Source organism: Myodes glareolus, chromosome 1 (genome assembly GCF_982192425.1).
Source record: "Myodes glareolus chromosome 1, mMyoGla1.1, whole genome shotgun sequence".
NCBI lineage: Eukaryota > Metazoa > Chordata > Mammalia > Rodentia > Cricetidae > Myodes > Myodes glareolus.
The window spans coordinates 76,785,056-77,073,413 of record NC_142026.1 but is presented as its reverse complement, the minus strand read 5'-3'; the positions used below and the strand labels follow the sequence as shown (position 1 = coordinate 77,073,413).

General features: G+C 39.9%; 9 protein-coding genes, 1 long non-coding RNA gene and 1 pseudogene across 22 annotated transcripts; 7 read left to right on the top strand and 4 right to left on the bottom strand.

Moving 5' to 3' along the window:
* The first annotated feature begins 10,054 nt into the window (after positions 1-10,054).
* Positions 10,055-10,729, top strand: LOC148123491 (uncharacterized; annotated as a pseudogene).
* Positions 10,730-24,506: 13,777 nt separating this feature from the next.
* LOC148123490 (uncharacterized) lies at positions 24,507-36,773 on the top strand. 3 transcript variants are annotated; one of them, XM_087910300.1, is made up of 5 exons: positions 24,507-24,745; positions 28,090-28,183; positions 31,787-31,896; positions 32,374-32,425; positions 33,495-36,773. In XM_087910300.1, the coding sequence occupies exons 4-5, from the start codon at positions 32,395-32,397 to the stop codon at positions 34,970-34,972; spliced, it is 1,509 nt and encodes a 502-aa protein (XP_087766426.1). In that variant the 5' UTR covers positions 24,507-24,745; positions 28,090-28,183; positions 31,787-31,896; positions 32,374-32,394; the 3' UTR covers positions 34,973-36,773. The 3 variants fall into 3 exon arrangements, with proteins under 3 accessions (XP_087766426.1, XP_087766425.1, XP_087766427.1); XM_087910299.1 differs by lacking the exon at positions 32,374-32,425 and having other exon boundaries at positions 24,508-24,745; positions 31,770-31,896; XM_087910301.1 differs by lacking the exons at positions 24,507-24,745; positions 28,090-28,183 and having other exon boundaries at positions 31,775-31,896.
* Positions 36,774-53,981: 17,208 nt separating this feature from the next.
* Positions 53,982-67,392, top strand: LOC125411823 (uncharacterized). Of its 4 annotated transcripts, none has more exons than XM_048452213.3 (5): positions 54,014-54,083; positions 56,149-56,239; positions 61,139-61,230; positions 63,362-63,488; positions 65,385-67,392. In XM_048452213.3, exons 2-5 carry the CDS (start codon positions 56,206-56,208, stop codon positions 67,223-67,225), a joined length of 2,094 nt encoding a protein of 697 aa, XP_048308170.3. In that variant the 5' UTR covers positions 54,014-54,083; positions 56,149-56,205; the 3' UTR covers positions 67,226-67,392. The 4 variants fall into 4 exon arrangements, with proteins under 4 accessions (XP_048308172.3, XP_048308170.3, XP_048308174.3 ...); XM_048452214.3 differs by lacking the exon at positions 54,014-54,083 and adding an exon at positions 54,177-54,315; XM_048452215.3 differs by lacking the exon at positions 56,149-56,239 and having other exon boundaries at positions 53,982-54,083.
* A 2,020-nt stretch (positions 67,393-69,412) lies between these two features.
* LOC146895912 (uncharacterized) lies at positions 69,413-106,473 on the bottom strand. Its single transcript, XR_015002521.2, has 4 exons — positions 106,335-106,473; positions 97,020-97,140; positions 73,252-73,370; positions 69,413-72,704 (listed from the first exon to the last, which is right to left on the bottom strand). It is a non-coding gene; the product is annotated as an uncharacterized LOC146895912 (long non-coding RNA).
* Positions 77,917-79,206, bottom strand: LOC125411827 (MICOS complex subunit MIC19). The gene is given in 7 exon segments (XM_048452227.3): positions 77,917-78,250; positions 78,253-78,299; positions 78,301-78,334; positions 78,337-78,664; positions 78,666-78,727; positions 78,730-78,756; positions 78,759-79,206. Coding segments are annotated over 7 exon segments (789 nt in total). The 5' UTR covers positions 78,832-79,206; the 3' UTR covers positions 77,917-78,032.
* On the top strand, positions 79,283-93,442 carry LOC125411820 (uncharacterized). 3 transcript variants are annotated; one of them, XM_048452203.3, is made up of 5 exons: positions 79,283-79,638; positions 81,816-81,906; positions 86,372-86,460; positions 89,545-89,671; positions 91,271-93,442. In XM_048452203.3, exons 1-5 carry the CDS (start codon positions 79,612-79,614, stop codon positions 93,283-93,285), a joined length of 2,349 nt encoding a protein of 782 aa, XP_048308160.3. In that variant the 5' UTR covers positions 79,283-79,611; the 3' UTR covers positions 93,286-93,442. The 3 variants fall into 3 exon arrangements, with proteins under 3 accessions (XP_048308160.3, XP_048308162.3, XP_048308164.3); XM_048452205.3 differs by lacking the exons at positions 81,816-81,906; positions 86,372-86,460; XM_048452207.3 differs by lacking the exons at positions 79,283-79,638; positions 81,816-81,906; positions 86,372-86,460 and having other exon boundaries at positions 89,548-89,667.
* LOC125411824 (zinc finger protein 54-like) lies at positions 106,457-118,027 on the top strand. Its single transcript, XM_085691337.2, has 4 exons — positions 106,457-106,835; positions 110,319-110,398; positions 113,414-113,540; positions 113,989-118,027. Exons 2-4 carry the CDS (start codon positions 110,369-110,371, stop codon positions 115,068-115,070), a joined length of 1,239 nt encoding a protein of 412 aa, XP_085547463.2. The 5' UTR covers positions 106,457-106,835; positions 110,319-110,368; the 3' UTR covers positions 115,071-118,027.
* On the top strand, positions 115,006-144,588 carry LOC146895913 (uncharacterized). Of its 3 annotated transcripts, XM_085691307.2 has the most exons (6): positions 119,616-119,772; positions 135,180-135,299; positions 135,449-135,540; positions 138,193-138,319; positions 138,886-139,395; positions 140,008-144,588. In XM_085691307.2, the coding sequence occupies exons 2-6, from the start codon at positions 135,275-135,277 to the stop codon at positions 140,766-140,768; spliced, it is 1,515 nt and encodes a 504-aa protein (XP_085547433.2). In that variant the 5' UTR covers positions 119,616-119,772; positions 135,180-135,274; the 3' UTR covers positions 140,769-144,588. The 3 variants fall into 3 exon arrangements, with proteins under 3 accessions (XP_085547429.2, XP_085547433.2, XP_085547426.2); XM_085691303.2 differs by lacking the exon at positions 119,616-119,772 and adding an exon at positions 115,006-115,131 and having other exon boundaries at positions 138,886-144,588; XM_085691300.2 differs by having other exon boundaries at positions 119,617-119,772; positions 138,886-144,588.
* A 4,120-nt stretch (positions 144,589-148,708) lies between these two features.
* Positions 148,709-164,379, top strand: LOC125411821 (uncharacterized). Of its 3 annotated transcripts, XM_048452211.3 has the most exons (8): positions 148,709-148,920; positions 149,998-150,119; positions 150,469-150,532; positions 151,199-151,288; positions 156,179-156,249; positions 157,862-157,988; positions 158,895-158,987; positions 161,429-164,379. In XM_048452211.3, the coding sequence occupies exons 5-8, from the start codon at positions 156,220-156,222 to the stop codon at positions 163,294-163,296; spliced, it is 2,118 nt and encodes a 705-aa protein (XP_048308168.2). In that variant the 5' UTR covers positions 148,709-148,920; positions 149,998-150,119; positions 150,469-150,532; positions 151,199-151,288; positions 156,179-156,219; the 3' UTR covers positions 163,297-164,379. The 3 variants fall into 3 exon arrangements, with proteins under 3 accessions (XP_048308168.2, XP_087766363.1, XP_087766370.1); XM_087910237.1 differs by lacking the exon at positions 150,469-150,532; XM_087910244.1 differs by lacking the exons at positions 150,469-150,532; positions 151,199-151,288.
* Positions 164,380-188,012: 23,633 nt separating this feature from the next.
* LOC146895915 (endogenous retrovirus group K member 5 Gag polyprotein-like) lies at positions 188,013-201,683 on the bottom strand. 2 transcript variants are annotated; one of them, XM_087910271.1, is made up of 3 exons: positions 201,557-201,683; positions 200,974-201,096; positions 188,013-194,337 (listed from the first exon to the last, which is right to left on the bottom strand). In XM_087910271.1, the coding sequence occupies exon 3, from the start codon at positions 194,114-194,116 to the stop codon at positions 192,431-192,433; it is 1,686 nt and encodes a 561-aa protein (XP_087766397.1). In that variant the 5' UTR covers positions 194,117-194,337; positions 200,974-201,096; positions 201,557-201,683; the 3' UTR covers positions 188,013-192,430. The 2 variants fall into 2 exon arrangements, with proteins under 2 accessions (XP_087766397.1, XP_087766399.1); XM_087910273.1 differs by having other exon boundaries at positions 200,974-201,062; positions 201,557-201,677.
* Positions 201,684-208,933: 7,250 nt separating this feature from the next.
* Positions 208,934-238,062, bottom strand: LOC148123489 (uncharacterized). The gene is made up of 5 exons (XM_087896738.1): positions 237,278-238,062; positions 236,469-237,196; positions 223,815-223,917; positions 223,333-223,492; positions 208,934-209,134 (listed from the first exon to the last, which is right to left on the bottom strand). The coding sequence occupies exons 1-5, from the start codon at positions 238,060-238,062 to the stop codon at positions 208,934-208,936; spliced, it is 1,977 nt and encodes a 658-aa protein (XP_087752864.1).
* Positions 238,063-288,358: the final 50,296 nt, after the last annotated feature.

Genomic DNA, 288,358 nt, shown 5'->3' with positions numbered 1-288,358 from the left:
ATGGCTTAAGTAAAAAATGGTGCAGGTTTTCCGAGGGGGCACAGCAACAGAAACACTGCAGGCCCTAAAGCAGCAGCAGTGGGCAGCGGGCCATGGGACCATGCCACAGGTCCCTTTGCAGTGTCAGGCAACAGGCAGTGGGTCCCGAGAGCAGCCAGTATCAGGCAGTGATGGTGCAGTTGCCCAAGAGGCTGCAGTGCACCACACAGGGCAGTTAGTCCTAGGCTGGGAACTGCAGGTCCAGCAGGTGAGAGACAGAGATGGATAGGCATGCTATGCAGAGTGAGGTTGAATATTTATTTAGTGGGTTATGGAGGGAAAATGGGAGAAGGGGAGAAGAGCAGAGAGAAACAGGGAAGGAGAGAAGGGAGAGACAGAAGCTGACTCTTCAAGAGAGAGACTGAAAGGAAAGGACTCAGGCTGAAAGCTGAAGATCAGCTTGCCTCAACAGAAAGGGGAGGGAGTGGGCATGGCTTGTCTCTTAAAGGGACAGAGCAGACCATTACAGTCCCTTCTATTTTTTATTATAAAAAGGAGGGAAGTTAGGTACCACAGATTAAAGGAATTGGGGTGGCAGATTCTCAAGACTGCTTCCTGCTTATTTGTGGGCATCGTCTTGGCAGGTGGGTGGGCACACCTGAGAAACCTGGGTGCTGGTCACATACTAGTGTAGCTGGTCTCCTTGTTCCTGTCTGGTGTTTGTGGTATGGAAATGTCTGATGTATCTTACACCTGTTTAAGGCATTGGCAAAACAGAGAACAAAGTTAAGTTTAGGGGAAAAAATAGGATCAGGGAATTGAGATGTGTGTATCTGACCTGTTTAAGGTAGATCCTTCAATTTGACTCCCTAGAACCCATAAGAATTTTTTGAGTTTGTGAAAATTTTACAGCAGCATATTTATATCAGATTGACTATGACAAATACTTTTTGCATAATGAAAAGTATCTTTAAGACTATGAAAAACAGTGTGAGAGAGAAATATGATGACTTGTATTTGTCCTCATACCTTAATAACTTGTATTTGTGTTTTACTGAATTGTTTGGTGAGGTTGTCCTTTTAAACTGATAAAACCTCTCAGCTGTCAAAATGCATCAGAAATCTTTGAGAAGGATAAAATTTTATTTGAGTTATTGATAAAAAGCAATAGAGAACCTTCTTGATTGGCATCTAGAACTACTCCTCAGGGTCCTCCATTGTTGCTGAGGGTTGTATTTGCCTTTTGCTGTTTAGCACAGGGCCTGCCAGGCTCCAGAAGATCTTGTGGGCAAAGAAAACTATAGAAAGGCAAGCCTACCTTAACCTGAGCAGCTAGGCTGTCAATTCTAGCAATTTTGCCCACTGTCTGGTGTTCTTCAGTTTAGATGAAAGGCAGTTTTGCCTAGTGATCAGTGATTGGCAGTTGAAGCATTGTTTTGTGCCCATCTGTCTTCTGTCTTTTTTTTTTTTTTGAGGAAATAGAGTGCAGCTGCTAGGAGCCAATCTGTTTCTTTTTGTTATGGAAAGATTTTTAATAATTAAATATTTAAATGCTATATTCCCCAGATCTCTGAGAAATTGAGGGCTTTCTACAGGGTATAGATAAGTTATAGAATCTGCCTGGAGAGCTGGATCTGAGCTTGACTGTACTGGCTCTCAACAGATAAAGCAGGGTTGAATTAAATATATAGTATTTTTGTAAAAGACTTAAAAGTACATACCAATTTAAAACATGAAACTTGTTGCTTTGATAGTCTGGAATGAGATACAATGAACAGAAAAGTATAACATTTAACAATAAACAGGTGTATTTAAGTTACATGTGCACACACGCATGCGCGCGCGCGCACACACACACACACACACACACACACACACAGTGAACAGGAATTGGGAAAAGTGAATACTTTGGTGGGCCCTACAAAAGGCATGCCACTGCACAAAACACACATGCAACAGAGTCAGCAAGAGGAATTTAAAGACAATAACATAAGTAAACCAGGGGATTAGGCAGGGTATACTCCAGTAAAGATGGTGGGACATGGTCATCTGACCCGGCTCTCAGTTAAGATGATGGTAAGGTACCTGACCTCAAAATGGCAGCAGTCACATGTTGTATGGAAGAGAGATCTTGAGGCATGATCTGCCCTGTTGCCAAGCCACCATACCACAAGCCATGGCAGGGAGCAAAAGGCTAGAATTGAAAATAGGTGCCTTGTGGATCCAACCAATCTTGTTGACAGCAGTAGCAGTGGCAGGGACATTTGGAGGAAAAGTGGAGCCAGTAGAGCTGGCAGGGCACCTGTGGAGTAAGGGTTTATACCGTAGCTGAAACCATGAAAATGGTGACACCATAAGGCTTTTGGGGGACATCTCCCCTCTATAGGTGGCGAACACCACAGGGCTTATAGGAGAGTGTCCTCTACCTACAGGCGGGGTGTTAAAGGCTGACTGGCTCTGGTTGGGGTGACTCAGAAGCCAGACAGACCATGGCAGGGAACACTGATGAGTGGTCCACAAGAAAAGAAAAAGAAAGGAAAGGAAAGGAAAGGAAAGGAAAGGAAAGGAAAGGAAAGGAAAGGAAAGGAAAGGAAAGGAAAGGAAAGGAAAGGAAAGGATAGAGGAGAAATGAAAAATTTAAGGGACCTTTGGCCCCCAGTCAAAAGCACTGCACAGCATGTGCGGTGCTAGCATGGGAGGACTGACTCTGGGTCATTTGATCATGTTTTTAGCTATGGAAAGCAGTGAAGGACTCAACCATAGCTGTGAAGGATATAGTTGGGGGCTGGAAGGCGAAAACTCACCAGTGAAGCTGCTGGTGTGCCTAGGCAGATGGAACACATGGTTGTTGTGGAAAAAAATGACCAGTTCCAGAACCAGCCCCTGGGAGATGAGCAGGAGGGCCTACGGAGTATGACAGTGCCAATCTAATGATTTAAGTAAAATGCTGCAAGTCCTCGAGTGGTGGCAGTGGGCGGGGGGGGGGGCATGAAACCATGTTGCAGGTCCCCGAGTGATGGCAGGCAGCAGGTAGCAGGTCCCAAGAGCATCCAGTCCCACACAGGGATGGAGCAGTTGCCCAAGTGGCTACGGTGGGCCATGAAGGGGAGCGAGTCCCACACAGGGGGCCGCAGCCCCAGAGGGTGAGAAACAGAGAAGGATAGACAGGCCATGTAGAATGAGGTTGGATATTTATTAAGTGGGTTATGGAGGGGGAAAGAGAGGAGAGAAGAGCAGAGAGAGAGAGACAGGGGGAGGGGGAGAAGGAAGAGACAGAAGCTGCCTCTCGAGAGATGAAAAAGAAGAGAATTGGGCTGAAAACTGAAGATCAGCTTGCCTTAGCAGACAGGGGAGTGGGCATGGCTGGTCTCTTAAAGGGACAGGACAGAACATTACAAGTAAAATTCTCTCAACCATCCTAATGTTCTCTCAGATAATGTTCCTCATGTTCTGGTGACTCCAACTATAAAATTATTTTAGTTCCTACCACATAACTGTAATTTTAGTACTGTTATTAATAATAATGTAAATATCCCATATGGCAGATATCTGATATGCAACCTCAAAGGGGTCCTGACACAGAAGTTGATTTTCACTCTTGTAAAATATTTCATCCTGCAGTGAAGCTCCCAAAACTCAGAAATAAGAAACTTAATAGCTTTAAGATGTCACAGAAACTGACAAGATTCACTAGTGCTCTCCTGTCTCAACCATATATAACTGATAAGGGCTGCTGACCCTTTCAGACAAGCTGAGCTACACAGAAGATGCTCAGACTAACCATGAAGCAGACACCAGTCAAGTTGCATGGACCAGACAAGACAGGCTGCCTAGAGTGTGGAGGCCTGGAAATGTGAGCCTATTTGCACATTGACCAAAGGACAGAGAGTTGGAACTTTCCTCTAGTTCCTTCAAGGTTATTGTCTGTTTCTGCCTCAAACAAAGGTCCCACCTAGGTGTTGACAAGAGAGTTCTGCTCTCTCAAGGTTATTGTCAACTAGTGTGGCTAATAGCTATACTTTGTACTCCAGGAATAGAGAACTAGATTGTTCCTACCTCAAACAAGAGTCTATGGATCCAGCTAAGTTCCAGCTTCTTTATGGAGATAACTATAGATTCCACCCAGGGAGTGGTTTGCCTACAGGATGTTTTGATCTAGTGTGTGAGCATGACTTGTTTTGTTCTAGCAACAGAATGTTTAACTATGGGAGCTAGAGAAATGGCTCAGAGGTTAAGAGCAACTGGCTGCTCTTCCTGAGGTCCCGAGTTCAATTCCCAGAAACCACATGTGGCTCAAAACCATCTATAATGAGAGCAGGTGCCCTCTTCTGACAGAACACTGTATACACAATAAATAAATCTTTTAAAAAATGTTTTTAAAAAAACATGTATGTACCCTGTGACCTTCAATTTGTATGTTCATTTCTTTGTATCATTTTAATGCAGTTTTTGTCTTACTCCTACCTTTTGGGGTCAGGGGTATTTTAATCAGTTGGAAATTAAATGCAGGCAAATTTTTAGTGCTCACTGGAATTTCCTCTGGATACTAGCCTATATGTTCCTCCATTTTATTCTTTTCATTTTTATCTTCATATCCTTTACTATATTTCTAAATTCCCATGCCTCTACCCTGGTGAGAGGTATTTTGGCGAGACTGAACGACAATACAAGAGAATATAGTGAGTGACTTGAAAGACACCTTCAATCTCCCTTGAGCTGCCTGGAAGCTATGCAGTGATCCCCGGGTTTCCCAATTAATTAGCCATTACCATCACAGGGTGATGGAGCTGTCATTGAATCCTTTGTGCTTCTATAACAAAGATCCACCTGCCTCTGCCTCTCAAGTGCTGGGATTAAAAGTGTGTGCCACAACTACCTGGCTTATTGTATTGCATTCTTAATGTGAAACTTAGAGTCTGGAAAAGCACAGTATGCTTTTATGTGGTATTAGATCACAGTATTTTCACTTTAAGAAAGGGCATTATAAAAACAATCCTGTACAATAAAAGAACTTCTGGAAGCATCACAATCCCTGACTTCAAACTCTACTACAGAGCTACAGTACTGAAAACAGGCTGGTACTGGCATAAGAACAGAGAAGAGGGCCAACGGAACAGAATAGAAGACCTGGATATCAATCCACACATCTTCAAACACCTGATCTTTGATAAAGAAGCAAAAAAAATCAAATGGAAAAAAGAAAGCATATTTAACAAGTGGTGCTGGCATAACTGGATATCAACATGTAGAGGAATGAAAATAGACCCATATCTATCGCCATGCACAAAACTCAAGTCCAAATGGATCAAAGACCTCAACGTAAAGCCAGCCACATTGAACTTATAGAAAAGAAAGTGGGAAGTACACTTGAATGCATTGGCACAGGGTACCACTTCCTAAATATAGCCCCAGCAGCACAGACACTGAGAGAAACAATAATTGGGACCTTTTGAAAGTTAAAAGCTTCTGTAAAACAAAGGACATGCTCAACAATACAAAAACAACAGCCTACAGAATGGGAAAATATCTTCACTAACCCCAATTCAGACAGAGGTCTGATCTCCAAAAATATACAAGGAACTCAAGAAATTGGACACCAAAAGATCACATAATCCAATAAAAAAAAATGAGTACAGACCTAAACAGAGAACTCTCAACAGAGGAATCTAAAATGGCTGAAAGACACTTAAGGAAATGTTCAACATCCTTAGTCATCAGAGAAATGAAACTCAAAACAACTCTGAGATTCCATCTTACACCTGTAAGAATGGTCAAGATCAAAAACACTGATGACAACTTATGTTGCAGAGGTTGTAGGGGAAAGGAAACACTTTTGCATTGTTGGTGGGAATGCAAGTTGGTACAACCACTTTTGATATCAGTGTGGTGGTTTCTCAGAAATTAGGAAACAACCTTCCTCAATATCCAGTAATACCACTTTTGGGTATATAGCCAAAGGATGCCCAATCGTACCACAAAGACATGTGCTCAACTAAGTTCATAGCAGCTTTGTTTGCCATAGGCAGAATCTGGAAACAACCTAAATGCCTCTTGACCAAAGAATGGATAAGGAAAATGTGGTACATTTACACAATGAAGTACTACACAGCAAGAAAAAAATGACATCTTGAATTTTACAGGAAAATGGATGGAGTTAGAAAGCATCGTTTTGAGTGAGGTAACCCAGACACAGGAAGACAATTATCACATGTACTCACTCATAGGTGGTTTTTAAACATAAAGCAAAGAATGCCAACCTACAAACCACAATCCCAGAGAACTTAGACAACAATGCGAACACTAAGAGAGACTTACATAGATCTAATCTACATGGGAAGTAGAAAGTAGAAAAGGACAAGATTTCCTGAGTAAATTGGGAACATGGGGACCTTGGAGGAGAGTTGTAGGGGGAAGGGGAAAGTGAAAAAAATATGTGTTGAATCCCAATTGCCATAGAGCATCGAACTATATCTTTATACACTAGTGTGTAGGACTCCTGTGGCATGTAGGCTCCATTGGCGAGGTCTGTCACACTTCCTTGAATCATGGTTATGAAAAGCACATATTGAATCACAAGGAAAAGCTGTCACAACATCTTAGCAATGTGTGGAATTAAAAGAGACACATCTTGATTTTTAATGCAGTGTAAAAGTTGGACCTTACTACTAAAAATGTAAGCACACTAGACAGGGCAGAACATGGATTGATGTTGCCATGAAACTGATGTTCTTGAGCATAGATTCAGATTGTACTCTACCTATATTTCTCTTTGGTGTTTAATATCACAACAGTGATGACATTCCCATGTGTTTGTTGACACCTGATATCTGTTTGTGTCAGGAGAATTGCTGATCACATCACCTACTTGATTAGGATGTTCAGGGGTAACTTCCCAAACTTGAGAGATCAGTATATTTTATTCTTGAATCTCCCCCCCCCCACACACACACACACAAAATACAGGATCCCACTGTGCAGCCCTTTTTGGTCGGGAGTCATTATGTAGCATTATGTGGAATTCATCAGGAATTGAGGGCACTGACTAATTGGTGTGCATAATCCATCATATTTGATGCAGAACATTTCCCCGTGCTTGTCTTGCTCTAGTCCGTTCCTGTGAGAGTTATGGCTCTACTCCCCTACCTTAAAGCTGTAATGTTTTAAATGGGCTCTGGTTTGTATTTCTATTCCCGATTCATGACTCAGACAGATTATGTTAACACTTCCCATTTTCACAGAAATAAAGGAAGAATTGTGAACACTACTAACCTAAAGTGTGATAGGCAATACAGCACAAGTACTAAAAGGGAACATGCTGCTAACCACAAAATTCAGATACAGTAGCTAAAGTTTTCTCCTGAGCCATTCTTTGAGTTATATTATATTTGTACAGCACTGAACAGTGACTGTAATTCTCAAAGAATTTAATATATTCATTTTCACAGGAAATCTATGTCACTTCTGAGTGTAACCACAATTGCTATACTTATGTGTGCACTCAGACACTATTTGATGTGTTTTTGGACTTACCCCAATATTTATAACTCTTTGAGGGTGAAATTGTCCTCAGAACTTCTAAAATTCTTATTTGTTAGCCAGAGAGACGGCTCAGGGGGCAGAGCGCCCAACCGCTTCGCTCAAGGACCGGAGTTCGATTCCCTGCCCGGCACCACAGGTAGTTCCGTGACAGTCAGTCAGCGCCGGCCTGCAGAACGACCCCCACACACAGTCTCCTACCGTCCACCGTAGATCCGCATAGAGTAGTAGCCAAAAAAAAAATTCTTATTTGTTTAAGTTGCCTTATGCCTATCTTGAGTAAAATTTTAGATTTTATTAAATATGGCTGATGTAGAAATCTACATCCTATATGCTTGCCGGTGACTCAGAAATTCTTATATAAGTAATCCCACAGACTACTTCATTTTATGTAATAATGTTAAAATTGATCATGTACAGAGTTGCTACACTTCTTGTTACTGTGGGAAAGAAACCTATAAATTCTTTACCTTATAGATTCAATTGTGAACTCTGTCTTCCATATTCATTCCTTTTCTCTTGAATGGAATGAAGTTGATGGAGTGGAATTTAAACATGCAAACTGAGCATGTTAGGATACGATCATGTGAGGCTGAAAAATACACAGGATTGATTCACTGTCAGTACTTTAGCATGATCTATAGGTACAGCAGTTAAAGCACATTTCCTCATCACCATTTTCCTTCTGAGACATATATACTGTGATCGTATGAAACATAAACATCGCATCCATACCAGGTAGACAACTTTGTCTAGATCTTAAATGTGTGTCTCTTTTCATGGATGTGCTTGTGAAACTACTTCATCATCTTGATTTCAGGGACTTAGAACATTCATTATTAAAAAGTGTGACTATAACAGATATCATCGCTTTGAGTAATTGCATTCACTCATCTAAATCCCTAATTTTCTCAAGTCTCCTTATCTCAAGGAAAGTCTCTTTGTGGGATCACTTGGCCAAACTGTATTTTGTGTTTCGGGGTATGTTGACATTTTGGGATGTAGTTGTGGACTTTACACAAGAAGAATGGGAATGCCTGGACTCTGCTCAGAGGACTTTGTTCATTGTTGTGATATTGGAGAATTACAGTAACCTGTCTTTGTGGGTAAGGGTATTTTGCTTGTAGAATTTCTAATGTATCCTTTGTATATACCTACTTCATAAGTTGTTAAGCTGTCTTGAAAACAATGAAATACTAAGGAAAATTTGGTAGTAAAAATACTACCAAATTTGAATTGTCTTTCCATTTTCATGTTAAAGATGTCATGCACCCCTCACTATGCATCCAAAATGAATTCAGAAACCCAGTAACATATAATATTTTCATACATATCTTAAAGCTCCACGTCCATCATTGTACCTGACAGACATGGTTTTGTGAGGGAAAAAAAACTCCAAATAGGTGATCTAAAAATCGTCCTTAAATATACTAAAATATTTTGGCAGGAAATAGCAACTGAAAGTCATTCTTAGTTTCCTCTACTCTGTGTTCTCTTCATGTATTGAGCACATTATTTTGTTAGATGTCTATATTCTTTCTAAAAATGCTAGCATGGGTCATGGGCTACCTCACAGAAAATGTGGATTATTGTATGCAAGGTAGGCCTGGTCACCTGTCTTGAGCAAATGAGATTGCCCTGGAATGTGGAGAAGAGAGAGTAGCCATAACCAAGGTGAGCTCGTGAATAAGCAAGACAACAGTAATGGCTTCCAGAGAAAGAGAAAGCAAGAGCTGGAATGCTTTTGCTGTATTTGATTCCACTTGAAAGGATGTCTGATCACTGAACTTAGTACAGTATTCTGGTCCCAGAATGCATCCTGCCTGTTGTATCTGTTAGAAGGCATGTCTTATTTTACCTGAATTATGGTATCTTAATACTAGTACAAAATGCAATTTTATTTAACTGTGTGAATATCAGATTGGAATAATTTTTCAAATGAATCCATGAAGTAGAATTTCTGAAATTGCCTCCCTTGCATGTCTGTCTTTATGTTACATGTTTTATCCCAGTGGAGAATAAACAGACATCTTTCTGGAAAATGTTCTCAGGAGTCAGTGTACAGAGTAGACTTGAGAATAACCATATGAGGAAAGGAAAGAAACACAGCAGTGTGTGGAGCTGAGACCATGGAGGATAGAAATAAGCAATAGCTGCCCGTGACAGCCCTGCCTCAAATAATCTGACCCTCTGAGGTCTGGAAGAATAGTAGCTTTCTATCCATTAGTTTGGAAGATCTAATATGTTTTTCTAGAGAGAGAAAAGTCTTTGATGCTTTTTAGGAAGATTTTTACCTTTAAAGAACAAGTGAGACTACAGAAAACTCTAATAACTGCAGATGCAATAATCACGGGGATGCCTCTGTTGACTCATCAAACCCAGATAAACATGAAAGCATGCACACTGAAGAAGAACTTTGTAAATCTAAAGTCTGTGAGAAATCCTTAAATTTGTGTCCCAACATTACTCAAGATCAGAGAGTCTACACTACTAAGAAAGAGCACAGGCAAGGAGAATATGGTGACTACTATGACTCTGCATGCATACACAGTTTTGCAACAAAAAAATCTCCATTGGAAGGAGACCATACCAGTGTGGGAAATGTGTTCAATTCTTCACTGCTGCCTCAATCCTCACTGTACATCAGAAAATTCATACTGGAGAGAAATCTTACAAGTCAAATCTTACAACACATCAGAGAGTCCATATTGGAGAGAAACGTTACAAATTATGGAATGTGATAAATCCCTTACCCATAATTCGTATCTTAGAATACATCAGAGAGTTTATACTGGAGAGAGACCTTACAGTTGTAGGGAATGTGACAAATCTTATACTAGGAGCTCAGACCTCAGAGCACATAAGAAAATTCATAGTGGAGAGAAACTTCACAAATGCAAAGACTGTGACATGTCCTTTCTCCGGATTTCAAATCTTAGACAACATCACAGAGTTCGCACTGGAGAGAAACTTTACAAATGTGTGGGATGTGACAGATCCTTTACCCACACATCAAATCTTAAAACACATCAGAGAGTTCATACTGGAGAGAGACCTTACAGTTGTAAAGAATGTGACAAATCTTTTACTAGGTGCTCTGACCTCAGAGCACATTAGAAAATTCATACCGGAGAGAAACCCTACAAATGCAGACTATGACTTGTCCTACATCTACCTTTTGCATCTTAGAAGACATCAGAGAGTTCACACTTGAGATAAAAATATCATTCTCATAATGTGACATAATATTGTTTTAGTATTTTTTGTTTATAAATCCCAACAGCATACATAATATGCTACAAGATAGTTTTTTTGTACACTGTGACTATGTGTCTTTGCTAAAGCACCTTCTGATTTGTTTAATAAAGTGCTGAATGGCCAATAGCTAGGTGGGAGAGAATAGGCGGCACTTCTCAAGATAGAGAAGAACTTCGGACGATTCTGGTGTGGCAGGAAAAGCCACCAAGAGCTGAGATGAGTCGGACCTACAGAATGGAAGAGTGGTAAAGAGCAATTTGACAAAACATAGATAATTAGAAACACGTTACTTTAAGTTATAAGAGCTATTTGGTAAGATGCCTAAGTTAAAGGTAAAGCTTTCATAATTAATTATAAGTCTTTGTGTAATAATTTGGGGTCTGTCAGTTTAAAGAAAGTCCAACAAGAAAGACAAACTACATATTAAAAGCAGAAAGATAAGAAACATGTGAAAGCCTGTAATGGAATTTTAAATCTAAGAAAATATCACAGGGTTTATATTTTAAGAAAGTCTACAATAGTGGCTGAATTTTTTTATGTGTGTGGGTATAACTCTTGACGTATGCTACTTGTTTGCCAGGTGACTGTGAATGCCATCTGAGGCTGATTTACACACAGTTGTGAGCTCCTATGTGTGTATTAGGAATTGAGCCCCAGTCCTTTGAAAGAGCAACCAAAAAAAATTATACCCACCAATTAAATTGAATTTGACCTACTGCTGAAATTGCCAACCTAGAACCAAATTCAATCTGAAAGACATTGTAATACAGTTTCATCTTTTGTTCTCTTTCAAAAATCTTTATACTACACTCAAGCCTTACAAATTGCAAGAAAGTGAGAAACTGTAAAGAGATAGGCTGTGACTATGACATAAAGGCTTTATCAAAAACAGCTTAGAAATCCCAAGACTCTGAGCTTGGTGGTGCATTCGTTTAATCTCAGCACTGTAGAGTCAGAAGCAGGTAGATCTCTGTGAGTTCAGCCTGGTCCACAGTGCAATTTCCAACACAGCGCGGGCTATACAGAGAAACCCCATCTCAAAAAAACAAAATAACAACAAAGAAGAAATTCCCTAGGACATGTAGAAATTCACTTTGAACTACTGAAGAAAAGTATTTGCTGGACACAAAATAATAAAATAACATAGCTTTCATTCACTGTGAATAGACTTTCATGGAGGGAAAGGAGACTCGTGGAACTGTCCCTCAGCCATGATGAAATTTTAATTACCCCAGTCTTACATGGTTACTTGTTCTTTGTGTTTTCTGAACAGTTATGAGTCTTTTCATTGCCAACTATCTATTGCAGGAGGAGACTTCTTTCACCAACATTGTGAATAGTAAAACTTGATAATTATAAACATGAATATTTAAGTGGCAGATTAACAGCATGATCATTAATAAACATAAATAGTTTCTGTCTTTGGACTTATACTTCAAAGCCTTGGTTTGTGACCATGGCATGAATTCCTCTCTTTGGATCAGGACCCAAGTCCAGAACAGGGATTGGTTGGTTATACCAATAAGCAATTCTGCCAATGTTGCACCAGTATATACACTTTGACCAGTAGGTTGGTATTTTAAGGATTCAGTGTTCATGAGTAAGACTATTAATATATTTTTTTTGCCAGTAACTTTCACATGTCCTCACAGTTCTATGAAAGGGAGCCAGTTGGGAGAAATTCCTGATAAGTTCAGGATTGTTCTCTCTTGATCTTGAAGCCAAAGTGTTTGGTGTTTTCAGCAACACCATGTACTTAGGGTGGCAAAACAAGACCACTGGCACCTGCTTTTATTGAGATGCCTCTTGAGCCTCGCTGACCAGTAATTTCTAGGCAGACAGCTAGTACTTGGTACAGAAAGTCTCATTTACTAGCCCTGGTGTCTGTAGCAGCATTATCCACCCATGTGGGAACTGCTGCTCAAAGTTTTAAAATTATATTTACTATTAACCTGTAAGGTAGTGAGATTTCATGAAGCTTCTTCATACATTCTTCCTTTTGGTTAGCTCTTGGACTCTTTTCCTTTTATTCTTCCCCCATCCCCGGTTAGATATTTATGTGGGAGACCAGAAAATTGGTACATTCCACCTTGACTATAGGTCAGAGAGTTAGGCCTATTCTTCCCTTTTAAGGTTATTGGCAAGAGGTTTGATCCAGGAAGTGGTTGCCTACAGGATGCTTGGCGTTAAGTATGGTCACTGCATGTCCTGCCTAAACAACAGAATACTTAACTCAGGATATAGTTACTTGATGCTTTAGGTATTTAAGAGAGAATTGTTCTGTCTGTTCTTTATATCTTGTTAAAACAGTCTTTAGCCTTCTCCCCACCCCCCGACCAACACATTGGATTAGAGTATATAAGCATATGGAAAATAAATTCAGGCATATTCAGTATTCACTAAATTACTCTTTCAACCCTACTCTGTTTCTCTGTCCTTTACTTTCATATCTCTGTTCCATCTGCCTAATATTTCTAATCCACATGCCTGTACCCTGGAACAGGCAAACCCCATCAAGGCTGGACCCTGACAGACAATACCCAATGTGGGGGCCCCAAAAAACTTTTAGCACACATTATCCAATGCCCCACTCATTTTTTATTTACTACTACTTCTAAGATTGTTATGTGCCATCTTAATTGTAACTTAAACACATATTCTAATAATGCCACTCAACATAGTCAAATATTCAAACACATGAGTCGATGGGGACCATTCCTATTAAAAACAACCACGCCCTTCTACTCTTCCTTCTGTATTCCTGTCCCATTTGAAGTTAAAGGTTTCACAAAAAATTCCCCATTATTTTATATTATATTGTTTGGAACTCAGTACTAAATACTGTTATTTAAACTTCAGGATCTATTTTACCTGTCGGGTTAAAAAAAATAGTTCAACTTCCCACGTCCTAAGGGAGCTGGGACTTTACAATAGCTGGCCTATCACCTCCTTAAACCATAGGAATTGTCTCATATACCTTTGATTCTCTAAAATATTAAGGTTCCTACCAACCCAAAGAATAAAGAAATCTGATTGGTTGGACTGAAAAGCTTACATTCTGTGTCCATTGACCATGATGGAACACGTAAGGAAAACCACTAATCTCTATGTCCTGGATGGGTATAAATTGTAACTAACTTGGCACAGATGTAGTGGTATTTGGAGTTAAATACTTACTAAATGAATGTTCAAGGATACAGTCAGCTCAAGAGTCTGTACTATTGGCTCTGGCCAGTCAAGTTTTGCTGCTCAATTCAATAAATATTTTGCTTTATGTGGACTCTTGTGCCTGTTTGCATTATTTCAGACTCTCAGACTGTTAAGGTTTAGATAAAACACTGTGGATCCCTCAGGGGTGTAGCAGCAGGCCAAGAGGGCCAGTGGGTCCCAGGCAGGGAGCCACATTGCAGGTGAAAGACCTCAGCAGGTCAACCAGAGCTGTGGTTGGTGACAGACAGAGATGGATAGGCACGCCATGAAGAGAAAGTGGGTATTAATTTAATGGGTTATGGAAGAGAAAGTAGGAAGAAGAGGAGAGGAAAGGAGCAGGGGTGGAGAAAAACAGAAAGAGAGAGAGAGAGAGAGAGAGAGAGAGAGAGAGAGAGAGAGAGAGAGAGAGGAGGAGGAGAAGAGATGAGAAGCTGCCTCTTCAAGAGAGAGACAGAAAGGAAGGAATTCAGGCTGAAAGTGGAAGGAAGATTTGCTTGCCTTGGCAGACATGGTAGGGAGTGGGTAGGGCTTGTCTCTTAAAGGGACAGGACAGACCATTACACAGACTCCAACAGTAATATGCTTCTATTATAGAACTATCCTTTCTTATTATTAAGTTGCAAAATGATATGTTCCCATGACTTCTTCATGACCATGTCATTGGAGCTGACCTTTCAGCATACTGTTACTTTCTTCTAACTACACTACTCACTTGAGCCATTCTGCCTACAGGATTCCCACTCTCTCATTTCATATCACCTTTGTTCTACTATCCATGCCATCTTCCTACATGCTTCACTACTGCTTCATTTCTGACTTCATGGCTTCTACATGTAGTCTTCCTTGAATGTTGGATACCATCTTTCACAAATATACCACTTACCAGGGTAGGGGCATGAGGATTAAAAAAAATAAATAAAGAGAAAGAATATATGAGTGAAAATAATAAAACAGAAACAACAGAGAGTACCAGAAAGTAGTTCCAGTGAATACTAAACTTACCTACATTTAATTTTCCATACACTTTTACCCCAATACAATATGGGGGAAAAGGCAAAAGACTGCTTTAACAAGACACAAAGGACAACTCAAACAGTTACTTTCCCCAATACTTGAGATATCAAGTCATTAATTATTGAGAAAACCATTCCATTGTTTAGTCAGTGAATCCACCATAGACCAAGTATTCTGAAGGCAGCCACTCCCTAGGTAAAACCTCGTAATTCAAAAGAAAGAGCAGAAGTATGCTTGAATTCTCTGACCTTTGGTCAGAGTGGAGAGGATACACCTCTATGGCCATCTTAATGTCCAAAACACCAAGTAACCACTCCCTAGATCAGGGTGTATAGCCACAGTTGTTGTCGGCAACTTTGAACAAGCTAAAATTCTGTGACCTTCAGACAAAGTGGAATAGGCTCATATTTTGGGCCTTCACACTTGAATGAGAACACAAGTTTGAAGCTAGCTCATACATTTTCATTTAACTATGTGTCAGGTAATGGATATTTATCTCAAACCCATTTCTTAGTTGCTGTCCATAAAGCAGCAATGAACATGATTGCCAAGTGCTCACTGGTAAAATGGCAAGTCGGTGCAGTTCATATCCAGGAGTGGATATTATGTATAAGTTTCCTCTGAGATTAAACCCTTCATTCTTGGAGGGAAGTCCTTAAAACACAGGATATTATGAGAGGTAAAGGAACAGGATGATCTAAGACAGTATAGTTCTCAATCATCCTAAAATATTCTGACCTTTTGGTAATATTCCTCATGTTGTGGTGACTTAACATATAAAAGTATTTTACTTTCGACCTCATAACTAATTTTACTACTGTTATTAATCATAATGTAAGTATCAGATATGACATATATCTGATAGGTGACCCCAAAGGGGTCCTGACACAAGAGTTGATTTTCACTCTTGTGAAATATGTTATCCTACAGAGAAGCTCCCAAACTCAGAAATAGACAAGTTAATAGTTTTAGGAAGTCACCAAAACTGAGGAGATTCACTAGTGCCCCCCTGTAGGGGACCGCAACCACATTCTCCACCACAAGATGGCTTTAGCACCCGGTTTCACCGCCAGGTGAACAAAGCACAGGTGCACAGTAACTTTCCACTGAGTCCCCGCCTACTCCCGAGGCATCATCTGGGATTATGAGCAGAGGACCAATCCAAGAGTGACACCTCCAAAGCAAGGACTGTTTCCTATATAAAGGATGGGTTCCTTCATATCTGGGTCCCCGGTCATGTTGGCTGATGCTCTCTCTCCCAAGGGGCATTAAAGCTATTTCTGCAGAAGGATCCTAGTGTTCCGCGTGGTTCTTGCTGGCGAGATGGTAGCGTGGGGCACCCTCCACCTCAAACATATATAATTATTAATTACTGCTGACACTTGGAGACAAGCTGAGTTGCATAGATGTTCAGATCAGCCATAGAGCAGACACCAGTCAAACTGCCTAAACCAGATAAGACAAGCTGCCTAGAGGAGGTAGTGAGTGTCTTGAGCTGCCTTCAGGCTGCACAGTGGTCCCCAGGTTTCCAGCTCCATCACCTTCACAGGGTGATGCAGCTGTCACTGAGTCCTTTGTGCTTCTGTAAGTCACCTGAATAAAATGCACTGGTTCACTTGACTTTAGAGATGACTCAGTAGTTAAAAGCACTGTCTTTTCTTTCAGAAGACTCATTTTAAATTTCCAGCACCCCTCACATGGGCACTCAATCTGTAACCTCTAGGGCATTCAATACTCTCCTCTGGCCACAGTGAGTACCAGGGACATCCAAGGAACACAAATGTACATGCACACAAAACACTCTGATTAACAAAATAAACACAAACCTCATTAGTTCACCAAGTTAGACTTTGTCGGTTCCCAGCTTTGGTTTGTCGTTGTTTTCTTATCTGCCATAAGTAGCTGTATGTTGTTGATTCCACAGAAAGTGTCACGCATCTGTGCTTTGTATCACACTGTAGTTTTCTTTCATTTATTCATTTATTAGGGGACCATCTAGACTGATTTCAAAAGTTGATTTCTAGTTCTCACACACAAAAAAAACAGTGTTTGACCTCCTTTTCTCACATGTATGCCAACATTAGTTATCAATCTATTCCTGATGATTGACATTGTAACTGGGGCACCATGGATAGTTTAAAAAGTCTTAGTCTGCATTTCCTTGATAGGTATATAACTTGCTTGTTTGTTTCTTTTGGTTCTAGTTTGGGTTTTTTGTTGTATGTTCATCTGTTTTCTTTCCTTTACATTTTTAATTTTGAATATTTTTATATTATTAGAACATTCCTCCTCTCACGTTCCTACAGACAAATCTTCTCATATAGTTTAAAATCATGGTGTCTTTCTCATTAAGTATTATTGCACACATATATGTCTATGTCTACACATATATAGTTCTAAATAACCTATTCAATACATAAATTACTTGTATAATTTGACCATTTGGTATTGAACAGCCTGTTGATGTGCTCTTTCCTGCAGAAGAATATTTCTCCTGCTCCCAGCATCCCCCAGTTGCTTGTAGTTTTCTGTATAGGGTTGAGGCATTGTGGTCTTTTCCCCATCCACTTTGACTTGTCCATTGTTCTTGTCTTTGTCCAGCTTATGTTGGGAGGTCATGTTGCTAAGATTTTATAGACAAAGCTTCTGGCATTGTTGGGTGTGATGGTTATTATTGGTTGTCAACTTGACTACATCTGGAATGAATTACAATCCAAAATGGAGGGCACACTGGTGATAATAATTTTGCTTGTATTGAAGGGACTGAATCCACTTCTAGCCTGGAACTTTGAGATAGCAAGACAAATGCCATTAATCTACATCTTGAGACTGGAGGACATGCACCTTTGATTAGAATAGATAAATTGGAAAATGCACCTTTAATCTGGGCCACACTTTCTGCTGAAAGCCTATATAAGGACCTGGAAATAGGAATCATTTTGCTGATTGCCTATTTGTTGTCGCATTTTCTTGATAGCACATTCATTCCTTCACTGGCATTGGAGCCTATTTCTTTTGGATTCTAGCATATATTGAAGACCAGCCAAGACATCCAGTCTTTTGGACTAAGCAAAAACTGAAATTTTGGACTTTCTGTTATATCCAGTCATTGTTGGATTTGCTGGACAGTCTGTAAGTCATTCAATAAATCTCTAGTGTATATATATATATATATATATATATATATATATATATATATATATGTTCTATAAGTTCTGATACTCTAGAAACTCTGACTAGTACACTAGGAGACACAATCTCACAATAAACTCCCTGGTACTCTGCCTTTTTAAATCTTTCCACCCCCCTCTTCAAAAAACAATGTTCAATCCATAGAAAGAGGAATGTTTCACAGATGTATCCAATGGGCCTGGACTCTAAAACTCTGCATTTTGATTAGTTGTGGATTTTTGCAGTGGAACCCTTTGAAAAGAGGTATTTCCTTGATGAGCGGTAAAGACTAAACTTTTCTGTGAGTACAAGGAAAAATATTTAGTTGTTTGTTAGATGATGGTTTAGTAAAGTGGTGGTAGTTTGTTATCCTCCAAGATTCATGTCTTCACCAGCATTAGTAGGTAGTTAGAGTTCCAATACCAGTTATGATGTCCAAACTTTTGTTAAGAGGGTCTTAAGTTCAATGAAAGAGATGTTGCTTTCCACCAAGATATGCATGCCACTACTACATTCTTATGTCTATTGTGCCAGAATGACAGTTGATGTGGTTCATAAGTTCACATGGTACTTCTGGTATCATGAAATCTTTTCTCAGGGAACAATTTACATTATTTGAGACAATATCACTGTGTACATCCACCTGTTTGATACTCACTATGTAATACTGACTGGCCTTGAACTCGATTCCCTTTGCCCGTGCCTCCTAAGTACTGTTTAAACAGCTTGCCTAACCTTGCCCAACTCTATGTTTTTCATTATCTGTCCTTTTTGTTTGTTTGTATTTTGGAGACAACATTTTGCTGTGTTGTCTTTGCTGACCTGGAACTCAGTCTGTAGACGAGGCTGGTCTTGAATTCATAGAGATCAGCCTGCCTCTGCTTCCTGAGTGCTGGGATTAAAGGTGTGTGTCACTATGACCTGTCCTGTTATCATGTCTTGACAATTATCCAAGGTAACTGTACAGTCTACTTGACAGAAATGTGAGATCAACTGGATCTCTTGTTTACTGAATTTAAAGACTTCTGTTACACTAAATTGGAAACTCTAATTGAAATAGATGAATATAACATACCAGGTGAATATAACCTACCCAAATTTAAACAACATGAAATAAATAAGCTAAACAGAACTACAAGTAGTATTAAATTTAAGCTGGCATAAAATACCACCTTTAAAACAACCCCATGACTAGATTGACAGGATTCTATCAGAACTTCAGAGAAAAACTAACAGCAAAGCTGCTACTCAAAAATACTTCTTGACACAAGAAAGGAAGGCTTCTTTACTCTAAGTACTAATTGATATTATACCAGATAATGGGCTGAGCATGGTAGCACAGGCCACATTGTAGAGGCAAAGGTAGGTGGATCTCAGTGAGTTCAAGGACAGCCTGGTCTTCAATGTGAGTTCCAGACAAGCCAGGGATATTATACAGAGAAACCCTATCTTGAAAAAACAATAAATAAATAGATAAACAAACAAATAAATGAATAAAACCACTAGATAATGATACAACCAAAAGCAATCTATAGACTGATACATTCATTTTTTTAAAAAATTCTGAGCTTGGAATGGTGGCAAATGTCTTTAATCCCAGCACTCTTAATGAAGAGACTGGCTGATCTCTGGAACTTCAAGGCCAGCCTAGTTTACTCTAAAAAACAAGCTAGTTTTACTTTCAGTTTATTTACATGATGGATTACATTCATAGATTTTCATATGTTGAACCAGCCCTGCATCACTGGGATGAAGCCTACTTAATCATAATGGATAATTTTTTTGTTGTGTTCTTGGATTCGGTTTGCCAGTATTTTATTGAGAATTTTTGCATCAATGTTCATGAGTGAGATTGGTCTATAATTCTCTTTCTTGGTTGAGTCTTTGTGTGGTTTTGGTATCAGGGTAACTGTAGCTTCATAAAAGGAGTTTGGCGATGACTCTTCCGCTTCCATTTTGTGAAACATATTAAAGAGTATAGGTACTAGCTTTTCTTGAAGGGTTGGCAAGAGACTTGACTCTAGAGGGGTTCCCAGGTGTCCAAGGAGATGTCCCCAGCTAGGTCCTTGGGCAGCAGAGGAGAGGGTGCCTGAACTGGCCTTGTCCCATAGCCACACTGATGAATATCTTGCATATCACCATAGAACCTTCATCTGGCGATAGATGGAGCTAGAGACAGAGACCCACATTGGAGCACTGGACTGAGCTCCCAAGGTCCAGATGAAGAACAGATGGAGGGAGAACATGAGCAAGGAAGTCAGAACTGCAAGGGGTGTGTCCACCCACTGAGACAGTGGGACTGATCTAATGGGAGCTCACCAAGGCCAGCTGGACTAGGACTGAACGAGTATATGATCAGACCAGACTCTCTTAATGTGGCTGACAATGAGGGTTGACTGAGAAGCTAATGATAATAGCACTGGGTTTTGATTCTACTGCATGTACTGGCTTTTTGGGAGCCTAGTCTCTTTGGATGCACACCTTCCTAGACGTGGATGGAGTGGGGAGGGCCTTGGACTTCCCACAGGGCAGGGCACCCCTGACTTCTCTTAGGACTGAAGAGGGAGGGGGAAGTGGGGAGTAGGAGGGAAATGGGAGGAGAGGAGGAGGTGGAAAATTTTAATAAATAAATAAATAAATAAAATTTTTTAAAAAGCTAGTTTTAGGAATGCCAGGGTTACACAGAGAAACCTTGTTGCAAAAAACAAAACAGAAATCTATTATTAGCTATTTCACACTCACACACCTATGTATGTATATACACACATTTTGTGTGTGTTTGTGCATGTACCCTTCAAATAGTGCCCACTCTCGCTCATACTCTCCATTATCCTGGTCTACAATTCTAACAAATTTCTCTGTTATGTTCCTCTCTATTCATTTTCCTTTGGGATCTTCGGAGATTAACCAGGCTTATGTGTGAGACTGTGTGTTTGAAGCTATGTGTTGGAGTCTGCCGTGTTCAGCAGAGTACTACAGCTAACAGCAGTGAATCTTTTCCTACAATCCACCCAGAGCCAACATTTGAGACTTAGAGAATGGAACCCTGTAAGACTTTCCCTTTCCTAGACTGATGGTGGTCTAGTGTGAGGTCAAAGCATGTAAGTACAGTTGCTGTTGGTTACTGATTACAACAGCTGTATGGAGTCTAAAGAACGGCATGTCTTAGCCCTTCCTCCTCTTTCCCTTATTTCCTGTCCTCCTCCTTTTCTTCAGTATTCCCAAAGCCATAGGTGGATGGTGTAACTGATGTTTTCAGGGCTGGTACCACATACCATATTTATTTTCTGAATCTAGGACAGCCAATAGTCTCTGCATTCAACATTGCATAAAAATTCTATATTTTATCTAAAAAGCACCTTTAACATGAGTCACAAAAGAACTTGTTTCTGAGTTAGAAAAAAATGGTAAGACCACCATCTAGTGGTGAGAGCAGTACATCACAAGATGAATCCAGTGTTGGATTGTTAGCAATGGACAGTGATTTCTTTTCAAAATCTAAGTTCCTGTAATGTCTCTCCCCAAGGACCAGTTGCAGTATTTGGTTTTGGCTTGTCACATTTCTGTAGGAGATGGAAAGCTGGCATCTAAATTTAGCCTGTTATCATTTGGTGTCCATATTGGGTTTCACGGTTTGAGTTGATGTGGATGACTGACCAGGTCTCTTCCTCTTCATGTGGTAGCCTTTATCCGACCAGCTAGACAGCTTTACACTTAACTATAAATTCTCCAGGTTTCCAGAGGACCTAGCTGGTCATTTCCAGTCTTTCCATGGAGGATAACTTCCTAGTGCTGACTTAAGGTCAGATCACCAACTTGTTATGGCCAACATTCAACTGAAACTTAGGAGAGGCACACCAAGCAAGATAAACCAGAATATCAATCATAACCAACTGATGAACCCAGCTATATGGAGAGAGTACAAGAGAATCACTGAAAAAAAGGATGAGGGAAACTATTAAACAACCCTCTACAAATATAGAAAGCAAATGGGAGGAAATCAAGGAGTTATACAGGAGACTTCAAAAGAGATAATGCTTGGTTATGAAAAAAGGGCAACACCAGTAGAATGGCTTACTGCAGAGATGACCAACCTGGCAGAAGAAAGAAGGACCCTAAAGAGCAAACAAAAAGGAAATCTGCAGGTAGCAAAACACCACAACTATCTGTTCAGGAAGATCAAAAGAAGATCAAAGAAGGATAAAACTGGACTCCGTATTATAACACATCTTCTCTATGAAACTATCAGACTGATAACTGCCAGATATGCTCCTAAGATTCGGGTGATTAAAGATGGGCAAGATCATTTGTTAACAGAACCAGGGGAAGTAAAGCAAAGATGGAGACAATACCTCAACACCCTGTACAATGACCCTAATGCTGTCAATGAAAAACGCTTCGGAAACAACTTGAACCACCAGAGATGATGAAGAAATATTAAATATTGACAGGAGAGAGATAGAGGAAGCTATCAAGGGAGCAAAATGCAAGAAGGCACCAGGAGTGGGTGGCACTGAGGAGGAGCTGGCAGCCACTACAATAGACTCAGGGGCCGAGGCGCTTCTCAGACTCTTCAGGGAGATATGGGAACACAAAGTGATTCCCACAGAATGGAAACACTAGGTCATAATTCCCATATACAAGAAGAAGGACAAGCTGGACTGCTCCAATTACAGGGGCATTGGTTTGTTGTGCCATAGCAGCAAGACCTTCTCCTCCATTATCATACAAAGGATCAAGGGCAGAACAGAGGAAATCTCAGCAAGAGGCCCAGTGCGGATTCAGATCTAACAGGAAGGAGCAAATTGATCAGATTTTCACTTTGAGACAACTGGCAGAAAAATAAGAGTAACTTAGAAAAGACTTATATGTGTGTTACATCGACTTCAGGAAGGCATTTGATATCATTTGGAGGAATGGACTTTGGGAAATAATGAGGTTCTACAGGTACCCAGAGAAAATCATAATACTAGAAAATGACTACAACAATACCTTTGCAACAGTCAAAGCCTGTGAAGAACTAAATGATTAGTTTAAGAAAATCATAGTAAAGTTGCAGGGATGTGTCCTCTCACCGCTATTCTTTAATATATTCCTGGAATTAATAATAGCAAGAGCCCTGGAGGATGAAGACATAGGCATGCAGATAGGTGGTGTGCAAATCAATAACTTGCATTTCGCTGACAATACCACACTACTTGCTGAAAGTCCAAATGAGCTGCAGGCCACGGTAAATAGAGTGGTGGAATTCAGTGAAAACTTGGTATGAATGCAAACACAGAGAAGACTGGGATACAGCACATGGGAAGGGATTTTAACATTTTAATCAAGAATCAGAACCGCAAGCTAACAGTCAACTTTGTCTGTCTGGAAGGAAATCTTAGTTCAAAGGAGGAAGGAACTATTTTAGATGTCAGGAGGCAGATGGGGATAGTGAGGGCTGCATTCCAGGCACTAGTAAAAGTTTGATCTGCAAGAGACATTACAACAACAACAAAATTACAAGTATATGAGACACTTGTCTTAAGCTGCCTTCTTTACAACTGCAAAACCTGGACAATGAAACACTCTACTCAGAGCAGTGGCTAAATGTATTTGGGAAGGCATGTCTCCGGAGGATTCTAGGCATCATATGAAGAGACAGGATGCACAAGGATGACATTAAGAAACATCTCCCATCTACAGAAGAAAGTAAACTACAGGGTACAGCAACGGCTTGAGATACTTCAGCCATGTTATGGGAATGATCGATGGCAGATACCCGAAGATGGTACTGCTTGGAGGAGTGCTCGGGATAAGAAGAAGAGGAAGGCCCTTAAAAAACGCTGAATAGACATAGTAAAGGAAGAGTGTGGAACCTTGGGTGTGAATCTAGGATTGTGCAGGATAGGAAGAACTGGAGAACGGTCATAAACGGAACGGGCATTGCCGGGTCATGAATGATGAATGACGATGATGATGATGATTTGGTGTAAGTATGTAGCCTGAGAGGCTGGTAATCAAGTGCAGGTTAGACTTACTGTCTTTTAACAGAAGGATTCTGATCTCACTGTGGGAGTCAGATAGCTGGGTGCAGCGTCCTCCTAGATCCAGGTCTGGTCTAGGCTGGCAGCAAACATGAGGGGAGGCTGTGCAGAGCGGGTCCTGGGCTGCCTGACAGCTGGAGCTGTGTGGAAGGCAGCCTGAGACTCAGGGAAGAGACGATTCAGTGGGGCGGGGAACACTCAACCAGAAACAGCAGTTGGGAGGGTGTAGGAGTTCCTGTGCCTGTAGTAGTGCGGGTAGGAGGAAACGGAGGGGATGGAGAAGTGGGAGGAGTTTAGAGGAGTGACGTACAAAAAATCGGAAGTAGACTGAAGCGGAAAAGCTGGAAGTGATTTGTGCCAATACCTTTGGTTGCTCGGGAACCAGCGCGTTGGCAATCCCGTTGTGCAGACCTGGGTGCGGAGGAGTCGGCGGGAGTCGCGGGGACGCGAAAACTCCCCAGAGCCGCAGTCGCCGCGAGGCGGCCTGGGGCAGTCAGCAGTCAGCAGCGCAGTGGCGGGAACCGCAGCCCGGCGGCCCTGGAACCTTCCAGGTCAGAGGAGCTGCGGGGCTGGGACGCGGGAGGGAAGGGACCAGGGGTGCGAGTAGTTTCCCTGCTGTTCATAAGGCTCTGAAGTTCTGCTGTGAATATCTTACCCTCCTCTGTAAACTTTAGATCACATGAACTCTAACAGTCCCGCTTTTTTTCATTTATCTTCTAATTGTCAAAATAGTCTCATAAAAAACTACTACAGTATTTGAATTTATGTATTGAGCTTTTCAAATTTACATTCATCTACGCCAAATTTCTTGTTAAACCTCTTCGCTATTCAAGAGAATGGCACACAGAACTAGGGATCGAACTCCCAGAAAAATCTTATGTATTAGTCATGAAATGAACGCTTGCAAATGTAATTAAATCAGAAATTGTAATTTTTACGAGTTCCATGGGTATGGTTGTAAACATTAGCATTTAAAAGCAAACCTTTTATCTGCCACTAAATTTTCATCTGACACTTTGTGATGTAAATAGATTATTTTAAAAAGTGACTTTGACAGACTGGGTGACACACACATTTAATCCCACCACTGGGGAGGCAGAGGCAAGTGGATCACATTGAGTTTGAGGCCAGCCTGGTTTATCTAATGAGTTAGGTGTCAGCCAGAGCTTAATGCTGATACACAGCCTTTAAAAATATAGAAAAAAAATGTGGCCAGGCAGTGATGGCTCATACCTTTAATTCCAGCACTCAGGAGGCAGAGGCTGGTGGATCTTTGTAGGCCAGCCCGGTCTACAAAAAAGAAAGGAAGGAAGGAAGGAAAGAAAGAAAGAAAATAAATGTGTATTTTTGTGCTGAGTTCTTAATGTACAACTTAGAGCCTAAAAAAACACAATATACTTTTTTATTATATTAAATCACAGTATTTTCACAGTAAGAAAAGGTGTTATAAGCCACATGGTAGTGGTGGCACCCTCTTTCAATCCCAGCACTTGGGAGTCAGAGGTAGATGGAGCTGGGAGTTTCTTCCCACCCTAGTCTACTGAGCAAGTTAAAGGGTAGCTGGATCTACACAGAGAAGCCCTGTCTTAGGGGGGAAGAAAAGGAAAAAGCAATGAAAATGTATTATAGTATAGAATAATAAAGAAAGCATCTTTTGAATAATTACAATAACTCATCTACATCAGAAAAAAATGTCTAGAGGAATCTTTTGTCTTAGTCAAAGGGAAGCACTCTGTCCATGAACACATGATGAAGCTGTTATTTTTTGATTCCTGTGTTTACTGTGTTTGAGTCCAGAATTCATTGTGTTGCTCTGTCTGGCCCAAACTCACCAAGTAGACCAAGCTGGCCTGGAAAACACAGAGTTCCATCCTCCTCCATTTCCCTAGTGCTAAGATTAAAGGTGTTCACTGAAACAACTGTTCAAACTGTTGTTTTTTTATTTTGTGGTCTGTTGACAGCCAGTGGTGTGACTGTGAACTTCTCCCTGGAGGAGAGGCAGTGCCTGGACCCTGCTCTGGGGGCTTTGTGCAGAGACTGGATGTTGCAGAATTGTAGCAGTCTGATTTCTGTGGGCGAGAATTGTTTGCATGCTGTCTCCCTTGCTCCTCCTCAGAGTGTCTTTCTCTTGCTCGGAAAGCGGGTGTGCCTTTGAGAGGTGTGAGACTTTCATCGTCTTGGGTTGAAAGACCCTCAGGACCCCCCTCAGAACCCGCAGCTGGCCTGCTCCCGTGAGAACATCCTCTTTGCTTGAAAGACCTTCAGGACCTCCAGCCGGCAGTTCCCATGAGAACATCCTGTTTGCTTGAAAGACTCTCAGGAACCCCTCAGGACCTGCAGCTGACCTGCTCTCATGAGAACATCCCGTTTGCTTAGGAGAACAGGATATCTGTGGTCGGCACATGTGCCAAACTTAGAATGTCAGCAGTTCACAAAAGGAATAGTCTGTCCCCTTGAGTAATCTAACGAAAACCAGGTGGGGACGGTCAGAGACAGAATGGAACATCTGGGAAATGGAATGAACAAACAACTTTGTCCATTGTCACTGCCTGTTTAAAATAACCAATGATCTTTATGCTCTGAAAACTGTCATTACGTAATCAATTTTGCCTATAACAGCTTGCTGGAATTTTGACCCTGCCTGACAGTTGGGAAAACACTTCTAGATTCCTCTCTTCATCTACTGAGCACAGTAGATGTGTTAGAAATTCAGGTACTTCCTGAAGAATCTCTTTCTCATGTGCAGGGTTAACTGATCACCCAGACCTGCTCACCTGTTAAGAACAAAGAGGCCAGTAAGGTGAAGAGGGATGAGACAGTAGCTAAGAATCGAGGTATTTGGAAGAACTGGTAAATGGGTGCCTGTTAGTATTCAGATGTACTGGCCTGCACTTGGTGTCCTGACAAGATAGGTCTGCAGCTGCAGCCGCTAAGAGCACCTCCTATGCACGTGCACTATGTTCCCTTTAAAAAGGTGGGCCTTGCCCACCTCCTATCACTTTCTCTTTCTCACTCTCTTTCACTCTCTCTTTCTTTCTCTCTGCCCCTTTATTTTTTTCTCTCTCTCTTTCTCTCTGTCTCTCTCCCTCTCTCATTCTTTCTCTTCCTCCACTCTAATCCCCAGGGACCAGTCTCTGCCCCTTTCTCTTTCCCCCTCTCTGCCCCTTGTCTCACTTCTTCCAGTAAACCTCCTATGTGAGCACCATTGTATGGTGTTCCTCCTTCCCACTGATTTTTAAATCTATTGTAATTACTGCAAGGGACTCAAGTGAATGTGTGAGTGGGACATGAGATCAGTGTGCCACATTCTGTGTCACTAGAAATGATTCTGGAGACGTCCACTGAGAAGGATCTCAGGATCGTCCTATTATAGGTACAGGAACTGGTTCTACAGAAGAATTGAAAATGGAGCCAGGTAAAATTTTATTTGAGTGTGCATGTGAGTGATGCTGTCCTTTTCATTGATGTCACTAGTCATGTCTTCATAACAATATTAATTGGTTTTCATTTCTGACTTTCATGTTTTACAAAATAATCAAAATTAGTACCTGTAGGTTTACTTATTATTTTCAGAATCTTTTGGTATTCTATTACATTCTCTACATTTAGTGTTAATGCCTCTGCCTGCTGAGTGCTGGGATTCAAGGTGTACACCACCACTGCCCACCTCATTTCCATCAATTTTAAGGTAGAGTTTTTCTAGATGAAACAATATGATTGACAGTGATTTTCTCCCCAAGCTTCAAATGTTGTTCCCTGCTCTCCTGAATTTGGGATTATTGACTAGACACCTGGTCATATTTTGTTTCTTGGGTCTTTCCAAGTGATTTGACATTTTCTTTAACCACTCTCAGTGTTAATTTTTACTTTTTCTTTTTTCCTCCTTATATGAAAGGCCAACAAGCCATGTATATTCATTGTTCCTAAAAGAGAAACTCAAAGAAGAGAAGCAAAAAGAAATGGTTGATTCTCCAGTAAGCAGGCCCCAGGTCAGTGGTCATGTTCCCCTTTCTTTTGTAGAAACGTTATAGTTTGAGACATTGGAAGCCTTTAAATTCTACTTCTAATTATTTCTTTTAGCTTTATTATGAAAAATGTTACAAACAAACAAGCAGACAAAAAAAAAATTTCACACTGAAATTAACCAGACCCAAAGAGTATGCAGTTCAGTGTATGATGTGGGATTCCCCTTTGTATGCTGTGAAAACCATTGGTTAATAAAGGTTTGGGCCTATAGCAGAGCTATAGGGAAACAGCTAGGAGGGGAAAACTAAAAGAAATGTTGGGAAAAAGAAAGGCGGAGTCAGAGAAGCCATGGAGCTGCTGCTGGAGACAGACATGCTGAAACTTTGCTGGTAGGCCATGACCTTGTGGTGATGCACAGATTAATAGAAATGAGTTAAATTAAGATGTAAAAGTTAGCCAATAAGAAGCTAGAGCTAACGGGCCATGCAGTGATTTAAATAATCTAGTTTCTGTGTGATTATTTCAGGGCTAAGCAGCCAGGAACCAACAAGCGGCCCCCCTCCAACAATGTATTTTTATCAGTTACAGTAGTCATTGGGATCAGAAGCTCTGCAGCCTCACAGGGAACTTTATATTTTCATTGTAGAATATATTTTTGTGAACTTGTGCACCATGAAAAGGAAAGAAAAACTGTGACAGAATTAGAACTAGAAAAGAAATTAGCTTTATATCCTTTTTTATAACTTGTGTTTATTACCTGCATTCAGTCCTAAGTCAACCCTGATATTTAATGTTTCTTGTTCTCTTTTTCCATGTTCTACTGTGCCCACATGTATGTATGTCATATATACATATTATTGGCTAGATTTTGCATATGAGGAAAAATGTGGTTTCTTCCTTCTAACACTATATAACCTCATTTAATATAACATATTTTGAGTCCATCCATTTTTCTGCAAATTTTCATTGCATGTTTTTCTTCAACTCAATTGTATTCCATTTTATATGTATACTATTTTCAGTATCCATTTGTTGATATACATTAGGTTGATTCGATTTCTTTCCTATGGCGAATACAGTAGGAGTAAACATTGGGTATAAATATCTCTAGATTGCAATGTGGAGTTCTCTAGTTATGTTCCCAGGAGTGACATTGCTGGATCATACATTTGTTTTATCCTCAATTTCTTCAGTCATTTGTAAATTGATTCCCACAATGGCTGTATTAATTTACATTTTACTATATACACCAAAGTTTTATGAGGGTTCTTTTCTCTGGGATGAGACAAGATTTCAAAGTAGTTTTAGTTTTGTGTTTTCATGGAGGCATTTTTGGGATCCTGAACAGTTTTTGCAATATTTATTAACTATTTGTTTATTTGTCTTTCAAAGTGTCTTTTCAGTTCATTTTCCCATTTGTTTGGCAGTTTTATTTCCATGTATAGATTCTCTCCTACTCTGCAGGTGTCTGTGTGCTCTGCTGACTATTTCTGCTGATTTTTTTTTCATGGTGTCCCATCTGTTGATACTTAGGTCAGTTCCTATGCTGTTGCTGTTCTTTCTAATCAATATGTCCTTGCCTATCCCAATGTCCTCATGGATTTTCCCTATGTTTTCTAAGTATCTGTGTTTCTGGTTTTAAATGTTGCCCGAGGTTTCTGTTCTGCCTAGTCCCGCAGCTGTGCAGTCCCAAAGAAATACACAAAAATCTACATTAATAATAAACTAGTTGGCCTATTAGCTCAGGCTTCTTAGTAACTCTTTCTTACATCTTAAATTAGCCCATAATTCTTGTCTGTGTTAGCCACATGGCTTGGTACCTTTTATCAGCAAGGCATTCTCATTTTGCTTCCTTTGCATGTGGATTCCTCTGGGTGGACTGCAGACTGACTCTTTTCTTTTCCCAGAATTCTCCTTTTCTCATTGTCCCTCCTATACTTCCTGCCTGGCTTCTGGCCAATCAGCATTTTATTAAAATAATACAAGTGACAGCATAAAAGACCATTGTCCCACAGCATTTAAATATGGCTTTTGATCCATTTTCTATGGATTTTTGTACAAATAAAAGATAAGAAACTAATTTCATTCTCCTGCTTGGAAACAGAGGCTGTGCTTTTGTTTCCCAGCCACCCAGTCCTAAAATAATCAAACAGAAGCTTAATATTAATTGCAAACTGTTTGACCTATTGCTCAGACTTACTGCTAATTAGCTCCTACTTTCAAATTAATCCATTTCTATTAATCTATGTATTGTGACGTGACTCATGGCTTTACCTGTGGTCTTGTACATCTTGCTCTTCCAGCAGCTCACTGGCATCTCTCCACTCTGCACTATTCCTCCAAGTCCAGTTTGATGTTTCTTTATCCTGGCTTGTCATAGTCCAAAACAGCATTATTATCAAGCAGTGAGTACAACACACACTCACAGGGTACAAAAGGACCATCCCACAGCACCTCCTGGATCCAGTTTTGCCTACACCATTTGGTGAAAAGGCCATATTATTCTAATCTATACTTTTGCCTCCTTTGTTAAATATTAAGTGGGCATACCTTTATGGTATTCTTTCTGGGTCCTTTCTTGTCTCGTTTTAGTACTATACCATTCTCTCCTTTTGACTACAACTATACACTATAATTCAGTAATTCTACATCTCCTGTAGCACTTTTCTCAATTCTACTCTTCCCCAATTATTTAAGGGTAAATATCCCACATGGACTTATGATATTTAATTTTTAAAATATTTTCACTCTAATATATGAACAAAAATTATGTTGAAGCCCAATGCTATAGAAGATGGACTACATTTTTATAAATAATTGTGTGAGGCCTCCTGTGGCATGTAGGCTTCATTGGTGGGGTCTGTCACATTTCCTGAGTTCTGGTTATAAAAAGCAGATATTGAATCACAGGAATAGTTCTCACAACATCTTAGCAATGTGTGGAATTAAAAGAGACATATCTTGGATTTTAGTGCTCTATAATATTTGGTTCCTATTACGTACGTGTGTGTGTGTGTGTGTGTATTTGGTTTTTTTTTTTTTGAGACAGGGTTTCTCTGTGTAACCCTGGCTATCCTGGAATTCAGTCTATAGACCACGCTGACCTTCAGCTCAACAGAAATCTACCGGCCTCTGTGTGCCACCACCACACAGCTACCCCTTTTCTCTTTAATGTAATGGCATTAGACCTAGACTTTACACATACAAATTTAACATGTTAGAATACAATCATGTAAGGCCAAAGAATTCATAAAATTGATTCAGTGTCATTATTTTACCATGATCTACAGGTATAGCATTTAAAGCACATTCCTCATCATCATTTTCTTTCTGAGACTTCGATGCTGTGATCCTATAGGACATAAACACAGCATTCATACCAGATATAATTGTGTCTAGACGTTAAATGTTCACTGTTAGTGTATATTACGTGTGAGACTATTGTGTCATCCTGATTTCAGGAACTTAGAACATTCATTATAGAGTGTGACTCTATCAGAAATCATCGCTTTGACTAATTCTCTTCACTCATCTACATTTCTAATTTCCTCAAGTCTCAGGAAATGCACTCTTCCTGGAATAACATAATTAAACAACTTTTCATTTCAGGGTCTGTTAACTTTCAGGGATGTGACTGTAGACATCTCCCAGGAGGAGTGGGAATGCCTAGACTTTGCTCAGAGGGCTTTGTACCTTGATGTGATGTTGGAGAATTATAGCAACCTCGTCTTTGTGGGTGAGAACATTTTGCTTATAGAATTCTTAGCTCATCCTTTGTATGTACTTACTTCATAGATTGTAAACTCTGGTATGCTGTCTTGGACACAACAAGAGACTAGGCTAAGTTTGGTAGTAGGAAAGAACTTTTTCATGGAATTTGACTTTTCTTTCCATTTACCATGTTAGAGATGTTGTTTACCTTTCGTTTTGGTTCCAAAATGCATTCAGAAACTCAGTAGCATATAATATTTCCATATATATCTTAAAGTTCCAAATCCATCATTGTACATGACATGGTTCTGTGAGAGAGAAAAAAAAATAGGTGATCTGAAAATTCTCTCTAAATATGCAGAAGATTCTGGAGGAAATAGCAATGGGAAATCATTTCTAGATTCTTCTACTTTATGTACTTTTCATGTACTGAGCACAGTACTATATTAGACTTTTATATTCTTTCTAAAAATTCTAACATGGATCATGGGCTACCTTGCAGGGCAAATGAAATTCCCCTGGAATGTGGAGAGAAGAGAGTAGCCACAACCAGGGTGGGCTAGTGAATGAACAGGACAACAGTAATGGCTTCCAGTGAAAGAGAAAGCAAGAGCTGAGAATGTTTTTGTGATATTCAATTTCACTTGAAATCATTCCTGATCATTTAACTTAGTGTTGTATCCTAGTCCCAGGATGCATTCTGCCTGTTGTAACTATTAGGAGTTGTGTCCTACTGTGTCTGAATTATGGTAGCTTGATAATAGTACAAAATGCAATTTTATTTGACCAAGCTGACATCAGATTGAAATAATCTTATAATTTCTAAGTCTAATATGAGTCCATGAATTAAGATTATTTTATAATTGCCTTCCTTACTGTGTGTTTTCATTTACATCTTACATTTTCTTCCCAGTGGAGAACAGACAGACACCCTTCTGGGCAATAATATCGGGAGTCAATGTACCAAGTAGACTTGGAATAACCCTACCAGAAAAGTTAAGAAACACAGCAGTGTGTGGAGATAGATAGCAGTGTCTAAGTGTGCTTAGACAGTAGAGGATAGAAATAAGCAATAACTGCCCATGACAGCCCTGCATTAAATGAGCTACAGCCTCTGATGCCTGCTAGAATACTGTCTTTGCATCCATTACTTTTGAAGAATCTAATGTGTTTTTCTAGAGAAAGAAATAAACCCTGTGATACTTTTAAGTAAGGCTTTAGTCTTCTGACCAGTCTGCATTGTCAATCACTTAGTAAGTATAAATACTGTGATTGGTCTAAACTCCTTCATCAATTTCGGAGAAAAAAATTATTTAAAAATAGAGACGTGCTTACTAAACATAATCAATAAGTGAGTCTCTCCCAAAGTCAATTACTGATTTCCTCAATCATGATCCATCTTATGAGGTTAGACATTTTCAATACAGATGAGAAATCTATTATTAATTACAGACCCTTGAAGGCTGTCAGGTTGTTTTGTGAGAATATGTTCAATTACTGTGAAAGAAAAAAATATCTAAGTAGTTGCTGGTTGACTTATCTGAACAGAGAACTTAGACAGTCGTTTATTAAATTATTAGTCTTTCATCAAGCCCTACTAATCTGAACTGTACTCATTTTCAGAGAACTATTGCATATGTGATCTTGTCCATCAACATGAGAAGACTGAAAAGGATTCTTGTCAGTGTAATGACCTTGGCAAAATGCTTCATGACCTCTCTACATGTGCACTTTATAGAACAAGTGAAACTACAGAAAACGCTAATAACTACACATGCAGTAATCACAGGGATGCCTCCGTTGACTCATCAAACCTAGACAGACATGAAAGCATGCACACTGGAGAAGACCCTTGTAAATCTAAAGACTGTGAGAAATCTTTAAATTTGTGTCCCAGCATTACTCAAGATCAGAGCGTCTACAATGCAGAGAAAGAGCACAGGCAGGGAGAATGTGATGACTATTATGACTCAACATATAGCCATTTACAACAAACTATCTACATTGGAGAGAAACCATACCAGTGTGGGAAATGTGGGAAATGCTTCAGTACTGCCTCAAGCCTCAGTGGACATCAGAGAATACATACTGGAGAGCAACTTTTCAAATGTGGAGAATGTGGTATGTCCTTTAACCACCATACAACTCTTAGAAAACATCAGAGAGTCCACACTGGAGAGAGACCTTATAGTTGTAAGGAATGTGACAAGTCTTTTTCTAGGTTCTCATATTTTATAGCACATCAAACAATTCATACTGAAGAGAAACCCTACAAATGTGGAGAATGTGGCAAATCCTTTATCCACCATTCAAATCTTAGAATACATCAGAGAGTCCATACTGGAGAGAGACCTTATAGTTGTAAAGAATGTGACAAATCTTTTACTACATGCTCGGACCTCAGAAAACATCAGAAAATTCATACTGGAGAGAGACCTTACAGTTGTACAGAATGTGACAAATCCTTTTTGAGGTGTTCCCACCTCAGAGCACATCAGAAGATTCATACTGAAGAGAAACCCTACAGATGTGGAGAATGTGGCAAATCCTTTATCCACCATTCAAATCTTAGAATACATCAGAGAGTCCATACTGGAGAGAGACCTTATAGTTGTAAAGAATGTGACAAATCTTTTACTACATGCTCAGACCTTAGAAAACATCAGAAAATTCACACTGGAGAGAGACCTTACAGTTGTACAGAATGTGACAAATCCTTTATGAGGTGTTCCCACCTGAAAGCACATCAGAAGATTCATACTGAAGAGAAACCCTACAAATGTGGAGAATGTGGAAAAACCTTTATCCACCATTCATTTCTTAGAATACATCAGAGAGTCCATACTGGAGAGAGACCTTATAGTTGTAAAGAATGTGACAAATCTTTTACTACATGCTGGGTCCTCAAAAATCATCAAAAAATTCATTCTGGAGAGAGACTTTACAGTTGTAAGGAATGTGACAAATCTTTTATCAGGGCTTCCTACCTCAGAGCACATCAGAAAATTCATACTGGAGAGAAACCCTACAAATGTAAAGACTGTGACTTGTCCTATATTCATCTTTCAAGTCTTAGAAGACATCAGGGAGTTCATACTTGAGAGAAAAATACCATTCGCATAATGTAACATAGTATTTTTTTGTATTTTCTGTTTATAAATCCCAACAGTATATATAATATGCTATGGGATGTAGAAGGAGCAGCGGGCTGCGTTCCCGCCTGGCTCCCACACGGCTAGCTTAGCCCCAGAAATAACACACAAATTGTATTCATTTAAACACTGCCTGGCCCATTAGTTTCAGCCTCTTATTGGCTAATTCTCACATCTTGCTTTAACCCATATTTAGTAATCTGTGTAGCACCACGAGGTGGTGGCTTACCTAGAAGATTCTAACCTGTGTCCATCTCGGAGAGGAGAGCTATGGCGTCTGCCTCACTTCCCTTCTTCCCAGCATTCTGTTCTGTCTACTCCACCCACCTATGTTCGAACCTATCAGGCCAAGCAGTTTCTTTATTAGTTAACCAATGAAAGCAACACATAGAAAGAAGACCCACCTACATCAATGGGATAATTTTTTGTATACTGTGCAGATGTGTCTTTGCCAAAGCGCCTTCTTTTTGGTTTGATAAAGAGCTGACTGGCCAATGGCTAGGTAGGAGAGAATAGGTGAAACTTCTCAGGAAAGTGAGGAACTTGGGATGAATCTGGTGTGGCAGCAGATGCCAAAAAGACATGGGAGGAATCTAACATACAAAATGGAGGAGAAGTAATCTTGGCAAAACACAGGTTATGGAACATGTTACTTTAAGGTATAAGAACTAGTTGGGAACAAGCCTAAGTGAAAGGCCAAGCTTTCATAATTAATAATAACAATTTTTGTTATTATCTGGGGGCTGTTGTTATAAAGAAAGTCTGTCCAGAAAGACAAACTACAATAATAGAAACATAAAGAAAAGAAACTTAGAAAAACCTGTAATGAAGTTTTAAATATTCAAAGAAATTACAAAGTTTATATTTTAAAAAAAATCTGCAATAGAAATTGTGAAGGTTTTTTTTCATGTGTATAGGTGCTTTGCCCAATGTGTAAAGAGTTGCTTTGCAAGCCTTTCTACGTGCTTGCCACACGTAGAAAATTGCCTTTCTAATTGCTTGCCTGGAAATGCCAGAAAAGGGCATTTTGTAACCCAACCCAAGACTGGAGTTACAGACAGTTATGGGCTACTATATTTGTGGTAGGAGTTGAACCCCAGCCCTCTGGAAGGGCAACCAGTGCCACTAAACCTTGACTCCAGCCCCTGCAAAATACAGTAATAAAATCATTTCTCTTAGCTGGGTGGTGTTGACACAAAACTTAATCCTGGCATTCAGAAGGCAGAGGCAGGTGGATACCTGTGAGTTTGAGTCCAGCCTAGTGAACACAATTAGTTCCAAGACAGCCAAGGCTATTAAATAGTGAAATCTTTTCTCAAAAAAACAGACAAACAAACAAAAAAATTTCTGCATTCAGGAACTCATAATAAAGACACTATGTGGTGCACTCCTTTAATCCCAACATTTAAGAGGCAGAGACAAGAAGATCTCTATGAGTCTGAGGCTATCCTGGTCTTCATAGTGAGATCCAGGGCTGCCAGAAGTACATAGACCCTGTCTTGAACTAATTAAATTAAATCATAGTAAGAAAAAAAAATCTAATAACTTTAAAAGTGTGATAAAAACCTCTAATTGTACAGTATACCATAAAATTCCTAATTCTGAGAAAACATAGAAAGGTATACCATATATAATCCTCATATCTTCTGTTCATTGAAAATTATTCCCACCTAATAAATTGAATTTGATAATTCCTTTACCCAGTGCTGACACTGCCAACATAAAAGGAAATTAAACCTGAAAGACAATGCTCTAAGTCTCATCTTTTGTTCACTTTTGATAATCTTTATACTAGGCTGAAACATTACAACTAACAAGAAAGTGAGAAACTATAAAGAGATAGGCTGTGACTGTGATATCACAGGCTTACCATAAACACTTTAGAAATCCTCAAGGGCTCAGGCCCTGATGGTATATCCCTTTAATCTCGGCACTGTGGAGCAGAAGCAGATGGATCTTTGTGAGTTCAGCTTGGTCCACAGTACAAATTCCAAGACAGCCAGGGCTACACAGAGAAACACCATCTCAAAAAGCAAAACAACAACAAAAAAGAAATCCCTGAGGGCCTGAAGAAATTCATTTTGAACTACTGAAGAAAAGTATTTGCTCCACACAAGTCAATAAAATGATAGTGCTTTCATTAACTGCTAGTAGGTCCTCATGGAGGTAAAGGGGACTCATAGGACCCTCTCAGCCATGAGGAAACAGCAATTGCCCCAGAGTCTATGCATTACCCACTACCTACTGCAGGAGGAGACTACTTTCACTAAGGTTGAGAGTAGTGCAAAGTGGTAATTTTAAACATGAATATTTAGATGACAGATTAACAACACCATCAGTAATGAAACATCAGTAGTTTCTGTCCTTGGAACTATAACTTCAAAGCCTTGGTTTGTGATCATGGCATGATTTCCTCTTTATGCAGCAGGACTCAAATCCAATCAAGAGACAGGTTGGTTATGCCAGTAAGGAGTTCTGACAGTGTTGCACCAGGATACAAATTTTGCCCAGTAGGTTAGTATTATATGATGCAGCGTCCATGGTTAAGTAGACTGTTAACATGTTTTCTGCCAGCAGCCCTCACATGACCTTACACTGTCACAAGTATCTCAGTGTGGGTATGTGGGATCACTCAGGTTCATGAAATGAAGACTCAGAAACAAACGAGAATGAACCTCTGAGGCTGCAAGGGGCTTAGTCTTGGTGAGCTGAAGCACTTTCCCTTTGTCTTGGCATCTTTATTCTTTCCTATATTTACATTTTAGATAAGATTTCCTATCTCAAAACAAACCAAAAGGAGTTTCTGAAAACACAGTGCTAGGTGCAAATACCTGGTTCATGAGGTGTCACAGTTTTCCAGGTTTCCTCTAAATCAAGTTTTGCATATGCATTGTATCCTTAGAAACTCTCAAGACAAGATACACATAGGGCAACAAAAGGTTTCTGTATCCTAAAGGATGGATTAGGGGCTGAGTGAAAACTTTGGCAGTAGACCAGGTATAGCCCAGCAGGTTTCATGGCTAGTAGAGTTTGCTTGCTATCCCTCTGGCACTGGGCCAGCAGGATATTATGTTACATTACAATCCTATGAAAGATAGCCAGTTGGGACAAATTACTGGTAAATTCAAGATTGCTCTCTCTTGATCTTGAAACCAAAGTGTTGTCTTCAGCAACCACCAAGCAAGAGCACCGGCAATGACTTGTTGTTTGGGATACCTCCTGGGCCTACCTGATAGTAATTGCTAGACAGATAACCAGTACTTGTACAAAGAATTTCATTTACTAGCCCTAGTTTCTGGGAGCAGCATTATTTACCTAGGTGAGACGCTTCTATTCAAAGTTTTAAAATCATATTTACTATTAACTTATAAGACAGTGGGATTTCATGAGGCTTCTTCATACATTCTTTTGATTAACCCTCCCACTCTTCCTCCTTTCTTCCTTCATATTGTATGATTTCAGCCACATAAGACTGATACTTCCAGGCTCTAGGGGTCATGCAGGTACACACAAGCCCTCAGGCAGAAGCGCCTAATGGCCCCCAGGATGTTAAAGGGCTCCCGCATGACCCGCGTGCTGTGGATTACATCATCCACTTATGACTCAGCTAAGCCCTTGTGCACATATGTGAGCCCTGTCATCTGCGTATGATGTAGCCACATCAACCCCCTGTGCTAATGCGCTAGCCAGTTTTAAAAGTTGGACGTGCCATCTTTCTCTCTCTGCACACTGACTTCCCAGGCCTGTGCACACCCCCTCTAATAAACTCCTAAGCAGGTTTGTTGTGTGTTCCATGTTTCCTTGTCACTCGCACCAGGTAATTTCATTGGTGCCATGACTTGGATGGCTCTCTGACTCCAAGCCCCTCTTCTGGAGTCAGGATCTGGAACCGGGTATTTTTTCCACAGCGACACATGTTCCATTTGCCTGAGCACAATTTCTGTGCACATCACCAGTTTCAATTGGTAAGTTTCTCTCATTCTGGTCAGCTTAACTGTCTCATCGAACCCATTGAGCTCCTGACAATCTTCTGGTGTTCCTAGAAACGGAGAGAGGGAGGACAATCTTTAAGACTATGGTTGAGTCCTTTGCTGACATTCATCTCTGAATTGCTTCCGTTAGCAAATATCATGTTTGGATGACCCAGGGTCGGTCCTCCTTCTACTGGGAGCCCAGGGTTTCTCAGATTCTTTTTTTTTTCTTTTTATTTTCTCCCCTGCCATGAAAAGCCACTCAGAGCGGCCTCTGACCTCTGTGGCTTCCAAGTCACCCCAACCTTATCCAGTCAGGCTGTAGCACCCCACCTGTGGGCAGAGGGGCTCTCCTATAGGTTCAGTGGTGTTTCCCACTGATTTATACCCCACCTATAGAGGAGGTGTCCCCTTATAGGCCTTTTGGTACTGCCATTTTATGGGTTTTCATGGTTTCAGCTATGGGTAGCAAGCCATCCAAGTCCTGGGATGCCTTTTAGAGGCCCTAAAACTCCAGGCCTTAATGCCCTACTTACAGATTCCCACACTTGTCCATCTTTATAAAAAAAAAAAAGACCTCATTACAATTTAGATACCAATCAAGTGACCACCTAATGGCACCTTTGATCCCAGTATGTTACAAGAACTTTCTAACTACTGTCAGCACACAGGCAAATGGAAGGAGTTTAGGAGTTTTCTTTTTTTAAAAAAAAATATTTATTTATTTATTTATTTATTATGTATACAATATTCTGTCTGTGTGTATGACTGTAGGCCAGAAGAGGGTACCAGACCCATTACAGATGGTTGTGAGCCACCATGTGGTTGCTGGGAATTGAACTCAGGACCTTTGGAAGAGCAGGCAATGCTCTTAACCTCTGAGCCATCTCTCCAGCCCTGGAAGGAGTTTTCTTATATCCAAGTCTTTTACTATCTAAGCTCTAAGACTAAGCCCTCTGTCCTTGCAAGTTGTTTGCCTGCTCACATGTTCCTGGCTATGTCATCTGAACCAGAAGAATCCTCCACTTCTGCTCTGGACCCAGGTAATAAGCCCTGCCTTTTCAACCTCAGTGGGCAACTACCGCCATCCCTTCAACTCCTACCCCAATTCATCAAGCCCCTACCCCTGTTCCTTTAGCTCCTACTGCCATCCCTTAAGTTCCCATCCCTGTTCCTTGAACTTCTACCGATGTCCCTCCAGCTCCTACCCCCATTCCTTCAGCTACTGCTCTGGACCCTGCTAAGGAATCCACACCTCCCCGACCTCAACAGGCAGATACTTCCATTCCTTTACTTCCCACTGCCTCACTGCCTTCCTCTGATCTCTATCTCCCCCCCCCCCCCCGCTAACTACTGCATCAGCCCCACTGGATGATTCTTCCTCTCTGGTGCCTGGCCACAGCAGCCTCCCTGCACTGGCACCCCTCTTCTCACACACTCATGTGTTGCTATGGAACCCAACCCTGACCAAATCAAGCCGGCCACAGTTCTCCCATTGTGAAAGGTAGCCGGCATAGATGGATTGATTAGGGTACATGTTCCTTTCTCTCTCTCAGAACTCTCCCATATAGAACAAAAACTGGGGTCCTATACATCTACCACTTTCATAAAGCAATTCCAATATATTACCCAGTCTTATAATCTCACCTCTCATGATATCTATATGAGATATAACCTACTTCCTGAAGAGCGCAGGTGAGTTTGGGAGCAGGCCAGACTACATGCAGATGAGATTCACCAAACACATGCAACACACCCTCTGGCGGCAGAGGTGTCCCCAAGCAGGGACTTCACTGGGACTATAACACTCCTGGTGGGATTTTAGCTAGGGACAGGTTTTTGACTTGCCTCCTGGCAGATATCCATAAAGCTGCCCTCAAGCCAGTAAACTATAATAGGCTCTCAGAGGTCATTCAAGATATGAAGGAAAATCCTTCTGCATTTTTGGAATGTCTCACTAAAGCCCTGTTACAATATACTAACTTAGATCCAGAAACCAGAGAAGGCAGACAGTTACTCATGACTCATTTTTTTTCTCACTGCTACCCTGACATGAAGGCTAAACTTAGACATTTGGAGAAAGGCCCCTTAACACCGCAGGCAGAATTCTTAGAGTTGGCTTTTAAGGTGTACCATGCGAGGAATGACAAAGCCCGCAATCACTGTCACATGCTAACCATGGCTGCCTGACCAGCTGAGGTGACAGACTTCATGAACTGTGCTGTCCGTGCTGCTCTCTTGCCCACCAGGCCCATGTTTCAAATGTAGAACTGGTCACTAGACCCAAGCATGCCCTAATCCTCATATTGGTCCCATGAGACCTTGTCCAAGATGCCATAGAAAAGGACATTGGGCAGTCAATTGTCCTTGTTCACATCGTGGCATGGAGACATCAAACCCAGAAAATTCCCAAGTTGACCTTCTAGGTCCAGCCATGGATGAATGAGGCTGCCCGGGCTCCTTTGACCTGACCACAGCCATCATCTGTAACAGGGAGCCACGGGTAAACATCACAGTAAACATCATAATGGTCCATCTCCTTTCTCTTGGACACCAGAGTCACATATTTGGTACTGAGGGGATTCTGGGGGCCTACCTCTCCTTCTAGTTTCCCTATTTGTGGGGGTTGCCATTCCACGCCACCCACCTCCCACAAGTTCCATATTGTCCTAGGGTTTAAAACACAAGACGCACACACACGGATACAGAGTTCGAGTCATCCTCAAGAAGAGAATGCCCCATTTATTAATCCAGGGTTAAATACTTTTAGCCCCAGTAAAGAAAAACTCCTCCCACCCAGAGGGGGCTGGGGAAACTGGTGCCTGTGAGAGCTTCTCCTCAGGCAGGTGGTCAAGGATGCAAGGCAGTGTCAGACAGGGTAGATGGGCCTTGGCGCCTGAGCTTCTTTCAGGCAGGTTGAGAAATTACCATTTTAAAGTGAAATAGACCCCTCAGGCTATTGTACCAGGCAGTAGCAGAAGCAAGCACTAGCAGGAAGCTTAGCTGGTTAGCGTAAGCATTACTTGCATCCTGTGTTTTGGCCTCAAGGAACAGGGAGGACAGGGCCTCACACCTATTGTCGGGGTAGTGGGGCAGTCTTATCTACCTCATCAGACCCCACAACGTAATTGTATTATTAGGGGTATTTATCTCACTCATTCATTTTAGTCATGCCAACCTGCCTGGTACCTCTTATGGGAAGTTTTTTTTTTTTTTTTAGCAAAAGTAGGAGCTTCCATTTCATTTGTTTCTTCCATTCACCTTACCCCAGACTTGCCAGAAGCTCCCCTCTTCTCTTTCTTTCCTCCCAACCTCCCAGCTCCAATGTGTCTTTTCCTCTACCAGCCTCTCAGGTGAACCCTCAAGTCTGAGACACCCAAAACCCCACTGTTGCTAAACACCATTACCCCATCGTTATCCAATTACATGACACTACTAAGTACATTACCTAAGCTCAGTACCCCCTCTCTCTCCAGAGTCTTAGGGGACTTAAGCCTATTATCTCTCACCTTCTAAGAAAAAAGCTACTTCACCACACCTCTTCTCCATTTAACACTCCTATACTTGCTGTTAAAAAACCTAATGGAACCTGTTGTCTGGTTCAAGGCCTTCAGCTCATTAACTCTGCAGTGGTCCCTCTTCATCCTTAGTGCCTAACCCTTACACACTTCTTTCCACTATCCCTCCAGGAACCTCCCACTTCTCAGTTCTGGATCTCAAGGATGCTTTTTCTCTTTCCTCTCAGCTCTCAATTTCAAAATATCTTTGACTTCACCTGGACTGACCCTAACACTAATCTCTCCACACAGCTCATCTGGACCATCCTTTCCCAGGGATTCTGGGACAGCCCACACCTATTTGATCAGGCTTTAGCTTCTGATCTACTCTCACTGTCTCTCCCTATGTCTAAACTCATACAGTATGTAGATGATATTTTATTTTGCAGTCCATTCTTGGAGATCAGCAAAACTGATACCGCTGCTCTTTTAAATTTCCTGTCCAAAAAGGGCTATAGAATCTCACCAGCTAAGGCCCAACTATCTACCTCTCAGGTCATTTACTTGTGATTAATTATTACCCCAACCCAAAAAGCTAGTACCCTAGACAGAAAAAAGCTAATTAAGTCCCTTGAAGTTCCTTCTACAAGAGAAGAGGTTTTATCATTCCTAGGAATAGCTGGCTTCCTGCATTCCTGGATCCCCTCTTTTTCTTTCCTTGCCCTCCCCTTATATGAGGCAGCTCTCAGCTCTCTGCATCCCTTTCTCCATTCCATTACTAAACCCTTCCAGAGACTCCAGCAAGCCCTTATCTAGGCTCCAGCTCTTCACCTCCCAGATTTAACTTGTCCTTTCTCCCTCTATGTAACAGAGAAGGAGGGATATGTCCTTGGGGTCCTAGGACATTAGCTGGAATCTTCCTTTGCACCTGTAGCATACCTGTCAAAAAAGCTGGACCTCACCACTCAGTGCTGGGCACCTTGCATGTGTGCTTTAGTGGCCACTAAGCTTCTGATTTGTGAGCCAAAGAAACTAACCTTTGGGTCACCCACCACTGTCTTCTCCCACCACAATCTGTGCCATATCTTAACTTACAAAGGCTTACAAACCTTACCCCCCCTTCCTTAGTTTCTTTCCCTCCAGGTGGCATTAGTAGAAGATGCCACACTCACTTTCCAATGCTCCTCACCCCTTAATATCTCAAATCTCCTATCCCAACCTAACATTAATTATTCTCCATCTCATTCCTGCATAGAAACCTTAGTGGATCTACTGTCCCACCCCTCACATATATAGGAGGGCAAACTGTCCCAGGCCACTTACACCTGGTACACAGAAGGCAGCTCCTTTTTATGTGAAGGGACCCATAGAGCAGGCTATGCCATCGTGTCAGATACTTGGGTAGTGGAGGCACAGGCACTCCGTGCCCATACCACTAATTGATAGGCTGAGTTAATACACATCACCTGTGCCTTCCAGTTAGCATAGGGACAATCTTTAAATGTTTACACAGACTCCAAATATGGCTTTCATATCCTCCTGTACCACACAGCTATCTGGAAGGAATGTGAGCTTCTTACGATGAAAGGAGGATCCTTAACTAACTCAGGTTACATTATGGACTTGTTAAAAGGCCACCCATCCCCCCAAAGCTATAGGAATTATTCACTGTCGGTCTCACCAGACCTACAGCTCTATTATTTCCAAGGGAAATAACCAGGCTGACCAAGCAACTAGAACAGCAGCATTCGAGAGCCCAAACCTACCTCAACCACCTCAGGGGGTTTGTACTATACACCCCACATTCTTGAAGACACCCACTGACACCCAGCAAATTCTGCCCTACCTACATCAGCTCTTTTATCCTAATTGCAAGGCTCTGTTTCATTTTGTCAAGGTTCACCTCCAACTCACCCCTGAGGACCTAGAGTTCTTAAAAGCTCTTACTTAAGAGCTATCACTGCCTCTTGTAAAATCTGTCAAAAGTCAGATCCCAAGACCAAATATCATAGCTTCCCTTTTCCCATCCACCAGTCCAGGGACTCCCTTCCAGGAACTGATTGGCAGCTCAATTTTATTCATATGCCCACAGTCAGATGAATTAAATATCTCCTGGTTTTGGTGAACACCATGTCTGGGTGGATTGAAGCACTTCCCACCAATAACAAGAGGGCCCAGACAGTTTCTGATGTTCTTCTCTGAGAAATCATCCCCCAGTTTGGAATCCCAACCTCTCTTCAGTCATCCCCCAGTTTGGAATCCCAACCTCTCTTCAGTCATTTAATGGCCCAGAGTTTACTTCCCAGATTTCTCAAACTTTGTCTAAGGCTCTTAACATTCCCTGGCATTTTCATATCCCATACCACCCTTAGTCTTCAGGGAAGGAAGAACAAACTAACTGTTCCTTAAAAGATATTCTTGTTAAGATGTCACAGGAGCTTCAACTCGACTGTGTAAAACTTTTGCCTCTGTCCCTTCCTGGGTTTAGGGCTCTCCTCAAAAGCCCCCTTTTCATCTTGCCCTTTGAACGCATGTGTGAGAAGCTGGTTTTAACCCCCAGCCTCTCACGTAAAACCTCTCCCCTTCCTGATCACCTGCTTACTCCACTGTTATCCCATCTTAAATCCCTATTATGGGATTTTACTGACTACTCATTACCTCAACCAAGTACCAATTTACGCCCACTGCTGATTAAAATAGGGGATCAAGTACTATCCTCTCCCCCAGACCAACGCCCTTCACCCTTTTCCCCTAAATGTCAGGGCCCCTTTTAAGTAATTCTTGTAACTCCCATTGCTGCCGAGCTCGAGGGACTTCCTCATTGCATCCATTTGTCTCACCTTAAACCTTTGACTCTTCCAGCTCAAGATACTCCCTCATGTACAGTAACTCAAACAGGGCCCTGCTCCCTTAAGTTCCAGACAGCACCAAGATCAGCCACTCTTTTTTCAGTTCCAGAAAAATAAAAGTCTCATCAGCACACTCAACTCTTCTGTGCCAAAAGCTCCATATACTCCCCATCTTCCTCTTTCTCCTATTTGCTTTACCAACTTCTATATCTCCAATGTCATTCTTAAATTTCCAGTTAACCACTCAACTGTTATTGCAGAGATCATCATTAAACATAGAGCTGGAGATACAAGGATTGCCAAAACTCCAGGTAGTAAGAAACAATAACAAGTTTGGGGACATTAACAGCCCCAAACTCCAAAAACTCACAAAGCAGACTTTAACATAACAGGTTTATCACTGACTGCCGCAGTGTCTCCCGGATGTTAAGGTAATACCATGATGCTAAAGAGAACAAGTGCCTTAAGATTTACTTTAGGTAAAGCATTAAGGGGTCTAGTAATTTGCCTTTTTAATAATTTTCCCTTCCTTTCTTCCCACCGTCTTCTATTCCAATACTATACCATTGTAATCATAAGTTTTTGATATGTCTAAAATTCCTTTCTTTTCAAACATCTTTTTCATAAGCTCCAGGGAGCCAATTGGACCTACCTAAATGAACCAGATTTGCCCAGAATAAGTATCATTTAATTTTTTCCTTATCATTCCTGGTCTCAGGAACCCCTGGGAAATTCCCTCCTCTACCTCCCCCCTAAAAAAAACCCTCTATCTTCCATCTTGGGACTCTCCTCCCTTAATCACCAGGATCTAAATTTTTTCCGGACATAATTTTCTGCCTTTCCAGCATCTCACAAGGTCCAAGCTGCCAGCTAGCCAGTTCCACAGAGCCCAGAAAAAACACAAAAGTAATCAGCCACCCCAGGATGTGGTCAAGCATCTCAACTTTCCAACACCCACAAAATAAGCAGGAAGAAGTCACAAGAGACCTTAACAACACCTCATTCCCACCCATTAAAGGCCACAAATTCTTCAAATTTTTATAATAAACAAAAGTGTGGAATGTAATGATATCAGCCACATAAGGGTGATACTTCCGGGTTCTAGGAGTCATGCACGTGCAGATAAGCTCTCAGGCAGAAATGCCTAATGGCTTCCCCAGGGATGTTAAAGGGCCCTGTATGACCCACATACTATGAATTACATCATCCACTTATGACTCAGCTAAGCCCTTGTGCGCATGCGTGGTTTGCATCATCCACACATGACTCAGCTAAGACCTTGCGCACATGGGTGGTTGCATTATCATGTATGACTCAGCTAAGCCCTGTGCGCATGCATGAGTCCCATCATCTGCATATGACGTAGCCATGTCAACCCCCTGTGTGCATGTGCTAGGCAGCTTTTTAAAAGCTGGATTGCCATCTTTCCCTCTCTCTCTGCACACTGACTTCCCAGGCCTGTGCACAGCCCCTATAATAAAATCCAAAACGGATTTGTTGTGTGTTCCTTGTTTCCTTCTCATTAGTGCCAGGTAATTTCGTCTATCCTGAGTTAAACATTTAGCACACGTTATCCAATACCCTGTTCATTTATACTACATGTATTCTACTATCCCCTCTTATCATACTTTTTTACTTGGGTTACAAATTGATAGGTTGCCACATAGCTTCCTCATGGACATCTCACCTGAACTGACCTTTAATTAGCCCCGTCTCTTCCCACGACTCCACTACATACTTAATCATCTTTTTCTCACAGGCTTCTCACTCTCTAATTTTATATCACCTCTATTCTATTATACATTCTCTCTTCCTGCATCTCCCCACTAACGTCCTTCTCTAGCTTCCTAGCTTCTGCATGCAGTGTTGTTTGAATGCACAAAACAAAACGTTTGAAACTACAACCCACATATGAGAGAACACATTATGTTTGGCCTTTAGGGACTAGGTAGCAGCTCTCATCTTATTTTCCAGTTATGTCAGAGACCAACTTTGACAAAAATACCACTTACCATGGTAGGGTCCTGGGGATTAGAAAAATATAAAAAAAAGGACGAAGACACAAATGAAAATAATAAAACAAAAAACATAGAATAGTGCTGGGAGGGAGTTCCAGTGAATAAAATTTGATTGCATTTAATTTTCCATACTCCAATACCCTCCTATACCCCAATACAACAGGGGGAAGAAGACAAAAGACTACTTTACCATGATACAAAGAACAATTTGAACAGTTATTATCTTCAATACTTTGAGCCATCAAAAGTCATTAATCCATGAGAAAAAAATTCTGTTGTTTAGTCAGTAAACCCACCCTAGACCAAATATCCTGAAGGTAGCCACTCACAAGTTCAAACCTCCTATTTCAAGAGGAGGTGCAGAAGTATGCTTGAATGTCCTATTGGTCAAGGTGGAATGGATCTACCTGTATGGGCCATCTTAATGTCAAAAAGATCAAGTAACTATACCCTAGGACAGGTTGTGTAGACACACTTGTTTCCAAAAACTTTAAACAAGCTAACACTCTCTGGCTGAAAGACCCCCAGTGTGGGGAGACTCTCACTTAAGTGTCGAGATAACACAACCCCCCCCCCCCCCCCGGTAACTCATGAGAGACTGTCCTTGCTGCAATCACACAAGGTTTATTGACAGGTACCAGCACTGGGGTCAAGACTCATAACCCACGCAGAGGAGAAGTTTTACCCCAAGTAGCTGGGAGAAGGGGTATTTAAGAGAAGAAACCACAGCCCAGTAATCCAAAGGGGGGTAGGGAGGGTGTCACTGGAAAATTCCGAAAATACCAGTGATCATTGAAAATTCTGAAAATACCAGTGATAATCACAAGCAGGTTTCTCAAGATTATTCTCAAGATTACAATATAACTTTATCTTCAGCTAGTTCCTGAAACAGAGTCACTGAACCAGCTAATCTTAGATTTTCGGCTCTTCTCTTCCTGCTAGAGGGGTCTGGATTCATCTGGGTCTTTCATGGCCTTCAGACAAGGTGGAAATAGGCTCACATTTTCAGGCCTCCACACAGTTACCTACATTTACATCCAGATTCTACACTCTCATTTATATTTGCAGCTAAATAATATACCTTTGTACATGTTTATCACATTTTCACTTACCTATGATCAGTTAGTTGATGGACATCTGAGGTGATTCCATATGCTAGATACTGTCATTAAAGCAGCAATGAATATGATTGTCAAGGGCTCATTGGTAAGATAGCAAGTCCTTGGAGTTCATCTCAGGAGTGATTATTGTGTATCAGTTTCTTCTGAGGTTAATCTCCTCCATCTCGGAGAAAACGGCTTAAAATACAGAATATTAAAGAGAGGTAAAGAAATGGAATCCTCTGTGGGAGATGATAAATTGAGTCCTACAGAGAAGGCCCTGAAGCTTTGAAATAGACAATAGCTTCAGAGAGTCACTGAAACAGAAGATTTACCAGTGTCATTCTGCCTCAAGCACATATAAGTGGTAAGGACCGCTGTCACTGTCAGACAAGCTGAGCTGCACAGATGTTGCTCAAATTAGCCATCAGGCAAACACCAGTCAAGCTGACCGTACCAGACAAGACAAGTTGCCTAGTAGAGGTAGTGAGTGGCTTCAAAGATACTTCCAACCACCCTTGAGCTGCCTGCAAGCTATGCACTGAACCCCACATTTCCAGCTTCATTAGCCATGACCCTCACAGGGTGCTGCAGCTGTCATAGAGTCTGTTGTGCTTCCCTAAGTAATCCTTCACCCACATTCTTGTAAGTCACCCCAATAAAACTCATGAGTCCACTAAGCTTTAGAGATGACTCAGTAGTTAAAAACACTGTCTGCTCTTTCAGAATACACACTTTGAATTCCCAGCACCCCAGTACATGGGCACTCAATCTGTAACTGCACTCAAGGGCATCCAATGTCCTCTTCAGGGTCTGCTAGCACTTGGAATACACGTGGCACACAAAGACATACATGCAGACAAAACATGTTTAAAATAAAAAATCAAACATAAACTTCATTGGTTCACCAAGTTAAACTTTGTGGGCTCCAGTTTTGGTTTGTCATTTAGTTCCTTATCTGGGACAAGAAGGTGTGGTCATTGTTTCCACAGGAATGGTGTCAAACATCTGTGCTTTGTGTTACACTATATGGTTTTTTTTGGTTTTTTTGTTTTTGTTTTTGGTTTTGTTTTTTTTTTTTTTTGAGACAGGGTTTCTCTGTAGCTGTGGGGCCTGTCCTGGAACTAGCTCTTGTAGACCAGGCTGGCCTCGAACTCACAGAGATCCCCCTGAATTTGCCTCCCAAGTGCTGGGATTAAAGGCGTGCGCCACCACCGCCCAGCTTTGCACTATAGTTATCTTTCACTTATTTATTTATGAGGGGTGGGAACATCAAGATGAATTTCAAAATTTAATTCTCTTTTTCTCTCTCCCACAGAGGGTATGACCTTCTTCCCCCACATTTATGCCAACATTAGTTATAATTTCTACTCCTGATGAAGGACATTGTAGCCAGGGTGGCATGGAAGGACATTGTAGCCAGGGCAGCATGGAAGCTTAAGGGAGTCCTAGTCTGCATTTCCCTGAAAGGTATAAAACATTTTTTTGTTTCTTTTGGTTTTATTTTTTGGTTTATTGTTGTTGTGTGTTCATTTGTTTTCTGTTTTGCTCTTTTTCCTTTTTGAATCCTAAATTTACTATATTGTTAGAGCATTTCTTCTCTCACTTTTTTACAGACAAATCCTCCCATATACCCTCCCTGCTAACTTTCAAATCATGGTGTCTTTTTCATTAAGTGTTACTGCATACATATATGTCTATGTCTTCACGTATATATTTGTAAATAACCTACTCAATACATATATTACTGGTATACTTTCAGTGCTGACCATTTGGTATTGAACAGCCTATTGGTGTGCTCTTCCTGCAGGAGACTATTTCTCCTGCTTCCAACATCCCCCAGTTGCTTGTAATTTTCTGGGTAGGGTTGAGGCATTGTGGGCTTTTCCCCATCCACTTTGGCATGTCCATTGTTCTTGTTTTTGTCCAGTTCACAACTGGGAGGTCATGTTGGTGATATTTATACACAACGCTTCTCTCATTGCTAGGTGTGATGATTAGTCTTAGCTGTCAGCTTGACTACATCTGAAATGAAATACAATCCAAAAATGGAGGACACACCTGTGAGATTATTTTTGTTTGTTTTGATGTGACTGAATACACTTCCAGTCTTGAACTTTAAGATAGGCAGACAAATACTCTTAATCCACATCTTCAGGTTGAAGGACACACAGCTTTGATCAGGATAGAGAGGTTAGAAGATACACTTTTAATCTGGGTCACTTCTGTTGGAAGCCTATATAAGGACCTGGAAATTACAATCATTTTGCTCATTGTCTGTTTGTTATCTCATTTTATTCCTAGCACATCCATTCCTTCACTGGCACTGGAGGCTACTTCTTTGGAAATTCCAGCATATACTGAAGACCAGCTGAGATATTCAGCCTTGTGTGCTAAGTACTACTATTTTTGAACTGTTTAGTCACATCTAGCTCTTGTTGGATTACTTGGACAGCAAACTTAAAATCAATCCAGTAAATCCCCATTATATATAAGAATATATAAATTCATTCTATCAGTTCTGTTACTCTAGAGAATCCCAACAAATACACTAAGGGACACAATCTCACAACAAAATCCCCGGTCTTCTGCCTCTTTTAATCATTATACCCCCTCTTCAAAAATGATGCTTGAGCTTTAGGTTCAAGAGTGTTTTACAGATGTATCCAGCGGGTCTTATCTCCATAACTCTACATTTTGGTTAGTTGTGGATTTTTGCAGTGGTTTCTGTTGAAAAGAGAAGTTTCCCCAAGGGGTGATGGTGCATGTCCCTTATTCCCAGCATTTGGGAAGCAGAGGCAGGGCAATCTCTGTGAGTTCGTAGCTAGCCTGGTATACAGAGGAAGTTTCAGGGCAGGCTCCAAAGCTACACAGAGAAATTCTGTCTCAGAGAGAGAGATGGGGGGGGGGTGTTCCTTGAAGTATTAAGACTAAGCTTAGCTGTGGGCACAAGGAAAAATATTTAGCTGTTTGTTAGGGATTATGATGGTTTAGTAAAATCGCAGTTGTTTGTTTTCCTCCAAGATTCATGTCTTCACCAGCACCAGAAGGAAACTGGATTTCCACTACCAATCAATCATGGTGTCTGAAGTTTTGTTAAGAGGGTCTTAAATCCAATAAAAGAGATGCTTGCTTCCACCAAGGTGTGCTTGCCACTACTGCATCCTTAGGGCTCTTGTGCCAGGATGACGATTGATGTGCTTCATAGGCATCATAGCTGCCTAGGACTATTGGTTGACTCCCTTCTTTGGAAGATTGTATGGTATTTTTGGGTACCATGAAAGCTATTCTTCAGGGACCAATTTATATTGTTTTGAGGCAATGTCTCTGTGTTCCTCCAGATGTTGAAATCTCACTATGTAGAGCTGGATGGCCTTGAACTCAGAGTTCCCCTTTCCCGTGACTCCCAAGTGCTAGGTTAAAAGGTTTGCATGACCTTGCTGAACTGTATGTAACTTTTTGTTATTAGACTTTTTTGTTTGTTTTTTGAGAGAGGCTTTTGCTGTGTAGCCTTTGCTGACCTGGAACTCAGTCTGTAGATCAGACTCCTGGAACTCGCAGAGATCTGCTTGCCTCATGAGTGCTGGGGTTAAAAGTGTGCGTCACTACTGTTATACTTTGACAATTACCCAGAGTAACTGCACAGTCTACTTGACAGAAATGTGTGACCAACAAGATCTCTTGTTTACTGAACGTAAAGACTTCTGTTACACTAAATTGGAAACTCTAATTGAAATAGATGAATATAACATACCAGGTGAATATAACCTACCCAAATTTAAACAACATGAAATATATATGGTGAAGAGAACTACAAGTAGTTATAAAACTAAAGCAAGTAGGAAATGCCACCCTTAATACAACCCCATGGCTAAACTGACAAGATTCTTTCAGTACTCCAGAGAAAAACCAACAGCAAAGCTGCTACTTAAAATACTTCTTAAACCCCCAAAAGGGAAAACATCTTGACTCTTAGTATTACTTGATATTATACAAGATAATGAGCTAAGCATGGTAGCACAGGCCACATTATAGAGGCAGAAGTAGGTGGACCTCAGTGAATTCTAAGCCAGCCTTGTCTTCAATGTGTGTTTCAGACAAGCCAGGGCTGTTACACAGAGAAAACGTATCTTGAGAAAAACAATAGATAGATAGATAGATAGATAGATAGATAGATAGATAGATAGATAGATAGATAGATAGATAGATAGATGAATAAATAAAATCATCAGATAATGATACAACCAAAATCAAAATACAGACTGATACATTCATTTAAAAAACTTTCTGAGCTCAGGAAGATGGCAATGCTTTCTATTCTATCTAGCACTCCTGAGGAAGAGGCTAGTTGATCTCTAGAACTTCAAGGCCAGTTTGTTTTACTCTTAAAAAATCTTTAAGGGGCTGGAGAAATGGCTCAGTGGTTAAGAGCATTGACTGCTCTTCCAGAGGACCCGTGTTCAATTCCCAGCACCCACATGGCAGCTCACAACTGTCTGAAAATCCAGTTCCAGGGGACCTGACACCTTCACACCAATGCACATAAAATAAAAGATAAATAAATCATAAAAATTAAAAAAAAATCTTTAAAAGCTAGTACCAGGACTTCCCAGGTTACACAGAGAAACACTGTCGCACAAAAACAAAACAAAAAAATCTATTATTACCTATTACACACACATACACTTATACATACATATTTTCGTCTCTGTTTGTGGGAGCACAATTCAAATACTGCCTACCCTCACCTCTCACCTCCTACCTCTGTACTATCCTTGTCCACAATTCCAACACATCTCTATATGTTCCTCTCTATTCATTTTCCTTTCGGATCCTCTGAGATTAACCAGGCGCATCTGTGTACAGTGGGTAAGGAGCTGTGTTGGAGTCTTCTGAGTTCAGCAGAGGACTAGAGCTAAAGGCAGTGATTCTTTTCTTACAATCCATCCATAGTCAACATTTGAGAGGTGAAGGGTAGGACCTGTGAGCCTTTCCCTTTCCTAGGCTGATTGTGGTCTAGTGTGAGGTCAATGCAGGTAAGTACAGTTGCTGTTGGTTACTGATTACAACAGCTGTATGGAGTCTAGAGAATGGCATGTCTTAGCCCTTCCTCCTCTTTCCCTGATAATTCCCTTTCAACTCCTCTTCCTCAATGTTCCCAGAGCCACTGACTTTTGCAGGGCTGGTACCAAATATCTTCCTTTTATTATGCATCAGAGGCAACGATATTCTCTGCATTCATAATTTTAAAAAATTATATTTTATCTAAAAAGTACCTTTAGTGTGTGTGAGTCACGGGAAGCCTAACTTGTTTCTAAGTTAGCAAAATCACAAGACCACCATTTAGTGGTGCAGTGTCCTCCTAGATCCAGATCTGCTCTAGGCTGGCAGCAAGCATGTGGGGAGGCATTGCAGAGCGGGTCCAGGGCAGCCTGACAGCTGAAGCTGTGTGGATTGAAGCCTGAGACGCAGGAAGAGCGCCCTGCTCACTGGGAAGGAGACACTCAACCGGAAATAGCGTTTAGAGAAAGTCGTTTGCCACTGGTCAGGTGAAGAGGAAGTGAACGCTGGGCGGGGTTAGAGGAGATACCTGATTAAAACTGGGAAGGAGGTTTGCTGAGGCCGGTAAGTTGTTCGGAGGAGCAAAAGCAGAAGGGACGAGTATCTATTCCCTGTCGGGGACCTGCACGGTGGGGAATCCGCGTTGTGCAGATCTGGGTGCGGAGGACATGGCCTGGAGACACGGGGACGCGAAAACTCCCCGGAGCCGCAATCTCCACGCCGGGGCGGCCTTGGAAAGTCAGCAGTCAGCAGCGCAGTGGGGGAACCGCAGCCTGGCGGCCCTGGAACCTCCCAGGTCAGAAGAGGAGCGGGGCTGCGACCCAGAAGGGAAGTGACCAGAGCTGTTTCTCCGCTGCTCATAAGGAAACTGGCTCTGAAATTCTACTATGGATTTCTTGCCCTCGTCGGTATATTTTAGATAATATGACTTGAACCAATCACGACAGGTCTTTTTTTTTTTTCATTGACCTTCTGATTGCTAAAATATTCTCATAAAAAATAGTCTATTCGAATATTTGAATTTATGTGTTGATGTTTGTAGATACAGTTCTCTGGCTGTGGTGGACAGGACAAAGCTCTTCAAATTTACGTTCATCTACGCCAACTTTCGTGTTACACCACTTCGCTATTCAAGAGAATGGCACACTGAACTAGGGATTTTGCATTTCTAGAGCTCTTTTATATATTAGTCATGAAATGAACGCCTGCAAATCCGAAACTATATTTTTTTTGCAAACTCCATAGATATGGTTGTAAACATTAACGTTTAAAAGTAAACTTTATTTGCCTTTAAATTTTCATATGACACGTGTATACTTTGTGATGTAAATAGAGCATTTTTAAAAAGTGTCTTTGGTAGACTTGGTGGCACACACCTTTAATCCCACCACAGGGGAGGCAGACTAGGTGGGTCTTAAAGATTTTGAGGCTAGTCTTGTCTACCTAATGAGTTCCAGGACAATCACAGCTTCATGGGGGAGACCCTGTCTCAAAAAAGGAAAGAAGAGAAAAGAAAAAAAAAATGTGTATTTTTCTGCTGAGTTCTTTATGTGCAGCTTAAAGATGGGAAAAACGCAGTATGCTTTCTATAGTATTAGGTCACAGTATTTTCACAGTTACAAAAGGTATTATAAGCTACATGGTGGCGCTGGCCACGCCTTCAGTCCCAGCATTTGGGAGGCATACACAAGTGATCTGGGAGTTCCTTGCCAGCCTGGTCTACAGAGCAAGTTTAAGGACAGCCTGCTCTACACAGGGAAACGTGTCTCGGGGGAGAAAAACGAAAAAAAGAATGAAAAGGTGTTATCGTATAAAATAATCTTAGGAAGCATCTTTTGAATAATTACAATAACTCATCTACATCAGAAAAATAGCTAAAGTAGCCTTTTGTCTCCTTACCTCAAGAAAATCACTCAGCACATGGACGCATGATCAATCTTATGTTTTGATTCTTGAATTTGCTTCATTTTGATATATGAACTCACTGCATTGCTCTGTCTGCCTCCAAACTTACTAGGTAGACCAGGCTGTTCTGGAACTCATAGAATTCCACCCACTTGTTTTTCCCAGGTGCTAGGACTAAAGGTGTGCACCAACACAACTGTTGGAACTGAAACTGTTGGTTTTTTTATTCTGTGGTCTGACAGTGGACTTCTCTAGGAGGAGGGGCCATGCCTGGCGCCTGCTCAGAGGGTTTTGTACAGAGACTGGATGTTGCAGAATTGCAGCATTCTAGTTTTTATGGGCGAGACTACATTGCTTGCAGACTCCCTTGTTCCTCCTCAGGGTGTCTTGGCAAATTACCCTGCAAGTGTGTGACCCTTTGAGAGATCTAAGGCTTCTATCAAATTGGGGCTATGGTAAATTCAGAATGTCACTAGTGTATAATATTCTTGTCCCAATAATTCAGTTCTGTTTCTGAACCTGAGTTTTGACTGAGCTGTTATTGGAAGTGGCATTCAAATTACACTAACTGAAAAGGCTTTCTAAATGTTTTCAGCATTCTGACATTGATGACAATTGGGGAATCACTTGTATAATTCTGTATTTAGTTTTCTCCTCATCTACTGAGCACAGTGCTGTGTTAGAAATCCAGCTGCTTTCTGAAGAATCTCTTTCTCATGTGCAGGGTTAACTGACCACCCAGACCTGCTCTCTTGTGCTGCAGAACAAGGAGGTCTGGAAGATGGAGAGGGTGGAGATTGTAGCTAAGGATCCAGGTATTTGGAGGGATTGCAGAAGGGATGGCAAGGGGTTCAAGTGAATGTGGAAGCGGGATATGAAATCAGTTTTGCCTAATTCTGTTTCACTAGAAATATTCTGGAGACTTCCATGAAGAAAGATCACAGAATTATCCTGTTGTAGGTTTGAAAACAGATTCTACAGAAGAATTGATACTAGGAGTCAAATAAATTTTATTTGACTATGCATTGTAGAATGAAAACTGCTTGTTTGTTTCCTGACTGCCCAGACTGAATAATAACACAGAAACTATATTAATTACAACACTTTGGTCACTAGCTTAGGCATATTTCTTGCTAACTCTTACATCTTAAATTAACCCATTTCTATTAATCTGTGAATTATTTTAAGGATGTGGCCTACTGGTAAGGTTCAAGCTGGTGGCTGGTGTCTTTCTCCTTTGGTAGCTACATGGTGTCTCCTTGACTCCACCTACTCTCTCTATGTCTATCTCTTCCAGCCTGGCTATAGTCTGCCCTGTTGTAGGCTGAAGTAGCTTCTTTATTAACCAACCGGTGGTAAAAAAAACATACTCATAGGGTAAAGAGGGGAATCCTACATCAATGAATTGTGAGGGATACTGTCCTTATTTGTTCATATCACTGATCTTGTCATCATTCCATATTAACTGGTTTTCATTTCTATGAATTTAGTGTATTATAAAATAATCAAATTAATACCTCTAGGCTTATTTATTGCATTCACAATCTTGAAGCTTTTGATATTCTAGCACATTCTCTGCTTTTTAGTGTTAATGTCACCATTATTTCTGAAAATAATACCAGCATAGTTTTATAAGAAATCAGAAAGTATATTTACAGACTGCCACTCCATCTGTACTGTCTTCCCATGGTGATTGCCTGGTGTCCATGGTCATGACAATTCCTTGTGGTTTCCATTGCTGTAATTCTAATATACTGAGAGATCACCTCTGAGTTTAATCCTCTTAGTATTTTCTGCCTCTGTTGTTCCTTGGTACTTTCAGGATTACTCTCTGTAAAACAGGCTAATGGGATTCAGATAGGAATTTTTTGGAGTCTTAGAGAAGACAGACCTCCCTCTAGGTTGTCTTGTTGTGTTTGAAAAGAACATTAGGCATGTGCCAATTTTTAACATATTTTATGTATTCTCCTGTTTTCTGTCTGCTGTGAATATCTGCATTCCCAGTTTTGTGACATGTACTCTTGTTGGTCAAAGACTTTCTATCTAATGGACCCTTTTATCATTTGCTGTCACTCTTTATTCTGTATTTTGATACTTTTATCTTGATCTTTCTGTCACTATTGTAATTATTGTAAGTCTACTGCTGTCCATAGTCATAGCATTAAAAAAAAATTTCTTCTTTCTCAGTATTTTGCATCTTTAGATGTGCAGTGAGTTTTTCTCATAAAAGTATATATTTTAATATCAGCTTTCATTTTTCTTTCCTTGAATTATGTATTTATACCTTTTGCTTAGATAAAAATAAGTGCAATGCTATCTATTTACATTTCAAGAAATTACTGCAAGAAATACATTTGTTATTGTTTAGGAATTTGAGTGTGGACACTGACTAGGCAGATTTGGAATCTCTGTATATTAAATTTGTATTATTTATGATCTATACTTTATTTTTATGTACATATTGACCCTTATAATTGCTGTTGAGTCCGGTTTACTCAATTCATTTGCTTATTTATTGATTATGTTATTATTTCCTCCCTTTGAATTTTTTTAATAGATTTTGGCTTTTTGTACTATAAATACATAGCCAGTCAATGTATCTGCTTTGTAGGGTGTCTCTTCATACTTTTAATTGATTTCCATGAATTTTTTTTTATTTTACACAGCTCTATTTGTCAGTTCCTGCTGTTGTATCAATTGTTACCCCTTTGTGTTACTATGTAGGATTCACTGTTTCAGACCATATATGAAAGTCTCTGATTCATTGTATGTAGGAGAAATTTGAACCTAGGTTCATGTTTTTCTATGTGGATAAATACTTTTCCCAATACCACTGTTTGAAGAGACTATCCAGTCTACAACATGTATTTGTGTAATTTTGCTAACATTCCCCTGGTCATTGCTATTAGGCAGGTTCTGGATCTGCTGCGCTATTGCATTAGTCTGATCTGGAACCGGAGTGGTGTAACTCGAGCTTTGCAACATTTTTCTGGAGTGCTGTGTACCCAGGGAATTTGTGTCAACATAAATTCTCGGGTTTTCTTTACAATTTCTGTGAAGGTTATTGTGGGAAGTTTAAATGTCATGCAGTTTGAACAGAGAATATAAACATTTGGTGTTAGATAGCCATATGATGCTCTTTTTTCTAGGGAAGACTATTTCTCCAGCTCTCAGAATTCCTTAGGGTTTGACTAGGGTTGAGGCCTAGTGAGCTTTCTCTTTGCATGTTAGCATGTCTCTTGGTGTTGTCCTTGTTCTGTTCATGTTTAGACAGCCATTTGTGAGATTTGAAGCATGTAGCTTCTCTGACATTTCTAGGAGACACAGTGTCAAAGCAAATGTCCTGTTCTTCTGGCTCTTACACTGTTTCCGTCCCCTGTCTCTCAATGACCCCTAAGCTTTGGTGAAGAAGTTGTGTTGTTTATGTGTCAGTTGGAACTGAGCATCACAACGCTACATCTTGACTGATTGTGATTTTGTATAAAAATCTCTATTCATGTTCTCAAAAAGAACTTGTCTCGATGAGTGGTGAGAACTACATTTATTTGTGGGAATAAGGAAAATTTTTAGGATACAATTAAGGATTTTGTTGATTTACTAATGTAGTAGTTGTAGTTCTCCTCCAAGATCTGTGCCTACACTAGCCCTAGGGGAACTAGCTAGGTTTCCAGTAGCAGTCATGTTTCCCTGTTCTTTGAAAGGTCTTAAGTCCAATTAGAAACTGTTGGTTACCATCAAGGTATGTGTGCCACTCTTGCACCCTTACAGTTATCATGAATAGCAGATCATATTTGTGGTTCATGGTTGTCATAAGGGGTTAGGACTGTTGGCTGGCTCCCTCCCTTGGAAGCTTGAATGTTGCCTTCAGGTACCATAAAAGCTAATCTATAGAAAGAAGGTTTTAAGTTCTGATTCAACTCTAGTCCTCTGTCTTCTGTGACTGAATTGCATGACTGGTGTGGGAGAATTGTCTGTATTCTGTCAATCATATTTTAATAAAACACTGATTGACCAGGCAGGCAGTATAGGCGGGAAAGCCAGACAGGAAGTAGGGGTGGAGCAAAGAGACTGGGAGTTTTCTGGGACACAGGAAGCTCTCTCGCCACTCCTGCGCAGACCACTGAAGAGGCAGCATGTAACTTGCCCAGCTGAGAAAGGTACGGAGCCATGTGCTAATGTAGATAAGGATAATGGGGTAACATATGTTATAAGAGTTAACAAGAAGCCTGACCTAATGCACCAATCAGTTTATAACCTTATGGAGTCCTCTGTGTGATTTTCCTTGGGAGTTCCGGTTCTGGAGTACCGGGCGGGACAGAAACCCCAACAAGCAGGCCTCTCATGTTACACATGACTTCTTCAATAATGGAGACTCAACCTTCTACCTCTGGGAGGCAACCATGGGCAACAGTAATGGCCTATAATGGTTAGGGAGTCTCTTACACAGCTTTAACCAACAACTTCTCATGCCTTGTGTAGGTGGTTTTGTTAGAAAATCTGTGGCTCTTGTGGAGAGAGTTATCAGCATTACACTCTAAAATATAAATATTCAGACATGTATTTTAGGCATTTTTCCTTAGATGGATAATATTAAAGGAATAGATGGATTCCTTATGACTATTTGACATCCTTACTGCTTTTCTCCAGTATTTATATCTATCATTTTCCCATAATTAAATTCCTCCCCATTTTTCCATTTGCCCCTTCAGACCACTTGTTCCATGTTAATCCCTTCTCTATTACCCACCCCCACCCCACTGTGGTCTCCTTTTACTTTCCTGGTTACTACAGTCACTCCAGGTTGTGGACTCACATCTGAAGATTTGAAGCTAGAACTTCCTAGGAGAGAGACCAACCATTGTCTGTCTTTCTGGATCTGGGTTACCTCACTCAGAATGATTTTTCTGGATTCATCCATTTACCTGCAAAGCTCATGGTTTCAATTTTCTTTACAGCTGAACTGTATTCCATAATGTATGTGTACCATACTTTCACTGTCCATTTGTTAGTTGAAGGACATTAAGGTTGTTTACCTTTTGTAGCTATTGTGAGTAAAGCAGCAGTGAACATGACTGAGCAAGTGTCTGAGAAGTAGGATGTTGAATCCTTTGAGCATTTGCCAAGGAGTGGAACATCTGGGCCATATGCTATATTTACTTAACTGAGGATTTTCTATATTGATTTTGAGAGTGGCTAGATTTTTTTTTTGATAGGGCTTTTAATCCCTATGGTTTTGCTTTTGATGATGTTGGTTTAATTATTCACAGTATTCCTCTTCCTTCTCCATGGGAATTAGTGGTTTGCTGTCTTTCTCATGGTTTATTACTTCACAGTTCCTATATTTATCTATTCTTCAAATGAAATTTATTGTTTCCCATTTCCTTAGAGATAATTCCTCTGATTTTTTCCTTTATATATTTTGCTTTTGATGTGTTGTCTTCTGTCCTGCTTTGTTGAAATGAATTGTTTTACTTCAAAAATACATTGAACTGCACTTACATCTCCATCAGTTTTAATATAGGATTTTTTTTGATGCAATAATATGTTTGGTAGTGATTTTTTTTCTCCGATCCTAAAATGTTGTTGCATGATTTTCTGACTTTGGGATCACTGGTCAGATACCTTGTGTATTTTGTTGCGTGGGTCTTTTCATGTGGTTTGACGTCCTTTCAGTATTAACTTTTTCTTTTTCTTTTTGATCCCTAATGTAAAAGGCCAACAAGCCATCTATTCATTGCTCCTGAAAGAGAAACTTAAAGAAGAGAAACAGAAAGAAATGGCTGGTTCTCCAATAAACATGTCCCAGGTCAGTGGTCATGTCCTCTCCTTTTCTAGTAATGTTGTATATTCAGACATTGCAAACCTATAATTTTCTGGTTCTGATTATTTTTTAAATTTTATTATAGAAAATATACAAACAAACAAGAACAAAATTACACACTGAAAATAACCAGACCTACAGAGTATGCATCCTGATGTACTTTAATGTAGCTAGAGTAGTCGTTGGGAACAGAAGCTCTTGAACCTCACATGAAATTTTATATTTTCACTATCAAATATATTTTTCTGAACTTGTCTACTATGAAAAAGAAAACCTGATGAAATTAGAACTAGAAAAGCACTTAGCTTAATATCCTTTTTCAAAACTGTGTTCATTACCTGCATTCAGTCCTACCTCAACTCTGACGTTTAACCTTTCTTGTTCTCTTTTCTCCATTTTCTGCTCTGCCCACTTGCACATTGTTTTCATATACACATGTGATTGACTAGATTCTACAGACAAGGGAAAACATGGTTTCTTCTTTCTGCTATTGTATGACTTCACTTACTATTGCATATTTTAAATTCTTCCATCTTCCTACAAACTTTATTACATTTTTTTCTTCTGCTGAATAATATTCCTTTTTATATGTATAACATTTTCATTGTACATTCATCTTTTGTTAGACAATTTACTTGATTACATAATTTTGCAATGATGAATAATGGAGCAATGTATCTGGGGTGTAAATATCTCTATGTTGGGGTGTGCAGTTCTCTGGTTATCTTCCCAGGAGTGACAATCCTGGGTCATGAATTAGTTCCATCTTCAATTTTTTTCAGTAATCTACAAACTGATTCCCACAATGGCTATGTATTTCACAGACCGCCACACATAAAACAGTTAATGACGGTCCTTTCTTCTCTACATTCTCTCAATATTTGGTGTCAGGTTAGTTGATGACAGCCATTCTCAGCCTGGGGTAATGCACTATTTCAAAGTAATTTTAGTTTGTGTTTCCATGATGGCATTTTAAAGATCCTGAAGACTTGAAATATTTATTGGCCATTTGTGTTTTTTGTCTTAAAAAAAAAGTTTCTGTTCACTTCATTTGCCTATTTGCTGATTAGCAGTTTTATTTCCTTGGTATTTAGTTTATGTAATTCTCAGTAAATTCTAGGTATGAGCCCCTATCCAAAATGTTTCAGGTACAGATTCACTCCCATTCAATACAGCGTAAATACTAAAAATCACATTGAGGACTACAAAATTCAGACACAATAGCTCAACTTTTCTCCAGAGCCATTCTTCTGTGCTATATTATATTAGGAAAGCACTGAAAAGTGACTCTAATTCTCAAACAATTCAATATCTTCATTTACTCACAGGAAGTCTGTGTCACTTCTGAATGCGTTCTCAGTTACCACACATATATGTACATGTACAACTTAGCTGCAACTGAAATTATTATTAGGTGTGGTTTTGGATTTCGCTCAATTTGCATAATTCTTTCAGAATGAAGTATTCTTCAGAATTTCTGAAATTGTACTTGTCTAAGTTGCCTTATGCCTATTTCTTAAAATTTTAGATTTTATCAAATGTGGCTGATGTAGATTTTTCTATCTGCTTGGTACTGTCTCAAATATTCTTATGAAAGCAATCCCACATGTTATGTTATATGTTACATGTTCTTATATATTAGTGTAAAACATGATAGTATACATGATAGTATACAGTGCTGTTACACTCATATTACGGTGGGGAGAAAAACAAAATTCTTTGCCTATAAAGTTAGTAATGAATTCTGCCTTCCTTTCCCTTTAATGGACTAGCATTGCACCTAGAATTTAAACATACATACTTAGCATGTTATAATATACTTATCGAGTTCTGACACATGTACACTCTGACCCTGTAGGACATAAACACAGCATCCATAAAAGATAGATAACCATGTTCATCCTTAAATACCTGTTGTTTTGTGTATGTGCATGTGCGACTATTGTTTCATTCCATATTCACAGAGTTAAGAAATTTATTATACAAGGTGACTATATTAGAAATCATTTTTGGTTGACTAATTGTCCTCACTCATCTACATTTCCTCAAGTTTCCTTACGTCTAGGAAAGCACTCTGTCCAGGATCACCTGCTCAAACTGTACTTTTTTGTTTCAGGGTCTGTTGACTTTCAGGGATGTGACTGTGGACTTCCCTCAGGAGGAGTGGGAATGCCTGAACTCTGCTCAGAGGGCTTTGTACATTGATGTCATGTTGGAGAATTACAGCAACCTGGTCTCTGTGGGTAAGATCATTTTGCTTCTAGAATTCCTATCTCATCATTTGTATGTACTGACTTCACAGGTTATAAACTCGGTTAAGCTGCCATTGAAACAATAGGAGACTATTGAAAGACTGCTAGGAGAAAATAACTTTTTCATGGAATTTACTTTTTTCTTTTCATTTTCCATGTTAGCGGTATCACACACCCCTCCTTTTGGTTCCAGAATGCATTCAGAAACTTAGTATCGTATAGTATTTTTACCCATATTTTAGAACTCCATGTCCATCATTGTACTGCCATGGTTTTGAATTCTGAGAAGAAATTCAAGGTATGGAAACTAAAAATTCTCCCTAAATATGCTGAAGATTGTGACAGGAAATAACAATTGGAAGTCATTCCTGTATTCATCTACTATGTGTTCTCTTCATGTAAGGGCAGAATACTGTTAGATGTCTGTATTCTTTCTAAAATTCTAGTATGGGTCATGGGTTACCTCACAGAACATTTGGATTATTGTATGCAAGGCAAGCCTGGTCACCCGTGCAGAGAGAATGAGACTGCCCTGGAATGTTGAGAGAAGAGAGTAGTCATAATGAGGGTGGGCTAGTGAATGAACAGGGCAACAATCATGGCTTCCAGTTAAAGAGAAAATAAGAACTGAAAATGTTTTTGTGATATTCAATTCCACTTGAAAAGACTCTTGATCATCTACCTTAGTGTAGTCTTCTGGCTCCAGGATACATTGGGTCTGTTGTGATTTCTGTTAGAAGCTCTTGTGTTTATTGCACCTGAATTATGATGACTTAATAATTAGTACAAAATGAAGTTTTATTTGACTATGCTGAAATGAGACTGAAATAATTTTCTAAATTTTAAGTCTAATGTGAGAGTCCATGGATTAGGATTATTCTGTAATTGCCTTCCTTGCTGTTGTGTCTTCATATTAAAAATCTTCATTTTCTTTTCAGTGGAGAACACAAAAACCCCATTCTGGGAAAATACTCTCAGGAATTGGTGTACAGAGTGGACTTGAGAATAACCCTGTCAGGAAAATTAAGAAACACAGCAGTGTGTGGAGCTGAGACAGTGAAGGATAGAAATTAGCAATAGCTGCCCATGACAGCCCTGCCTAAAATGATCCACAGCCTCTGATGTCTGTCAGAATACTGTCTGTTTTTATATATTATTATTATTTATTTATTCATTCAGAATACTGTCTTTACATCCATTATTTTTTTTTTCTTTTCCTCCTCCTTCCCCCACCCCCACACCATTTTTTCAAGACAGGGTTTCTCTGTGTAGCTTTGGAGCCTGTCCTGGAACTTGCTCTGTAGACCAGGCTGACCTCAAACTCACAGACATCCTCCTGAGTGCTGGGATTAAAAGTGTGCATCACCACCACCTGGATTCATTTATTACCTTTGAAGAATCTAATGTGTTTTTCTAGAAAAAGAAATAAACCCTGTGATACCTTTAAATTAGACTTTAATTCTTAAAGGAATTGGGTCTCCTGAACAGTACTCTGCATGGACTATCACTTAGTAAGTGTAAATAATGTGAACCTGGGATTGAATTAAGCTCCTGTTTCTCAATTTCTGAGAAGAAATATTTAAACATAGAGGCATGTTTCTAAATATAATCAGTCAGTGAGCTGTATACCAAAGCTAGTTACTGATTCCTCAATTATATGATCTGTCCTGTGCTGTAAGACATTTTTTTGTAAAGATGAGATATCTATTATTAATCATAGACACTTGAAGACTGTTAGGCTGTTTTGTGAGAATACCTAAAATTACAGTAAAAAAAATGTCTATTTCCTGGTAGACTTACCTTAAGAGACATCTTAAAGAGACAGTCATTAATAAAATGTTTAATCTTGAACCAAACTCTATTATTCTGAATTTTACTCATTTTCAGAGAACTATTGTAAATGTGAACCTGTCCATCAACAAGTGAAGACTGAAAAGGAGTGTTGTCAGTGTGATGAGCTTGGCAAAGTACTTCATGACCCCTCCACATGTGCACTTTATAGAACAAGTAAAACTACAGAAAACTCTAATAACTACAGGTGTAGTAATCACAGTGATGCCTCTCTTGGCTCATCAAACCTAGATAGACATGAAAGCATGCACACTGGAGAAGAACCTTGCAAACCTAAGAACTGTGAGAAATCTTTAAATTTGTGTTACAACATTAATCAAGATCAGAGACTCTACACTGCAAAGAAAGAACAAAGGCAGGGAGAATATGATGTCTATTTTGACTCTACATACAGTCTTTTGCAACAACCAATCTACATTAAAGAGAAACCATACCAGTGTGGGAAATGCAAGAAATGTTTCAGTACTGCCTCAAGTCTCACTATACATCAGAGAATTCATAATGGAAATAAACCCTACAAATGCAACTTTTGTGGCAAGTCCTATAACCAGTGTGCAAATCTTAGAATACATCAAAGACTTCATACTGGGGAGAAACCTTACAAGTGCAAAGAATGTGGAAAGTCATTTCGACAGTCTGCAGCTCTTAAAAGCCATCTAAAAATACATACTGGAGAGAAGCCTTATAAATGTAAGGAATGCAACAAATCCTTTGCCCACCATTCCAGTTTCAGGACACATCAAAAAATCCATACTGCTGAGGAACATTGTAGTTGTCAAGAATGTGGCAAGGTCTTTCATCAACTTTCACACTTTAGAAGACATTATAGACTGCATACTGGGGAGAAGCCTTACAAATGCAACGAGTGTGACAGAGCATTTACACACTATGCATCTCTTAGATGGCATCAGAAAACTCATTCTTTAGAGATATTTTACAAATGTAAAGAGTGTGATAAGTCCTTTCTTGAATTATCACATCTCAAAAGGCATCACAGAATCCATACTGGTGAGAAGCCTTATAAATGTGACATATGTGACAAATCCTTTACTGTGAACTCAACCCTTAAAACACATCAAAAAATTCATACTGGAGAGAAACCTTTCAAATGTATGGAATGTGACAAATCCTTTATCAAGTGCTCACATCTTAGAAGACATCAGAGTGTTCATACTGGAGAGAAACCTTACAGATGTAAGGAATGTGACAAATCTTTTCCTGAGTTCTCAACTCTTAGAGCACATCAAAAAATTCATACTGGAGAGAAACTTTACAAATGTAAGGAATGTGACAAATCCTTTACCCATAACTCATATCTTAGAACACATCAGAGAGTCCACACTGGAGAAAGACCTTACAGTTGTGGGGAATGTGCCAAACCTTTTACTACATGCTCATATCTTAGAGCCCATCAGAAAATGCATACTGGAGATAAACCTTACAAATGCAAAGATTGTGACATGTCCTTTCTCCGGGTTTCTAGTCTTAAAATACATCAGAAAATTCATACTGGAGAGAAACCTTACAAATGCAAAGACTGTGACATGTCCTTTAGTCAGATATCAAACCTTAGAAGACATCAAAAACTTCATACTGGAGAAAAACCTTACAAATGTGTGGAATGTGACAGATCATTTAGCCACATGTCAAATCTCAGAACACATCAGAGAGTTCATACTGGAGAGAGACCTTACAGTTGTAAGGAATGTGACAAATCTTTTACTAGGTTCTCCTACCTCAGAGCACATCAGAAAATTCATACTGGAGAAAATCTTCACAAATGCAAAGACTGTGACATGTCTTATATCTATCTTTCGAGTCTTAGAAGACATCAGAGAGTTCACGCTGGAGAGAAAAATACCATTCTCATAATGTGACAGGGCATTTCTCATTATTCTCTGCTTATAAACCCCAACATCATACACAATAGAAGCATAAATATAAAAAACTGTAAAAGCCCTTAAAGAAGATTTAAATCTTAAAAAAGATCAGAGTTTATATTAAAATAAAATTGTGTACTACTTGCTGTGTGAATTTTTAAAAATGTGTCTGGGTTCTTTGCCTGCAACTCTTTCTGTGCACTACATGTTTGCCTGGTGTCTGTGAATGCCAGTAGAGTGCATGAAATTCTCTAAAACTGGACTTCCAAACAGTTGTTAGTTCATATGTGTCTGCTGGGTATTGAATCCTGGTCCTTTGAAAGAGGAACCAGTGCTCTTACCTACTAATCGATGTCTCTGATCCCTGGGAAAGCTGTAATAAAATCATTTAGCTTAGTGGGGCAATACTGATGGCACCTCCCTTTAATCTCAGCACTGGGGAGGCAGAGGCAGGTGGATACATGTGAGTTTGAGGTCATCCTAGTCTACACAGCTAGTTACAGGTTAGCCAAGGCTATTATGTAATGAATTCCTGTCCTGAAAACTAAGCAAGATGACCTTAAAAACTGTTCATCTTGTTCAACATTCAAGAATTCATAATAATGGTAGACTAAGTAGTGCATGCCATTAATCCTAGCACTCAGGACGCAGAGGCAAGAAGACATCTAATGTGAGACTATCCTGGTTTATGTAGTTAGCACCAGAACTGATAAGTACATATACCCTCTCAAGTAAATGGTAGTAACATAAAAATATGTGACAAAGATCTCTACTGTACCTCACAAAATTCATAATTCTAAAGGCATGTCATATATAATCCCCATATATTTCTGTTCACTGGAATCACACCCACCATACACATTGAATTTGACAAATCATTAACCTAATGCTAAAATTGCCAAAATAAAAACAAATACAATATGAGATAAAACACAAGGAAATGTTCTAGTAGATACTTATCTTTTGTTCACTTTCAAAATCTTTAATAGGGTTAAAACTTAAACTATAACGAAGGTGAAAAGCTGTAAAGAGATGAGCTAGCTGTATGTGAGACAACATGAGTTTATCACAAACAGAATCCTCAAGCACTCTGAGCTTGGTGATACATGCCTTTAATTTCCAGTACTCAGGAGGCAAAGGTAGGTGGATCTCAGTGAGCACAGCTTGGGCCATGGTGGAAATTTCAGAACAGCCAGGGCTATACAGAGAAACCCCATCTGGCAAAAGAAAACTAAACAAGATCCCTGAGGGCATGCAGAAATCCATTTTGAACTACTGTTGTAGTTGTAGGACTCAGTTGGTAGAGCATGAGACTCTTAATCTCAGGGTCATGGGTTTGGGCCCCATGTTGTTCTGTGGGACAATGGTTTGTACCCTGTCACTTATATCTTAAATAAATGATGATTGGCTAGAAGTCAGGCAGGAAGTAGAGGTGGAGCAATGAGAATTCTAGGAAGAGGAAAGTTCTCTCTGGAGTCATGACCCAGCCACAGAAGAAGCAGGATGTGACTGCCTTGCTGAATAACATACCAAGCCATGTGGCTAACAAGGACAAGAATAATGGACTAATATAAGTTATAAGAATTAATAAGAAATCTGAGTTACTAGGCCAAGCAGTTTATAAATATTGTAGGCCTCTGTATGATTTCTTTGGAACTTAACGACTGCAGGAACTAGGAAGAACAGAAAACCTCAGACAACAATGTTGGGTGCCAATTTATTGGAAGAGGTTTCTGTCACTCTCAGTCCCACCATAATCACTCAGAAACTATATTATTTGCAATACTGTTTGGCTAATAGCTTAAGCATATTTCTAGATAACACATCTTAAATTAACTCATTTCTACTCACCTGTGTATCGTCACATGGCTCTGGCTTACTGGCAAGTTTCCAGTGCATCTGTCCCCAGTGACGACTACATGACTTCTCCTGACTTTGACTTTTTCTCAGAATTCAGTTTTCTCCGCCCTAGCTCTGTTCTGTCCTGCTATAGGCCCAAAACAGCTTCTTTATTCATTATTTAATAAAAACAATATATATACAGAAGGACTTCCCATACCAAACTAATGAAGAAAATGTCTAAATATTTACTCTACACTATAAAATGATACAACCACCATTAACTACCAGTAGACCCTCATGGAGATAAAGTAGACTCATGGGCCCCTCCCTCAGCCACAATGAAATTTTATTTATGCTAATATTACAGTTACTTTTTCTTAGTACTTTCAGAACAGTTATGAGTCTTTTTATTTGCCATCAACTGTGAGAGAAGTACAAAGTGATAATTATAAACAAATATATAGTTGGCAGATTAACAACTTGATCATTAATAAAAGATCAATAGGTTTCTATCCTTGGACCTATATTCCTTAAGCCTTGGTTTGTGATTATGGCATGAGTTCCTCTCTATGAAACAGGATTCAAAACCAATCAAGAGAGTGGTTGGTTATGACCATAAGCAGTCATTCTAGTATTGTACAAGTGCACAAATCTTGCCTAGTTGGTTTTTATTGTAAAATGCAGAATCCAGGGGTAACTAAGACCATTGACATCATTTCTTGGCCAGCAGTCTATGAAAGGTAACCAGGAAGGAAAGTTTCCTAGTATGTTCAAGATTGCTGTCTTTCTCTCTTGCAGCCAAGGTGTTTGATGTCTTTAGCAACATCATGTACTTAGGGTGTCTAACCAAAAGCACGGGCAATGATCTCTTTTGTTTGGCATGCATCTGGGGCTTCCCTGCCATTAAGTCCTAGGCAAAAGACTATAGTGATATTTTCATTGTGCTTTAACAAATAAAGCTTGCCTGACAAGCAGAACTAAGCCACTAGAGGCCAAGTGGTAGTGGCTTACACCTTTAATCTTACTACAATAGAGTCCCACACCAGAGACAGGAAGGGATATGGCTGTGTGGAAAGAGGAATATAAGTCAAGAGGAGACAGGAGCTCAGTCTGAGGTTTGGTGGAGACAGATGGATTCTGAAGATGGCATTGAGGACAGGATCACCCCATTGGTCTGAACATTGGTAGCGGTAAAAGAACTCAAGTAACTGGTCACTCTGCTTCTATGACCTTCAGCATTAACACCTATATCTGTCTCTGGGTTCTTATTATTTTATACAAGTAAATAAACATTTATTTGTTTTTTGATTTTTCGAGACAAGGTTTCTCTGTGTAACAGTCCTGGCTGTCCTGTAACTCACGTTGACCAAGTTGGCTTCAAACTCTGAGATCTGCCTGCCTCTGCCTCCCAAGTGCTGGGATTAAAGGCCTGTGCCACCACCACCTAGTATTGGTTCTTATTATTAATACCAATGAGAATTCGTGCTACATCATGCAGCCAGTATTTTGGGTACAATTTATGAAAAAAAATTTTTGTTTGTGGCTTTGCACACAATGGCATAGGCCAGACCTACACACAGCCTGAGTAATTGCCTTATCAGCCAGGTTTTCCTTTCTTCTCTCCTAGAAGGCTTTCTCTGAACCCCCTTCTTGGAGTAATGCCAGACTAGATTGCTGCCTTAAAATCTAGTCAGGTTTTTACTGCTCTACACAGTAGCAGTCAGCCTCACATCTTCATTGTCATCATCAGCCGATTTGGTGAGAAAATTGAGAATTCTTAAAAGGGAGAGTTTTAACTCATTTAAGTTAAATGAGTTTTTTCCCCCACAATAAAAAATGGGAAAAACAATTACAGTAAAGAAAGTTAGGTATCTGTATGATTATGTAATGTATGATTTAAAAATGGAACAATTAAATGAAAGGATAATCAACCGGGATTGACATACTCTTAATTATCATTTTGGTAATTCTTGTTGTTTTGATAATTCATGGTTTAATCTCTTAAAAAGTTGTTTGGTATGAGGGCCAAGGCCTTATAAAACTTAATAAAACAGATTATAGAGATATTCAAATCTAGACAGAAGAATTTAAAGAAACTATTTCAGCATTGTATAATAAAGTTAGAGAGGAACAGTCTAAGGTTTTCAAACAACCAACCTTAATATATCCAGTAACCTTACAGGAATAGACAGTTGACAGAGGCTCTGTAAGAACTGAATGGACTCCTGTGGCCATGATAAATTTAAGGAGATTCACAGAAGTAATTGACTCTGATGGCAAACATTCAACATTTATAGAGCAAATGTTAAACTCGTGATCAGCTTGCAATGGAATTATCCCTAAAGACTGGATAGACTTAGTTACAGCAGTCTTGGAGCTTGGTCCACAGTTACAATGGAGGACCTGGTTGAAAGAAGAAGCTAAGACCATTGAACAATGGAGTAAAGCTAGAGCTATCGAAATCTCCTAAGGTCAACTTCTTGGAGAAGCTAATGCTAATATAGAAAGCCAATACCTATATGATGGCCACATCCTGACTTTATGCCATGAAGCATCTTTAAATGCTTAGGACAGAATTGAAGTACAAAAGAAGACTGAGTAATTTTACTATTACTATTATTCAGTCATATTACTGAAGTCATACAGGGCCCAAAAGAAACCTTCACTGATTTCTTACAAAGATTAACCTGTAAGATAATGGGATTTCATGAGACTTCTTCATCCTTCCTTTTGGTTAACTGTCCCACTTTTCTTCCTTTCTTTTTTCCCATTCCCATCTAAACATTAAGCATACATTATCCAAGACCCCATTTTTTTTTCTGTTTTTTCGAGACAGGGTTTCTCTTGTAGACCAGGCTGGCCTTGAACTCACAGAGATCTGCCTGCTGGTGCTGGAATTAAAGGCAAGCACCACCACCTCCCGGCCCAATTTCCCATTCTTTTATAACACTAAATAACAACTCTAGTATAACAGAGTTGTACTATCCTCTATTATTGTGTTATTTACTTGGGTTGCAAAATGATAGGTTCCTATTTAGTTTCTTCATGAATATCTCACTTGAAATGACCTTTCAGAAGCCCCCATTCTTGCTATCACTCTACTACATAATTGAAATTTAAGTATTCTGCCCCCATAATACCCACTTTGTAATTTCATTTCACCTATATTCTACTATGCATCCTCTTTTCTTTCATCTCTCTACTAATGGCTAGTTCTAGATTTCTGACTTCTACATGTAATCTTACTAAAACACACACACAAAAAAAAACCAGAAAGGTTGAAAATATGACCCACATATGAAAGAGGGCATATCAGGTTTGATCTTTGGGAACTAGGTGACAATATTCATTATATTTTCTTGTTGTATTATTTACATCCAGATTTTGCTTTCTTATTTTTATTTATAGCTAAGTAATATACCTTTGTAGATGTCTATCACATTTTCATTTACCCATGATCAGTTGATAGTCATCTGGGGTGATTCCATGTCCTAGATACTGTCATTAAGGCAGCAATGAACATGACAGGCAAATACTCCTTGGTCAGATGGCAAGTTTTAGAGTTCACATGCAGGAGTGAATATTATGTATCAGTTTCCATTGAGCTTGAATCCCTCCATCTTGAAGAAAACTCCTTAAAATACAGAATATCAAAACAGAGGTAAAGGAACTGGATGCTTTAACATAACTGAAATATTCAATTATACAGAAAATGTCATGAAACTCAGAAATAGTCAATTTAATAGCTTTAGGATGTCCCAGAAACTGGCGAGATTCAATAATGCCCTCATGCCTCATCTATATATAATCAATAAGGACTGCTGACACACTAAACAACCTGAACTGCACAGAAGGTGCCAGCCATGTAGCAGACACAAGCTGCCTGGACCAGACAAGAAAAGACAAGCTGCCTGGAGAGGTAGTGGGTAGCGTCAAAGACACTTCCAACTTCCCTTGAACTGCCTGAAAGCTGTGCAGTGATTTGCAGGTTTCCAGCTTCTTTGGACATCACCTTCACAGGGTGATGCAGTTGTCATTGAGTCCTTCCTGCTCTGTAAGTCATTCCTCTCCCATGTTCTTGTAAGTTATACCAATAAAACTCATTTTTTTAACTTTTTTTTAACATGGTTTAGGAATGGCTCCGTGGTTAAGTGCACTGTCTGCTCTTTCCAAAGACTCACCTTGAATTCCTAGCACCCCCACATGGGTACTTAATCTGTAACCTCAACACCAGGGCATCCAATGCTCTCCTCTGGCCACAGACAGCACCAGGTACATGCATGTAACACAGACATGATGCCTAAAAAAAAAAAAAACAAAAAAAACAAAAAAAAAAAAACAAATATAAACCTCATTGGTTCATCAAGTTAGACTTTGTTGGTTTTCACCTTTGGTTTGTCATTGGTTCCTTAGCTGTATTAACTAGATGTTGTTTTGTTTCCACAGGAATAGTGTCACACATCAGTACTTGGTGTCACACTAGTTTTCTTTCATTCATTTATTTATTCAGGGGATTTGATGTCTCAAAGTGTTGAAGCAATTAACTGTTCAAGTTGTCCTTTGTATCATGTTAAAGAAGTCTTTTGTTGCCTTCCTCCCCTTTTATATTGGGGTATAAAAGTATATGAAAAATTAAACACAGGCGATTTCAGTATTCACTGGAACTCCCAATAGTATCCTATGTTTTTGTTTTATTATTTTTACTCACATCTTCCTCCTCTTTACTTATTTTTGATTCCCATACCCCTACCCTGGCAAGAGGTATTTTTGTTGAGGCTGTTACCTGACAGTCTTCAATCCAATGAAAGAAATGCTTGCTTCCACCAAGGTATGCTTGACACTACTGCATTGTTAGGGCTATTGTGCCAAGATGACAGCTGATCTGCTTCATAGGCATCATAGCTGCCTAGGACTGTTGGTTTTCTCCTTCTTTTGGAAGCTTGCATGGTGCTTCTGGTACCATGAAAGCTATTCCTTGGAGCAATATACATTATTTTGAGACAATGTCTTTGTGTACCTCCATCTGTTCTAGACTCACTATGTAGAGCTGGCTGGCCTTGAACTCAGAGTTCCCCTTGTCCATGCTTCCCCAGTACTGGGTTAAAAGGATTGCTCAACTCTACATAAATTTTTGTTATTATTTTTTGTTATTTACTGTGTACCTTTTGCTGACATGGAACTCACCCTGAAGATCAGATGCATCTTGAATGCACAGAGATCTGCCTGCCTCTGTCTCATGAATATTGGGATTAAACATGTTTGCCACTCCTACTCATCCTCTGATCATGTCTTGACAATTACCCAAGATAACTGCACAGCCTACAAGTGTTCAACTGGATCGCTTGTTTACTCACTTTAAAGACTTCTGTTACATTAAATTGGAAATTTTAATTGAAATAGATAAATATGACATGCTCAGTGAATATAATACACCAAAGTTAAACAGCATGAAACAGAACATCAGTAGGAATGTGACTGAAACAGATATAAAGTACCACCCTTAAAAGAACCCCATGATCAAACTGACAGAATTCTATCAGAACTTCAGAGAAAAAACAACAGCAAAGCTGCTACTTCAAATACTAATTGACACAAAAGAGGAAGATTTCTTGACTTTTAGTATTACCTGACATTATATCAAATAATAGCTGAGCAAAGTAGCACACACCTTTAAACTCAGCATCTCAGAGGCAGAGTTAGGTGGATCTCAGTGACTTCAAGACCAACTTAGTCTACAGAGTGAGTAATAGACAAGCCTAGGCTGTTACACAGAGAAACTGTCTTGAAAAATGAACCAACAAACAAACAAACAAAAAAAACACCAGATAATGATGGTTTATTATCCATCATTGAAAAATGAAACTACAGACTGATAAATTCATTTTAAAATTTTCTGAGCTCGGGATGGTGGTACATGCCTTTAATGCCAGCACTCCTGAGGAAGAGGCTGACTGCTCTCGGGAACTTCAAGGCCATCCTGATATACTCTCAAAGGGGAGTTACAGGACTGCCAGGGTTACACAGAGAAACTCTTGTCATAAAAAACAAGAAAAAAATCTATTAGCCACTCAGCGGTGGCAATGACATCTTGAATTTTGCATGCAAATGGATGGAAATAGAAAACACTTTACTGAGTGAGATAACCCAGACTCAAAAAGATGAATATGGTATGTACTCACTTATTAGTGAATTCTAGCCATAAACAAAGGACATTGAGCCTATAGTTTGTGATCCTAGAGAAGATAAATAATAAGGTAAACCCAAAGAAAAACATATATTTATCCTCCTGGAACTTGGAAGGAGACAAGATCATGGGGCAAAAGTTGGGAGCATGGGGGTGGGAGTGGGGTGGGGATAAGGGGAGAAGAGGAGAGAGAAGGGAGAAGGGAAAGATTGGGGAGAGCTTGAGGGAGTGGGATGGTTGAGATGGAGGAAGGGTGGATATGGGAGCATGGAAGAAGATATCTTAATTAAGGGAGTCATTTTAGGGTTGGCAAGAGACTTGGCTCTAGAGGGGTTCCCAGGTGTCCAACGGGATGTCCCCAGCTTGTTCCTTGGGCAGCAGAGGAGAGGGTGCCTGAACTGGCCTTGTCCCATAGTCACGCTGATGAATATCTTGGTATCACGATAGAACCTTCATCCAGTGATGGATCAAGACAGAGACAGAGACTCACATTGGAGCACTAGACTGAGCTCCGAAGGTTCAGGTGAAGAGCAGAAGGAGGGAGAACATGAGCAAGGAAGTCAGGACCCTGAGGGGTGCATCCACCCACTGAGACGGTGGGATTGATCTAATGGGAGCTCACCAAGGCCAGCTGGACTGGGACTGAACTAGCATGTGATCAGACCGGACTCCCTGAATGTGGCTGACAATGGGGGCTGACTGAGAAGTCAATGATAACGGCACTGGGATTTGATTCTACTGCATGCTCTGGCTTTTTGGGATCCTAGTCTGTTTGGATACACACCTTCCTAGACCTGGATGGAGTGGGGAGGGCCTTGAACTTCCCACAGGGCAGTGTACCCTGCCTTCTCTTAGGACTGGATAGGGAAGGGGAGGGGGTAGAGTGGGAAGGAAATGGGAGGAGAAGAGGAGGTGGAAATTTTTAATAAATAAAAAAATAAAATTAAAAAGTCTATTAGCCATTTCACATCCACAGACATATATATGTATATGCACACAGTCTGTGTGTATGTGTATATTGTGTGTCTGTGTGCACCTCAGATACTGCCCACTCTCACCTCCTTCCTTTCTGCTCTCCTGATCCCCAATTTCAAAACATCTCTCTCGTGTTTCATCTCCATTTATTTTCCTTTGTGATCCCTTGATATTAACCAGAGACATCCGTGAGACTGTGGGTTGTTTTTCTTTTTTGTTTGTTTGTTTGTTTTAACCCATCTGTTGGAATCTGTTGGATTCAGCAGAGGACTACAACCAAAGACAATGATTCTTCTCCTACAATCCATTCATAGACAAAATTTGAGGCGTAGAATGGACCCTGTTGCGGGGCGCCATCCTGTCCAGCAGGAATGAACCCCACCAAAAACGAGAATTCCTTCTCTGGTCACATCTTTATTTGGAGCATTCCCTTGAGGAAAATTGGGGGAAGGGAAGATAGAGCAGGGACGAGAGAAAGCTTAGAGAGAGAGCGTTGGGCCCCGAGGCAGCTGCTTTTAAACGGCGGAGCAGCCTGAACGCTGTCCCGATTGGTCAATGCCACTCTGCTGGTCTGAGCATGTGCAGGCAAGGGTGCAGGCAGGGGTGCTCAGCCCCACGTGGCTACCTCCAAACTGCAGGACCACCTGTGCCTCCAGGTGGCTCCCAACACCCTGTGAACCTTTTCCTTTCCTAGACTGATTGTGGTCTAGTGTGAGATCAATGCAGGTAAGTACAGTTGCTGTTGGGTTTTGGTTATAACAGCTGTATGGAGTCTAGAGAATGGCATGTCTTAGCCCTCCCTCCTTCCCTTCTTATTCCCTTTCCTCCTCTCTCCCTCAGTTTTCCCAGGGCCACAGATTTTCATAGGGCTGGTACCAAATACCTTCCTTATTTTCTGTATATGGGACAGTAAGAATCTCTGCATTCACCACTGCAGTTATATAAAATTTTATATTTTATCTAAAAAGCTTTTTTTTAACATGGGTCACAGAAGCCTATCTTGTTTCTGAGTAAAATAACAAGATCATCATCTAGTGGTAGTGAGAGCAGTTCAGCGTAGGATGAGCTCATCTCTGGGCTGTTAGCAGTGGGTGACCACTGACTTCTTGGGACACTTATTTATTTTCAAAATCCAAGTTCCTGTAGTATCTCTCCACAAGGCAAAATTGCAGTATTTGGTTTTGGCTTGTCATATTTGTGTTGGTGAAGGGACACTTACATCTGAATTTAGCCTGTTATCATTCAGTGTATGTAACTCAGGAGGCTGGTACTCAAGTCGAAGTTAGGGTGTCTGTCTTTTTCTTTTTTTTTAAATAGATTTAATATTGATAGTGATTGAAGTTGTCAGTATTCACTACAGAAGTTGTATAAGCCAAGGTTCGCTTTATATTGATAAAAACGCCTTATTTCACTTGCAATCATAAACATTATTCCTCCTTTTTGTCTTTCTCACAAGATCACAATAAGTTACAATGATGTAGCTCTTATATAATGAGTGAAGGGCACACACAGTCCCCACAGCCAGGTGAGTCTACACTGTTGCTGCAGCCCAGTGTGTACTTGCTGTGTCTCCATGTAAAATAAATAGTTAACGTCCCCCCTCCCAGCTTTCTCAGAGTAGAGGTCACTAAATGGTGGAGCCTGGAGTGAAAAGAACATTTTAGGAGTTGGAAACAGTACAAAAAGGTGCAGTGGACTGCCTTTCTTTTATTCATCTGTGGGTTTCATTAGCACTTAACAGTGTTCTTTGATGACTGATCCTTGATCTAGACATTGGCTTTTTAAACTGTTGATCAAAACACGTTATGATTCTGTGGAGTCTATTTTCCAATGCCTGTCTGTCTTTAGTGACCTTCTCTTTAATTGGGCAATTTTCTTACTAGAAAAAGAAAAAATGTTCCACCTCTGGAATAAACATTGAAAAAGCGTTGCATGTTCTTGGGGATAACTTTGTCCTCCATCCTCCAGCAAGCTCTGTTTGGCATGATTGACACAGTGCATGTTCTGGCTGGCCAGAGCAGCTGCTGGGTGTTCTGGCGGTAACACTGGAGGATTTTGGTCTGCAGATCTGCAGACTGGATGATATTCATACCGCTTGAACTTGGCTCCTCCTCTTCAGCAGCTTTCTGATACTCCTCGGTGGTGACTTTGTAGAACTCTGAGCTCCTCTCCTCCAGTCTGGCCAGCTGTTCTTTGTAGAATGCGTCCTGCTTCCGTATCACTCGGTCTTTCTCTTCCAGCTGCCAAGCCTCCTCGCTGGATATCCTTTCCCGAAAGATGGCTCTGGTCAGCTGCTCCTTGGCTGCGGCCCTCTCTCGTTCTAGGTCCCTGGCTTGCTTAAGGCGTCTCTGGTTTTCTGATTCCTTCTTAGCTTGCTCCAATGCCAGCTCCTCGGCTACTTTTTTTTTTTTTTTTTTTTTTTTTTTTTTTTTTTTTTTCAGGAACTGAAGCACCATAGACACTGGAATACCGCTGAGACTTAGAGTCAGACGGAGAGGACGGTCGATCACATTTTCTGAAAGCCGATGCCCTTCACCACGGTGATGTTCTCATTCTCATCTGCCTCGAAGGTGACCCGGCGGGTGCTGGCGGTCCCGCCCATGGCTCCTGCTTCTGTCCCCGCAGAGTCCGCACGTGGACCCACGAGCACGTCAAGACCCACGCGCACACATGCGCGTGAGACCCTGGGAACGCTTCTCTAGCCCTGCAGGAGCAAAGCCATGACCCCAAGAAGCAAGAAGCAGGCTACCTGTCTTTTATCTGAAGGGTTCAGAACTCATTGTGGGATCAGATACCGGGTGCTCCTAGATCCAGTTCTGACATGCATGCTGACAGCATGCATGTGAGGAGGTTGTGCAGAGCGGGTCTGAGAGCTGGAGCTGGGTGAAAGGCAGCCTGAGACGGAGTAGGAGGGACGACTCTGTAGGATTGAGACTCTCAACCAGAAGAGTGGTTGGGAGGGTGTTGCGGGTAGGCACAGTGTAGGGGGAAAAGGGTTGGAGAAGTGGGAGGAGTTAGAGTAGTGACGTAAACGGAAGCTGGGAAACCCGGAGAGAGAGAGTTTAGAGAAGTGGGCTGGAGAGGTAAAGTCAGAAGTGCCCAGTGTCTACTTCCTGTCGTTGCACCAAGATCTGCACAGTGAGGAACCGCGTGGTGCAGACCTCGAAGTGGAGGACACGGCGGGGTGTCACGGGGATGCGAAAACTCCCTGGAGCCGCAGTCGCCGCTGGGCGGCCTGGAAAAGTCAGCAGTGAGCAGCTCAGTGAGGGGAATCGTAGCCCGGCGGCCGTCAGAGGAGCTGCGGGCTGCGACCCTGGAGGGAAGTGACCAGAGCTGTTTCTCCGCTACTCATAAGGAAACTGGCTCTGAAATTCTGCTGTGGATGTCTTCCCTTGTCGATAAATTTCAGGTAATATGACCTCGACCAACCCTGATATTTTTTTCATTGATCTTCTGTTTGCTAAAATAGTCTCATAAAAATGACCTACTAAGGTATTTGAATTTATGTGTTGATGCTTGCAAACTCGGTTCTCTTTGCTGTGGTGGGCAGGACAAAGCTCTTCAAATTTACATTCATCCACGCCCACTTTCGTGTTACATTCAAGGGAATAGCACATAGACCTAAGGATTTTTGCATTCCCAGAGATCTTTTATATATTAGTCATGAAATGAACGCTTGCAAATTTAACTGAATCCGAAAGTATATTTTTTTTGCAAGCTCCATAGGTATAGTTGTAAACATTAACGTTAAAAGTAAACTTTTATCCGTCATTAAATTTTCATATGACGTGTAAGTACTATGTGATGTAAATAGAGCATTTTGAAGTGTCATTGACAGGCTTGCTGACAAACACCTTTTATCCCACCACTGGGGAGACAGAGGCAGGTGGATCTCAGTGAATTTGAGACCACCCTGGACTACCTAATAAGTTCCAGGATAGCCAGAGCTTCATAGTGAGATCCCGTTGTTTTTTTGTTTTTTCTCAAAAAGAGAAACAAAAGAAAAGGAAAAAGAGTGTTTTTTTTGTGTTGAATTCTTAATGTACAAGCTAGAGCCTGGAAAAGCACAGTACGCTTTATGCTATTGGGTCACTGTATTTTCACTTAGAAGGGGCATTATAAGCCACAAGATAGTGGTGGCACACACTTTTAATCCAAGCACTTGGGAGGCAGATGCAGGTGGATCTGGGAGTTCCTTGCCAGCCTGGCCTACAGAGTAAGTTTAAGGACAGCCGGATCTACAGAGAAACCCTGACTCAGGTGGGAAAAAAATAAAAAGAAATGAAAAGATATTGTAAGATAATAATAGGCAGCATCTTTTAAATAATTACAATAACTCATCTACATCAGAAAAAAAATGCCTAGAGTAGTCTTTTCTCTCCTTGGTCAAAGAAAAGCACTCTGTCCATGGACACATGGCCAAATTGTAACTTTTTGATTCTTGTGTTTACTATGTTTGAGTCCTGAATTCTTTGTGTTGTTCTTTCTGAATTAGTTAGCCTTGCACATGAGAAATAAATTCTTCATAACTCATCTGCTTTGCTAACGATGTTAGAATACTGAAATACTTGTAGACCAGGCTGGACTGGAACTTACAGAGTTCCAACCACCTCTGTTTTCCCAGTTCTAAGATTAAAGGTGTGCACCCATACAACCATTCAAACTGTTGTATTTTATTTTGTGGTCTGTTGACAGTCTGCGATGTGACTGTGGAATTCTCCCAGAAGAAGGGACAATGCCTGGACTCTGCTCAGAGGGCTTTGTATAGAGACTGGATGTTGCAGATTTGCAGCAGTCTGGTTTCTGTGCATGAGAATAGTTTGCTTGCAGTCTCCCTTGCTCCTCCTTAGGCTTTTGGTAAATTACTCTGCAAGTGTGTGTCCCTTTGAAAGGTGTAAGGCTTTTATCATATTCGGTCTATGATACATTCAGAATATCAGTAGTGTATGGTATTTTCATACCAATCATTTAGTTCCATTTCTTCCCCTGAGATTTGACTGAGCTGTGATTGGAAGTGGCATTCAAGTTAAGATAAGTGAAAATGCTTTCTCAAAATTTTCAGTATTCTAACATTGCATGACAATTTGAAAATCACTTGTATAATCCTGTATTTAGTTTTCCCTTTACCTGCTGAGTACAACACTTTGTTAGAAAAGCACAGAGACTGGTTGTTGCAGGGTTGCAGTGGTCTGGTTTCTATGGGCGAGACTGCATTGTTTGCAGACTCCCTTGCTCCTCCTCAGGGTGGCTTGACAAATTACCCTGCAAGTGTGTGACCCTTTGAGAGATCTAAGGCTTCTATCAAATTGGGTCTATGATAAATTCAGAACATCACTAGTATATAGCATTCTTGTCCCAATAATTCAGTTCTGTTTCTGCACCTGAGTTTTGACTGAGCTGTTATTGGGAGTGGCATTCAAGTTACACTAACTGAAAGCGCTTTCTAAATATTTTCAGCATTCTGACATTGATAACAATTGGGGAACCACTGGTATAATCCTGTATTTAGTTTTCTCTTCATCTACTGAGCACAGTGCTGTTTTAGAAACCCAGGTGTTTCCTGAGGAATCTCTTTCTCATATGCAGGGTCAACTGATCACCCAGACCTGCTCACCTTTGGGGCAGAACAAAGAGGCCTGGAAGATGGAGAGGGTGGAGACAGTAGCTAAGGATGCAGGTATGGTGGAGATATTGGAGAAGGAGTGGCAAGGGGTTCAAGTGAATGTGGTAGAGATATGATTTCATGGTATCCTATTGTAGTTTTGAAAACAGGTTCTACAGAAGATTGATACTAGAAGGCAGATAACGTTTTATTTGACTGTGCATTGTGAGTGATGCTGTTCTTATTCATTCTTATTCATATATCACTTATCATTTCATCATACTAAATTAATTGGTTTTAATTTCTATGATTTTAGTATATTATAAGGTGATCAAATTAATATGTCTAGTTTTATTTATTGTTTTCAGAGCTTTTGATATTCTAGCACATTCTCTACCTTTTATTTTTTTTTTAAGATTTATTTATTTATTATGTATACAACATTCTGTCTGTGTGTATGTCTGCAGGCCAGAAGAGGGCACCAGACCTCATTACAGGTGGCTGTGAGCCACCATGTGGTTGCCGGGAATTGAACTCAGGACCTTTGGAAGAGCAGGCAATGCTCTTAACCACTGAGCCATCTCTCCAGCCCCCATTCTCTACCTTTTAGTGTTAATGTCACCGCTTCTGAAAATAATACCAGCACTCAGCACTCCAACCCTGAGAATGAGCGTGCAGCACATAAACCCTTTTTATCTGAGTAACAGCCAAATCTGCCACGCAGAGCTCTGTGCAGCCTGGAAACATCTCTGTGTATGGCGTCAGGAATCTGCCATGCTCTCCTGCCTGTGCAAGCCTAGTATACCTGATCCCACTGCCTGCCCAACCAGGGAGTACCGAGCCACGGGCATGGTCTCAGCCACTTTCCTCCCAACCCCGAGTGGACACAAACACCCTGGCCCACAAATGTCATTCAAATGCTCCATAGCCAGAGTTCGCGCTGGCGGCATGGCCCAAGAAGCTGTACTTCAAAACCACGAAGCTTCCTCGCCCCTAGTTCAAGGCTGAACTAGGAAATCATTTCCCAAAGAAGCCATGCCTCTGTCTGCCTCTATCAAACAGAGCCCATCCAAGAAAATGCCACTACCAAACCATTGTGTCTAGGATTTCTTTTTACGCTTTCTCAGGTTTTACATGGATTTAATCCACCACATTGGTGCGCCAATTGTTGGAGGTAGCTGCTCATTAGTTTTGGTCTCCCAGCTAGCTTAGTCCCAAAATAATCACACAGAAATTGTATTGATTAAAACACTGGTTGGCCCATTAGCTCTAGCTTCTTATTGGCTAACTCTTACATCTTAATTTAACCCATAACACTTACATCTTAATTTAACCCATTTCTATTAATCTGTATATCACCACGAGGTTGTGGCCTACCAGCAAAGTTTCAGCATATCTGTCTATGGCGGCAACCCCATGGCATCTCTCTCCTCCACCTTCCTTCTAACAACATTTCATTTAGTTTTACCTGCCTAGCTCTGTTCCCCTATAGCTCTGCTATAGACCCAAAGCAGTTCCTTTATTCATTAACCAATAAAAGCAACACATAGACAGAAGGACCTCTCACACCAAAGACTAGATAGTCGTAATTACTTTTGACATGACCAAACTATTTCTAATCCAAGACTTAGACTCCTTAGGCTAGAATAATTATTGAAACATTTAGCATATGTTTCTTGCTTGATATTGTTTATGCTGGTTGTAATTTTAATTTTTATACTTGATATTTGTTCTTATTGTATATAGTTTTATATTAGGCTTAGAACGCTCTTATTTAGACAAAATGTTGCGCTGTTGTGGGAACTCCTTAAGCCAATGGGCTTTAAGATACCAACCCAGTTGGGCATGGTCTCTTATACTATAAATGCAGCCTTAAAGCTTGGGTACCCTCTCTCCTGACTGTTGAATTCGGTTCCTGTTCCTCGTTCACGCAAAGGACTGTGATCAGTGAGTCTACCCCTAAGTAAATAACTCATTATTATACTTAATTCTGAGTTAGTATGGGATTTCTTTTTAGCATTCCTCTACAGTAAAGGGTCTCTAAGAGAGCAACAAGTACTCTGAAGCATTGAGCCATCTCTCTGGCCCCTTACTAAGTTTAATTATGTAATTAGGCGTAATAGAAATCATTAAAAAATTTTATCTAGGTCATCCAAAAACATGACTTTACATGCACCTTATTATTTCTTAATAATCTTTTCCTCCATTCATACATGTTTGTTTGAATTCCTAAACATAAAAATTCAACTTACTCAGGCTGTATGTTTTCAGGTATGAACATTTGTTATTGGATAATCATATGGTGTACTCTTCTCTAGGGAGGATTATTTCTCTGGCTCTCAGAATTCCTTAATATTTGACTAGGGTTGAGGCCTAGTGAGCTTTCTCGTTCCATGTTAGCATGACTCTTCGTGTTGTCTTTGTTCAACTCATGTTTAGGTAGCCATTTGTAAGATTTGAAGCATGTAGCTTCTCTGACATTTCTAGGAGACACAATGTCAAAGCAAATACCCTGCTCTTCTGTCTCTTGAAATGTTTCCATCTGACTTTCTCTGTGATCTCTGAGCCTAAGGTGAAGGAGTTGTGTTGTTTATGTGTAAGAAGGGACTGAGCATCGCAACTCTGCATTTTGACTGATTGTGGTTTTCTGTAATAATATCCATGTGTTCCAAAAAGAACTTTGCTTGATGAATATGAGCTACATTTATTTGTGGGAATAAGGAAAATATTTAGAATGCAGTTAGGGATTCTGCTGATTTAATGAAGTAGTGATTGTAGGTTCTTCTCCAAGATCCCTAATTTCACTAACCCTAGGGAACTGGCTAATTTTCCAGTACTAGGTTCCAGTACCAGGCATGGTTTCCCTCTTGTTGAAAAGGTCTTAACTCCAATTAGAAACTGCTGATTAGCATTACGGTATGTGTGTCACTCTTGCACCCTTAGAGTTATGTATGGTGCAGTGCAGATCATTCTTTGGTTCAAAGGAGTCATGAAGGCGTAGGACTGTTGTTTGGCTCCCTACCTTGGAAGCTTTCATGTTTTCTTCTGGTACCATGAAATGAATCCCCAGAAAGACACTTTTAAGTTCTGATCTATCTCAAGTCCTCTGGCTTCTGTGTCTGAAGTACATGGCTGCTTTAATAATTGAGACTCACCTTCTACCTCTGAGAGGCAATCATGGGGAACAGCCATGGCCTATAATGTTTAGGGAGTCTGTTGGACAGCTGTGACCAACAGCTTCAGAGCAGGATTCTCTTGCCTTGTGTGGGTGGTTTTCTTAGAAAACCTGCGGCTCTTGTGGGGGAAATTATCACACCAGATGGGAAATTTTCATTTACACTATAAATATATGTGCATTCATAGACTTATGTATGTGTATTGTAGGCATTTTTTCCATAGATGGATTATATTCAAGGAATAGATGGATGGATTTCTTATGACTGTTTAGACATCTTTACCCTCCATTTTCAGTGTTTATATCTGTCCCTTCTCCGTAATTAAATCCCTTCCAGTTTTTCCAGTTTTTCCTTCAGATCACTTGTTCTGTATTATTTCCTTCTCTATCACTCCCCCACACCCCACAGTGCTCCCTTTTTACTTTTCTGGTTCCTGCAGCCACTCCAGGTTGTGGACTCAAATCTGAAGGTTTGGAGCTAGGAACTTCCTATGAGAGAGAACATGTCTGTCTCTCTGGGTCTGGGTTACTTCACTCAATATTATCTTTCCTATGTCCATCCATTTAACTACAAACTTAATAAATTAAATTTTCTTTATGGATGAATAATATTTCATTGTATATATGAATCACATTTTCATTATCCATTTTTCAGTTGAAGGATGTTTAGGTTGTTTACCTTTTGTAGCTATTGTGAGTAGAGCAGTAATAAATATGGCTGAATAGGTATATGTAAAATAGGATGCTGCGACCCTTGAGTTCCTTGAGTATGTGAAGGAATGGAACAGCTAGGTCATATGCTATATTCTTTTAACTTGAGGATTTAATTTTTCTAATTGAGTATTCTTGTTGTTGATTCTGAGAGTGGCTAGATATTTTGTTGATGGGTTTTTATTCCCTAAGCTTTTGTTTTTGATATTGTTGCTGGTTGGATTATTCCTCTTCCTTCTCTGAGAATTAGTGCTTTTCTGTCTTGCCCATGGGTGATTACTTCTCAGTTTTCCTGTATTTATCTATTCTTCACATAAAACTTATTATTTCTCTTGGTCTCATAGATAATTCCTCTGATTTTCCTGTATATATTTTGCCTTTGATGTGTTGTCTGCTGTCCTCCTTCATTGAAATGAATTGTTTTAGTTCCTAAATATCTTGAACTGCACATACATCTCCATCAAATTTTAATATAGAAATTTTCTAGATGAGGCAACATGGTTGACAGTGATTTTTTTTTCCCTCCAGGCTTCAAATGTCATTCTATGTTCTTCTGGCTTTGGGTATTCTGTTGCTTGTGTCTTTTCATGAGGCTTGAAATTGTTCTTTAAGCTTTCAATATTAACTTTTGCCTTTTGACTCCTTATATGAAAGGGCAGCAAGCCATCTATTCATTGCTCTTGAAAGAGAAACTCAAAGAAGAGAAACAGAAAGGAATGGCTGATTCTCCAGTAAACTCCCAGGTCAGTGGTCATGTCCACTCTTTTTCTAGAAATGTTATATGTTCAGACATTCCAAGCCTTTAATTTTCTGCTTTTGGTAATTTTTTAAAATTTATATGAAAAATGTTCAAACAATAAAACAACAAAATCACACACTGAAATTAACCAAACCTAAAGACCATAAAACTCTATGAACTTTTATGCAATTAGAGTAGTCATTAGGAATAGAAGCTCTGCAGTCTCACAAAGGATTTTATATTTTTTACTATCAAATATATTTTTGAACATGTCTACTACAAAAAAAAGAAAAAATATATAACAAAATCAGAACTAGAAAATCATTTAGCTTTATATCCTTTTTCATAAATGGTTCATTACCTGCATGCAGTCCTACTTAACCCTGGTTTTTAAACATTTCTTGTTCTCTTTTCTCCATATTCTGCTGTACCCACTTGTACATTGTTTCCTATATGCACATGTTGTTGGTAGATTCAACATATGAGAGAAAATGTGGTTTCTTCTGTCTGTTACTGTGTGACCTCACTTGATACTGAATGTTTTCAGTCCTTCCACTTTCATGCAAACTTGTATTACATATTTCTCTTCAGCTTTATAATATTCCATTTTATGTATACCATTTTCATCATCAATTCCTTTGTTGATAGATAATTAGGTCATTCTGATAATTTTCTATGGTTAATAATGTAGCAATGAACATGGGGTATAAATATCTCTATATTGGGGAGTGGAGTTTCAGTTGTGTTCCCAGGAACGACATTGCTGGGTCAATGTCTAGTTCTATCTTCAATATTTTCAGTATTCGCTAGACTGATTATAACTATATTATAACTATAACTGAATATAATGGCTATATTAATTTACACACCCCCTCACTACCAACAGTTAATGTTGGTTCTTTCCACATCTTCTTGAACATTTGGTGTCAGGTTAGTTGATGACAGCCATTCTCAGCCTGGGGTAAGGCAGTAGTTCAAAGTAGTGTTAGTTTGGGCTTCCATAATGATGTTTTAGGGATTCTGAAGACTTAAAATATTTATTGGCCATTTGTGTTTCTGTCTTTACAAAATGTCTGTTCACTTTGTTTGCCCATTTGTTGACTGGCAGTTTTATTTCATTGGTATTTAATTTATGTAATTCTCAGTAAATCCTAGGTATGAGCCCCTATCAAAATGTTGCTGGTACAGACTCATTCCCATTCAATACCGCAATTCTAAGAACACATTGAGGTTTACAAAATTTAGACACAATAGCTCAAATTTCTTTTGAACCAATCTTCTGTGCTGTATTTTATTTTCAAAACACTGAAAATTGACTATAGTTTTCACAGAATTTAGTATATTCATTGTCTTACAGGGAATCTGTGTCACTTCTGAATGCATCTTCACTTACTCCACTTACATGTACATGCTTAGTGCAAGTAAAACACTATTTCATGTGTTTTTAGACTTACCTCAATTTTTTATAACTCTTGGGAGTGAAAGAGTCTCCAGAACTTTTGAAATTATTATATGTCTAAGTTGCTTTACGTCTTTTTTTTTTTTTGTAAAATTTTAGATTATATCCAGTGTGACTGATGTAGATTTTCCTGTCTGCTTGCTGGTGGATCAAATATTCTTATAAAAGTAATCATATAGACTTGATCTCATATGTTGGTGTTCAAATTGATAGGATACAGTACTGTTACACTCACTTTGGAGAAACCAAAATTCTTTGCCTATAAAGCCAATCATGAAATTCTGCCTTCATATCTACTGTCGGAGACCAGCCACAACAAAAATACAGGGACTAGGAATACAAGTATAGAGCATGAGGACTCAAAAATAATAAAACACAAAGCATAGAATAGTGTGGGGCGAGAGTTCCAGTGAATACTGAAATCTCCTGCATTTAGTTTCCAATTATTTAAAATACCCCGTCCCCAAGAAGTAGGTGCAAGATCAAAAAAATAATAATAATAACTTCATTAACATGATAAAAGGAAACAAATAGACCAGTTGAAGGTCATGGGCTACATTCATAGTTAAACATTCTGTTGCTAGAACAAAACAGGTCTGCTCACACCCTAGACCAAAACATTCTGTAGGCAAACCAATTCCTGGGTAGAATTCAGTGTATCTCCTTAAGGGAATTGGAACCTTAGTTGAGCCCTTAGACTTTTGTTTGAAGTAGAAGCATATCTCTTCTCTATTCCTGAAATACAAGGTCTGGCTGTTAGCCACACTTGTCAATAATCTTGAGAGAGCAAAACTCTTTGATCTAAGTCTAGGTGGGACCTTTGTTTGTGATAGAAACACAATAACCTTGAAGGAATAGAGGTAAGCTCCAACTGTCTGACTTTTGGTCAAGGTGGAAATAGGCTTACATTTTTGGGCTTCCACAATCTACTCCTATCTCCATAATGGAATGGCATTGGACTTAGACATTAAAGATACAAACCGAGCATGTAAGAATAGACTCCTGTAAGATCCAAGAATGCACAGAATTGATTCAGTGTCAGTATTTTAGCATGATCTACAGATACAGCATTTGTTTCTTGTTTTGTTTTTTGGGATTTGGGGAGAGGGTTTTTGTTTGTTTGGTTGGTTTTTGGTTTTTGAAGACAGAGTCTCTCTGTTTAGCTTTGGAGTGTGTCCTAGAACTCACTCTGTAGATTAGGCTGGCCTCAAACTCACAGAGATCTGTCTGCTTCTGCCTCCCAAGGATGAGATTAAAGCTGTGCACCACAACCGCCTGGCTTCAGATACAGTATTTAAAACACAGCACCTCAATATAAATCTTCCTTCTGGGACATGTATACTGTGATCCTTTGATATAAACACAGCGTCCTTAACAGATAGATAATCATGTCCAGACCTTAAATGTCTGTTCTTTTGTGTATATGCTTGTGAGAGTTTTGTGTCATCCTGTTTTCACAGAGTTAGAAAACCCATTATACAATGTGACCATATTAGAAATCTTGTTTTCTCTTTTTTTTTCTCTTTAACTGTCTTTGCTTATGTACATCCCTAATCTCCTTAAGTCTCCTTATGTTCAGAAAAGCTCTCCGCCAGGATCACATGATCAAACTGTACTTTTTTGTTTCAGGGTCTGTTGACTTTCAGGGATGTGACTGTGGACTTCCTTCAGGAAGAGTGGGAATGCCTGAACTCTGCTCAGAGGGCTTTGTACATTGATGTGATGTTGGAGAATTACAACAACCTGCTCTCAGTGGGTGAGATCATTGTGCTTCTAGAATTCCTATCCCATCATTTGTATGTACTGACTTCATAGGTTATAGACTCCATTAAGCTGCCATGGAAACACAGGAGACTATTGAAAGACTGCTAGGAGAAAATAACTTTTTCATGGAATTTACTTTTTTCTTTCCATTCTCCATGTTAGAGGTATCATGCACCCCTTATTTTGGTTCCACAATGCATTCAGAACTTAGTCTCATATAATATTTCCACTCATATCTTAAAGCTCTATGTCTGTCAAATCACATATTGTTTTAGTTCTGAGAAAAAATTCCAGATAAGCAAACTGACAATTCTCTCTAAATATGTTAAAGATTCTGACAGGAAATCACAATTGGAAATCATTCCCAGATTTGTCTACTTTGTGTTCTGTTCCTTCATGTACTGAGTAGATGTGTTAAACATTTGTATTCTTTCTAAAAATTCTAGCATGAGTCATAGGCTGCCTCACAGAACACGAGGATTATTGTATACAAGATAGGCGTGGTTTACCTGTCCAAAAGAAATGAGATTGCTCTGGAATATGGAGAGGAGATACAACAAGGATAGTCTAGTGAATGAGCAGGACAAGAGTGATGACTTCTCATGAAAGACAAAGCAAGAGCTGAGAATGCTTTGGCTATATTTGCTTCCAATTCCTGACCATTGATCTGAGTATACTGTCCTTGTCTCACCATGCATCCTGCCTGTTGTAACTGTTAGAAGGTGTTGTGCTTAATGTACCTGAATTATGCTGACAGTACTTGTACAAAATCTAATTTTATTTGACTGTGCTGACATCAGATTGGAATACAAACTAAGTCTAATGTGAGTTCATGAAGTAGAATTATTCTTTAATTGCCTTTCTTATATGCATATCTTCATATTACATCCTTCATTTTCTTGTCAGTAGAGAATACATAGGCACCCTTCTGGGAAATATTCTTAGTAGTCAGTGCACAGAGTAGAACTGAGAATAACCCTATGAGAAAAGTTAAGAGACACAGCAGTGTATGGAACTCAGATGATGGAGGATAGACATAGATCCATAAACTCTGATGTCTGCTGGAATACTGTTTTTGCATCCATTACAAAATTGTAGAATCTAATGCCTTGTTGTAGAAATAAATAAACCCTTTGATGCTTTTAAGTAAGACTTTAATCTTTAAAGGAATTGTGTCTTCTTAACCATCCTCCTCATTGCCTGTCACTTAGTAAGTACAAGCACTGTGAACCTGGGATTTGATTAAACTCTGCTTCTCCAATTTCTGAACAGTAATATTTCAACACAGAGACATGTGTTCTAAATATAATCAGCCATTGAGCTCCATCCCAATGCTAATTACTGATTTCTCAGTTACATGGTCTGTCTTGTGCCATTAGACATTTTTTATAATTATGAGATATCTATTATATCACAGACCCTTGAAAACTGTCAGTCTGTTTTTGTGAGAATACATAAAATTACAGTGAAAGAAAAAATATCTAAATAGTTTTTGGTTGACTTATCTTAAAAGAGAACTTAGAGACAGAGTCTTTTATCAAATGTTTGATTTTTGCACAAGCCCTATTAATATGACTTTACTCATTTTCAGAAAACTATTACATATGTGATCCTGACCATAAATATATGAAGACTGAAAAAGAGTCTTCTCAGTGTAATAAGCTTGACAACGTGCTTTATGACCCTTCCACATGTGCACTTTATAGAACAAGTGAAACTTCAGAAAACTCTAATAACTACAGATGCTGTAATCACGGGGATGCCTCTGTTGACTCATCAAACCCAGATAGACATGAAAGCATGCAGACTGGAGAAGAACCTTACAAATCTAAAGACTGTGAGAAATCTCTAAATTTGTGTTCCAACATTACTCAAGATCAGCAACTCTATACTGCAAAGAATAAACACAGGCAGGGAGAATATGATGACTATTTTGACTCTACGTACAGTCTTGTGCAACAAGCAGTCTACATTGGAGAGAAACCACACCAGTGTGGGAAATGCAAGAAATGTTTCAGTACTGCCTCAAGTCTCACTATACATCAGAGAATTCATAATGGAAATAAACCCTACAAATGCAACTTTTGTGGCAAATCCTATAACCAGTGTGCAAATCTTAGAATACATCAAAGACTTCATACTGGGGAGAAACCTTACAAGTGCAAAGAATGTGGAAAGTCATTTCGACAGTCTGCAGCTCTTAAAAGCCATCTGGAAATACATACTGGAGAGAAGCCTTATAAATGTAAGGAATGCAACAAATCCTTTGCCCACCATTCCAGTTTCAGGAGACACCAGAAAATCCATACTGGTGAGAAGCCTTACCAATGCAATGAGTGTGACAGAGCATTTACACACTATGGATCACTTAGATGGCATCAGAAAATTCATTCTTTAGAGACATTTTACAAATGCAAAGAATGTGGTAAGTCCTTTCTTGAATTATCACAGCTTAAAAGGCATCACAGAATCCATACTGGTGAAAGGCCTTACAAATGTGAGGTATGTGATAAATCCTTTACTGTGAACTCACATCTTAAAAGACATCAAAGAATTCATACTGGGGAGAAACCTTACAAATGTAGGGAATGTGACAAATCTTTTACTACATGCTCATATCTTAGAGAACATCAGAAAATTCACACTGGGGAGAAACCTTACAAATGTAGGGAATGTGACAAATCTTTTACTACATACTCATACTTTAGAACACATCAGAAAATTCATACTGGGGAAAAACATTACAAATGTGGAGAATATGACATGTCTGTAATTCAGGGTTCTGCTCATAGAGAACATTTGACAATTCATACTAGGGAGAAACCTTACAGATGTGGAGAATGTGACAAATCCTTCACCCAGCGTTCACATCTTAGCACACATCAGAGAGTTCATACTGGAGAGAGACCTTACAGTTGTAAGGAATGTGACAAATCGTTTACTCGGTATTCCTACCTCAGAGCACATCACAAAATTCATACTGGACAGAAACCTTACAAATGTAAGGAATGTGAGAAATCCTTTATGGACCACTCACAGCTTAGAAGACATCAGAGTGTTCACACTGGAGAGAAACCTTACAGTTGTAAGGAATGTGACAAATCCTTTACCCGTAGTTTAAACCTTAGAATACATCAGAGAATCCACACTGGAGAGAGACCTTACAGTTGCAAGGAATGTGAGAAATCTTTTACTACATGTTCATTTCTTAGAGAACATCAGAAATTTCATACTGGAGAGAAACCTTACAAATGCAAAGTCTGTGAGATATCCTTTAATCAGATAGTGCATCTTAGAACACATCAGAGAGTTCATACTGGAGAGAGACCTTACAAATGCAAAGACTGTGATATGTCCTTTAAACAGGTAGGGCATCTTAGAACACATCAGAGGATTCATACTGGAGAGAGACCTTACAGTTGTAAGGAATGTGACAAATCTTTTACTAGATGTTCCTACCTCAGAGCACATCAGAAAATTCATACTGGAGAGAAACTTCACAAATGCAAAGACTGTGACATGGCCTATATCTATGTTTCAAATCTTAGAAGACATCAGAGAGTTCACACTGGTGAGAAACATACTATTATAAATGATGTCACATAACATTGTTTTAAGTATTCTCTACTTATAAATCCCAACAGTATACATAACAGAAGCATAAAGAAACTTGCAAAGCCTTGAAAGATACTTTAAATGTTAGAAAATATCATGGAGTTTATATTAAAATAAAATTCTGTAGTAGGAGCTTTGTGAATTTTTATTTAATGTGTATGAGTCCTTTGTCTGCAACTCTTTCTGTGCACTACATGTTTGTCTGGTTCCTGTGAATGCCAAAAGAAGGCATAAGATTCCCTGAAACTAGATTTCTAGACAGTTGGAAACTATTGTATGTGTGTTGGGAATGAACTCTGGTTCTCTGGAAGAGCTACCAGTGCTCTTACCTACTAAGCCATGTCTCCAGCTCCTAGGAACGCTGTAATAAAATCATTTATCTTGGCAGGGCAGTGGTGGTAGCACATGCTTTTAATCCCAGTACTGCTGGGGCAGAGGCAGGTAGATACATGTGAGTTTGAAGCCATCCTGGTCTACACAGCTAGTTACAGGACAACCAAGTCTGTTACATAAAATCCCAGTCTCAAATGCAAATGCAAGGCAGCCTAAAAGCTGAATCCAGATGAATGGATCTAGAAAACATCATATTGAGTGAGGTTACCCAGACCCAGAAAGATAAATACAATATGTACTCACTCATAAGTGGCTGTTAGAAATAAAGCAAAGACAGTCTACTATTCACAACCCCAGAGAATCTAGACAACAAAGAGGACCCTAAGAGAGACATACATGGATCTAATCTACATGGGAAGTAGAAAAAGACAAGATCTCCTGAGTAAATTGGGTGGGGATCATTGGAGAGTATGGGGGGAGCAAATTCAGTATGAAACAACACAAGAAATGCTGTAATAGAGTCGCATCTTTGTTTACTTTTAAAATCTCTAGTAGAGTCAAAACTTAAAGTATTAAGAAGGTGAAGAACTGTAAAGAGATGAGCTGTACATGTGACAACACAGGCTTATCACAAAGAGAAACTGCAAGAACTCTGGGTTTGGTGGTACAGACTTTTAATTCTAGCACTCAGGAGGCAGAGGCAATTAGATCTCAGTTGAGTTCAGCCTCATCCACACTACAAATTCCAAGACAGCCAGGGTTATACAGAGAAACCCCATCTGGAAAAAGCAAAAGCTAGCCAAAAATCCCTAAGAACATGCAGAAATTCATTTTGAACTACTGAAGTAAAGTAAAATGACATAGCTTCCATTAGCTGCCAATAGACCCTCATGGAGGTATAGTAGACTCATGGTACCATCCCTCATCCATGATGAAATGGTAATTGCCAAAGTCTTACACAGTTGCTTGTTCTTAGTACTTTCTGAACAGTAGTGAGTCTCTGCCTTACCCACTACCAACTACAAGAGTACACTTCTTTCACCACGGTTGAGAGTAGAACAAAGTGATAATTATAAATGTGAATCTTTAGATAGCCGATTAACAACATTTTCATTAACAAAACATCAATAGGTTCTGTCCTTGGACCTATACTTCTCAAGCCTTGGTTTGTGACCATGGCATGAGTTCCTCTCTATGGAGCAGAACTCAAAACCAATCAAAAGAGAGATTGGTTATACCCATAAGGAGTCAATTCAGTATTGCACAAGTGCAACAATCTTGCCTGGTGGGTTGGTATTGTAAGTTGCATGAATCAGGGGTAAATGGGACCATTGACATAATTTCTCTGCTCGCACCCTATGAAAGGTAGCCAGCAAGGAGAGTTTCCTGGTAAATTCAAGATTGCTCTATCTTGCAACCTGGGTGTTTGATGTCTTCAAGATTACCATGTTCTTAGGGTGTCTAACCAAGAGCACTGGCAATGATCTGTTTGAGGTGACAATGGGGCCTCCCTGACCAGTAACTCCTAGGTGGATGACCAGTCCCTGGTATAGAGAGTTTCATTTACTAGCCCTAATGTCTGGAAGCAGCATTATTTACCCAGGCCAGTTACCTCTGTTTCAAGTTTTAAAATCATATTTCCTATTAACCTGTAAGACAGTGGAATTTCTTGAGGCTTCTTCATACATCCTTCCTTTTACTTAACCCATCCATTCTTACTACTTTCTTCATCTTGTCAAGTTAAAAATTTAGCATACTTTATCCAATGCCCCATTCTTTTATAACATATGTTCTACTATCTTCTATTGTTGAATTATTTACTTGGGTTGCAGAATAATAGTTTTCCATGTAGTTTCTTCATGGACATTTCACTTGACCTTTCAGCAGCCCCCACTCTTGCCACCACTCCTCTACCTACTTGAACCATTCTGCCCCCATAATACCCACTGTCTAATTTCATATCACCTATATTCTACTACACATCCTCTCTTCTTGCATCTCCCTATTAATGGTCCATTTCTATCCTCTTGCTTCTACATGTAATCTTACTATAACACACAAAAAAAAGACAGAAAGGTTGAAACTATGACCCACATAGAATATGTCAGGTTTGACTTTTGGGGACTAGGTGGTGGCACTCATCATATTTCTTGTTGTTCACATTTACATCTAGATTCCATATACTCATTTCTTTATAGCTAACTAATATATCTTTGTAGAAGTCTAGCACATTTTTATTTACCCATGAACATCTGGGGTGATTCTATATCCTAGATACTGTCATTAAAGCAGAAATGAACATGATGGGCAAGTGTAGCACAAATCTATTTAATCTTAATAATAAAAACTCAGAGACAGGTATTAGGAAATGAAAACTAATAGATCAGAAAAGCAGAGCAGCCAGCCATGAGAATTCCTAACTACCAATGCTCAGAACAGTCCTCTCCTCAGACTGCTGCCTCAGACTACACTGAGCTCCTTTCTCCTCCCTCCTTATATTCCTCTCTCTGCCCAGCCACACCACTCTTGTCTCTAACTTCTTAGCGCTGGGATTAAAGGTATGTGATCCCAAGTCCTGTGTGAGCTCTGTTTTTCTTTTAGATTGAATCAATTTTGTGTAGCCTAGGGTGACCTTGAACTAACAGAAATCCATCTGCTTCTTTCTTCCCAGTGCTGGGATTAAAGATGTGTGCCACCACTGCCTGGCCTCTTTGGCTAACTAGTGTGGCTAATTTTGCACTTCCGATCCTCAGTCAAGCTTTATTTGTTAGATCATAAAAAAGTGTCACTACAGGCACACACTCACTGGTATGATGGTGAGTTCTTGGAGTTCATTCTAGGAGTGGTTATTGTGTATCAGTTTCCTCTGAGATTAAACCCCTCCATCTTGGAGAAAACTCTTTAAAACAGGATATTAAAAGAGAGGTAAAGGACTGGGACGCTCTATGGAAAGTGATATGTTCAATCCTACAAGGAAGGTCCTGAAAAGCAGAAGTAGACAGTAGCTTCAGGAAGTCACAGAGATTGGCAAGATTCACTAGTGCTCTCCTGCCTCAAGCATGTATAGCCAGTAAGGACTGCTGACACACTCAAACAAGCTGAGCTGCACAGAAGATGCTCAGACCAGCCATGAAGAAGATACCAGTCAAGTTGCTTGGACCAGGCAAGACGAGCTGCCTGGAGGAGGTAGTGAGTGGCTGGAAAGACACACTTCCTACCTCCCTTGAGCTGCCTGCAAGCTGTGCAGTGATGCCCAGTTTTCTAGTTTAAGTAGCCATCAGGATGCAGCCATAATATAGTCCTTTGTGCTTTTGTAAGTCTCCCCATAAAACCTAGTGGTCCACTTGACTTTAGAGATGACTCAGCACTGTCTGCTCTTTCCAAAGACTCACTTGAATTTCCAGCATCCTCACATGAATGCTCAATCTGTAACCGCACTCCATGGTCCTCTTCTGGATCTGCTAGCACTAGGAACACACATGGTGCACAGACATACATGCAGACAAAACACCCCTAAAAAATAAATGACATTGGATCACAAGGTTGAACATTGTTCATTCCACATTATTCGTTATAGTAGCCTCAGAGACCAGCTCTCAAGGCTACACCCAGCGTTCGAAGAGAATCTCTACAGCGTAGTAAAACTGAACTTAAAGGTTTTTCTTCCTGGTGGGAAGAATAAAGTCACACACATGCTCTTTATTTTCTTCCTCTAGTTTCAAATATCTACAGTTTATGTACGCATACTCCAGCAATTCTTTGGCAATAGAAAACTTACAGGGCTATTTCTCAGGGTCACAAAGTAGTTTTTGTAGATAGGTAAGAAACACATACAGCAATAACTTGTCAGCTTGTTTTATGGCTGGCTGCCTTAGGTCTGTAAAGTTTCAAAAGAGAAATCTAAGGAGGAAGCCAAGAATTCATCCATTATTCTACATTGCTTAAGTGTAGCGAAATTTATAAACTAGTAGTTTTGTGATCAATAAAACACAAAAAGGCAAAACGTAAGGAAATGCCATTTTCTCAAGCCTAGAGAGTGCAGCCGCGCTCGGCAGGCGGGGGTGGGGGTGGTCGCTGAGTAACCATGGCAACCCGCCTAAAAGGTAGATGAAATATACAGTGCTGATTCGTATCAGCATGTTCGCCAAACGTTAACTGGCAAAGAAAGGCATTTCAGATCTAAAAATATATCTTCTATCCTAAGTGTGGTTTCAGAACAAAGAGGAGATGTACTAAATATTTTGTTCAAAGTAGGGAATGGGCCACCTTCCTGCCGTTCTGACCACTTGCGGGTTCCATTTGTCATGGTGGACGAGTGAGAAAGCTATCTCTCTCCGGACATGGTTAGTTTGGCAGGTTAATAGCCTCTTCCTATTAATCACACAAATCTCAGGACTAAGACAGAAACAGTATACTGAGCCTAAAGTCTTGTATCAATAAACTAAAATCAAAGAATATACAAAGTATTAATAGCCTTTAGGGGTCAAAGCAGAGAAGCCCTGCGGTTCCTGTTATTGGCTGGCAGTGTGAGTTCAGGACAATTTTGTTCTCGTTAATCTCTAAAGAGCTTTGATTTAGCAAACTCAGACATACTGCGATCCCGTCCTTGGGTATTGTCTGTGAAATTCCCGCATTTGCTCTATCCACAAAGAAACCTCATCTGGCCAAATTGTCCTGTCAGTACGTTAATTATAGAAAACAGTCTTCTAAGTTTTTTTTTATCGTAATGTGGAACAAAGACTTGACTATGAGACTTACTTTATTCACCAGAATTACACAGTATAGGGAGAAGTAATACTTCTATCAGTACACAGGAATAATTTGTGCCCAATTAATCAAGAATACACTGCTAAGGTTGTGGGACAAGTTCCAAAGGTATTTTAGAGGTAGACCTTGGTATCACAAAAGAATTACATGTAGACACAGACAGCTATTCAAAAGGGAGTCTTTCTCTCGTGAGTTTCTCCAACATCAGTTATGTACATCTCTGGTGGGTTGGCCTTCTAAATATCAGCTGTAATCTACTGCATAATCTTGTGGACTCCATCAATTTGTCATTGGATCCTCATCTGCAAAAAGGTGATGTTTATCATGTTTCCAGAGAACTAGTGTCACACATCTCTTCTGTAATTGGGTAACAGTAGTTTCTTTCTTTTTCTTTTCTTTCTTTTTTTAGAGAACATCTAGACTGATTTCAAAAGTTGATCCTCTAGTTCTAACTCTCACAGCAGTGTATGACCTCCATCTCCCACATTTATGCCAATATTACTTATCATTTCTATTCCTGATGGCCATTTTAACTAGGGTTACATGGAAGTTTAAAGGGCACCAAGTCTGCATTCCCCTGATAAATATATAATTTTTTGATTTAGTATGGGTTTGTTGTTTACGTTGCTTGTTCATTTATTTTATTTTTGCTTTACTTTGTGTTTTTTTTACATTTTTAATTTTGAAATTATAATACAATCACTACATGTCTCCTTTCACTTTTCTCCCATCAAATCCTTCCATATACCCCTCCTGCTGTCTTTCAAATTTCTGGTCTCTCACTTTTCATTGTTGTTGCATATATATGCATACCCACACATATAGCAATATAACCTATTCAGTCCAAATCATATTACTTGTATGTATGTTTTAAATGCTGAATATTTGATATTGAGTAACCAATTGGTATACTCTCCTCTAGGAGAGATTATTTTTCTTTGTGGGCTTTTCCCCACCCACTTTGGTATGTTCATTGTTTGTGTCCTTCCTCAGATCCTACTTGGGAGACCATGTTGCTAAAAATTTATGGGTATAGCTTCTGGCATTACCAGGAAACCAAACCTCACAGCAAACTCCATGATTATCTGATCTTAGAATCTTTATATCCCATTGTCAATAATGTTCCATGAACCTTAGGTGCAGGAGTGTTTTGAAGATCATCCATTGAGTCTGTACTCCACAACTATGCATTTGATTAGTTTTGGGGGTTTTATGTTTGTTTGGTTGTTTTGTTTTGTTGTTTTTTATTTTTTTTTTTTTGTTTTTTTTTTTTTGTCTTTGTCGTGGTCTCTGTCTGTTGAAAAGAAAAATTTTCTCCCCGAGGGATGAAAACTATGTTTATTTGTGGGTACAGGAAAATGGTTTAGATTTTTGTTAGGGATTATGCTGGTGTAGTAAAGTGGTGATTATAGGTTCTCCTCCAAGATTCATGCCTTCACCAGAACTGAATAGATAGCAAGGATACTGGTGTCATATACCACCCTTTTGGGGGTGACTTCTGCTGCAGTCCCTCCAGGGTATTCATACATTTCAGGGTAGGGGCATAAGAATTAGAAATGTTAGACAGGAAGAACGGAGATAAGAAAGAAACACAGAGACATGGGATAGTACCAGCAGGGAAATTCAGTGAATACTGAATGTTAAATTCACCCGCATTTATTTTCCATACATTTTTATATCCCAGTACAAAAGGGAGGAAGAATCAAAGAGACTGCTTTAACATGACACGAAAGATAATCAGAACAGTTACGTGCGTTAACACTAAGACATCAAGTCATTAATGCCTAAGTAACGCAGTTGATGTTTAGGGCAGTGAATACATTGCATCCTGCAGGCAACCAAACCTCCTTATTTCAAAAGAAGGAGCAGAAGTATGCTTAAATTCTCTCACCTTTGATCAGGTTGGAGCAGATCCACCTCTAAGGGCCATCTTAATATCCAAAACACCAAGTACCATAAGTACAGGATATCTTGTTTTGTAGCCACACCTGTTGTCAACAACTTTGAACAAGTAAAAATAAGCTCAAAATCTCTAACCTTCAGACAAGATGGAATAGGCTCACATTTTTGGGTTCCCACATTCCAACATCAGTCATAGTTTCCCTTTTGTTAAGAGGGTCTTAAGTCCAATTAGAGAGCTATTAGTTACCACCAAGGTATGGTTGCCACTACTGCATCCTTAGGGCTTTTGTGCCACGATGACAACTGATGCACTTCATAGGCATCCTAGCTGCCTAGGATTGTTGGTTGGCCCCCACCTTTGGAAGATTGCATGGTGCTTCTGGTACCATGAAAACTATTTCTCAGGAAGGAGTTTGCTATGAGACAGGGCCTATCTCTGTATTGCCAGCTGTCCTAGACTCACTATGTAGCTCAGACTAGCCTTGAACTCAGAGTTCCCCTAGCGTTCCTTCTGAGTGCTAGGGTTTAAAGGCTTGCATGACCTTGCCAACCTATATATACCTTTCATTTTATCAATTTCATAACTTTATGATGAACATCATAACTTTTTGTTACCATGTGATAACAATTATCAAATTAGTAGTTATCACCCAGACACAGAGGAAGCCAGACACAGAGCAAGCAAGATGTGACTGCCTCGCCAGAAAAGGTACCAAGCCATGTGGTTAACATAGACAATAGTCGGGGGCTGGAGAGATGGCTCAGAGGTTAAGAGCATTGCCTGCTCTTCCAAAGGTCCTGAGTTCAATTCCCAGCAACCACATGGTGGCTCACAACCATCTGTAATGATGTCTGGTGCCCTCTTCTGGCCTGCAGGCATACACATAGAAAGAATATTGTATACATAATAAATAAATAAATTAATAAAAAAACATAGACAATAGTCTAATTTAAGATGTAAGAAAGAATTAATAAGAAGTCTGAGCTACTAGGTCAAGCAGTTTATAATTAATGTAGACCTCTGCATGTTTATTTGAGACTAAACAGCTGTGGGACCTGGTGGGATAGAAACCCCAGTCAACAAATGGTGCCCTACATGTAGACAACTGCATTCACATAAAGCCTGAAAAAGCTTGGGAAGTAATTCTAGACAAAAAGAACAGAGTTGCAAGGCTTCTTAGCAGCATTTTCTAGTGTGGACTCTGTTTGCTAGAGGCAGGTACATCTCATTTAAGAGAGTCTTCCTGACTCAGCTATAGTTGTGAAAACTTGCAGCTCTTTTAAGAGGTCCTACCACCAAATACTTAAACGGTGTTTATGAATTGCTGACAGCACACTTCTTGGTGGTGTCAGGGACCTTGCAAGGCCACAGAGTTGTGGCAATAAATGTGACATTGGTACCTCTGCCTTGAGGCTAGACTCTCAGAAAGCTAAGGAATGGGCTAGATCCAGCCGTCAAAGCCATGACTTCAATCCTAGCCATATCACTTAGCAAATTAAAGACTCATATGATCAGGAAAAGAAAGATACAGTAAAGATAGTTTCAGACAAAAAAAGTCTCTAAACAGTTTACAGTGTGTTTTAGAATGTATGTAGGCTTGGGGGAAAAAAAGGAAAAGGATAAAGTCCTTAAAATTAAAAAAAAAAAGTAGTTGGGTGTAGTGGCACACATCTATTATCCCAACACTTGGGAGACAGAGACAGGCAGATCTCTGTGAGTTCAAGGTGTGGTAGCACATACATAACTCTCCCTGGCTTTCCATCCAGGGTTCACAACCTCTTGACCATGCCTGAATCTAGTTTAATGGCTTCGATGATATCTGTTAGAACCTGCTCAAAAGAATGGGCAGTCTTGGCCTGGCGGTGGTGACACGCCTTTAATCCCAGCATTCAGGAGGCAGAGGCAGGCAGATCTCTGTGAGTTCAAGGCCAGCCTGGTCTACAAGAGCTAGTTCCGGGACAGGCTCCAAAGCTACAGAGAAACCCTGTCTGGAAAAACAAAAACAAAAACAAACAAACAAAAGCAAGCAAAAAGAAAGAAAGAAAGAAAAGAAAAGAAAAGAAAAGAAAAGAAAAGAAAAGAAAAGAAAAAACAAAAAGGGGGGCTGGAGAGATGGCTCAGAGGTTAAATGCATTGCTTGCTCTTCCAAAGGTCCTGAGTTCAATTCCCAGCAACCACATGGTGACTCACAACCATCTGTAACTCCAGTACCTGGGGATCTGATGCCTCTTCTGACCTCTGCTGGCATCAGGCATGTATTAGGTACCTATATATAAAATCAATAAATATTTTTTACAAAAGAATGGGCAGTCTTTTTATTCAGAAGGATCTTCACAGCCTTTCTAGGCTTCATTCCACTTCGATTCACTGTCATTAACTTGGGTTTGATGAAGTCCTCCCTTTCTTTCAATTCACTTTTCACAGAGGCCACAACCAAGGTTCAGGTTGTACCTCCCTTTATGTTCACAGACCAGTTTGGATCAATGTTTTTGGTGTAAGCAGCTTTACAAAATGGTTCATTGGAAATGAGAGGCTGTGGATTCATTCTGAATTAACAAAAATCAGGTTTGGTCAAGGAAGAACCCCTGAAAAATCTCCAATAGGCCCAGATGATTAACATTTCAGAGGACCTCTGTTGGAGTTTCCTCTGAGCTCTGTATCCAGAACAGCTTCAAGACTGCTGGATGAGATGATCAAGCCTCACAGAATATTCCATTCAGGACTTAATTATAATTCAAATTTTCTTTAGGTCCCCATAAGATTATCAGTACCCCAATCAGCAGGAAGGAGCCTAGAAAACTACACCCACATTCCAAAAAAATGATTATGGATGTTTGCCTTTATTTAGAATGTTGGTTATAAGTTGTTATGGATAATGGTCAGGAGAAAAGCTAAACAAAGGAGATTTGATTCAGAGTTCTTGTTTTTAAAAGGGAGGAGGAGAAGTGCAGTGGGACATAGTCTGTGCCCTGGAAGTATAGGCAGGGCAACTAGGCAGGAAGTAGAGGCAGGGCAAGGAAAACAGGAAAATCCTAGGAACAGAAAAGATTCAGTCTGCAGTCATGACCCAGACACAGAGGAAGCAAGATGTAACTTCTTTGCCGAGAAAGGTACCAAGCCACATGTTTAACATAGACAAGAATAATGGGCTAATTTAAGATGTAAGAAAGAATTAATTAGGGCTGGAGAGATGGCTCAGTGGTTAAGAGCACTGACTGCTCTTCCAGAGGTTCTGAGTTCAATTCCCAGCAACCCTGTGGTGGCTCACAACCACCTATAATGAGATCTGGTGCCCTCTTCTGGCCTACAGGCAGGTTAAAAAAAAGGAAAGAATTAATTAATAAGAAGCCTGAGCTACTAGGCCCATCCAAAAAAAAAAAAAACAATTACCAAGTTAACTTGCACAGCCTACTTGATAGAAATAAGTTAAGAAGTGTATCTTATGTCTACTAACATTGACTTCAATTCTCTCAAATTGGAAACTCTAATGGAAACAGATGAGTTTCTAGGTGCATACAGCATACTAAATTTCAACAACACAAAATAATGTAAACAAAACTACAAGTAGAAATGAGACTGCAGCAGTAATAAAATACCTCCTTAAAGCAACCCCATGACCAGATTGACAAGATTGTATCAGAACTTCAAAGAAGAACAGCAAAGTACTTAAAATACTTCTTGACACAAAAACGAAGATTAGTTTATCTGATATTAAACCAGATAATGATACAACCAAAAAGGAACTACAGATTGATGTGGTCATTTAAAAAATATTGTTAGCTTTCTCTCTCTTGCTCACTTTCTTCTCTCTCTCTCTCTCTCTCTCTCTCCCTCTCTCTGTGTGTGTGTGTGTGTGTGTGTGTGTGTATGTGTGTGCGCCCGCGCCTTAAATAATGCCCACTCTCACCTCCTACCTCTATGCTATCCTGGTCTACAATTTCAACAAATCTGTTTTGGTCATCTCCATTCATTTTGCCTTGGGACCCACTGAGATTAGCCAGAGTCATCTGTGAGACTGTAGGTTTGTAGCTATGTGTAGGAGTCTGGTGGACTCAGCAGAGGACTACAAGCAAAGGCAGTGATTCTGCTCCTACAATCCATTCATGGACAACATTTGAGTGGTAGATGGTGGGGCCCTGTGAGCCTTTCCCTTTCCTAGACTGATTGTGGTCTAGGGTGAGGGACAATGCAGGTAAGTACAGCTGCTGTGAGCAGCTGTATGGAGTCTAGAGAATGACATGTCTAAGTCCTTCCTCCTCTTTCCCTTCTTCATTCCACCTCCTCTTCTTCAGTGTTCCTAGAGTCATAGACAGGATGGTGTAACTGATGTTTTTTATAGGACATACTTTCCTTATTTTCTTTGTCAGGAACAGCTAAAAATCTCTGCATTCATCATTGCATTTTTCCCCATGGATAAAACTTTCAGTTTAATCTCAAAGCATCTTTATTTAGCATAAGTCACAGAAGACAAACTTGTTTCTGAGTTAATAAAATGACAAGACCACTATCTAGTTGTGAGAGCAGTACATCACAGGATTGATAGACCCTAATTTCTAGGGTTCAGGGAGGGATCCCCCAGACTCAATAAGCCACGCCAATGGATGCAAAGAGCACGAGGATTCTTTATTGTCGAAGGTGCCAACGGGAGACTCAGTACTCCAGTGAGACTGAGCTCCCTTTGTATTTTTCCAGCCAGTATTTACAGGGTCTCAGGATTACATAACGGGGAAGCATAGCAACAGCAACATCATTGGTTAACTCAAATTAAATTAACATATGGGGTGGATCAACATCAGGACAAAAACAAGTCTACGAAAACAAGTGTACAAAAACAAGTCTAAATTAAGCTAGTTTCAGCCAGTTTCTGCTCCCTTGGATATCGATACACAAAGGACTGGGTGTTTTTCTCAAGACTGCTTATGCCACCCACAGATATCCTGTTTTTATCCTTTTGGCAGCAGGTGAAGCCGGTCTTAAGACTGCTTTTGCTGCCCACAGATATCCTGTTTTGCCCTGGCCTGTTTGATCAAAACATCTTAAAATGAAGACTAGGGCCGGAGTCTTTCAATCTTAAAATGGAGACTAAGGTTGGGGTCTTTCAGGATGAACTCAGCCCTGGGAGTTAGCAATGGGCTGATGACTGCTTTCTTGAGACACCTATTTCTTTACAAAACCCAAGCTCCTGAAATGTCTCTACCTAAGGCACAATTGCCCTATTTGGTCTTGTCTTTGTATGTGAAAAGGAAAAAGAAAGAAATACCACCCTGATGCTGGAATGCAGGGCCTTAGCAATAAACAATTCAGGCCCCTTGCTGTAAGGGAGGGGAAGGGGGCCTTCTGTCCTGTGACAGGATGTAAGTCAGGATATCTACAGCCGGCCATCGGCCATCGGGTCTCCAGCTAGGAAGGCAGGAAGAGATAAGGAAATACCACCCTGGACAACCCCCAACCCCCACCTTGGTATCCAGGTGGGTCTCCAGCTAGGAAGGCAGGAAGAGATAAGGAAATACCACCCTGAACAACCCCCAACCCCCACCTTGGTATCTAGGTGGGTCTCCAGCTAGGAAGGCAGGAAGAGATAAGGAAAACAGGAAGCATAACCCCCTCCTTGGTATTTAGATGAAAGGTCAAGAATGTGCCACTCAGCTTAGCCTTACTTGAATTGACCAATGGAATGAATCCCTGTAACCACGCTTTTTTTGCTTCTGTACCCGCGCTTTTGCTCTCCTATAAGAACCCCTCACCCCCAACCTGGGGGCGCGCAAGTCTTCCGAGAGACCTTATCACCCCAGGTACCTGTGTATTCGAATAAACCTCTTGCTGTTTGCATCCGAAAGTGTGGCTTCGTCAGGTTTGTGGGTTCGGGGCCTCTCTCGCAAGGAAGACATCCCCCGGGGGTCTTTCATATGTTTGTGTTAGCGATGGGGCCCTGGCATTTGAATTTAGCATATTATCGTTTGATGTAAAGATGTAGTCCAAGAGGCTGGTAGTCAAATCAAGGTTAGGCTATCTTTTATTTGAAGGGTTCATTACTCACTGTGGGGTGATACCGGGGTGCAGCCTCCTCCTAGATCCAGTTCAGGTCTAGGCTAGCAGCAAGCATGTGGGGGAGGGGGGCGGTGGAGAGCGAATCCAGGACAGCAGGGTGGCTGGAGCTGAGTAGTAGGCAGCGTAAGACGGAGTGGGAGGTACCGTTCAGTGGGGAGGAGAAACTTGCCGGGAAACAACGGTTGGAGGATGTTGGACCTTAGGTGAGTGTAGGGAGGGGTTAGAGGACTGACGTAAACGGAAGATGGGAAACCTGTAGAGTGGGACCAGGGATGTTGAAGAGCTAAATAAAGGAAGAAGTTCAAAAGGCCAGTACGCTCTCTTTGCTCACGGGCCTGCACGGCGGGAAACGCGTGGTGCAGACCTGGGTGAGGAAGACCCGGCCGGGGACACGAAATCTTGCCGGAACCGCAGTCTCCACGCGGGGCGGACTGGGACAGCCAGCAGTGCAGTGACGGGAACCGCGCCCAGCGACCTTGGAACCTCCCAGGTCAGAGGAGCTGCGGGGCTGAGACCCAGGAGGGAAGGGACCAGGAGTGCGAAGAGTTTCTGTGCTGTTCATAAGGACGCTGGCTCCGAAATTCTGCTGTGGATTTCTTACCCTTGTCTTAAAGTTAGATGAACTGGACTAATCCTGATTTTTTTTCATTGATTTGGTTATTAAAATACTTTTTTTTGTTTTGTTTTTGTTGTTGTTTTGTTTTCAGAGGTGGGTGTATTCAAGACAGGGTTTCTCTGTATCCTGGCTGTCCTGGAACTCACTCTGTGCCTCCCCACCACCGTCTGGCTGCCATAATATCCTGTTAAGTATACCCTAGTAGAATTGTGCCCAGACTTTCACCCCCAGAGAGGTCACCAGAAACCAGAGACCAGACTGCAAAAGCACGGTTTATTGCTGCTAATTAGCGTAAATCAAACTGCAGCTCGGAGGAGCTTGTCCAGATATCCGCGTTTACAGCGAGGATGGAGGAGCTGATCTCCTCCTGCGGAGTTAGTCTTTTTAAGGAAGAACTATAAGAAAGCCTTTTAGAGCCGCTTTGGCACAGGTGCAAGGTCTTTTGCTCTTTCCTATCCTGCTACTTTAGCTAGTTGCTTGTTCTTTGTTTCCAGAGCAAGGTCACTTCTTTACTATCAGGTGGTCTTGTGCTTGGAATGTCCCCGGGAGGGAGGAGGGATGACCACTATCTTCCTGGGAACAAGCTAGTTTGAGTTTCTATTTTAAAACACTTTGGTAGGAAATTTCTTTTTCGCCTCCATGAGAATAGAGGTGAGGGTCCCACAGAATATCTCAATGTATCGTTGTTATTTGCAAACACGTTTATCTTTGCTATGGTGGAAAGGACAGAGCTCTTGAAATTTATATTAATTCACACTAACTTCCGTGTTATAGATGGTACCTGAGGACTCGGCATCCCCGGAGAACTTTTAGGTATTAGTTATGAAAGGAAGTGTAAGGGCTTTTCCGAGCAAGGGAATCTTTGCTGTCGGGAGGCAAGAAATAACACAAAGTCACAACAGGCAACAAAACTCAAAGACATCAGAGGGCTGAGTAGAGGGTTGGGCTTTCATAGTGTCTCTGTATGCAGTGAGTGACCTAGTGGAAAAGGGCAGTGGGGCTGGAAATGTTTATTGGCCATGAAGGCTGAAACATTGGCCATTAACAGGGACTCAAGAGTTGGGGATTTCCAAGACTCTTGAGTTTCTGGACAGCCAGGAACAGAAAGAGTGATTTTTCCACTGGCCTGTTACCCTACAGGAATTCCTGCAGACTGAGTTGAATATATATTCCACTTCTATGGTTGTAAACATTAGCATTTAAAAGTAAACTTTTTACCCACCATTAATCTTTTGTCTGCGACATGTGCACTCTGTGGCCTAAATACAGCCTTTTGAGAAGTGTCTTTGCCAGGCCTGGTGGCACAGGACTTTAATCCCTGCACTTAAGAGGCAGAGTCAGGTGAATCTCAGTGGGTTCAAGGTCAGCCTAGTCTACTTAGTGAGTTCCAGAACTCCCATAGGTAATGATGAGACCCTGTCTCAAAAAAACAAAATAGACCCCCCCCAAAAAAAAGTTAAAGAAAAATGGAATGTGTCTTCTTGTGCTGAGTTTGTATGTTGGAGTCTGGAAAGCACCATGTGTTGTTTAAGAGTACCAGGTCACAGTATTTTCCACAGTTAGAAAAGGCATACATGCCAGGTGGTGGTGGACATGGCTTTCATCCCAGGACTAGGAAGACAGAGAAAGCTGGATCTCTGAGTTTGATGTCAGTCTGGTCTCCAACTCGAGTTTCAGGACAACCAGGGCTACACTGAGAAACTAATCCCCAAGTCATAACCATCTGGAGTCCTCTGGGTTTTGTGTCTGAAGTGCATGGATTCTCCAACAATAGGAACTCACCTTCTACCTCTGGGATGCCACCATAGGCAACAGAAATAGAATACAATGTTTTGGGCGTCTTTTGGACAGCTCTGTGACCAACTTCAAAGCAGGCCTCTCACATCTGATGTTGGTTGTTGTATTAGAAAGTCTGACTCTTGTGAGGAAAATCATCAGCCCAAATGGGAGCTCTTCATTTACACTCTAAATGTACATATATACACAGATTTGTTTGTATTGCAGGCATTTCTGGTAGATGATAGTAACATGATTCCTTATGGCATTTTGAACATCCTTACTGTTATTTTACCCCCCTTCTGTATTTATATCTGTTCCTTCTCCATAATGAAATCTATCTCCGTTTTTTTCAGTTCCCCCTTTAAATCATCGTTCCCTGTTATTCCCTTCTCTGTTACTCCCCACATCCCACAGTGGTCTGTTTTTGTTGTTGTTGTTGTTCTGGCTACTGCACTCACTCCAGGTTGTAGACCCACATCTGAAGATTTGGAGCTAGGAACTTCCTATGAGAGAGAACATGCAATGTCTGTCTTTCTGGGTCTGGGTTACCTCACTCAATATGATCTTTTCCAAGTCCATCCATTTCCCTGCAAAACTTATGATTTCAATTTCTTTACAGCTGAATACTATTCCATAGTGTATATGTACCACTTTTTCACTATCCATTTGTTAGTTGACAAAAATTTAGGTAGTTTCCATTTCGTAGCTATTGTGAGTAGAGCAGCAATGAACATGGTTGAGCAAGTATCTATGAAGTACTATGTTGACTCCTCTGAGCATATACCAAGGAATGGAACAGCTGGGTCATTGCTTGACTTGTTTAAAGTGAGGATTTATTTCCTTAGTTGAGGGTTCTCCATATGGATTTCCAGAGTGGTAGATAAGTTTGTTTGTTTTTGTTTTTTTTCTAGACAGTTTCTCTGTGTAGCCCTGACTTTCCTGGAGCTAGCCCTGTAAACCAGGCTGGCCTTGAACTCACAGAGATCTGCCTGCCTCTGTCCCCATGCAGGGAAATTAAAGGCATACACTACCACACCCGGGTAGTGGCTAGATATGTTGTTGATAGCATTTTTATTCCCTATGTTTTTGTTTTTGAAGTTGTTGTTTGTTAGATTAATGATAGTATTTTTCTTCCTTCTCTGTGAGAATTAGTGATTTGCTCTTTTGTCCATGGATGATTTCTTCCCAGTTCTCCTGTATTTATCTATTTTTCACATGAAATTTACTTTTTCACATGTTCTCATGGATGATTCCTCTGACTCTACTGTGTGTGTTTTGCCTCTGATTTATTATCTGCAGTGCTGCTTTAGTGAAATCAATTGTTTTAACTGGGGACTATCTTGAAATGCATTGTGTCTCCATCACCCTAAAATGACTATTTCTCTGGAGGCAACAATATGTTTTACGGTGTTGTTGTTGTTGTTTTTCTCCAAGCTTCCAGTGTTGTTCATGCTCTCTTGGATTTGGGGGTCACTGACTGGATACCTGATTGTATTCTGTTGCTTGGATCTTTTCATTGTTCTTTAACAGTTTTCAGTAGTAATTTTTGCTTTTCCTTTTTGATCCCTTATATGAAAGTGCAGCAAACCGTCCTGGAAGAGCAACTCAAAGAAGAGAAACAACAAGAAATGGTTGATTCTCCAGTAAACATGCCCCAGGTCAGTAGTCATGTCCATATTATTCTTCTAGAAATGTTATATTTTGAGACATTGAGAGCCTTTAATTTTCTGTTCCTGATAACATTTTAACTTTATTATAAAAAATGTTGCAAATAAACAACAAAAATCCACATACTGAAATTAACCAGACCTAAAGGTTATACAATTCAATGAATTTGTTGTTGTTGTTTCTTTGTTTTGTTTTCAAGACAAGGTTTCTGTGTATATCTCTGGCTGTCCTGGAACTCACCTTGTGTACTAGGCTGGCCTCGAACTCACAGAAATCTGCCTGCCTCTGCCTCCTGAGTGCTGGGATTAAACATGTGTGCCACCACGCCTGGCAACTCAATGAACATTTATGCCATTAAGATAGTCATTGGGAACAGAAACTCTGGAGCCTCACATAGGATTTCATATTTTCACAATTAAATATATTATGATGTACTCATCCACCACTGAAATCCAAAAAGGCCTGTGACAGTATTAGAAGGAGAAAAGCAATTTTTTATAGCCTTTTTCATAACTGGTCTTCACCTACATTCAGTCCTACCTCAACTCTGATAGTTAACCTTTTTTGTTCTTTTTTTCTGCTGTACCCATATATACGTTGTTTTCCATATACGTGTATTGTTGGCTAGGTTCTTCATATGATGGGAAATGTGGTTTCTTCCTTCTGCCACTGTATGACCTCGCTGGATATTGCATGTTTTGAGTCCATCCATTTTCCTGCAAATTTGTATTACATTTTCTCTTCAGATGAATAGCATTCCACTTTATATGTATACCATTTTTACTATCCGTTCACCTGTTGACAGACAATTAGGTTGATTGCGGTACTTTGCTGTGGTGATGCAGAAGCAGTGAACATGGGTGTAAATATCTCTATATTGGGGTGTAGAGTTCTCCAGTTAAGTTCCCAGGAGTGATGTTGCTGGGTCCTATGTTAGTTCTCTCTCCAGTTTTTTAAATAATCTGCAGGCTGATTCTCACAGCTGTATTAATTTACAGATACCCTCAATATACACCAACAGTTAATGAGGGTTCCTTTCTCACAACATCCTCTCGAACATTTGTTGTCAGGTTAGTTGATGACAGCCATGCTCTGCCTGGGGTGATGCACTATTTCAAAGTAGTTTTAGTTTGTGTTTCCATGATGACATTTTAGGAATCCTGAAGATTTAAAATATTTGTTGACCATTTGTGTTTCTGTCTTTAAGTGTCTATTTAGTTCATTTGCCCATTTATTGATTGGCAGTTTTATTTCCATGTTAATTTAATTTCTGTAATTTTTGGTAAATTTTGTGTTTGAGCCCCTATCTCAAGTGTCACAGGTACAGATTCCCTCCCATGCTGTGGGTGTCTGTGTGCTCTGCTGACTGTTTCTGCTGATGTGCAGAAACGCTTTGTTTTCATGGTGTCCCATCTGTGCTATTGCTGTTCTTTCTAATCAGTAATTTCTTGCCCATCTGAATATCCCCAAGGATATTCCCTATGTTTCTAGGTTTCTGCGTTTCCCATTTTAAATAAGGGTTTTGATATATTTTGAATGAATTTTTATATATAAATGAATAAGAATCTCATTTCATTTTCCTGCTGGATCCAGTTTTGCCAGCATTATTTGTTGAAGAGGACATGTTTTTGTAATCTATCTTTTTGCCTCCTTCATTAAATGTTCAATGAGCATAGCTTTCTGGTTTCCTTTCTGGGTCCTCTATCATATTCTGGTATCTTCCTGTCTTATTTTTATGCCCATAGCAGACTGTCTTTATGACTACAGCTTTTCCATAATTTATATTTCCTGTGGCACTTTTCTCTATTCTGCCCCGTTTTGTTGTGTTTTGTTTTGAGGGTACATATCCCATATCCACTTATGACCTGTAATTTGGCAAGTATGCCACACCTTTAATTCCAGCACTCTGAAGGCAGAAGCAGGTGGTTTTTTATGAGTTCAAGACTACCCTTTCCTGTGAGTTCCAAAACATCCACAGAGAAATCATGTCTCAGGGAAAAAATAAAATTGAAGCCCAGTTGATACGGAGGATGGACTGTATCTTTATATATTGTTGAGTGTGGCCTCATACACTGTGTAGGCTCCATTTGTGGGATCTGTGCCATTTCCTTGAGTCATGTTTATAAAAATGCATATTGAAACACATGGACTGGGTTGCTACAACATCTTAGAGACATGTGGAATTAAGAGAGACTTACGCCTTTATATATATTGTTTTTTGTATTGTTTGTTTGTTTGTTTATTTTGTTTTGTTTTTGATTTTCAAGACAAGGTTTTTTTGTGTAGATTTAGAACCTGTCCTAGGACTTGCTCTGTAGACCAGGCTCACCTTGAACTCACAGAGATCCCGAGTTCTGGGATGAAAGGCGTGCACCACCGCTGCCTGGCATATCTTGGTTTTTAATACTAAATAATACTTGGTTAAGCACACTACAGAGTACAGAACATGGCTGGCACATGTTGTTTGATCTTGCCATGAAACTGATGTTCTTGAGTGTAAATTCAGATTATAGCCTACTTGTATTTCTCTTTTGTATTTAATATTAGGATAGGGACGATGTGTCCATGTGTTTGTTGACAACTGATAATCTGCTTCTTTCAGGAGAATTGCTGCTCACATCCCTCACTTGGTGAGGATGCTCAGTGGTAACTTTCCAAACTAGAGAGATCAGGTTTTTTTTTTTCCCTCCCCGCCAATCCCCCAAACAGGATCCCACTGTGAAACCCTTTGTGACTACAACTTATTATGTAACATTATGTGAAATGCACCAGGAACAATATCTTGGGATATTGACTGACTGATGTGCATAAACCATCACATTTGGTGCAAAAAGAACATTCCTCATCATTTCTTTGGTCTAATCAGTTCCTATGAGAATGATGGCTCTACTCCTCAACCCTGAACCTGCAGTATTTTAAAGTAAAGATTTGGGAAATGGGCTCTGAGTGCCAGGATTAAAAGTGTGTGCCACTACACCTGGCTAAACTGTATTTTTAAATTGCAGGATCTGTTGACATTCAGGGATGTGACTGTGGACATCTCCCTGGAGGAGTGGAAATGCCTGAACTATGCTCAGAAGGCTTTGTACATTGATGTGATGCTGGAGAATTACAGCAACCTTGTATCTGTGGGTGAGAACAGTTTGCTTTTAGAATTTGTAACTCATCATTTGTATGTACTGGCTTCACAGAATGTAAAAGCTCTGTTAAGCTGTCTTGGAAACAGCAGGAGACTAGGGAACATTTGGTAGAAGGAAAGTACGTTTTTATGGTATCTTTAAAAAAAAACCCTTTTTTTAAAATAAGCCTTTAATTTTAAAAGCAATTGGGTCTTCTGAACTATACTCTTTATGGTTGAATCAAAGCTAATTACTATCCTCAATTAATTGTTTCATCTACCTTGAAGGACTTCATTCTGTTTTTGTGAGAATTCATACAATTATAGTGAATGAAAATTGTGAACTTCTGAGAGCTCTGTTTTAAATAGTTGCTGGTTGACTTAAGAGAGAACTTAGACAGTCATTTATCAAATATTTAATCTTGGAACAAGCCCTATTAATATGACTTGTACTCATTTCAGAGAACTATTGCATATGGGACCCTGTCCCTCAACATGAGAAGAATGAAAAGCAGTCTTGTCAGTGTAATGAACTTGGTAAAGTGCTTCATGACCCCTCCACATGTGCACTTTATAGAACAAGTGAAACTACAGAAAACTTCAATAACTACAGGTGCTGTAATCATACAGACGTCTCTGTTGACTCATTCAACCTAGAAAGACATGGAAGCATGCACACTGGGGAAGAACCTTGCAAATCTAAAGACTTTGAGAAATATTTAAATTTGTATTCCAACATTACTCAAGATCAGAGTCTCCACACTACAAAGAAAGAGCTCAGGGAGGGAGAATGTGATGACTATTTCAACTCCATATACAGTCTTTTGCAACAAAGAGTCTACATGAAAGAGAAACCACACCAGTGTGAGAAATGTGGGAAATGCTTCAGTGTACAGCAGAGAATCCATACTGGAGAGAAGCGCTACGAGTGCAACATTTCTGACAAATCTTCCACCCCATATACAAATCTAAAAACACATCAAACACTCCATACTGGAGAGAAGCCTTACAAATGTAATTCCTGTGGCAGATCCTTTACCCACTATTTATCTTTGAGAAGGCATCAGAAAATTCACTCTTTAGAGAAATTATACAAATGTAAAGAGTGTGGTAAGTCCTATATTCAGTTAGCACATCTTAAAAGGCATCACAGAATCCATACTGGTGAGAAGCCTTACAAATGTGAGGTCTGTGACAAATCCTTTAATCAGTGTTCAAGTCTTAAAACGCATCAAAGACTTCATACTGGGGAGAAACCTTACAAATGCAAAGAATGTGGAAAGTCATTTCCTCAGTTGTCAGCATTACATAGCCATCAGAAATTGCATACTGGAGAGAAGCCTTACAAATGTGAGAAATGTGACAAATCCTTTGCCCAATGTTCGAGTTTCAGGAGACATCAGAAAATCCATGCTTCGGAGGAACACTATACGTGTCTTGAATGTGGCAAGGTCTTTCATCAGCTTAAAAACCATTACAGACTTCCTAGTGGAGAGAAGCCTTACAAATGCAATGAGTGTGCCAGATCCTTTACCCACAATTAATCACTTAACAGGCATCAGAGAATTCATTCTCTAGAGGAGTTATACAAATGTAAAGAATGTGGTAAGTCCTTTATTGAATTATCACATCTTAAAAGGCATCACAGAATCCATACTGGTGAGAAGCCTTACAAATGTGAGGTCTGTGACAAATCCTTTCCCCAGGACTCAACTCTTAGAATACATCAGAGAGTTCATTCTGGAGAGAGACCTTACACACGTAAGGAATGTAACAAATTTTTTACTAAGTGCTCAACTCTTAGAATACATCAGAGAGTTCATTCTGGAGAGAGACCTTACACACGTAAGGAATGTAACAAATTTTTTACTAAGTGCTCAACTCATAGAGCACATCAGAAAATTCATACTAGAGAGAAAAATACCATTTAAAAAATAATGTGACATAACATTTATCCTGTATTCTATGCTTATAACAGTATACATAATAGAAACATAATGTGTTGCACACCTTTAATCTCAGCACTCAGGAAGAGGTCAGCCTTGTCTACAGAGCAAGCAGGTAAGTTTCAGGTAGCCAGGGCTACACCGAAAAACCCTGTCTCGAAAAACAAAACAAATAAAAAAGTAAGAAAGAAACAAAGAAATATGTGAAAGTCTTTAAGGAAGATTAAATCTTAGAAAATATCACAAAGTTTATGTTAAAATAAAATAGCAAATGTAGTTGTATGAAAAAGCTTGGGGTTCTTTTTTTTTTTCCTACTATATGTGCTTCCTTTGCCTGCTTGTATACTGTCCACTTCATGCTTGCCTGGTACTTGTGGAGGTCAGAAGAGGGCATCAGATTCCCTGATGCTGTAGTTGCAGACAATTGTGTGACACTTCATGTGTGTTGGGAATTGACCACCTGTCCTCTAGAAGGGATGCCAGTGCTAGTAACCACTAAGCCATCTCTTCAGCCCCTGGAAAAAGCTGTAATAAAACATTTATCTTGTTCAACATCTAAAAGTTCATAATAATGCCAGGTATGGTGGTTCACACATTCAATACCTGCACTCTGGAGGTACAAAAATATGTGGAAGTATTTACTTCAAACTAGAAACAAAATGATAGAGCTTCCATTAACCACCAGTGGACCCTTAAGAGGGAAAGGAGACTCTTGGAAGACTCCCTCAGCCATGATGAATTGGCAGATATTCAATCTTACACAGTTGCTTATTGGCAATACTTTATTACCCACTATCAACTACAAGAGTACACTTCTTTCTCCAAGGTTGAGAGTAGTAAAAAATTGTAATTATAAACATGAATATTTAGATTGCATAATAACAATGTGATCATCAAGAAAACATCAGTAGATTCTGTCTTTGGACCTTTAATTCCCAAGCCATGGTTTTTAGCCATGTTTACAGTACTCTGCATGAATTCCCTCTGTGGAGCAGACCTCAAATCCAATCAGGAGAGAGGTTACTTATTCACATAAGCAGTCGTGCCAGGGTTGCACCAGTGCACACATGTTGGCTAGTAGGTTTGTTTGTAGAATGTAGGGTACAGGAGTAGATAAGACCATTGCCATCTTTTCTTTACAGTCCTATGAGACTCTCCTGGTAAGTTTAAGATCTATCTTGCAACCAAAGTATTTGGAACCCTCAGCAACACCATATACTTATGGTGGCCAAGCAAGAGCACTTGCAGTGACCTGTTTTGTTTGGGGTGACTATAGGGTCACCTGTCTAGTAAGTCCTAGGCAGATGAGTCTTACCTGGTACAGAGAGTTCGATTTAATATACCTGGTGTCTGGGAGCAGCATTATTTACCCTTGTGGGACACCTCCAAAGATTTTAAAATCATGTTTAATATTAACTTGTAAGATAATGGGACTTCATAAGACTTCTTCATACATCCTTACTTTTGGTTGACCCATCCACTCCTTTCTTCCTACCCCATTCCCAGTTAAACACTTAGAAAACATTATTCAATGTCCCATTAGTTATTATCTGCTGGCCTGCTCTGTCCTTTAAAGAAACAAGCTCTGCCCTCTCCCAACCCCTCCTTTTCCATCGCGGGAAGCAGATATCCTGCCTCCTCCAGCCTGTGCTCTCTCTCTCTCATTCCGTCTCTCACGAAGAGGTAACTTCTGCTTTATCCCTCTCTCTCCCCTACTTCTTCCCTTCCATAACCCATTAAATGAACTATACCCACTTTCTCTGCATGGTGTCTATCCATCTCTTCTCACCCGCCACTGCTCCTCATGGGACTGGCTGCCCCATCGACCTTCTAAAGTCTCACCTCAAAAGAACTCAGGGAACCTCTGGACTCAAGGATGACTCAGTGGTTAAGTGGTTAAGAGCACTGTCTGCTCTTTAAGAAGACTCACTTTGAATTCCCAGCACCCTCACATGGCACTCAATCTGTTACCTCAATTCAAAGGCATCCAGTGCCCTCTTCTGGCCTCTGCCGGCACCTCTGATACACAAACATACATACAGATAAAACACCTCTCTAAAGAAAAGCCTCATTGGTTCACCAATTTGTTGGTTTCCCAATTTTGGTTCGTCAGTGGTTCCTTATCTATGATAAGTAGATGTTTGTCATTGTTTTCACAGGAATCGAGTCACATAACTTCTGTAATTGGGGTCATACAGTAATTTTCTTTTTTGAGGCTATCTAGATGAATATATGAAAGTTCCCTCTCTACTTTTCACTTCCACAGCAGTGTATGACCTCCTTTCCCCACATTTATGCAAACATTGGTTATCATTTCTGTTCCTGATGATGGTGCTTGTAACTAGGGTGAGATGAAAAGCTAAAGGAGTGGCTGGAGAGATGACTCAGAGGTTAAGAGCACTGACTATTCTTCCAGAGGTCCTGAGTTCAATTCCCAGCAACCACATGGTGGCTCACAGCCATCTATAATGAGATTGGGTGCCCTCTTCTGGCATGCAAGCATACATGGAAGGAATGTTGTATACATAATAAATAAATTTAAAATAAAAGCTAAAGGAGTCCTAGTCTGCATTTTTCTGATAGGTTTATAACCGCTTTTCTTAAGTTTGGGTTTGTTGTTGATTTTATTTTTGTTTTTACTGTTTTAATTTTGAGGTTATTAAATTATACTATTTATACATTATACTCTAGTATACTATAGTATACATTATACTATATATAATATACATACTATACTATAATATACATTCTATTATTTCATCTTTTCCTTTTCCTCCCACAAATCCTCCCATATAACTCTCCCTGATCTTTTTCAAATTTATGGCCTCTTTTTTCATTAATTGTTACTGCATATTGATATATCCATGTATATACATATATATTTCTCAATATAACCTATTCTGTCTCTATCATATTACTTGTATGTATGTTTTCAAGGCTGATAATTTGGTATTGTGTAACCAATTGTGTGTTCTTCTCTGGGGAGACTATTTTTCCTGCTCCCAGCATTTCCCAGTTGCCTTTAGTTCTGCGTGTAGTGTTGAGGCCTTGTGGACTTTTCCCTAGCCACTTTGGCATGTCCATTGTCCTTGTTCCGCTCGTGTTGGTGAGATTTTATGGGAATAGCCTCTGGCCTTACTAGAAAACACAAACCTCACAGCATACTCCCTATTCCACTCTGACTCTTACAATCTTTCTATCCCCTCCTCAATTTTTTTTCTTTAGTCTTAGGTACAGGAGTGTTTTGTAGATGAAATTCATTGAGTCTGACCTCTACAACTCTATATTTGATTAGTTGTTGGTGTTTTTTGTAGTGATCTCTGTTGCAAAGAGAAATTTTCTTGATGAGGGGTAAAGACCTTGCTTATTTCTGGGTACAAGGAAAAATGTTTAGATTCTTGTTAGGGATTATACTGGTTTAGTATAGTGGTGGTTGTAGTTTTCCTCCAAGATTCACGTCTTCACCAGCACCAGTAGGTAGCATCTGTCATGGTTTCCCTTTTGTTAAGAGGGTCTTAAACAATTAGAGAGCTGTTTTGTTACATGAAGGCATGACTGCCACTACTGCAATGGGCTGACCACTGACTTTGAGACACCCATTTCTTTTCAAAATCCAAGGTCATGAACGGTCTCTCCCCAAACCACAATTACAGTATTTGGTTTTGGCTTGTCATATTTGTGTTATGAATTGGACACTGGCATCTGAATTTAGCCTGTTATTTTTTGGTGTGTGTATGTAGTCCAGGAGGTTGGTAGTCAAGTCAAAGTTAGGCTTCCTATCTTTTATCTGAATGGTTCAGACCTCACTATGGGGTCAGATATCGGGATGCAGCGTCCTCCTAGATCCACTTCTAGTCTAGGCCGGCAGCAAGGCTGTGCAGAACAAGTTCAGGGCAGCCTGACAGCTGGAGCTGTGGAAGGTGGCCTGAGGCCCAGTGGGAGGGGCGGGTCTCCAAGGAGCAGGGACAATAGTCTATATCAGAGGAGTGATGCCTAAGAGAAAACAAGCTTGGAAAGCCTGGAAAACTCAACGGGTGGACCACCGGGCTAGAGGAGTACGTAACCGGAACCTGTTTATGATGGACAGGTTCGGGGGCGGCTCTAAGAAACACAGGCGGGAGGGGCCGGAAAACCCTCCATTTTTAGAGGGACCTCAGGGAAAGGGTTGTATTCTGCTAGTGGTGGCGAACACAAACCGGAGTCTCGCCGGGACCGGGAGCCGCAGTCGCCGCGGGGCGGCCTGGGAAAGTCAGCAGCGCTGTGGCGGTAACCGCAGCCCGGCGGCTCTGGAACCTCCCAGGTCAGAGGAGCTGCGAAGGAAGCTGATAGGAATTGGATGAGCTTTTCTGCTTGTCATAAGGATACTGTTTCACAGTTTTGTTGCAGGCGTATTACCTTGAAGATAAATTTGAGATCATACGAAATGGGGCAAATGCTGATTTTATCATTGCTCTGCGGTTTCCAAAATATTCTCATAGAGTATTCTCACATATAACAATTGAATTTATACGTTGATGTTTGCAAACATGGTCCTTTTTGCTGTTGTGTAAAAAAATGCAAAACTGTTAGCACTTAAATTCAAACACTTTCTAACACCTCTGACCTACCTCTTCCCCTTTCAAAAGAGTAGCATTTAACTTGGAGTCTTGGTGGCCCCAGAGAGCTTGGTAGCTATCAGCCCCTTAAGGAATAACTGCAGATTTTAATTCATATATATATTGGTTTTTTTCGAGACAGGGTTTCTTTGGAGCCTGTCCTGCCGGGAACTGGCTCTTGTAGACCAGGCTGGCCTCGAACTCACAGAGATCCACTTGCCCCTGCCTCCCGAGTGCTGGAATTAAAGGCGTGCACCACCACCGCCCCACTGAAAGTTGCACGGTTATAATTATAAACCTTAGCATTTACTAACAAAACTTTATATTCACCATTATGTTCTGTTTGAAGTGTATACATACTGATGTAAATAGAATAATGTGTTCTTATGCTGAGGTCTGAAGGCAAACCTCAGAGTCCAGAAATGTGCGGTATGCGTTTTCACGGTTAGGAAACAGAATATATAAGGACAAATTTAGAAAGCGTCTTTTCTTGTGCAAAAAAAGCACTATGAACATTGACAAGTGGCCGAACTGTTGGCTTTTACTTCACGGGTTGTTTACATGCAGTGAGAAGCGGGAAGAGGGGACAGTGCCTGGACCCTGCCCATAGGGTTTTGTACTGATACCGAGTATTGCAGAACTGCAGCAGTCTGGTTTCTGTGGACTAGAACAGCTTGCTTGCGGTTTCCCTTGCTCCTGTTTAGGGTTCCTAGAAAAATAACTCTGTATGTTTGTGAGCTGTGTGTGTTTGAGTCTCACACCTCACAGAGTAAAGTAAAATCCTTAGAGGAAAAGGCTCAGCCAGACCTGCTTACTTGTGGAGGAGAACAAGGAGAGGAAACAGTAGCAGAAGATCCAGGTATGGTGGAAAGTTTGGCCAGGGGTTCAAGTAATCGTGGAAGTGGAACACATAATCGGTTTTACCACATTGTTTCACTAGAAATGATTCTATAGATGTCCACTATACGTGGATGAGAAAGATCCCAGGATATTCCTATTGTAGATTTTAGAAGAATCTCTTTGTAAGAATTAGTACTAAGAATAATTATTTTATTTGACATTGCTTGTAAGGGATGCTGTCCCTCTTCCATTCACATTGCTGATTGTGTCTTCATGCTAATATTAAATGGTTTTTTATTTCTTTAGTTTTAATGTATTGCTTAATTAGGACACTCAGTGCCTTTAGGTTTTTCCTCCTTCACAGTTTTGGAGCTTTTTGCATTTTCTTCGGTTCTCTATCTTTTAGGGCTAATTACTCCATTTCTAATATAATGCCAGCAGGAATTTGACAAGAATGCCTTACTATTCTCTAGAGTATTAAACTGTATCTACATGACTTCCCGTTGCTATCCCCTGCTGTCAGTCTTCAGTCTTCATGACAGTACTCGACAGTTTGTATCGCTATAATTTTAATATATTTTGAAATCACCTCAAGGTTTGCTCCTTCTTTCATAATTTTTGAAGTCTGTGCATTATAGGATCATTTTCTCTGTTTCTCCAAAAAAAAAAAAAAGATACCTGTAAGATTTGGGTACAAATTACTTAGAATCTTTATAGTACCCAGACCTCTCCTACGCTGTCTTTACATGTTTGAATGAGCACATGCTAGCAATGAATCACTATTCGGTTGTCTTTTAATGTATTTTGTTGTCTACCTGCTGTTAATTTCTATGTTTCAGATTCTTTGAGAAGGGGGCTTTTAAAACATTTACTAATTTTCTTAAAATTTTTTTTTTTTGGTAATTCTAGGACCTGAGCACACTGGAGAGTATTTCTTGGAGTTAGAGAACTCAGCTGAGAATCTCCTACTATTGCATGGTTTCGTTTCTGGATACCTGCTACGCATTATTGGTTTTCTGTCTGATTTTCTTATGAGTCAGTAGATAGTGAATGTCAGAGCTTCCCTGTATCACTGTCTATTTTCTCCCTCCAGTTTGCATTGATTGCTTTTTGTATTTGAAAACTGAAATGCATTCTGTTTTCATACAGTTTGCATACTGAAAATGCATTCATATTGCATACAGTCCTGTGTGCTTTTGTGTCCTGGTGATGTGCTGTTCTGTTCAGAGCCACGTTTCCGACGTCCACATATGGACATATTTCTACTTTCTGTTTCGGTGCTGGTTTCACTGTTCCAGGTCATCCATGAAGGCTGTGGTTCATTGTACAGTGGCAGAGACTAGGATCCAGGCTCATAGTTTCTGTGTGGAGAGATACTTTTTTCAACACCATTGGTTTATGAGGCTGCCGGTTGTGCAAAAAGCGTTGGTATTTTGGTGACATGGACATGGTCATTGCTGTTGGTCTATTTCTCCATCTGCTGCTCTAGTGCATTGAGCTGTGTGTCTGTTCTTCTGCCACTCCCATGGTGTTATTGGTCATATGACTCTGCAGTCTCATCTAGAGTCAAAGCTGGGACAACAAAACCTCTGCCCTGTGGGCTGCTCTGTACTCTCAGGAGCTCTGTGCTACTGTGGAAATTTGTAGGACTCTCTGTGCTGTATCATGGGGAGTTTGATTGTCATGGAATTTGAGTTAATATATTATCCTTTTTCATTGGTATTGTTCTTGTCACAGTACTGTCCCATTCTGTGTGTATGGAAATTCTTTCCATCTTCCAGTATTTTATTCAGTTCCTTCAAATAATTAAAGAGTTCACTGGAGAGGTCCTTCTTGTTGTCAGGGTTTCTGTCCTGCCCAGTCCTTGTTCTGCCCGGTTCCCACAGTTGTTAAGTCCCAAAGAAATCAAACAGAGGTCTGCATTAGTTGTGAACTGATGGCCCATTAGCTCAGGCTTCTTATTAACTTTTATAACTTATATTAGCCCATTATTCTTGTCTATGCTAGCCACATGACTTGGTACCTTCTTCAGCGAGACAGTCACATCTTGCTTCTTCTGTAGCTGGGTCACAACTGCTGAAAGAACTTCCTTCTTCCCATAATTCTCCTGTTCTCATTGACCCGCCTCTACTTCCTGTCTGGTTGTCCCCACCTATACTTCCTGCCTGGCTACTGACCAGTTGGCGTTTATTTAAAATATAATTGACAAATAAATAAATAAATAAAATAAAATATAATTGACAGAATACAATTGTCCCATACCACTTTTTTTGCTTGTTTAGGCTTTTTTGTTTTTTTTTTCCCATTAGAAAAAATATATATATATATGAACCAGGTATGGTGGTGCACGCCCTTCATAACAGCACTCAAGAGGTAGAAGTAGGTGGGTCTCTGTGAGTTTGAGGCCAGCCTGGGCTACAAAGAGGGTTTCAAGATAGCCAGGATTGTTACACAGAGAAATCCTGTCTCAAAAAATGAAAAACAAAACAAAACAATTTACAAAAACCTTTTTTTTCAAAAAAAATTCTATCTAGTTTTATGTAAGTAGCAGTAACAACAGTACAAAGCTTTTCTTTTTATATCTTAATTAATTTTTTCCCATCCTCATCACTGTTTCCCCTCACCTTGTTTCTTCCCAGTCCTTCCCCTCAAATTTCCCTCTTCCTCTCTGCCCCCTCATCCACTCCTCTTCCTTTCTCTTTAAAAAAAAAAAAAAGGCAGGCCTCCCATATATATCATTCAGCTATGGTATATCAAGCTGCAGTGAGATTAGGTAGTTGCAGTGAGATTAGGTACTTCCACTTCTTTTTAGGCTAGATGAGGCTACTAGTTAGAGGAATGGGTCCCCAAAGCAGGCAACAGAGTCACAGACAGACCCTGTTCTCCCTATTAGGAATTCCACAAGAAGACCAAGCCACACAACCAGTTGTAACATGGCTGCAAAGGAATTAGGTCAGTTCCATGCAAACACTCTAGTTGATGGTTCAGTCTTTGTGACCCCTACAAGCTTCTCTTATTGGATTGTTGTATAGAAGACTGAAATTTTGCCTCCCACTAGGCATTGGTATTTCCTATTCACTTATATTTTTACAGGTTTTTATAAGGATTAATTTTGATATTTATTCGTTGGCTGCATGTATGTCTGTGTGAGGGTGTCAGATTCCCTAGAAATGGAGTTACAGACAGTTGTGAGGTGCCATGTGGGTGCTTGGAATTGAACCCAGGTTCCCTGGAAGGGGAGGCGGTGCCATCTCTCCAGCTCCTTGACTTTCCTATATTGACCACTGTAAGTTTTTCTCTCTTTCCTCTTTGGTCTTGATAACAGTTGATGCACTGTGTTGAGTTGGTGTGGAAAGAGCAAACACCTTTGTCTCTGTCCTGACTAGAGTAGAATGATTGCAGTTTTCCTCATTGAGTGTAATGTTGGATGTAGGCTTATGGCTTCTAGTGTTTGTGGTATTGAAGTTTGTGTTTTGGGAGCTTTTATACTGAGCAAATGTGATATTTTGTGGAGGCCTTTTATGGTTATGTTGACATGGTCATGTTTCTTCTCTCACTAAGTGTAGATATTTGCTGTTTTACGTTGATTGCTTTGTATGTCTTTCTGAAACACTTGCATCCCTGGCATGAAACCAACCTTATCTCTGTTTCTTTCCTTTTTTTTTCTTTAGTTGATTTTTATTGAGCTCTGCATTTTTCTCTGCTCCCCTCCCTGCCTCTCCCCTCCCCTTCTACCCTCTCCCAAGGTCCCCATGCTCCCAATTTACTCAGGAGATCTTGTTTTTTTCTACTTCTCATGTAGATTAAATCTATGTAAGTCTCTTTTAGGGCCCTCATTGTTGTCTAGATTCTCTGGGGTTGTGGTTTGTAGGCTGGTTTTCTTTGCTTTATGTTTAAAAACCACCTATGAGTGAGTACATGTGATAATTGCCTTTCTGTGTCTGGGTTATTTCACTCAAAATAATGTTTTCTAGCTCCATCCATTTGCCTGCAAAATGTAAGATGTTGTTATTTTTTTCTGCTGTGTAGTACTCCATTATGTAAATGTACCACATTTTCTTTATCCGTTCTTCGGTCAAGGGGCATTTAGGTGGTTTCCAGGTTCTGGCTATGATGAACATTGCTGCTATGAACATAGTTGAGCACAAGTCCTTGTGGCACGATTGAGCATCCTTTAGATATATACCCAAAAGTGGTATTACTGGGTCTTGAGGAAGGTTGTTTCCTAATTTTCTGAGAAATCGCCACACTGATATCCAAAGGGGCTGTACCAGCTTGCACTCCCACCAGCAATGCAGGAGTGTTCCTTTTACCCCACAACCTCTCCAACATAAGTTGTCATCAGTGTTTTTGATGACCAATTTCTTGAGTTCTTTGTATATTTTGGTGATCAGCCCTCTGATGTGCATTTGGTGAAGATCTTTTCCCATTCTGTAAGCTGTTGTTTTGTCTTGTTGACCATGTCCTTTGCTTTACAGAAGCTTTTCAGTTTCAAGAGGTCCCATTTATTAATTGTTTCTCTCAGTGTCTGTGCTGCTGGAGTTATATTTAGGAGGTGGTCTCCTGTGCCAATATATTCAAGTGTACTTCCCACTTTCTCTTCTGTAAGGTTCAGTGTGGCTGACTTTATGTTGAGGTCTTTGATCCATTTGGACTTGAGTTTTGTGCATGGTGATAGACATGGATCTATTTTCATTTTTCTATATGTTGATATTCAGTTAGTTCAGCACTATTTGTTAAATATGCTTTCTTTTTTCCACTTAATATTTTTTGCTTGTTTGTCAAAAATCAGGTGTACGAAAGTATATGGATTAATATCCGGGTCTTTGATTCGGTCCCATTGCTGACCTCTGTTTCTGTATAGTTCAGAGAGAGTCTTGGTGTCTATTTCTAGTCAGACAACTGGTTTGGCTTGTCCTTATATGATATGCTGTCCCTTTAGAGAATTTATTGCTGAATCTGTCCAGTCACTGATTGTCCTGAAATTCACTCTTGCAGACCAGACTGGCCTTGAACTCATAGAAAGCGACTTGCCTCTGCCTCCTGAGTGCTGGAATTAAAAGCACCATCACCACTTGGCTAGTCCTGGAATATTTTTCGAAGAAATCATTAGGGCTAAGATTCCAGTATTTGTGTCAGATCTATTTTAGTTTCATAACAGAGAAGGTTGTTTCTAGGAACTCATCCTTTTCTAAATTTCCAGTATGTTTGAGATGACTTTCCTCAGTCCATACAATAACACAGATATCATGGATATCTATTGCCATGCCCCTCTTTCCGTCTAATTCCATTACTTAGGAATTTCCTCTCTTGTTGCAGATTAGGGAAAGAATGCTTTGTTGGTCCTTTTATTTCATCACAGAAGCAAGTCTGAAGCATTGGCTCCTGGTATTGTTTGTTAAATCTTTATTACATTGATTTCTACACAGCCTTTCTTATACCTTTCTGCATATTATTTCAGACTGATTTGTTCTTTTGTTTTTAAGCCCTCAGGCACATAACTTGGACAAATGTCTTTCAGAACCAGTGCCTATTGTTGCCAAAACGTCTCAGTATTTCCTTATCACCCCACTTCTGTGTCACTCTATTTCATGAGCTGGTACTCCAGGAAAGTGTCCTTGTTGCTTCAAGAATTCTCTGTCACTGTTCATTGATTTAACTCTCCACAGTAGCTAGTTAAGGAATAGTAAACAAGGGGCTCAGCAGTTAAGAGCACTTGTTGCTTTCACAGGGAATCTTGGTTCAGTGCTCAATATGGATGAGGTGACAGTACAAGAGCTCGGAGGTGTCAGTACTAGTGTGAGAATAAATGTGGAGCCTGGATATGTCACAGGATTGCCGACACCTCATGTCAACATTGGACGAGTTGGGAATGAACCTTGTGGATGAGAAATAAAGTTGTTTTGTGTTCATGGAGCCCAGAGCTGGAAGCCATCCTGTGCCCATTGTAATGTGGCAATGGAAAATTTATCATATTGATGATGTAGCTAGGAACACAGCAGTAACTTTTAAGAGGATCCACCCTAATTTTGGACAAATTTATGATATAGGAAAATACTGTCACCCAGCATCCCATCTACAGAGAAGTCTGCGGTGGAGGGAAAGTGAATTATATCAAACACCAGTTTTCTTGTAACCATAGCACCAGATTGCAAAATCTCCTCACTGATAAGGAGATGTGATAGAGGAAGGATGCGTTTCCACTCTTAAATGGTTTATGATTATTAAATGGGACTTGGCATCTCATTAGTAACACAAGTTGGATTAAGGGCTGCATGTTCATTGTGTCTGTCCTAAGTCACACCCAGCATACTCTTCCATGTTATACATATGTGAAATGCATTGAGAAACCAGACAAATTAAGTGACATTCTCACTGGCACAGTCCAGTGCAGTGCTTTGCATTTGAGCTTCTAAGGTCCTGAAAATCGTGCATGTTCCTCTTTGAGGAGAGTTGGCTGCATGTGGTGCTCTTTACTGAGTTCATTTTCTATTGGACATCTACTGCTGGTCGTGCAGAAAACTGTTCTTAACTTTTTAGCCATCTCTTCTGTCACTCTGTTTTTTAAGTGTTTATGATCCTTAACCATGGGGTAATTACAAACTCAAAACCAACTGATTCTCCCTATTTTCACCCTATTCAGAATGGCTGAGGTGGAGGAGAAAGTGTAGTGGGTATGCATTCGTTCCCATTACTCCAGATTAAAAGCAGGTGGATTTCTTTGACTCGATGTCAGTCTGATCTACACAATGAGTACACCAGCTAGAATTATGCAGTGAGACTGTCTCAAAAAACATTTTGAGGACACTTTCTCAGAGTTAGGGTGTGTGCTAGCTCATGAAATACAGTGACACAAGTGGAGTGACAAAGACACTTGAGAAGAGCTTTTGATCTTGCAGCATTTTACCTCATCTCTGCACTGCTGTCAAATTCCATGTTGCTGCTGTGACTTCCACTGACCTCATGGAACCACCTGGAGAGTAATCACATCCGTGTATTAGAGTTTTTCTAGAGGAATAGAACTGATAGAATGAGCAGATGATAGATACATACATACATATATACATACATACATACATAGATGGAGCAATAGAACTGATAGAATGGATAGACAGATAGATAGATAGATAGATAGATAGATAGATAGATAGATAGATAGATAGATAGATAGATAGATAGACGGACAGATGGATGGATAGACAGACAGACAGCGGAATAGAACTGATAGAATGAACAGATGATAGATAGATAGATAGATACATACATACATACATACATACATACATAAATACATACATAGATGGAGCAATAGAACTGATAGGATAGATAGATAGATAGATAGATAGACAGACAGACAGACAGACAGAGGAATGGAACTGATGGAATGAATCTATAGATGGATGGATGAATGGATATAGATATGGATATAGATATAGATATAGATATAGAAAGGAATTTTATTAGAGTGTGTTACAGGCTGTGGGCCATCTTGTCTGACCAATGGGAAGTCCAAGAATCTAGCAGTTGCTCAGTTCATAAGGCTGGGTGTCTCAGCTGGCCTTTATTATACACCAGAATCCTTGAGAAGTAGGCTCTAATGCCAGTGAAGGAATAGACTTGCCAATGACAGTAAGGGCAGGCAAGCAAAGAGAGCAAGCTTCTTTTTCCATGTCCTTTATATAGGCTGCCAGGAGGAGGTGTGGCCTAGATTAAAAGTGGATCTTCCCACCTCAAAAGATCTCACATTAAAAGTGGATTTTCCCACTTCAACTGATGTAAGTAAAAAAAAAATAAAATCCCTCCCAGGTGTACCCAGCCACTTGAGTTTTAGTTAATGCCAGATATAGTCAAGTTGGCAGCCAATAATAACCATCACATTCTGTTTCTATTGCTGCTTTTATCAGTTTCCTCCTTTTGTTAATTTAAAAACAATAAATTCTTCAGTTGTGTCTTATCCAGTTTTTTCTAAGACGTATTAGTGGAGGTCTTGAATTACACCTGCTTCTTTTTTCAGGTTTGAGAATTTCTTTCCTATTGCCCTGTATTGTAGATATCAGAACTACAATCTGTTTTCATCTTGATTTTGTTGTTTTAGTATTAATTTCCTAAATTAACTTCATAGTATTAACTTCATAGGATTGTCATAGCTCAGCGAATATCTTTTGAATTCTTTAAGTAACTGATACATATTCATGGCTGATTCCTAAAGCTTTATTTTACTAAGAACTTTGCACGTGTCTGGTATTTCAATATTAAAGAAAATTTAGTAGAAAAAAGTCTTCCAAATCACAGGGTATAAACATAGAATGCCTTTGTTTCATTGTTGATAGAGAGATTATCATTTTAAGGCCATTCCTTATTAGAATATGCTTAATCCATGCCCCTTCATTCTCTTTTCCCTGGCAGCCATTGGGTGGGTTCCACATTAATGAGTCTGCCTTGACATTGCCTAAAGCACTTTAGCACACAGACATTCTGCTTAACACCACATATTGACGTTTTACTTAGTTTCAGAAGGGTCGCTGGTGACAGGTATTCTCATACAAAAGTGTGAATGCAATTAATACTGAAAACAAGTGCAACTTGAGAAGAGGAGTAAGTTGGGAAGGTACACTTTAATTCAGTGAACAGGGTACTCTGCTTAGATGGTGATTAGGTCGGCTCTAAGTAGATCTGTTGAGAGGTGTGCCATATTGAGATGTTTGCCAGATAGATTGAGCCATTGCTTGCTGAGTCTGTTCTCCAAGACAGCATGACACACATGGTGAAGAGTGTATTCAGAGTCAGATATTGTAGTCTAGGTATTTTTCTAACCTCTAGACAAGCCAACATCAATGTGCATGATGGAAAACTGTAGAATCCCACAAACCTCTCCTCAGGAAGTGACTGCTCTGGAATTGTAACTGTGTTCACACTGAAAATGATTTCTATATTTAGCCTCAGATCATACAATGTTCCCCTGCCCTCTGTCAATATGAAAGCAGACTTTTGCCTGAGTTGTAATCTTTTGATGCTGCCATTAAACATTGCACTCTTGCCTTAGAGAAGCCATATGAAGAACACAGTGCTCAGTTGTTCATCTTTGATGCTTTCCCACCGCAAGCCTGCATCATGATTTCCAGGCCCATCCTCCTATAAATCTCAGTCCTGAAGGATAACTATGTGTCAGCTTCCTTTCCCAACTCAACTACTGCTACTTCATTACCACTTTTGTCTTTATTCCCCACATCCATTGGGAGCTCTTGTTTCGCTCTCGTGATGCTATCTAGAGCAGTGGTTCTCAACCTCCCTAATTCTGCGACCCTTTAATACAGTTCCTCTTGTTCCAGTGACCCACCCAAATATAAAATTAGGTTGATGCTACTTCATAAGTGTAATTTTGCTACTGTTAGGAATTGTAATATAAATATCTTAATATGTAACTGACTGCCCAAAGCTGTCACAAACCAGAAGTTGAGAAACCCTGGTCTGGAATCTTGTCCTGGAGTCACACTCACACTGATGTGTATAAAAATAGACTCAGTACATGGGAGAAAACATGCATGTTTTTTCTTTCCTTTTAGGGACTACTTCAATTCATATAATTTATCCTTCTTTTGATTTTAATGGAAAGATCATGATTGTAATTGTTGTAGCAAAATAAAATTCTACCCTGTAATTTATTCCATTCGCTTTTCTGATGCTGAACACCTAGGCTGTGTTCGTTTCTTGTCTCCTTTGAACAGTGTAGCAATAAACCTGCACGTCTCTCCTTGGTAGGAATTGAGAGCTGTGTATACTGCTCACTCTTGGTATGGTTGGTAATATGGTGGTTCTGATTCTACTGTTTTTCCTGTTTCCTAGTCCCTTGAGGAGTGCATAAGGATTCCACTTTTTCATGTCCTCATTTGTTGTTATTTTTTTTCTTTTTCTTTGTTCTTATCTGAGACAGCCTCACAGTTCTAGCTGACATCAAACTCATTGTATAGACCAGACTGGTACTGAGTCATAGAAATCCACCTACCCTTTAGTCTGGAGTAATAGGAGTAAATACATACCCACTATACCTTCTCCACCTTAGCCATTCTAAATATGGTGAGAATAGGGAGTATTATTGGTTTTGAGTTTGTATTACCTCATGGCTAAGCATCATAAACACTTTCTTTAAAAAGGGAGTGGGAGAAGAGATGGCTAAAAAGTTAAGAACAGTTTTCTGCATGCCCAGTAGTGGATAGACAACAGAAAATGAACTCATTGGCATCTTTGGAGGAAGGGTAAAGGGGGAATTTTCTTCTTCTTCTTCTTTTTAAATTTTCTCTTATTTATTTCATTTCTCTCTTTTTAACCTACAGGTCCTTTGTGTATATATCACGTCTGTAGGCAACAAATGCGCTTTTATTTCCTGGCTGCTCAGACCCGAATAAGCACACAGAACGATATTAATTACAATACTGTTTGGCCAATGACTCAGGCATATTCTTAGCTAGCTCTTACATTTTTAAATTAACACATTTCTATTAATCTCTGTATTGCCTTGAGGCTGTGGTTTACCGGTAAGGTCCTAGCATCTTTCTCCTTTGGCAGCTACATGGTGTCTCATTGATTCCAGCTATTCTTTCTCTATATCACTGTTCAGATTTGCCACCTGATTTTACTCAACTAAGCCTTTGGCATATACAGAAGGGCATCCTACATCATGGCTTCCAGTTTAGTGATTTTTATGAGATCGCTGAGTGTACAAAGTAGCAGGCCTCTATTTCTTATACCTTCTTTTGACTTCTTTTCTTTCTGTTTGTTTTATCCAATTTTGGTGTGTTCATTTTTGTTTTTTCTTATTGTATTATATTTTTACTTTGTTATTATCCCTTAGAAGCCTGTTTGTTTTCTAATGAGAGACAGAAAGGGGATGGATCCAGAAGGGAAGCGAAATAGGGAGAAACTTGGAGGAGTAGAGGGAAGAGAAACTGAAATCAGGATATATTATGGGAGAAAAAAAAATCTGTTTTAAATGAAAGGCAAAAAAAAAAAACCCAAAAAATCCACTTGTTGCTTTTACAGAGTACCTGGATTTGTTTCCCAAAGCCTACATGGTAACTTATAACTATCTGTATTTCCAGTTCCAGTGTATCAGATGCACTCTGACCTTCATGGGCACCAACACTCAAATGGTACACATTCACACATGCAGGGCAATCGTTCCTACATATAAAATAGAAATAAATAATCATTTTGCTGTTGTAGTTGTTGTTTGAGGCAGGGTTTCTCTGTACAACAACCTTGTCCTGGAACTCACTCTGTAGAGCAGGCTGGCCTCTAATTTACAGAGCTCCGCCTGCCTTTGCCTCCTGAGGTCTGAGATTAAAGATGTATGCCACCACCGCCCAGCTTATAAATAATTCTTTTTAAAAATTAAAAAGTTAGTATATTTACACATTAGTATTTCGTGCTTTTTCTTTTGATGATTGTGCCTTTAATTTTATTTATTTTTGGTTTTTCGAGACAGGGTTTCTCTGCGTGTAGCCCTTGCTGTCCTGGAACTCACTCTGTAAACCAGGCTGACATCAAACTCACAGAGATCCACCTGCCTCTGCCTCTTGAGTGCTAGGATTAAAGGTGTGCACCATCACCTCCTGGCTTATTTTTTAAATGTTCATTTACTTTATTTTACACATATGTATGTATACGTTACACCTGTATAGTACTTAAGAGGGTCAGAAGAGGCATCAGATTCCCTGGAACTGCAGTCACACATGGTCATGAGCCATCATGTGAGCCCGGGAACTGCAGTCACACATGGTCATGAGCCATCACGTGAGCCTGGGAACTGAAAGAGAAGTCAGTGCTCTTAGCCACTGAGCCATGTCCTCAACCCCTCTTTAACTTTTGTTTTCATTTTTAAAAAGAAGTTGTTAGTTTATTTTTTGTGTATGACTATTTTGTCTGCATGCATGTCTGTATACCTCTTCTGGCCTGTGTAGGCCTACACAGGCCAGAAGAGGTCGTTGGATTCCCTTGAATTGGAGTAACTTGTGTCCATGGGAATTGTACCCAGGTCTTCAGGAAGACCAGCCAGTGCCCTTTAACTACTTACTTAGCCATCTCTCCTTAATTTTTTGGTAGAACCATTTTTATATTAGATGACTTGGGCTCCAGGTGTTTCCATTTGTGTACTATTTTATATATTGCCCCCATGTCTAAAGAAAACCTGCTAAGACAGTGGTTCTCATCCTTCCTAGTGCCGTGACCCTTTCACATAGTTCCTCCTGTTGTGGTGAATCCCAACCAGGAAGTTATTTTCATTGCTACTTCATAAATGTAATTTTGCTACTGTTAAGAATCGTAAATATTTGTTTTTCCATTGGTCTTAGGCGACCCCTGTGAAATGGTTGTTCAACTCCTGAAAGGGTCGCAGCCCACATGTTGAGAACCACAATGCTGAGAGTCAAAGCCCACTCCCTTGGTCTCCGTGCACTCTTTTGATATTTTCTTTTGCTGTACTTGCAGTTCATTACTCCATGAAATCCTATGGTCAGTTCTGTTTTGTTTTTCTGCTTAATTTCTGTGCTTCTGGAAGCTCTTTTACTGTTTGCTTATTCCTGAATTATTAAACATTAAATTATATCTTCCTTGAAGACTTGCAGCCTCTCAAGTTTTCCAGTTAGGTCCTTGATCTAGTTTGAACTGACTTCTATGTAGGGTGAGAGATATGGATCTGGTGTCATTTTTCTGCATGTGGATTGTCCCTTTGCCAATACAGTGTGTTCAGTGTGCTCTCTTCTTTCATGGGTACTTCTTTGACCTAAATTAGATGTCTTTCCTGTGAGTTCTGTGTTCTTTTCAATTTCTTACATGTTTGTTTATGTGCAGAACCATGTTGCCTTTGTCACTTGGATCGGTTTTGTAAATTGAAGTCAGGTCCTGGGATATCCCAGGATTACTCCAAGGATTGATCTGGGTATCTGTGATTTTCCTGTCAGGTCCTGTGATACCCCCAGGACTATTCCAAGGATTGATGTGGATATTCGTGATTTTCCTGTTTGCATATAACTTTTAGAAAGTGTTCACTGCTTCTGTGAAGAATGTCAGTGTTTTGCACGTGGGGATTGCATTGACTATGTAGACTGCAGTTGTTGGTGATTTAGCCATTTACCCCACGTCACTTTTCACAGTGACTGTGCATAGAATTTCATTTTCTTCTTCAGTGTCCTAAATTTTCATTATAGGTATTTATTAAGTTGTGATTTAGGCGTATTCCTAGGTCATTGGTTGCTTGGTTTGGTTTTCTTTTTTGAAACAGGGTTTCTCTTTGTAGCCCTGGCTGTCCTGGATCTCACTCTGTAGACTAGCCTAGCCTCGAACTCACAGAGATCTACCTGCGTCTGCCTCCGGAGTGCTGGAATTAAAGACGTGTGCCAGCATCATTGGGCTATTCCTAAGTGTTTTACAGTAGCTATGAATGGGTTACTTTCTTACTTTGTTTCTTAACAAAGCAATGTGTCCCATTGTTGGCACATAGAAGAAGGAGCAGCATTTCTATTATAATTCTGTATTCTTCAATATTATGTGAAGCATTTATCATTTCTAAGGGTTTCCCACAGTGTCGGTAAGGAGGCTTTATGTATATTATCATATCATCCTTTCTTATCTGTATGTCTTCTGTTTCTTCATTCTTTATTGTTTTATCAAAATTTTCAGCTTGCTCTTATAATTATTATGTAAGACCACAAAGCACATGTATTTTTTAATACAGTTTTTGAAGTAATGCTATTTTTACTTTTTTTCTTTCTGCTATAAATGTTGACACGTGTACCTCTCACTATGTTGACCTGGATTTATTCTTAGTTTTTGTTTTTCAAATCAGGGTTTCTGTGTAGCCATGGTTGTCCTAGAACTCACTCTGTAGAACAGAGGGACCTTAAGCTTGCAGTGATCTGCCTGTCTCTACCTCCTGAGTGTTGGAATTAAAGGCATGTGCTATTACTGCCCATCCCTAGTTCGTTTAGAAGTTTACTATGAGGTTTTGTTGAACTTTGTCAAATGTCCTTTCCAGGTACTACTGGGATTTTTATTATATGGTTTTTATTCCCTGTGGTATTTTTGATGTGGCTGGATGGATTTTAATTAACATTTTTATTCCTTTCTTGTTAAACTTGATAGCTTTCTGGTTTGGTGTGTCAGATATAGTCAGCTACTCCCCAGTCTCCTCTCTTCTTCTGTTCCTCACATATTTCCGGTGGTCTCATAGATAATTTTTTTTTGACTGATCTTTGTATATTTTGCCTCTAATTTGCAGTGCTCCTTAAGAGGAATGACATGTGTTAACTCCTGACCGTCTTCAAACACACTTCTCTGTTAATTTTCAGAGATCATTTTTCTGGCTGCAGTAACATGGCTGGCAGTTATTTTCTTTCAGGTATTTAAATATGTTTTTCCATTCTCTCCTTGCTTTAGAGTTATTGACTGTACATCTGGTATTTGGATCTTTTTATGTGGTTTGACATTGTTCCTTAACAGAGTTTCGTATTAATTTTTGTTTTCCATTTTTGACACCTGATATGAAAGAGCAAGAAGGGGTCCAGTCATTGTTCCTGAAACGGAAAGTCAGAGCAGAGCAACTAGCAGAAATGACCACTTCTCCAGTAGGCACATCCCAGGTCAGTGTTGTGTTCAATTTTTTCATTTGAGACTTGTTATATATTAAAATCTTGTGTGGTGGTTTGAATGGGAATGACTGCCATAGACTCATGTGCTTGAGTGCTTGGCTCATAGGGAGCGGCACTACTAGGAGGTGTAGCATTGTTGGACTGCGTGTGACCTTGTTGGAAGAAGTGTGTCACTGTGGCAGTGGACTTTGAGGTCTCAGGTGCTCCAGCTAGGCCATGTGTCACTTTGTGGATCAAGATGTGGAACTCTCAGCTCCTTCTTTAACACCATGTCTGCCTGCATGCCACCATTTTTCCTGTCATTGCAAAAATGGACTAAACCTCTGAAACTGTTAGCCAACCCCAGTGAAATGTTCTCCTTTTTAAGAGTTGCCTTCTCATGGTGTCTCTTGACAGCAATAGAAACCCTAGGTAAGACATCTGGAAAGTGTTTCATTCTCTGCTTCTGATAGTGTCATCTGAAGTGTTTGTTTCCCATGTATTCCCTCCGCCCCAGCCCGTAGTCGAGATTAACTCTTTAAATACATGTCTACTGTATACCACAGCCATTTCTCCAGTCCTCTCCAGACTTTGTGTGAGGACAAATATTCACAATGAAAGTAAGACCTGCATTTCCATTATGACAAGTGCTCAAACAAATATATTGTTTCGTCGCTACAAAGGATGTATATATATTAGTTATTAAGGCCTCGTGGGCCATGTAGGTTCCATTTGAGAGATATGTCAGGTTTCCAGCTAGGCTTATGAAAGTGCACATTCGAACACCTTGAATTCCTTGCTAGAATCTCTAATAATGTTTTGGAAAAGAACACAAAGATGTGCTATTTGGATCCACATTGGATACTATTACTAAAGATTTAAACTCTCTAGAGAGTGCTGAAGATGGCAGGCCAGAGAACCTTGATCATGCCGTGAAATTGGTATTTCTGTAAGGAGATGCACATTGTGTTTGCTGTTTCTCCCTTTGGCATTTGATATCACAGTGATGATGTGCCTGTATTTGTTGACACCTGATCTGTATTTGTCTCAGAAGAGTTCATTCCTGCTCTCATCATTCTCTTGGTTCTGATGCTCAGGGGTAACTTTCCAAACTGGAGAAATTAATATGTTCTCTTTTTCTTTTGTGTGCTTTTTCAGACAGTGACCCATTGTGTAGCCTCTCCTGATTATGAGTCTTTATGTGAAAGCATGTGGAATATGTCAGTTGAGTAATGTACATAAGCCATCACATTTCATGCAGAAATGAAGGTGCCTCTCAGTTATATTGCTCTGGTCTTTTCCTCTGGCTCTCCTACCACCTTTTTTCCTCCTTTGCTGAAGCTACTGTTTTTCATAGTTGGAGATTATGAGAAAAGGCTGTAATGGACACAGTTGTTTAGAGACACAATTTTGGTCATCACAAACTTTCCATCTGAGATGTGACACTATGAACCCATATAACATAAACTCCTACTTCATAAATGGTAGATTTCTATTTCTAAATCTTAAAGTTTTATCTTATATTTCCTAAAAGTATATCATCTGTGGGACTATTATGTCATTCTTTTTTTAATATTGTGTGATAGACTGGGAAGATGCACATGCACACACGAGTGTGCACACACACATAAAGGGAGCTTTCATGGATATTACTAACTTGCTGAACTAGTGAATTTTACTAGGGTTACTTATATAGAAATAGAAATGACTCAGACAGCTGCATCACCAAAGCCCATCCCCAAGCATGGATGACATCTCACAAATCCAGGAAACCTGGCACAGGCTGTATTGCTTCCTAGCAGTGCAACAGGTTGGAGGGTATCATTTCCTGGTGACTCATTTGGTCTGAGCCTCTTCTAGGCAGCTCAGCTGGGGCTGCTAGGCTGGTCTCTTCTTGTGTGTGTGGGGGGGGGCATGTCTGTGCTCATATGAAAATTTTTGCAGCTTGACTTACAAAGTCAGAGAATGGCTTTAAGCAGTCTTTACTCTTCATATACTCTTGGGGAGGGAGGAAGGGAGAGACGAAAGGAGGGAGGAATCTAAGGAATTTGTTCAGTTTCATTGACAGTTGTGAGTTTTTGCTTCCTGTTTAATGAGTTTTTCTGCAGGGCAGAATGTTTCAAACTCTCAGGAAACTGCTGTACAGCACACAAAGTTAGAATATACAATTAAATTTTATTTTAATTTTATATGTATGAGTATTTTAGCCTGCATGTATGTCTATGTCCTACTTACATGCCTTCAAAAGGCACTGGATCATATAGTTTTGGGAACCAAACCCAGAGCATTTGGAAAAACGAACAGTAGTTCAGTAGTTTTGACTGCTAAACTATGTCTACATTCCATCTTAAAGAATAATTTTCCAGGGGTTGTAGACATGACTCAGAGGTTAAGAGTACTGGTTGCTCTTCTAGAGGTTCTAAATTCAATTCCAGTCTACCACATGGTGACTCACAACCATCTATAATGAGATCTGGCGCCCTCTTCTGGTATGCAGGTATATATGAAGGCAGAACACTTTATATAATGAATAAATCTTTTTAAAAAATTAATTTTCCTGCCTCATCTACATCACAAAAATGTTCCTAGGTTCCTATACCTCTTTTATCTAGGAAGGTATCCTCCCCAGCAGCACATGGTAAAATTCTTAAATATCCATTACAGAGTCTGCTAACATTTGGGGCCGTGGCTTTGGACTTCTCCCAGGATGAGTGGGACTACCTGGACTCTACTCAGAGGGCTTTGTACATTGATGTGATGTTGGAGAATTACAACAACCTGGTCTTTGTTGGTGAGAACATTTTTCTTACAGAATTCCATCTTTTGTATTTATCTGGTTTATAGATGTATAAAGTCATCTGAGAAAACAATAAATGCTCTTAACTGCTGACCCATCTCTCAGACTATCTTACCAAGCTTTTAATGAAACATTTAAAGTTAGATGTGTGGAAGAGATATGCATTCCAATACACTTAGTAAGTTGAATATTTTCATTTTAGTATTGCATTAAACTGTTCATTAATTATTTTGTGGGAAAAGAGATTTTAAAGTGATATTTTAAATATCATCCTTCAAAGAGCTTTTTTCTGAAAGGTCTTTATTTTTTTCATCATCTATTTGTCACACCTTGTACAAGTAATGCTGTTTAGATAGGAATAAGAATTCTGTTATCAGTCCCCACAGTGTGATGAAGATCAAAATGGAGGTTCTCAACATCCATATAATGCTAGGGAAAGTAAAAAACCTTCCACCAAGAGAAATAATTATTACTTGTCTTAGAGAACTTAAGGTGCCATCAGCTATTGAATCTTACTTATGAGTTTATCCCTGTTATCTCTAATTGTGCTCATTTCCCAGAGAACCATTGCGTGTGTGGTAAATACGAGAAGGTCTTGGATCAAGACTCAAACTATATTATACATCAACATGTTACTATCCAAGAGAAATCTTTCAAGTATAATCAGCTTGGCAAAATGCTTCACGAATCCTCCCAGTGTATACCTTATGACACAAGTGATTCTGCAGAAAACTGCAGCAACTACACATGTGGCAACCACAGGGATGCCTCCACTGACTCATCAAACCTAAACAGATGTAAAAGTGTGCACAATGGAGTAGAACTCTTCAAATATAAAGACTGTGGCAAATGTTTATGTTCCAATAATAGTCTAAATCAGAGTATCCACACTGTAAAGATAGAACACAAGTATGCAGAAAGTGATAAACTTCTGGGTTCTGCACACAGACTTGTTCAGCAAAGAATCCCTAGTGAAGACAAAGCACACAATTGTGGGAAATGCTGTTCAAGCCTCAGCACACATGACAGACTTCCTATTGGAGAGAAACCATGGAAATGTAAAGAATGCAGTAAGTCTTTTAAGTGGTTATCTCACCTTAAAACCCACTGCAGAATCCATACTGGAGAGAAACCTTACAAATGTAATGAGTGTGATAAGGGCTTTTCTCGATTATCTAGACTTAAAAACCATTACAGAGTCCATACTGGAGAGAAACCTTACAAATGTGAGGAATGTGGTAAGTGCTTTTCTCGGTTATCTAGACTTAAAAACCATTACAGAATCCATACTGGAGAGAAACCTTACAAATGTAAGGAATGTGGCAAAGCCTTTACCCACTGCACAGGTCTTAGTACACACCAGAAAATTCATACTGGGGAGAAACCCCACAAATGCGAAGACTGTGGTAAAGCCTTCTATCTGTTGTCAACACTTAAGGAACATTACAGAGTCCACACTAGGGAGAAACCATACAAGTGCAGCGAATGTGGTAAGTTCTTTCATTGGTTGTCGGGCCTTAAAAGCCACTACAGAATCCATACTGGAGAGACACCTTACAAATGTGGAGAATGTGAGAAATCATTTTCTCAGTTGTCAAGACTTAAAAGCCATTATAGAACCCATACTGGAGAGAAATCTTGCAAATGTGTAGAATGTGACAAATGCTTTACCCACTGCACAGGTCTTAGAAGACACCATAAAGTGCATGCTGATGAAAAGCCTTACAAGTGTGAAGAGTGCAGCAAATGTTTTTATGTGTTGTCACACCTTAAAAGCCACTGTAGAACCCATACTGGAGAGAAACCTTACACATGTAAGGAATGTGGTAAGTGCTTTTCTCAGCTGTCAAAACTTAAAAACCATAACAGAATCCATACTGGAGAGAAACCTTACAAATGTAAAGAATGTGGCAAAGCCTTCACCCACTGCACAGCTCTTAGTACGCATCATAAAATACATACTGGGAAGAAACCTTACTCATGTAAAGACTGTGGTAAATCCTTTTATTTGTTGTCAAGACTTAAGGAACATTATAGAGTCCACACTGGAGAGAAACCATACAAGTGCAACGAATGTGGTAAGTTCTTTCATTGGTTGTCAAACCTTAAAAGACATTCCAGAATCCACACTGGAGAGAAGCCTTACAAATGTGGAGAATGTGACAAATCATTTAACCACTGCTCAAGTCTTAAAGCTCATCAGAAAATTCATGCTGGGGTGAAATCCTATAAATGTGAAGAGTGTGGCAAGTCCTTTTATTGGTTGTCAAACCTTAAAACCCATTACAGAATCCACACTGGAGAGAAACCTTACAAATGTGACGAATGTGACAAGTCCTTTTCCCAGCGTTCTCTTCTTACAAGGCACAACAAGATTCATACTAGAAAAAAATATGAATATAAGAAACTTGTGAGTGATTCAGAGCCACAGAGTTGGTCCTAGCCACACCCACTTAGCATTAAAAAAAAGAAAGCACTCCTGGCCAGAGAATAATTACAGATTTATCTGCAGTAAAGACAAATTCAGATGAAAAAGACGTCTAAATGGGTCACAGTGTTGGATAAATGTACATAGGCTTGAAAGAGAGGAAAAGAAGTATAAACAGTTATAATATTAAAGACTACAGTCATAGATTAAAGGAGTAAAGAAAATAAATATTAAACTTGTGTAAAAAGTAATAGAGTAAGAAAAATAAGTTACATGAAGATGTGTGTGTATATATATATATATATATATATATATATATATATATATAAATTTTTGACTATGAATGAGCTAAGTACAGAGAGGTATTTCATTGTATGGGCTGCCAAACTAAAACCAACAGATTTTAAAGGTATCTTGACTTCAAAATTTGGTTCTAAGGATATGTTGCTTTGGGAAAGAGGTTCTGCTTTTGTTTCCACAGAGGATGAGAACCTGTGGATTCCTTCCAGACTTATGTGGTTTGATGAACAAAGACCCCCAAAAGGTCTTCATGAACTCCCCAAAATACTTCACCCAGCCAAAAGCAGGAAGTAGTTTGGAGAGTTTACTCAAATTCCCAAATATTGTTTATGAATGTTTGTTTTCAATAAAGGGGGATGTGATATAGAGATGAATGCTTTGCATTTGTATGAATCTTGGTTTATTGATACAAATTTTAGGTCAATTTTATTACATGTATATTTCTGCTCTTGATTAAGGTTTTGTGTTTGTGCAGCTCATTTAAAATGTAATGTATAATTAAGAAATATAAGTTAATGGATAGTGATCTGTAATAGTTCAGCTTGCAGTCATGCTAGTTAGGTTTTCTGGATGTACAAAAATATATCTCAGATGGATAGGTATTCTTCAGATCTTTCAAAGACTAACAGACTATGGCATTTAAAATGTTTTAAGAACTTAGGACTTTTCATGACAATGAGAAACATCTGCTCCTGGCAGCATCAGTCTACTTCAAGAGGATGATGGGCATCGAAGAAGCTCCTCATGGAGTTTGTTAGCCATTTAGGCAAGAAATTGCTCTTGCCTGGACTGCTTGATGGTATGCTATATAAACTGGACATGCAGGACCCACAGAAAAATGACTGCTGAACTTGCCTTAAGGTGAGATGATCCTTCAGGGTTTCTGCTTCATGAAAGAGTCTGCCAGACATTCTGCAGGACACAGAAAAAAGTGGCTGACAAACTGCCAAAATAGACAGAACTGTTTTTGAAATTTCCTGCTTCATGGAAAAGTCTGCTGGATCCTATGGGCCTGTAGGCTAAAGATGGATGCCCCAGTGTTACAGAAGAACTTTGGTGACTGTCCAGGCAGTGAGATGTCTCTGTCAATTCTAGAGTTTTGGAAGTTGTTTACAATGCACTTCTTGTTAACTTAGGTAATATTATATCCTTCTGGGATCTTGGATGGAGTTGAAGAATAGATCATTATAATTACAGTTTTCCTTCATTATGATAAAAGATAAAGCAAATATAAATATTGTAGCTGTAATTCTTGCTTGATACTTGTTTGTTATATGTAATTTTACTATGTTAAAACCTTTTTATTTAGACAGAAAAGGGGAGGTGATGTGGGATTCCCCTCTTTATGCTGTGAATATGTTTTATTACCATTGGTTAATAAAGAAGCTGCTTTGGGCCTGTGGCAGGCAGAATAGAGTAAGGCAGGAATTCCATGTAGTGATGGAGAATAAAAGAAGGTGGAGTCAGGGAGACGCCGTGAAGCTGCTAAAGGAGACAGGTGCCAGAACTTTACTGGTAGGCTACTACCTCATGGTAAAACATAAAATAATAGAAATGGGTTAATTTAAGATGTAAGAGTTGATAAGAGCCTGAGCTAATAAGCCAAGCAGTATTTGAATTAATATAGTTTCTGAGTGATTATTTCGGGTCTGAGTGACCTGGAATGAACGAGCACCCTCCACCTACAAGAAATTACTTGAATGTTTACTGTTGTGAAATCCTCATGTCTTGTACATTAGGAATTAACTACATGTCTTGTAATTCCATGCTAGAGACATCAAAAACTGTATTTAATTTGTCAAGGTTTTTACATAGTATAAACACATGTGAAAATTCATCTTGAAGGGAAAACCAAAAAAAATTCCTTTAATAAAGGCTTATCTTTTATTCTCCTTCAAAATAGTCATTCTGGAGTCAAATTCTACAAATAGCAAGAACATGAGAAAGAGTAGAGACTTGGTCTGAGTGTATGACACATGTCCATGCTCATGCACAGCTCGGAAATTCCAAAGAATGTTCAGGAAAGTAATTTTTCAGTACTCAAGAAAGTTGGAAAGTTATTCAATACATAAAAATAAAAAATAAAAAAAAGAAAAACAAAGTTACTCCAACCGAAAAGCACAGTAATTCATTTAGAAACACTGAGACACAATAGATATTAGGCAAACAAGCATATTACAAAGAGAAAAACCAAATGAGTGAATGAACATGTTCTGTTTTTGAATGGACAAGGATGTTTCTATTTGAATAAATATAATATTATTACTGACATTTTGGCAGTAATAGTATTGGAATTTCCTGAAATTAAACTGGGATACATCCTTGCTGTCTTGCTTACAGATGGTTTTATGATAATGTGTATCAGTTGTTGCTTATCAGGGCTGATAAACCTGAGACAGGTGTCAAGGAAGTTTAGATAGATAGAGACTAATCACTAACCATCTGTGAACCCAATTCAAATGGACAGACTCCTGAGGGCAAGTTTAGAGGGTCCGTGGCTCAAAGCTCTTCTTCCTGCAGATCAAGGCCCCTCTTCTTTTTTTTTTTTTAATATTTATTTATTTGTTTATTATGTATACAGTATTCTGTCTGCAGGCCAGAAGAGGACACCAGGCTTCATTACAGATGGTTGTGAGCCACCATATGGTTGCTGGGAATTGAACTCAGGACCTTTGGAAGAGCAGGCAATGCTCTTAACCGCTGAGCCATCTCTCCAGCCCCAAGGCCCCTCTTCTTGATGACCTTTTGGTAACTACAGTAGTTCCAGTGCTAGGGAGAATTCTGTCATTGTGTGCCTATGAAGACCCCTCCGTTTTTGCCCACTTTACCCTGACTGCTCATTAATGGTTCACTAGTTAAAACAACCTTTGCCACCCAAGCAGAATCCTGTCTTGGAATCCCTTTGGTTTCAGGAGTTACTCTTCCCCTTGATTTGTAACACATGGTGGTCGAAATGATTGACTCTCCCGGAGTTCAGTTTTCTTTGTGTGGGGGCAAGATTCTGATAGCAGCTTACAGGTACACTCCCTGGCACTTGCCGCCTATAACTCCTGGAAATGTGACTGTGTTTTTTTATTCCATGGAGAATTAGTAGCCTAAGCAAACTTCATTACTATAACACAAATGGAGATGAACTTTATTTTGCAGGAGAAGGAGGAATACACTTACATATGAGGTTAAGTATTCTGGGCAATAGGAAGAGAAAAAGGCTAGCCTAACATTCAGTAGGCAGAAGCAGGGGCATCTTAAAGATGTATTTTACAGATCCCTAATAAAATTAGCAAATCCATGGAATTAGTGATGTCCTCAATGAAATGTATATGGAAAAATAGAGATATTAGAGACATTAGAGATATATAAATCTAATCTTAGAGAATGTATAGTCTTGAACAGTGCACACCATACACCATGAAATTCACACGTTTGCCTTCTTTGAAAAAGGTGAATAACAGCTATAAGTTTCCATCTCTTGGTGAAGTAACACCCTCCCATTGTAATCTACATTATTTTGGTAAAAACATCTGTATTTTTGAAATGTTCTACAACCTGTGTTGGATAATTTTATTTATTTATTTGTTTGTTTGTTTATTGTATAAACAATATTCTTTCTGTGTGTATGTCTGAAGGCCAGAAGAGGGCATCATACCTCATTACAGATAGTTGTGAGCCACCATGTGGTTGCTGGGAATTGAACTCAGGACCTTTGGAGAGCAGGCAGTGCTCTTAACCACTGAGCCATCTCTCCAGCCTGGGTAATTTTTTAATAAATAAATCATCTGTGTTTAATAGTTTTACATTGAAATTCAATAAGTAAATGTAATCTATCCTCCTGCCTGAACTTCTAGCACCTTAGTTTAACAAATGAGGAATGCTGGGTAATTTGCAAGCCTTGATAAAGCCCTGGAGACTCATTCAAAATCTTTCCATAGCATGTAAGCCATATATGATTTTGCATAATCTTGTCCAAGTTTATATTTCATGTCTGAGGCTTTAAGATGAACTTAACAGAAATTACTTAGCAGCAAAATTAGAATCCTAATCCACAGTTATGGATATTTTACTTACAAACAATAGTTTTTTCAGGTAGTACTTTTCTTTCTATCTCATCCTGGCCAACTCCACCAGAACACAGAGATTAGGCTTTTCCTTTACAGGTAAACAAATGTCTGAGTACTTTATTTTATTTTTAGTTTTTAAATTTTTTTGTCTGAGTATTTTAAAGTTGAATCTATTGTTTTAGAATTTCATATTTGTGTGCCATACATTTTGATAGACTCACTCCTGCAAACCTTCCCTCCAGTTCCTTCCCAACTTTCCCCCACCATCATACTATTCCTTCACATCTTCATGTGCTCTTTTTTCTTTTTTTCTTTTTTTTTCTTTCTTTCTTTCCTTTGTTTTTGTTTTGTTGTTCATTTTTTCCCTGAGGCAGGGATTCCCTGTGTAACAGCCCTAGCTATCCTGGAACTAGCTCTAGACTAGGCTAGCCTTGAACTCCCAGAGATCTGACTATTTCTGTCTCCCAAGTGCTGGAATTAAAGGCCTGTGCCACCACCACCAGGCTCTTTTTTTTTCCTTAACTGCCTAAATCCACTTAGTGCCAACTGTATGTACATGGGTGTAAAATCAATCTGCCCACATTTAATTTTCAATTGTTTAAAATGCCTTCACCCCAAGAGGTAGGAGTAAGATTTTAAAAAAAAAAACTGCTTTAACAGGATTTAACAGGATACAAGGACTTGAATAGACCAGTTGAAGTTCATGGGCTACATTCATAGTTAAACTTTCTGTTGATTTAACAGAACAAGTCATGCTCACACCCTAGACCAAAACATTCTGTAGACAAACCACTCCCTGGGGGGAATCCAATGGTAACTCCTTAAGGGAACTAGAACCTTAGTTGGATCCTTGGACTTTTGTTTGCCGTAGAAAAGTATCTCTTCTCTATTCCTGAAAGGTCTGGATATTAGCCACACCTGTCGTCAATGGGCGAGCAGAACTCTCTGACCTAGTCTCGGAAGGGATCTTTGTTTGAGGTAGAAACTGTTATTCCTTTGGTCTCTGGTCCCTTTAAGGGACAAGCCACGCCCACTCCCAGCAACCTTTGACCTTTCATCGCCATCTTTAATCTTTCTGTTCTCTCTTGGCGTGTGCACACATGACTCCTCTCTGTCTCTCTGTCTCCCCCTCCTCTCCTTTAAGTAATAAATGTTCAGCTTTATGTCTGTTTACTATGTCTTGTAAGCCTTTTATCCGCTGCCTGCTCACCCAATCGCTTGGGTGACCACATGGCATCACCAGCCTGTCTGAGATGAGCCGCTGTTCTGCCGCTTGCCGCTGGAAATCTGCACCACTCTGGCAGCCTTCTCTGCCAGGCTCGCAGCTGCTCTGCGAGCCCGCTGCCCAGGGATCTTGGGCAGGCCTCTGCAGGGAGGGGGCACGCCAGCATTTTTTAAGAATATTAGAAACATTGAAGGAACAGAAGTTAAATTCCAACCCTCTGACCTTTTGTCTAGCTGGAAATAAGCTCACAGTTTTGGGCCTCTGCACAGCTTGGATGCCGAGTCTGAGCAAAGGACATCAGGATTAATGAAACACGCACTCTGGATGTTGCAGATCAGAAGCCCTTTATTGTACATCACCTAGGGTGTTTTATACCTGTTATTCCTTTGGTCTCTGGTCCCTTTAAGGGACAAGACGTGCCCACTCCCAGCAACCTCTGACCTCTCGTCGCCATCTTTAATCTCTTTCTGTTCTCCCTCGGTGCACGTGTCTCCTCTCTGTCTCTCTTTCTTTGTCTCCCTCTCCTCCTTTTTCCTTTCTCTCTCTTCCCCCCTCCCTTTCTCCTCCATAACCCCCTGAATAAATATTTCAATCTCGCTCTACATGTCCATGTCTCTGTCTCCTGCTCGCCTGCCATGTGTCTGCTTGCCGCCGCACTGGCTACTCCCAGAGCCCGCGCTGCCTGCTGTCTCTCAGGGGATCTCGGGCAGGGTGCTCAGGAGGCACGCCAGCATTTTTTAAAGAATATTAATACCTAACCCATACAGGTGGGTCAACAGATGGAGACCTCATCCCTGGATCCTTGGGTTAGGGCCAAGGCAATGCGTACTCAGGAAGCAGGGTTGGTAAACAACTCTTGAGAGTATGGAACTTGTTTCTCAGAAGCCCTGAACAACAAGGGCAAGAAAGGACACCAACAGGAGAGGTGAGTAATGACCTAAATAAAATGAATTATATACTTTCTAGATATTTTGCAAAAACCCTGTTACCCTGTTTCATCTGTTTTAGATGAAAAGAGACACTTAAATGTCTTAAATTTTTATCATCCATCATGAGGATTTTTTTTCCATTTTAAGATGGGGCATTTTCTTTTGAATTATCCCTTTAATTTGTTTTTGTTGTTTTGATACAGAGCCTTACTATGTAACCTTGGCTGACCTGTAACCATCTCTATAGACCAAGAGGCCTGTATCTCACAGAAATCCACCTGCCTCTTCCATCTGAGTGCTGGGGTTAAAGACCTGTATCCACCAGGTCAGCTTATCATTTTTCCATTTTTGCTTCTTCCTAGAGTCTTTTTTTTTTTTTGGTGGGGGGAGGGTTTAATTTTTTGAGGTTTCTCTGTTTCATGGTTTGGACTTTGAGTTCCTGGAGCCATGTCTACATCACTTCTGATTTCTGGTTGTTAACAATATAATATCTAAGTCCTTTTACTTTGTTGTATATTAAGGGCTTTTAATGTCCCCTGTGACTCAGCCTGTGCCAAGTAAAGACTACTGTTCTACAGAATATCTGGAGTCTCTGGAGTTACCATATGCATATCATCCTTTAAATCTTTTCATCATATATTTTCAGGTGGTAAATTAACCCTGTTAATACTGATGATACTCCAGAGGGAAGGTTTAGAAAATCGGATTGACTTTATTTTATCACAAATCTCGGGCACTTTCCTCCCAGATATTTCTCTGGTGCTTCTTGGCATATGGCAGGCCTATTTAAGCCTGAACTCATCCTAAATTTGCAGGGAGGGACTGAGTGCCCCAGAGTTATAGTCCTTTGAGGGCCACAGCCAGCTTCAACGACATACTAAATTGCTGCAGCCCACTTATTAGACCTTAGTCCAAAGCTAAGCCCAAGTATAGTTAAACAGCTTTCCATACCCGTTTGTTTCCTTGTCCTACACACACACACACACACACACACACACACACACACACACACACACACACACACACGCACACGGTTTTTTGTTTTGCCCTGGCTGCCCTGAAATTCCCTCTGTAGACCAGGTTGGCCTCCATCTTAGACATCCACCTGCCTCTTCCTCCCTAGTGCTGGAATTAAAGGCCTGTCATACCAGTTCTGGCAAGAGTGACCTATATATTTTGATTGTCTACGTTAAGCTTGCTGAACAGAGCCAGCTAACCTGCCTGCAGAGAAGAAATTTTCCCTAAGCAGCAGAATTTCCCAAACGTCATTGCTAGTACAGTGTGAGAGGAGAAACCCGGTTTCACAGCCAAACCCAGAAGGTCGCCGACTTCAGGGGCGTTGCCCAGTGACCGGTGGACACCTGCAGAGCGGGGCCCGCTTGGGAAACCGGGCGGAAAGAGGAAGTAAGTGGGTGGGGATGTGCGAATGTGAGCAAACTGCATAGTGGGCGGGGCCAGAGTAGGCTAGGCGCTCCAAAGACGGTTGGCACAGCAAACTCGCCATTCCCTAAGTAAGGCAGACCTGAGTGCGAAAGACCTGGCTGGGTGTTCTGGGACCCGAAAACTCCCCGGAGCCGCAGTCCCCGCGAGACGGCCTGGGAAAGTCAACAGCGCAGTGGCGGGAACCGCAGCCCGGCGGCCCTGGAACCTCCCAGGTCAGAGGAGCTACGGGGCTGGGACCCAGAAGGGAAGGGACCAGGGGTGCGAGCTGTTTCTCTGCTGCTGATTTAGGAAGCCGGCTCTCAAAAAAATTTGCCTTCGGTAAATTTTAGGTAGTATGAACCGGACTAATCCTGATTTTTTCCTGTTTTAAGATTTTCAAAATAGTCTCTTAATCTCGCCAGAATGAATTTATATGTTGATGTTTGTAACAGTGTTCTCTTATTACTTCCGAAAGAACAAAGCTCTTAAATTTTAAATTATCCACGCTTTTCAACTTACGTGTTCTACCATTTTCCTGTTCAAGAGAGTGGCATTTAGAGCTTGTCAACCTAAAAAGCTTGTTAGATAGTAATCATATAAGAATCAACTGTAGATTTGTTTGAATTACAAATATATTTTAGCAAACTATGTAGGATATTTCCATTAATTTTCCATCTGAGATGTATATTATGGTGTAAATACAGTGCTCAATATTGTATGTGTGTGTGTTGTGTGTGCGCGCGTGTTTTGTTTTGTGTTTTGTTTTTTTCGAGATAGGATTTCTCTGTGGCTTTGGTGCTTGTCTTGGTACTGTTCTGTAGACCAGGCTGGCCTCGAACTCACAGAGATCCGCCTGTTTCTGTCTCCCGAGTGCTAGAATTAAAAGCGTGCACCACCCCAGCAATAATTTGTATTGTTATGTGAAGTCTAGGGTTGCATCTTCTAGTCTAGAAAGACACCTTATGCATATTGAGAGTGAGGCTATCAGGCCAGAGTATGTTCACAGTTATAAAGCACTGTATAGAACAGCAAGCACCTCAGTAGAAAGGACTCTTGAATAATTGTGACCACTCACCTACATCAGAAAAGAGTCTCTAACATTCTTTTGTCGCCTTCGTTCAAGCATGGACATGTGGCTAAACTCTTGCTTTCGGGGTCGAAACAGGGTTTCTCTGTAACAGAGAGTTCTCTTGGAACTCTAGACCATACAGGCCTCAAACTCAGAGATCCACCTGTCTCTGCCTCCTCAATGCTAGGATTAAAGGTGTGTACCACTACCACCCCACTCAAACTGTTGCTTTTTATTTCAGGATCTGTTATATTCAGTCATGTTGCTGTGGACTTCTCCCAAGAGAAGGGGGAATGCCTCGACCCTGCTCAGAGGGCTTTGTACAGAGACTGGATGTTGGTTGGAGAATTGAAGTAGAATAAGGTAGAAAAGACAATTTATTAGATACTGAATTACTGATTTGAATAAAGCACTGATTTCACAGCTAATTTCCAAGCATGACTTCATCTTGCTACTTGGAACAGAATAACCTGGAGAAATTGCTGACACAATATATTGTTGCCCTTAGCAACCTTATCACATGCATTTAAATTGCTTTAACAAGCATTTGAAAAGCCCCCAAGCCTTTATGTTTCTGGAAGTCCTGTTTACTTTTCTCCTGGCCCCACTGTGTGGTTGTAGATTATAAAATGCAAGTACAACCAGAAATGGAGACTCTCAGAGGTACCCCAGCTTCAGTCCTCCTGTGACATCTCTTCTTTTTCACTCCCAGTGGTTTAAGTTTGCTTACTCCAGAGAGATTTCTGCAACAGAATTACAGCAGTTGAAGACTGTGGGTGAGGAGAGTTTTCTTGTACTATTCTTTCTCGTCCTAACTGCTGCATGTGGGTGAGCCTTGTGTTGATGAACCTCACAGCTCATATTACAGTGGAGAATTCTCAGAGCAGGAAAGAACACTTTTGTGAGGTTTTCTTTATTCTTCGTGTTTTTTCATGTGCAGAAGTGTTAGGTTTCTTTCGTTTTTGTTCCATGAGACTCAGTAGTGTATAATATTGTCACCTTAATCATGAAGTTTCATTTCTACTCTTGAGGTTTTGTTATGTTTTGTTTTGTTTTACATTTATTCATGTGTTTACTTGCATGCCTGGTGCATATAGATGCCAGAATAGGGGTCAGTTTCCTGGAATTGGAATTGCAGGTGTATGTGAGCCATCGTGTGGGTGCTGGGACTCGATTCTTGGTCCTCTAGAGGAACAGCAGCCAGTACTCTTAATCACTGAGCTACCTTTTCAGTCCTACCCTTCAGTTTTGACTATGATTGGAAGTGGGGCTCAAGTTATGGAAACTGAAAATGCTCCCTAGATAATTTTAGTGTTCTGACCCTGCGTGACAGTTGTGGAATCATTTGTAGAGTCCTCTGTTTAGTTTTCTCTTTATCTACTGAGCAGAGTATTGTATTAGAATCCCTGATGCTTTCTGAACAATGTCTTTCTCATGTGCAGGGCTAACTGATCACCCAGAGCTCTCACCTGTGCAGTGGAACAAAGAGCCCTGGATGGTGAAGAGAGAGGAAACAGTAGCAAAGGATCCAGGTATACTGGGTTGATTGAGGCAGGAGCTGGTCAGGGGCTCAAGTGACAGTGAAAACCGGACATGAAATTGTTTTTGTCACATTCTGTTTCATTAGAAATTATTCTGGAGAATTCCACTGAGAATAGTCTCAGGATTATCCTTTTGTGGGTATTAGAATACTTTCTCTGTAAGAATAGTAAGAAGCAAATGTAATTCTGTTTGACTATGTGTGTGACTGATGCTGTCCCTCTTGAATGCATATAACTGATCATATCTTCATACCAATATTAAATAGTTTTTGGGACTGGAGAGATAGCCCAGTGGTTAAGAGCACTGATTGCTCTTCCAGAGGTCTGAGATCAATTCCCAGCAATCACTTGGTGGCTCACAACATCTGTACTGCGATCTGTTGCCCTCTTCTGGCCTGCAGACATTACATGCACTCATAAGCATAAAATACATGAATAGATAAATCTTTAAAAATAATTAAATAGTTTTCATTCTGATAACTTTAATATATTATAAAATTTGGAAAATTGATACCTCTTAGTTTTTCTCTGCTCTCAGAATTTTGCAGCTTTTTGTAGTTCCTTCAAAATCTTTTTGGGTTATTTCTCCACTTTTTAAAACAATGGTAGCAGAATTTTTGTTGTTGTTTTTGTTTTTTGAGACATGGTTTCTCTGTAGCTTTGGAGCCTGTCCTGGAACTCAATCTGAAAATCAGGCTCTCCTCGAATGTACAAGGATCCCCTCTGGCTCCCGTGTGCTGGGATCTATTAATGGCAATATAGCCCTTAATATTATGTCCTGTGTCATTTTCCCCTGTCAATGTGCTTGGAAAGGCATTTCTTTATTATCCTTTTCTCTTTTTTTGAGTGCCTTAAATTTTTCATTATATAGTCAAAGTTAGTTAATTAATTAATTCACACCTTATTCATTAGAAATATTTCTGAGTGGGTTTTAACCTATTTATCTATCTACCTTTCTTTCTTTTGAGAAAGGCTCTCACTGTATAACTCTAGATGTTCTGGAAATTTATAATGAACTTTGTAGATCATCTGGCCTTGAACGCACATAGATTTATCTGCTTCTATCTCCTGAACGCTGGGATCAGAGACTTGTGCCACCACTGCCCGGCAAAATATTTTTTCCATTTTTGAGATTATAACTGCATAAATTCCCACTTCCTTTTCCTTTTTTTTTTTTGTTTTTTTGTTTTTGTTTTTTTGTTTTTTTGAGACAGGGTTTCACTGTAGCTATCAAGCCTATCCTGGAACTAGCTCTTGTAGACCAGGCTGGCCTTGAACTCACAGAGATCCTCCTCCCTCTGCCTCCCAGGCTGGGATTAAAGGCGCGTGCCACCACTGCCCTGTTTAACTAATTCTTATAACTTAACGTTAGCCCTTAATTCTTATCTGAGTTAGCCTCGTAGCTTGGTACCTTTTTTGGTGAGGCAGTCACATCTTGCTTCCACTGAGGCTGGGTCACGACTGGAGACTGAGCTTCCCTCTTCCCAGAATACTCCTGTTCTCATTGCACCACCTCTACTTCCTGCCTGGCTACTGGCCAATCAGCATTTTATTAAAAATAATACAAGTGACAGGATAAATGACCATTGTCCCATAGCATCCCTCCCCTTTTTAAAAAAAAAACAAGAACAATGGATCTAATATCATTTGTTTAGCTTTTCTCCTGACCATTATCCATTACAACTTGTAATCAACATTCTAAACAAAGGAAAATATCCATAGACCAATTTTTAGGAACGTGGGCATAGTTTTCCAGGCTACTTCCTGCTGATTGGCATTGATAATCTTATGGGGCCCTAAAGAAAATTTAGAATTATGATCAAGTCCTGATTGGAGTATCCTGTGAGGCTTGATCATCTCAGCCAGCATCCTGAGGCTGTTCTGGATGTAGAACTCAGACATCTGGACCACCCGCTTCTATCAGAATTTTTCTTGAACAAACCAGATTTTTTCTTAACCTGGAATGAATCCACAGCCTCTCATTTCATGTAGAAACAAAAGCAAAACCTCATCTCCAAAGTAACATACCTTTGACTTCAATTTTGAAGTCAAGGTATTTTCAATAATACTTATCTTGCTTTAATCCAGCAGCATTTATAAACAGATATCTTTTAGCAGCTGTTGCTAAGTAGCTGTTGCTCCTTCCTCGGCATTCAAACAATTCAAAGAGAGCATAATAACATACAGTATCAAGATTCTCTGTGTATTTTTCATCTTTACGTGGCTTTATTTTAACTTCTATTTCTTTTATTTTTATTTTTAATTTTTGGCTGTTTGAGACAGGGTTACTCTGCGTAGTCCTGAAACTCCCCCTGTAGACCAGGCTGTCCTTGAACTCACAGAGATCTGTTCTCCTGGGCCTCCCAAGTGTTGGGATTAAAGGTGCATGCCACCACACCTTGAACTCACAGAGATCTGTCTGCCCCTGCCTCCCAAGTGCTGGGCTTAAAGGTTTGTCCTTTACTGTATTGAACCATGTTCCATTTCTCTCATGAGTTTTGTTGAACTCAACTTTGTCAGGTGATATTTCTGTTTCTACTGACACTTTGTTCTTGAATTTTTCTTCCCTATAATTTTGTTGGTGTTATAGGTGGTTGTATTTTGGTATTATTTTTTTGTCTTCTTATTGCTGGTTTGCTATGTTGTGCCTGGCTTGCTTATTTGGTTTTTGTTGTTGTTGTTGTTGTTGTTTAATTTTTTAAAAATGATTTATTTATTTATTAATTATATGTACAGTAGTCTCAGTATTCTGTCTGTATGTATGCCTGCGGCCAGAAGAGGGCACCAGATCTCATTACAGATGGTTGTGAGCCACCATGTGGTTGCTGAGAATTGAACTCAGGACCTTTGAAGAGCAGGCTCTTAACCGCTGAGCCATCTCTTCAGCCTGTGTTTGTTTTTTGAGACAGGATTTCTCTGTGTAGCTTTGAAGCCTGTCCTGGAACTAGCTCTGTAAACCAGGCTGGCTTCAAACTCAGCGCCTGGTTTATTCTTTCTTGACTTTCTTATATTCATCTTTTCCTCACCTGTATTTCATCTCATGGGTCCTCTTGGATAATATCTCTCTATGTCTTTTTTTTTCTGACTGCTTCAAACTTGCGATGTGTCTTTTTTTTTTCTTAGTGTGTGCATATGGATGTTTTGCTTGCATGTATGTCAGTGCACCTTGTACAAGCCTGGTGCCTGCAGAGGCCCAAAGACATCATATCTTCTGGAGTTACAGTTATAGTCTGTCATGGGATTTGAACCTGAATTCCTTTGGAAGAGCAGTCAGTGTGTTGGACCCTGAAGTCCAATCACCGAGGAGGAGTTGCCCCAAGAGACCACTCTCATGCCACAGTTGATGTAAAAGCAAGAGGATTTAATTAATTCTGTCGTAACAGTGTCCTTCAGCATTTGGGAAGCCAAAAAGACCCCGAATAGCTGGTACAGGTTACTTTTAAAATAAAAAGCTACAGAAACAAGGGGGGAAAACTCAGGGGTTGTTCTTCAATTATTAGGATTGACTTATTCAAAGGGCTATTAACAATAATTGGTCTGAGCCAGGGCTGGAGGGCAGGTGAGGTAAGAGGAAACATTTGAGGGTTACTTTGACCCCTTCCCAGGGACTAAGTCAAAACACCAGGAACTGAGTCAACACCTAAGGGTTATTTTGCCCCTATTCCAATAACTGAGTTCTATTTGGAGAACATTCACAAGGACCTAGGGAGGTGGAAAGTTTTCAACATTTCAGTACGTGCATGTGTAGTTGTTAGGTCCTTGGTTCTCAGGGGAGGAGGAGCACTACTGCTAAGAGGCCTCAGAAATGGCCTCAGAGTTGTCAGAAATGACTTTAGAGTTATCCTAGATGTTTACAAGTGTTCTTAAATGCTGAGCTTTCGCCTCCCCACCCCCCTATCCTCTATTCTTTCATTCTTGTGTGCATAGTCTGCTTTACTTATTCTCTTCAATGTGTTTGGGTGAAATGGCCTGTTAACTCATGACTATCTTCAAATGCACTTACCTCTCTGGCAGCTGATGTTGTGCGCAGTGTCAGGACTAAAGACTACCTAGCTGGGTGTTCGTGGCACACGCCTTTAATCCTAGTACTCGGGAGGCAGAGGAGGGAGGATCTCTGTGAGTTCAAGGCCAGCTGGGTCTGCAAGAGGTAGTTCTAGGGCAGGCAACAAAGCGACTTGGAAAAACCCTGTCCAAAGACTATCAAGGGACCAGATCTGATGCAAGACAAAGAGTCTTTTTTATTCTGCATGCTGGGGCCAACCATCCTACAAAAAGGCAAGATGGTTCTGACTCCCCCTGCCCAAGGATGTGGGAGCTTCTTTAAGCCTTACTGAGGGGAGTGTCTAAGGAAGTTAGGTCATTTTAGATATGATTGGCTTAAGCAAGTGTTAATCATTAGTTCGTTCTAATTGGCTGGGGCTAGTCAGAAGCTGGTCAGGGCTACAGTTTTCCATTTTGGGGGCAGGCCTAGGTAAGTCCCAGGCCGTGTCCTTGAGCTGCTGTGGAAACTGGCTAAGCTTGGCCTGGCCTAGTACTGCATGTACCACGCGTCCTCCTTGCTGTTGGGGATGTTGGAGATTGATTGTCCTTTATTTGTGACTTTTCCTTAGACATTGCTTATTCAGTCTCAGGAGACTGAGATTGAGGCCTGATCTCTGAGAGAAGGCTGAACAGCCTGTTAGGACATCGGCTCTGTCCTTTCATTAGAGACATGCTGTCTGGTTGCAATAATATGGTTAATGGTTGTTTTCTATCATGGCTTTAAAAACATTGTAGTCTCCTAACTGTAGGAATATTGATAAGACATCTTGTATTATTCTGTTTGGATCTTTTTATGTGGTATATGACTTTGTTCCTAACAGCTTTTAATATAAATTTTAGATTTATCTTTTTGACACCCATGAATAAAAGTGCAAGAAGAGATGGCTGGTTCTTCAGTAAATTCGTCCCAGGTCAGTGTTATGCCCACTTCTCATCTGTAGAATTTGTACAGGAAAATGGATTGAAGACCTGTAATTCTGAAATGTTTTCCGTTGTGACTGATGATCAGAGAAATATGCTGATAGCCGATTGCTACAGAGGATGGATGCATATCTTTATTTATCCATGAAGAGAGCAATGTTCCACAGGGGCTCCATTGGAGGGATCTATCAGATATCCCTAAAGCAGTTTTATGAAAGTGCACATTCAGATGCTTGCAGCATCCCCCTAACATCACTGAGCTAGGAAGAGGTAGTCTTAGACAAGATCACACTGTCTCTGAGCCTCATGCAGAGTATTTAAGCTATCTAGAGTGCAGAGCACTGCTGTTCTATGTATCATCTTGGCCTAAAGCAGCGGGTCTCAACCTGTGGGTCATGACCCATTTGGTAAGGGTTACAGTACTAGGGAGGTTGAGAACCATTGGCCTAAAGTGATGCTCTTGTCAGTAAATTCAGATTGTAGTTTCATTGCGTCTCTCCTTCTCTCTCTCTCTCTGTCTGTCTCTCTGTCTGTCTCTCTCTCTTGAGATAGAGTATCACTATGTATCCCTGGCTGTCCTTTATCATTATTAATTTATAATTTATTTATTTATTATGTATACAATGTTCTGCCTGAACACCAGAAGAGGGCACCAGATCTATGACAGATGGTTGTGATCCACCATATGGTTGCTGGGAGTTGAACTCAGGACCTCTGGAAGAGCAGCCACTGCTCCTAACCGCTGAGCCATTTCTCTAGCCCCCAGTCCTGATCTTTATATGTACTTTATGGTTGCCAAAAATATTCTCATAAAACAATCTCATTATATGGTGCATATTTGGAGCATCGGTGATTTGGATTATTACATCTCTCTTTTTACTGTGAGAAAACCAGAACTTTCTGACAGACTTACTTACTTATTTCTGTTATTTATTTATTTATTTATTATTTTGAGGCAGAGCCTCACTTTGCCACCTTGGTCTGGAACTCACTATACAAACCTGGAATGCAAAGAGATCTGCCTACTTCTACCTCCTGAGTGCTGGGATTTAAGGTGTGTTTCACCACACCTGGCATTTAAAATCTTCTGACATTAAATTAATCCATAAATTCTGCCTCCCAAGTTTTGCCTCTTTTCTGTACAAAATTAGGGAGCAGCAGTATTGATCCTAGATCCTTAACTCAACAGAGCTTATTAGAATACAGTCTGATAAGACCTAAATGCAGAAAAGATTGATCCAGTGTCACTATTTTAGTGAGGTCTACCATTGTGGCATTTAGAAACATAATTTTATCACAAATTTTCTGTCTCAGATGCATACACTGTGATTTTGTGTGAAACGGACCCAACCTTGATAAGAAGTATATTTCTCTGTCCGGACTTTGAATTTATATCTTATATGCTCTAAAAGTATATTGTTTCTGGGAATATATCTCCTCTTTAACCAGTTAGACAACACATTTTTTAGTGTAGTCACTCAAGAAAGCATCTTACTGCATAACTGTGCTCCCTCATTTGCAGCAGAAAAATAGCCCAGTTTCCCTTGTGTTCTTTGTATCCAGTAAGAAACTCTACTCATGGTAAATTTATGTTCATTTCAGGGGCCGTTGACATTCTGGGATGTGACTGTGGACATCTCCCAGGAGGAATGGGAATGCCTGGACTCTGCTCAGAGGACTTTGTACATGGATGTCATGTTGGAGAATTACAGCAACCTGATCTCTGTGGGTGAGGATATTTTTCTCACATAATTCGTAACTGATACTTGATATGTGCCTACTTTGTAGATGTGGAGACTCTCTGGGTAGCTATCTTAGAAACTATAGGAACCTAGGGAGATAATGTTAATTAATGCTTCCTCCTGGTATTTGATGTTTTCATCATATTTTCCCTTTTGGAGGCATCATGAAACTTTCCTTTTAAGTCAACATTATCTTCAGAAACCCAGTGGCAGGTGTTTTCACCCACGTCCTAAAGTATCATTTCAGTCATTGCATTTGATTCATCCATAAACTGATTATAATCCTATCCACATCCTCACGTTCCATTTCCATTGTTGCATTTGACTGATAATATTCCCACCAAATCCTGAAGTTCCATTTTCATCATTACATTTGTCTCAGTCTTAACAGGAAGCAGTCTGCAAACTGAAAATGCTCCCTAAATATTTCTTAGGCTTTATCTTTTTTTATGCATGGGTGTTAGCCTACATTACATGAGTGTTGAGGGTGCCTGACTAAGCTATCAGGAGGCAGCCGAGGCCCTGAATCTGAAGCTACAGAGGAGTGTGAGCTACCACAGGTGCTGGGAACCAAACTGGGTCCTTTTGACCATTGAGCCATCTATTTAGAACTTCCTGTAAATGTTAAGATTGCCTGACTAAGCTATCAGGAGGCAGCCGAGGCCCTGAATCTGAAGCTACAGAGGAGTGTGAGCTACCACAGGTGCTGGGAACCAAACTGGGTCCTTTTGACCATTGAGCCATCTATTTAGAACTTCCTGTAAATGTTAAGATTCTTACATGATAGAACAATTGGTAAATTATTCCTAGAGTCTTCTATTATGTCATCTCTTTAGCTATCTGGTATGTTTTATAGAATCCAGCAAAATCATGTGCCACTTTCTAATATACAGGTATTATTGTGTGCAAGGCAGACCTGGTCCCATGTCTGGAGCAAATCCAAGTGCCCTGGAATGTGAAGAGAGAGGAGATGGTGGCCAACCCAGGTAGGGGTGAGTGAATGAACAGAACAGGACAGAAGTTAGGGGCTCAAGTGAAAGAGGAAGATAAAACAGAAAAGGGTTTTGCTGTTTTCTGTCTCACTAGAGGTGATAACTGTACTTAGTGCAATGCTCTCAAGATGCAGCCTATTGTAAATGCCAGAAGACATTGTTCTCATTGCACATGTATTATCTTGAAAGCACTACTAGAATGCCAGTGCAATTTTATTTGTCTATAAGGGAGAGGGATTCTGTCTTAGGAACTATTCATGATCTTTAGTTATCTGTCTTCAGGCCAATAAGAAGTGATTTTCTTTTTTTTTCCTTTTTTTTTTCTTTCGGTTTTTCAAGACAGGGTTTCTCTGTAGCTTTAGAGCCTGTCCTGGAACTTGCTCTTATAGACCAGGCTGGCCTCAAATTCACAGAGATCTGCCTGCCTCTGCCTCCCAAGTGCTGGGATTAAAGGTGTGCGCCACCACCGCATGGCAAGAAGTGATTTTCATTGCTATAATTTGTTTGTTTGTTTCTCTGAGTATCCCTAGCTGTCCTGGAACTCACTTTGTAGACGAGGCTGGCCTTGAACTCTCAGAGATCTGCCTGCCTGAGCTTCCCAGTGCTGGGATTAAAGGTGTGAGCCACAATACCTGGCACATTATCATTTCTTTTTATGATTGTTCTATTACCAAGGCAGGATTCATCCTGCTGCTTGTTCCTTTAAGTTTGAGTAGACTGAGGAGTCCTGCCATGTGGGTGACTCAGTAGGTCTGCTGGGTTTGATCGTCTCATGCTGTTCATGTGCTTCTTTCCAGGCCTAACATCCTGTCTGATAGCATCATCTATTGATACATGTTGGATATTGAAATATTCTATAGTCACTTGGGCAGTGGTGACACATGCCTTTAATCCCAGCTCTGAAGCCTCTCCTGGAACTAGCTATTATAGACCAGGCTAGCCTTGAACTCACAGAGATCCCCCTGCCTCTGCCTCTCAAGTGCTGGAATTAAAGGCCTACGCTACCACTGCCCCGCTGCTATTGACCATTTATCTCTTTATTCGGACCACCAGGTGTTTTAGACAGGCACGGTAATACAGATTCACAAAGTTAAACAAATGCAGTGTAAAAAGAAAAATATTACCTTGCAGTTTAGCAAAAGTATCTTTTTTTTCCAGGATGGAAAAATGGCTCAATAGTTAAGAGCACTGGTTGTTCTTCAGAAGACCTGGGTTCAATTCCCAGCACATACATGACAGACAGCTCACAACTGTCTGTGACTTCAGTTCTAGGGGACCCAACATCCCTATATAGACACTCATGGAGGCATACCATCAATGCACATAAAGTAGAAATAAATCACTAAGTTCAAAAACAAGAAGTATTTTCTTTATATCCATTACTTTTGATGATTTTAATATGTCTATAGGGGGAAAAAAAGTTTTACCAGGCGGTGGTGTCACATGTCTTTACTCAGCACTCAGGAGGCAGAGGCAGGCAGATCTCTGTGAGTTCAAGGCCAGCCTGGTCTATAAGAGCTAGTTATAGGACAGGTTCCAAAACTACAGAGAAACCCTGTTTTATAAAAGAAAGAAAGAAAGAGAGAGAGAGAGAGAGAGAGAGAGAGAGAGAGAGAGAGAGAAAGAAAGAAAGAAAGAAAGAAAGAAAGAAAGAAAGAAAGAAAAAGAAAGAGTCTTACCAGGCAGTGGTGGCACACATCTTTAATTCCAGCACTTGGGAGGCAGAGGCAGGTGGATCTCTGTGAGTTTGAGGACAGCCTGGTCTACAGAGTGAGTTTCAGGACAGCCAGGACTGTTTCACAGAGGAACCCTTTCTCAAAAAGAAAAAAAAAACAAGAAAAAAGTCTCTCTCAAGATTTTTTGTTGTTGTTTTTTGAGACAGGACCTCTCAGTGTAGCTCTTGCTGCTCTGGGACTAGCCATGTAGATCAGGCTGGCTTGGGATTCACAGAGATCTGCCTGCCTTTGTCTAATAACTTCTGGGATTAAAGACATGTTTTGCCACACCCATCTCTGTCAAATTTATGAGAAAAAATTTAAACTTAAAAGACTTTTGAATATTCTGAGCAAGGATGTGTCACCAGTACACTTACTAAGTGGAGATATTTTGAATTTAATGTTAGACGGTTTTACAATATTTCAAGGGGGGGGTATTAGGCAGAGTAACATATTTCAAATGTAATCCATCAGAGAGCTCTGTTCCCAGTGTTTCTTCAACTATTTTTCTTACTTTTTTGCATATGAAATTTAGACAGGGATAAAAAGGCTGTTATCTGTAATGGAGATTGGAGTGAGGTTCTTCTGGGCATCCATGCAGTGGCTTCCTGAGAGCTCTGTTGTAAAGAACTGCATTTACTTATCTCAGAGAACTCAGATATTGAATCTGTTTTCATCATGCATCAAACCCTATTAGCCCTAATTGTGCTCATTTTCCAGAGAATCAACGGATGTTGAATGAATCAGAAGAGGTCTTGGATCAAGACTCAAAGTTTACTATTGGTGAATATGTGACAATTCAACAGAAGTCGTGTAAATGTAATGAGCTTGGCAAAATGCTTCATGAATCCTCCAAATGGACACTGAGCCAAACAAATAATACTATAGAAAACTGCTACAAATACAGATGGATACAAAACCACAGGGATGATTGTATTGAATCAATCAACTTTAGTAGCTATAAACACATGCACACTGGAGAAGAACCTTGTGAATATAAAGATGTTGGCAAATCTTTAAGTTTATTTTCAAACATAAGTCAGAGTCATGGAATCTACTTAGGAAAGAAAGAGTATAAATATAATGAATATGATAAATATTTTTGCTTTACCCCAAAACTTGTACAGCTAAGAATCCATAGTGGAGAAAAATCACACCAATTCAGGAAATGTGGGAAATCCTTGAGGACCTGCTCAAACCTCGGTACACTGCAGAGACCTTTTACTGGAGAGAAACTATGGAAATGCACAGAGTGTGACAAGTCCTTTAAGTGTTTGTCCGACCTTAAAACCCATTACAGAATCCATCCCGGAGAGAAACCTTTCAAATGTAAGAAATGTGACAAATCTTTCACCTACTGCTCATCGCTTAGAGAACATCAGAACATCCACGAGGGCAAACTTTACAGATGCTGGGATTGTGGCAAATCGTTTACCCGGTGTTCATCTCTTAGAGCCCATGAGAAAATCCACACTGGAGAAAAACCTTTCAAATGTAGAGAATGTAATAAGTCCTTTTATATGCTGTCCCAACTTAGAAAACATGAGCGAACCCATACTGGAGAGAAACCTTACAAATGTAAGGAATGTGACAAATCCTTTACGTACTGCTCATCTCTTAGAGAACATCAGAACATGCATGCTGGGAAATTTTATAAATGTCAGAAATGTGGCAAAACCTTTACCCGGTGCTCATCTCTTAGGGCACATGAGAAAATTCATACTGGAGAAAAACCTTACAAATGTAAGCAGTGTGGTAAGTCCTTTTATATATTGTCCCAACTTCGAAAACATGACAGAACACACACTGGAGAGAAACCTTACAAATGTAAGGAATGTGGCAAATCCTTTACCCAGTGTTCAACCCTTAGGATACATCAGAAAATTCATGCTGGAGAGAAACCCTACGAATGTAAAGAGTGTGGTAAGTGCTTTTATAAGTTATCATACCTTAAAGTCCATTACAGAACCCATACTGGAGAGAAGCCTTACCAATGTAAAGAATGTGGTAGGGGCTTTTCTCAGTTGTCCTGTCTTAAAAGCCATGGCAGAATTCACACTGGAGAGAAACCTTACAAATGTAGTGAATGTGGCCGATCCTTTACGCATCACTCAACCTGTAGGAGACATCAGAGTACTCATGCTGCAAAACTTTATCAATGCGAGGAGTGCGACAAATCCTTTGCCAAACCTTCATCTCTCAGAACACATCAGAAAACCCATGCAGGAGAGAAACCGCATGATTGTAAAGAATGTGGTAAGGCCTTCTATCAACTGTCACACCTGAAAGTCCATTACCGAATCCACACTGGAGAGAAACCTTACAAATGCAGTGAATGTGACAAATGTTTTACCAAATGTTCATCTCTCAGAACACATCAGAAAATCCATGCAGGAGAGAAACCTCATGGTTGTAAGGAATGTGGTAAGGCCTTCTATCATTTATCACACCTTAACATCCATTACAGAATTCATACAGGAGAGAAACCTTACAAGTGTAGTGAATGTGACAAATCCTTTACCACACTGGCAAACCTTAGAAGACATCAGAAAATTCACACTGGAGAGAAAACTTTCCATAGTAAATAATATGGTGTATGCTTTTTCCAGAGCTGTCTGTAGGGACCACTGCAGTCTCCACATCAGAGAATCATTACGAACTTGGGAAACTTGTGAAAGCCTTTAAGGAATTTTTAAAAAACATCAAGAGTTTATAGTGAAGAAAAATTATAAGACCATAAGTTAGTGTATTACAAAGAAGAAAACTAGGCATACACAAAATTGTCATGTATTTCAGTGGAATATGGTTTTTTTTATTTAATAGGGAAATGTTCTTTGGAAACATTTTTGTATTGTACGTATTGAAATTGCCTGACATAAGTACAGTACAGTTGGCTAGATTACACTGAAAAGCATCCTTATTAGCAAATGGTTTTATGATAATTTGTATCAATTGTTGTTACGTCAGAGCTGATGAACCCAAGTAAAGTGTCAGGGAAGTTAGATAGATAGGAACTAGCCACTAATCAACACGGGACACCATCTGAGAGATCTTTTTTTTTTTTAAGACGATTTTTTTGTGTAGCTTTGAAGCATGTCCTGGAACTCACTCCGCAGACCAGGCTGGCCTCAAACTCACAGGGATCCTTCTACCTTTGCCTCCAAAGTGCTGGGATTCAAAGCATGTGCCACCACCACCCAGCTCTGGATAGACTTCGTATGCCAATTTCAGATGCTTTGTGAGTCAGACACAGATACCAGCACAATTCAAAGCCCTTTGTTTGATGACATTTCAGTAACCATGCTAGTTCACGACAGTTCCAGTGCCAAGAATTTGGACATTTTTGTGCATATGAAGACAACGTTTTTAACTTCCTGTTCATGCTGAATCATTTCAAAACAAATTCACTGGCTGGTAGTGGTGCGTGCCTTTATCCCAGCACTTGGGATACAGAGTCAGGCGAGTCTCTGAGTTCAAAGGCAGCCTGGTCTTCAGAGTGAATTCCAGGACAGCCAAGGCTACATACAAAGAGAAACCCTTGCCTCAAAAAACAAACAAAGCCACATACCTATACACACCAGTCATACTTGAACAGAATCCTGTCATGGATACCCTCCCCTTCCAGAAGTTTTTGGGGTTTTTTTTGTATTAAATGTTGGATGAAGTACTCACCTGTATTGTCCTAGGACTCGGTTTTATTTCTCCATGGGTAGGGTTCAGGGGGTGGGGTGGTCACAGAAACTTACGGGTGCAGCCATTGCGTCTTGCTGCCGCCTGCTGCTGTTGAATGAAATTGGGTGCAGTAAAGAAACCAAAATAGCCTCTCTGTGGGGGAAAAGGGAAAAGTTTATTCCAAATCGCCAAGGCTTTCTCCCGGGAAAGCAAGAAGTGGTGACAGGTGAAAGATTTCCAGGAGGAATGGGGAAAGGGAGCTTGTGGGTGGGATGGAACTAGTGAGCCTGAACCGAGGGTGCCTAGACAAGTCAGTAGACCCCAAAGTCATACATTACTGGAAGAACCACTCATTCTTGCCGGAGATAAGGAGAATGACTCCCTTTTTTAGCAAGTAGGAATTTTCTTCAAACCCCTTAGGAAATAGAGACTTTGTCTAATTGCCTGGCCCTGGACAAAGGAGTTTCTTTGGGGAAATAGACAGCAGATACTCCCTGTTAACAAGGCATCATTAATATTAAAGTTGAGCCTGCCTGTGGTGGAAAATGCCTTTAATCCCAACACTTGGTAGGCAAAGGCAGGTGGGTCTCTGTTCAAGGCCAGCCTGCTCTACAGACCCAGGTCCACAGACAGCCAAGCCAGAACTATGCAAAGAAACCCTGTCTCGAAAAACAAGTGAAGTCCAGTAAGGTAGAAAAGACCTATCGTTAGATACTAATTTACTTATTTATTTAGTGGTTTACTTAGACCATTTTGTGTTCTGCCTATTACCAAACATAATTTCACCTTACTACCTGGATCAGAAGGCAATTGAGGAAGGGGAAATGTGTGAAACACAGTAGGTTTTCTGGCCTTGGTAATGGCACAACAAAGGGCGACTCTCTTCAGCTGGAACATAGGCATTTGGAAAACAAAAGCTTGCAGCTAACTACTAAAGTGCCACTTTGCTTGCTAGCACCCCCTTATGGTTTTAGAGCTTGAGAATACAAACCGAAGTCCACGTCAGTGCTGTTGGAATACTCGTGGGGGAGATTCCCTCAACTTTATCATTTCTGCCAGGAATGATGAATGCCCCAAGAAACTTATTACTGTACCACATATGCAGATGAGCTTTCTTGAGTAGAAGTAGGAATACACTTCCACATGAGGTGGGTATGGTTGTTTACACCCCTCAAAGAAAACTTTGGTGTTTTTGTTTCTCTGAGACAGTTTCTTTTGCGTAGCCTTGGCTGTCCTGGAACTCTTTCTGTAGACCAGGCTGCCTTGAACTCAAGAGATTTGCCTGCCTCTGCCTCCCAAATGCTGGGAGTGCAAGGCGTGCACCAGCACTGCTTGGCATGTCCAGAATATTTGCAAGAAACTGTTTTAGGATCTGGATGTGGGTTTTGGCCCACCTTTAATTCCAGCACTAGGTAGAAGAAAGCAGAGCTCTGAGTTTGAAGGTAGCCAGGGCTAAGTGGTGAGACCTGGTTCAAAGGAATAGCAAACTATAAAGCATTACTGGTTGAAAATTCTTGGCAAAGCCGGCTGATTAGTGACTGCTCTGCTCTCTGTAGCAGAGTGGCTGCCCCTGCTTGGGGACCTGCGGCATGGTCTCCTGGCCCGCTGCAGCCGTTTGGAATTGCGCTGTCCCTGCCTGGGACTGGCTGCTCTTGGGACCTGCTGCCCACTGCCGCAGCTTGAAGACCTGCAGCGTTTCTGCTGCTGCAGCCGCTGGGGATCCACAGCATTTTAAATTTTACAATTACACTCTTCTCCATACAGAAATAATACCTAGCCATCCTCCATAAGATCTATGTGAAGAAAATAAATACAGATATAAGAGGAAAGTCAAAATTGTTCTTAGAAAACCTGTCTTGTACAGTGTGCACTAACAAAACTTACATTTTTGTCTGTCCTTTGTAAATGATTAATAACAATTCTGTTTTCCATATCTTAATTCCTGTAAACTACATTTTGTTAAAAAATCACACCAGGTATGTTTTTCAAACTCTGAATTTCTTAATGAAGGAAAGTTGCTTTTAATGACTTTGCATGGTCTTCAATGAAGAGCATGTGGTCTAACATTAAATCTGAACATCTCACATGTTATTTCAGCATGGGAAAGAGAGGGTAATTGCATTTTTTTTTTGAGGTGGGGTCTCACCATGTAGCCCCGGTTTTCTTTGAACTCTCTATGTAGAACAGGCTGGCCTCAAACTCCCAGAGATCTGCCTGAGATTAAAGGTGTACACCACCATGCCTGTCCTGCATGCATAATCTTAACAGAATTTGACAAAATACTGGAATGGTTTCTTTCAGAATGTTTTTGCACATTACACAAACTTCAAAATTGGCATAGTATTAGCAAAGTTTATATTTCCTGTTTCACACTCAATGATGAATACAATAAATTACCTGATAATAAAATTGAAGTTGCAATTAGAGTCCTCAAGACAATATTTCTTTTGCACTTAGCCTTGTGAAGGTCACCTGAGCATAGAGACTTGTCTTTTCTTTTGTATTTAAAGAAGAATGGAAAGACATTGTACTTTGGCTTTAGGTGTGAGATAGCAGCAGTGACCATGTGTGTGTGTGAATCTCTTCAATCCTAAAGAAAACCACAGTGAAACAGACTGCACAGTGGTTGGTGTGCAAAAGTAACTTCTGAGACAGGTAAAGAAGAGGTGGTGCCCATTAGTCAGGGTTACTACTATAGTCCTTGGACCCATTGATAGGACTCATGGACAGTGGTGGTTTGAATAAGAATGACCTCATTGACTCTTGTATTTGAATTTTTGGTGCCCAGTGAGATGACCTGTTTTGGAAAGATTAGAAGGTATGACCTTGTTGGATGGGATGTGACTCTTAGGTGGCAGGCTTTGAGGTTCCAAAAGCTCCTGCCAGTTAGCACTCTCTCTCTGCCTGAGCTTGTGATCAGGAGGTAACGTCTCAGCTGCTGTTTCAGCGCCATGCCTGTGTTAATCCCACCAGTAGAGAATAAGACCACTACCACACTTTAAAGCCAAATTAAGTTTTAATTAAATACTGGCCAGGTGGGTGAACTCTGGCCAGGTCCATTCCCAGATTCCTGGGAAAATGGCTCAGATTCACAGTTTGCAGCAATTTTAGAAGGAAAACCCATAATCCGTTGCATTTTCCATCAGGTCCAATCATGTGCAAGCATACATCCTGATGCACCTCCAGCCTGTGAACCTCCCGCCCACATGTGATCAAGCACATTGGTGCAGATGAATCAAACATGTTTAGGGGATTGAAAAACATGTGGTTTGTTGTCTCCCATAAACAATAGCTTCCAGCAGTTCATAAACAAATAGTTCAGGAACTAGCTGCACTTAGGCAAGGGGCTTGCAGATCAGAGGCATTTTTGTTTCATTAATCTCTTAGGCATAGCAATTAAAATTGAAAATGTAACTTTTGCTTTCACCCCAGCCTTCTGTAATGTTCCATACCATGATCACAGACTCTAATCCTCTGGAACTATAAGCAAGCCCACCAGTTCCTAAAAAAACCAACACAGAGACTTAATTATAAATGTTCGGCTAATAGCTCAGGTTTATTATGAACTAGTTATTACAACCTAAATTAACACATTTCTGTTTATCTATATATTGCAGAGTGGCTCATGGCTTTCCCTGCCCTCCAGCATCTCTTGCTCCCTCTCAATCTGGCCATGTCTGCTCTGACTCTGCCCTTCTATGCCCATTGTCTTCTGTGTTTGACTGTCCCACCTGTGCCTCTACTTGTCCATCTAACAGCCAGTCAGCTTCTTTATTAACCAATGACAGTAATACATATTTACAGTGCACAGAAGTCTTATTCCACAGCAATACACGGTAAAAACCCTCTTCAGGCAATTTTTGGTTTTGGTTTGCTTTTGAAACAAGGTCTCTTAAGTTGCTCTAGCTGTTTTGGGACTATGTGTAGTCTAGGCTGGTCTTAAACGCCACCTGCTTTTGGCCTCTCAACTGCTTGGATAAAGACCATGTGGCACCACCCCATCCTGTTAGTTTTTTGTATTCTATATGTTTGATTTAATAAAGTCTAATATCACTCCAGAAAAGAGTCTGCATCTACCTTTTGGTAAGAGCCACCTAGGGATGCTGAGCATGTAGCTCAGTGGTTAAGGTGCTTGCCTAGCATGTGTGAGGGCCTAAGTTCAGTCCCCCAGTATCTCACCACCTGCAAAAAAGAAAATAAAAAGAAAAGAAAGCTGCACACACACACACACACACACACACACACACACACACACACACAATGAAACATTTTATCCAGGCATGGTGGCATACACTCTTAATGCCAGTATTCAGGAAGCAGAGGCAGGTGTATCTCTGTGAGTTCAAACCTGCCTGGTTCACAGAGCAAGTTCCAGGACAGTCAGGGATACATAGAGAAACCCTGTCTCAAAACAAAACAACAACATCACCTAGGGACTTTTAAATCTCCTAATATCTGAATCTCAGCACCAGGGATTCCATCTGAATTATTATGGAGAATATGAGCACTGGGATTTTTTCAGACCTCCCAACTCATAATTGAAATTTCAATCCCATACACCAAAACTGTGTGATTTATTAGCAAAGAAAACCTCACGACTATTAAAGGAAAATCATTTTGCCTTCCATTCGTGGAAGGCAATCAGAAAAGTATCATATTTCAGACTGTGGCTTTAGTTCAGTTCTAAACACCTGACAAATACTAAGATCACCTTTATTTTTACTCCAAGTTTAGCAAAAAGGACCATTTATCAATTTTGAGAATCTCATTATGCAAGTCCTCTGGGTTTGCTTGCATTTTTGCATTTTATGCATGCAGGAACTAAAAACATTCCACCAGAGTTGAAAATTATTACTTAAGGTAAACCACTAGTGTTCAATATCATACTCCAAAACTGGTCGGGGTGGGGCATACACCAAGGTGACATTTAGCATTCCATGTCTTATTTTTATTTTTAGTTTCTTGAGATGGCCTTACTATGTTACTCTGATACAATTACAACAATGGCTAGCCTGGCACTAATTTGTAAACTGACTGGCCTAAACTCAAATAGGTTTGCCTGCCTCTGCTTCCTGAGTGCCCTGTTAAAATCATGCACTCCATGCATGATTCTTTTCCCTCAGATTTTCTAGAAGCTGTGTGCTAAATTGCATTGTGCCTGCAGTAAGTTGGATTCCCACTAACACTGTATCTCGATGTTCTTTCTCCTGGACTGACTCTAGTGTTTGTTACCGTTTGTGTCTTCTTGTGTAGATTGATATTCCTTAACATAATTTAGTGCTATTTTTTTTCTTAGTATTTTAGACATGTTGATATGAACTGGCAGGAAGTCTGGACATTTATTCCTAGGACAGAATCTCAAGAGGAAAGCAACAGATAGTGTGTTAGGATCTGAGAATCCAGATCACAAAAGACAAGGTTCGAGAAAGGCTCAAAAACTCATCTAGAAAACTCATCTAGAAAAACTGCTCAGGAGCTGGTAGGGTTCAAGCTCTGGCCTGTGTCCCTGAGGCAGGCAGGCGCAACAGCCAATTTTAAAGGGGAAAGCCACAGAGACAGCTCCTGCGTCTCATCCAATCATAATGTAATATGGGCAAAAGAGGTAGGGGACTTTCCAGGGTGACACATTTTCAGTCTGTCAAGGAGTTCAGTAGTTTGGTGGTTCTGATCCACCAATCAAAAAGCATTGGAATGCTTGTGGTTTACACCTGAAGGGTTTGGGGGACTTCAGACTAGCCTCTGGAAATTGTAGCAGCTCAGGGCAGAACGGCAGTCTGGGACAAAATGAGTTTCTGTCGCTAACTAGGATCTAACATTCCCCTTTTCTAGTGGGTCATCAAATCTTTGATGTCAGAGGTCCAGGGACCGCAAGACTAGGAGCTTAACTGCATTGATCCTCCTTTGACTAAAGTGGGAGATAGAGTACAGAAGGTAGGGTGCACATGGCAAGATTAATTGAATTGCAACTAAAAGTCCCCCATTCACATTATCAATAGGCATTGTAGGTAGCCACTTTGTCCCCTATGTAAGGGAGTTTCCTTTTAACTTAGCCTTTTCCACCACCACCCAGCATCATGATGTTTTTTAAACTGTTTGTTTTCAATATTTTCTGTTTCTTTTTCTTTTGATGGTGAGATGTAACTCTTTAAACTCACATCACCCATGGAGCTCAACATTCTCTCCAGTCTCAAATTCTGAAAATGTTTGAGTTATGATTGGTGCTGACAGAAATATATTGATGTCTACTTACTGCAGAGGGTAGGCTGCATCCTTACATATTACTGAGTAAGGTCTCATCTGCTATGTGGCTCCTTTAGAGTGGCCTATCTGGTTTCCAAAGGCAATCTCAGGAAACTGCATATTTAAATACCTGGAAGTCCTTGCTACAATCTCTGGGAAATTAATGGAACAGTAGAATTAGACTAATACTATCAGTATGCCTAATAGTAAAGATTTAAACTCTCTAGAGAGTGGAGAAGATTGCAGGCATATGTGACTTGATCCTGACCTAAAATCATTGCTTTTATGAATAAATTCATAATGTCTCCTTAGTCTTCACTGTCAACAGCAGTGAAACTTGCCTACTTGTCTCAAAAGAATTAATGTTCACATCATACTGGGTTAGAACACTCAGAGGTAACTTTCAGAACTAGAAAAACAATCATTTTTTCCCTGTCTCTTTTATAAACTATTGAGTCAGGGTTGCACTCAATAGCCCAGCTCTCATATTTCATTTTGTGTCATTGTTTGGTACATCACTAAGGATTGTCTTGAGGGTGTTGAATGGTCCATCACATTTCATGAAAAAAATGAAGGTTTTTCTCACTTTTTGTTGCCTGTATTCTTCACGGCAACAGTCAATGCTTTCCATTGTTTTAAATTTTATTTATCATCCTACAAATCACAATCCCAGAGAACCTAGACAACAATGAGGACCCTAAAAGAGACATACATAGATCTAATGTACATGGGAAGTAGAAAAAGACAAGATCTCCTGAGTAAATTGGGAACATGGGGACCTTGTGAGGGCTGAAAGGGAGGAGAGAGGCAGGAAGGGGAGCAGAGAAAAATGTGGAGCTCAATAAAAAAATCAATAAAATTTTTAAAAATTTACTTATTTGTTTGTTTATTTATAGGCAGGATCATATTTGTAGCCTGCTTGAAATGAAACTTGATTTGTAGACCAGGCTTGTGATATTTTGTTTATGTTCTTACAAATAAAGCTTGCTTGGAGACAGAGGGTGGAGCTAACCACTAGTTAGCCATAGAGGTCTTGGAGGACTATTCAGAGAGACAGGAAGTGATAGGGAGGAATGGAGAGAGGATCTTGCCCCTTTTTGATGGAGGAATGAGAGAGGTAGGAAGCAACTGGTGGCTGCTCCAAATTCTGACCTTTCAGGTTTTTACCCCAATATCTGACTCCCAGTTTTTGTTTTTGTTTTTTGTTAATTTATTTATTTATTATGTATACAGTGTTCTGTCTGTATGTGTGCCTGCAGGCCAGAGAAGGGTGTCAAATCTCATTACAGATGGTTGTGAGCCACCATGTGGATGCTTGAAATTGAAATCAGGACCTCTGGAAGAGCAGCCAGTGCTCTTAACCGCTGAGCCATTTCTCCAGCCCAGACTCCCAATTTTTTTATTGACAAGAGTAATTAGATTAACACTTCATGTGGGGCCCAACCTGAGGTAGGAAAGTACAAGATAGCAACTTGCACCTGGCTTTGGAGTCAATGTAACTGCCAATGGTGGTGGCATCTGCAGCCACAGACACCAGAGCTGCTTCCCCACTTGTCCCAGGTCCTCTGAGTGATTTTTCTGTTGCAGCCTCTCTACAGGAATCTCAAGAAGTACTTGGACTCAAAACAATACCAGAGTTAGCCCCACCACTCCACACTATGGGCCATCTCTGCCCTGAGGCAAGTGCAGCCACACTTGCTTCTTCCAAACAATCCCTTCACTGATGACTCTAGCTTGTGTCAAATTGACCTAAAACCAGCCAGTACAGGCCAGTAGTCACAAATTATACACAGGACATTAATGGCACTTTTTTCATAGATAGTGGATTTATAACAGCAGATGCAGAGAGTTGCAGTGGTTGCACCTCTAAGAGTCTATGTTCCTGGGATTTGACCTGCAGAGAGCAACAACTATAAGAATAAAACTTGGACTACATGGACTGCATTGCTGAGTTCTGAGCTCTTCATTCAGCATATATTGGAATTAAAATCAAAGAAGCTCTTCTGAACCTGGAAGGGTTCTAAGTGACTCAACTGTTTACTGGCAAAGGATATATATATGGTTACAGAATAATAAAGTAAACAATAGTGAAGGTCCTAGTTGCTTTCCTGTTGATGGCATAAAACATATATCAAGCCCAATATTGGGAATAAATTGATTTTTATCATGTCACAAATTACAGTGTAGCACTGGGGGAAACCAAGGCAGCCAGAACCTAAAGCAGACACCATAGAGGGATGCTGCTCATGGGCATTTCCCCATAGTTTACTCAGGAAATCACAATTGTCTGCTGTAACATGAGTTCTAAGGGATCTAATACTTTATGGTAACAGAGGATACCAGGCACACATGTAGTGCATGGCACACACAGGCATGCAGAAAAAGCTCTCATCCCCACTGAAATGTGAAAACTGAAAAAATAGGATGTTCATACCTGAGAAGACAATGTAGAAGGGGGGTTGTCCTCTACAAAGATTCTAATCAATCCCAATAAAGACATTCCTAGCATTTGATGTAGAACTAGAGAAATTAGTTCTAAAATAAAGAAAATTGTGAAAAAGCACAAAGGAAAAGTAGGAAACAACCTTCCTCAAGACCCAGTAATACCGCTTTTGGGTATATATCCAAAGGATGCTCAATTGTGCCACAAGGACTTGTGCTCAACTCTGTTTATAGCAGCTTTGTTTGTCATAGCCAGAACCTGGAAACAACCTAAATGCCCCTCGACCAAAGAATGGATAAAGAAAATGCACATTTACACAATGGAGTACTACACAGCAGAAAAAAATAATGACAGCTTGAATTTTGCAGGAAAATGGATGGAGCTAGAAAACATTATTTTGAGTGAGGTAACCCAGGCACAGAAAGACAATTATCACATGTACTCAGTCGTAGGTGGCTTTTAAACATAAAGCAAAGAAAACCAGCTTACAAACCACAATCCCAGAGAACTTAGACAACAATGAGGACACTAAGAGAGAGTAACATAGATCTAATCTATATGGGAAGTAGAAAGTAGAAAAAGACAAGCTCTCCTGAGTAAATTGGGAGCATGGGGACCTTGGGGGAGGGCTGAAGGAGGTAGGAGAGAGGCAGGAAGGGGAACAGAGAAAAATGTAGAGCTCAACAAATATCAAAAAAAAAAGTTAGTGGGACAAGCATAAGCTAAGACCGAGCATTCATAACAGAAGAAGAAGAAGGAGGAGGAGGCGGAGGAGGAGGAGGAGGAGGAGGAGGAGGAGGAGGAGGAGAAGAAGAAGAAGAAGAAGAAGAAGAAGAAGAAGAAGAATCAGAAAAACACAAAGACTTATTGAAAAATCATGTGAAAAAGTTTCAAGTTTGAGATCATTTTATAAAATATTTAAAAATCTAGTTACATAGGGCACACCTTTAATCCCAGTACTTGGAAGATGAAGGTAGGAAGATCTCTGTCATTCAAAAGGAGCCTTGTTTACAAAAGGACTTCCAGGGTAGGCAAGTCTAGATAGTGAGAGCCTGTTTCATATATATATACATATATATATGTATATATATATATGTATATATATATATATGCATTTTTAAAATTTTTTAAAATTAAATTAGCCAGGTGGTGATTGTGCACACACTTATCTCCAAAACTCAGGAGACAGAGGCAGGTGTATCTCTGAGGTCCTAACCAGCCTGTTCAACAGAGTGAGTTCCAAGATGGTTGGAGATGCACAGGGGAACCCTGTGTCAAAAAGAAAAACCCACAAAATTAAATTATTCCAATGCAAAGCCCTAAGAATTATCATGAAGAGAGACATCAAAGGCCATTCTGCATAAAATGTGATGAAGAGTCAACATCCTCAGGAAAATTCTTACTAACCTGTTAGATGCAGTGCTATATAATAACCTAACAGCCAGGCTACACAGTGGTACCCAGACTCAAAACTTTTGAGAAAGACAAGGCAAAAATGATTATCTTTGTAGTTTGGAAAGTTAACACTGTGTATTCTAACCAAGAATAAAATGAGCAGCAATTTCCCAGACATAAGAAGATAACAGGCACCAACAGACTATATCTCACTGTTGTATCAAGAGCATTAATGTTAGGGCAAGGCCAAATTACACAAATCTGCCACCTTCATTGCTCACCACAGAGTTAAATCTTTACTAATCGGCTCAAAGACAGAGTAAGTCTCTAATTCTTTCAATGTATTTCTCAGATTTCTAGCAAGAAGTACATACATGTGTACTTTCTTGAGCCTAGTTCTGGAAAACTGACAGGCATCTGGTTGACGCTACATAATACTGAGGCCACAATAAGTGACAAACAGCAAAGGCTACACAAAGAAACCCTGTCTCGAAAAGCCAAAAGAAAAAAAAAGGATTATATCAAGCACTGAGGTCAAAATTGGTGACCAATGAGTAATATCCCTATTACTTACAGGAGCATAAAAGACACAAAGAAAGCTGACACCATGACCACCCACCTCTAAATGAGATCCATCTCATAAAGTTAGAAACAATGAAGAATACTGAAAGCTTGCAGTCATATTTACAAGGTGGACAGTTTCTTGTTTTGGTGGATCAGTTGGTTATAGAGACTTCTAGGCAACATGAGTACTCTGACTTTCTTCAACAGCATTATGTCTACCGAATCTGCACAATTTCAGGGATTTCCTGAAGAAATTTAGTGGTACTTCTTTCCTCTCTTAATCAGCTTCCATCAGGATGGAATGTCTCAGTTACTAGGAAACTGCTACACAACAGCTCATTCTCCAGGCTTCTCCATTTGGTCTTCAATATAAAGCTTTTAAAGTTGAACAGGTAGAATAACATCACAACAGGTTTCCCTGGTTTCAAATTTTCAGAGTTTTCCTCAGGATAATCTCCTGAGGTTTTTCTGAATTGAAACATTCCATAAAGGTTGTCACAAGCTCTTCATGTTCATCGTGATTCACTTCAGAGAAACCTACTGTGCCTTTAAGGAGAAAGCCCTGCATGAATCACATGTACATCACTTGTCAGGGACTCTTTTCTCCCTAGTATGAACTCTCTGATGACTTCTAAGACCAGAGAGGCAGGTAAAGGCTTTGTCACATTCACTACAGTTGTAAGGCTTCTCTCCCGTATGAATTCTCTGGTGGATTATAAGACTGCCTTTCTGGACAAAGGATTTGTCACACTCACTACATTTGTATAGTTTCTCCCCTTTATGAACTTTCTGATGGGTTCTCATATGTTGCAGGTGGATAAAGCATTTGCCACAATCATTACAAGTATAAGGTCTCTCTCTGACATGGGTTCTGTAATGGTTCTTAAGCTGATACAACCCATAAAAGCACTTTCCACATTCTTTACATTCACAAGCTTTTCTGCAGCATGAATACTCTGATGTCTTTCAAGACTTTCAGAGGTATAAAGGGATTTGCCACATTCACTGCATTTGTAAGTTTTCTCTCTGTTATGGGTTCTGTAATGGTTTTTAAGACGTGACAAAGTACAGAAGGAACTACAACATTGCTTACATTCATAAGGCCTCTCTTCCAGAATTTTCTGGTGATTTCTGAGGTATGAGTAGCTACAGAAGGCTTTCCCACACTTGTTACATTGGTAAGGTTTTTCTGCAGAGTGGATTCTGTAATGATGCCTTTTGAAAGCTCTTGAATTACCAAAGCACAAACTACATAGCCTACACTTGTAAGGTTTCGCCCCGGTATGACTTATCTCATGTCTCCTGAGACCTGAGTGGGTCCAGAAGCATTTCTTACATATTCTGCATTGGTGTGGTTTCCCATCATTACAGATCTGCTGTAGCAAGGGTTTACATTTAGAGTCAAAAGATTTATCATCCTCTGAATATTTGTGTTCTTTCTTTTCAGTCTGGACTTTCTCATTTTGACTAATGGTGGAAGACAAATTTAAAGAATTGCCACAGTCTTTATGTTTGCAAGGTTCTTCTCCAGACTGCATGCTCTTATGACTCTCTAGGTGGGATGATTCAGTAGCAGCATCCCTGTGGTTAACACATGTGTAGTTTTTGTAGTTTTCTGCAGAATCACTTGTGTCATACGGTGTATACTGAGAAGATTCATGAAGATTTTTGCCAAGCTCAGTACACTCAGTACACTCAGTACACTTCTCTTGATCCAGGATCTTCCTGTACTTATGCTTGCGATGGTTCTCTGGCAAATTAACACAATGAGACATAATAAGGATTGATGCATGAGCAATAAATTCAATAACAGATATCTCCCTCATAAGTTCTTTAAGACAAGAAAGCTTGCAGAGGCTTTTGTGTTTCATGATCATTGTACGGATGCTCAGAAGAACCTCCAATCTGATCTCCATCAGTGGAGGACTCCTAACAGCCATCTCATTCTTACTGAAACTGCATATTTTACAGTAGGTTTACAAATTGGTTAAGAAAAAGACGCCCTTTCAGAAAGGAGCTCTCTGAACAATCAATCATATATGAAATGTTGCTCAGGCAGGTGGATCTTGTGGAACCCTCACACCTTATTCTCAAAGGGGCAAGAAGAAATTTCCTAGCAGAATGTTTTTTTCAGGAAAATAGTGGCCTTCCCCTCTCCCACCCAGGAGATTCGGAGCACAAGGTCACTTAGTTCAGCCCAGCCTGCCACCTAGTACAGGCTGATAAAGATAGCCTAACTCAAGAAAAGTGGCCTTGCTCTAAGAACAAGGAGAAAGCTGACTTAACAGAATGGGAGGGAGCAAAAGTCCTTGCATCCATGCCAAAGCATTTTCAACGATTCTCTTTTTAGTTATGCCTTTAAAAGCTTATCCCACAGAGGAGATACAATTCCTCTCTACACCTCGCTGTAACAGGGATGGAGATGAGTGTGTATTATGCTGATTAAACCTTGCTTATTACAGTCTGGGCCTCTCTGATGGTCTCTCTCTGGGGGTCGTAATCTGGGCACAGCAGATCTCTGAGGCCAGCCTCGTCTACAGAGAGAGCTCCAGGACAGACACAGCTTCACAGACAAACTCTGTCTCCAAAAAAACCAAAAATAAAACAACAACAAAAAGCAAAACAAAAAAAAAGCAAGAAAAAAAAAGACAGTCCTAGTATGTAGACTTGGTTGCCTACAGATTCACTATGTTAAGTAACATGGAAGAAACATCATCTTACTTTAACCTCCTCATTACTGAGATAAAAAATCATGTACACCTAAGCATAATATGGGCTCCCATCTAAGAAAAAACTTGCTCATCATCAAAAGCACCATATTTTAAAAGTCATTTTGTTATCAAACTTCTTGTCTACTTTAATCCTATGTAAAATGAAAACATTTAAAATACTAATGTTCTGCAATGCATTTATTTATTTGCTATAAATATTCAACTGTATTTGAACTTTGAAGTTTTCAATACGAAGGAAATAAGAGAGTTGAGATATCATGTATAATACACCCTTGGTTACTCTTAAAGAGAACACAGACCAATTCAAAGGAAATATCATAATTAGAGATCTGAGTTTACATATGTCTAAGTTAGGTAAATACAAACGATGGGTTAGGAATTGAATAAGAAGCGCATTCTTACCTACAAAGACCAGATTACTGTAATTCTCCAACAAATTGTTTTGATTTTCATTTCCCTGATGACTAAGGATGTTAAAGATTTCCTTAAGTGTCTTTGAGCCATATTAGGCTCCTCTGTTGAGAGTTATTTTTTTAGGTCTGTACTCCATTTTTTTTCAAATTGGATTATGTGTTATTTTGTGGGTTTGTGGCTAGGTATTGGTGAAATCTAGATTTGTCATGGAATATGTGTTTTGTGATTGAAAATTTTGCTGGGTACAGTAGTCTGGGCTGGCATCCTTGGTCTCTTAATGTCTGCTTAACACTTGACCACAACCTTCTGGCTTTCATTGTCTCCATTGAGAAGTCAAGTTTAATTCTGATATGTTACTTGGCCTTTTTCTTTTGCAGCTCTTAATATTCTTTCTTTACTCTGTATGTTTAGTGTTTTGATTATTATGTGGTGAGAGGACTTTTTTTTGTGGGGAGGATGCAGTCTATTTGCTGTACTGTAAAATTCTAAAGATTGGGAAATTTTTCTTAAATGATTTTGCTAAATATATTTTCTGTGCTTTTGAGTTGAACTTTTCTTCTATACCTATTCTTCTAAGATTTGGCCTTTTCATGGTGTCCCATAATTCCTGGATATTTTGGGTTAAGCTTTTGTTAGATTTAACATTTTCTTTAACTCATGAGTTTATTTCTTCTATTATATCTTTAGCACATGAGATTCTCTATTCCATCTTTTGTATTCTTCTTTTTCTATTCATTATTTTGTATTCTATTCTTGCTTGGATTTATGGTTCCTGATTGTTTTCTCATGATTTCTGTTTCTGTAATTCTCTCAGCTTGTATTTTCTTTATTGTCTCTATTTCAGTTTTCACGTCTTGAATAATTTATATGTTTGATTTTTCTTTCTACGTTTTCCTGGTTTTCAATAAATATGCTGATGTCTTCCAAATTTTTGCATATCCTTTCTGCCATTTCTTTAAAGGAATTTCTAACTTCTTCTTGACAAGTTTCAACCATTCTCTTGACGTTATTTATTAGGTCATTTTCTTCTGCTTCATCTATATTTGGTTGTTCAGGTCTTGCTGTTGTAGGGTCTTTAGTTTTTACTGTTGTCATGTTGCTCTTTCTGGTGTTGCGTGTGTTCTTACGTTTTCTACCCATCTCTTCCTCTAATAGGTACGGTAGGCGCAGCCTGAGATTCTGTTGATTAATCTTCTAGGTGCCAGTGAATCCAAAGTTCATATGGTTGTTCCTCGTGGTACGGTCAGTGCCACAGTTCTAATTACCCAGCTGGTTACTCTGTGTTCCTGGAGACAGTTCAGTGCTCCTGTGCTTTGTTCTGTTCCATTGGAGTTTGCTGTCAAGGCTACTTTGGCTTAGGTTACCAGTTTTGACCTGTTTGTGTAAATCCTGGTCTGGATCCCCTTCTGCAGAAGTCCCTGGCTTAGAGTTGGTCTTGCAAAGGTTTCTGGGCTCTGGTCTACTTCCTCAGAGTTCCCAGGCTCGGGTGCGCCCAGAATCACAGAAGACCTGGCTCAGGCTTGCGCCCTCAGATGTCCCAGGCTTGTGCCCTCAGATGTCCCAGACTCATGCTAGGACAGAAGTAGCTCCTGGGACTGGATTGGCTTCCAGCTCCTGCTCCTGTGGAGCTTGCTTCCTCAGGCCCACTCTGTCCTAGGTAGCTGGTTCAGTCCCATTCCTGTGGAATTTGTTGCCAAAGTTGGAGTTCCTTGCCTCAGGTAGAAGTCTTTACCACCACAGGCTTCAAGCTGTACCTTGGAAGAAATAAAAAGAATGAATTTAAAAAACACCTAATGCTGGCTAAGTGCTTTCAGTGAGCCGTAGCAGCTGCCCAGGTACCCAAAGCTGGAGAACCTCCATTTCCCTGTTTCAGATGGAGTCAGGAGGGTCATTGGACTTGTTCAAACCTCATATACCATGCCAACCATGGTCATAATGCCATCAAGAAGGTTACTTGGCTGATGACTCCTCATATTCATTGCGGTGTGAGGACAATAAGCCGAGTTCACCTTCCAGTTGATCTCTTACGTCTGGCCATGGGCAACTGAGGGGCAACTGAGCCTTCACCAATCATTGCTATCAGCAACAGGGAGTCTTGGGTAGTCACAGTATCGGAGCAATCCATCTGCTGTCTTCAGGGCCACATTTTCAGTTCTTATAGAGTTTTGGGGACCAACCCCTTCATCTTTTTTTTTATTGCTGGAATAGAGGAACAGCTATCCTTTTAGGTGTATTATCTTTCCTATTCCTTCCTAGAGAGAACAACCTATTCTGTCCCTTTCCTGGGATAATACCTCCTAGTTAAAGTAGGAACTTCTATTTCTTGACCCCATTCCAGGTTCTCCAGCCATTTTCCCTCCTCTTCCAAACCACACACCCTGACACATCTTTTCCCTTACTGGTTTCCCAGGTGGATTCCTGAGTCTGAGACATCCCAAACCCTTCTAAAGCCAAACATTCTCCTCTCTTCCAATTACAATGTAGAAATGCAGATGGCCACTGCATGTTTTATTTCTCCTTTGAATGTGCAAATTTTCTGTGTTCTGTGTTTACTGGTTTTGTTTTGCTTTCCCTAACACTGTCAGCCATCAGCCATCACTGCAAAGGCTGCTTGCAATAATTGTTTGAATGGCCAGCATACAGAATTGATCTCTGGGCTTTAGTCACTGAGTTTAGTTTACCAAAGACAGTATTTAAAACAATACTTGCTTATTCCAGTAATAAAGCATTCATCTACATATACATGCATTTATATACAAGAATGCACCTCTGCCTGCCACTCATCCTATTTTACACAAATCGAAGTAAAACATCAGGTCACCTACAACTGTGTTCTCTCCTCACCTCTGTCCCGCACACTAACACACAAGGTTCTTCTAACACTACTCTTTTTCAGAATACTTTCCTCGATCAGCATTAGTAAAAGTAGCCATACTTCCCTTTTTGTCACTTCAAACTAAATCAAGGTGTTGATTGGACAATGTTTAAGGTGCGTATGGATCATCTGTTAGCATCAGACACCTTGATCCAAATCTACAGTTGACCTCACTAGACACCTCATTCTTCCACCTGCAGTAACCATTCAACTCTACTTGCCTACTCTTTGGATCCTGGAGCCTGCTACGCCCCCTGGAGCCTTACCTCTAGTTATTAAGAAACCTACTCCTATCCCTCTTGGAACCAGTGTCCTTGTTTCCATACCATCTCCCCCAAGGACAAGCCTGCTAAGATACACAACTTCCTTAAGCCCTTTCCCAGACTCCTTGTCCTTCTTGTCCCATAATTCAGTCCTGGGAGTCTCACAACATATCTATGCCCTACTTGGGTTTTCTCTTGCATTTCAGTTCCCACTTGGAAGATATAGAAATAGATTTGGGTGGAGCTGGTGTTGCAACTCTGCCTCTCTTCCTCCATGGACTCAGATTTCATTAAAGCCTTGTTCTATTACTACAAACATCTTGGCATCGGTATAGGTCAATGTTCAAAACTGACATGCTACCTTTTCAGTGTTGACAACTTCTGCCAATGTACAAATACAAAAATCTTTAATAATAATATCTAAACATCCTCTCTCCTCCTCTATTTCTTCCTATCTACAACTGTTCTTACAGATAGACGATGTCCAAGCAACCCCTGCCTCCTCTAATCAACAGCCCATTCTAATGAGCTCAGGATATAACTCCACATCAGGCTGTCAAAGGCTGAATGACTCCCCTACAACTCCCTTTTCCAATCCTCTTTCACTCTATGCAGCTTTTCTCTATGACCAATATGAAGATTACTGTACAAGGTGACCCAAAACTTAAAGAGGTACCCATATTGGTCTTGCAAATATCATGAGATAAATCTGGACAATACTAATTGCATATCAGCTAATGAATAACACTCTGCCTCGTCACTTTGGAGAGTAGGGGTTATGTCCCTTCTAGATCAAATTCATGATCACCATTTATTGCCTCTATCATTGAACTACTAGATTGTCTTTGTCTCTCATTAATTACTTAGAGCCAATTACAACTACTAGCCCTGGCCTTTATATTTCTCAAATATCTCTTCAGTATTGCAAACTATTTAAATTCAGCACATATGCTATGGGTACCACTAAGCGAGAAATTTTAGGTTAACAATTGACTTTTGAAGAGACAGTTTTACTTTTCAGAGATGTTGCTCATGCACAAACTGGTAGCTTGCATGGACTCAGTACTCCAATTGTCAATATGGAGATGCTTAGAAGCATTTTGGAAGTAAATAGAGATAAGGGATGGGGATGAATTTAATCAAACATATGCTAGATACAAGAATGAAATTCTCAATACAATTAAGACCAATACATATGACTTGACAAGTATTTTTTCAGTTTGGCCATTTGAAATCACAAATCCAGGCTCATACTTACTCTCATACTAGCGGTAACATCTCCATGCTCTTTCCTGTCCTGTTATAGTTAATCCTTGTATAATATCTCTACGTCACTTAATGTTTCACTTTCCTAAAATTTATTGTGGAAGCCCAAAAATGAGAACCTATTTCCATTTTATCTAATGGTTAGAGTGTGGAGCTTACAGAAAATAGTTGACAAGTGCAGTTACACATCCTGACTATAGATATTACTTGGTTTTTTTGACATTAAGATGGCTCATACAAGTAGATCCATTTCATCCTGACAGATGGTCAGGGTATACAAGCATACTTCTGCTCCATCTTTTGCAATATGAGGTTGCCTGGGTAGTGGCTGCATTCAGGATACTTGGTCTAGAATGGCTTCACTGCCTAAACAGCAGAATGCTAATGACGTGATGTATCAAAGTGTTAAAGCAACTAACTTTTCAAGTTGTCCATTGTATAACCTTAAAGAAGTCTTTTGTTTCCTTCCTCCACATTTTGTATTGGGGTAACAAAGAGTGTGGAAAATTAAACATGGATGATTTCAGTATTCACCGGAACTCCCGCCCGAAACTCCTATATTTATTTTCACATGTCTTCTTATTCGTCACTTGTATTTTTAAATCTCCATGCCCCTACCCTGGAAAGAGGTGTTCTTGTCAAAGATGGTCCCAGACAATTTTTTATATTTTAATTTTATTTGTTGAAGTATTTTCCTGCAGGTAAGTCAGTGCACCTTGAAAATGAAACGCCTGCAATGGTCATAAGAAGGTAACAGATCCCTTGGAAACTGCGTGAAGTCACCATGCATGTACATGGAACTGAACCTGGAAACTGAAAGAGCAACAAGTGCTACAGAGCCCCCCCCACCACTGGGTTTAATACTCATTAACTAGCTCTTCTTAAGACATTAAGACATCAATGAACTGTGAGACAATTCATGGAGTACTAAATACACTCTAAGAGAGTGTCAGAGTGAACATAAGCTCATGAAAAAGTGTCAAAGAAGTCAATGACAAAGATAAACTGAAGAGTGGTATACTTGTGTTTTAATAAATAAAGCTTGCCAGAAAATCTTCATGCAAACAGCCATACTAATTAGCCATACAGGTCAAGCAGCAGTGGCATCTTTAATCCCAACAACCACACTAGTTAGCCATCGAGGCCATGTGGTACTCGTACATGCCTTTAATACCCACACTAGAAAGAAATATAAAGCGGGAGGAGACAGGTCTCAGGCCAGTCTCAGAAAATTCATGGATGGATTGTCCATTTTGATCTGAGTTAGAGTTAAGAGACAGTGGCTGGCTGCTTTGCTCTTCTGACCTTCAGCTTGAACCGTATATCTGTTTCTTGGTTTCTACTATTCATGCAATAAATCTGAGAAGTTTTGTCAGCAATAGGTGCTTATAAAGACTTTTGTCAATAATTATGAGGCTGAGGGCTTATAAGCTTAAGAACAGTCAATCAGAAATACTATATAAAAAGATACCAGTATCTTTTTAAAGAAAGGAGATGTAGAAATTATTGAGAGACTAGATGACAATATGAGTCAAGGCAACAGACTTATTTCAGTGTATTTAGAAAAGCACAGAAGAAGCATTTTTCATCTAATGCAAACTAAAACAATGAATCCCCAAGTACTGGAGTTGAAAAGAGGATATTGTACTATATGCCAATGACATCAGAGCTCCCTTATGGAGCACTATGGATGGTCACATGCAAAGAAATTCGAATTGGTCAAGTGGTGGTAGTGCACACCTTAAACCCAACACTCCGCTTAAGAGGCAGAGGCAGACAGACCTGTGAGTTCAAGGTCAGCCTGCTCTACAGTTAGTTCCAGAACAGGACAGGCTCCACAGCTACTGAGAAGCCCTGTCTCGAAGAAAAAAGAAAAAAGAAAAAAATGAAAAGAAATTAAAATAGAAGGAGAAAAGGACGAGCTCATAGGGAAAAGGGAACAAATCAACCTTCTCAGTTATAAAAATAAAAAAGGAATTAAGCAATGCTGAGACAGATTCACTAACAGTGTCTGAGGACTAGACAGATTCAGAATAAAATTCTCCTTTGTTTAGGCAAACCTAACAACCACAAGGAGAATAGTAAATAAAACACAAAGAAAGGTAATGCTACACAGTTAGCTTTCCCTCAACACCCAAAGCAGGTAAATCAAACAAATATATGCAAAAGAAAATCAGACACATTGCCAGAATAGACACACCAGAATGCAAGCTGCCTTAATGCCAAGAAAGCACAACAGTTTCAATCCCTATACAAGAAGATGTCAATAGATTAATGAATGGCCTATGGCTAAATGTCATATTTGCTCATTATAAAAGCTCAAAAAAAAAATGAAAACAAAAGGAATATACATCAGTACAGTAAAGACAATGAAACAGAATCCTAAATGTGGTAATATGAAAAGGACAGATGAAATCATTCCACTCGAATCTGTACAGAGAAAGATGTCCACCACACTCAACACATTGAATCATACTGCTCAAGGACAAAATATTAAAAGTATCAATATAGGACAGTAAGAAAGAAAGTGGGCACCTTAGATAAGAAATAGAATACTGCAATTTAAAGGTAGGTAAACCTGACCAATAAGACAAGGACAACAGTAAAGAGAGCACCAAGAAGAATGCTGGAAAGTCATCATACAAAGCTAGCTTTCACTCACCATCAAAAGCAGATGACCCAAACAAAGGGTCATATACAAAGGAAAATCACAAACACGTTCTCAAGATGGACATAAACATGGAGATTGTCCCTGAATTACATGGAAATAGAATTCTGCCTAATGTCAAGAATGCAATACAGTTTCAGCCCCTATTAATTAATCAGTGTACTACACCAAATATGTAAAGTAAGAGAACAAGATGAAATAAATAGAGTACTGAAAAACCTATTGAGAAATATCACTTTGCAAGAATGTGAGAAAGGGAATATACCGGGCTGGAGAGATGGCTCAGAGGTTAAGAGCACTGACTGCTCTTCCAGAGGTCCTGAGTTCAATTCCCAGCAACCACATGGTGGCTCACAGCCATCTATAATGAGATCTGGTGCCCTCTTCTGGCATGCAAGCATACATGGAAGGAATGTTGTGTACATAATAAATAAATAAATCTTTAAAAAAAAAAAAAAGAAAGGGAATATACCTCCACATAATAAAGACAATGGGACACAATCCTAAACCTGACAATACAAAAAGAACAGCTGAACTCATTTCACTGAAATTGAGACAGAGAGGGGTGTTATCAGTACAGTTCAAAGACACAGAAAGTCTTAAAGTTGATAATAAAGCCAGTAATAAAGGGGGTTTCTTAGATTTAAAAAAAATTCTACATTTTAAAGGAAGAAATACTCAGAGAGATAATATCTAATGGACCTCTTCATAAACTGCATAATCCACATAGAATACCATGGCTTTTTTTTTTAACATATCAACAAGAAGGTGGTGAAAAGTCAGCAGACCACTCACACAGTTTAAAAGTTTCTTGTGACTCTCTGTGGTTACATTTATAATGTCAAAAACTGCTATGTAGCCCGGGACAGGGAGCAGAGTTATCAATAGCCATACCCAGTTTTTGATCCAGTGAGATATAATCCCAACCAGCCGCACATGGAATGTCCATTAGTGTCAAGTGCCGAGATTATTTTGTGGGTAACAGAAGGCCTTCTGGGTTCATTTGAAGCTTGCTCCACAGAAGGAAATATATGCATGGCATAGACAACTGGGCCAAGACAGTGATGATGAAGATGATGGGCCTATGAGGAAATCCTGCTACATGTACAAATATTCAATCTCCCTTTTACTGATTCTGTTCACACCACAGCATGGTGTTGCTTCAGCCTGGATCTAAGAAAATATGTTTTCAACAGATAATAGTTATTTCAGAAATACTGAAACCAACTGACTGCTTACTAAACAGGCTAGGATGGGGATTCCATATTTCCACATCTAAAATGTAGGGAACATGACAGAAGAGGAGGGAAGATTTTAAGAGCTGGAAGATGGGTAGGTGACATATGAAAAATTCTCTAACCGTATGACATGGAATTGTAATTACAGACACATTACAGCTTGGGTATCTGGCCCAAATCTGCCCGAAATCATACGTGAAATATGAGGACAACTGGGAAGAACACATCTACCCGGGGATGAGACAGGGGGTAACAAGGGGGTAATGATGAGTGTCTAAAACTGTGCAAATATGATATATCAATATGTATTAGTTATAAAAACTGAATATTTATACTAACAGAATTTAAGAGGAGGTATCAATATCTATTTTGAAGTAGAACTTTTAACTTTTTCATATAAACAACCAATTAGAGAAGATTTATACTGTCTGTTTTTGCTGTATTTAATCCAAACTGAACAATAAATAAATAAAAAAATTTCTAAAAAGGCAAAAAGAAACTAATCAAGCACAGGAGAGACATATAAAATACGAACATAAATTCACTGAAGAAAAAGATAATGGTGCTCAAAGATGGGAAAAGCTTGCATGCACATGGAACAATACGCATTATTATGAAAATTATGGGGGTAAAAGTGTTATATAAAAGGCTGAAGAGATGGCCTAGGGGTTAAGAGCACTGGCTGTTCTTCCAGAGGTCCTGAGTTCAATTCAGAGCAACCACATGGTGGCTCACAACCTTCTGTAATGAAATCTGGCGCCCTCTTCTGGCATGTGGGCATACATGGAAGCAGAATGTTGTACATACAATAAATAAATAAGTCTAAAAAAGATTTATATGATTTAACTCAAAATTTGTGATCATCAAGCTACCCATGATTTACTTCACAGATACAGTAATGAGAAACCTACAAATTTATATTAATTACAAATTACACAATTACAAATACTCAAAGAGTGCAGCAGAGAAAGCCGAAGCAAATGTAACAAAGTTTGAATCATCCCACCATCTGTGTGTGACTTCAGATGACACTGCAGAACCACAGGAATACCATAGCAGTGGCAGAAGAGTAGACACCTAAAGCAGTAACAGAAGATCTAGGACCAACCCAACTGGGGTGACCAACTAAATTTGACCAAAATGCCAAAAACTTGTTACACAATAAGCAGCCTTATCAATCAGTATTGTAGGGAAAAGTAAATCTCCACATGTAAAAGAATTCATAGAGGTCCACAAAATGAATCAGTGAAATTTAACTATGTACAGTTGAAAAATAACTGAAAGAACTGAAAGAAACAGCCTACAGAACGGAGAAATCTATTAACAAACATTTCATAGTATAATGCATAAATAGTAAGAGTTCACCAAGAAGCTAAAAAATGCAAAGAAAATATTAAAATCAAGTAATAAATGAAAAAAATAATCGTAACACCCGATTTTGTGTTACCCTCTCGGTACAGTTTGCGTGCAACCATACCTCATGCGAGTTTGGGCAAAGGCCTGGAGACTGAAAGAAAGACACAAGAGACCATGGTCATTTGAAAAGAAATCACCTGAATGCCACTTTATTTAGCATTTTGCAAAACTAATATACTTTGGCCCCAGTAAAGGAATTCCTTCCCAGGCCAGGGGGGAACCTGGTGTCTTATAGGGAGTATAGGAATTCCTCCCAGGCAGGTGGCAAATTACCATACCAAAGATGAAACAATGCCCTACAGCTAAATCACCAGGCTATGGCAGGCTGAGCAGGAAGCTTTAGCTGGCTGACCAGAACTGTCCTCAACATGCTCCTCAGGGATCAAGGGTAGACCTGGGCCCTACAGGTCCCCCTTTCATATAAATTATGACTAGGCCTGTCTTGGGTGGCATCGGACATCGGGCAAAACCCCTTACCCGTCATGGGAAAGCATCCAGGTCAAAACACATTTCCTGTCTTAGGTTGGGGCAGCCCCCCAAAAACCTTACCCGTCATTGGCTCACTAGTCACCCATCACCATGTATAGCCAGATTTAAGCTGAAAGATACTCTGGGGCAATAGCTAAGAGGACTTGCCACATGGCAACATTGACCTGAGCTTGCCTTTGGCTCTGGCACCATGAAATCATGGAGATGATGCTCCAGCACACATAAGCACTCCTAAAGGAGACTGTGCCTGCTCAATCCTTAAAAAGTCTGCCCAAAATGGAGCCCTTTAAGTAAGGTCTCAGCACTGGTGGAAGGAATCCTGGTATAATTAACTACAATAATAATTAATAGCCAATTTGTAAATCTTGTACTCCAGGGTCCAAGAATAACAGCAGAAAGCTTTCCCTGTAACCTGGCAGAGATCAAAAACCATAACCAACAGCAAAATTAACTACAGTATTCATTTGTAAATTTAGCTCAATTTGAACGGCCAAGGCATTTGCAACCTGCCCTGAGAGGGTACCCATAGCACTAGCAGAAGCAAGTAACTGATTAAGGGAAAATCCAGCAGCATTAGCCGCTCTGGCAGCCACAGCAATGGCTGACAATATAATGGGAAGGGAAGATGGGTAAAGGAAGAGTCCTTGGCACTCGGACCACCACAGCCAGTTTCTCAGGAACCCAGCAGCTCTTCAGGTGGCAGGTCAGTGTCTGCTGTATCTCTTGGTTCTGTCCTGTCTTTAGGCTTTTGGACAGGAAAATCCACAGCATGCACCAGATGCTCAGGTACCCAAATTGGATTGTCAGCATCCTGTGGGAAAACACAAGACAGCTCCCCTACCCCAGATTAGTACAGGATCTGGGCCATACCAGGTACCATCTGCTAGATTTTTCCATTTAACATGAGGCATCCCAGAAGAATTTGGTCGCCAATGTCACTCAGCAGTGGTCTGGGATTGAGCATCAACAGTCAAAAAATTTAAAATGTATAAAATAAAGGACAAATGGTTTCTGGGGGTGGAACCATAATCCCCCTTTTATGTTTTACGTAAATAAGCTTTGAGTGTATGATGTACTCATTCCACTATGGCTTGTCCTTGGGGATTATAGAGATTTAAGAGAAATAGAAAACTCCAAGCAAAATTTAGCAAAGCCAGCGCTGGTGTAGGCTGGTCCACTATCAGTTTTTATAGTTTTTGGAATTCCCATGTAGGCAAAAGCATGGAGACAGTGACTTTTAACATCTCGTAATTTTTTTCCTGTATGAGCTAAGGCAAAAATAAAATGAGAGTAAGTATCCACGGTTACGTGAACATATTGCATGAGCCCAAAAGAAATGTGGGTAACATCCATTTGCCACAAATGATTAGGAGCAAGCCCGAGGATTAACTCCCAAATGGGGAACAGTTAAAAGTTCTGTACACAAAGGGCATTTTTTAACAATATCAGTGGCTTGCTCTCGAGCTATCTTAAAATGAAATCTTAAAGACCCAGCATTGAGATGAAAACAATTATGAGCTTTATTTGCAGCTTCATAAGATTCTTGACTCGCTGCATAAATTTGGCAAGTGAGCTGATCAGCCAAAGCATTCCCCTCGCTCAAGGGGCCAGGGAGGTCACTATGAGTCCGCAAATGTCCTACGTAAATGGGAATAGATCAGATCGGGCCCAAAGTAAAGTTTGAATAGCCAATAACTACATCTGGACTCAAGATACAGAAGCAATATAAGCTGTAGTTTCCAAAGGCTCAGGAATTTTGCTTAAATACTGACTGTCAGTAAAAAGGTTAAATGGAATGTCAGCATATTTCTTTAAGACCATTTGTTCAGTGATCAATTCAGCCACCTGAGCAGATTTAGTATCAACAGGCTGAATGTCAAAGTCAGGAGGGGAGGCCACCACAGCTCTCCCGGTAGAGGAACACATTTCTTGCCCCTGCCAGAGGCTGTAAAGAAATAACCCTAGGGAAACATACCGGATGATTTTTGAAAAAGGTGACCAATTTATCAGAAGGATAATGATTATCAAACTCGCAGGGATTAGTTCTTAAAAACAAGGTCCAAACCTCAGCGAAATTCTGCAGCCAAGTTATTTCTGCCTGGGTATAAGGTGTAATGACCTTATCAGGTAACATTCCAAAGGTTTGTAAACCAAGTTTATACCCTTTCTGAATAAGGTGTAGCACAGCTGATGGGTATGAGATAACAATTTTTACAGGTGACACCTGTTCATGTACCCATAGGTAGGATGGGTCCTTTCTGCCAAAAAACTCCAGTAGAACTATGCTGAAAGGGAAAAATTATCAAATGCAGCAGCTGACTATAATCAATATAATGAATATGAGCAGAGGCAAGCTTTTCTTCAACTAAAGTAAATGCATTGCCTTGCCTGAGGTGTCAACTCACGAAAGGAAGTTGGGTCTGGATTCCCCTGCAGAATGTCAAAAAGCGGCCTTAGGACTCCAGTAGGAATTCCCAGACTGGGCCGAACCCAATTGAGGTCTCCAAGCAATTTATGAAAATCATTCATAATTTATCTAAGTGAAGAGTAACTTTCTGAGGTTTTAACCCCTGTCTGCAATAACTGATGTCCCAAATATTGATATGGAAACTGTTGTTGTACCTTATCAGAAGCAATCACCAACCCAGCACATGCTAGGCATTCTTGCAAGTCAGCAAAAGCCTCAAGAACTATCTCTGGGTCCTGTCCTGCTAATAAAATGTCATCCATACAATGAATTATATACAGTTGAGAATATTTATGCCTTATTGGGGCAATAACCCGTGCCACAAACATCTGGCAAATGATGGGACTATTGGCCATACCCATGGGCAATGTTGCCCACTGGTAACACCTTTATGGTTCTATGAACTTCATAGATGGTACACTGAAAGCAAATTTATCAGTCTTTTGGATGCAAGGGAATGGTGAAAAAACAATCCTTCAGGTCAATAACTAAAAGGATACCTACAGGTTGTGGCAACCCAGGTTGAGTTGTCCCCATAATTTCCATACAATCATTTACTGCAGCAACCTCCATTTACCAGACTTTTTCTTAATAAAGATAGGAGTGTTTCAGGGAGAAGTGGATGGCATTATACGTCCTGCTTCTAGCTGTTCCCAGACCAAAGTATGAGCAGCCTGTAATTTTTCCTTACTCAGGAGCCATTGCTCTATTCATGCAGGTTTTTCAGTTTTCCATTTAATAGGAATGCATTCTAGCTGCTCTGCAATGGCCCCTAAGAAAAATTTCTTAGCCCTGCACGCTGTCCAGGTAATTGTTGGATCATTTTCTTATCAGCTAAAATCTACACATCTCCCTGCAGATTTTTGCCCGGACCCTGACCGGGGACAAAGCCCTGGTTTGGTATCATGCTCTGCACAGGTTCGGTGGTCAGAACTCCTCCCATAGCCTGAAAAACATCTCTTCCCCACAAATTAAGAGGAAGGTGTTCCAGGACAAATGGTTTAAAAATCCCCTTATGGCCCTCTTCATCCTCCCAATCTAAATATTGAGTACTGCACTCTGGAGAACAGGCCATTCGTACCCCCTGTAATGCAGGAGGCTGGCTGTAGATAGAGACCAGGCTGCAGGCCAGTGTTTTTTAGCAATCACAGAAGAATCAGCCTCTGTATCTGAAGGCCTTAGAATCTTTCTCAGAGATTGTTAAGGTAAGTGTGGCACGGTTCTCTAAGCTAGAGACCCAAAATGCTCCAGGGAATCCCGTGGAGCCAAATCCCTTGTCCCCTCATACTTGTTTACTGAATGGATTAATAGAGTGAGACAAGGGTAAAAGCACTAGTTGAGTTATTCTTTCCCCTAGAGGGATGACAAGGACTCCCATACCAGCTTCAACCATAATTTTAATTTCTCCAGTATAATCACAGTCTATAATTCGTGGTAAAATTTTAATCCCTTTAAGCACAGAACTACTTCTACCCAAGACTATCCCCACTGAACCCTATGGAATAGGTCCAAAAACTCTAGTCCCCAAGGCTTGTACACCCATTTCTGGGGTCAATACTACCCGGGGGAGGTACAGAGATCTAGTCCTGCACTTCCTGAGGTGCCTCGAACAAGGTCATAGACAGTGAGGCATTTCTTTGAGGAATGTATCTGATGGGAGCAGCTGGTCCACTAACGGCCCTGTAAACTTGCATTCTGGGGGCCCGGGGCAGGCCTCTCCTCCCGTTTCCCAACGCGAGGATGGGATTTCCTTGACTGTCGGTCTTAGACCGACAGTCATTAGCCCAATGTGCCCCTTTTTGACATTTTGGGCAAACACCTGGACTTCTTCTTGATTGATTAACTGCCCCTTTAGTGGCAGGGCAGTCCCTTTTGAAGTGTCCTGACCTTCCACAATGAAAACAATTACGAGATCTAGCTCTGCCTTGACCTTCCCTAGGGGCAGGAGAAATTACCTGACCCACCTTGTGAGTACTATCTATGTCTCTGCATAAATGGATAAAGTCATTTAGGTCTCCATTTCTATGAGGGCGCAAAACCTCTTGACAAAGTCTGTTAGCGTTTTCATAGGCTAATATCTTTATACTCGGCATAGCTGAGCTCACATCTCCAAAAATACGACTTCCCACTTGTAAAAGGCGGTGAATAAACTCACAATAAGGTTCTGAAGATCCTTGAAAGATCTTAGAAAGCTGTTCTCCTGCTCCTTTGCTAGGTAAAGTTTTCCAAGCTTTAACAGCCGCGGCAGCTATCTGAGCATAAATCGCAGGATCATATGCAATCTGTGCTGCTGAGCCAGCATACTGTCCTTCACCGGTTAACATGTCAAGGTTATGCTGGGGGAAACCCGCAATGGCATTATTCTGTGCGGTCATTTTGCAATTTTCCTGCATATCACTTCTCCATAACAAATAATCTCCCCCTGAGAGACAAGCCCTACAAAGCTGCATCCAGTCACTGGGTGTAAGGTTGAGCTTTGCAAGGGATTCTAATAAAACCACAGTAAAAGGATCATGCACTCCATAGGCCACAACTGCTTCTTTTAACTGCTTAATATCCTTAAAGGCCAGGGGGTTATGTTGTCTGGTCCTTTGTTCTTGTGGATCAATAATTTCTCCAATAGGAAAAATTTGTCTCTCTCTACATAGATTATTTAGTCTGTCTTGAATCTCTCGGATTTTCGCCTCTAGGTCTATAGGGGCAGAAGCAGTAGTACAAGGAGTAGAAGTCGCAAAAAGTGTTTTTTGCAGCGGAGGTCTCATCAAGAGATCTCTGTTTGCTTCCTTGCTTTCCTCTTTTTCTAACTTTTTTTTTAAAAGTGCGATCTCCTTTTCTAGAATTTTTTCCTCCTCATCTATAACCCTAACACTCTTAACTTCCTGCTCCTCGAAGCTCTTAATAGAACGCACAGATTCTGCTTTCTGAATCTCCTCAAGGGTTTTGTTCAAAATCTCTAATTGCTCTTTTACTTTTACATCATCACTGAGAAGAGCATCTCTGACTAAGCGCCATAGAGAAAATATTGCTATGGGGAAAACTTCTGGCCCTCGCTCTTTCAGTGCATTTTGAAGGTCAGCCTTTACCTGCTCCCAATCAGAAATATTAAAACCCCCTGCATGGAGAAACCAGGGACTAAACTCTAAAACCGTCTTAACTATCTCCTGTGCCATCTTAACCTTAATATCGGTGCCTTGTTTCTCCAAAAGAACTAGCAATTGGCCCGTTAACCGGGCTCTTAACATTGGAACAGAAATACTTGCACCCATTAGCCAATACACCCTCACCACTTACCTGCTGGCCAGCCTCCCGAGGGCGATCTCTCAGGGATCCCTACTTCCCAAATCTCGCAAATGGGTCTCTGCAGACAAGTCTCCAACTGTAGCTGTTGATGATCCCAGTGGGGCCTCTGATTGTAACACCCAATTTTGTGTTACCCTCTCGGTACAGTTCGCGTACAACTGTACCTCACGCGAGTTTGGGCAAAGGTCTGGAGATTTAAAGAAAGACACAAGAGACCATGGTCATTAGAAAAGAGATCAGCCGAATGCCACTTTATTTAGCTTTTTGAAAAACTAATACTTTGGCCCCAGAAAAGGAATTCCTTCCCAGGCAGGAGGGAACCTGGCATCTTAGAAATTCCCTCCCAGCCAGGGGAAACCTGGCACCGTATAAAAATTCGGTGTATAAAAAATTACCCTATCAAAGATAAAACAATGCCCTACAGCTAAATCACCAGGCTATGACAAAGTAAACACAAAAACTAACAAAAAGCTTTCGCTGGCTGACCAAAACTGTCCTCGAGTCCTACAATAGTCCGGGTCCTACAATAGTGACAATGCACAGAAAAAGTACTATATGCACTATAAAAGTATTTACTTCAAACATATTGATACAAAGTGCAAAAAAAGTGAAGGAATTTTTTTTAAAAATTTTCTGTGAAGGACTGGTCATAATTATGATAGGTAACAGAAAAACCGAATCTATAAATATATCAAACAAAAAATATTAACAGTTGATGACAGCTATGTCATCAACTTGATTGCAGTTCACAAAAGAGTTCCCAAATACATGAAGCAATAATGACAGGAATGTAGGAAACAAATAGACAGTCATGCAGGGAAGCTTCAGTGTCCACCATTGAGAAAACTGATCATGAGCAGCACAGAAAAGCAATAATGTCTAGTAGGCCTCCAGAGAACCATCCACACAACAGCAGAAGATGCCCAGTCTCCTCAAACTTCAACAAGCATGCTACAGGGTGGCCCGGCCTTAAAAATAGAACAAGTCTTCAAACCAAGTAAAAATCAAGGTTTAACAAGTGACTTTCCAGGGCTGGAGAGATGGCTCAGAGGTTAAGAGCATTGCCTGATCTTCCAAAGGTCCTGAGTTCAATTCCCAGCAACCACATGGTGGCTCACAACCATCTGTAATGAGGTCTGGTGCCCTCTTCTGGCCTGCAGACATACACACAGACAGAATACTGTATACATAATAAATAAATATTAAAAAAAAAAAGTGACTTTCCAACAAATGTTGAATGTTGAAATCAACAGTAGATAGCAGAGAATAAAAAGACATGAATATTGACTCATTGATAGCATGTTCTCATTCAAACGTGAAAAAAATATAAAAGGATCTTCTAAAGATTCCAAGTAAGATGCACAAAGAACAGGCTTTTTTCTATATAAATGGACAAACCCTAAGACTTATAAAACTGTGAGAAACCACAACGACTTCAAAAATTATGAGAAGGATCAAACCCAGTAGCTATTTCAAAATATATAAGAATTGTAATGAAACAAGCTGTAGAGTTTCAAAGACAGATAAGATATCAAAGGGAAGACAATGTAGATGGAGGTTAATATTCAGCAAATATATGAAGCAAATCTTATCAAAATCCTACAGACATTATTTTAGAAAATAGAGAAGTTAACCTGAAAAGACACTAAAATCTGAATGAACAATATGCTTCAAAAATTCTATGTGCAGGACAAACCAAGTTTTGCCTAAAAGGGGATTACAAATTGCTCCCGAAAAAATACAAAGGAGATTCTATCAATTACCTAGGTTACAAAATAGGTTAACAGAAAATTAGAACACAAAAGACACAAATTAGGAGAGACTGATTATAGACTCTTAATGACTTTCAAATATTGTTAGCAGAAATTTCCAGTCTATGACCAGCTATTGGTTATAACAGCTGTTGGTTATAATCTATTAACAAAATGGTGACAAAGATTTAAAAAGCCCCAGAGAATCAATAGTTGAAGCAGAAAAAGAATTGATGATTGTTGAACAAAAATGATATATAGGAGGCACATGTGGGTAGGGTGAATCTAAATCTTAATTGTATTCTAGTAACATTGCCTTTCAGAATTTCCCCTACAGGAATTTTAATGCAGAGGGAAGATATTATCTTAGAATGGATCTTTTCAACCCATAAACTAAGTAAAAAATTAAAAACTTATGCAGAAAAAAAGTCACTGAATTAATTATAAAAGGTATAAACTCAGCAGAAATTATAGTGCCTTTTACTACTGATGAAATTAAAAAGTTATGGGAAGACAATGAACCAGTCCCTCCATACTAACTCAATCCAAACAATCTGTGGATAGACATAGTTCAGGAAGAAGGGTTGAAAAAATATTAAATGAGACAATACAAGAGAGTGCAAGGCCAAGTGGATCTACTAGAGAAGAAATAGAATTCTAAAGGCTAAAATACCCCTAAGAAAGCTCGGATCTGACAGCCCTCTCAATAAGCTATACAATCCACATACATTACTTAGTTTTCATGACACACCAACAAGAAGATGCTGAGAAGTCAGCAGACCAGTCACAGTGTCTAAAAATATCTTAAGATACCCTAGTAACACTCAGAGTGTCAAAAACTGTTATGTAAGCTCGGGCTTACAGAGCAGTTATTACAGACAGAGTTATTAGTGGTCAGTCCCCAGCTCTGAGGCAAAGCATGCCCATTCAGTGTCATTGCGTAAGATGATTTTGTGGGTAAGAGGCCTTCTGGCTTGATAGGGCTGCACCACAAAAGGAAATAGATGAATGTCATGGGAAACATGTCCAAAAGCCAACGATAAGGAACGACACAGGCCCTAGGTACAATTCTATTACTAACATTTTGCTACCTATACAGATATGCAAACTGCCTTTAAATGGTTCTAATCACACTCATAGCCTGGTGCTGCTTTCACCCTGCATCAAACAGACTATGAATGGACTACAGTCATCTAAGAGTCTTGTGACTTGACAAATATTGAAAATAGCTGACTGCTTACTGCAGAGCATACTATAGGAAATCTATATTCCAGTATCTAAAGGGAGAGAACATTAAAAGAGGAAGCAACAATTTGTAAGAGATGGAAGAAAGGGAGGTGACTGGAAAATGGGGAGATGACATATGAAAAAAATCTTACCATATTACACAGCAGATGGAATTAAAAACACAAGATGGCCTAGCTATCTGGCATAAACTTGCCCAAACACATACATGAAATATGAGGGGGGTTAAATGAGAAGAAAATGTGTCTAACCAGGAATGGGACATGGAGTGACGAGGGAGTGATTTGACTAAAAAAACTGATGTAATTATTAAATACAAATATTTATTACCTATGAAAAATAAAACTAGACAAATAGAATGCCTACTTAGAGGAAGAATTTTTTTATTATCTATATAACCAACCAATTAGTAAGGTGCTATATGACCTGTTACTGATTCTACTTAAAACTGAACAGAAAAAAATGATAAATTAAAAAAAAGGGGAAAAAATTAACCAAGCAAGAGAGATCCAAAAAAGAAACATGATGGGAAAACGTGCATGCACATGGAACAAAACATATCATTGTGAAAATTGCAGTGTTAAATGATTTATAAGATTAACTCAAAATCTATGAAAATCAATCTTCCCATAATAAGCTTCAAAGATATAATAAAGGGAATCCTACAAATTTACATGGAAGCACTAAGAATATGTGGGGGCACAGCAAGCCCAGGCACATAGAGCAGAGTTTGATTCACTCCCTGTGATTTCTGATATTTATTTCAGAGCCATGACTATGGCAGAAAAACCACCCCAATCTAACAGCAGATGCAGAACCAGCCCAAGAAGCTGTGACCATCTGAGTTTCCCCGAAACATCTAAAAAAGTATGCAACAGAATATTTAACATGAGGGGGCAGGAGAGGTGGCTCAGAGGTTAAGAGCACTGGCTGCTCTTCCAGAGGTCCTGAGTTCAATTCCCAGCAACCACATGGTGGCTCACAACCATCTGTAATGAGATCCGGCATACATGGAGGCAGAATGTTGTATACATAATAAATAAAAAAAAAGAATATTGGGGCTGGAGAGATGGCTCAGCGGTTAAGAGCATTGCCTGCTCTTCCAAAGGTCCTGCGTTCAATTCCCAGCAACCACATGGTGGCTCACAATAATCTGTAATGAGGTCTGGTGCCCTCTTCTGGCTTGTAGGCATACATGTAGACAGAATATTGTATACATAATAAATAAATATTAAAAAAAAGAATATTTAACATGAGCAGCCTCTTCAATTATTGATATTAAGAAAAGCAAATATCAACATATATGAATGAAACAGAGTCCCAAGTCAAGGAACTGTGAAATATGAAGCGTCACGCAGGGAAAATGCATCCAAATACAGACACAGTGATCTAAATGGAAGTACAAATTATCAGGATAGAAGATCAAAAACCGGGCTGGAGAGATGGCTCAGCGGTTAAGAGCACTGGCTGTTCTTCCAGAGGACCTGAGTTGAATTCCCAGCAACCACATGGTGGCTCACAACCATCCATAATAAGATCTGGTGCCCTCTTCTGCCCTGCAGGTATACATGCAGACAGAATACTGTGTACATAATAAACAAATCTTAAAAAAAAAAAAAGAAGATCAAAAACCGACGAACAAGACTGAATGCAATTTAAAACTTGTATTAAAAATGGTAATAACTAAAATAATGAAGAAACAGCCTACAGAATGCATGTATTTATTAGCAAACTTTTCATAGTACAATACAAAAACATCCAGAATTCAAAAATTTAAAAAGGGGAGAAAAAAAAATCACAAAGCAAATATTATCTTCAAAAAGGAACTGAACAGACTGTGCTCAAAAGCAGTGGAAACAGCCAAAATGTACATAGTACAGGCCAGTAATGAAGAAAATGCTCATCTAATGTAGACTGAGATCTCCTCTCTGCCTAGTCACTGTGCACCCTCAGGTTCTAAAAAAAAAAAATACTGGAGACAAGACAGAAAGAACAGTGGAAATCCAACTCACTGCAGCCACCATGCTAGTAAGCATGCAGCTTCTGACTAACCAAACAAGCAAAAGGAGAAAAAAACCCAGAAAAGATAATCTTCCAGTTTCTTAAGTAAGAAAATATACTGCAAATATAAATAGTATAGAAAGGAACTCAGAAAGAGGAAGAGACATAAGAAATATACAAAAACTAACACAATGGTATGAGTCTGTATTTCCTTTCAGTGACCTCTTGAAATGTATAAGGATATATAAGAAAAGTATACAGCTTCAAAAAAAGGGCATCCTAAAGTTAAAATATTTTTTATAAATGTATTTACTTCAAATAAGGATACAAAATGCTAAGACGTTTTCAAAAAAATGTGCTGTAATTAGTTTCGGTAGGTAAAATCTAAATCTACCAACACACAAAGCAAAGAATATTAACAAATGATCTAATGGTCCATTTCCAGAAAGTTATGCAGTCCATTTGAATGCATTTTACAATAGTTTCCAAAATCATGAAAAAAAATATCAATTCAATGACAGAATGGTAGGAAGCAAAAAAGACACTGATACAGGGAAGTTTCAACATCCTTCAATCAGTGATGTTGGAAATAAGACAGGATGTTAGTGAGGAAGATGACCATGAACAGCACAGAAAACCAGTAGCCCCTAGAAGGCCTCCAGAGAGAGTATCACCACACAAGAGCAAAAGATACCCAGTCTTCTCAGACTTCAAGCAGCATGCTTCAGTGTGCTCAAGTCAGAACAAATCAGCCTAGCCAGGTGGTGCGAGCCTTCCTCTCAGCATTCAGGTTGGGGTAGGTGGATCTGAGTTCAAGGCAAACCTGGTCTACAAAGAGAGTTCCAGAACTACCAGAAATACATAGAGAAAGTGTCTCAGGTAAACCAAAACAAACAAACAAAAGTCAAGACCAAGTTTAAAAAGTGTCTTCTCCAAGAAGTTGGAATGTTGTTGTCAACACAAGACAGGAACAGAAGAACACATTGAATACTGAACATAATATATATAATAATATATCCACATAAAACATTGTGTGTATTGTGTATTTAATATGCATTATTGATTTAATATTCATTATTTAATACATATTCACCACACAACTACTTAATGTATACTTAATAAACATTTTATATAACAATATATTAAATATATAATTTACTTAATATATGTGAATACTAACTCATTGCTAGCACTTTAAATCTTCTTTAAACATTTTAATTATTAATTTATTTATTCCCATTTCAGGAAAATTAGTGTTTTGCCTGGATGTATCTCTGAGTGAGAACGTCAGATCCTGAAATTACAGGCAGTTGTGAACTGCCTTTTAGGTGCTTGTAATTAAACCTGGGTCCTCTGCAAGAGCAGCCAGCACTTTTAACTGCTAAGTCATCTCTGCAGACCTAGCAAATCTTATCAAAATCTTGATGGTATTAATTTAGGAATTGGGCAAATTAACCCTAGATAAGAAAAAGCCTGAACGAAGTATATAATACTCCAACATTCTAAGAGAAGGAGAAACCAAGAAGCATCAATTATTCTAAAAATTATATTGAAATTAATATAATTTCATGTAGCATTGAGAAGACATGATCACTGATGTAAATGGAGAGGGACAGCACCACTCACGTGAAAAACCAAATTGAATTATATTTGCCGAGTATTAATTCTTACATAGAAAGTCTTCTAATACCCACAATAGAGATATTCTGAGATTATTCTCAGGGCAATTCTCTAGAAACATCTGGAATGAAATAGAATTCTAGGATAGAATCAATTTCATTACTGTCACTTGAACCCTTTTCCCATCCTTCCACCCTCTACCATACCTGGATCCTTTGCTACTGCCTCCTCTCCACCATTCAGAGCTCTTTGTTTTGATTCACAGGGAAAGAGATTCTTCAGAAAGCACCAGGAACTTTACATGAAACAAAATAAATGATGAGTAACACCTGACGAAAGCATAAACATGAAGAAGAGAGAAAATATCGATTAAAAAAATGTTTCTCTTTCTGAGGCTTTCACTTTACTCTCTGAGATGTGAGACTCATTCACACACATCTCACACTCGTGCAGAGCAAGGGAGCCTGCTAAAGAACTATTTTCTATCACCGCAGAACCTTCGTCCGACCCCCAGGGAGGGGTATTTAAATGAGCCCCCAAAAAAGGAACACGTGGTCTCCCTTTTTCTTTCTCCAGGTGGTCGTGTTCCCCCGGGGCTTCCAGGTTCCCTCTCGGGGCTACCTGGGAGCCCAGAACTTCCATTAGACCTGGATATGTCTTAATTTGGCTTGTTTTGATTCGGCTTGATTGGAAATTTTGCATCGGCAGGGAGCTCGCGTTAGGAAGGATTCCTAACAGTATTATTTATAAAGCAATAAAAAATAAATAACAAAATAGAAATATTCTCACCCTCAGAAGCCCGACTGCTGCAGTTCTCCAATAAGAGATCTCAGCTAAAACCCACGAGAGCAGGATCTAGGCATTCCCACTCCTACAAGAAGTACACATTCACAGCACGCAATGTTAACAAACCCTGAAATAAAATAACAACAGTTTGACCACGTATGTAGAGGAAGAGTGCTTTTCTTCAAACAAGGAGACATTTTTCTTATACAGAAGAGTGACCATAATTACTCAAAAGATGCATTCTAATCTTGTTTTCTTCTAAGTGTTTACTGACTATAAAACCGTGTAGCCTGTTTTGATCTCACAGCCTGTATACTAGGCTTGCCTAGACCGAAGGTGTAACATAAAAACACTGCATAAGAAGCCACATTTCTGAACACTATATTTACATTCTAGACTGTAGTATCTCAGACGGAAAAATAATTGAGTAAAAACTTTGCTTACAAGCCGGGCGGTGGTGGAGCACGCCTTTAATCCCAGCACTCGGGAAGCGGATCTTTGTGCGTTCGAGGCCAGCCTGGTCTACAAGAGCTAGTTTCAGGACAAACTCCAAAGCTACAGAGAAACCTCGTCTCGAAAAGCCCAAACCAACTAACATAAAAACTTTGCTTAGTGAACATTAATGGTCCCAGCCATAACTGGAGTCCTCTATAAAGTTTAATTTCTGATTCGTTCAAATCTGCACTGGCTCCTCCTGGTTTTATTTTCTACAATGCTCTCTGGGAATGCCTACTTCCTCAGAGGCAAGGGCCACTCTCTTAAATAGGAAAGGAGTCAAACAGGGGAAGATAAAAAGCATGGAAAAACTAAATTCCAGGAGCTTTGAAGCTGCCACGGTAGCAGAAAGAACCCTGTTTGCAAACAACAGACACTACAAATGCTCTACTAGATTATTTTAGGAACTATTTTTGACAGAGCAGTCTGGGGGCAGTAAGAGAAGTGAAAAACCCACGACATACCCATTTCATAAGACCACAACGTTACCGACAACAGAATTTTGGAAGCTGTGTCCTGAGCCGCCTCACCCCATCCCTTCCCTTCTGGGTCTCAGCCCCGCTCCTCCTCTACCTGTGAGGTTCCAGGGCCGCCAGACTGAGATTCCCGCCACTGCGCTGCTGACCGCTGACTTTCCCAGGCCGCCGGCGCGGCAACGGCGGGAAGTTAACGCGTCCCGGCGACAACTGGCCGCGTTCTCCGCTCCAAGATTGGCACCACGTGGGTCCCAGAGTCCCAGAGGGAAAAGAGGAACTTCCTTTAACTTTGCCAAATTCTTCGGACCCTCCCACTTAAAATCCACTTCCATTCACCTAGCTGCACCTAGGTAGGCTGCAAAACCGCCTACCGCGGACTCTTTTTATTGGTTAGTTTCCCAAGTGGTCCTCCCTCCCCCCCCACTCCCCCTCCCCCCTCCCCTCCCCACTTCCCTCCCCCCCTCCTCCCCCCCACTCCTCCCCCACCCCATCCCCCGGCTAATTCTTTTCTCCCAACCGCCTCTGTTCGTCCAGCGTCCCTGCCACATGGTGACACGTCCCTCCCGTGTTTCAGGCACCTTCCACACGGGCTGCCCTGTTCCCGCTCTACACAGTCTCCCGACCTGCTTGCTGTGAGACCTCTACAGTGATTTCTGAACCCTTCAGATACAAGTTATCACGATTTACTTTTCTTGGCATACCAGCCTCCTGAGATAAAAACACACAGCAAAGACAACAAACAATCTAAATTCTGATGCTCAAGACCCATCCCCCAAACGAATTAAAAGTAAGAAAAAAACCCTTGTCTCCAAGCACATACCATATCTGTAACCCTGAGGAAAGAAAGTTAAATGACATGAATATACAGAACTCAAAAACCTGAGTCATGTTCAAGATGATCAAAACATGTAACGCATGTGAATCAACTCAAAGATAGGAATGAAATGATCCTGTGCAAGAAAATAGTTGCAAATGCCTGTAGGAAATGAGAACAATATAGGATATAAAAATCAAATTTAATAAATAGTTAGAAACATCGAAAAGTAGCGAACTGAAATGAAACAGTAAAAGAAAAATGCAATAGGTTTAATAATAGCTCAGAAATCAGGTACAGTATCAGGTTTGAAGGCAAGATAAGAGAAGCTGGCTGGCCCAGACAAAGAAAACGATGAATTAAGACAAAATGCTCCACGGAGTAGCACTAATTAAAGGTAGAAGTGAACTTACAGTTGCACCGTCTACTCTTATATGAAGTATTCCAAATTCTAGACGCAGTAACTCTGGAGAACTTTCCTAGGAAGCTGGATAACCATTTCCATCCCGAGGCAAATGAAGTGGCACTAAAAAGCCACCTCTATCCTTCCCTCCCAGACCTCCACTGCTGCCAATCAAATATGTACACGTACACTATTAGCAATACTGACCTGGGAGAAGACATGTCAGGAACTCAGGATTTTGGAAAGAAACAACTGTTGTCGCAGGAAGTCCGTCTTTAACTGCCTAGTGCTAAATTTATCTTGCGCTGTACCCGGTTCACCACTTGATGGTGGAACTGTTGTTTCGCTAACTCAGAAAGTTTGTCTTCTGAAAGGCATGCTAAAGAGTTGTTTATATAAAGCATAGAAAATTTCTTTTAAAAACTAAACGATTAAAAGAGAAACTTGCCAGCCTAAATCAGTTTTATATGTGAAAAAATAAGACAAACTCACAGTTTTACGTGACTGAGTCTTCATGCTGAAAAAGACAAACTCACAAAACAGGTTTCAATAAAATACAAACTCCTAACATGCTGTTGTTATTGATTTAAAAAATTGACCTTTAAAAGAATAACAATAAACCGGGCATGGGGGCACATGCCTTTAATCCCAGCACTAGGGAGGCAGCGGAAGATGGATTTCTGTAAATTGGAGGCCAGCCTGGTCTACAAAGCAAGTTCTAGGGCCACACAGAGACACTCAGTCATGAAAAACTAAAATAATGATAATAATAAACAACTTGATTTTCAGTGACTGCTTTCAGTAATCAAGCACTTATGTCTCATAGTAAATGCTTGGATTGCCATATGAAAGAAAAGAAAGAAAGTTTAACAGAACATGTGGGTACATTGTAAGGTTTGAGAAAGTGATTGAAAGATGAGCGGTGGTGGTAGTGCAGGCCTTTAGTCCCAATACTCAGGAGGCAGAGATAGAAAGATCTCCATGAGTTAAGGGCAATCTGCTCTACAGGTAGAGTTCTAGGACCGCCAAGGTTATACAGAGAAACCCTGTCTTGAAAATCAAAACAACACTAATAAGAGGTGTGGCCTTGTTGAAGTAGATATGTTCTTGTTGGAGGAAGTGTGTCACTGTGGGGACAGGCTTTGGGGTCTCAGATGCTTAAGCAAATAAGAAAAAATAGAAACCCTAACCAAAGCAGAAGTTGATACCAGGGATTGGGGAATTGCTGTTGTAGGCCTGACCATGTTTTTATTTGGAGAAATTGTAGACTTTGGGACTTTGAGTCGGGAAAGTAGTTGAACACTTTAAGTATAGCTTATATGGGCCATCCTAGAAGGAACATGAAAGACAGTGGTGCTGAGAAGAAATCCATCTGTTCTTTTTGTTTGTTTGTTTTTTAGTTTTCTTGAGATAGGGTTTCTCTGTGTAGCTTTAGAACCTGTCCTGGAACTAGCTCTTGTAGACCAGGATGGCCTCGAACTCACAGACATCCACCTGCTTCTGCCTCGCGAATGCTGGGATTAAAGGCGTGCGCCCCCACCACCCGGCTCCATCTGTTCTTTACAGTTTTGCAAGGGTAGAATGTATTACTGTTCAATCGAGCTGCAGCTTATACGTCAATTTAAAGCATTTTATGTTGATTTAATTTGGCATGCATGTAGAAAATTTTTCCACTTTAGAATTTCCAGTTTTGTGGGATAGAGATCTTTAAAGTCAACATCACACAAGATCCACTTATATACGTGTCTACTGATTAGACTATGTAGTTAACTTGGGTCCTTGTGAAGTCATAACAAAAAGGTATGTACTTATAGCTATCAGGGAAAAGCAGACTAAAGCTTTTGTTAAATGTCCATCTCACCCCAGTCAAAACAGCCATAACCAAGATTTAAATGGTCACAAATTCTGGTGGAAATGTGTGGAAGCAGGTACCATTATGCACTGCTTGTCTTAGTGTGAGCCAGAGTAAATACTTTGTAATCAATCTAGACCATAAAAAAAAACAAACTAGCAATAGAATTGCAACATTACACAAGTAGAGCACTATTGTGTATTCTATGACACTGTTTTTGTGGAGATGAGAGCAAAAAGTCTGCTCACTCCAGAGGGGCAACCAATGAGAGATCAGACTGACGAAATGAACAAAGACCATCACAATGAACCATGAGCTTTGTTTGTCCAATGTATATGGCTGCTTTACCTCCATGTATGGGTATGAAGCAAATATACGTAAGTCTTTTGCCCCTAGAGACCAGAAAAAGAAACTGGATAGCCTAGAAATGAAAACAGAAAAACTTATGAGAGCCACGGGTATTTGTTGTTTAACAGTTTTACTCCCTTATAGAAGCATTTCATCTTACTGGTCAGCTCGTTAAGAAGGGAAATAAACACCCCAAAGTAGTTTCAGGAAGTCAGTGAAACTGACCAGATTTAAGGCCTTTTCTTCCCAAAGAGCATAAAATCAGTAAATACTACTGTGCGTCTATCTCAGGGCAGTCAAGCTTCAAAGACTCCAGACAAGACAAGCCACCTGAAAGAATGAGACACCAAACAAAGGGCCTAGAAGAAGCAGAGATCACCTGTGTTGCCAGGATAGTTCATTCTGAAGCTGAGACCTGATGAGGCTGCAGAGTATACAGCAGGTTTGCAGATTTTCCTAACTAATCACCATTCTGGGGTTGGCTATGTTGCTGCCGCTGTATTTGAGTTGTTTTGCTCCTTTAAGTAATCCTACACCAGTATACCTGTAAGTAGACCCCTCTATGCAACACATTAGCCCACCAAGTCGGAGTTTGGTCTATTGTGGGGTTCCTACCCCTGGAAATCAAAGAAAACTTGGATTCTCTGCATGAACATCCAGTGCCTTTAACCACTCAACCGCTTCCACAAAAATTGGCTGCTCTGAGCATCTCTTAGGCGGCCTAACTTCTCTGAAGGTTGTCTCATAGCATTCCATAACTGTGCATATACGTTTAGTCACCAGAAAGTGGAACTCTTTTTATAGGGTTAGAAAGATTTGGAGATGTGGCTTTGTTGGAGGAAGTGTGTCACTGGGGCTGGGCTTTGAGATTTTAAAAGCCCATGCCAGGTCCAGTCTCTCTATCTCTGCCTCTCTGGCTAAAGCCAAATTGTAGTCCTCAGATACTGCACCTGTGCCTGCCAAATGATGTCCTGCTCCCTGCCATGAGAATAATGGACTAAGCCTCTGACTCTGTAAACAAGCCTTCAATTAAATGCTTACTTTTTGAGTTGCCTTGGTTATGGTTTCTCTTCCCAGGAACAGAACAGTGACTAAGACGAACCCCTGTGTTTTCTATGTGAGCAACTGCTTCAGTTCCTGTAGCATCACTTGTGTGTACATTAGGAGGATTTGTGACTCATTCTGCCAGTCTTATACTTTCAAGACTTCTCTTGGATAGTCACATGCTGATAAACCATATGATTATAACCTTGATATCCAAGACTTCCTCCTATTTGCCACACATGCGATGGTTCTCTGGAAAAGGAGCACAAATAGGGCCACTAGGAACTGATGCATAATGAAACAAATTCAACAACTGATGTTCTCTAAGACAAGTAAACTTTAGACTAGAGCGGGCTCTCAGCAGAGGCGTGTTTTGTTTCACTATCATTGTATGGAGGCCACTGTAAGGATGCTCAGAAGAACCCTCTCTCTGTTCCCAGTCACACCACAAAGTCTGATAAGAGCATTCACTTTCTTATCAAAATTGCTTATCTTGCAGAAGGTTGGATAAATAGATGCTGAAGCTGTGAGGGCCAGCTATGATAATCTAAGTCTTTACTTCCCCCACCATTATCACCTGGAACTCTGACCATCGATGAATTTCAATAGAGTCTGGAGTCTCAATTGTTTACCCTGAGAGGAAGCCCTGTGGCAGGAGAAACCACAAGCTGAGATCACAGACCACCCACCCAAGAACAGACCCTTCAAAGGGAATTCCTGGCTTTCCAAGCACTGTGGATAGAAACACCTGCAGCTCACAGTCGCCAGGAAACAATTCTGTACATCTGGAATAAAAACCATGAGACATAAAATCTCAGTAAGTACAGAAATTTCACCCAGAAAAATTCAACAAGCCCTCATGATAAAATTCCTAGACCGACTTGGAATAAATGGAACAGAGCTCAGCAAACTAGTGTATATGTGTCAATATAGGTTTATAGTCCAGTCCAGTACAAAGAAAAAATGTACAGAACTGCCCTTGATGCTGTAGCAAGACAAGGGTACACACTCTTCCTAGTGAAAGAGCACCCGGAGGGTGTCTCACATGCGTGGAGACCCGTGCCCAAGAACCAGGTCCGAGAGCCACTGGATGCAAGAACAAGAGGCAAACTTTAATGTTCACAGGCCTGTGGGTGCTGCAGTCACATGGAGAACTGAGCACCCCGAGCTATGTCTTGGGGTATCTTTATATAGGCAGAAGCAATATTACAGAAGCAAAAGCGCGGTTACAGGGGTCCCATTGGCCAGTTTGAATGAGGCGAGGGGTGAATTTGAGGGCAGGCCTCGTGGTCCTTGGCCTGGATCAAAGAAACCAGATAACTGACCAGACCCTATCTCAAGAACATATGGTCGTCTTTTGAAGTCTTTATTTCCCCCTAGGCCAGATGTCTTGACCATAAATTCCCTGTCCTGCAGCCTGATAAGGCTGTCCTGGGTATCTCTCCAGATGTCTGACCATAAATCCTCTGTACTGCAGCCTAATAAGGCTGTCCTCGTTCTGACCTCAGGTATCCTGCTTTACTCAGCATTCCGCGGGCCCTTCTCTGAACTGAGCTTCTTTGCAAAATGACATAACTGTGACTAAAATGAGTTGGGGTCCTTCACTAGCTGTGTTTAATATAAGGATTTAACCTAGCTAGAGAGGCAGCTAGGAGCACTGGTTGCCCTTCCAGGAGACTGAAACTCTAGAGCAACACCCTCATGGCAGCTTACAACCTTCTGTAACTCCAGTAGCACACAACAGTCCCTAACCCTTATCCCTCACTTGTTGAATCCATCTTATTATCAAGTCACCCTCTTCCATGTTTTGGTTCTTTTGAGACACCGAGTTTGAGTTACACAGCTTTCAGGAGCACTGTGAGAGTATGCTGACTAGAGAATTGGAAACTTTCATATAACTCCACTTCTGAAGATAACAACTCCTTTCCCATCCAGCGACCATTAACTGTCAATAAGTCTTCAGGAGAGGTGGGGCTGCAGGAAGGTCTCGTTTGAAGATAATTAGGGTCGTGGTCAGATCAGGACAGTGTTTCCTGGCAGCCCTCTCCATCTTGGTGCTTTTATGTTCTTTCACCTCTTCATCAGTGTTCCTGGGTGTCGAGGACTTGCCTCGACAGAAATTCTTCTTATCAGGGTAGGGACAAGGGAACTGAAGAAATATAAGTGAAGAATATGAAGACCATAAAAATAGTAACACAGAAAAAAAAATAGAAAGTAGCGGAAGGGCATACCAGTAACTGAAATCATGAAATTTAATCCTGTGTTTAATTTTCCACAACTTTGATACACAACATAAATGGGGGAAAATGTAACAAAAGACTTTATTAACATGATACAAAGAGTAACTCACACAGTAGACTCTGAGACATCAAATCATTATCATTCTATTGTCTAGGTAGCTAAGGTGTTCTAAGTAGCTGTAGACTGCCCTTCCCCAGGGGACTTCATAGTTACAAAAGAAGGGGCAGAAGTATATTTGCGTATTCTGACCACCTGTCAGAATGGCATTGAGCTATCTTAATTTCTTTTTTTAAAAAGATTTATTTGACACGTGTATATATACCTGCAGGCCAGAAGAAAACACCAGATCTTATTACAGATGGCTATGAGCCACCACGTGGTTGCTGGGAATTGAACTCAGGACTTCGGGAAGAGCAACCAGTGCTCTTAATCTCTGAGCCATCTCCCCAGCCCAGGCATTCTTAATTTCAAAAGAGCCAGGCAACCGCCTCCTGAGTAAGGAGGTGCAATTATGCCTGTCAGTTTCCAAACACTCTGAGGGCAGACAAAGTGGAAATGGGGAATCAGATGCAGTGATGAAGACGGTACATTTAGAACTGAGTCCTCAAGTGCCACTTATTATCAGCACTTTGATCAGGAAGGAGTCTGAAATAACTACTACTCACTGCAAACAAAGACCCATCTCTGACCAAAACTGAGAAAAACACTAATCTACAAAAAAGCCTAAATACTCACAAGGCAACATGACAATGAACCCACTTACAAATATGTAGCATTTCAATGCATAGAATCCATGACCCCTTCATTGATGTGCTTTTGACTCAGTTTATGTTGGGGACCATGTTTTGACAAGTATACCACTTACCAGGGTAGGAGCAAGGAGATTTAAAAAGTTAGTAAAGAATATGAAGATGGAGTGAAAATAATAAAACAGAAGCATAGGATAGTACCAGGAGGGAGTTCCATGAACACTGAAAACTGCCCGCCCACATTTCATTTTCTATACACTTTTATACCTCAATATAAGGGGGAAGAAGACAAAAGACTGCTTCAATATGAAACACAGGACAATTAAAACATTTACGGGCTTCAGTACTTTAAGTCATTAATCCATGAGAAAAGCATTTTGTTGTTTAGGCAGTGAACCCACCCTAGATCACATACCCTGAAGGCAGCCACTCCCTAGGTCAAACCTCCTAATACAAAAGAAGGAGCAGGAGTATTTGAATTTCCTGATCATTAGTCAGGGTGGAGTGTATCTATTTGTATGGGCCATCTTAAAACCCAAAACACAAAGCAACCACACCCTAAGTCAGGATGTGTAGCCCTAATTGCTGTCAACAATTTTGAGCAATCTCAGACCCTCTGACCTTCAGACAACATGGAAATAGGCTCCCATTTTTGGGCTTCCACAAGTTTACAGTGCCATCCATGAATAATTATTGTGCAAATACAATGAGTAATGAGATGGTTGACCCACAACTCTAAAGAAAACATGGGGGCTGAAGAAATGGCTCAGCAGTTTAGGACCTGTTCTTCCAAAGATCCTGAGTTCAATTCCTGGCAACACATGGCTCACAACCATTTGTAATGAGGTCTGGTGCCCTCTTCTGACCTGAAGGCATACACACAGATAGAATATTTTCTACATAAATAAATAAATATTTTAAAAAGTTAAAAAAGACAACAGGGTACAAATGGCACATCTTTTCTGGCAGTTATTATGGCAAGCAGAGTCCACAGCTGGGTAAGACCATAAATTGTGGGAATTGCTACCCCGAGTTATATTTCTCTGCCCCCATTTGAGGTGCTTATCTGCAGAGAATCATAACTTCCCTCTCTGCTCCTGGAGTTGGATGAGGAAGTTTGAGTGCACGTGATTATTCCTTGATCCCTGCTGGGGTCAGGTGACAGTCCCTACTGGGGACAGGTGAAGGTTGAATGCACGTGATCAGTCCTTGACCCCTACTGGGGTCAGGTGAGAGTCCCTCCTTGGGTCAGGTGACAGTCCCTTCGCAGCCCCCTCCCCATTTGGTGTATAAAAGCTAGCCCCAGCAGACCAATAAACAAGCTGCTGTTTCACCTCAACTTCGTGCTCTGTGGATTTCATTAAACCTGAACACCCTCCCCTGAGACTCGTTTCAGACCGTGCTGGCGCGGTAATAAATGACTTTCTTCTTCCAGCATTTTGCTTAGTACTTTCAGACACTATGAAAACTTACCAGAAAGGGAGAAGTTTCCAAGCCAAATGCAGCTCAAATGTCCTTTGTCTTGCAACAAGAATCCCATGATTCCTTCCACATTGTTTTTAATTTCTAGTTCTGGCAGACAATCAAGAACAATGGCAATAGCCTGAACTATTAAAGAGATTTCCATGGCCTCCTTGACAAACAAAATCTGGTAGATATCCCCAACCAGGCCTGAAATTTTTATTGTAACTTATGGTCTGGTAGCAGCACTAAGTTCCTATGCAAGGTAATTCATTCAAATACCAATGTCTTATGTACAAATGAGTACAAATGTCTTATGTACTCATCACAGACTCACAAGTTTCCATGCCTTGTTCATAATTTTTTTATGGTTAACTTTTTCCCCCATCTTTTTTTTTATTTTATTTATTATGTATACAATATTCTGTCTGTGTGTACGCCTGCAGGCCAGAAGAGGGCACCAGACCCCATTACAGATGGTTGTGAGCCACCATGTGGTTGCTGGGAATTGAACTCAGAACCTCTAGAAGAGCAGTCAGTGTTCTTAACCTCTGAGCCATCTCTCCAGCCCTTCCCCCATCTTCTTAAACTTGTATATTAAAGTGACACCAGAGTTAGAGACAATGCACCCATATTCCCAGCTGTTTGGGAGGCTGAGACTGGATGTTTCTGTGGGCAATAGAGTAGGACCTATTTCAATAAATGAACATACACATCAAACATCTTACCCAAACACGAAAGCTCAGAACTGCAAAGATGAGAAGCACAGCATGTTATGTTCGTAGGTACAATAGTGGCATGAATATTGTTGTAACAACCACTCTCAGGTTGTATTGAAGGCCCATTATACAGGAGGAAAAACATTCCTGGCACTGCAAATGTGGCCAAGAAACTACAAGACCCAAAGGCAAACCTATTACTAGTTTGGAGAATGGACACCTGTGACACTCCATTATATATCCATCTCTCTACCCGTAGGGTTGGGCACTTCCCAGATATCAGTGGAGAAGGTTCTCTGTGCAGTCCATAGTAGTTAATGCAAAAGATCTAGTGTCAAAGGACAGGGATATTAGACTGAGGAGTGCTCAGCCACAATTGGAACATCTCCATCACACCCTCCCCAATGCTTGGGGATCATCACTGAAGAGGGGATGGAAAGACTATAAGAGTCAGAGGTCAAAGACCATTTAAGGGCCAAAACCAGAGTAAAACTGTCTTCTGAATATGACAGGACCATTGTCCTCAAACTCACAGCAGCTATTACTGCGCCCGTGCTGGCTGGAACCAAGAGTCTCTGCGGAGGGTGTCCAGGTTGAATGAATTCACAGAGCACAAGGTTGAGGTGGAACAGCTTGTTTATTGTTCTGCTGGGGCCACCAAAAGAGGAGGGGGCTGCGAAGGGACTGTCACCTGACCCCTGCAGGGACTGTCACCTGACCCCAGCAGGGATCAAGGAATGATCACATGCACTCAAACTTCCTTACCCAACTCCAGGAGCAGAGGAAAGTTATTATGTTTTCTTTGCAGATAAGCACCTCAAATGGGAGCAGGGAAATGTAACTCAGGGCTGCAATTCCCACAAGCTATGACTGCAAACACTACTTCCAGCCAGCCAACATGTTAACATGAAACTGGCAGGGTTTTATGAGCCATCACTCCTATTTGAAGAACTGGTCATTTCTGGAAAAGGGAGAGAATTAGTTTTATTTAAAGATGTGGTACCTAGGTGGTTGACCATGTCCCAGTATGTAGGCACATACTCAGAAGTATGTGGATTGCAGAAACTGGACTTGAAGTTATTTTAAACTTAAAAAAATTGGGGGAACAGATTTGGGAGGGTACTAGATCTGCGCAGAGTTGAAGGTCAATAGTTTCAGAATATTTTGAATGAAAATCTGAACAAATTACTATTTTAAATGGTATAGAGTTCAGGAGCAATCAAGTGGTAGTGGCACATGCCAAAGGCCTAGCACTAGGGAGGCAGAAGGAGACAGATCTACAGAGCAAGTGCCAAGACAGCAAGGACTACATATATGTGAAACAAGGTGTTAAAGGTTCAGTCTGGAAGATTAGATATCTTTGTCATTGAGTTTATACATATAAACATTAAACACTTTGTTTTTATTTATTAAAATAAAATTTTCCTAGACTGACTTAAAAATTCTTTTCAAATACAGCACACATAGTTAGGAGAAGCATTCCATTTCTAACACACAGAAACCCATTGTGTACAAACAAGGTGAAACATAAATAGCTGAGTTGAATTCTATTATAAGCACAATTATAACTATTACAGTACTAGTGTAAACTTTTCCTGGCTGTCTATATTTCCTCTTCCCACATATATTTATTTGAAGAAGACATCCAGCCTTTTCTACCACGTGTAGTATTTATCACTAATTCTATGATATCTCTGGATTTTCCAGAAATCTGCAACATGGTCTATATCAAATATTCAGGATTGTCCCTTGCTTTAAGCACAGAGGGATAGTAGTCAGTGCATCTGCACCACAGTGAGTTCCTCCTTCTACTCAAAGAAAGAAAGCTCATGTGCATTTGTGGTATGACAATGAATTTTGTTTGGGCACTAACCATCTTGACACAAATGACATTAAGGATGGTTTGATAATAGAGTTTAGATTTGTATGCAGCAGGCAGCAAACTGCGATGACTTACACCTGTAAGCTGCTGTGACACTGGAACCCACTCCTCAGACAACAAGAAAATATAAACCACATGGACTGAAGAACTGAGTACTTCAACCATCATATATTAGAATTAAAAGGAAAGAGAAACTCCTGAACCTTGATGTGCTGTAAGAGAATGTAATGTTTACATGGTGAGGGTTATGTGTTTTTATATTGTTACGGAACAAAGTATACAATAGCAAATGTCTTAATTACTTTTCTGTTAGGTGACAAAACATTCGTCAAAACTAACCTGTGGCCAGGCATAGTGGCACATGCCTTTAATTGCAATACTGGGGAGGCAGAGGCAAGTAGATTTATGTGAGTTCAAGTCCAATCCAATCTATATATTGAGTTCTGGAAAAGCAAGAAATAATAGTGATATCCTGTCTCAAAAGAAAGAGAGAGGGAAGAAGGGAGAAGGGGGAGGGAGGAAGGGAAGCAAAACAACAAAGAGTTGGGGAGGAAAGTGGTTTATTTCAACTCATAAGTTACAATTCATCATTGAGGGAAACCAAAGCAGGAATCTGGAAGCAGGAAGCAGAGCAGAGATCAAGGAGGATTTTGTTTGCTGGTTTGCTTTCCAAAGGCAACTTGCTTTCTTATACAATCTTGGGCTACTTTCCCAGGGATAGCAACATCCACAGTGAGCTGATTTCTTCATAAATCAGTAATCATGAAAACAGTCTATAGGCATCCCTATAGGCCAACACAATGGAGGTGGTTCTTTCTTGGAGTTTCTGTCTTTCCTAATGACTGTAGTTTCTGTCATGTTAACTAACATCAATCAGTGTTAATGTCTATCAAAGAATAAACTTTCCTTTCTTGCTTGTCCCTGAGATATCATATTAATTTCATAATACAAAGTATAACTGTGAGTGTCCCCTAATCTTTAGAAAATTCATAACTAAAAAGTCAGGCATCTTTTTAAAAATCAAGTCTCTTAGCTATGAATGCCACTAAAATTAAACCAAACTGTAGACAGAAGTTTCTGTTCTGCCCAGTCTCGTAGCCATTCAGTCACAAAGAAACATATAGAGGTTTGTATTAGTTATAAACTGTTTGGCCTATTAGCTCAGGTTTATTATTAACTAGCTCTTACAACTTAAATTTACCCATAATTCTTGTCTATGTTTAGCCACATAACGTGGCACCTTTGCTCAGTAAGGCCTTATCATCTTGCTTTCTCTGTGTATGGTTGGTGACTTGCTCTCTATCTTACCTCTTCCCAGAATTCTCTTAGTCTAGTTACCCCATCTATACATTCTGCTTAGTTACTGGCCAATCAGTGTTTTATTAAACTAATGTAAGTGACAAATCTTTACAGTGTACAAGAACATTATCCCACAGCAACAAACATACAAGAACAAAACCAAAAACATGTGTCTTAGGGTTTCTACTGTTGTAAAGAGACACCATGACCCTGGCAACTCTTATAAAGGAAAATATTTCATTGGAATGCCTTACATTTTCAGAGATTTAATCCATTATTGTCATGGTGAGACATGGTATACAGGAAGACATGGTGCTGGAGAAATCTAAGAGTCCTACCTCTTGGCTCACAGTCAACAGGAAGTGGTCCATTTTACTGGATGACCACAAAGCCTGCTTCCATAGTGATATACTTTCCCCTATAAGGTCATTCTTACTTCAGCAAGGCCACACCTCCTAACAGTCCTACTGTTTTTGGAGACCATTTTCTTCCAAAACAAATTCCATTCTCTGTCCTCCAAAAACTTGTAGGCATATCATCATGCAAAAATGCTTTCAAGCTGAAGAGTCCAGGCATAAGAAAATAAAAATGTAAAAATAAAGAAATATAAAGTTATAAGTCTAGGAGAATAAGAACAGACTATCAGCAGCTTTCTCAGCAGATCAAGAATCATTCATTCACAGTGAGCTATTTTCTTAGATGCTTGGGAAGCTTAGATCATTTTACAACTGGCTGTGTTATTTACAAGGCCAGAGTGTCTCTCCACAAATTAAGAGCAGTGTCCTGACCATCCTTAATAAACAGTAGATGTGAACTGAGTTTAACCTTTAGGAGACAGAGATATGTGACCTCTGGGTCAGACACCGTCTCTGTTATGGGAAACTGGCACCACCAGAGGAGAGGCATGACCTCAGTTTACACCCAGAGGTACCAGGAGACAGTGGATAAATAAAAAAAAGGTTTAATTAATGAGTTCTGATAATGGAGGTTGTAAAGTATGGCAGTCAATATCTGAAAATTTACCTAAAAATAATGTGAAAGGCTTTTCTTCTAAGTTCTCAGCCCAAGAACCAGTTAATCCTAATTTATTAACCTTCTAGTGTTACAAGCAGCCCCTTTTCTGACGAATTGCTAAAGATATCTGTTTTCTAGCAATTAGTGACTTTCATTGTAGTCTCCCCTAAAACATATTTCATGATGGCTGCCTAATTACTCATTGACACTAGCACTCACTCCCCTCTTTAGGGTCTCTGCTGACCAACCCAAGGATCAGGGCAAGGTTGTAAAATTCTTTTGTTCAGGGATAATGCCTGGTGCCCCTGCTATAAAAAGTAGGTTCAAAAACCAGCCCTTGGCCACAGCCTAACAAACACCATTTCTGGCTGTGGTCTCAATTAGCTGATAAGCTTCTGTGCCCCGTGGTGTTTTCTTTTTATTTTTTATTTTTAAGTTTGCTTCTGGTTTTCCTAGGATCTGGTTTCTGGAATAAAGTTTGCTTCTGGTTTATTAGACTTGGTGGTGTTCTCATCTTTGTGCGACCCCCCTGGACCCAACACAAGCCAACTTCAAAAGTCCCAATAGTCTATAACACTTTCAAACTTATTTAAAAATTGAAAGTTCAGACTCCTCTGAGAGTCATGCAATCTCTTAAGTGTAATCCTTTGTAAAACTAAAATAATTAATTAAATCTTAGTCTTAGAGGAAGGTTCCATAATTCCTTTCTTTTGTCCTTGAAGGAAGGATGTATAGCTGAGGCTGCCAAAACAGTTGCTTACTGGAACTGGAACATGGCTTCCTCATTCAATGACATCTTCACAAGCTTTTTGTTAATGATACATTTTTACTGTCTAAGGTTGGCTATTCTAGAAACTTGTACTGTAAACCAGACAGGTCTCAAACTCATATATCTATCAGCTTTGCTTCTCACGTGCTAGGATTAAAGCATGAACCACCACACTTGGCTATAAAGAAATTCTTTAATTCCTTTTCAATATTTGGAATTTAGCTGGGTGGGTTCTTGCACTAATGACACCACAATCTTTATTACATTTCTTAATCTGTTTATCTCCTTACACACAGAACTTCACTCTATTCTATATAACTGCATTCTTTTTCTCCTTAATTTCCACATTTTCTTGTCGATTTTCATTATATATCTTCACTAGAGTTACCACAAATATCCACATGACAGAGTCTATACTAAGCTGTTTTGAGATTTTTCTCTGCCAACAGAATTAACTCAAATTTCTTCACATTAGTGCTGTTGGGACAACGGTCTTGTACCCTGAAAAGATTTATCACTTGTACTGCTATAATAAAATGCTGATTGGCTAGTAGCCAGGCAGGAAGTATAAACATGGTGACCAGAACAGAAGAATTCTGGGAAGAGGAAAGGCTCAGTGTGCAGCTGTCACCCAAAAGCAGAAGAAGAAAGATGAGAATACCTCACTGATAAAATGTACCAAACAACATGGTTAACACAGACAAGAATTATGAGTTAAGATGTATGAGTTAGTTAATAAGAAAGCCTGAGATAATAATAGGCCAACCAGTTGGACTCTGTGTTTCTTTGGCTACAGTACTAGGCAGGACAGAAATCTTTATCAACAAATGGTGCCAAAATGGACAAATACATCCACATAAAACCTGAAAGAGTTTGGGAAGTAATTCTAGACAAAAAAAAAAAAAAGAAAGAAAGAAAAAAAAAACAAGTTAAGCATGGCTTCTTGGTAGCAGCATTTTCTTGGCTGGTCTCTGTGAGGTAAACATGTCTCATCTAAGAGAGGCTTCCTGATCCAGCATTAGCTGCAAAAAAAAAATGCAGTTCTTTGAAGAGGCCTGCCATAAAACACTTAAATGGTGTCTATGCATAGACAAGAGCATGCTTCTTCTTCTTTTTCTTTCTTTCTTTCTTTTTTTTTTTTTTTGTGGGAAGGCTGAATCCAGCCTTTTATTTTATTTTTTGTTTTTGGGTTTTTTGTTTTTTTTTGTTTTTTTTGGTTTCGCAAGGCAGGGTTTCTCTGTAGCTTTGGAGCCTGTCCTGGAATGAGCTCTTGTAGACCAGGCTGGCCTCAAACTCACTGAGATCTGCCTACCTCTGCCTCCTGAGTGCTGGGATTAAAGGCATATGCCAACACTGCCTGGTTAGGTTTTTTTAAATTGATTTTTATTGAGCTCAACATTTTTCTCTGCTCCCCTCCCTGCCTCTCCCCTCCCCCTTTAGCACTCCCCCAAGGTCCCCATGCTCCCAATTTACTCAGGAGAGCTTGACTTTTTCTTATTTTTACTTATCATATAGATTAGATCTATGTAAGTCTCTTTTAGTGTATTCATTGTTGTCTAAGTTCTCTGGGATTGTTGTTTGTAGGCTGGTTTTCTTGGCTTTATGTTTAAAAGCCTCCTATGAATGAGTACATGTGATAATTGTCTTTCTGGGTCTGGGTTACCTCCCTCAAAATGATGTTTTCTAGCTCCATCCACTTTCCTGCAAAATTCAAAATGTCGTTATTTTTTCTGCTGTATAGTACTCCATTGTGTAATTGCACCATGTTTTCCTTATCCATTCTTCAGTCGAGGGAAATTTATGTTGTTTCCAGGTTCTGACTATGAGAAACAAAGCTGCTATGAACATAGTTGAGCACATGTCCTTGTGACACAGTTGAGCATCCCCTGGTTATATACCCAAAAGTGGTATTACTGGGTCTTGAGGAAAGTTGTTTCCTAATTTTCTGAGAAATCACCACACTGACACCCAAAGTGGTTGTACCAGCTTACATCCCCACCAGCAATGCTACCGCTCCAGCACGGTCTGGAACCACGAGTCTCGACAGAGGGTGTCCAGGTTGAATGAATTCACAGAGCACGAGGTTGAGGTGGAACAGCTTCAGCTCATTTATTGTCCTGCTGGGGCTAGCTTTTATACCATGGCACCAAAAGAGGAGTGGGCTGCGAAGGAACTGTCACCTGACCCCAGGAGGGACTGTCACCTGACCCCAGCAGGGATTGTCACCTGACCCCAGTAGGGGGTCAAGGACTGATCATGGGGCATTCAACCTTCTTTTATCCAACTCCAGGAGCAGAGGGAAGTTATTATATTTTCTTTGCAGATAAGCACCTCAAACAGGTGGGGGCAGGAAAATGTAACTCAGGGCAGCAATTCCCACAAATGCAGAAGCATTCCCTTTTCCCCACAACCTCACAAGCATTAGTTGTCATCAGTGTTTTTGGTCTTGGCCATTCTTACGGTTGTAAAATGGAATCTCAGAGTTGTTTTGATTTGCATTTCTCTGATAACTAAGGATGTTGAACATTTCTTTGTCTTTCAGCCATTTTCGATTCCTCTGTTGAGAGGTCTCTGTTTAGGTCTGTACTCCATTTTTTTTTTATTGGATTATATGTTCTTTTGGCGACCAATTTCTTAAGTATTTGGTATATTTTTGAGATCAAACCTGTCTGATGTGGGGTTAGTGAAGATCTTTTCCCATTCTGTAGGCTGTTGTTTTGTCTTGTTGACCATGCCCGTTGCTTTGCAGAAGTTTTTCAGTTTCAGGAGGTCCCATTTATTAATTGTTTCTCCCAGTGTCTGAGCTGCTGGGGTTATATTTAGGAAGTGGTTCCCTGTGCCAATGCATTCATGTATACTTCTCACTTTCTCTTCTATGAGGTTCAGTGTGGCTGGCTTTATGTTGAGGTCTTTGATCCATTTGGACTTGAGTTTTGTGCATGGTGATAGATATGGGTCTATTTTCATTGTTTTACATTTTGATATCCAGTTGTGCAAGCAACACTTGTTAATTATGCTTTCTCTTTTCCATTTAATATTTTTTGCTTCTTTATCAGAGGTCAGGTGTTCAAAGATGTATGGATTAATATCTAGGTCTTCTATTTGGTTCCAGGAATTTTTCATATTTTCCACATACATGATAGTTCTCTGGAAAGTTAGCACAATTATACATAAAAGGAATTAAAGCATAAGTAACAGATTCAATAACTGATGTTTCTTTAAGTTTCCTAAGGCAAGTAAAATAGGAATTTTTTTAGAACAGAGCTCTCAACAGAGGCCTTTTGTGGTTTGCTATTATTAATTGATGCTCAGAAGAACCTCCAAGAAGCTCCACTCTGATCTCTATCAAACCGAAAGGATCAATAATAGCCTTCTCATTCTTATCTAATCAACTTTCAGGTTGGACAAATGGGTGTGGAGAAGTAATAGACTTTGAGACTAGAGCTCTCTGAAGCATTATAAGAAGAATGTTTTTCCATTTTCTTGCTGTTTATGTTTTTGAAACAAATTCCATTATATATCCTTCATTGGCTAGGAACTTGTGTCATGTCAACCAGGTTTGCCTGCAGCTCACCAGGTCATTTGCTTAAGCAATCCCTAGTCCTAGGATTAAAATCATGCTATGCCAGGAATATAGACCATATGTCAATCAATCAATCAATCAATCAATCAATCAAACATGATTACCAGCAACAACACTTTATTTTAAAACCTATTTTTTTAAATTCAGAAACAGGTGAATAGTTAATTCAATAGTAAAATCAAAATAGTTCAAATAATAACTCTACAGCAATGCATTTCCTTTTCTAAATATTTAGCTTTCTTTTAACTTCTTTAAAAAACTACAAAAGAGGGCTAGGGAGATCAACTAGAATATAGCATTGGTTATTCTTGCAGAGAACACAGAAAATGTAAAAGAAGTACTATGAAAAAGTCATGTCCACTATCAGAATTTCCCTTATTTCTGGTTAGCTCTAGGCAGTTCAGGGAGTTTGCATACATTTTACAAAGTAGGTCAATAAAAAGATGAACCAGAAATTCTATAAGGAGGGCATTCTTACCTACAAAGACTAGATTACTGTAATTCTCCAATATCACATCCATGTACAAAGTTTTCTAAGCAGAGTCTAAACATTCCCACTCCTCCTGAGACAGGTCCACAGTCACATCCCTGAATGTCAATGGCTCCTGTAATAGAAAATTGGTCATTTACCATGTGCTGCTGGAAAAAAAAAAAGTCTTCCTTGTTCCTTGGTCAAAGAGATCTAAGGAATTAGAGATACTTGTGATATAGATGGGGTGTGGCAATTATTCAAAGACAGACATTTTCTAGAGCTGCTACAGAGATGGTTCAGAAGTAAAGAGCACTGGCTGCTCCTTTGTGGACTCACACTTGGTTCCCAGCGTCCGTGTCATGCTACACAATAGAGTCTAACTCTGTTTCCATCAGATCCAGGGCTCGCTCCTGAACTCTGCAAGGGTTCACAATACATTAAAGCAAGTATAGTCAAACAAATAAAATAAAAACTGGAAGTTATTTTTAATAAAAGACACTTTCTAGAATAGTCATGCTCTTTATTGTATTTTCCATCACAGTGAAACCAAGTTGATAGTCTCACAATCAGCAAATTTGCTGAAAACATACAATACACATTTGAGGTCTCAATGCAGGAATGTAGGTCTACAAAGGCTATGTTGAAATCAAAAATGTTCAGGCTGTTTCATCTCAGACGGTCAAGTTATGATGAGCAATAAAAATCATTTTAATTGAGAAGCAAATAACTTTAACAGATTATGCTAAAAAGACACTGATAACGGCCCATTAGTAGACATTAAGAAATGCTCCGGATTGTTAGTCATGAAAGAAATGCTCACCTTATGTGTAGCAAGATCCCCCTCTCTGTCTAGTCAGTGACCACATTCAAGGTTTTAACAAAAGGAATCCTGCCGACAATACAACAGAACGAACTCAGAGACACAGTGTCAGTGAGAATCCAGCTTATTACAGCTGCCGTATAGGTCAGTGAGAAGCTTCAACAATCTGTAAGTAAACTATCCACATATGATTCAACTTTATTACACATGAGGTTTCATATAAAATGATTAATTACAGTTCATTCTTGCAAAAATGAATTGCCGACTGACTAACAGTACATATGAACAGAAAGAGGAGACGGAAAACAGAAAGATTCAAACACATATGACATATGAATACTGACGCATGGCTTTCATGATCTCATTCAAACATAAAAACACAAATTGGCAAAAAGTTTCTTTTATGTAAAGATTCTAATCCATTCATTTCAACAGGAATGGAATACTTCTCCAAAATAAATGAAGTGATGATAAATAAATATGAAATTTTGAGAAAGTATAGAGATCAAAATGCTTCAGAAGATCAAACCAAGATCTCAAAATATATTAAAATTATAACAATATAAGCAATCTGAGTTTCGGTCTGAAAAAAGACAATGGGCGATATCAATGGGAAGACAATTTAGGCAGGTTTAAAACCCTGCAGAAACACTAAGCAATTCTTAATGAAGTCCTGATGGCACCATTTTGGGAATGGGAAATTTCACTATAAAACAAATAGAATCTAAAAATCTTTCAAAAACTTCAAAGTTAGGAGATCAGAAAACAGACCTAAAGCAAGACTTTCCTTAATTTTACAAGATGATAAAGTATAGTAGAGAAAACCATGTAATACTGAGATGAAGAGAGAAAAGAGATATGAATCAAATGGGGACTTAATCACTGACACAGTCATATAGATTATGTTTGCTCCTAGTATTAATTCCTACATATAAAGGCAGTGACAAATGAAACAGGATAATAATCTTGAGATTATTTATAGTAAAATATTCCAAAACAATTTTTCTAGTAAAATAATGTGGCAAAACCAATCTCACGTCTTATTGGTACTTTGTTTTTTTAAATTCTTTAATCTTTAGAGTTTTATTTCAGCTGATGTATGTAAGCGTTCTGTAAGCAAGTATGTGCGTGTGGTGTATTTGTGTCTGGCACCCACTAAGGTCAGAAAAAGGCATCAGATCTCTAGAACCAAAGTAATTGGTGGTTGTTAGCCACCATGTGGGTGCTGAGAATGAACCCATGTCCTCTTCAGAGCAGCAAGGGATATTAACGCCTGAGCCATCTAAACACCACGCCCCACTCCATTTCAATATCACTTGAACCACAAACCACACCTACCTCAATCCCTCCAAAATACCCGGTACATTTGCTACTATGTCCTTTCTCTTCACTTTCTTGGCTTCTCTGTTCTGCTTCCAAAGTGAGTAGGTCTGGCTTATGGGTGAGACCTGCGTGAGAAAATGATTCTTCAGAAAGCACCTGGATTTCTAACACAGTGCTATGTTCAGTAGATAATGAGAAAATAGAGAAAATGATACCCCAGATCTCATGCAGAGTCAGAATAATGGAAACACGTAGAGACCATCTTCAGTTAGCATAACTTGAGTCCCAGCACTTCTCATCACAGTTCAGTCAAAACCCAAGGGCGGAAATGGAAACGAATGGTTGGGATGACAGTGTTCTACACCACTGAGTTTCTGAACTCATCATGGAAGAAGTCTTAACCCAGTCCAAAGGACATGCATTCACAGAAAAAAACTCACACAATTGAAGAGTGGTTTTCCCAGGAGCAAAACTATTCTCATTCACAGAAACCATACTGTGACAATTCTGCAGCATCCAATCTCTGTACAAAGCCAGCTGAGCAGGGTCCAGGCATTGCCCCTCCTCCTGAGAGCAGTCCACAGCCACTGTCAACAAATCCTGAAATTAAAAAAGAAAGGAAGTGAGTGTTTGAGCCATCTGTCTTTTTGCGCTGCTTTAGTCCCAGCATTCAGAAGGTAGAAGCAGGCAGATCCCACGTGAGTCCAGACTGATGTACATGGATTGAACCAGAAAGGGAAGGATGGAGATGTGTATTCAGCAAAACAAAGACAAAATCAAACAAGAACCCATGCCAACTTGATCATGTGTCCATGGGAAGAGTGCTTTTCTTGGAACAGAAAGAGAAAATTTTTCTCTCACATAGTTGAGTGATCTTAATTATTTAAGAGATGCTTTCTAATTTTGTCATAATCTATAGTGTGCTTTATCCATGCAAAAACTAGTGTTACCTGATATCCTCTCACAGCATGCATATATACTGTGTTTTTCAAGAATCTAAGGTGTAATATTATGAATTAAACATATTAAAACACATTCCTGGATGCTGTATTTACATCCTATCATGCATACATCTCAGGCGGAAAATAAGTGGGGATTAAAAGGTTTGTTTAGTAAATGTTAATGTTTGCAACCATAACTTTAAAGCTTGCTAAAATATACTTTCTGGTTCCATAAAATCTGCAGTGGCTCCTTAAGTGATTAATGTATAAAAAACTCCCTGGCGATGCCTGGTCCCAGGGGCAAACGCTACTCTCTTGATTACAAAAGGTGTAAAAAGGGAGATAGAAAGCATGGATGAATTTAAACTCTAGAGGATTAGCAAGTGCCACAATTGGCAAAGAGAACCATGTTTGCAAACAAAAGATAATGCAAGTCCTCTACCAGATTATTGTTCTGTAAATAGCCTGGCAAGCAGGAGAGGAAAAAAAAAAAAAATCAATGTAAGGCCCAGTTCTCATGATGTGAAATTTATCGACAAGGGTAAGACACACCAGAATTTCGGAGTAGGCTTCCTTATGACTAGAAGACAAACTGCTAGCACCCCTGGTCCCTTCCCTCCTGTGTCCCACCCAGCCCCGCAGCTCCTCTGACCTGGGAGGTTCCCGGGCCACCGAGCTGCGGTTCCTGCCACTATGTTGCTGACTGCTGACTTCTGCAGGCCACCCCGCGCATCACTTGTGGCTACACGGAGTTCTCACATCCCACTGAGACCACAGCATGTGGTCTCCGCACCCCCAGTTCGGACCGAGAAGGTCCCTAGATCCCAGAGAGAATGGGGAGTGTTGGAGTTCTACTTCCTTCCATTTCTGTGCCTCCTCGGGCGCCACCCATCCATCACAAACCTGTTCGGGTCACATGCCCTCCAACTCCCTCCCACCCACTTCCTCTGCCCAGTTCATATTCCTATTCTCCTCGCTCATTTCTTGGTCTTCAAATGGCAAATGTCCATTGCCCATTCGCTAGGAACCCGAAGGTGGCGACTTTCCCTGTTCCTCTGTGAAACCCAGTTCCTCCCCTCACTCTGCATTAGCAATGGCTTGTGGGAAATTCTGCAGCTTCGGGTGAGATTTAAGGTCCTCGGACAGATTAGCTGGCTCTGTTCAGCAAGCTTAACGTAGACCCTCAAAATATTTGTCACTCTGACTTCTTTGTAAGACAGGGAAGCAACACGGTATGCATAAGAAGCTGTTGCTGAACTCGGACTCAGCTTTGACTCAACGACCTCCAGTGTGACCTCATTGGACTGAAGTCAGAAGAGCAGCCTGCATTTAAGTGTGGAGTTCTTGATGAACTACTGTGGTCCTCAAGTGCAAGGCCAGCCAGAATCCGGCACTCTGCCTCTCCCCACGGCAGGCTGTAGTTTTTATGAACTTGCCAATTGCCAAGAGGCTCCTGAGATCTATCTCAGAGGAAGTGGGTGTAGCCTGCGAGGAACAAAATCAATCTAATTCCTAACATTTCCCTTGCGTGCAAGAATGCCCCATCCATAAAACGTTTCATGAAAACCTTCAAAATAGGATATTCATAAGGTTATACTGTGCCAAATCTAGACATTCTGTTAAACACAGTAGCCTTCATTTGGTGTGGGCTGGCCCTCAAAGTGACATTAAAAGCCCTTAATATACATCCATAACAACAAAAAAAGGACTTATCTGTTTTTTTTTAATTTTATTTATTTATTTTGTATACAATATTCTGTCTGTGTGTATGCCTGCAGGCCAGAAGAGGGCACCAGACCCCATTACAGATGGTTGTGTGCCACCATGTGGTTGCTGGTAATTGAACTCAGGACCTTTGGAAGAGCAGGCAGTGCTCTTAACCTCTGAGCCATCTCTCCAGCCTCCAGGACTTATCTGTTCTAACCAGAGATCATAATAAGGAGGTGATTCAAAACAGGAAAACCACAAAAAATAAACAAATACTAAAGAAAACTATGAATGTATAAAAAGAGGGTATTAATGTGTATCGGTGTTTTTCCTTCACGTCATAAGAGCATCACGGTAATGCCTTGTGCCATAGAAAGAAGGCAGCAGGGCCCCTGACACTCACGACTATGTACCTCTCGCCCTGGAAATCTCCTGTTCTTGATGCAAGTGCATTATCTCTGAATTATCCAGCACAGGTTCCCAGTTGCCAGCCCTCTTTCTTCTCTTAGACATGGGTGAATCCACTGTTTGCTTTTAACATTACCACATGGTCAAGGTCTTTCCCTTATATGATTATAACAGGTGACTATAAGTATGCCATTACTTTGTGTTAATTACACCACATTTTCTAATATGGCGACTTCCAGATTTAAGTTACTAGACCTCTAAATTTGCTAAAGTGTCTCAAATAAAGGAAAAGAATGTAAATTTATCAACATTGTTAGCATTAAAACATCTGTACTGGCCTGACTTTATAGATTCTCAGCTGTAACCACTTAAAGGCACCACCTGTGCACAATCACTACCTTCCCTTTTTAAAGGGTCTGCCCACCTCCCATCTCTCTTCCTGTCTCTTTTTCTGCTTCTCTTCCCATCTGTCTGCCTCTCTCTTTCTCTGTCTCTGTCTCTCTCTTTCCCCCTCTCTTGCTACTCCTGTCCCAAGACGTGTCTCCCCTCTACTCTGCCCCCTTTTCCCATTTACTTTCCCCCAATAAATAACCCCTCCACCCGAGCTCTTTATCACGGTGTCTCTCACGTGCCACTTTTTTCAAATTACAGTATGACTTTACCCTTCTCAAGAACTTTCATGCAGTTCGACGGCTGGGGGGGTTGCCAGTTTAAGAGGACAAACTCACAAAACAGATTTCAGCAGAACTTCTTACCATTCCTGTGTTTAAATAAAAGGTGTTTTAAGGTACACAGCTTAAGCTGTGAGGATCTAGGAATGTTTCAGGATATAAGAAAGTGTTTTAAGGTGTACAAAGGCACATTATCAGATATCTCCCTCATTATGCTACTGTTCATGGTCTTAACATTAATCAATAAAGTCCTAATAAGTTACTAATCCAACTCTGACAGAGTGCTAAACACCATACTATACCACTATCATCAGAGCCTCAAGCTTAAGATTTTAAATTCCCTTTGGTGGTTTCCTAACTATAGACCTAAAAGATATTTTCATTGTGCAAAAATCATCTGTCACAGTCATTTCTGGCATATACTGCCATTTATACAATGTAAATTTCAAAACAGATTAGAAACAGTGGAAATACTAATGTGTCTAAAACTTATGCTTTCACAAACTCAAAAAATTCTTGTAAGTTCCAGGGGGTCGACTTGGAGGATTCACCTTGAACAGGTCAGATGCACCCCTCTCTCACTTACCATGCCCTAAGATCTTAAGCATCCCTACCTTTCTCTGGTCCTGACACCCTACCCCTCAATCACCAGCACCTAATGACATTTTTTTCCCACCTAAACTTAACCTTATCCTCTGCTCTGCCAAGACCTTGCCAGGTCCAAGAGACACCAGACATTTCCATAGACCCTCGACAGTAGTGCAACAACTAGCTACCCCAGTATGTGGCAGCATCCCAGCTTTCTCAGGTTCCCCAAAGATGGTCAACACTACCCGAGGTAAGCAGGAAGCAGTCTCGAGAATTGAAGCCCTCATTCCCTTAACCCCCCCATGCCTAACTCCTCATCTTTTTAATAAGATATAAGGGAGGAATGTTAGTATCCATGCACACTTTGGTTGTGCCCCCTTGGAAATCTGGCACAGTGCATACACCCTGTGATAAGCCTGCCTACAAGGCAGACAGTGCCCTGTCCCTTTTAATGAGACAAGCCTGCTTACTCCCACCCTCTTGGCCCTGTTTCTCCGAAGAGGCAAGCTGGTCTTTGCCTCTCTCTTTTCCCTTTCCCTCCCTTCCCTCTGTGTCTCTCTCTCTCTCTCTCTCCCCTCCCCCTTACCCTTCTCTCAATAAACTCCACCCTCAAACTCTATCTTCATGGTGCATTGTCTTTCACCCACATGGGACCCACTAAAGGTCCCACTTTGTGCCATAATCATAACAAACATTCCCTCAGATGAGAGAGCAGGGAATGATATATTTAAGTAGTAAAAGAAAATAACTGTGAGCAGGGCTGGAGAGATGGCTCAGAGGTTAAGAGCATTGCCTGCTCTTCCAAAGGTCCTGAGTTCAATTCCCGGCAACCACATGGTGGCTCACAACCATCTGTAATGAGATCTGGTGCCCTCTTCTGGCCTTCAAGCATACACACAGACAGAATATTGTATACATAATAAATAAATAAATATTAAAAAAAAATAACTGTGAGCAATACTGTTCCCAGAAACATTGGTCCTACAATTCATGGAGAAGGAAGTTCACTTGAAAATGTTATGAAACAACATAGGTCATGCACTCATGCACTCAAAGCAGCACTACAATTCATGATTAGAGGCAAAGTACCCATAGAAAAATTAGAGGAAAACTATCAATGAGAACATAGGAAATAAGACATTTTATATACGGAATAATAAATGAATAGAGGAGAGCTGAGGAGGAGCAGACCGTATCCAACACACAAAAATGACACACCATTTCTAACTAGAGGTAAGAGAAAGAAATACTACTAGTAATTGTATCCACCAGGAGAGAAATGGAAACACTAAGACAAAGTTCAACAAGATTCTGTGATGAACTCCTAAATGAACTAGGAAGAAGTAGAACATGGCTCAACACAGTAAAGGGCACATGACACCCATGAGCCAAGAGAACAATATAGAGAAAAACCGAACATCATTAGCAGGAAAACTGTAAGGAGAGGAAGGTGCTGTGCTCTTCAGTCTCACTGAATCGAGAGACATAAGAGTAGACTAGAGAAATCTGAATAACACAAAGGATAGAAAAGAGAATGGGTAGGAAAGCAAGATTTCAAAGTCCACTTTAATGATGTTGAGGTCACACAGGAAATGCCACACGGTTATCATGGGGGAAACCTTAGACTTGATAAGTGCTTTGAGAACTACTGAAAATACAAAGCTCACTGCAAATAAAATTACTAGTTTCCCTATATGTCAATAATGACAATTTGAAAAGTAAATTAAAAATTTAACCCATTCAACTTGCTTCCAAAGAAATGTAGGAAGAATGCTAGGTAATGTTGATTCACTTCTATCATGAGAATTTTAAGGCACCTGGGACAAAAAAGAAAAATAGAGTACACAGGAAATGGAATTGCACACATTCTAACTGACACATCACATGGTGAAAACTGGTGCGGGAGAATTGTCTGTATTCTGTCAATCATGTTTTAAATAAACGCTGATTGGCCAGGCAGGAGATGTAGGTGGGAAAACCAGACAGGAAGTGGAAATGACCAAGGAGAGCAGGAGAATTCTGGGGAGGAGGAAGCCGATTCCTCCCACTCCTGCCCAGATCACCGAAGCAGCAGGATGTGAGCTGCCCCACTGAAAAAGGTACTGAGCCACATGGCTAACATAGATCAGAAAAATGGGTTAATCGAGATGTGAGAGTTAGCTAATAAGTAGCCTGACTTAATGGGCCAATCAGCATTATAACTTATGGAGTTCTCTGTGGTTGATTTTCTCTGGGACTAAACAGCTGTGGGGTACTGGGAGGCACAAAAAACACAAACAAGTAGGCCCCCTCATGTTACAGAAAATAGTTATATCACTAACAGCAAAGGGCAGAATCAAGGCAATACATAGCAGTAAACTACTGACATTTTTCACAAAAGTGATATGGAAACAGTCACACTGACACAGGGAAAGCACTCTCAAAATTAACCTGAAGAAAGAACTCTTAGTGGTATCACAGGACTTGACACACACCATACCGCAGAAGCACAAGGACAGAGGTAGCATGGTCCCATACATGAAGAAACATGTAGAAAACTGAACAGAAGAGATATCCCTGTAGTGATATTTTATTTGTATTTTAATAAATAAGGCTTTCCTGAAGATCAGAGTGCAATGTTAGCCACACTAGTCAGCCATACAGGCCAGGCAGTGGTGGCACACACCTTTAATCCCAGCAGCCACACTTGTTAGCCATAGAGGCTGGACAGTGGTGATGCACGCCTTTAATCCCAGCACTAGAGAGGAATATAAAACAAAAGAAGACAGGAGCTCAGCATCTCCAACTTCAGCCACGGATAGAGAACCTATCTCAAAAAAAAAAAAAAAAAACAAATGAAAAAATACTGACATGAATTTATAATATTTACAATATTTAAAGTTGCATGCACATTCACAGTCAACACAATGACATTTAAGAAAATTGGCCCCAGCTAGACAAGACTATTTAAGAGAAAAAAATCAGGATGTTTTTATCTGGCTTCAAGATGCTTTCCCCTCATGACAACACTCAGGCTGAGTAGTATTGTCAGCACTATGAGCAGCAACAAAATTTTTTTTCACTGGATTGAAAATTGTGTATTTCAACTTCACAAAATGAAATGTGAGAACAGATGGATGTGTCCTGTTGATACCACTCTAGTTGACAGTGTGAACCTGAGAGAACAGGGCCTAAAACTGAGGCAAACTTAAAGTCTCATGCAGCAGCCAACTTTATTCAGAGCATCACATAAAATCTATATTCTGAGGGTTAAGCAAGGTCATATCAGCAAAGATCACATGATGTAACCCATATACAATTACATAACCTGTACTTGGGAACTTTTAAAAATTATTTAATTTTAGTGTATGTGCATTGGTCTGATGGTGTCAAATCACCTGGAGCTGGAGCTACAGATAGTTTTAAACTGCCATGTGGGTGCTGGGAATTGAACGTGGGTCCTCTGGAAGAGCAGCCAGTGCTCTTAACCTGTGAGCCATCTCTCCAGCCCCTTAGAAACGTTTTTGATTAACAAAAGTAAACAGCAATGTACAGTCTGAAGTAAATCCACTCTTGCTTACTACACATGGGAGGGGCATGAAAGCACATTCAAGAACAATCCTTGTTATGGAGGAACAGAGGTCACAAGAGAAAATTCACACAGAAATCCACCAAGGCACTCACCACCACAGCCCAGCCATTTTCCCCGTCTGAGTTTTTAACTCAGTTTGTCAAAAGTGTAAGACTCTAGCAGAGTCACTGGATCCAGAGTAAGCATGAGTAAAGAGTTGTTTTCTAGAAGCACTTTGACCTTGCAGATTTCTAAGGAAAACAGTGGTAGTTTTCTGTGATTTGTAGAATTGTTTTTCAGAGGGGATGTTACAGTCTTTGTATGATTTTGGTCACAAGATGTTTCTGGCACACCTGAAGCTCTTGGATTATTGGGTACTGGAAAAGGATATACAGTAAGGACAAAAGCAGCAGGGCTGTGATGCTTTCCTTTAGAGAAACATATAGATTAGACTAGGAACCTTGGTGTGAGGAAATAGTTTATCCAAAAAAAATGACTTTGTATCACAATCAATAAATATGCCTTTTTATGAGTGTTTAAGTCCATCAAGATAGGCTGGACCTTCCTGATGCCACATAGGCCTAAAAATTCATCTGGGAATGACCTCTTTCTTCTACCAATTCATGCAACACAGAACACCCAACAGAAGGTGGATTTGATTTAAGATTTTATAGATAAATCTAATTGTCATAGATAAATCTAATTTTTCAGTAAACATAATGGATAATATTAGACTAGTGAAAGCATTGTGTTTAATATTCTGCCACTAATGTTGGAGATGCATTTCTTTTAATGTTTTAGCTATTCCATCATCCATACCCTCATAAGAAATACCTGATAAGCAATGTGAAAATGTATTGAAAGCTTCTTATTGTAATGTTTGAGATCCAAACTTAAATTCCCTGACAAATCTTGTAAATGGTATTTAATCTGTTCCCACGTGAAATTTTGTTGGTTTAAATTTGTGGGGTTAATACAAAAGGAAGTAGAGTTCCAATCACACCTCACAGACATTTGTTTTTACACATTTCTCATCCGACCTTCCAAACATTTAACCATCTGCTGTTAGGAATATTTTCCTAAGGCAAGCTCTCCGCCAACAGAAAATCCCAATCAAGCCAAATCAAAACTAGCCAAATTAAGAGATATCCAGGTTTAATGGGAGTTCTGTGCTCTCAGGTAGCCCCAAGGGGAAACCTGGAAGCCATGCAAATGCAACCACTCTGAGAAAGAAAAGGAGACCATGCGTTCCTCTTTTGGGAGTTTACTTAAATATTCTGTGGGAGTGATCTTGAACCCCCCCTCCCCAGGGAGGGATCAGGACCTGGCCTGCTGGGATTTGGAGTCCAGAGTGCTAACTCTCAGGGTCAGGGGGCAAGGATAGATGCAAGGAGCTGGGGCCTAAGCTCCCAACTTAACACCTACCTCTGATTCTATCTGCTCAATGTTTGTCTACCTTACCCATAAATTATGGGAATTCTGTTGTCATTTTATTTATTTATTTATTGAGAGAGGGTTTCTCTATGATATGGTCCCAACTGTCCTGAAACTAGCTTCTGTAGACCAGGTTAGTCTCAAACTAACGGAGATCCACCTGCCTCTGCCTTCCAAGTACTAGGATTAAAGATATGTGCCAACACCACCCAGCTGTGTTGCCATTTTTGTACAGTGTTACAATGGCAATTATTCATTCCTATGATGACAATAATAATCCATTCAATAAAACATTGTGCTCCTTCCAGTAATCTATCAAGGACTTGAATCATAATACCTGTAAGGGACCCTTTTACCTATGGCCTGGTCAGATTTACAGGTAACCATAATGTTATAATTGACTGTCAATGCTATTCAGGGTAAGGTTAATGTTATGGCTACTTATAGTGAAAATACAGGGCAACGTTACACAGAAGTTACATGAAAGGAGTTATTAAAGCAAAATAATGAAACAGGTGTATCTAAAATTTCTAGACCGCTTCTGTATAGAATTTAATGTTGCTGCAATTGTCAAGATATGCCATGGTTCAGGTTCCAGTTTATTATTAAACTAAACCTTAGGTATATGGAGAGTTCAGCCTCCATCATGCCAAGCTATTAATCTCAAGGATTCAGAGTAAAAAAGAGTGTAATTATGAACATGCCACAGAACTGATTGATTATAATTACAATATTGACTATTACTTAAAGACCACAATCAATTAACATACAATTACCATGTTGAATTTTCCTTTTTTTTTTTTTTTTTTTTTTTTTTGCTATGGTACCTGGGCCAAAGAACAGGGATATATTCATAAAAAATAGAAATAAAAAGGATCTAAACTATGTCTAGTACTATTGTTTACATTCTTATGTAGATCAGAAGAGTCCAAAGAATAGTTTGAAAACAGATCCATATATGTCTGGCAAAACATAAGTCTATACTTGCCTTCTAATGGGAATACAAATGTTTGGTTTTTTTGGGGGGGGGTTGCTTTTTTTGTGACAGGGTTTCTCTGTGTAACAGCCCTAGTTGTCCTAGAACTAGCTCTTGTAGACCAGGCTGACCTCAAATTCACAGAGATCTGCCTGCCTCCGCCTTCTGAGTGTTAGGATTAAAGGCGAGCACCACCACCACCTGACTGGGAATACAAACGTTATGATGTTCTACACAAATAGGACATGATTAAAATCCTAAGGAAAAATTATAGTCTCTGTTTCAGTTATGGCTTCTGTTCTTCTGAAGAAACACCATAATCATAGCACCTCTTATAAAGAAAAGCATTTAATTGAGGTGGTAGCTTATAGTTCAGAGGTTTAGTCCATTATCATAATGGCTTGGGAGCATGGCAGCATACAGACAGACATAATGCTAGAGAAGAATCTGCTTACATGTTGATCCACAGGAAACAGGACGTAGACAGTCACATTGAGTGAAGCTTGAGCAAAAGAGACCTCAAAGTCCGTGCCCACAGTGATACACTTCCTCCAACAAGCCACACATACTCCAAGGTCATACTTCCTAATAGTGCTACTCCTTTGGGAGGGATTATCTTTCAAACCACCACAGTCACTTTTTCAGATGAGTGAATGAGTCTATTATGGTACCAAGATCCAGTCATAAATACAATTATTAATAAAGATAACAGGAGCTGGATTAAAGTGTTCAGAGGCTGCAGATGTGTAAGTCAAAGCAGCAAGCATACTTAAGTAAGATTCTGAGGTGACATATGGCTGTGTGTTTCATAGAATATTGTCCCCTTTGCTGCCACAAGTCTTAATTTGACCGTAGGTGGGCAGATTTGACTTCTGATGATAGGATCAACATCTTCTTTTTCCCTTCAACTGGAGATTTGCTATATTTCTCATGACTTCCTGTCTCCTCACCCTCTGCAAGCCCTCTGTTACTTCCTGGATGGCCTAGAGCCTGAGGAGTCTGAGGAATTTGTAGTGTTTCAGTGGATCCATCTGCAATGACAGACCATGTTGGGAATGAGCCTGGACGAAATACCATTTTGCCATGGTAGGGGCATAGGATCAGAAATATAAGTAAAGAATATGAGGACACCTTTAAAAATAATAAAACAGAAACCATAGAAGAGTATGGGGTGGGGAGTTCCAGTGAATACTGAAATCACCCATGTTTAATTTTCCATATGCTTTTATACCCAATACAAAAGCAGGAAAATGCAGCAAAAGACTTCTTTAACATGATACAAAGGACAACTTGAACAGTTAATTGCTTTAACGTTTTGAGACATCAAGTCATTAGCATTTTTTTTTGTTTAGGCAGTGAACCCACCCTAGACCAAGTATCCTGAAGACAGCCCCTCCCCAGGTAAATTCATATTACAAAATAAGGAGCAGATGTAATCTTGCATATCCTTGACTATCTGTCAGATGCTAGACATAATCTTTTCTTTCTTTCTTTCTTTCTTTCTTTCTTTCTTTCTTTCTTTCTTTCTCTTTTTTTGGCTTTTTGAGACAGAGTTTCTTTATGTATCTTTGGATATTTTGACACTTGATGTGGCCTCAGTATTATGTAGCTTTCAGGGGCCCACCAGTTTTACAAAACAAGGCTCATGAAAGCACACATGTAAATATGCAACCTATTGCTAGAATCTGAGAAATATATTGAAAAGTATATATAAAAAGACTTGCCCTGTCTTTGAGCAGATTAATAGATTTAATTCTCTAATGAGCAATGAAGATGGCAGACATATGTCACTGGTCTTGTTCTAAAGTTGATGCTCTTGTGGTGTAGGAGTTCCTTCTGTGTGTGTGTTGCTTTCATTGGTTAATGAATAAAGAAACTGCCTTGGCCTAGTTGATAGGGCAGAACTTAAGTAGGCAGAGAAAACAGAACTGAATGCTGGGAGGCAGAAGGGCAAAAAGAGAAAGAAGCCATGGATCCTCCACCTGAGATGAACTCTGGCTAGAATATCTGGTAAGCCACTGCCACATCACGATACACAGATTAATGGAGATGGGTTAAACTAATATGTAAGAGTTAGCCAATAAGAAATTAAAGCCAATGGCCAAGAAGTGTTTTAATTGATACAGTTTTTGCGTGGTTATTTTGGGTGTAAGCTAGCCCAGCAGCCGGGACAAACAAGAACCCCCCCCCCTACAACACTCTTGTGAGTAGATTTGTTTGTCTACTTGGTTTTTAATGTCACAGCAATGAGATTTAGTCTATTGACATCTATTATAGGCATGTCTCTGAGAAATTGCTGCTCATATCACTCTTGATTCAGATACACAGTATTAACATTCCAAAATACAAAGATCATCATTTTCTCCTTTTTTTTTTTTTTAAAGATGCAAAACGAAAGCCTGCAGCCATATCTACAAGGTAGAGAGAATCTTGTTTTGGTGGCTCAGTTGGTTATAGAGACTTCTAGGCAACATGAGTACTCCGACTTTCTTCAATGGTGTTATGTCTACCGAATCTGCACAATTTCAGGGATTTCCTTTAGAAATTTAGTGGTACTTCTTTCGTCTCTTAATCGGCTTCCTTCAGGATGGAATATCTCAGTTTCTAGGAAATTGCTACACAACAGTCCTTTCTCCAGGCTTCTTCGTTTGGTCTTCATTATGAAGCTTTTAAAGTTGAACAGGTAAAATAACTTCACAATAGTTTCCCCTTCAAATTTTCAGAATTTTCCTCAGGATAATTTCCTGAGGTTTTCTGGATTGGAGCATTCCATAAAGGCTGTCACAAGTTCCCCATGTTCACAATGATTCTCTTCAGAGGAACCTACTGTACCTTTAAGGAGAAAGCCCTGCATAAAGCACATGCACATCACTTACCAGGGACTCTTTTCTCCCTAGTATGAACTCTCTGATGACTTCTAAGACCAGAGAGGCAGGTAAAGGCTTTGTCACATTCACTACAGTTGTAAGGCTTCTCTCCCGTATGAATTCTCTGGTGGATTCTAAGGCTGCCTTTCTGGACAAAGGATTTGTCACACTCACTACATTTGTAAGATTTCTCTTCTGTATGAACTTTCTGATGTTTTCTTAGATGCTGCAGCTGGATAAAGCACTTGCCACAGTCATTACACTTGTATGGTCTGTCGCTCGTATGTATTCTCTGATGAACTATAAGATGGTTTTTCTGGATAAAGATTTTCTCACATTCATTACATTTGTAAGGTCTCTCTCCTGTATGAATTCTCTGGTGGATTATAAGACTGCCTTTCTGGACAAAGGATTTGTCACACTCACTACATTTGTAAGGTTTCTCCCCTTTATGAACTTTCTGATGGGTTCTCAGATGCTGCAGGTGGATAAAGTATTTGCCACAATCATTACAAGTATAAGGTCTCTCTCTGACATGGGTTCTGTAATGGTTCTTAAGCTGATACAACCCATAAAAGCACTTTCCACATTCTTTACATTCATAAGCTTTTTCTGTAGCATGAACACTCTGATGTCTTTTAAGACTTTTAGAGGTATAAAGGGATTTGCCACATTCACTGCATTTGTAAGTTTTCTCTCTGTCATGGGTTCTGTAATGGTTTTCAAGACGTGACAAAGTACAGAAGGAACTACAACATTGCTTACATTCATAAGGCCTCTCTTCCAGAATTTTCTGGTGATTTCTGAGGTATGAGTAGCTACAGAAGGCTTTCCCACACTTGTTACATTGGTAAGGTTTTTCTGCAGAGTGGATTCTGTAATGATGTCTTTTTAAAGCTCTTGAATAATGAAAGCACATACCACATAGCCTACACTTGTAAGGTTTCTCCCCAGTATGACTTATCTCATGTCTCCTGAGACCTGAGTGGGTCCAGAAGCATTTCTTACATATTCTGCATTGGTGTGGTTTCCCATCATTACAGATCTGCTGTAGCAAGGGTTTACATTTAGAGTCAAAAGATTTATCTTCCTCTGAATCTTTGTGTTCTTTCTTTTCAGTCTGGACTCTTTCATTTTGACTAATGGTGGAAGACAAATTTAAAGAATTGCCACAGTCTTTATGTTTGCAAGGTTCTTCTCCAGACTGCATGCTCTTATGACTCTCTAGGTGGGATGATTCAGTAGCAGCAACCCTGTGGTTAACACATGTGTAGTTTTTGTAGTTTTCTGCAGAATCACTTGTGTCATACGGTGTATACTGGGAAGATTCATGAAGATTTTTGCCAAGCTCAGTACACTCAGTACACTTCTCTTGATCCAGGATCTTCCTGTACTTATGCTTGCAATGGTTCTCTGGCAAATTAACACAATGAGACATAATAAGGATTGATGCATGAGCAATAAATTCAATAACAGATATCTCCCTCATAAGTTCTTTAAGACAAGAAAGCTTGCAGAGGCTTTTGTGTTTCATGATCATTGTACGGATGCTCAGAAGAACCTCCAATCTGATCTCCATCAGTGGAGGACTCCTAACAGCCATCTCATTCTTACTGAAACTGCATATTTTACAGTAGGTTGACAAATTGGTTAAGAAAAAGACGCCCTTTCAGAAAGGAGCTCTCTGAACAATCAATCATATATGAAATGTTCCTCAGGCAGGTGGATCTTGTGGAACCCTCACACCTTATTCTCAAAGGGGCAAGAAGAAATTTCCTAGCAGAATGTTTTTTATTTATTTATTTATTTATTATGTATACAATATTCTGTGTGTGCCTGAAGGCCAGAAGAGGGCACTAGACCTCATTACAGATGGTTGTGAGCCACCATGTGGTTGCTGGGAATTGAACTCAGGACCTTTGGAAGAGCAGGCAATGCTCTTAACCGCTGAGCCATCTCTCCAGCCCCTAGCAGAATGTTTTTTTCAGGAAAATAGTGGCCTTCCCCTCTCCCACCCAGGAGATTCGGAGCACAAGGTCAGTTAGTTCAGCCCAGCCAACCACCTGGTACAGGCTGATAAAGATAGCCTAACTCAAGAAAAGTGGCCTTGCTCTAAGAACAAGGAGAAAGCTGACTTAACAGAATGGGAGGGAGCAAAAGTCCTTGCATCCATGCCAAAGCATTTTCAACTATTCTCTTTTTAGTTATGCCTTTAAAAGCTTATCCCACAGAGGAGATACAATTCCTCTCTACACCTCGCTGTAACAGGGATGGAGATGAGTGTGTATTATGCTGATTAAACCTTGTTTATTACAGTCTGGGCCTCTCTGATGGTCTCTCTCTGGGGGTCGTAATCTGGGCACAGCAGATCTCTGAGGCCAGCCTCGTCTACAGAGAGAGCTCCAGGACAGACACAGCTTCACAGACAAACTCTGTCTCCAAAAAAACCAAAAATAAAACAACAACAAAAAGCAAAACAAAAAAAAAGCAAGAAAAAAAAGACAGTCCTAGTATGTAGACTTGGTTGCCTACAGATTCACTATGTTAAGTAACATGGAAGAAACATCATCTTACTTTAACCTCCTCATTACTGAGATAAAAAATCATGTACACCTAAGCATAATATGGGCTCCCATCTAAGAAAAAACTTGCTCATCATCAAAAGCACCATATTTTAAAAGTCATTTTGTTATCAAACTTCTTGTCTACTTTAATCCTATGTAAAATGAAAACATTTAAAATACTAATGTTCTGCAATGCATTTATTTATTTGCTATAAATATTCAACTGTATTTGAACTTTGAAGTTTTCAATACGAAGGAAATAAGAGAGTTGAGATATCATGTATAATACACCTTTGGTTACTCTTAAAGAGAACACAGACCAATTCAAAGGAAATATCATAATTAGAGATCTGAGTTTACATATGTCTAAGTTAGGTAAATACAAACGATGGGTTAGGAATTGAATAAGAAGCGCATTCTTACCTACAAAGACCAGATTACTGTAATTCTCCAACATCACATCCATGTACAAAGCCCTCTGAGCAGAGTCCAGACATTCCCACTCCTCCTGGGAGAAGTTCACATTTACATCCTTGAATGTCAATATACCCTGTAGTGAAATATTACAGTTTTCATGTGCCACTGGCAGAATGCTTTCTTAGAGAAAAATGACCTAAGGAATTAAAGACACTACTGTGATCAAGAGGAAGCATGATATCTACTGAGAAATAAGTTTTCTAGATGTGTTGCACACATGGTTCAATAGTCAAGAGCACTGACCGGCCGAGTGGTGCTTTACACCTTTCATCCCAGCACTGGGGAGGCAGAGGCAGGTGGATGTCTGTGAGTTTCAGGCTATCCTGGTCTAGTTCCAGGACAGGAACCAAAGCTACAGAGAAACCCTGCCTCAAAAAACAAAACAAAGCAAAACAAAAAATAAAAGTAAAAATAAAAATAAAAACTTAAGAGCACTGATTGATCTTTCTTTCTGAGGACCAAGTTTGTTTTCCAGCACAAACATGGTGCCACACAACAGAATTTAATTCCATTTGCATGGGATCCATCTCTCTTCTGAACTCTACAAGTAGAAGGCAACACTGCACTCATGCACATATCCTGGTAAATACATCTGTGTTAATTTGAGAAAGGCCCCATTTTGTTAACAGATTGAATACTTGGTCACCAAGGAGTAGCACTATTTAAAAGAATTAGGAGGTGTGGTCTTATTGAATGAATTGCATCACTGGGGGTGGACTTTGAGGTTTCAAAATGGCCTTTCCAAGCCTAGAGTCTCTCACTCTTCCTGCTGCCTGCAGGTCTGGATGGAGAATTCTCAGCTTCTTTTCCAACACCACGTCTACCTGCCTGCCACCATGCTTCCTGCCATGATGATGAAGGAAATCTATGAAGCTGTAAGCCAGCCCCCAGTTAAATGCTTTCTTTTATGAGAGTCGCTGTCATCAGGGCGTTTCTTCTTGACAATAGAATACTAAATCAACATCCTCACACTGAAAATAAAAATTAAGTTACTTTTACTGAAAGATACTTCCTAGAAGTCATCTTTTATATTGTACTTACACATAAAACAAGGTGGAAAAAATGGCCTCACAATCAGCAAAGTTGAAGGGAATAAAATATGAATTTGAGGTCTAAATACAGGACTGTGCCATTATAAAGAGTATGTTGACATCAAACAGGATAGTGTCATATTTCAGATGAAAAAATTATGAGGAGTAAAACTGTGCTTCCAAATTCTACAACGGTCAGCCTTGCTCAAATATGAACATCAAACCAACGATAAGGGTTTCACCCAACTCTAAATTTCTCAGTTCAGATGCTCAGGCCCCAGTAACTGCTGCATCCCTGGCAGAATAAAGAAGTATATTGTAAGAGGCAAAATTGAAGGATGAATTAAAGGTCAGAGCTTTCTTTTCTTTTTCTTTTGGTTTTTTGTTTGTTTGTTAGTTTGTTTGTTTATTTCGAGACAGGGTTTCTCTGTGGCTTTGGAGCCTGTCCTGGAAATAGCTCTTGTAGACCAGGCTGGCCTCGAACTCACAAAGATCTGCCTGCCTCTGCCTCCCTAGTCCTGGGATTAAAGGTGTGCACCACCACTGCCCAGCGAGTTTTGTTTCCTTAAACCCTAAAGAACTTTAAATCAGAGCTAGAAAAAGCAATCTAAGCAGCATTTTGGGATTGTTGTTAGATCTCAAACCTAGGATAAAAGGCCAACTTGGGTGCCTATTAACAAACAAAACAGACATTGTATGACAGGCCCTTTCAGTATCCCTCATTCCCTACCCTATTACAGGGTGTAGCTTACATGTTCTACCCCCAATCCTAAATTTCTCTAGCCCAAGAGTTGGGCTGCCCTTCTGTATAAAATCCAGCCATTTTGGCTATGCCCATCCCCTCCCACCTTTTACCCTTTACCCTTCTGGCCTCTTAGTCTCCTGACTCTCCAGACGTCCTCCACGCAGCTCACATTGCTTACTTAGAATCATGTCCACTCTGGACTCTCCCAGATGTCTTTGCGTCTGACTATGCTCTCTTTATTTACAATAAGCCTCCTCCAGCATACCTAGTTAGTAGTAGTAATGACCTTTTTGGTTTTTTTAATTCATTTTTATTTCTTTTTGTATTTCAGCCATTTCATGAGAATACTTTGACAACCATGAAGTAAAGAAAAAAATCAATATCAGACAAAATTAACATGATAAATAAATTTTTCTAAAATTCATAGACATGAATAACAATTTCAGAAATATGGTAATTTTTACAGAATAGTATAAAATGTGCAAATAAATAACCAATTTTATAATGCAATCAGATGAAGTAGAGTTTTGTTGATTGAAACAAATGCAAATTATATTAACTCGTCATTAATTTTGAATATATTACTGCTCATGGGGTTGGCTCAATTGATAATTTGAAACTTGTAACTTCATTATTTGAGCTCAATCACCTAGCATGATTCTAGGTTATATAGATAAGTATCATTTCTTCTTTTGTTTTTCAAAAAACAAAACATGCCAGGTTATATACTGGCTCCATCATGAATGTGTACCAGAAATATAAACCTGGGGCAACCTCTCTTCAGAGTCTCCACTTATGAAATACAGTATCATCAGGGAATGGGAAAATTATGGAAGGAGCTTTCCTTCTCCATAAGTCATCAAGAAGAACCTTGGTTTCTGCTTGAAAGTGATGCTTATGCACAGCAGCCAGAAGATCTGCACTAATTAATATATCTCACCTGATACAAGAGAGAGGTGGGGTCATAAGTGTCTACCTATGGTGCGGGAGAATTGTCTGTATTCTGTCAATCATGTTTTAAATAAACGCTGATTGGCCAGGCAGGAGGTATAGGCAGAAGAACCAGACAGGAAGTGGAAATGATGAAGGAGAGCAGGAGAATTCTGGGGAGGAGGAAGTTGATTCCTCCCACTCCTGCCCAGATCACTGAAGCAGCAGGATGTGAGCTGCCCCACTGAAAAAGATACTGAGCCACATGGCTAACATAGATCAGAAAAATGGGTTAATCAAGATGTGAGCGTTAGCTAATAAGAAACCTGACCTAAAGGGCCAATCAGCTTTATAACTTACGGAGTCCTTTGTGTGATTTTTCTCTGGGACTAAACAGCTGGGGGACCGGGCAGGACAGAAAAACCCCCAACAAACAGGCCCCCTCATGTTACATACCTATATTCTGCCTGGAAAATCTCTATGTGATATTAATTGTCAAAGAGAAAAACTAGTAATCTGCATCTCCTGACCAAAAAAACAAAACAAAAACAAAAAACATCAATTTGTATGACAGGAGCAAGCCACATTCTCTAGGACTCTGAAATAGTATTGGGAATCAAGTGTTGGGAATTATAATTCTGCTTCTCAAATTGTTTAGTGATGCCAGTCCATGTGTTTCCATGTCAACTTTAATAAGCTTGGTTCTAGAAGGCTGAGCATTGCTGAAATGCAACCAATGTGACACATGAGATCTTAGTTCTTCAAAATATACAAAGAAGCATACATCCATACAATGTAGGGACTGGCTGTCATTTCATTTAATCATTGTTCACAATGGAACCACTTTCCGAATTGTAGGTCTGTGTCTATGAAATATAAGGTAAGGAAGGATTCACTGAAGACAAAAGGCTATGCTACATGGGGACAAGACTTAAAAACTTAATCTTGATTATCAGAGAAGAAAAAGGTATCATAAGAAATAACCACCTTACATAACATTACTACAGGCAGAGAATGAGGGTTCACTTGATTTCAATAATAAAAACAATTCCCAAAGAAATGTGGACATGAGTCGGGCAGTGGTGGCACACGTCTTAATCTCTGCACTCGGGAGGCAGACGCAGGCAGATCTCTGTGAGTTCGAGGCCAGCCTGGTCTACAAGAGCTAGTTCCAGGACAGGCTTCAAAGCTACAGAAAAACCTTCTTGAGAAACAGAAAAAGAAAGAAAGAAAGGAAGGAAGGAAGGAAGGAAGGAAGGAAGGAAGGAAGGAAGGAAGGAAGGAAGAAATGTGGACATGACACTGACCTGGGATGTATTTGTAGAAGAAGCATCCATTTTTCCTGTAGCTCTTCTCGAGTTTCTGTCTCAGGAACACCAGAACTCTTCACATTTCACATCAAGGTGTTAAAAACATAAAACTAAAGTTTATGCAACTGTAATGAACAATGCCAACACACATAAAAAGACTGAAACATTAGGAAGATACCAGGTATTGTCACCATCCCTACAGACAGGAGAGCAGGGAAGGATATATATCAAGTGACAAAATAAAATTATAAGCCAATCATGAAAAAAATAATAGAACACAAGTTCCGCGACTAAAAAAATTGACATAGTTAAAGGCTATTTTTTTTAATTTATTTCTATTTTATATGCATTTGTGTTTTGCCTATATGCATGTCTATCTGAGGGTGTCAAATCTTGGAGTTACAGACAGTTGTGAGCTTCCATGTGGGAGCTGGGAATTGAACCTGGGTCCTCTGGAAGAACAGTGAATGCTCTCAACTTGTGAACCTTATCTCTCCATCCCATAGGATATTATGAAGAGCAACTATCAGCACTGACACAATCCCCATCGTCCAAATACTAACATTCTTCAGGAAAGTAGATATGGACACAGGAAAATCACAAATACAAAAACTAACCATAGGAAATGTATTCCTGGGGCCATTAAAGGACCTGAACTCAAATTCTAACACAGAGCCAAGTGGGCAAAGACAAGGACCTCCACATGAAGAAACATATAGGCAAAGGGGGAAGCAGAACACACAGCCCAGAATAAAGACACACAGTAAAGACCAAACTCAAAAGGACAAATGTGTCACAAATGAAACTAGGAAAAGAGAACCCTAGGAACAGCCTGTGCTAGCAAAACATTTGTTCACATGTAGAAAGAATGTAATTAGATTACTATCTCTCACCCTACACAGATATTAATTCAAACTAGATGAAGGGTATTCCTGGAAAGCTTGAAATGCCGAAAGTCTGGCTGGAGAGATGGCTCAGTGTTAAGAGCATTGCCTGCTCTTCCAAAGGTCCTGAGTTCAATTCCAGCAACCACATGGTGGCTCATAACCATCTGTAATGAGGTCTGGTGCCCACTTCTGGCCAGTAGGCATACATGCAGACAGAATATCGTATACATAATAAATAAATAAATTATAATAATAAAGAAATGTTGAAAGTCCTGCATGAAAACATGACTATATGCTTAATGATTCAAAAATAAGCAAACGCTGTCTGAATGATAGTCCAGGACAGGAACACAGAAATAACCATGACAACAAAGAGGTTGTATGGAATATAAAGGTCAGATAAGTATCTAAAGAATGAATAGTAGCTAAGAGAGTGAAATAAATACCTGGCAGCTTTTCTTCACCAAAAGGGTTAATATATAGGCTGAACAAAGAGCTGCTAATACAAGTAAACAAATTCTAAATAACCTAATACAAAAGAAAGACATAATCCAGAAATTAGGCAAAGTTTACAAAACGAAAACAAGAAAGCCAAAACATACATACATACATACATACATAGACACACACATATATCAAGTTTTAATTTTTAAAATAACAATGTATTTTTGTTTTAGGTACATACATGTACATACATGTTTGATTTGCATGTATGGATGTACACCACATGAGTGCCCATTGTCCCCAGAGTGCAGGAGAGGGAAACTGATTCCCTGGACAAAGCTATGGACAATAGCAAGCCATGAAGTGAGAGCTGGGAAATACTGTCATCTATACAAGCAACAAGTGCTCTAAGCAGCTGAGACATCTCTGCAAAGACCCAAAATATACATATTAAATATACACTTATTATCCTTAGTTATGAAACTGCAAATTCAAAACCAACTCTTAGTGCTTCTCACTGTGATCAGAATGCATGGCCAATATTAAGAAAACCCATGGTGGGACTAGGCATGGTGGGAATGCCTTTAATGCACCCTCATCCTCTCCAGAGAAAGAGGCAAGTGAATCCCATAGACGCCATGCCAGCCTGGTCAACAGTGATGTCCAGGCCAGAAACAATACATAATAAGGTCATGTATCAATAAAGCAAGGAAAAGCAGTGCAGTGGTCCACAAGTGTAGCTGAGGAAATGGCAAAGTGGTTCCTACTGTAAATCATGATGGGAATGCAAACTAGTGCAAACAGGAGAAATCCCTTTGGAGGGGGCAGAAACTATGAATGTGAACCACCCTATTACCTACCAAAGCTAGGGGATGCAAGGTTGTCTCTGCACGTTCAGATGGATCAATCTCATACAGCAATTATCTAGACTCTGAAATAAGGAATATGATGTTAGTACATCCATAAAAGAAGGCCAGTGGAGAAATTTCACATTTGCCCATTATCAAATCTTTAAGGAATCTGGGAATAGGAGGAACAAACAGACTACCAAACACTGGAAGTCCCAAAATTAAATCCTTCATTTCACTACATGAGGAAAACTGTAGGAATCCAGTCTCTTCAGGACAGGACATGGGGGTTTACTCTGTCCACACTAACTCAGTACAGTGCAGCAGTTGTTACCCAAAGCAAGCAAGAGGAAAGAGAAAAAAAAAATCTCAATTTGAGGGATTAACAGGTCAGACAGCAATGTACTCCAAATTGTAAAAAAATACAATTCTCAACATTAAAAATATATTCTGTGAAGGGGAAAGTTAGTTCAGGGACACAGTGCTAGTCACACACAGAGAATGAGTGACTGCTGACTGCACAGCCATGAAGAGGAAACCCGTATGACCTGTTACAAATCCCAGGGAACATGACAAAGAGGGGAAAAGGCTGTGAAAGCACAAGAATGTGGAGGTTAGCAATGAAACACAAATGTGTTGAGTACGTCTATGAAATTATTACCCAAATTTAACAATTTAAAACTTAAAAAGATCTACGCAAATATGTTAATGAACACAGTGCCTATTTGAGGAAAAGATCTTTATTATCCATGTAACCAACAGAGTAGAAAAGCTTTATCATGCCTATTCTTACTGGTATTTCTATAATCAAAATTGAAGAGTAAGCAAAATTGTACAAAGTTGGATGTGATGGCATATGCCTTTCATCTCTGTGTTGGCAAGATGGTATATGCTATCCTGCCTCAACAAAACAAGAGAAACAGACAAAAAAATGAAAATAAAGCAATTATTTGGATTTCAATAAAACAATCAAGAAGACAAAAAGCTTCTATAATGAACATCTGAATCCCTGAATGATTGGAAAACACTAGAAATAGAAAACTCACTTCATACACAAGAACTGGGATATATTATTGCAGTGTCAATGAAAGATCTTTATGATCAACTCAAATTTCATGACAATTTAATTTCCCAGAATACACTTCACAAAAAATAGTCAGGAGAAAATTTCAAATGTACAGGGAAACATAAAGAACCCGAGAGGACAAAACAAGCCAGGTGCACAGAACAGAGCTTGAGTTAACAAGTTGTGACTGCAGAGGCACTCAGCCAACAGAACATGGGACGGAAGAGTAGACACACAGCTCGTGGGAATAGAGCAGCAGATCCAGCACCACAGCAATAGCAATGCCCATATGAATGTCACCAAAATAATGCACACATGTTACAAAATAGGAATTGTATTTCTAGAACTGAAGGTATACATGTTTGTCAGACACCATGTGGGAGATGAGAAATGAACCCATGTCCTATTCCTGACAAGTATTAACTGCTTGTCAGTTAATACACAAGTATTAACTGGTATTAACTGCTGCATCATCTCAACCCTTTGCGCATTCCTGTTCCACTTCCCTTGTCACTTGAACCTCTTACCAAACAGGGCAAGAATGAGAGACTAGTTCAATAAAACTGAGCAAAACTTGAACTCCACACACAAGCCATCTGGTCATGTGTCCATGGGAAGAGTGATTGTTTTGAATTAAAGACAATAGAGAAATTGTCTATGGATCAGAATTTTTATTTATTTATCTTATGTGTATTGCTGTCTTGCTTGTGTGTGCCTGTGTGAGGATGTCAGATCTTGGAGTTACAGAAGTTGTTAGCTGCCATGTGGGTGTTGGGAATTGAACCCAGGTCCTCTGGAAGAGCAGTCAGTGTTCATAACCACTGAGCCATCCTTCCAGTCCCAAAATGTCTTTCAGGTTTCTGTTTATTCATTTTATTTTCAGTTTTTTAGATTTAATTATTTAGGGGCTGGAGAGATGACTCAGAGGTTAAGAACACTGGCTGTTCTTCCGACATTGTGAGTTCAATTCCCAGCAACCATATGGTGGCTCACAACCATCTATAATGAGATCTGATGTCCTCTTCTGGTGTGCAGGCATACATGTAGACCAAACACTGTCTACAAAATACATAAATCTCAAAAAAAAGTTTTATGTATTATGTAGACAGTGTTCTGCCTCCATTGCAGAAGGGGGCACCAGATCTCATTATAGATGGTTATGAGCTACCATGTGGTTGCTGGGAATTGAATTTAGGACCTCTGGAAGAACACTCAGTGCTTTTAATCTCTGAGTCATCTCTCCAGCCCCAGAATTATTTATAAGATGTTGTGACATCTTCTCACAGTGTACATGCATAATACTGTGTAAGATTGTAACATTAAGACATCAGTGGTGGGGGCTGGAGAGATGGCTCAGTGGTTAAGAGCACTGCCTGCTCTTCCAAAGGTCCTGAGTTCAATTCCCAGCAACCACATGGTGGCTCACAACCATCTATAATGAGATCTGGTGCCCTCTTCTGGCCTGCAGGCATACATGCAGACAGAATCCTGAGAATACTGTGTACATAATAAATAAACAAATCTTAAAAAAAAAAAAAAAAGACATCAGTGGTGGCACAGGCTTTTAATCCCAGCACTCAGGAGGCAGAGGCAGATGGATGGCTGTGAGTTCACAACCAAAATCTTCTACAAAATGAGTTCTAGGACAGCCAGACTTGTTACACAGAGAAGCTCCAACTCAAAACAATAAACAAAAAATATCATCATCAACAACAAAGAACACTGCATATGAAGATACATTTCTGAATGCTGAATTTATATCCTAGACTGCATACATCTCATTTGGAAAATTGAGAAATGTGAAAAAAAGTTGGACAGTGGTGGTACACGCCTTCAATCCCAGCACTTGGGAGTCAGAGGCAGTGACTAATACCTTTTTTTGTTTGTTTTTGTTTTCTGAGATAGAGTTTCTCCATAGCTTTGGTGCCTGTCCCAGAAGGCTGAAGACCAGACTGGCATCAAACTAACAAAGATCTGTCTGACTCTGCCTCCCAAGTGCTGGGATTAAAGGTGTATACGACCACCGCATGGCAATGACTAATACCTTAAAAGATCCCTGGGGATGCCTAGTACCCAGGGCAAAGGCCACTTTCTTGAATACGAAATGGTAAAACAAGGGAGTTAGAAAGCATGGATGAATTTAAATTCTAGAAGCTATACTATTTCCACAATGGACAAGAGAACCATGTTTGCAGATAACAAGATAATGAAAGGACTCTGCCAGCTCATTCTTTTGCAAACATCCTGGCAAGGAGAAAATGAATGAGGAAAAATCAGGATGAGGACCAGTTCTCATGACCTAAAGTTTAAAGACAGGGTTAAGACATCCACACTAGAATTTCAGAGCCAGCTTCTTTATGAGCAGCAGAGAAACTATTCGCACCCCTGGCACCTTTCTTCCTGAGTCCCAGACATGCAGCTTCTTTGACCTGGGAAGTCCTAGGGCCTCAGGGCTGCTGTTCCAGCCATTATGCTGCTGACTGCTGACTTTTCCAGGTTAAATTCACCATGAGACCCCAGTTCCAGTCCTCTGCCTAAGGTACAGAAGCATGTGTCTCTCCTAGGTCATGCAGAGAATGGTGTAATTTCCGGTCCTAGGTCATGAAAATAATGGGATTTCCGGTCCCTCCCTCGACAGCTCTCTGGAGGCAGAGACAGATAAATCTCTGTGTTTGAGGCCAGCCTGGTAGACAGAGCAAATTTCAGGACAAAAACAAAACAAAAACAAAAACAAAAACCAACCAAACAAACAAAAAAACCAAAGGGACTTAGAAATTCTTAGCAAGCAGAAAGTATAATAATGAGAGGATTCAATCTAAGGACCAAACTGTCAAACAGAAAAAACATCAAAAAATAAGCCAAATATTATAGAAGAAAAAAATGAATATATGAAAAGCTATTGTTTAGTTATCTCTGTCTATCACTATTTTCCCTACATGTTGTATATGCATCAGTTGATGGGAACAAATACCCACAGCTGGATAATACACAGAGAGTGAGGGATTTTAGGACGTTTAGTCCTAAACGTGATGTCTCCACCAAATCCAGCTCCTCAGGGCTCTGGAAACCACGCAGAAGAGGAAACAAGAGTGCAAGAGCCAGAGAGGATGGAGGCCACCAAGAAAACAAGGCCTTCTAAATACAGCAGGGCCAACACACATGAACTCACAGAGACTTTTGTAGAAGGCCCGCTCAGGTCTGGGTCAAGTGGTGTCTCAGAGCTGATAGGAGAAGGGGACATATGTATGGCTCCCTCCATCCCTAGCTCAGAAGCAAAGTCTAATTTAGAACTACTCTCACAAACTAATTTTCTCCGAGAGTCTCACAGGGTATACATAGCACTCCAAAAAGCATATCCTCAACAGCAGATCCCACCACAAAATGAACTCATTGGCAAGACTTGGATGTTTATGCCTCATAATGCTCTGTCAAGTTTTCTTTGTTTTTTTAGCTTGCAGGTCCTGCAAATACATACCATGGTTTGCAACTTTGTTTTTATGGAATCTCCATATGTGTGCAAAAATGTATGTCTCTGGTGGAGTGATTTTCTCAGTTGAAGGTCCCTCTTGGAAATAAACTCTAGCTTGTGTCAAACTGGCAGGACACTAGCCAGCAAAGTACAGTATTCTCTTTGATAGTACTCATTATCTCCTTTTTAGTCCAATTTGTTACAAATATTAGTTTTGAGATTTTCCAGTTACATCATACCCTCTATAAATTCTAACATTATTTTGTAAAGAAATTTCACCATTAAATTACAAGAGACCCAGCAATGACCAGTTTAATAGAGGCTTGAGTCTCAGTAGCTCAATACCTGGTTCCAAGAAGGATCACAAACTGAGACCACCCAGGAACAGAACATCTAAAGAAATTTGTAATGTTCCAACCATTTAGATAGAACCACCTGCCAGCACACACTCATTGCTTTCCACCAGGACACCCCTAGACAAATGTCTACCAATCAGGTATCCTGAACCTTAGAACTCCCTCACCCCTATCTTTGCCATTGTAAAAACCCAACCCCAACTGAGCTCAGGCTCTCTATTCACTCCAAGATGTTGGACACATGGAGAGTCCAAGTTTGCAAACTTGTATAAGAATAAAGACTCTTTGTTTTTACATACAGGCCTCGGTCTCCTAATTTGTTTTAGAGGAACCCCGTGATCTGGTCATAACAATTGCTTATCATGTTTTTAATATCTATAATGATTTTTTTTGCATAAATCACATTTCTTTTCCTTTTTTTTTCGTTTTTTTCGAGACAGGGTTTCTCTATAGCTTTGGTGCCTGTCCTGGAACTAGCTCTTGTAGACCAGGCTGGTCTCGAACTCACAGAGATCCGCCTGCCTCTGTCTCCCTGAGTGCTGGTATTAAAGGCATGCACCACCACAGCCCGGCTAAATCACATTTCTTAAAATAAGACAAATTAACTTCATACTTTCCTAGAAAGGCAGCATTAAACCTGACTTTCATTGAACTGTGTAGTTTACAATATTGTGACCTATTGAAAATATACACTTATTGATATGTGCAACTTTACACAAAACTTCAAAAATACATGTGACCAAAGATAAAATGAGAATTTCATGACTAGTAACATGGTTCATATATAATTATTCAAATTCATATTTTAATATGTATTTTGATTTAGGCATGGGAGATATATATTCATGTACCTTTAAAAAACTTATCATGTTTGGCCAGGCGGTGGTGGTGCATGCCTTTAGTCATAGCCCTTGGGAGGCAGAAGAAGGCAGATCTCTGAGTTTGAGACCAGCCTGGTTTACAGAGTGAGTTCCAGGACTGGCTTTAGAGAAACCCTGTCTTGAAAAACCAAAGCAAGCAAGCAAGCAAATAATAAGTAAATAAATAAGTAAGAAAATAAATAAATAAATAAATAAATAAATGGCTGCACATGATGACACAGAGTTTTAATATTAACACTGCAGAGGCAGGTCATCTCTGTGAGTTCAAGGCCAGTCTGATCTACAGAGGGAGTTCCAGGACAGCAAGGGCTACACAGAGAAACAAAAAAATAATTTTTTTTTAAAGAGCACCATTGCTTTTAATAAGGATTCAGCAACCACTTGTGAGTTGACAACTGTCTGTAACTTCAGTTCTGGGGAACCTGATACTTTTTTCTCAACACCAAAGGCACCAGCATCAGGCACACGTGAAGTAAACACCCATACATACAGAAAAAGCTCTTTTACACACTGAACTGTGTAAACAGACATACAGCTCGTTGTAGCACGAACAATAAAAACACAGAGACAGATATTGAAGTTCAACCAGAAGACCAGAAAAGCAAAGTAGCCAGTCACTGGTTCTTACCTCTACGTCAGCCTGAAAATGGGCTACCCTGCCTCTAGGAATCTTCGGAATGATACTGAGGGTGAGATGTATCTCCTCCCATTTTATATTCTTCTCAATTGCTGGGATTAAAGGCGTGCACCACCACTGCCTGGCCTGTAAGGCTGACTAGTGTGGCTGCTTTGCACTGATCTTCAGGCAAGCTTGTTTGGTTTCTGAGAAAGGGTTTCTCTGTAGTTTTGGAGTGTGTCCTGGTACTAGCTCTTGTAGACCAGGTCGGCCTTGAACTCACAGAACCGCCTGACTCTGCCTCCCAGGTGAAGGGATTAAAGGTGTGCACCACCACCATTCCAGTATGTGGGAAGCACAGTTACTGTGTGGCCAATCAAAGCCAGCATAGCCTAAAGAGTGAGTTCCAGGCCACGCAGCACTACACACTGGAAGCCTATTTCAAAAGATGTTATCCCGACTCATTTTTTTTCTTTTTTAAAAGAAAAGAAAGTTGAGGGGCGGGGCACACAATTTTAAATCCAACCCTAGGAAGGCAGAGGAAGGTGTGAATTCAAGGCCAGCCTGGCCCACAAAGCAAGTTCCAGAACAGCAAGGGCCCTTACACAGAGAAACCCAGTCTCAAAAACACTAAAAAGAATCGAACTGTGGTGGCTCACACCTTTAATCCCAGCACTTGGGAGGCAGAGAAGGGCATATCTCAGTGAGTTCGAGACCAACCTGGTCTACAAGAGCTAGTTCCAGGACAGGCTCCAAAGGGTACAGAGAAACCCTATCTTGAAAAAGAAAGAAAGAAAGAAAGAAAGAAAGAAAGAAAGAAAGAAAGAAAGAAAGAAAGGAGAAAGAAAGAGAGAAAGAAAGAAAGTGTTGGACTCTAGCGCCCAAACACTGAGAAGGAGTCGCCCCCAGAGACCACCTCACACACCACAGTCGATGCAAAAGCATGAGGATTTTATTTATTCTGTCATGACAGGGTCCCTCAGCATTCAGGAAGCTGAGAGACCTCGAATAGCTGGTACAGTCTACTTTTAAAGGAGAAGGTCATAGAAACAAGGGGGTTGTTCTTTGACCTAATAGCTACACATACACATATGTTCTCCAGAAATTGGGGCAAGATAACCTTTAAGATATTGACTCAGTTCCTGAACAATTGCCCGTACATGTATGTGTTGATTCAGTCCCCTGGGAAATGGGGTCAAAATGACCTCTTACGTCATCTGATCTGGCAACAGCTCTCCAGCCAATTATTGGTAATAGCCCTTTCGGATAAGCCAATCATAATGGTCATGCTTTTGCCTTGGCTGTGATATGAGGGGTTGTCTCTGGGGGTGACTCCTCCTCAGTGTTTGGACGCTAGGATCCAATACCTCAGCATTCAAAAATTCAAAGAGAGTATAATAGCATACAGTATCAAGATTCTCTGTGTATTTTCCATCTTTATGCGGCTTTATTTTAACCTCTATTTCTTTTCAGTTTCAGTTTTTGGCTTTTTGAGACAGGTTGTCTGTGTATCTTCCTCCTGGAACTCCCTCTGGAGACCAGGCTATCCTTGAACTCACAGAGATCTGCCTGTCTCTGCCTCCCCTGTGCTGGGATTAAAGGTGCGTGCTGTCACACCTTGAACCCACAGAAATCTGTCTCTGCCACCCAGGCACTGAGATTAAAGTCATGTGCCACCACACCTTAAACTCACAGAGGTCAGTCTACTTCTGTCCCCAAGTGTTGGGATTAAAGGTGTGTACCACCACACCCAACTACTCTCTTTCTTTTTTATTTTTAAGGAATTTAACTCCTTTTTTTAGGCCTGCATATATTTTTAACACACTGTAAACCATTTAGAGGTTTTTTTTTAAATCTCTCTCTCTCTCTTTACTATATAGCTCTCCTTTTCTGACTACATGAGTCTTTAAGGAGAAAATTAAAGCTGTGTCTTTGATGGCTAGATCCAGCCCATTCCTTAGCTTTCCAGCCTCATGGCAGAGGTACTGGCTGTAGTCACGTTTATTGTCACAACTCTATGGCATTTTAAGGTCCTTGCCAGCAAGCAAGCTGCAACACTCAAATACTCTCTTTGTAGCCTGATCTCCTGCCTCAAAGAGACTGCTGCCTGAAAGAGTCAGAGTTTGCCCTGGCAGGACCACCCAGAAAGCCGGCATTTTAAAACAGTGCAGCTTTTTTTTCCTGCTACGGCTGAAAACCGAAAAGCATGCAGCCAGCATTTTATCAACACCACTTAAGTGTTTCGTGGCAGGACCTCTTAAAGAGCTACTGGGTTTTGCAGCTAAAGCTGAGTCAGGAAACCTCTCTTAGATGAGAGTGCTTGCTTGCCCCTAGCAAGCAGAACAGACCCGAGAAATTGCTGCTACCAAGAAAACATGCTTTACTCTTTTCTTTCTCAAGCTTTCTCATGCTTTCCGTGGATGCAATTATCCACGTGGGCGCCATTCTGTAACATGAGGGGGCCTCTGAAGTTTCCAGGAAGAAGATGGGGGCCCCATAACAACAACTCCACTTGGTTGATATGACATCATGATACTGATAGCGCTACTACAAGACCTGTTTTGGGTACCAGCTGCACAAGATGGTTCCAACTTGGTTAGCTGAAATGGTGCACATCTTGTACAACATTCTGGCCAGACCTCCACAAAATACTCAGAGACTATTTGCAATTTTAAAAGACATTGATATTGAAATTTAACCACAATTTTACTTTCACAGGATTCCCCCAGAAAGAATATTGCCCTCATGACAGCTGGAAGTAATTCTAGAGGACGACATCCCCTCTCCAGTAAAGTTTGTCCTTGGGTTTAGGGACATCATTTAGGGGTTGATTATAATTAGTATACAATTGAGGGTTGGGGGAGAAATTTTATAAGTTCAGAGATCTTTTTGGAAAAAAAGAGGGATAATTGGATGATGGGAAAATAGATTGGTACTTATGAGTTATTGTTTTTAGACAATTATATTGGTATCGATTCTTGTATATTGATACAAAGTTAAATTATATTGACTATTGTATGCATGCATGCTTCTACCTCTGTTTAAAACATTTTTTATGTATTTATATATATATATATAGTATTGATATATGTATATTTACCATATTGCAGTGTACATTTCTACCTCTGATTAAGATACTTATATATTGTTTATATATTAATATATATATTTACCATATTGCAGTGTATACTTGTACATTGTTTACATTTGGAGGTCAATATCCTCATTTATTGCACAGTTGTTTATTGTCTTAGTCTTTAAGTTAGATAGGTATTGAGAATTATATAGATTAATAGTCATCTATGTCATTTATAATTAGACTAATCAGGTTCTTTAGATACATAGAGATTATATTCAATATAGATAGATAATCTTCATTCTCTTCAAAGAGCTGTAGAAAATGGCCTTTAATCTAACTCAGAGTTTCATGGTAGTGAGACACAATTGCTATGGGCAACACCAATCTATTCCCGAGAGAATGTTGAGCACCAAAGTCACTCCACCTGGAGCCTTTCTTCTTGGCAGAACTGGCCTTTGGGCAAAGAAATGCCCATACCTCAACCACTGACAGAAATACAGAGTATCCATAAATGGATAAAACAGGACTGTCATATCCTGCCAAGACAGGGTAAGATAGTTTTTTTAAAAAAATATTTATTTATTTTATCATGTATACAATATTCTCTCTGCATGTATGCCTGTAGTCCAGAAGAGGGCACCAGATCTCATTACAGATGGCTGTGAGCCACCATGTGGTTGCTGGGAATTGAACTCAGGACCTTCAGAAGAGCAGGCAATGCTCTTAACCACTGAGCCATCTCTCCAGCCCGGTAAGATAGTTTCGAAGAGTTTCTTGCCTTTGAAAATGGTATGTCAGTTACGTTAGACCTTAGCAAAAGTTCGTTGCTTCAACGCTGCAAACATAACTTTGGGTGGTTGCCCAGGTAGCCAGTTGTCTCTGTGATTTGTTGCATGTTTTTGAAGTTGTTTGATTGCACTTCCTAATTACTCAGGTAACATTATTTCCCTTCTCAGATCTTTTATGGGGTTGAAGACTATATAAATGTAGTTACTTTCCTCTCATTACTTGACCAAGTTATTTATTATACAAGACTTAGGCTAGTTAGAATAGGATATTTGTTCTTTTGTATATAATTTCATAGTAGGTTTAGAACTCTCTTACTTAAACAAAAGGGGAAGGTGCTGTGGGAGCTCTTTCTGCCCCTTCAGCCTATAGCCGCTGAGATACCATCCCACTGGGGAGTAGTCTCTCTCTCTTTAAAAAAGCAGTGGCAACCCTTCGCTCACTCTCTTGCTTCTGGCTCTGCTTCTGGATCCTAGACTCCTTTCCTATTAGAACAGAGAGCTGTTGTCTGGGACGGTGATCTATAAGTTTTTCCCCTTTAAATGAATAACTATTCTATTAATCATAATTTCAAGCTGGTGTGGGATTGTTTGTGACTTACCCCTTCATCAGAAGCAAGATGTAACCTGCCTGGCTGAGAAAGGTACTGAGCCATATGACTAATGTAGATAAGAACAATGGGTTAATATAAGCTATAAGAGTTTACAAGAAGCCTGAGATAATGGACCAATCAGTTTTATAACTTATGGAGATCTCTGTGTGCAGTCGGAGTGCACTCTGATGCACTGTACTGAGTTAGTGTGGACAGAGTAAACCCCCATGTCCTGTCCTGAAGAGACTGGATTCCTACAGTTTTCCTCATGTAGTGAAATGAAGGATTTAATTTTGGGACTTCCACTGTTTGGTAGTCTGTTTGTTCCTCCTTTTCCCAGATTCCTTAAAGATTTGATAATGGGCAAATGTGAAATTTCTCCACTGGCATTCTTTTATGGATGTACTAACATGATCATATTCCTTCTTTCAGAGTCTAGATAATTGCTGTATGAGATTGATCCATCTGTATGTGGTGAGACAACCTTGCATCCCCTCGCTTGGGTAGGTAATAGGGTGGTTCACATTCATAGTTTCTGCCCCCTCCAGAGAGATTTCTCCTGTTTGCACTAGTTTGCATTCCCATCATGATTTACAGTAGGAACCACTTTGCCATTTCCTCAGCTGCACTTGTGGACCACTGAACTGCTTTTCCTTGCTTTATTGATACATGACCTTTTTATATATTGTTTCTGGCCTGGACATCACTGTGTTGACCAGGCTGGCATAGCGTCTACGGGATTCATTTGCCTGTTTCTGTGGAGAGGATGAGGGTGCATTAAAGGCATTCCCACCATGCTTGGTTCCACCACAGGTCTTCTTAATATTGGTCATTCAATCTTATCACAGTGAGAAGCATTAAGAATTAATTTTGAATTTGCAGTTTCATAACTAAGGATGATAAGTACTTTAATATATATTATATTTAATATGCATATTTTGGGTCTTTGCAGAGATGGCTCAGCTGTTTAGAGCACTTGTTGCTCCTATAGATGACAGTATTTCCCAGTTCCCACTTCATGGCTCTCTCTTGTCCTTAAGTCTGTGTCCAGGGAATCAGTTTCCCTCTCCTGCCCTCTGGAAACAATGGACATTCATGTGGCTCTCATACGTACATGCAGACAAAACATGTATATACATAAAATAAAAATGTAATATTTTTAAAATTAAAAACTTAAATATTTCTCTCTATATGTATGTATGTTGTTGCTTTCTTGTGGTTTTTGTTTTGTTAAACCTTGTCTGATTTTGGATTATGCCTTTCTTTTGTATTAGATGGTTTAGAATTTATGTCCTTCATTAGTAGCTGTTTGTTCAGCCTAGATATTAACCCCTTTTGTGAAGAAAACCTACCAAGTATTTATTTCATGCTTATAGCTACCATTCATTCTTCAGATACTTTCTGAACTTCATATTCCATGAAATCTCTTTGTTGTTGTTATGGTTATTTTCCTCTATCCTTGGGCTTTCTTCAGACAGTGTTTGCTTATTGTTGAATTATTAAGCATTTAGTCATGTTTTCATGCAGGACTTTCAGCATTTCAAGCTTTCCAGGAATACCCTTCATCTAGTTTGAATTGATTTCTGTGTACGGTGAGAGATAGGGACCTAATGACATTGTTTCTGCACATGAACAAATGTTTTGCTAGCACAGACTGTTCCAAGGGTTCTCTCTTTTCCTAGGTTCATTTGTGACACATTTGTCCTAGGTTTGGTCTCTACTATGTGTCTTTATTCTGGGCTGTGTTTTCTGCTTCCTTTTCTATATGATTCTTCATATGGAGGACCTTGTCTTTGTTCCTGTGACTCTGTATATTTATGATTTTCCTTTGTCCATATCTACTTTTCTGAAGAATCTCAGTATTTGTATGATGAGGATTGCATCAGTTCTGTTACTTGCTCTTAATAATAAAGTCTTTGAGCTGGCAGTGGTGGCACATGCCTTTAATCCCAGCACTTGTTAGGTAGAGGCAGGTGGATCTCTATGAGTTCGAGTCCAGCCTGGTCTACAACAACTAGTTCCAGGATTTGCTCTAAAGCTACAGAGAAACCCTGTCTCAAAAAGCCTAATAATAATAATAATAATATAGCCTTTGGACCGGAGAAATGGTTCACTGGTTAAGAGCACTGATTGCTCTTCCACAGGACCCAGGTTCAATTCCCAGTTTCCAAGAGACAGCTCAAAACTATCTGTAACTCCAAAATCTGACACTCTCAGGTAAATATGCATGTAGGCAAAACACCAATGCACATGAAATAAAAGTAAATTATAAAAAATAATAGCCTTGGGACTGGAGAGATGGCTCAGCGGTTAAGAGCATTGCCTGCTCTTCCAAAGGTCCTGAGTTCAATTCCCAGCAACCACATGGTGGCTCACAACCATCTGTAATGGGAATTGTTTTTATTGTTGAAACCATGCAAGACCTTATTCTATGCCTGTGGTAATGTTATGTAAAGTGGTTATTTCTTATGATACCTTTTTCTTTTACTTCTCTGATAATCAAGATTACGTCTTAGTCTTGTCCTCTACACAGCAGAGCCTTGTCTCCAGTGAATCCTTCCTTAATTATCACTATGAGGACATAGGTTTTATAGACCTGCAATTTGGAAAGTGGTTCCGTTGTGAACAATGATTAAAGAAAGGTAATGACAGCCACTTCTTAAAGTGGCCGGAATTATGTTTGTTTCTCAGTGTATTTTCAGGAACTAAGGTCTTATGTGTCACATTTATTACATTTCAACAATGCTCAGCCTTCCAGACCCAAGCTTATAAAAGTTGACATGGAAACACATGAAATTTCTTTTGACATCACTGAGCAATTTGAGATTAAGCAGAATTAGAAGAGTCTCACTCACTTGATTCCCAATCCTAACTAACTATTTCAGCGCCCTAGAGGGTGCAAGTGATGGGAGGAATACGTGGCTTGCTACTGTCATACAATGATGGTTTCTGTGAGGTAATGCAGATTACAGTATACTGGTTTCTCTCTTTGACAGCTGGTGTCACATAGAGATGATGCACATCTGTTTTTGTTCCTTAGGTGAATTGCTGCTCATATCATGTTCTTGACTCCATTGCTCAGTGATTAGTTCTCAATAGACAGATCAGAATTTTCTTTTTGTCTTTTATTTGTCAGACAGAGTGTAAGCAGGCATTTGTATCATGTGGGATGTGTTAATTAGTAAAAGTCTTCTAGAGGCTGACTGGTTGTGTCCACAAGCAATCACTTTTCAAGCAGAAACTAGACTCCCTCCACATTATGTTCTTTCTTTCCCTGATGGTACTCTATTTCATAGGTAGAGATTCTGAAGAGAGGTAGTCCTCAGGTTTACATTTTTGGTACACATTCATGACGGAGCCAGTGTATAACCTTGTATGTTCTGTTTTGTGAAAAATAAAGGAAGAATCATAAATGATATTTATTTATGCAACCTAAAATCATGTTAGAAGATTGAGCTCAAATATTGAAGTACCAAGTTTGAAATTTTCAATTGAGCCAATCGCATGGGCAATAATATATTACAAATTAATGAAGAGTCAATAAAGTCTCAACTGATTTGATGTGTTCACTTCAATCACAGAAAATCTTTCTACTTAATCTGGTTACATTGTCATAGGCCATTTCATTGCACATATTTTTTTCTAACTAGTCTGTAAAATGAGTTTATGGGATTTCTGAAATTGTTAATCATCTATATTGGTTTCAGAAAAATTTATATATAATGTTAATGCTGTCTGATTTTTTTCTCTTTACTTTATGGTTGTCTCATGAAATGACTTTATAAAAAAGAAATAAAAGTAAATTTTTAAAAAATTAAACAAAAAGGGCATTACTGCTGTGAGGTATTGTGGAGGAGGTTTATTATAGATAAATGGAAGAGCATACTCAGAGGTAGAGATGTATGGGCGAGTCCAGAGTGAACTATGACTGAGCCAATATGAGGGGGGTGGAGGTAGGGAAAGTCAGGAGACAAGAGACCAGGAGGGTAAAGGGTAAAAAGGATGAAAAAGAACCAACATAATCAAGCTGAATGTATTATATCCAGATGGACAACCCTGGGTTCGAGAAATTTAGGTTTGGTCGGGGGGTATGCCATCCATACCCTGTTAACAAGTAGGGACTGAGGGATCTGGGTGATTCTGGAAGCCAGTGTCTGCTTTGGTATATTAACTGGAACCCCAGTTAGCCTTTTATCCTAGGTTTGAGACTAACAACAACCTCACAGTGATGCTTGGAATGCCTTATGTAGTACTGATGTTAAGTTCCTTAGGGTTTAAGAAAACAAAACTCTGACCTTTAATTCATCTTTCAATTCTGCCTCTTACAATGTACCTCTTTGTTCTGCCAAGAATGCAGAATGGGGCCTGAGCATCTGAACTGAGCATTTTAGAGTAGAGTTGGGTGAAACCCATATCATAGGTTTGATGTTCATATTTGAGCAAGGCTGACAGTTGTACTTCTGTCACAGTTTTACTTCTCCTAACTTTTGCATCTGAAATGTGACTATCCTGTTTGATGTCAACATACTCTTTATAATGGCACAGTCCTGTATCTAGACCTCAAATGTTCATCTTATTCCCTTCACTTTGCTGATTGTGAGGACATTATGTCACCTTGTTTTCCCAGACACAGAGATAGTAAATACAACATAAAGGATGACTTATAGAAAGTATCTATCAGTAAAAGTAACTTAATTTTCATTTTCATTGTGAGGATGTTTTCCTAGTGTTCTATTGCCATAAACAAACACCGTGATCATTACAGCTCTCATAAAAGAAAGCATTTAATTGGGGCTGGCTTACAGCTTCAGAGATTTCCTTCATCGTCATTGCAGGAAGCATGGTAGCAGGCAGGCAGACATGGTGTTGGAGAAGAAGCTGCCAGCAGCAGGAAGAGTGAGAGACTCTGGGCTTGGAAAGGCCATTTTGAAACCTCAAAGTCCACCCCCAGTGATGCAATTCATTCAATAAGGCCACACCTCCTAATTTTTTTAAATAGTGCTACTCCTTGGTGACCAAGTATTCAGTCTGTTAGCCAAAGGAGGCTATTCTCAAACCACCACAGATGTATTTGCCTGAATGTGTGCATGAGTGCAGTGTTGCCCATAGAATTCAGAAGAGAGATTGGATCCCATGGAAATGGAATTAAATCCTGTTGTGTGATGCCATCCATGTTGGTTCTGGGAACCAAACTTGGCTCCTCTGAAAGAACAATCAGTGACCTTACCTGCTGAACCATGTCTGCAGCTCTTCTAGAAAACCTTTATCTTCCAATAGTTATCATGCTTCCTCTTGATCACAATAGTGTCTGTAATTCCTAAGGTCTCTTTTCCCTAAGAAAGCATTCTGCGAACAGCACATGGTAACTGTAATTTTCCATTAAAGGGTCTGTTGACTTTCTGAGATGTGACTGTGGCCCTGTCCCGGGAGGAATGGGAATGTCTTTACTCTGCTCAGAGGGCTTTGTAGATGAATGTGGTGTTGGAGATTACAGTGATCTGATCTTTATCAGTAAGAATGCTCTTCTTCTACAATTCATGACCTTTCCTTTGTATTTACATAATTTATATGAATGTAAACTCAGATTTCTAATTACTTTATGGTATTTCCTTTGCATTGGTCTGTCTTCTTTTTAAGAGTCACCCAGGGTATATTACACATGATATCTCAGCCTCCTTATCTCCTTCATATTGAAAACTTCAAAGTTCAAATATCAATTGAATATTCAGAGCAAGTAAATGTATTGCTGGATACTTAGTAATTAAAATATTTTATTTTACATTGGACTAAACTAGACAAGTATTTTGATAAGAAAAGATAACTTTTAAAATACAGTGGTATTGATGATGAACAACCTTTTTCCTTAAATGGGAGTGTCTATATTTTCGCTTGGCAGAAGATGATCAGGTTTCTTCTTTTTCTTTCTCTTTTCTTTTCTTTTCTTTTCTTTTCTTTTCTTTCCTTTCCTTTCCTTCCCTTTCCTTTCCCTTTCTTTCTTTCTTTCTTTCTTTCTTTCTTTCTTTCTTTCTTTCTTTTCTTTCTTTCTTTTTTTTTTGAGACAGAGTTTCTCTGCAGCTTTGGAGCCTATCCTGGAACTAACTCTAACTCTTGTTGACAAGGCTGACCTCGAACTCACAAAGATCCATCTGCCTCTGCCACATGAATGCTGGGATTAAAGACGTGTACCACCACTGCCCAGCTTCCTTCTTTTCTATTCCTTTTTTTTCTAAGCAGCATTTCTCTGTTTAGCCCTGGCTATCCTAAAACTTGCTCTATAGACCAAGCTGACTTTGAACCCTCAGAGGTCCACCTGACTCTGCCTCCTGAGTGCTAGGATGACAAATCTTTTGACTCTAAATGTAAACCCTTGCTACAGCAGATCTGTAATGATGGGAAACCACACCAATGCAGAATATGTAAGAAATGCTTCTGGACCCACTCAGGTCTCAGGAGACATGAGATAAGTCATACTGGGGAGAAACCTTACAAGTGTAGGCTATGTGGTATGTGCTTTCATTATTCAAGAGCTTTAAAAAGACATCATTACAGAATCCACTCTGCAGAAAAACCTTACCAATGTAACAAGTGTGGGAAAGCCTTCTGTAGCTACTCATACCTCAGAAATCACCAGAAAATTCTGGAAGAGAGGCCTTATGAATGTAAGCAATGTTGTAGTTCCTTCTGTACTTTGTCACGTCTTGAAAACCATTACAGAACCCATGACAGAGAGAAAACTTACAAATGCAGTGAATGTGGCAAATCCCTTTATACCTCTAAAAGTCTTAAAAGACATCAGAGTGTTCATGCTACAGAAAAAGCTTATGAATGTAAAGAATGTGGAAAGTGCTTTTATGGGTTGTATCAGCTTAAGAACCATTACAGAACCCATGTCAGAGAGAGACCTTATACTTGTAATGATTGTGGCAAATACTTTATCCACCTGCAGCATCTGAGAACCCATCAGAAAGTTCATAAAGGGGAGAAACCTTACAAATGTAGTGAGTGTGACAAATCCTTTGTCCAGAAAGGCAGTCTTATAATCCACCAGAGAATTCATACAGGAGAGAGACCTTACAAATGTAATGAATGTGAGAAAATCTTTATCCAGAAAAACCATCTTATAGTTCATCAGAGAATACATACGAGCGACAGACCATACAAGTGTAATGACTGTGGCAAGTGCTTTATCCAGCTGCAGCATCTAAGAAAACATCAGAAAGTTCATACAGAAGAGAAATCTTACAAATGTAGTGAGTGTGACAAATCCTTTGTCCAGAAAGGCAGCCTTAGAATCCACCAGAGAATTCATACGGGAGAGAAGCCTTACAACTGTAGTGAATGTGACAAAGCCTTTACCTGCCTCTCTGGTCTTAGAAGTCATCAGAGAGTTCATACTAGGGAGAAAAGAGTCCCTGGTAAGTGATGTGCATGTGCTTTATGCAGGGCTTTCTCCTTAAAGGTACAGTAGGTTCCTCTGAAGAGAATCATTGTGAACATGGGGAACTTGTGACAGCCTTTATGGAATGCTCCAATCCAGAAAACCTCAGGAAATTATCCTGAGGAAAATTCTGAAAATTTGAAGGGGAAACTATTGTGAAGTTATTTTACCTGTTCAACTTTAAAAGCTTCATAATGAAGACCAAACGAAGAAGCCTGGAGAAAGGGCTGTTGTGTAGCAATTTCCTAGAAACTGAGATATTCCATCCTGAAGGAAGCCGATTAAGAGACGAAAGAAGTACCACTAAATTTCTAAAGGAAATCCCTGAAATTGTGCAGATTCGGTAGACATAACACCATTGAAGAAAGTCGGAGTACTCATGTTGCCTAGAAGTCTCTATAACCAACTGAGCCACCAAAACAAGATTCTCTCTACCTTGTAGATATGGCTGCAGGCTTTCGTTTTGCATCTTTAAAAAAAAAAAAAAGGAGAAAATGATGATCTTTGTATTTTGGAATGTTAATACTGTGTATCTGAATCAAGAGTGATATGAGCAGCAATTTCTCAGAGACATGCCTATAATAGATGTCAATAGACTAAATCTCATTGCTGTGACATTAAAAACCAAGTAGACAAACAAATCTACTCACAAGAGTGTTGTAGGGGGGGGGGTTCTTGTTTGTCCCGGCTGCTGGGCTAGCTTACACCCAAAATAACCACGCAAAAACTGTATCAATTAAAACACTTCTTGGCCATTGGCTTTAATTTCTTATTGGCTAACTCTTACATATTAGTTTAACCCATCTCCATTAATCTGTGTATCGTGATGTGGCAGTGGCTTACCAGATATTCTAGCCAGAGTTCATCTCAGGTGGAGGATCCATGGCTTCTTTCTCTTTTTGCCCTTCTGCCTCCCAGCATTCAGTTCTGTTTTCTCTGCCTACTTAAGTTCTGCCCTATCAACTAGGCCAAGGCAGTTTCTTTATTCATTAACCAATGAAAGCAACACACACACAGAAGGAACTCCTACACCACAAGAGCATCAACTTTAGAACAAGACCAGTGACATATGTCTGCCATCTTCATTGCTCATTAGAGAATTAAATCTATTAATCTGCTCAAAGACAGGGCAAGTCTTTTTATATATACTTTTCAATATATTTCTCAGATTCTAGCAATAGGTTGCATATTTACATGTGTGCTTTCATGAGCCTTGTTTTGTAAAACTGGTGGGCCCCTGAAAGCTACATAATACTGAGGCCACATCAAGTGTCAAAATATCCAAAGATACATAAAGAAACTCTGTCTCAAAAAGCCAAAAAAAGAGAAAGAAAGAAAGAAAGAAAGAAAGAAAGAAAGAAAGAAAGAAAGAAAAGATTATGTCTAGCATCTGACAGATAGTCAAGGATATGCAAGATTACATCTGCTCCTTATTTTGTAATATGAATTTACCTGGGGAGGGGCTGTCTTCAGGATACTTGGTCTAGGGTGGGTTCACTGCCTAAACAAAAAAAAATGCTAATGACTTGATGTCTCAAAACGTTAAAGCAATTAACTGTTCAAGTTGTCCTTTGTATCATGTTAAAGAAGTCTTTTGCTGCATTTTCCTGCTTTTGTATTGGGTATAAAAGCATATGGAAAATTAAACATGGGTGATTTCAGTATTCACTGGAACTCCCCACCCCATACTCTTCTATGGTTTCTGTTTTATTATTTTTAAAGGTGTCCTCATATTCTTTACTTATATTTCTGATCCTATGCCCCTACCATGGCAAAATGGTATTTCGTCCAGGCTCATTCCCAACATGGTCTGTCATTGCAGATGGATCCACTGAAACACTACAAATTCCTCAGACTCCTCAGGCTCTAGGCCATCCAGGAAGTAACAGAGGGCTTGCAGAGGGTGAGGAGACAGGAAGTCATGAGAAATATAGCAAATCTCCAGTTGAAGGGAAAAAGAAGATGTTGATCCTATCATCAGAAGTCAAATCTGCCCACCTACGGTCAAATTAAGACTTGTGGCAGCAAAGGGGACAATATTCTATGAAACACACAGCCATATGTCACCTCAGAATCTTACTTAAGTATGCTTGCTGCTTTGACTTACACATCTGCAGCCTCTGAACACTTTAATCCAGCTCCTGTTATCTTTATTAATAATTGTATTTATGACTGGATCTTGGTACCATAATAGACTCATTCACTCATCTGAAAAAGTGACTGTGGTGGTTTGAAAGATAATCCCTCCCAAAGGAGTAGCACTATTAGGAAGTATGACCTTGGAGTATGTGTGGCTTGTTGGAGGAAGTGTATCACTGTGGGCACGGACTTTGAGGTCTCTTTTGCTCAAGCTTCACTCAATGTGACTGTCTACGTCCTGTTTCCTGTGGATCAACATGTAAGCAGATTCTTCTCTAGCATTATGTCTGTCTGTATGCTGCCATGCTCCCAAGCCATTATGATAATGGACTAAACCTCTGAACTATAAGCTACCACCTCAATTAAATGCTTTTCTTTATAAGAGGTGCTATGATTATGGTGTTTCTTCAGAAGAACAGAAGCCATAACTGAAACAGAGACTATAATTTTTCCTTAGGATTTTAATCATGTCCTATTTGTGTAGAACATCATAACGTTTGTATTCCCAGTCAGGTGGTGGTGGTGCTCGCCTTTAATCCTAACACTCAGAAGGCGGAGGCAGGCAGATCTCTGTGAATTTGAGGTCAGCCTGGTCTACAAGAGCTAGTTCTAGGACAACTAGGGCTGTTACACAGAGAAACCCTGTCACAAAAAAAGCAACCCCCCCCCAAAAAAACCAAACATTTGTATTCCCATTAGAAGGCAAGTATAGACTTATGTTTTGCCAGACATATATGGATCTGTTTTCAAACTATTCTTTGGACTCTTCTGATCTACATAAGAATGTAAACAATAGTACTAGACATAGTTTAGATCCTTTTTATTTCTATTTTTTATGAATATATCCCTGTTCTTTGGCCCAGGTACCATAGCAAAAAAAAAAAAAAAAAAAAAAAAAAGGAAAATTCAACATGGTAATTGTATGTTAATTGATTGTGGTCTTTAAGTAATAGTCAATATTGTAATTATAATCAATCAGTTCTGTGGCATGTTCATAATTACACTCTTTTTTACTCTGAATCCTTGAGATTAATAGCTTGGCATGATGGAGGCTGAACTCTCCATATACCTAAGGTTTAGTTTAATAATAAACTGGAACCTGAACCATGGCATATCTTGACAATTGCAGCAACATTAAATTCTATACAGAAGCGGTCTAGAAATTTTAGATACACCTGTTTCATTATTTTGCTTTAATAACTCCTTTCATGTAACTTCTGTGTAACGTTGCCCTGTATTTTCACTATAAGTAGCCATAACATTAACCTTACCCTGAATAGCATTGACAGTCAATTATAACATTATGGTTACCTGTAAATCTGACCAGGCCATAGGTAAAAGGGTCCCTTACAGGTATTATGATTCAAGTCCTTGATAGATTACTGGAAGGAGCACAATGTTTTATTGAATGGATTATTATTGTCATCATAGGAATGAATAATTGCCATTGTAACACTGTACAAAAATGGCAACACAGCTGGGTGGTGTTGGCACATATCTTTAATCCTAGTACTTGGAAGGCAGAGGCAGGTGGATCTCCGTTAGTTTGAGACTAACCTGGTCTACAGAAGCTAGTTTCAGGACAGTTGGGACCATATCATAGAGAAACCCTCTCTCAATAAATAAATAAATAAAATGACAACAGAATTCCCATAATTTATGGGTAAGGTAGACAAACATTGAGCAGATAGAATCAGAGGTAGGTGTTAAGTTGGGAGCTTAGGCCCCAGCTCCTTGCATCTATCCTTGCCCCCTGACCCTGAGAGTTAGCACTCTGGACTCCAAATCCCAGCAGGCCAGGTCCTGATCCCTCCCTGGGGAGGGGGGGTTCAAGATCACTCCCACAGAATATTTAAGTAAACTCCCAAAAGAGGAACGCATGGTCTCCTTTTCTTTCTCAGAGTGGTTGCATTTGCATGGCTTCCAGGTTTCCCCTTGGGGCTACCTGAGAGCACAGAACTCCCATTAAACCTGGATATCTCTTAATTTGGCTAGTTTTGATTTGGCTTGATTGGGATTTTCTGTTGGCGGAGAGCTTGCCTTAGGAAAATATTCCTAACAGCAGATGGTTAAATGTTTGGAAGGTCGGATGAGAAATGTGTAAAAACAAATGTCTGTGAGGTGTGATTGGAACTCTACTTCCTTTTGTATTAACCCCACAAATTTAAACCAACAAAATTTCACGTGGGAACAGATTAAATACCATTTACAAGATTTGTCAGGGAATTTAAGTTTGGATCTCAAACATTACAATAAGAAGCTTTCAATACATTTTCACATTGCTTATCAGGTATTTCTTATGAGGGTATGGATGATGGAATAGCTAAAACATTAAAAGAAATGCATCTCCAACATTAGTGGCAGAATATTAAACACAATGCTTTCACTAGTCTAATATTATCCATTATGTTTACTGAAAAATTAGATTTATCTATGACAATTAGATTTATCTATAAAATCTTAAATCAAATCCACCTTCTGTTGGGTGTTCTGTGTTGCATGAATTGGTAGAAGAAAGAGGTCATTCCCAGATGAATTTTTAGGCCTATGTGGCATCAGGAAGGTCCAGCCTATCTTGATGGACTTAAACACTCATAAAAAGGCATATTTATTGATTGTGATACAAAGTCATTTTTTTTGGATAAACTATTTCCTCACACCAAGGTTCCTAGTCTAATCTATATGTTTCTCTAAAGGAAAGCATCACAGCCCTGCTGCTTTTGTCCTTACTGTATATCCTTTTCCAGTACCCAATAATCCAAGAGCTTCAGGTGTGCCAGAAACATCTTGTGACCAAAATCATACAAAGACTGTAACATCCCCTCTGAAAAACAATTCTACAAATCACAGAAAACTACCACTGTTTTCCTTAGAAATCTGCAAGGTCAAAGTGCTTCTAGAAAACAACTCTTTACTCATGCTTACTCTGGATCCAGTGACTCTGCTAGAGTCTTACACTTTTGACAAACTGAGTTAAAAACTCAGACGGGGAAAATGGCTGGGCTGTGGTGGTGAGTGCCTTGGTGGATTTCTGTGTGAATTTTCTCTTGTGACCTCTGTTCCTCCATAACAAGGATTGTTCTTGAATGTGCTTTCATGCCCCTCCCATGTGTAGTAAGCAAGAGTGGATTTACTTCAGACTGTACATTGCTGTTTACTTTTGTTAATCAAAAACGTTTCTAAGGGGCTGGAGAGATGGCTCACAGGTTAAGAGCACTGGCTGCTCTTCCAGAGGACCCACGTTCAATTCCCAGCACCCACATGGCAGTTTAAAACTATCTGTAGCTCCAGCTCCAGGTGATTTGACACCATCAGACCAATGCACATACACTAAAATTAAATAATTTTTAAAAGTTCCCAAGTACAGGTTATGTAATTGTATATGGGTTACATCATGTGATCTTTGCTGATATGACCTTGCTTAACCCTCAGAATATAGATTTTATGTGATGCTCTGAATAAAGTTGGCTGCTGCATGAGACTTTAAGTTTGCCTCAGTTTTAGGCCCTGTTCTCTCAGGTTCACACTGTCAACTAGAGTGGTATCAACAGGACACATCCATCTGTTCTCACATTTCATTTTGTGAAGTTGAAATACACAATTTTCAATCCAGTGAAAAAAAATTTTGTTGCTGCTCATAGTGCTGACAATACTACTCAGCCTGAGTGTTGTCATGAGGGGAAAGCATCTTGAAGCCAGATAAAAACATCCTGATTTTTTTCTCTTAAATAGTCTTGTCTAGCTGGGGCCAATTTTCTTAAATGTCATTGTGTTGACTGTGAATGTGCATGCAACTTTAAATATTGTAAATATTATAAATTCATGTCAGTATTTTTTCATTTGTTTTTTTTTTTTTTTTTTGAGATAGGTTCTCTATCCGTGGCTGAAGTTGGAGATGCTGAGCTCCTGTCTTCTTTTGTTTTATATTCCTCTCTAGTGCTGGGATTAAAGGCGTGCATCACCACTGTCCAGCCTCTATGGCTAACAAGTGTGGCTGCTGGGATTAAAGGTGTGTGCCACCACTGCCTGGCCTGTATGGCTGACTAGTGTGGCTAACATTGCACTCTGATCTTCAGGAAAGCCTTATTTATTAAAATACAAATAAAATATCACTACAGGGATATCTCTTCTGTTCAGTTTTCTACATGTTTCTTCATGTATGGGACCATGCTACCTCTGTCCTTGTGCTTCTGCGGTATGGTGTGTGTCAAGTCCTGTGATACCACTAAGAGTTCTTTCTTCAGGTTAATTTTGAGAGTGCTTTCCCTGTGTCAGTGTGACTGTTTCCATATCACTTTTGTGAAAAATGTCAGTAGTTTACTGCTATGTATTGCCTTGATTCTGCCCTTTGCTGTTAGTGATATAACTATTTTCTGTAACATGAGGGGGCCTACTTGTTTGTGTTTTTTGTGCCTCCCAGTACCCCACAGCTGTTTAGTCCCAGAGAAAATCAACCACAGAGAACTCCATAAGTTATAATGCTGATTGGCCCATTAAGTCAGGCTACTTATTAGCTAACTCTCACATCTCGATTAACCCATTTTTCTGATCTATGTTAGCCATGTGGCTCAGTACCTTTTTCAGTGGGGCAGCTCACATCCTGCTGCTTCGGTGATCTGGGCAGGAGTGGGAGGAATCGGCTTCCTCCTCCCCAGAATTCTCCTGCTCTCCTTGGTCATTTCCACTTCCTGTCTGGTTTTCCCACCTACATCTCCTGCCTGGCCAATCAGCGTTTATTTAAAACATGATTGACAGAATACAGACAATTCTCCCGCACCAGTTTTCACCATGTGATGTGTCAGTTAGAATGTGTGCAATTCCATTTCCTGTGTACTCTATTTTTCTTTTTTGTCCCAGGTGCCTTAAAATTCTCATGATAGAAGTGAATCAACATTACCTAGCATTCTTCCTACATTTCTTTGGAAGCAAGTTGAATGGGTTAAATTTTTAATTTACTTTTCAAATTGTCATTATTGACATATAGGGAAACTAGTAATTTTATTTGCAGTGAGCTTTGTATTTTCAGTAGTTCTCAAAGCACTTATCAAGTCTAAGGTTTCCCCCATGATAACCGTGTGGCATTTCCTGTGTGACCTCAACATCATTAAAGTGGACTTTGAAATCTTGCTTTCCTACCCATTCTCTTTTCTATCCTTTGTGTTATTCAGATTTCTCTAGTCTACTCTTATGTCTCTCGATTCAGTGAGACTGAAGAGCACAGCACCTTCCTCTCCTTACAGTTTTCCTGCTAATGATGTTCGGTTTTTCTCTATATTGTTCTCTTGGCTCATGGGTGTCATGTGCCCTTTACTGTGTTGAGCCATGTTCTACTTCTTCCTAGTTCATTTAGGAGTTCATCACAGAATCTTGTTGAACTTTGTCTTAGTGTTTCCATTTCTCTCCTGGTGGATACAATTACTAGTAGTATTTCTTTCTCTTACCTCTAGTTAGAAATGGTGTGTCATTTTTGTGTGTTGGATACGGTCTGCTCCTCCTCAGCTCTCCTCTATTCATTTATTATTCCGTATATAAAATGTCTTATTTCCTATGTTCTCATTGATAGTTTTCCTCTAATTTTTCTATGGGTACTTTGCCTCTAATCATGAATTGTAGTGCTGCTTTGAGTGCATGAGTGCATGACCTATGTTGTTTCATAACATTTTCAAGTGAACTTCCTTCTCCATGAATTGTAGGACCAATGTTTCTGGGAACAGTATTGCTCACAGTTATTTTTTTTTAATATTTATTTATTTATTATGTATACAATATTCTGTCTGTGTGTATGCTTGAAGGCCAGAAGAGGGCACCAGATCTCATTACAGATGGTTGTGAGCCACCATGTGGTTGCCGGGAATTGAACTCAGGACCTTTGGAAGAGCAGGCAATGCTCTTAACCTCTGAGCCATCTCTCCAGCCCTGCTCACAGTTATTTTCTTTTACTACTTAAATATATCATTCCCTGCTCTCTCATCTGAGGGAATGTTTGTTATGATTATGGCACAAAGTGGGACCTTTAGTGGGTCCCATGTGGGTGAAAGACAATGCACCATGAAGATAGAGTTTGAGGGTGGAGTTTATTGAGAGAAGGGTAAGGGGGAGGGGAGAGAGAGAGAGAGAGAGACACAGAGGGAAGGGAGGGAAAGGGAAAAGAGAGAGGCAAAGACCAGCTTGCCTCTTCGGAGAAACAGGGCCAAGAGGGTGGGAGTAAGCAGGCTTGTCTCATTAAAAGGGACAGGGCACTGTCTGCCTTGTAGGCAGGCTTATCACAGGGTGTATGCACTGTGCCAGATTTCCAAGGGGGCACAACCAAAGTGTGCATGGATACTAACATTCCTCCCTTATATCTTATTAAAAAGATGAGGAGTTAGGCATGGGGGGGTTAAGGGAATGAGGGCTTCAATTCTCGAGACTGCTTCCTGCTTACCTCGGGTAGTGTTGACCATCTTTGGGGAACCTGAGAAAGCTGGGATGCTGCCACATACTGGGGTAGCTAGTTGTTGCACTACTGTCGAGGGTCTATGGAAATGTCTGGTGTCTCTTGGACCTGGCAAGGTCTTGGCAGAGCAGAGGATAAGGTTAAGTTTAGGTGGGAAAAAAATGTCATTAGGTGCTGGTGATTGAGGGGTAGGGTGTCAGGACCAGAGAAAGGTAGGGATGCTTAAGATCTTAGGGCATGGTAAGTGAGAGAGGGGTGCATCTGACCTGTTCAAGGTGAATCCTCCAAGTCGACCCCCTGGAACTTACAAGAATTTTTTGAGTTTGTGAAAGCATAAGTTTTAGACACATTAGTATTTCCACTGTTTCTAATCTGTTTTGAAATTTACATTGTATAAATGGCAGTATATGCCAGAAATGACTGTGACAGATGATTTTTGCACAATGAAAATATCTTTTAGGTCTATAGTTAGGAAACCACCAAAGGGAATTTAAAATCTTAAGCTTGAGGCTCTGATGATAGTGGTATAGTATGGTGTTTAGCACTCTGTCAGAGTTGGATTAGTAACTTATTAGGACTTTATTGATTAATGTTAAGACCATGAACAGTAGCATAATGAGGGAGATATCTGATAATGTGCCTTTGTACACCTTAAAACACTTTCTTATATCCTGAAACATTCCTAGATCCTCACAGCTTAAGCTGTGTACCTTAAAACACCTTTTATTTAAACACAGGAATGGTAAGAAGTTCTGCTGAAATCTGTTTTGTGAGTTTGTCCTCTTAAACTGGCAACCCCCCCAGCCGTCGAACTGCATGAAAGTTCTTGAGAAGGGTAAAGTCATACTGTAATTTGAAAAAAGTGGCACGTGAGAGACACCGTGATAAAGAGCTCGGGTGGAGGGGTTATTTATTGGGGGAAAGTAAATGGGAAAAGGGGGCAGAGTAGAGGGGAGACACGTCTTGGGACAGGAGTAGCAAGAGAGGGGGAAAGAGAGAGACAGAGACAGAGAAAGAGAGAGGCAGACAGATGGGAAGAGAAGCAGAAAAAGAGACAGGAAGAGAGATGGGAGGTGGGCAGACCCTTTAAAAAGGGAAGGTAGTGATTGTGCACAGGTGGTGCCTTTAAGTGGTTACAGCTGAGAATCTATAAAGTCAGGCCAGTACAGATGTTTTAATGCTAACAATGTTGATAAATTTACATTCTTTTCCTTTATTTGAGACACTTTAGCAAATTTAGAGGTCTAGTAACTTAAATCTGGAAGTCGCCATATTAGAAAATGTGGTGTAATTAACACAAAGTAATGGCATACTTATAGTCACCTGTTATAATCATATAAGGGAAAGACCTTGACCATGTGGTAATGTTAAAAGCAAACAGTGGATTCACCCATGTCTAAGAGAAGAAAGAGGGCTGGCAACTGGGAACCTGTGCTGGATAATTCAGAGATAATGCACTTGCATCAAGAACAGGAGATTTCCAGGGCGAGAGGTACATAGTCGTGAGTGTCAGGGGCCCTGCTGCCTTCTTTCTATGGCACAAGGCATTACCGTGATGCTCTTATGACGTGAAGGAAAAACACCGATACACATTAATACCCTCTTTTTATACATTCATAGTTTTCTTTAGTATTTGTTTATTTTTTGTGGTTTTCCTGTTTTGAATCACCTCCTTATTATGATCTCTGGTTAGAACAGATAAGTCCTGGAGGCTGGAGAGATGGCTCAGAGGTTAAGAGCACTGCCTGCTCTTCCAAAGGTCCTGAGTTCAATTACCAGCAACCACATGGTGGCACACAACCATCTGTAATGGGGTCTGGTGCCCTCTTCTGGCCTGCAGGCATACACACAGACAGAATATTGTATACAAAATAAATAAATAAAATTAAAAAAAAACAGATAAGTCCTTTTTTTGTTGTTATGGATGTATATTAAGGGCTTTTAATGTCACTTTGAGGGCCAGCCCACACCAAATGAAGGCTACTGTGTTTAACAGAATGTCTAGATTTGGCACAGTATAACCTTATGAATATCCTATTTTGAAGGTTTTCATGAAACGTTTTATGGATGGGGCATTCTTGCACGCAAGGGAAATGTTAGGAATTAGATTGATTTTGTTCCTCGCAGGCTACACCCACTTCCTCTGAGATAGATCTCAGGAGCCTCTTGGCAATTGGCAAGTTCATAAAAACTACAGCCTGCCGTGGGGAGAGGCAGAGTGCCGGATTCTGGCTGGCCTTGCACTTGAGGACCACAGTAGTTCATCAAGAACTCCACACTTAAATGCAGGCTGCTCTTCTGACTTCAGTCCAATGAGGTCACACTGGAGGTCGTTGAGTCAAAGCTGAGTCCGAGTTCAGCAACAGCTTCTTATGCATACCGTGTTGCTTCCCTGTCTTACAAAGAAGTCAGAGTGACAAATATTTTGAGGGTCTACGTTAAGCTTGCTGAACAGAGCCAGCTAATCTGTCCGAGGACCTTAAATCTCACCCGAAGCTGCAGAATTTCCCACAAGCCATTGCTAATGCAGAGTGAGGGGAGGAACTGGGTTTCACAGAGGAACAGGGAAAGTCGCCACCTTCGGGTTCCTAGCGAATGGGCAATGGACATTTGCCATTTGAAGACCAAGAAATGAGCGAGGAGAATAGGAATATGAACTGGGCAGAGGAAGTGGGTGGGAGGGAGTTGGAGGGCATGTGACCCGAACAGGTTTGTGATGGATGGGTGGCGCCCGAGGAGGCACAGAAATGGAAGGAAGTAGAACTCCAACACTCCCCATTCTCTCTGGGATCTAGGGACCTTCTCGGTCCGAACTGGGGGTGCGGAGACCACATGCTGTGGTCTCAGTGGGATGTGAGAACTCCGTGTAGCCACAAGTGATGCGCGGGGTGGCCTGCAGAAGTCAGCAGTCAGCAACATAGTGGCAGGAACCGCAGCTCGGTGGCCCGGGAACCTCCCAGGTCAGAGGAGCTGCGGGGCTGGGTGGGACACAGGAGGGAAGGGACCAGGGGTGCTAGCAGTTTGTCTTCTAGTCATAAGGAAGCCTACTCCGAAATTCTGGTGTGTCTTACCCTTGTCGATAAATTTCACATCATGAGAACTGGGCCTTACATTGATTTTTTTTTTTTTTCCTCTCCTGCTTGCCAGGCTATTTACAGAACAATAATCTGGTAGAGGACTTGCATTATCTTTTGTTTGCAAACATGGTTCTCTTTGCCAATTGTGGCACTTGCTAATCCTCTAGAGTTTAAATTCATCCATGCTTTCTATCTCCCTTTTTACACCTTTTGTAATCAAGAGAGTAGCGTTTGCCCCTGGGACCAGGCATCGCCAGGGAGTTTTTTATACATTAATCACTTAAGGAGCCACTGCAGATTTTATGGAACCAGAAAGTATATTTTAGCAAGCTTTAAAGTTATGGTTGCAAACATTAACATTTACTAAACAAACCTTTTAATCCCCACTTATTTTCCGCCTGAGATGTATGCATGATAGGATGTAAATACAGCATCCAGGAATGTGTTTTAATATGTTTAATTCATAATATTACACCTTAGATTCTTGAAAAACACAGTATATATGCATGCTGTGAGAGGATATCAGGTAACACTAGTTTTTGCATGGATAAAGCACACTATAGATTATGACAAAATTAGAAAGCATCTCTTAAATAATTAAGATCACTCAACTATGTGAGAGAAAAATTTTCTCTTTCTGTTCCAAGAAAAGCACTCTTCCCATGGACACATGATCAAGTTGGCATGGGTTCTTGTTTGATTTTGTCTTTGTTTTGCTGAATACACATCTCCATCCTTCCCTTTCTGGTTCAATCCATGTACATCAGTCTGGACTCACGTGGGATCTGCCTGCTTCTACCTTCTGAATGCTGGGACTAAAGCAGCGCAAAAAGACAGATGGCTCAAACACTCACTTCCTTTCTTTTTTAATTTCAGGATTTGTTGACAGTGGCTGTGGACTGCTCTCAGGAGGAGGGGCAATGCCTGGACCCTGCTCAGCTGGCTTTGTACAGAGATTGGATGCTGCAGAATTGTCACAGTATGGTTTCTGTGAATGAGAATAGTTTTGCTCCTGGGAAAACCACTCTTCAATTGTGTGAGTTTTTTTCTGTGAATGCATGTCCTTTGGACTGGGTTAAGACTTCTTCCATGATGAGTTCAGAAACTCAGTGGTGTAGAACACTGTCATCCCAACCATTCGTTTCCATTTCCGCCCTTGGGTTTTGACTGAACTGTGATGAGAAGTGCTGGGACTCAAGTTATGCTAACTGAAGATGGTCTCTACGTGTTTCCATTATTCTGACTCTGCATGAGATCTGGGGTATCATTTTCTCTATTTTCTCATTATCTACTGAACATAGCACTGTGTTAGAAATCCAGGTGCTTTCTGAAGAATCATTTTCTCACGCAGGTCTCACCCATAAGCCAGACCTACTCACTTTGGAAGCAGAACAGAGAAGCCAAGAAAGTGAAGAGAAAGGACATAGTAGCAAATGTACCGGGTATTTTGGAGGGATTGAGGTAGGTGTGGTTTGTGGTTCAAGTGATATTGAAATGGAGTGGGGCGTGGTGTTTAGATGGCTCAGGCGTTAATATCCCTTGCTGCTCTGAAGAGGACATGGGTTCATTCTCAGCACCCACATGGTGGCTAACAACCACCAATTACTTTGGTTCTAGAGATCTGATGCCTTTTTCTGACCTTAGTGGGTGCCAGACACAAATACACCACACGCACATACTTGCTTACAGAACGCTTACATACATCAGCTGAAATAAAACTCTAAAGATTAAAGAATTTAAAAAAACAAAGTACCAATAAGACGTGAGATTGGTTTTGCCACATTATTTTACTAGAAAAATTGTTTTGGAATATTTTACTATAAATAATCTCAAGATTATTATCCTGTTTCATTTGTCACTGCCTTTATATGTAGGAATTAATACTAGGAGCAAACATAATCTATATGACTGTGTCAGTGATTAAGTCCCCATTTGATTCATATCTCTTTTCTCTCTTCATCTCAGTATTACATGGTTTTCTCTACTATACTTTATCATCTTGTAAAATTAAGGAAAGTCTTGCTTTAGGTCTGTTTTCTGATCTCCTAACTTTGAAGTTTTTGAAAGATTTTTAGATTCTATTTGTTTTATAGTGAAATTTCCCATTCCCAAAATGGTGCCATCAGGACTTCATTAAGAATTGCTTAGTGTTTCTGCAGGGTTTTAAACCTGCCTAAATTGTCTTCCCATTGATATCGCCCATTGTCTTTTTTCAGACCGAAACTCAGATTGCTTATATTGTTATAATTTTAATATATTTTGAGATCTTGGTTTGATCTTCTGAAGCATTTTGATCTCTATACTTTCTCAAAATTTCATATTTATTTATCATCACTTCATTTATTTTGGAGAAGTATTCCATTCCTGTTGAAATGAATGGATTAGAATCTTTACATAAAAGAAACTTTTTGCCAATTTGTGTTTTTATGTTTGAATGAGATCATGAAAGCCATGCGTCAGTATTCATATGTCATATGTGTTTGAATCTTTCTGTTTTCCGTCTCCTCTTTCTGTTCATATGTACTGTTAGTCAGTCGGCAATTCATTTTTGCAAGAATGAACTGTAATTAATCATTTTATATGAAACCTCATGTGTAATAAAGTTGAATCATATGTGGATAGTTTACTTACAGATTGTTGAAGCTTCTCACTGACCTATACGGCAGCTGTAATAAGCTGGATTCTCACTGACACTGTGTCTCTGAGTTCGTTCTGTTGTATTGTCGGCAGGATTCCTTTTGTTAAAACCTTGAATGTGGTCACTGACTAGACAGAGAGGGGGATCTTGCTACACATAAGGTGAGCATTTCTTTCATGACTAACAATCCGGAGCATTTCTTAATGTCTACTAATGGGCCGTTATCAGTGTCTTTTTAGCATAATCTGTTAAAGTTATTTGCTTCTCAATTAAAATGATTTTTATTGCTCATCATAACTTGACCGTCTGAGATGAAACAGCCTGAACATTTTTGATTTCAACATAGCCTTTGTAGACCTACATTCCTGCATTGAGACCTCAAATGTGTATTGTATGTTTTCAGCAAATTTGCTGATTGTGAGACTATCAACTTGGTTTCACTGTGATGGAAAATACAATAAAGAGCATGACTATTCTAGAAAGTGTCTTTTATTAAAAATAACTTCCAGTTTTTATTTTATTTGTTTGACTATACTTGCTTTAATGTATTGTGAACCCTTGCAGAGTTCAGGAGCGAGCCCTGGATCTGATGGAAACAGAGTTAGACTCTATTGTGTAGCATGACACGGATGCTGGGAACCAAGTGTGAGTCCACAAAGGAGCAGCCAGTGCTCTTTACTTCTGAACCATCTCTGTAGCAGCTCTAGAAAATGTCTGTCTTTGAATAATTGCCACACCCCATCTATATCACAAGTATCTCTAATTCCTTAGATCTCTTTGACCAAGGAACAAGGAAGACTTTTTTTTTTTTCCAGCAGCACAAGGTAAATGGCCAATTTTCTATTACAGGAGCCATTGACACTCAGGGATGTGACTGTGGACCTGTCTCAGGAGGAGTGGGAATGTTTAGACTCTGCTTAGAAAACTTTGTACATGGATGTGATATTGGAGAATTACAATAATCTAGTCTTTGTAGGTAAGAATGCCCTCCTTATAGAATTTCTGGTTCATCTTTTTATTGACCTACTTTGTAAAATATATGCAAACTCCCTGAACTGCCTAGAGCTAACCAGAAATAAGGGAAATTCTGATAGTGGACATGACTTTTTCATGGTACTTCTTTTACATTTTCTGTGTTCTTTGCAAGAATAACCAATGCTGGGGGCTGGAGAGATGGCTCAGAGGTTAAGAGCATTGCCTGCTCTTCCAAAGGTCCTGAGTTCAATTCCCAGCAACCACATGGTGGCTCACAACCATCTGTAATGGGGTCTGGTGCCCTCTTCTGGTCTGCAGGCATAACAATGACAGAATATTGTATACATAATAAATAAATAAATATTTAAAAAAAAAAGAATAACCAATGCTATATTCTAGTTGATCTCCCTAGCCCTCTTTTGTAGTTTTTTAAAGAAGTTAAAAGAAAGCTAAATATTTAGAACAGGAAATGCATTGCTGTAGAGTTATTATTTGTACTATTTTGATTTTACTATTGAATTAACTATTCACCTGTTTCTGAATTAAAAAAATAGGTTTTAAAATAAAGCGTTGTTGCTGGTAAGCATGTTTTATTTATTTATTTATTTATCTATTTATTGACATATGGTCTATACTCCTGGCATAGCATGATTTTAATCCTAGGACTAGGGATTGCTTAAGCAAATGACCTGGTGAGCTGCAGGCAAGCCTGGTTGACATGACACAAGTTCCTAGCCAATGAAGGATATATAATGGAATTTGTTTCAAAAACATAAACAACAAGAAAATAGAAAAACATTCTTCTTATAATGCTTCAGAGAGCTCTAGTCTCAAAGTCTATTACTTCTCCACACCCATTTGTCCAACCTGAAAGTTGATTAGATAAGAATGAGAAGGCTATTATTGATCCTTTCGGTTTGATAGAGATCAGAGTGGAGCTTCTTGGAGGTTCTTCTGAGCATCAATTAATAATAACAAACCACAAAAGGCCTCTGTTGAGAGCTCTGTTCTAAAAAAATTGCTATTTTACTTGCCTTAGGAAACTTAAAGAAACATCAGTTATTAAATCTGTTACTTATGCATTAATTCCTTTTATGTATAATTGTGCTATCTTTCCAAAGAACTATCATGTATGTGGAAAATATGAAAAATTCCTGGAACCAAATAGAAGACCTAGATATTAATCCACACATCTTTGAATACCTGACCTCTGATAAAGAAGCAAAAAATATTAAATGGAAAAGAGAAAGCATAATTAACAAGTGTTGCTTGTACAACTGGATATCAAAATGTAAAACAATGAAAATAGACCCATATCTATCACCATGCACAAAACTCAAGTCCAAATGGATCAAAGACCTCAACATAAAGCCAGCCACACTGAACCTCATAGAAGAGAAAGTGAGAAGTATACATGAATGCATTGGCACAGGGAACCACTTCCTAAATATAACCCCAGCAGCTCAGACACTGGGAGAAACAATTAATAAATGGGACCTCCTGAAACTGAAAAGCTTCTGCAAAGCAATGGGCATGGTCAACAAGACAAAACAACAGCCTACAGAATGGGGAAAGATCTTCACTAACCCCACATCAGACAGAGGTCTGATCTCAAAAATATACCAAATACTCAAGAAATTGGTCACCAAAAGAACATAAAATCCAATAAAAAAAATGGAGGACAGACCTAAACAGAGACCTCTCAACAGAGGAAACTAAAATGGTTGAAAGACAAAGAAATGTTCAACATCCTTAGTTATCAGAGAAATGCAAATCAAAACAACTCTGAGATTCCATTTTACAACCGTAAGAATGGCCAAGACCAAAAACACTGATGATAACTAATGCTTGTGAGGTTGTGGGGAAAAGGGAATGCTTCTGCATTTGTGGGAATTGCTGCCCTGAGTTACATTTCCCTGCCCCCACCCATTTGAGGTGCTTATCTGCAAAGAAAACATAATAACTTCCCTCTGCTCCTGGAGTTGGATAAGGAAAGTTGAGTGCCCCGTGATCAGTCCTTGACCCCTACTGGAGTCAGGTGACAGTCCCTGCTTGGGTCAGGTGACAGTCCCTCCTGGGGTCAGGTGACAGTCCCTTCGCAGCCCCCTCCTCTTTTGGTGCCGTGGTATAAAAGCTAGCCCCAGCAGAACAATAAACGAGCTGAAGCTGTTCCACCTCAACCTCGTGCTCTGTGAATTCATTCAACCTGGACACCCTCTGTCGAGACTCGTGGTTCCAGACCGTGCTGGCGTGGTAGCATTGCTGGTGGGGATATAAGCTGGTACAACCACTTTGGGTGTCAGTGTGGTGATTTCTCAGAAAATTAGGAAACAACTTTCCTCAAGACCCAGTAATACCACTTTTGGGTATATAACCAGGGGATGCTCAACTGTGTCACAAGGACTTGTGCTCAACTATGTTCATAGCAGCTTTGTTTGTCATGGTCAGAACCTGGAAACAACATAAATTTCCCTCGACTGAAGAATGGATAAGGAAAACACGGTACATTTACACAATGGAGTACTATACAGCAGAAAAAATAACGACATTTTGAATTTTGCAGGAAAGTGGATGGAGCTAGAAAACATCATTTTGAGGGAGGTAACCCAGACCCAGAAAGACAATTATCACATGTACTCATTCATAGGAGGCTTTTAAACATAAAGCCAAGAAAACCAGCCTACAAACAACAATCCCAGAGAACTTAGACAACAATGAATACACTAAAAGAGACTTACATAGATCTAATCTATATGATAAGTAAAAATAAGAAAAAGACAAGCTCTCCTGAGTAAATTGGGAGCATGGGGACCTTGTGGGAGTGCTAAAGGGGGAGGGGAGAGGCAGGGAGGGGAGCAGAGAAAAATGTTGAGCTCAATAAAAATCAATTTTAAAAAACCTAGCCAGGCAGTGCTGGCATATGCCTTTAATCCCAGCACTCAGGAGGCAGAGGTAGGCAGATCTCAGTGAGTTTGAGGCCAGCCTGGTCTACAAGAGCTCATTCCAGGACAGGCTCCAAAGCTACAGAGAAACCCTGCCTTGCGAAACCAAAAAAAAAAAAAAAAAACCCAAAAACAAAAAATAAAATAAAAGGCTGGATTCAGCCTTCCCACAAAAAAAAAAAGAAAGAAAGAAAGAAAAAGAAGAAGAAGCATGCTCTTGTCTATGCATAGACACCATTTAAGTGTTTTATGGCAGGCCTCTTCAAAGAACTGCATTTTTTTTTTTTTTGCAGCTAATGCTGGATCAGGAAGCCTCTCTTAGATGAGACATGTTTAACTCACAGAGACCACCCAAGAAAATGTTGCTACCAAGAAGCCATGCTTAACTTGTTTCTTTCTTTCTTTCTTTCTTTCTTTCTTTCTTTCTTTCTTTCTTTTTTTTTTTTGTCTAGAATTACTTCCCAAGCTCTTTCAGGTTTTATGTGGATGTATTTGTCCATTTTGGCACCATTTGTTGATAAAGATTTCTGTCCTGCCTAGTACTGTAGCCAAAGAAACACAGAGTCCAACTGGTTGGCCTATTATTATCTCAGGCTTTCTTATTAACTAACTCATACATCTTAACTCATAATTCTTGTCTGTGTTAACCATGTTGTTTGGTACATTTTATCAGTGAGGTATTCTCATCTTTCTTCTTCTGCTTTTGGGTGACAGCTGCACACTGAGCCTTTCCTCTTCCCAGAATTCTTCTGTTCTGGTCACCATGTTTATACTTCCTGCCTGGCTACTAGCCAATCAGCATTTTATTATAGCAGTACAAGTGATAAATCTTTTCAGGGTACAAGACCGTTGTCCCAACAGCACTAATGTGAAGAAATTTGAGTTAATTCTGTTGGCAGAGAAAAATCTCAAAACAGCTTAGTATAGACTCTGTCATGTGGATATTTGTGGTAACTCTAGTGAAGATATATAATGAAAATCGACAAGAAAATGTGGAAATTAAGGAGAAAAAGAATGCAGTTATATAGAATAGAGTGAAGTTCTGTGTGTAAGGAGATAAACAGATTAAGAAATGTAATAAAGACTGTGGTGTCATTAGTGCAAGAACCCACCCAGCTAAATTCCAAATATTGAAAAGGAATTAAAGAATTTCTTTATAGCCAAGTGTGGTGGTTCATGCTTTAATCCTAGCACGTGAGAAGCAAAGCTGATAGATATATGAGTTTGAGACCTGTCTGGTTTACAGTACAAGTTTCTAGAATAGCCAACCTTAGACAGTAAAAATGTATCATTAACAAAAAGCTTGTGAAGATGTCATTGAATGAGGAAGCCATGTTCCAGTTCCAGTAAGCAACTGTTTTGGCAGCCTCAGCTATACATCCTTCCTTCAAGGACAAAAGAAAGGAATTATGGAACCTTCCTCTAAGACTAAGATTTAATTAATTATTTTAGTTTTACAAAGGATTACACTTAAGAGATTGCATGACTCTCAGAGGAGTCTGAACTTTCAATTTTTAAATAAGTTTGAAAGTGTTATAGACTATTGGGACTTTTGAAGTTGGCTTGTGTTGGGTCCAGGGGGGTCGCACAAAGATGAGAACACCACCAAGTCTAATAAACCAGAAGCAAACTTTATTCCAGAAACCAGATCCTAGGAAAACCAGAAGCAAACTTAAAAATAAAAAATAAAAAGAAAACACCACGGGGCACAGAAGCTTATCAGCTAGTTGAGACCACAGCCAGAAATGGTGTTTGTTAGGCTGTGGCCAAGGGCTGGTTTTTGAACCTACTTTTTATAGCAGGGGCACCAGGCATTATCCCTGAACAAAAGAATTTTACAACCTTGCCCTGATCCTTGGGTTGGTCAGCAGAGACCCTAAAGAGGGGAGTGAGTGCTAGTGTCAATGAGTAATTAGGTAGCCATCATGAAATATGTTTTAGGGGAGACTACAATGAAAGTCACTAATTGCTAGAAAACAGATATCTTTAGCAATTCGTCAGAAAAGGGGCTGCTTGTAACACTAGAAGGTTAATAAATTAGGATTAACTGGTTCTTGGGCTGAGAACTTAGAAGAAAAGCCTTTCACATTATTTTTAGGTAAATTTTCAGATATTGACTGCCATACTTTACAACCTCCATTATCAGAACTCATTAATTAAACCTTTTTTTTATTTATCCACTGTCTCCTGGTACCTCTGGGTGTAAACTGAGGTCATGCCTCTCCTCTGGTGGTGCCAGTTTCCCATAACAGAGACGGTGTCTGACCCAGAGGTCACATATCTCTGTCTCCTAAAGGTTAAACTCAGTTCACATCTACTGTTTATTAAGGATGGTCAGGACACTGCTCTTAATTTGTGGAGAGACACTCTGGCCTTGTAAATAACACAGCCAGTTGTAAAATGATCTAAGCTTCCCAAGCATCTAAGAAAATAGCTCACTGTGAATGAATGATTCTTGATCTGCTGAGAAAGCTGCTGATAGTCTGTTCTTATTCTCCTAGACTTATAACTTTATATTTCTTTATTTTTACATTTTTATTTTCTTATGCCTGGACTCTTCAGCTTGAAAGCATTTTTGCATGATGATATGCCTACAAGTTTTTGGAGGACAGAGAATGGAATTTGTTTTGGAAGAAAATGGTCTCCAAAAACAGTAGGACTGTTAGGAGGTGTGGCCTTGCTGAAGTAAGAATGACCTTATAGGGGAAAGTATATCACTATGGAAGCAGGCTTTGTGGTCATCCAGTAAAATGGACCACTTCCTGTTGACTGTGAGCCAAGAGGTAGGACTCTTAGATTTCTCCAGCACCATGTCTTCCTGTATACCATGTCTCACCATGACAATAATGGATTAAATCTCTGAAAATGTAAGGCATTCCAATGAAATATTTTCCTTTATAAGAGTTGCCAGGGTCATGGTGTCTCTTTACAACAGTAGAAACCCTAAGACACATGTTTTTGGTTTTGTTCTTGTATGTTTGTTGCTGTGGGATAATGTTCTTGTACACTGTAAAGATTTGTCACTTACATTAGTTTAATAAAACACTGATTGGCCAGTAACTAAGCAGAATGTATAGATGGGGTAACTAGACTAAGAGAATTCTGGGAAGAGGTAAGATAGAGAGCAAGTCACCAACCATACACAGAGAAAGCAAGATGATAAGGCCTTACTGAGCAAAGGTGCCATGTTATGTGGCTAAACATAGACAAGAATTATGGGTAAATTTAAGTTGTAAGAGCTAGTTAATAATAAACCTGAGCTAATAGGCCAAACAGTTTATAACTAATACAAACCTCTATATGTTTCTTTGTGACTGAATGGCTACGAGACTGGGCAGAACAGAAACTTCTGTCTACAGTTTGGTTTAATTTTAGTGGCATTCATAGCTAAGAGACTTGATTTTTAAAAAGATGCCTGACTTTTTAGTTATGAATTTTCTAAAGATTAGGGGACACTCACAGTTATACTTTGTATTATGAAATTAATATGATATCTCAGGGACAAGCAAGAAAGGAAAGTTTATTCTTTGATAGACATTAACACTGATTGATGTTAGTTAACATGACAGAAACTACAGTCATTAGGAAAGACAGAAACTCCAAGAAAGAACCACCTCCATTGTGTTGGCCTATAGGGATGCCTATAGACTGTTTTCATGATTACTGATTTATGAAGAAATCAGCTCACTGTGGATGTTGCTATCCCTGGGAAAGTAGCCCAAGATTGTATAAGAAAGCAAGTTGCCTTTGGAAAGCAAACCAGCAAACAAAATCCTCCTTGATCTCTGCTCTGCTTCCTGCTTCCAGATTCCTGCTTTGGTTTCCCTCAATGATGAATTGTAACTTATGAGTTGAAATAAACCACTTTCCTCCCCAACTCTTTGTTGTTTTGCTTCCCTTCCTCCCTCCCCCTTCTCCCTTCTTCCCTCTCTCTTTCTTTTGAGACAGGATATCACTATTATTTCTTGCTTTTCCAGAACTCAATATATAGATTGGATTGGACTTGAACTCACATAAATCTACTTGCCTCTGCCTCCCCAGTATTGCAATTAAAGGCATGTGCCACTATGCCTGGCCACAGGTTAGTTTTGACGAATGTTTTGTCACCTAACAGAAAAGTAATTAAGACATTTGCTATTGTATACTTTGTTCCGTAACAATATAAAAACACATAACCCTCACCATGTAAACATTACATTCTCTTACAGCACATCAAGGTTCAGGAGTTTCTCTTTCCTTTTAATTCTAATATATGATGGTTGAAGTACTCAGTTCTTCAGTTCATGTGGTTTATATTTTCTTGTTGTCTGAGGAGTGGGTTCCAGTGTCACAGCAGCTTACAGGTGTAAGTCATCGCAGTTTGCTGCCTGCTGCATACAAATCTAAACTCTATTATCAAACCATCCTTAATGTCATTTGTGTCAAGATGGTTAGTGCCCAAACAAAATTCATTGTCATACCACAAATGCACATGAGCTTTCTTTCTTTGAGTAGAAGGAGGAACTCACTGTGGTGCAGATGCACTGACTACTATCCCTCTGTGCTTAAAGCAAGGGACAATCCTGAATATTTGATATAGACCATGTTGCAGATTTCTGGAAAATCCAGAGATATCATAGAATTAGTGATAAATACTACACGTGGTAGAAAAGGCTGGATGTCTTCTTCAAATAAATATATGTGGGAAGAGGAAATATAGACAGCCAGGAAAAGTTTACACTAGTACTGTAATAGTTATAATTGTGCTTATAATAGAATTCAACTCAGCTATTTATGTTTCACCTTGTTTGTACACAATGGGTTTCTGTGTGTTAGAAATGGAATGCTTCTCCTAACTATGTGTGCTGTATTTGAAAAGAATTTTTAAGTCAGTCTAGGAAAATTTTATTTTAATAAATAAAAACAAAGTGTTTAATGTTTATATGTATAAACTCAATGACAAAGATATCTAATCTTCCAGACTGAACCTTTAACACCTTGTTTCACATATATGTAGTCCTTGCTGTCTTGGCACTTGCTCTGTAGATCTGTCTCCTTCTGCCTCCCTAGTGCTAGGCCTTTGGCATGTGCCACTACCACTTGATTGCTCCTGAACTCTATACCATTTAAAATAGTAATTTGTTCAGATTTTCATTCAAAATATTCTGAAACTATTGACCTTCAACTCTGCGCAGATCTAGTACCCTCCCAAATCTGTTCCCCCAATTTTTTTAAGTTTAAAATAAACTAGTAATAGGTTTGCCTTTGGGTCTTGTAGTTTCTTGGCCACATTTGCAGTGCCAGGAATGTTTTTCCTCCTGTATAATGGGCCTTCAATACAACCTGAGAGTGGTTGTTACAACAATATTCATGCCACTATTGTACCTATGAACATAACATGCTGTGCTTCTCATCTTTGCAGTTCTGAGCTTTCGTGTTTGGGTAAGATGTTTGATGTGTATGTTCATTTATTGAAATAGGTCCTACTCTATTGCCCACAGAAACATCCAGTCTCAGTCTCCCAAATAGCTGGGAATATGGGTGCATGGTCTCTAACTCTGGTGTCACTTCAATATACAAGTTTAAGAAGATGGGGGAAAAAGTTAACCATAAAAAAATTATGAACAAGGCATGGAAACTTGTGAGTCTGTGATGAGTACATAAGACATTTGTGGTATTTGAATGAATTACCTTGCATAGGAACTTAGTGCTGCTACCAGACCATAAGTTACAATAAAAATTTCAGGCCTGGTTGGGGATATCTACCAGATTTTGTTTGTCAAGGAGACCATGGAAATCTCTTTAATAGTTCAGACTATTGCCACTGTTCTTGATTGTCTGCCTGAACTAGAAATTAAAAACAATGTGGAAGGAATCGTGGGATTCTTGTTGCAAGACAAAGGACATTTGAGCTGCATTTGACTTGGAAACTTCTCCCTTTCTGGTAAGTTTTCATAGTGTCTGAAAGTACTAAGCAAAATGCTGGAAGAAGAAAGTCATTTATTACCGCGCCAGCACGGTCTGGAACAACGAGTCTCAGCGGAGGGTGTTCAGGTTTAATGAAATCCACAGAGCACGAAGTTGAGGTGAAACAGCAGCTTGTTTATTGTTCTGCTGGGGCTAGCTTTTATACCATGGCACCAAATGGGGAGGGGGCTGCGAAGGGACTGTCACCTGACCCAAGGAGGGACTCT

Coding starts and splice junctions, on each gene's coding strand:
- LOC148123490 (XM_087910299.1), top strand. CDS start 28,154: ATGGTTGATTCTCCAGTAAGCAGGCCCCAG. Junction 28,184..31,769: donor CTCCAGTAAGCAGGCCCCAG/GTCAGTGGTCAT, acceptor TTTTCATTTCAG/GGTCTGTTAACTTTCAGGGA. Junction 31,897..33,494: donor TAGCAACCTCGTCTTTGTGG/GTGAGAACATTT, acceptor ACTCATTTTCAG/AGAACTATTGCATATGTGAT.
- LOC125411823 (XM_048452213.3), top strand. CDS start 56,206: ATGGAGAGGGTGGAGATTGTAGCTAAGGATCCAG. Junction 61,231..63,361: donor CTCCAATAAACATGTCCCAG/GTCAGTGGTCAT, acceptor TTTTTGTTTCAG/GGTCTGTTGACTTTCAGGGA. Junction 63,489..65,384: donor CAGCAACCTGGTCTCTGTGG/GTAAGATCATTT, acceptor ACTCATTTTCAG/AGAACTATTGTAAATGTGAA.
- LOC125411820 (XM_048452203.3), top strand. CDS start 79,612: ATGTCTTCCCTTGTCGATAAATTTCAG. Junction 79,639..81,815: donor CCCTTGTCGATAAATTTCAG/GTAATATGACCT, acceptor TCTCATATGCAG/GGTCAACTGATCACCCAGAC. Junction 86,461..89,544: donor ATTCTCCAGTAAACTCCCAG/GTCAGTGGTCAT, acceptor TTTTTGTTTCAG/GGTCTGTTGACTTTCAGGGA.
- LOC125411824 (XM_085691337.2), top strand. CDS start 110,369: ATGGTTGATTCTCCAGTAAACATGCCCCAG. Junction 110,399..113,413: donor CTCCAGTAAACATGCCCCAG/GTCAGTAGTCAT, acceptor TTTAAATTGCAG/GATCTGTTGACATTCAGGGA. Junction 113,541..113,988: donor CAGCAACCTTGTATCTGTGG/GTGAGAACAGTT, acceptor TACTCATTTCAG/AGAACTATTGCATATGGGAC.
- LOC146895913 (XM_085691303.2), top strand. CDS start 135,275: ATGGCTGGCAGTTATTTTCTTTCAG. Junction 135,541..138,192: donor CTCCAGTAGGCACATCCCAG/GTCAGTGTTGTG, acceptor TATCCATTACAG/AGTCTGCTAACATTTGGGGC. Junction 138,320..138,885: donor CAACAACCTGGTCTTTGTTG/GTGAGAACATTT, acceptor CTCATTTCCCAG/AGAACCATTGCGTGTGTGGT.
- LOC125411821 (XM_087910244.1), top strand. CDS start 156,220: ATGGCTGGTTCTTCAGTAAATTCGTCCCAG. Junction 156,250..157,861: donor CTTCAGTAAATTCGTCCCAG/GTCAGTGTTATG, acceptor TGTTCATTTCAG/GGGCCGTTGACATTCTGGGA. Junction 157,989..158,894: donor CAGCAACCTGATCTCTGTGG/GTGAGGATATTT, acceptor TCTAATATACAG/GTATTATTGTGTGCAAGGCA.
- LOC146895915 (XM_087910271.1), bottom strand. CDS start 194,116: ATGGGTGCAAGTATTTCTGTTCCAATGTTAAGAGCCCGGTTAACGGGC.
- LOC148123489 (XM_087896738.1), bottom strand. CDS start 238,062: ATGGCTGTTAGGAGTCCTCCACTGATGGAGATCAGATTGGAGGTTCTT. Junction 237,197..237,277: donor TGTGGGAAAGCCTTCTGTAG/CTACTCATACCT, acceptor TTCCTTCTGTAC/TTTGTCACGTCTTGAAAACC. Junction 223,493..223,814: donor GATGCTGCAGAATTGTCACA/GTATGGTTTCTG, acceptor TACTGAACATAG/CACTGTGTTAGAAATCCAGG.